This window comes from Carassius carassius, chromosome 12, assembly GCF_963082965.1.
Source record: "Carassius carassius chromosome 12, fCarCar2.1, whole genome shotgun sequence".
NCBI classification, from domain to species: Eukaryota; Metazoa; Chordata; class Actinopteri; order Cypriniformes; family Cyprinidae; genus Carassius; species Carassius carassius.
The window spans coordinates 25,457,939-25,746,296 of record NC_081766.1 but is presented as its reverse complement, the minus strand read 5'-3'; the positions used below and the strand labels follow the sequence as shown (position 1 = coordinate 25,746,296).

The following is a 288,358-nucleotide window of genomic DNA, read 5'->3' as shown; positions in this document are numbered from 1 at the left end:
AGTCCCAAGCAAGATAACCAGCCAACCAATGCTTTCACAGAACAGCTTTCAACATTAACATCACTAGAACAATTATTGACCATTTCAATTCGGAGAAGAGATTGTCAAATTTGGGGCAAGTGAGATGCAACGTCGGACATCACATGTAAACCCATGAGAGTTATACACAATATCCTTAAACACTTCCCCCACCTAGCAGAACCAGTCTGAAATTCATAAGGGGGGCCTTTCAACCTCTGGTCTCCACAGAAATCTTTGTCAAGAGAATGACAAAGAAACTGTCTTCTGTACATATATATGGACCAAGATGAACTCAATAAGACTTGTAAATGAATATCAGTCCATCGCTTCACTCCATATTCATTTATGTGTAACCCACACATTTGACTATCATGTTTATAATCCCTTATTGTGTATGTCTTTTAATAACTATTGGATAGCTTAAGGATACATATTCATGTTTCATATGTATGTGCTTGAATCTGCTTGCTTGAAACAGTCATGACCACCAGTTATTTGTCAAATGTATCATATTCTTGTTATAGGAATCATGTCCAAAATTAGACCCTGCAAGAGTGGGAAAATTCGGACCATGTGCTTGATAAGATAACATGATTTATGATACCCCAGAGCCTAGACAATATCTGATTGGTCAAGACAACATTTGAGGTGTGGCCAACAGGCCAGTTTAAATACTCAGGACACCATCAAATTTTGCTTTTAGCTTCTAGCTTTGCTCTGCTATTAGTCATGTATGCTTTTAGTTTTAGCTTTGCTTTTGCTATCAGTCATGTCAGCTTTTAGCTTTGCTTCTTATCTTTAGCTTTTCGCCATGCTGTTAGTCATCACTGTTCTTTGAGCGCGGTTCCAGCGTGTTTCGGCCTGCACGCCTGCTGCTACTTAGCCACAATGAGAAGAAACACCACCTAGTCTCGTCAAACTTTACTTCTTTTCTTTTCCGTTTGAGAGTTTCGTGTTCTGAGTTAAGATTTGTAACGCCATGTTGGACCTCGACTGCCCGTTCAACTTCAACCAGCCCACACAACTCTGCGTCTTCAGCCAATGCCCAACCACGGGCTTCCCAAGATGTCACTTCAGCGACTACTGAACTTCCAGCCAATCAGCGACATCGGGAAAAACCCCTTTCAATGACAACAACTGGAACACAGGCAATGTACCTTCAGACATTTGTACTGGTGAATCTAATATAATTTTAACCTCATTGAGGAACTCAATGCGAGGGTTAATTAAGTGATTGATGGCTGTTCATGTCTATGCAATTTCACGTATTGCTGTAAACTTGGGATTCCACATTTCCATTCTCTTAAACTCATCTTTCCCTAACGTTCGATCTTCCTGCAACTTGTGTGAGTGCGTGCGTTTGTGTGTTAGATTATTTTATATGTCTTAGATTTACCTAATAAAACCTAATTTATATTGAAAAGAGAAGTATCTTGTGTTTTGTGCTTACAAGTTAATGTCTTAAACTGCCGATCTTGTTACTGTGCTAATTGATAGTGTTTTCACTATACTTGGGATATTAATATCCAGCGCAGATTTGATGTTAAACGGCTCATTCAGTGAATCGCAGGGCGTCTCAGTGATCAGCCGTGAAACAGTGATTCTGTTCAAATTCCCTTTAAAATCTTAAATGATTCCCTTTGAGCTAAATTGACCTGGTTCCCTTACAATTCCATGGCAAATAAGCACTGGGACACTACAAATTTGGGCAGGCGGAAATTGTATACAAAAAGGGTATTATTCCTTCCTTCAGTTGGAATAGAATAACTTTTGCATAGATTAAGATAGAAAGAAATGTCCTTTTTCCTATTTTAGTTTACATCTGCTGGAAACACATAAAATAGGTCCCATGAGGCAGTCATACCCAGGCCCTGAGCTATACAATTTCAAACTTCAGTTTATAAAAAATAAAATAAAAAAACGCCTTATTTTTTCACTATTTATTATAACACAGACAACATATAAAATAATTTTTTGTAAAATGTAATTTCAAAGGGTTTCCTGTAAAATGATACCAAACGTTTGTATTTAAACCATTGTATGTGTGTATTGGAAGCTTTTGAATCATATATATATATATATATATATATATATATATATATATATATATATATATATATATCTGATAACTATATTGTAATCATATATAATATTATAAGGTCATGTATGCGCTGATAGCGCTAAAGTAATCCTTATTAGATCATTTAGATCCAGGCATTTCCAGTTTAATTTCCTTTGATTCCAGGTATTTTGACATCCCATTATCCTGTTCTGTGTATTAAAAGTGTTCCCTGTTCTCTGTTGGCTATTAAATGTATTTTGTGTTCCTGAGTTTTCCCCTTACGAATTAAAGTCCATTTTTGAAGGAATCTCCAGCATCTCTTGCATCTCCTTGGTCTTCGTTCCTTACTTGCCCCCAAGGGAAACATGACAGAACAGCCAACCTAAACAAAGTAAAGCAGTGCCATTTCTTTCAACAATTATTTTCAGTTTTTTGAAAAGTGTTTTGTTTGTTTTTCCTGCTCGATCCACTGTGCCATAATGGAAGAACAAACACTGTTCATCACAATGGCTCAGTGAGCCCAGACCCTATCGTCTTTGTGAGGGCGTTTGTGCTGCTTACCCTCGCCAGCTCCCTCAAGGGGAATACCCTTGCAATGTTGTTCCAGGTCGGGATCAGTGTTGGGAGTAACGGCGTTTAAGTATAACGGCGTTACTAACGGAGTTTAATTTTCAGTAACGGAGTAATCTAATTAATTACTTTTCCCATCGTTGCAATGCCGTTATCTTTACTGAGAATGTAAAGTGTCGCGTTACTATAATTTGGTTGAATAAAGCGCGAGGTGTCATGCTTTGGCTAGTGGCTACACATCAGCTGCCTGACACACCGTTGCAAATCTGATGATGATTGGCTGGGTGGGTGGTGCCCTGCTCATGCTGTCTCACTGCACGCTCTGACAATCACTTAACAAAAGACGGCGTCAGCGATTATGGCGTTCTCGAACTGGAAGTACCGGGAATTAAAGGCAAGAATGTTTCTGTAACATGCACGCTATGCCCAGGAAAAAAGACTTTATCCAAGTCTGCCTCAAGCAACTCAAATCTTATGAACCACCTCACATCAACACATGCTAACATGTTACTGTACTGAATATTCTATGCTGTGTTCACATCAGACACGACTTGCGCGAATAAATCGTGCTATTCGCATGTAGTTGGACACTTGAACATTTTGAGTTCATACGCTTCATTCGCGAGTGAAATTAACGTCACAACAGACGCGAATTCGCGTCATGGGGGGCTTCTGCCAGTTGAGATCACGCAGCATTTTCAACCACCATTTTTTATTCGGATATTTTTCTAAATATTACTGTTATCGTGTCATGAAATGTAGTTTTAAAAGTATTTCATGCAAGAATGTAGTTGTTTTAAACTCAAATATGCGGTTTATTTACAAATTTTTTTCGTGATTTTCGGAGGTTGTCTATTCGCGCCTTTGCATTGACTTAACATTGAAATCACTCGCGCCAGACGCTCTATTCGCATCTGGTGTGAACGCACCATAAGAGTTTGATAGTGTTCTGTTTATTGTGCTGTATATACAGTTAGAGATTTGCACTAATGGCCAGGTTTCCCTTTTTTAACCAAGTTTAAATTTGTTTGTCTTAATTTTGCACTTGAATTTTATTTTCAATATTTATTTTTTATGTGTTTTTATTTCTATGCATATCATATGGCAGGCTGCAATCTATTGAGTTCAAATTAATACAACATTTTCTAAAATACTTGTTTTTATTCTTCAATCAGTTAATATAAACATCTTATATATTAAAGATGTTTTAGGAAGTAATGGCATTATAGAACATAAAAAATAACATCCTGGTTACTTTGCTAAGTAACTAATTACTTTTACAATGTGATAACTGAGTTACTAACTCAATTACACTTTGGGAGAAGTAATTTGTAACTGTAACTAATTACTTTTTTAAAGTAAGATGACCAACACTGGTCGGGATGACGTTCCATCATCCAAAGGAGCTCCCACACACCACCGACCTCTACTGGAAGGAGACAGTCATCCGGTGTCTGGAGAGTCTCCAATATCAATCCAGAGTCCCTCCTTCGGCAGTTCCCAATTAATGGCAGCCTGCAGTTAGTCAAGTCAGCCAGCAACTAATATAGCAGCTTGAAAGATTCCATGTTTGAAAGAATCTCCATTGTCTCCTTCCTCCTCGTTCCTTCCTCACCCGAAGGGAAATGTGACAGAAACATTAACATAATACCATAACCAAAAAAAAAAAATTATATATTCCAAACAGCAGGTTTCATATCTGGGTATGTTTAAGGGTAAGTAAGCGGGAAAAACTCTGCATTCAGTTCCAAAAACGGAGGTAACTTTCAAGTTATGCAAGTAGCCATAGCAACTTCTTCTCTGAACATAACCTGCACCGGAGTAGGTTCTGTTTCAGGGTAAGTTTACTTCAGTGCTAACAGCACATGCGCTATTAATAAGACTCCAATGGGCGTGACAGATTCCGCACAATATTTTATAATATTAAAATACAGTTAATGTATGTCATGTTAATTATAAAGCACTAATTAAAGCAATATATAAGGTAATATTATATTATTCTAATATGTTTGTTATATTGGCGGCATATAATGTTTTATATATTTATATACTTATGTGCATAAATTATAAAACATAATGACATTATGACAAGGTAATGTTTCTTTTATTGTATAGATAGATAGATAGATAGATAGATAGATAGATAGATAGATAGATCATGTTCTACAATATGAAGGTCTACAATATGTTACAAATGTACAATAAATATACAAATAAGGCAGTATTATGCAAATAATTTACAGATTTTAAATACTATCAGCATGATATAGAGATAGGTACAAATAGGTGGAATCGTGGTGATAGAAGTGCTCTCTCTCTCACACGCTCCACTTCTTCAGTTCTCATATACAGCACACAGTCAGTTCTCAGTGCTCAAATACACACACAACAGTCCAAATAATGTCTTTCATGTAGAATATCTCACATAAATACAGTTATGGATTAAGTGAACATGAATTTTTGGGTGAAAACTGAATGTGTCAGTATTACATGCATGCCTTTCGTCTTAAAGGGACAACATTCCTAATTGAGTACCTGTCCATGTCATTATAATGTTAATGATATGTATAATTGTCTGTCAGAGAGATAGGAATAAAACCAAGTAAGGGCAGCACCAGAAAAACACAAATCTGAGAGACGAGAAATAAGTAATTCATGGGAGACTGTGTCAAAGGCGGAGCTGAGATCAAGTAACAGAAGTATAGACAAAAAACCAGTACTATGGAATTGGTGAAAACCAGATTGAAATGATTATTTTAGATTAGAAAATACTTAAGCTGAGAGGCAACAATTCAGCTCCTGTATGCAGTGTTCAGTGCACACAGAGCCCATACAGAGAGACGTGTCTCGATCTCATTAACATCAAATGTGCATCTTCTTGCTTTTGTACCGGCAAAAACATACAAAATTAAAGCTGCAAGCAGCAAAGAAAGGGCCCTCGCACCCGGGCTCACCCCCACTCAGTGGCCATAGGAGAACAGTTAGGGTTAGAGTTAGGGTAAGGATTAGAACGTCGGGCAATGTGCTTATAAACAAGTCAATATTGTGCAAAATTTCCTGTTGCCAACAGGTGGTGCTGTAAATATAATTGAATATGGGCCTTTAGATGTGTTCAGGCCTGGACTCTTATAAAACATGTAATGTTTGAAGCAGACTGGGCATTGAGCTTGAGTTACATGATAGTACTAATAACATGCTTTAGCACTTAGTAAGTGTTGCTACCTTGTTTGAGAATATTTCTAGCATGTTTAGCATACAACGGCATATTTTAGTGTGTTGTTAATAGTGCATAAACAGTGTAAAACATGTTATTTCCTGTTGTCAGTAGATTTTGCTATAACTATAACCACATATTGTCACATACGGGAACACAGGAGACGAGAGATCAAGTGCAGTGTGAGTTTTAATTGGGTAATCCAAAATCCGAGTTGAAACAAGCAGGGGTCATAACCAAAGATCAGTCCAAAACAAACAGGGAACAAGAAACTAGAACACAAGGAACATGCAGAAACTTGGTGATGGAAAGTAAGGACTCCATGAAACAAACAGAAACAGACCGGTCTAAATAGGCAGGGTAATGACTATGAAGTGAAGACACCTGAGTGCAATTAACAGGAGTGCAATTACTGTGATGAAGGGACAAGGCCTTGTGGGAATTGTAGTGCCTGAGGTGAGGTGCCTATGGGGAAGTGAGACCACTAGTGGACACCCAGGGCAACAGCGACCAGACACCGTGACATTACCCCCTCCTCGACGGAGCAGCTACCAGATGCTCCACCCGAACCCAAGAACAGACCAAGGAACACAGAGACCAGGAGGGAGGTGGACCGGCGGAGGACCAGGGGGAGGGACGGAGGGCCAGGTAATATAGGGAAACAGAGACAAGAAGTGCCAAAAAAAACAAAAAAACAAAACAACAACAAAACACTAGTCCATGAGAGGACAGAAAGTTCAGTGGCCCAGGGCCGAACCGACAGGGCAGGAATCCAGGGTAGAGCAAGGTGGAATTTGAGCCAAGCGGTTGAGTCAGAAACCCACCAGGGCGGTGCAGAAGACCACCACATCCGTGCGGACGAGACAGAAGCCCACCATGGCGGTGCAAAAACCACCACATCTGTGTGGTCGAGACAAAAGCCCACCAGGGCGGCGCAGAAGACCACCACAACCGTGCGGTCGAGACAGAAGCCCACCAGGGTAGTGCAGAAGACCACCACATCCGTGCGGTCGAGACAGAAGCCCACCAGGGTGGCGCAGAAGACCACCACAACCGTGCGGTCGAGACAGAAGCCAACCAGGGCGGCGCAGAAGAACACCACATCCGTGCGGTAGAGACAGAAGCCCACCAGGGCGGCGCCGAGGACCACCACAGTGGGATCGATGACACAGGAGAGCAAGTCTGGATAGGCCAGTCTGAAACAGAGAACATGAACAAGTTAAGGGTGGCCTCCGTGGCCACGATAGGATCAGTCGAGCGCTCAGAGAGTTTGGCTGAGATGTGACGAGGCTCTGGAAGTTCCGCAGGGACGAGGAGAGGCTCTGGTAGTTCAGCAGAGACGTGGAGAGGCTCTGGTAGTTCAGCAGAGACGTGGAGAGGCTTTGGTAGTTCAGCAGAGACGTGGAGAGACTATGGTAGTTCAGCAGAGACGTGGAGAGACTCCGGTAGTTCCGCAGAGACGTGTCGAGGCTCTGGTAGATCAGCAGAGATGTGGAGAGACTCTGGTAGTTCAGCAGAGACATGGGGAGACTCTGGTAGTTCAGCAGAGACGTGGACAGACTCTGGTAGTTCAGCAGAGACGTGGTAGTTCCGCAGAGTTTAGACTGGATTCAGGAAGATCAATGGTGACTTGACTCTGCTCATGAAGATCATTGGTGACTTGACTCTGCTCATGAAGATCATTGGTGACTTGACTCTGCTCGTGAAGATCAATAGTGACTTGCATTTGCTCATGAAGATCAATGGTGACTTGCCTTTGCCCATGAAGATAGTCGGTGACTTGACCTTGCCCATGAAGAACACTGGTGACTTGACTTTGCCCATGAAGATCTTTGGTGACGTGACTTTGCCCATGAAGGTCATTGGTGACTTGCCTTTGCACATGAAGATCAATGGTGACTTGACTTTGCCCATGAAGATCATTGGTGACTTGCCTTTGCACATGAAGACCAATGGTGACTTGACTTTGCCCATGAAGAACACCGGTGACTTGACTTTGTCCTTGAAGATCACCGGTGACTTGCCTTGACTACTGAGGTCTAACTGTGGTATTGCTTAACTCATGAATGTCAACGGTGACTTGACCTGACTCTGGAGTTTCAACGGTGACTTGACCTGACTCTGGAGGGTCAACGGTGACCTGACTCGACTCTGGAGGGTCAACGGGAACCTGACTCGACTCAGGAGGGTCAACGGGAACCTGACTCGACTCTGGAGGGTCAATGGGAACCTAACTCAACTCTGGAGGGTCAGCGGGAACCTGACTCGACTCTGGAAGGTCAATGGGAACCTGACTCGACTCTGGAGGGTCAACGGGAACCTGACTCGACTCTGGAGGGTCAACTGTGTCTGTCATCTTGTGCAGAGGCGCTGGACAGGCGGCCATCTTGTGCCATGGCTCTGGACCGGTGGCCATCTTGTGCAGTGGCGCTGGGCCAGCTGCCAACTTGTGCTGTGGCGCTGGGCCGGCGGCCACCTTGTGCTGTGGTGCTGGACTTTCGGCCACCTTGTGTGGCGGCGCTGGGCTGGCGGCCATCTTGCGCCGGGGCACTGGGCTGGCGGCCATATTGTGCAGTGGTGCTGGGCTGGCGGTCCTACTGTCTGTAGACCACGGTCTAGAGTCGGCAATCCCACCGGGAGAGACAGGTGTGGCTGAGGTATCCCACTGAGATCGATGTTGTAGGTAACTGGTGAACCCCCAAAAGTCCAGGATCTCCAGCCCCTTCATCTCCCACCCAGGCAAAGGGTCATCCAGGCAGCCGTTAAATAGGTCCTTCAGGGTCTCATCATTGTACCCCAATCCTACCGCCAACGTCCAGAACTCCAGTGCTACACCACCCACCTCATTCCCCCTTTGACGGAGGGTGGTTAATTTACCGAATCTTCTCCTCCACTCGTTCATGCTGGCTGGGGAATGAAGAAAAAAAATCCCACTGATCTGATCTGATGGAGTCCTTCTGTCACGTACGGGAACACAGGAGATGAGAGATCCAAGTGCAGTGTGAGTTTTAATTGGGTAATCCAAAATCAGAGTTGAAACAAGCAGAGGTCATAACCAAACATCAGTCCAAAACAAACAAACAGGGAACAAGAAACTAGAACACAAGGAACGCGAAGAAACTTGGTGACAGAAAGTAAGGACTAAATTTTAAATAGGCAGGGTAATGACTATGAAGTGAAGACACCTGAGTGCAATTAACAGGAGTGCAATTACTGTGATGAAGGGACAAGGCCTTGTGGGAATTGTAGTGCCTGAGGTGAGGTGCCTATGGGGAAGTGAGACCACTAGAGGACACCCAGGGAAACAGTGACCAGACACCGTGACACATATAAGAATGTAGATATCTTCAGGCAGGGACACTTGTGAAGTCTGAATCAGATTGAACATTGTATGCACGAGATACAGTAATGTTCTGTTTCACTGCATTAATGGCATGCTTTGACACTTAGCTAGTGTCGCTAGCAAGTTTTAGCATGCTTCTAGAATGTTGCCTGCCTATTTAACACTTGTTGATGCCTTTTATTATGTTGCAAGGAGTCCATAACAGTGTTAAACGTGCCACTTTTGGTTGCCAGCAGGTGGCGCTATGACTATAATCGAATACAGGCATGTAGGTGTATTCAGGACAGGACTCTTATCAAATGTGTGAAGTTTGGGGCAGATCGGACATTGCTTGCCTGAGTTACAACAACTTCCAATTTCACTGTATTATTAGCATGCTTTAGCACTTAGCTAAGTGTTGCTAACATGTTTTAGTATGTTTCTATCATGTTGGCAGCCTATTTAACACTTGTTGATACTTTTAAATATGTTCCTAGGAGTCCATAACAGTGTTAACCATGTCACTTCCTGTTACCAGCAGCTGGCGCTATGACTATATCTGAATTTGGGCATGGGTGTTTGTTCAGGACAGAACACCTATCACACATGTAAAGCTTGTGGCAACTTCCTGTTTTACGGCAAAACATCAAATTTTGTCAGGCCACCAGGACCATACCCCTTGGCAAAACTTAAGATCTTCGCAATGTAATGTCACAAAGGTTTTATGATGACCCTTACCAGATTTGAAGATGATCCGATTAAAACTGTAGGAGGAGTTCCTCAAAGTACAAGGCACGGAAAAGGCAAAAAATTCACAAAAATCGTACAGGAAATTCATAATAACATACTTCCTGTTGGGTTCTGGATTTTGTTCCAAGATACTTTTTGTAGGTAATGGAATGTCACACATGTGTACCGATTTTTGTGCATATATGTAAAACGTAGCTCGAGACACAGTCCGTTGAAATTTTACAGGCGAATATGTCTTAAATATGTCTAAGTCATTTATATGTGCCAATTTGACTGCTGCCAGCTGGTGGCGCTATGACTATAACTGGATTTTGGTATGTAGATTTCTTCAGTCCAGCACTTTTATCAAACATATTTAATTTAGTCTAGACTGAATATTGTATGTTTGAGTTAGTAGAAATCATGATGTGTCCTATTGCCAACAGGTGGCGCTATGATTATAACTGAATACTGATTCTTTCCAAATAGTCAAGTCAAGTCAAGTCACCTTTATTTATATAGCGCTTTAAACAAAAAACATTGCGTCAAAGCAACTGAACAACATTCATTAGGAAAACAGTGTGTCAATAATGCAAAATGATAGTTAAAGGCAGTTCATCATTGAATACAGTGATGTCATCTCTGTTCAGTTTAAATAGTGTCTGTGCATTTATTTGCAATCAAGTCAACGATATCGCTGTAGATGAAATATGCAATATTCGGTGCATATTGGACACTGCATGTTTAAGTTAGAGTAAAACAAGCTATTTCCTGTTGCCAGCAGGTGGCGCTATCATTATAATGGGATATTGGTCTTCAGATGTGTTCAGGTCAGGACTCTTATTGAACATGTGAAGTTTGGGGAATACTGAAAATGTTATGCCTGAGTTACAACAACTTCTCTTCCTATAGTGAGACGTCAAATTTAGTCACGGCACCATGGACACGCTCTTTAACGAAAACTCAAGATCATCACAATTTAACATCACACAGGCCTTTAGATTAGACTGACCAAAAAAAATGTTGATGTCTTTAAATTTCTAGGAGTAGTTTGTTGCAGCGTAAAACACTTCCTGTTGCCAATAGGTGGCACTAAAATTATAACCGAATATGGGCATGTTGATCTGTGTATGCTATGTAATAAACTATGTATACTATGTGTACGCCGGGTTAAAAAGATGGGTCTTTAATCTAGATTTAAACTGTAAGAGTGTGTCTGCCTCCCGAACAATGTTAGGTAGGTTATTCCAAAATTTAGGTGCCAAATAGCAAAAGGATCTGCCGCCTGCAGTTGATTTTGATATTCTAGGTATTATCAAATTGCCTGAGTTTTGAGAACGTAGCGGACGTAGAGGATTATAATGTAAAAGGAGCTCATTCAAATACTGAGGTGCTAAACCATTCAGGGCTTTATAAGTAATAACCAATATTTTAAAATCTATACGATGTTTGATAGGGAGCCAGTGCAGTGTTGACAGGAACTGGCTAATATGGTCATACTTCCTGGTTCTAGTAAGAACTCTTGCTGCTGCATTTTGGACTAGCTGTAGTTTGTTTACTAAGCGTGCAGAACAACCACCCAAAAAAGCATTACAATAATCTAACCTTGAGGTCAAAAATGCATGGATTAACATTTTTGCATTTGACATTGAGAGCATTGGCCGTAATTTAGATATATTTTTGAGATGGAAAAATGCAGTTTTACAAATGCTAGAAACATGGCTTTCTAAGGAAAGATTGTGATCAAATAGCACACTTAGGTTCCTAACTGATGACGATGATGAAGGCTGTTTCTTCAGAATTTACCAGTAAGAAATTACTCATCATCCAGTTTTTTATATCAACTATGCATTCCATTAGTTTTTCAAATTGGTGTGTTCCACCGGCCCACAAAGAAATATAGAGCTGAGTGTCATCAGCATAACAATTAAAGCTAACACCATGTTTCCTGATGATATCTCCCAAGGGTAACATCAGAGGTGGAAAGAGTACAAAAATATTCTACTCAAGTAAAAGTACCGTTACATTAATGAAATTTTACTTAAGTACAAGTAAAAGTACCAGTCTAAAAATCTACTCAAGTAAAAGTAAAAAGTAGCTCATTTAAAATTTACTCAGAGTAAAAATTACTTAGTTACTTTTTAACAGTGGGAGGGAGTCAAAATGGGACAGGCCAAGGGTGTCAAACTCAGTTCCTGGAGGGCCACAGTCCTGCACAGTTTAGATATAACCCTAATTAAACACACCTGATCCAGCTAATCTAATCATTTAGGTTTATTTGAAAACTACATGATATGTGTGCTGGAGCAGGGTTAGAACTAAACTCTGCAGGGCTACGGCCCTCCAGGAACTGAGTTTGACACCCCTGGGATAGGTCTATTAATCTCAAACTAGTTGTTTTTAATTAAAGGAATCAGTTATTTAGAATATTAAAACATTTGGGCTGTTACCAGGCAAATCAGTATCAACAAACTCATCTTTTAATGCAGAGGAAATGCAGAAGATTCATTGGAAGTGGCATTTAGATGTATTACACTGTTTAGTGCAGGACAAGAATGCATTTAACCTGCAGTTACAAATGCATGAATAATGTTTTGATATACAAGACATAAAATGTTGAATACTCATTTGAAATGATAAGAAATTAATTATTTAAAAAAATCAAAAGATACTTTAAATGTGAAATTAAAATGGCCAGTATGTGTCAGCAAGTCACTGTTAATAAGTGAGTCATTGCGATTGAACCGAATCATTTAAACGGTTGATTCATTCAGGAACGAAACACTGTCACGTTGCTCAGAGACGCAAAACTGTGCTTTGGTGGCTGTGTTTGGAATTATTTTCTGTTGTAAAAAATAGAGCTAAAAAAGGCAATATGGTGTCTAAAATGCAAGTCTCTTAATTAACTTGTTTACTGAACTGTTATATATATGTATGTATATATTCATGATGATTTTTGGAGGAAAATATGCCATTCTTTGTGTGATTTTGATTTAATATATGAAATTATATAAATATGTCAATTTTCTGCCCCTATATCTTCAATTTTGTGATCATTCTAAATGGATTTTAGGAGACTGAATCACACAGTGAAAGAACGCACTATAAATGAGCGCGCACATCATTAAAACAAAAATAGCACACTCCTCACCACTGTCTTTTTGGCTAACTTGTGCAAAACCTCTTGCTAAAATGTCAAAGCTTCATTTTAACCACCAATGCAACGATGCAATTATTTAGCTTACCTCTACATTCTTGCGAAGGGTTGATGTCTTGTCGAGATTTTATAAGCTGCTAGTTTGGTCTTCCTAGGCAAGTACAGCTTACACTGCATAATAGAGCATACATATGGCCAGAGGTTCACTTCATTTCCTTCGAGTTCAACTTCAGAATATGACGGGGTTTCGTTTTCAGCGGTGTCTGCACCACTAACGCCTGTTTTGTCCGTCTGCATCTTTCTTGTGTTTTTGCGCCAGTTTGCCCTCCTGCCCATTATTTACTGCCGTAGTTTCCAGGGAGCGATTTTTTTTTTTTTTTACTAAGTAATTAATGTGTTTTAAAATGTAGCGAAGTACAATACTTCAAACAAAATATACTTAAGTAAAAGTAAAATTACAGATTAAAAAAATTACTTTAAAAAGTATTAGTACACAAAAAAGCTACTCAATTACAGTAACGCGAGTAAATGTAATTCGTTACTTTCCACCTCTGGGTAACATATAAGGCATGAAGAGTAGCGGCCCTAGTACTGAACCTTGAGGTACTCAATACTGCACTTGTGATCGATATGATATCTCTTCATTCACTGCTACGAACTGATGGCGGTCATATAAGTACGATTTAAACCAGTGGTTCTCAACCTTTTTTTCCAGCGGCCGCACTATGGTCCAGTGCAAGTCTCGCGGGCCGCACGCATATAATTTACATATTACGTCACCAATACAAACCAACCTAATTTATAATATTATAGCCTAAATATTATGATACCTAATCTATTACATTCATTGAAATAAATAAATAATTCTACTCCCCATACATAAAGCACCTGATGCTGTCGGGAGCTAACCAATTATGTGAGATTCAGCTCGAAAGGTGTAACAGCACAAAGAAGTTGCGATTGTAAAGCCTGTGTTATGCTTTCCGCATGAGCAATCCGGACGCTTACACGGCCAGCTACAGTATCGCATCAGACAGTGCACTATAGACCCCCTGAGGAACAGTTCCACTCATTCTCTACTATAGGAGAGTAAGAATTGTATAAACTTGTTAAATCATCTAAACCAACAACATGTATGTTAGACCCTTTACCATCTAAGCTCCTAAAAGAGGTGCTTCCAGAAGTCATAGATCCTCTTCTGACTATTATTAATTCCTCATTGTCATTAGGATATGTCCCCAAAACCTTCAAACTGGCTGTTATTAAGCCTCTCATCAAAAAACCACAACTTGACCCCAAAGAACTAGTTAATTATAGACCAATCTCGAATCTCCCTTTTCTGTCCAATATACTAGAAAAGGTGGTATCCTCACAATTATATTCCTTCTTAGAGAAAAATGGTATATGTGAGGATTTTCAGTCAGGATTTAGACCATATCATAGTACTGAGACTGCTCTCCTTAGAGTTACAAATGATCTGCTCTTATCATCTGATCTTGGGTGTATCTCTCTATTAGTTTTATTGGATCTTAGTGCTGCGTTTGACACAATTGACCACAACATTCTTTTGCATAGACTTGAACACTTTGTTGGCATCAATGGAAGTGCATTTGCATGGTTTAAATCGTACTTATATGACCGCCATCAGTTCGTAGCAGTGAATGAAGATGTATCATATCGATCACAAGTGCAGTATGGAGTACCTCAAGGCTCAGTACTAGGGCCGCTACTCTTCACGTTTTATATGTTACCCTTGGGAGATATCATCAGGAAACATGGTGTTAGCTTTCACTGTTATGCTGATGATACTCAGCTCTATATTTCTTCATGGCCCGGTGAAACACACCAATTTGAAAAACTAATGGAATGCATAGTCGATATAAAAAACTGGATGACGAGTTATTTCTTACTGCTAAATTCTGAAAAAACAGAGGTGTTAATTATAGGACCTAAAAACTCTGCTTGTAAAAACCTAGAACACTGTCTAAAACTTGATGGTTGCTCTGTCAATTCTTCGTCATCAGTTAGGAACCTAGGTATGCTATTTGATCGCAATCTTTCCTTAGAAAGCCATGTTTCTAGCATTTGTAAAACTGCATTTTTCCATCTCAAAAATATATCTAAATTACGGCCTATGCTCTCAATGTCAAATGCAGAATTGTTAATCCATGAAGGTTAGATTATTGTAATGCTTTATTGGGTGGTTGTTCTGCATGCTTAGTAAACAAACTACAGCTAGTCCAAAATGCAGCAGCAAGAGTTCTTACTAGAACCAGGAAGTATGACCATATTAGCCCGGTCCTGTCAACACTGCACTGGCTCCCTATCAAACATCGTATAGATTTTAAAATATTGCTTATTACTTATAAAGCCCTGAATGGTTTTGCTCCTCAGTATTTGAATGAGCTCCTTTTACATTATAATCCTCTACATCCGCTACGTTCTCAAAACTCAGGCAATTTGATAATACCTAGAATATCAAAATCAACTGCGGGCGGCAGATCCTTTTCCTATTTGGCGCATAAACTCTGGAATAACCTACCTAACATTGTTCGGGAGGCAGACACACTCTTGCAGTTTAAATCTAGATTAAAGACCCATCTCTTTAACCTGGCTTACACATAACATATATGCTTTTGATATCCAAATTCGTTAAAGGATTTTTAGGCTGCATTAATTAGCCAACCGGAACCGGAAACACTTCCCATAACACCCTATGTACTTGCTACATCATTAGAAGAATGGCATTTACGCTAATATTTGTCTGTTTCTCTCTTATTCCGAGGTCACCGTAGCCACCAGATCCAGTCTGTATCCAGATCAGAGGCTCACTGCAGTCACTCGGATCCAGTACGTATCCAGACCAGATGGTGGATCAGCACCTAGAAAGGACCTCTACTGCCCTGAAAGACAGCCGAGACCAGGACAACTAGAGCCCCAGATACAGATCCCCTGTAAAGTCCTTGTCTCAGAGGACCACCAGGACAAGACCAAAGGAAACAGATGATTCTTCTGCACAATCTGACTTTGCTGCAGCATGGAATTGAACTACTGGTTCTGTCTGGTCAGAGGAGAACTGGTCCCCCAACTGAGCCTGGTTTCTCCCAAGGTTTTTTTCTCCATTCTGTCACTGATGGAGTTTCGGTTCCTTGCCGCTGTCACCTCTGGCTTGCTTAGTTGGGGTCACTTCATCTACAGCGATATCGTTGACTTGATTGCAAATAAATGCACAGACACTATTTAACTGAACAGAGATGACATCACTGAATTCAATGATGAACTGCCTTTAACTATCATTTTGCATTATTGACACACTGTTTTCCTAATGAATGTTGTTCAGTTGCTTTGACGCAATGTATTTTGTTTAAAGTGCTATATAAATAAAGGTGACTTGACTTGACTTGTTACACCTGACACTTCCAGTTGCCAGTAGATGTAGTATAATGGAGTATCCAGTATGGCTAAAACGGAATAAGGGCATGTTGATGTGTAAAGGATAGGACTCTTGTCAAACGAGTGAAGTTTGGGGCAGATCGGACATTGCTTTCCTGAGTTACAGCAACTTCCTTTTTCACTGCATTAGTAGCATGCTTTAACACTTAGCTAAGTGTTGCTAGCATGTTTTAGTATGCTTCTAGAATGTTGCCAGCCTATTTAACACTTATTGATGCTTTTTATTATTTTGCTAGGAGTCCATAACAGTGTTAAACATGCCACTTCCTGTTGCCATTAGGTGGCGCTATGACTATAATCGAATACGGGCATGTTGATGTGTTCAGGACAGGACTCTTATCAAACTTGTTCAATTTGGGGCAGATTGGACACTGTATGCCTGAATTACAGTAACTTCCTAATTCGCTGCAGTAATATGATGCTTTAGCATTTAGCTAAGTGTTGCTAACATGTTTTAGTATGTTTCTAGCATGCTGCCAGTGTATTTATTACTTGCTGGCACTTTTTAATATGTTGCTAGGAGTCCATAAGAGTGTTACAAATGACACTTCCTGTTACCAACAGGTGGTGCTATGACTATAACCGAATACGGGCATGTTGATGTGTTCAGTACAGGACTCTTGTCAAATGTGTGAAGTTTGGGGCAGATGGGACGTTGCGAGCCTGAGTTACAGCAACTTCCTTTTTCAATGCAATAGTTGCATGCTTTAACACTTAGCTAATTGTTGCTAGCTTGTTTTATTATGCTTCTAGTATTTTGAAAGCCTATTTACCAATTGTTGATGCTTTTTATTATTTTGCAAGAGGTCCATAACAGTTTTAAACATGCCGATTCCTGTTGCCAGCAGGTGGCACCATCATCGAATATGGGCATGTTGATGTGTTCAGGAGAGGACACTTATTAATTTTTTTCAATTTGGGGCAGATTAGACACTGTATGCCTGAATTACAGTAACTTCCTGTTTCGCTGCATTAAATTGATGCTTTAGCATTTAGCTAGGTGCTACTAGCATGTTTTAGTATGTTTCTAGCATGTTGACAGTATATTTAGCACTTGCTGATGCTTTTTAATATGTTGCTAGGAGTCCATAACAATGTTTCACATGACACTTCCTGTTGCCAGTAGATGGCGCTATGGCTATAACCAAATACGGGCATGTTGATTTGTTCAGTACAGGACTCTTGTCAAACGTGTGAAGTTTGGGGCAGATCAGACGTTGCTAGTCTGAGTTACAGCAATTTTTGTATTCATGCTTTAACACTTAGCTAAATGTTGATAGCATGTTTTATTATGCTTCTAGAATTTTGCCAGCCTATTTAACACGTTTTGACACTTTTTAATTTGTCCTTAGAAGTCCATAACAGTGTTAACCTTTTCACTTCCTGTTACCAGCAGGTGGTGCTTTGACTATAACTGAATTTGGTCATGGGTGTTTGTTCGGAACAGAACACCTATCACACGTGAGAAGTTTCGGGAAGTTCGGACATTGCTTGCCTGAGTTACAGCAACTTCCTTTTTCACTACATTAGTAGCATGCTTTAGCACTTAGCCAAGTGTTGCTAGCATGTATTAGTATGTTTTTGCATGATGACAGCTTATTTAACACTTGTTTACACTTTTTAATATGTTCCTAGGAGTCCATAAGAGTGTTAACCATGTAACTTCCTGTTACCAGCAGGTGGCGCAATGACTATAACTGAATTTGGTCATGGGTATTTGTTCGGACCAAAACACCTATCACACGTGTGAAGTTTGGGGAAGATCGGACATTGCTTGCCTGAGTTACAGCAACTTACTTATTCAATGCAATAATTGCATGCTTTAGCACTTAGCTAAGCATTGCTAGCAAGTTTTATTATGTTTCTAGCATGTTGGCAGCCTATTTAACACATTTTGACACGTTTTAATTTGTTCCTAGGAGTCCATAAAAGTGTTAACCTTGTCACTTCCTGTTACCAGCAGGTGGTGCTATGACTATAACTGAATTTGGTCATGGGTATTTGTTCGGAACAAAACACCTATCACACGTGTGACGTTTGGGGAAGATTGGACATTGCTTGCCTGAGTTACAGCAACTTCCTGTTTCATGACGAAACATCAAACGTTGTCAGGCCGCCAGGGACACACTCCTTGACAAAAACTAAAAACCTTCGCAATTTAACATAACAAAGGTCTTATGATGACCTTCATGAAATTTGAAGACAATCCGATTAAAACTGTAGGAGGAGTTCGTCAAAGTACGAGGCATGGAAATGGCAAAAACTGCACAAAAATCGTACAGGAAATTCAAAATAACTTACTTCCTGTTGGGTTTTGGATTTTGTACCATGAGACATTTTTGTAGATAACGGTGTGCTACAAGTGTGTACCAATTTTCATGCATGTACGTGAAACGTAGCTCGAGGCGCACTCCGTTGAAATATAACAGGTGGCGCTATTGAGCCATTTTGCCACACCCACTTCTGAAACTTTTATCAGATGTAAATTTTTACCAGTCCTGATGCGTGTGCAAAGTTTTGTGAGTTTTGGAGCACGTTTAGGCCCTCAAAAATGCGATTCATTTCAGAGAAGAAGAATAAGAAGAAGAAGAAGAAGAAGAAGAAACAGAGCAATTCCAATAGGGTCCTCGCACTGCAGTGCTCGGGCCCTAATTAAAGCTGCAAGCAGCAATGAAAGGCCCCTCACGAGGAACAGTGAACGTTGGGCCATATGCTTATAAAATAGTAAATAGCCTGAGATACAGCATCTTCCTTATTCAATGCAATAGTTGCATGCTTTAGCACTTGGAAAAAACTGCACAAAAATCATACAGGAAATTCAAAATAACTTCCTGTTGGGTTTTGGATTTTGTACAACGAGACTTTTTTGTAGATAATGGTGTGCTACAAGTGTGTACCAATTTTCGTGCATGTACAAAAATACATTGCTTGCCTGAGTTACAGCAACTTCCTGTTTCATGGTGAAACCTCAAACTTTGTCAGGCCGCCAGGGACACACCCCTTGACGAAAACTCAAAACCGTAACAATTTAACATCACAAAGGTCTTATGATGACCCTCACTAAATTTGAAGACAATCCGATTAAAACTGTAGAAGGAGCTCATCAAAGTACGAGGCATGGAAATGTCAAAAACTGCACAAAAATCATACAGGAAATTCAAAATAACTAACTTCCTGTTGGGTTTTGGATTTTGTACCAAGATACTTTTTTTGTAGATAATGGTGTGCTACATGTGTGAACCGATTTTCATGCATGTACGTGAAACATGGCTCGAGGCGCACTCTGTTGAAATATAACAGGTGGCGCTATTGAGCCATTTTGCCACACCCACATCTGAAACCTATATCAGATGTACATTTTCGCCAGTCCTGATGCGTGTGCAAAGTTTTGTGAGTTTTGGAGCATGTTTAGGCCCTCAAAAATGCGATTCATTTCGGAGAAGAAGAAAAAGAATTGAAGCTGAATGGGCCCTCGCACCCGGGCTCACCCCCAGCAAAAAAATTGTAGCAGTAATGTCACTTCCTATTTCCAGCAGGTGGCGCTATGACTATAACTGAATATGGGCATGTAGATCTATTAAGGGCAGACGTCTTAACTAACATGTGAAGTTTGGGGCAGATTGGACATTGTATGTCTTAGTCACAGCAACTTCCTTTTTCATGGCGAAACATCGAAATTTGTCAGGCCGCCATGGACACGCCCTTTAACGAAACCTCAAGATCTTCGCAATTTAACATTCCAAAGGCCTTTAGATTACACTGACCAAGTTTGGGCATTGTTGATCTGAATAAATCTCTAGGAGGAGTTCGGTAAAAGGCAAAAACAACACCAATTTTGCAGAGAAGATTCTAAGTAACCGACTTCCTGTTGGGATTCGGATTTCGTACCAAAAGACTTTTTCATAGGTATTGGTGTGTTACATGTGTGTACCGATTTTTGTACATGTACGTGAAACATAGCTTGAGGCGCACTCCGTTGAAAGTGTATAGGTGGCGCTATCGAGCCATTTTGCCACACCCGATGGAATATTGGCCTTCAGATCTGTTCATGCCAGGACTCTTATCACACATGTTAAGTTTGGGGAAGATCGGACATTTTATGCCTGAGTTATAATATCTTTTATTCCCATGTCGAGACATCAAACTTTGTCACGGCGCCATGGACATGCCTTTTAACGCGTGTGCAAAGTTTCATGACTTTTTGAGCATGACTTTTTAAGCCCTCAAAAATGCAATTCATTCGGGAGAAGAAGAAGCGGATTAATAATAATAATAATTAAAGCTGCAAGCAGCGATGAACGGGCCCTCGCACCCGGTTCACTGCCAACGAGTGGCTTAAGTAAAAAAGTGAACGGCGAGAAATATGCATTTGATATTGTAAATATAAGTGGAATATGTCAAAGTCATTTATATCTGCCAATCTTCCTGCATGATGTTTCCGATTGCCAACAGGTGGCGCTATGATTATAACTGAATACTGGCCTTTAGATATCTTCAGGCTATGACTCTTTCCAAATATCTGAAGTTTGGAGAAGATTGGATATTTTATGCATAAGTTACAACAACCTCTATTCCCATGGCGAGACATCAAATTTTGTCACAGTGCCATGGACACCCCCTTTACCAAAAACTCAAGATCTCCACAATGTAACATTGCAAAGAACTTTAGATTAGGCTGACCAAAATAAAATGTTGGTATCATCAAATTTCTAGGAGTAGTTTTGTACAACGTAAAACATGTCACTTCATGTTGCCAGCAGGTGGCGCTATGGCTATAACTGAATTTGAGCATGTAGATCTGTTCAGGTCAGGAGTCTTATCAAACATGTGAAGTTTCGAATCATCGAAATTCGCCAGGCCGCCACGGACAGGCCCTTCGACGAAAACTCAAGATTTTCGCAATTTAACACCGCAAAGGCCTTTAGATTAGGCATATCAAATTTGGTGTTGATCTGAATAAATCTGTAGGAGGAGTTCGTTAAAATACAACGCATGGAAATGACAAAAATTACACAAAATTTGCTCATAATATTAAAAATAACCGACTTCCTGTTGGGTATAGAATTTTGCTCCAAGAGTCTTTTTGTAGGTATTGGTGTGTTACATGCGTGTGGCAATTTTTGTGCATGTACGTGAAACATAGCTGCAAGGCTGTTGATTTTCTTAGTATAGGTGGTGCTGTCGAGCCATTTCTCCACACCCTCTTCTGAATCCTATATTAGACGAAAATTTTCACAAGGTTTGACGCGTGTGCAAAGTTTCATGACATTTTGAGCATGTTTAAGCCCTCAAAAATGCGATTCATTTTGTAGAAGAAGAAGAACCGGAATAATAATAATAAACAGAGCAGATACAATAGGGTCCTCACACCATCGGTGCTCGGGCCCTAATAAACGGAGCAATTCCAATAGGGTCCTTGCACTGCTGTGCTCGGGCCCTAAATATAGCTGCAAGCAGCAATGGCGGGCTCAAGCCATCAGTGCAAACGCCACCCTGGTGGCATCGGGAAAACTGTGCCCAGTGGGCATAAGCATTTACAGTAACCCTCTGGCAATCAAGTTTTAAAGGGATACGGTAGTTAAAGGATTAATCCGACCCATCTATACTTTGAAATCACATACACAGAACAATATATATAACTTTAGTTACACTTTATTTTAATATATATAAAAAATGTATAAGGTGTGCATTGTAGCTGACACCTAAATGAACACATTACAACTGATTAATGACTGCAAGTCTTTCTCCTCAAATGCTATTGAGCTTCAAATTTGCGTTTGAGCCCATGTGAAAAAGTATCATACATTACATATGACTTTGTTCAGTTTGTTTTAATAAATATCAAATATTCAATTTAATTGTGCATTATAGCTGTCACCTAGATGAACAATTACAGTTGTTTTTATGACTGTAAGTCATTCTCTTCAAATGATACTGACGTTAGAAAAGTGTATAACAATATCAAATGTACGGTCCCAAAATTTGAGACTCTCTAATGTCCAATGTCAAGCCAACTTTATGCCTTTTTTTTTTTTTTTTAACTTTCTTTAGTTTTCTTTTCTCTGTGCCGGATTGCTGATGTCCTTTACCCGGGCATAGATGTCCATCCATCATTTACGAACATTCAGCCGTAAACATGAGGTGCGAGTGGTCGCGAGCGCAGATGGGAGAATGGCGCGTTTTTTTTTTTTTTTTTTTTTTTTTTTTGAGCAATTGGGATGGTGCCCCCTCTGGGAGTTGGTGCCCTACGAAGACTGCGTACTCTGCAAATAGAGAGCGGCGACACTATCTGGAAGATATATTCCTCAAACCGTTGTTCAAGAGTAGGTAATGCTAGTCCTTCAAGAATCACTCAAAATCCATCTGTTCATAAAGCCTATATATAAAGTCTTAATATATAGTATTCCAGAATACGTCGTGCTATTCTAATTAAGTCATTTGTTGGGATCTTTTACGTCTCTCAGAACCTGACACATTGTAATTCTGAGACTACAGGAAATTTGCAGTTCTGGAAAATGGTGGCACTGTAGACTAAATGCTCCCTGATAGTGTCACACCTAATTCCTCACTATAATTCTTAATTCTTTTGCAGTTTACGTGTTTCTGTTCTTCTCCAAATGTTTTTTATGTGACCCAGTAAGCATTTTGCTGTCCAGTGGTCATGTCTTTACTTTGCAATTAATGTAGTGATCTAATTTTGAATATTTCTCATGAGGATCTAATAATTTTTTTTTTTTTTTCAGTCTGAGTGAAATGTCTTTTTTTTGGCTCATTTTATCAGTAAAGGAAAAAGTTCCTAATAATTCTGCACACCTGAATATAAGGAGTTTTTTTTTTTCTTCCAGTCTTCATGGTCAACTACGTATATATCACACTCGTTGCCTTCTCTAGTGCAGCTCAACCAATTCACATCCCATTCGTCAATATTTGTGTTATCACAAATCCCGGGAAAAGGCTTGTTGTAGTCCAAACAATTTGTTCGTTGTAGTTTTTAAAAAGTGATTTCTTTAAATAAAATTTTATCCTTTTGAATTGGACTTTCAGCTTTGTAACTTTGCAGAATTTTTTTATGCTGAAACAGCAACATTACAGACTAACTAAAGTTGAAAAAGTGAAAAAGCCTAATAGCACTCCTTTAATAAGCATTATTAAGCAGTTCATAAATACAGCTATAAATATTTTGTTATAGAGCATATCTATAAAGTTCAATCATTGTATTTTCAAACTTTAAGGATCAATTTATCATTTATAAATTATTGCATTATTTACAAACCAGTTATTAAGGAGTTGTCAGTGGTTTATGAGATCATTAAGAAAGTGAAATTAAATGATAAAGGAACTATTTTAGTGTAAATATATTAATCTTATTATTTAGACACAGGATAATAGTTGGTCAGTTTGTTAATAACTGCTTTATTGACATATATTCCAGCTGTAATTCATGATAGTCAGGTTTTATAAAACATTTAGTAATTGCCAGCGATCTATTTTTGTGAGCTCATCTAAAGTGAGGACTATTTATACATTTATAGCATTCACAAAAGAGATTTAAAGAATCATTGATCTTCCAAACTGAAAAGTTAAACACAACACAGAGGGATAAAGAACACAGAAATATTTTTTCAAGATGCAAAAAATGAAACTGTACAGATGTACACTTGATAAAAAAAATTAAATATAAACTTAAATATATATATATAAATTAAAGTGTACAGTTTTCTTTTATTGCATCTTGAAATAAATATTTCTGAGTTCTGTGTTTGTTTATTTATTATTTATTTATTTATTTTTTGGAAGATTACAGCCTTTAATCGCCTCAAAATAAATGTGCATATAAACCATGAACAATTTAATTATAGCTGTATTTAAAAAAATGCTTACTAACGACTATTAATTTTGGGAGAAGGCTATATAAAGCATGAACTGACTATTTACTAATGCTTAGCTAATGAGTGCAGCTATTATGAAGTGTTACCAATGCATTTACTAATGTTAACAAATGAGACATTATTTTAAAGTGTTACCAAATCCTTAAATAATAAGTGTTTTGTTATGATTTTATTGACCTATAAGCATTTGTGAAATAGTTTTGCTTGCATTACAGCTTAGTCTTCATCTGTGAGCTGAACAGTTTTACTGTTACATCCATGAGATTATGTAAAATCAGATAAATGTCATCTCACAGGGTGTCAGAGGTCAGTATCAAATGAGTTTGAAATTATTATTTGCAGCACAAATAAGTATTTTTAGATTTTTTTTTTTAATTCCTGAAACTGTCAGAAAAGGATAAGGCCTAAGAGATTTCTTAAGCTGTAATGAAAACAGCACAATTAGCAACAACAACAAAAAAATAATTTAAAATACAGTTATTTTTTCTGGTGATTAAAGAGATGTTTAAGTCTCTCTCTCTCTCTTTCTCTCTCTCTGTCTGTCTGCCACTCAGCTCATGCCCATCCCCCACTCTCTCTCTCTCTCACACACACACACACACACACACACACACACACACACACTCAGTCAGCACACATACATTCCTCAAACAGAGGGACAGAGTGAGTTGAGATGTCTGACAGTTTTTTTAACTTTCTTTTAATCATACAGTGTTGTAAAGTCATGAAACTGTGCATATTTCCTCAGAATGATTTGATCTCTGTATGAAAAAATGCTTTTAAGCGTTTGGAAGCTGCAATTTAAAAATACAAGACAATTAATGATTCCCTTTTTACTGTCATTTCAAAAAATCACCACGACAAAACCGTTCAAGCTAACCAAAATCCGTTCGCAATTTCAGTTCCTCAATGTTTTTGCAACATGTAGACAAAGTTTGGTGAGTATAGTGAACTTTTCCTATGAGGAGTATGCATTAAATCACAGCTCAATTTTTTCAAAAATCCATATTCAAATCAAAATAGCCGACTTCCTGTTGGTCGTAGCTGATGACTGTGAATTAGAAAGTTGTCCGTCTTGAAAAGAACAATATACGTACCGAGTTTGGTGTCTGTAACTAAAACTAACCCCCCCACTTTTGACAAAAGGTGGCGCTATAGAGTGCCTCTTCCACGCCTTTTTAAAAGCTTTTTCCATTGTCTAGCTATCAATAATACTGATATGTGTTTTGAGTTTCATGTAAGTCTGAGCTTGTTATCTGCCTCAAAATCACCATAACAGAATATTCAAGTTTGACACGTTGCCATGGCAAAAATATATAAGATATCAATATCCCCACAACAGATTTACATCGGCCATGTTTTGTCATTATTTTGACGAAGGTTGAAGCAAATCGAGTAAAAATAAGATGCTGAATTCAAAGCATTTTGAAAATGACTCAATTCCTGCTGCCAGTTGGTGGCGCTATAACGTTGACTCTTAATAGTCACATATATACGATTGGTATCATACAACGAACAAACCGATGAAGTTTGATCAAACTCAGGCAATGTATGTGGATGTTATTAGGCATTTCCTGTTTCTAATTTTTTGCCCTAAATTCAACGCCACGCCACGGGCAAACCGTTCGAGATATCAAAAATCCCCTGGCAATTTTTCATCCCCAATGTCTTGAGATCATGTTGACCGAGTTTGGTGGCAATCAAGTAAAATACCTATGACAAGTATATCAAATTCCAGAGCATGCTTTTTTTAAACAGCCCTGAATAGCTGACTTCCTGTTGGGCGGAGCCTATGACATAGAGCATGAAAGATGTTCAGCTCAATGAGATCTATAAGTGTACTGAGTTTCATATAAATACATGCAAGTGTGTGTGAGCTATGGTTCAAGATTTCTGACTGTGTTCCAGGGGGCGCTGTAGAGCCCCTGTGCCACGCCCGGGTCCCAGTCTCTGTGGCGTCCTGATGGCTGCAGATTCCAATGTGTGTGCCAATTTTCAAGAGTTTTTGAGCATGTTAAGGCCCCCAAAAACCCCCGGAAGGTTTAAAAAAAAAAAATAAGAAGAAGAAGAATTAAAGCTGCAAGCAGCGATGAAAGGGCCCTCTCACTCGGGCTCAACACCACCCGGTGCCCATAGGAAGAGCAGTTAACGTTGGGCCATATGCATATAAAATAGTAAATATTTGTGCCACATTTCCTGCTACCAACAGGTGGCGCTATGATTATAACTGAATATCGACATGTAAATGTCTTCAGGCCAGGACTCTTACCAAACATGCAAAGTTTCTGGCAGATCAGACAAGTCATGTTTAAGTTAGTATAAAATAAGTAATTTCCTGTTGCCAGCAGGCGGCGCTATACTTATAATTGAATATTGGCCTTTAGTTGTATTCAGGCCAGTACTCTTATAAAACATGTGATATTTGGGTCAGATTGGGAATTGTATGCATGAGTTACAAACACTTCCTGTTTTATAGTATTATTAGCATCATTTTGCACATACTAAGTGTTTCTAGAATGTTTGAAAATATCTATAGCATGATTAGCACACAATGGCATATTTTACTGTGTTGCAAATAGTGCATAAAAGTGTTAAAACTGAAACTTCCTGTTGCCAGCAGGTGACGCTATGACTATAACTGAATATGGGCATGTTGATTTATTTAGGACAGGACCCTTGTCAAACGTGTGAAGTTTGGGGCAGATCGGACATTGCTTGCCTGAGTCACAGCATCTTCCTTTTTCACTGCATTAGTAGTTTGCTTTAGCACTTAGGTAAGTGTTGCTAGCATGATTTAGTATGCTTCTAGAAGGTTGCCAGCCTATTTAACAATTCTTGATGCTTTTTATTATTTTGCAAGGACTCCATAACAGTTTGAAAAATGCCACTTCCTGTTGCCAACAGGTGGCACTATCATCCAATATGGGCATGTTGATGTGTTCAGGACAGGACTCTTATCAAACTTGTTCAATTTGGGGCATACTGGACACTGTATGCCTGAATTACACTAACTTCCTAATTAACTGCAGTAATATGATGCTTTAGCATTTAGCTAAGTGTTGCTAACATGTTTTAGTATGTTTCTAGCATGCTGCCAGTGTATTTATCACATGCTGACACTTTTTAATATGTTGCTAGGACTCCATAACATTGTTACACATGCTAGGAGTCCATAGCAGTGTTACACATGACACTTCCTGTTGCCAGTAGATGGTGCTATGACTATAACGGAATACGGGCATGTTGATGTGTTCAGAACAGGACTCTTGTCAAATGTCCTGAGTTTGGGGCAGATCGTACATTGCTAGCCTGAGTTACAGCAACTTCCTTATTCAATGCATAAGTTGCATGCTTTGACACTTAGCTAAATGTTGATAGCATGTTTTATTATGTTTCTAGAATTTTGCCAGCCTATTTAACTCTTTTTGACACGTTTTAATTTGTCCTTAGGAGTCCATAAAAGTTTTAACATTGTCACTTCCTGTTACCAGCAGGTGGCGCTATGACTATAACTGAATTTGGTCATGGGTGTTTGTTCAGAACAGAACACCTATCACAAGTGTGGAGTTTGGGGTAGATCGGACATTGCTTGCCTTTTGTTACATCAACTTCCTTTTTCACTGCCTTGGTAGAATGCTTTAACACTTAGCTAAGTGTTGCTAGCATGTTTTATTATGTTTGTAGCATGTTGCCAGCCTATTTAACACTTTTTGACACGTTATAATTTGTCCCTAGGAGTCCATAACAGTGTTAACCTTGTCACTTCCTGTTACCAGCAGGTTGCGCTATGACTATAACTGAATTTGGTCATGGGTGTTTGTTCAGAACAAAAGACCTATCACACGTGTGAAGTTCGGGGAAGATCAGACATTGCTTGCCTGAGTTACAGCAACTTCCTTTTCACTACATTAGTAGCATGCTTTAGCCCTTAGCTAAGTGTTGCTATGATGTATTAGTATGTATCTAGCATGTTGCCAGCCTATTTAACACTTGTTGATGCTTTTTAATATGTTCCTAGGAGCCCATAACAGTGTTAACCTTGTCACTTCCTGTTACCAGCAGGTGGCGCTATGACTATAACTGAATTTGGCCATGGGTGTTTGTTCAGGACAGAACACCTATCACTCGTGTGAAGTTTGGGGAAGATCGTACATTGCTTGCCTTAGTTACAGCAACTTCCTTTTTCACTGCCTTAGTAGAATGCTTTAACACTTAGCTAAATGTTTGCTAGCATGTATTAGCATGCTTATAAAATTTTGCCAGCCTATTTAACCCTTGTTGATGCCTTTTATTATTTTGCAAGGAGTCCATAACAGTGTTAAACATGCCACTTCCTGTTGCCAGCAGGTGGCACTATGAATATAATCAAATATGGGCATGTTGATGTTTTCAGGACAGGACTCTTGTCAAACGTTTGAAGTTTGAGGCAGATCGGACATTGCTTGCATTAGTTACAGCAAATTCCTTTTTCACTGCATCACTAGCATTCTTTAGCATTTAGCTAAGTGTTGCTAGCATGTATTGGTATGTTTCTAGCATGTTGCCAGCCTTTTTAACACTTGTTGACACTTTTTAATATGTTCCTAAGAGTCCATAACATGTAACTTCCTGTTACCAGCAAGTGGCGCTATGACTATTACTGAATTTGGTCATGGGTGTTTGTTCAGGACAGAACACCCATCACACGTGTGAAGTTTGGGGACAGATTGGACATTGCTTGCCTGATTTACAGCAACTTCCTGTTTCACTGCAATAATATGATGCTTTAGCACTTAGCTAAGTGTTGCTAATATGTATTAGTAGATTACTAGCATGTTGCCAGCTTATTTAACACTTGTTGGCACTTTTTAATATGTTCCTAGGAGTCCATAACTGTGTTAACCATGTCACTTCCTGTTACCAGCAGGTGGCGCTTTGACTATAACTGCATTTGGTCATGGGTGTTTGTTCAGGACAGGACACCCATCACACGTGTGAAGTTTGGGGACAGATTGGACATTGCTTGCCTGATTTACAGCAACTTCCTGTTTCACTGCAATAATATGATGCTTTAGCACTTAGCTAATTGTTGCTAGCATGTATTAGTAGGTGTGTACCGATTTTCATGAATGTACGTGAAACACAGCTCGAGCCGCACTCCGTTGAAATTTAACAGGTGGCGCTATCGAGCCATTTTGCCACACCCACTTCTGAAACCTATATCAGATGTAAATTTACCTAAGAAAAAAATACCTAAGAAGAAGAAGAAGAAGAAAAAGAAGAAGAAGAAGAAGAAGAAGAAGAATCGGAGCAATTCCAATAGGGTCCTCGCACTGCAGCGCTCGGGCCCTAATAAACGGAGCAATTCCAATAGGGTCCTCGCACTGCAGTGCTCGGGCCATAATAATCCTTAGGGGAACAATAGGGCTCTTCGGCTTGACTTTTTGAGTATGTTTAGGCCTTCAAAAATGCGATTCATTGGGGAGCGGAATAATAATAATAATAATTAAAGCTGCAAGCAGCGATGAAAGGGCCCTCGCACTCGGGCTCAACACCACCCGGTGCCCATAGGAGGAGCAGTTAACGTTGGGCCATATGCATATAAAATAGTAAATATTTGTGCCACATTTCCTGCTGCCAACAGGTGGCGCTATGATTATAACTGAATATCGACATGTAAATGTATTCAGGCCAGGACTCTTACCAAACATGCAAAGTTTCTGGCAGATCAGACAAGTCATGTTTAAGTTAGTAGAAAATAAGTAATTTCCTGTTGTCAGCAGGTGGCGCTATACTTATAATCGAATATTGGCCTTTAGTTGTGGTCAGGCCAGTACTCTTATAAAACATGTGATGTTTGGGTCAGATTGGGAATTGTAAGCATGAGTTACAAACACTTCCTGTTTTATAGTATTATTAGCATCATTTTGCACATACTAAGTGTTGCTAGAATGTTTGAAAATATTTATAGCATGATTAGCACACAGTGGCATATTTTACTGTGTTGCAAATAGTGCAAAAAAGTGTTAAAACTGAAACTTCCTGTTGCCAGCAGGTGGCGCTATGACTATAACCGAAAATGGGCATGTTGATTTATTTAGGACAGGACCCTTGTCAAACGTGTGAAGTTTGGGTCAGATCGGACATTGCTTGCCTGAGTCACAGCATCTTCCTTTTTCACTGCATTAGTAGCTTGCTTTAGCACTTAGGTAAGTGTTGCTAGCATGTTTTAGTATGCTTCTAGAAGGTTGCCAGCATATTTAACACTTCTTGATGCTTTTTATTATTTTGCAAGGAGTCCATAACAGTTTGAAAAATGCCACTTCCTGTTGCCAACAGGTGGCACTATCATCGAATACGGGCATGTTGATGTGTTCAGGACAGGACTCTTATTAAACTTGTTCAATTTGGGGCATATTGGATACTGTATGCCTGAATTACACTAACTTCCTAATTAACTCCAGTAATATGATGCTTTAGCATTTAGCTAAGTGTTGATAACATGTTTTAGTATGTTTATAGCATGCTGCCAGTGTATTTATCACATGCTGACACTTTTTAATATGTTGCTAGGACTCCATAACATTGTTACACATGCTAGGAGTCCATAACAGTGTTACACATGACACTTCCTGTTGCCAGTAGATGGTGCTATGACTATAATGGAATACGGGCATGTTGATGTGTTCAGTACAGGACTCTTGTCAAATGTCCTGAGTTATAATAATAATAATAATAAGTTTTATTTATATAGCGCCTTTCCAGAGCTCAAGGACACTTTACAATAAACAAACAACAATAAAGGCAGTTGACAAAGAGAGCAGACAGAACAACAGTAGGCAATTGAGAGTGCAAGTACAGTAGTGAGAATTGGGTAGATGGGGCAGCAACCAGCAGGAAAAAAAACTAAGAACTATAACATTCAGAAAATAGGTGTGTTTTGAGCATGGATTTGAATTCAGAGATAGTGTTAACAGAACGGAGTGATCGGGGTAGTGAGTTCCACATTTTTGGCGCAACAACACTGAATGATCTGCCCCCCATTGAAGCAAGGCGATGCCGAGGGGCAACGAGAAGGCTGGAATCAGCGGATCGTAAAGAGCGAGTAGGGGTGTAGGGGAGAAGCAGGTTACAGAGGTAGGGGTAGCAAGGCCGTGCAGAGACTTAAAAGTGAGAAGGAGAATTTTGAATTTAATACGGTAAGCCACAGGAAGCCAGTGAAGATCATGCAGAATTGGGGAAATATGTGCAGAACGCTTGGTGTGGGTGAGTAGTCTGGCAGCAGTGTTTTAAATGTATTGTAATTTGGAAATGGAGCTAGCTGATAGGCCAATGAAAAGTGCATTGCAGTAATCAAGACATGAGGTGAAAAATGCATGGATGACAGTTTCAGCATCTGAGATACTGATAAAGGGACGGAGCTGAGCGATACGACGTAGATGAAAGAATGCCAATTTAGTGATGGAATTAATGTGAGAGTGGAAGGATAGAGAGGAATCAAAAATTACACCAAGATTTTTAACAGTACTAGATGGTTTGATAAGAGAGCCAGCGATCTCACAGGTGAAGTTGGTAGGAATTTTATTAGTGAGTGATGAAGGTCCAGTGAAAATAATCTCAGTTTTGTCCATGTTAAGTTTTAGAAAATTTGAATGAAGCCAATCTTTTATTTCATGTACACAAGCAGAAATTTTGTCAGTTGTGAGAGATAAAGTTGATGTACAGGTAGTATATAATTGAATGTCGTCAGCATAAAAATAATAATTAAAACCATGACGGCGGAGGATCTGACCAAGAGGTATTATATAGATTATAAATAATAATGGCCCAAGAACGGATCCCTGAGGGACACCTTGCTTCAGGGGGACAGTGGGTGAGCGAAAATTCTGAAGTGAAATGTAGAACTGTCTGTCAGAGAGATAGGAGGAGAACCAGGAAAGAGCAGCACCAGAAATACCCACATCCGAAAGGCGCAAAATGAGTAGTTGATGGGAGACGGTATCGAAGGCAGAGCTGAGGTCAAGCAGCAGGAGCATAGACAGAGAACCAGAATCACCAGAGAGAAGCAGATCATTCAGTACCTTAACTAGTGCAGTTTCAGTACTATGCAAAGGACGAAAACCAGATTGAAAAGGATCAAAAAGATTATTTTCAACTAGAAAAGACTGAAGCTGGGAGGCAACAGTACTTTCCAGTAATTTAGCTATGAAGGGGATATTTGAAATGGGACGATAATTAGATAAAACTGAGGGATCAAGGTTGGGTTTCTTGAGAACAGGGGTAACAGCTGCAGTTTTAAGTGACAGAGTAAATGAAGCAGAGGTAAGAGATGCGTTAATGAAGTGAGAGATAGGTGCAGAAATAACTGAATGGCAAAGTTTCAGTAGAGTAGTAGGAGCAGGGTCAAGATGACAAGATGAAGGGTTGGATTTCAAGATTAACTCAGAGACAGAAGAAGGAGTAGACAGAGAAAAAAGAGGCAGGGATTGACCAGGTTGATTCGGCAGATGACTAATGTTAGTGGCATCATTAAAGAGGCACTGGTTTATGGCACCTGTCTTTTCTAACATGTGAGCCAAGAATGAAGTGCAAAGTTCATCAGAAGCTAGAGCAACATGAGATGGAGGTTTGGTAAGTTTATTTATTGTGTTGAATAATGCTTTTGGCCTGTTGCTTGATTTTTTAATTGTAGCAGATACAAAACTGGAATGAGTTTGGGGCAGATCGTACATTGCTAGACTGAGTTACAGCAACTTCCTTATTCAATGCATTAGTTGCATGCTTTGACACTTAGCTAAATGTTGATAGCATGTTTTATTATGTTTCTAGAATTTTGCCAGCCTATTGAACTCTTTTTGACATGTTTTAATTTGTCCCTAGGAGTCCATAAAAGTGTTAACATTGTCACTTCCTGTTACCAGCAGGTGGCGCTATGACTATAATTGAATTTGGTCATGGGTGTTTGTTCAGAACAGAACACCTATCACACGTGTGGAGTTTGGGGTAGATCGGACATTGCATGCCTTAGTTACAGCAACTTCCTTTTTCACTGCCTTGGTAGAATGCTTTAACACTTAGCTAAGTGTTGCTAGCATGTTTTATTATGTTTGTAGCATGTTGCCAGCCTATTTAACACTTTTCGACACTTTTTAATTTGTTCCTAAGAGTCCATAACAGTGTTAACGTTGTCACTTCCTGTTACTAGTAGGTGGCGCTATGACTATAACTGAATTTGGTCATGGGTGTTTGTTCAGAACAGAACACCTATCACACGTGTGAAGATTGGGGAAGATCGGACATTGCTTGCCTGAGTTACAGCAACTTCCTTTTTCAATACATTAGTAGCATGCTTTAACACTTAGCTAAGTGTTGCTAGCATGTATTAGTATGTATCTAGTATGTTGCCAGCCTATTTAACACTTGTTGATGATTATTAATTTGTTCCTAGGAGTCCATAACAGTGTTAACCTTGTCACTTCCTGTTACCAGCAGGTGGCACTATGACTATAACTGAATTTGGTCATGGGTGTTTGTTCAGAACAGAACACATATCACACGTGTGAAGTTTGGGGAAGATTGGACATTGCATGACTGAGTTACAGCAACTTCCTGTTTCACAGCGAAACATCAAATTTTGTCAGGCCGTCAGGGACACACCCCTTGACGAAAACTCAAAACCTTCGCAATTTAACATCACAAAAGTCTTATGATGACCCTCACCAAATTTTAAGATAATCCGATTAAAACTGTAGGAGGAGTTCGTCAAAGTACGATGCATGGAAATGAAAAAAAAAACAGCACAAAAATCATACAGGAAATTCAAAATAACTTACTTCCTGTTGGGTTTTGGATTTTGTACCAAGAGACATTTTTGTAGGTTATGGTGTGTTACATGTGTGTACCGATTTTCATGAATGTACGTGAAACACAGCTCGAGGCGCACTCCGTTGAAATTTAACAGGTGGCGCTATAGAGCCATTTTGCCACACCCACTTCTGAAACCTATATCAGATGTAAATTTTCGCCAGTCATGATGCGTTGTTACGGATCACTCGGAAACAGAGGAGTAACAGATGAAAGATGGTATGAGCACTTCTCTGCCTTTAGGTAGAGCTGGAAGTCCCTCAGGCGTTGCAAGACCTCCGCAACGTGGCGTCGATGTTCGGCCTGGCTCCGGGAGTATATCAGGATGTCATCGATGTAAACTAGGACGAATTGATGGAGGAAATCCCGGAGTGCCTAGATTGGGAGCCTGAGTTGACGGCAGAGGGCGCCGGAGATGAAGTTGCCGGCTGACCCAGAATCAAGGAGGGCGGAAACTGGAAGAGACACATCAGCCGCAGTAAGTGTCACAACAGTGGTGAGTGGTTTCATTTGATATCGTGAAGGAAGGATGGCACTCACCATGGGACGAGGAGGACGAATGGGGCACCCAGCTATGGAATGCCCCGAGGCTGCACAGTACAGACAGAAATTCTGTGCCAGCCGTCTTTGACGCTCCGCCATAGTGAGGCGGTAGGAGTCCACGAGCATGGGCTCGCTGGCTGGTTCTGGGGAGCTGACGTTCTCTGGTCGGAAGAGCGGAGAGGAGGAATGCGCCTGGCCCTGGTGCTCTTCTAAGCACGACTGCATACGAGTGGCGAAGCGGATGGACAGCTGGATGAATCACTCAAGGCCGATGGTATCCTCGTATGCAGCGAGATGCAACCGCACTCTGGGATCCAATCCTTGGCGATAGGTAGTGAGAAGGGCCTGTTCGTTCCACCCACTAGAGGCCGCCAGAGTTCTGAACTGCAAGGCATAATCATTGACAGACATATTCCCTTGTTTCAAATTGTATAGTCTCTGACCTATTGAGGAGTCACAGGAGGGTTTGCCGAAAACTTCTCGGAAATGTTCGATGAAGCTAGAATATGACTGGGTTACAGGGTTATTCTGGGTCCAGAGAGAATCTGCCCACTGTAATGCCTTGCCTTGCAACTGGGAGATAATGAAAGCTACCTTAGCTCGATCCGTTGGGTATGAGAGCGGTTGCATCTCCAGGACCAGTGAACACTGAAGTAAGAATCCGCTGCATTCCTCCGCCGAACCAGAGTAGGGCGCTGGCCGTGCCATGGGACTGGCGTGCACGGCAGGTGAAGTAGGGATGATGGGATCCGCGGAAGTGCTCGCTGGTGGTGGTGATGCAGGTGCTGTCATGAGTGTCCGACGGAGTGCATCAACTAAATCTTGGAAGGGATCCGTGAGGCTCATGCTTGTGTCTCTCGGTGTAGGTCCGGTCATCTGTTACGGATCACTCGGAGACAGAGGAGTAACAAATGAAAGATGGTATTTATTGAATTGACACAAGCAGAGGAGCGGGAAGTGAGGAGTGGATGGGTGTTGGGATCCGTGCCGGGAAGGAAGGGGCCACACACACACACCATGGGGTTTTGGAGGATCTTGGAGGCAATCCTTGGAGAGAAGATGGAAGAAGGGTCTTCGGAGGTTATCCTTGGAGAGAAGGAAAAGAGGAGTTAGTCCTAATAGTTAGCGCAGGAATGATCTTGTCGCGAACGTGACCAGACAATGACTGGGTGCGTGTGTGTGGCTTTTATAGTGCTGTGGTGAATGACAGGTGATGAGGATCAGGTGGTGATGTTTAGAATTCAGGTGAGGGTGTGCACCGTGATTGTGTGGAGGTGGAACCTGGCGTGTTTGTGACATGCGTGTGCAAAGTTTCGTGAGTTTTGGAGCATGTTTAGGCCCTCAAAAATGCGCTTCATTACGGAGAAGAAGAAGAAGAAGAAGAAGAATTAAAGCTGCAAGCAGCGATGAACGGGCCCTGGCACCCGGGCTCACCGGCAGCGAGTGGCTTTAGTAAATAGGTGAACGGTGAGAAATATGCATTTAAACTCATAAATATAAGTAGAATATATCAATGTTTATTCCATATATGTGCCAATCTTCCTGTTGCCAGCAGGTGGTGCTATCATTATAATGGAATATTGGCCTTCAGATGTGTTCAGGGCTGCACTCTTATCGAACATGTGAAGTTTGGGGAAGATGAAACATTTTATGCCTGAGTTACAACAACTTCTCTTGCTGTGGCGAGACATCAAATTTTGTCATTTTTGCCATGGACACGCTCTTTAACAAAAACTCAAGATTGCCACAATTTAACGTTACACAGGCCTTTAGATTAGACTGACCACAAAAATACATTAATGTCAAAAAATCTCTAGGAGTAGTTTATCTCAGCGTAAAATATGTCACTTCCTGTTGCCAGCAGGTGGCGCTATGACTATAATTGAATATGGGCATGTAGATCTGTTAAGGGCAGAAGTCTTATCTAACATGCAAAGTTTGGGGCAGATTGGACATTGTATGTCTGAGTTACAGCAACTTCCTCTTTCATGGCGAAACATCGAAATTTGTCAGGCCGCCATGGACACTCCCTTTAACGAAATCTCAAGATCTTCCCAATTTAACATCGCAAAGGCCTTTAGATTTAACTGACCAAGTTTGATGCTGATCTGAATAAATCTCTAGGAGGAGTTCGTTAAAGTACAACCCCTGAAAATGCCCAAAACAACAAAAATTTTGCAGAGAACATTCTAAATAACTGACTTCCTGTTTGGATTCGGATTTCGTACCAGGAGACTTTTTTGTAGATATTGGTGTGTTACATGTGTGTACCGATTTTTGTACATGTACGTGAAACCTAGCTTGAGGCGCACTCCATTGAAAGTGTATATGCACTCAGTTGAAAGTGTATATGTGGCGCTATTGAGCCATTTTGCCACACCCAATGGAATATTGGCCTTCAGATCTGTTCAGGCCAGGACCCTTATCACACATGTGAAGTTTGGGCAAGATCGGACATTTTATGCCTGAGTTATAACATCTTTTATTCCCATGGCGACACATCAAATTTCGTCACGGCGCCATGGACACGCCTTTTAACGAAAACTCAAGATCTTCACAACTAAACATCACACAGGTCTTTAGATTAGACTGACCACAAAAATAACATTGATGTCATAAAATTTCTAGGAGTAGTTTGTCGCAGTGTAAAATATTTCACTTCCTGTTGCCAATAGGTGGCGCTATGACTATAACTGAATATTGGCATGTAGATCTGTTCAGGTCAAGAGTCTTATCCAACATGTGAAGTTTGGGGCAGATTGGACATTGTATGTCTGAGTTACAGCAACTTCCTTTTTCATGGCGAAACATCGAAATTTGTCAGGCCACCATGGACACGCCCTTTAACGAAACCTCAAGTCCTTCGCAATTTAACATCGCAAATGGCTTTAGATTACACTGACCAACTTTGGTGTTCATCTGAATAAATCTCTAGGAGGAGTTCGTTAAAGTACAACCCCTGAAAATGGCAAAAACAACACCAATGTTGCAGGGAAAATTCAAAATAAAAGACTTACTGTTGGGATTAGGATTTCGTACCAAGAGACTTTTTTGTAGGTATTGGTGTGTTACATGTGTGTACCAATTTTTGTACATGTGCGTGAAACATAGCTCGAGGTGCACTCCGTTGAAAGTGTATAGGTGGCGCTATCGAGCCATTTTGCCACATCCGATGGAATATTGGCCTTCAGATCTGTTCAGGCCAGGACTTTTATCACACATGTGAAGTTTTTGGAAGATCGGACATTTTATGCCTGAGTTATAACATCTTTTATTCCCATGGCAAGACTTTGAATTTTGGGCATAACTGAATATGGGCATGTAAATATGTTCAGGTCAGGAGTCTGATTAAACATGTGAAGTTTTGGGCACATTGGACATTGTATGTCTGAGTTATAGCAACTTTCGTTTTTCATGGCGAATTTCGAAATTCGACATCGAAATTCGCCAGGCCGCCACGGACACGCCCTTTAACGAAAACTCAAAATCTTCGCAATTTAACATCGCAAAGGCCTTTAGATTAGGCATACCAAATTTGGTGTTGATCTGAATAAGTTTCTAGGAGGAGTTCGTTAAATGCAACTCATGGAAATGGCAAAAATGACACAAAATTTTCTCATAATATTAAAAATAACCGACTTCCTGTTGGGTTTAGAATTTTGCTCTAAGAGACTTTTTTGTAGGTATTGGAGAGTTACATGTGTGTACCGATTTTCATACATGTACGTGAAACATAGCTCGAGGCGCACACCGTTGAACATGTATAGGTGGCGCTGTCGAACCATTTTGCCACACCCACTTCTGAAACCCATATCAGATGTACATTTTCGCCGGTTCTGAGGTGTGTGCAAAGTTTCATGACTTTTTGAGTATGTTTAGGCCCTCAAAAATGCGATTCATTCTGGAGAAGAAGAATAATAATAATAATTAAAGCTGCAAGCAGCGATGAACGGGCCCTCGCACCCGGGCTCACCGGCAGCGAGTGGCTTTAGTAAATAGGTGAACGGTGAGAAATATGCATTTAAACTCATAAATATAAGTGGAATATATCAAAGTTTATTCCATATATGTGCCAATCTTTCTGTTGCCAGCTGGTGGCGCTATCATTATAATGGAATATTGGCCTTCAGATGTGTTCAGGGCTGCACTCTTATCGAACATGTGAAGTTTGGGGAAGATCAAACATTTTATGCCTGAGTTACAACAACTTCTCTTGCTGTGGCGAGACATCAAATTTTGTCATTTTTGCCATGGACACGCTCTTTAACAAAAACTCAAGATTGCCACAATTTAACATTACACAGGCCTTTAGATTAGACTGACCACAAAAATACATTAATGTCAAAATATCTCTAGGAGTAGTTTGTCTCAGCGTAAAATATGTCACTTCCTGTTGCCAGCAGGTGGCACTATGACTATAATTGAATATGGGCATGTAGATCTTTTAAGGGCAGAAGTCTTATCTAACATGCGAAGTTTGGGGCAGATTGGACATTGTATGTCTGAGTTACAGCAACTTCCTTTTTCATGGCGAAACATCAAAATTTGTCAGGCCGCCATGGACCCTCCCTTTAACGAAACCTCAAGTCCTTCGCAATTTAACATCACAAACGGCTTTAGATTAGACTGACCAAGTTTGGTGTTCATCTGAATAAATCTCTAGGAGGAGTTCGTTAAAGTACAACCCCTGAAAATGGCAAAAACAACACCAATTTTGCAGGGAAAATTCAAAATAACCGACTTCCTGTTGGGATTAGGATTTCGTACCAAGAGACTTTTTTGTAGGTATTGGTGTGTTACATGTGTGTACCAATTCTTGTACATGTACATGAAACATAGCTCGAGGCGCACTCCGTTGAAAGTGTATAGGTGGCGCTATCGAGCCATTTTGCCACACCCGATGGAATATTGGCCTTCAGATCTGTTCAGGCCAGGACTTTTATCAAACATGTGAAGTTTGGGGAAAGATCGGACATTTTATGCCCTGAGTTATAACATCTTTTATTCCCATAGCGGGACTTTGAATTTTGTCACGGCGCCATGGACACGCCCCTTAACGAAAACTCAAGATCTTCACAACTTAACATCGCACAGGCCTTTAGATTAGACTGACCACAAAAAAGACATTGATGTCATAAAATTTCTAGGAGTAGTTAGTCTCAGTGTAAAATATGTCACTTCCTGATGCCAATAGGTGGCGCTATGACTATAACTGAATATGGGCATGTCAATCTGTTCAGGTTCGGAGTCTCATCAAACATGTGAAGTTTGGGGCAGATTGGACATTGTATGTCTGAGTTATAGCAACTTCATTTTTCATGGCGAATCATCGAAATTCGCCAGGCCGCCACGGACACGCCCTTTAACGAAAACTCAAAATCTTCGCAATTTAACATCGCAAAGGCCTTTAGATTAGGCATACCAACTTTGGTGTTGATCTGAATTAATCTCTAGGAGGAGTTCGTTAAAATACAACGCATGGAAATGACAAAAATGACACAAAATTTGCTCATAAAATTAAAAATAACCGACTTCCTGTTGGGTTTCGGATTTTGCTCCAAGAGACTTTTTTGTAGGTATTGGAGAGATACATGTGTATACCAATTTTCATACATGTACGTGAAACGTAGCTCGAGGCGCACACCGTTGAACGTGTATAGGTGGCGCTGTCGAGCCATTTTGCCACACCCACTTCTGAAACCCATATCAGACGTAAATTTTCGCCAGTTCTGAGGTGTGTGCAAAGTTTCATGACTTTTCGAGCATGTTTAGGCTCTCAAAAATGCGATTCATCTTAGAGAATAATAATAATAATAATAATAATAATAATAATAATAAACGGAGCAATTCCAAGAGGGTCCTCACACCATCGGTGCTCGGGCCCTAATAATAAACGGAGCAATTCCAAGAGGGTCCTCGCACCATCGGTGCTCGGGCCCTAATTAAAGCTGCAAGCAGCAATGAAAGGGCCCTCGCACTCGGGCTCACCACCACCCGGTGCCCATAGGAGGAACAGTGAACGTTGGGCCATATGCTTATAAAATAGTAAATATTTGTGCCACATTTCCTGCTGCCAACAAGTGGCGCTATGATTATAACAGAATATTGACAAGTAAATTTCTTCAGGCCAGGACTCTTACCAAACATGCAAAGTTTCGGGCAGATCAGACAAGTCATGTTTAAGTTAGTATAAAATAATTTGTTTACTGTTGCCAGCAGGCGGCACTATACTTAGAATTGAATATTGGCCTTTAGTTGTGTTCAGGCCAGTACTCTTATAAAACATGTGATGTTTGGGTAAGATGGGGAATTGTACGCATGAGTTACAACAACTTCCTGTTTTATAGTATTAATAGCATCGTTTTGCACATACTAAGTGTTGCTAGAATGTTTGAAAATATTTCTAGCATGATTAGCACACAATGGCATATTTTACTGTGTTGCAAATAGTGCATAAAAGTGTTAAAAATGACACTTCCTGTTAACAGCAGGTGGCGCTATGACTATAACCGAATATGGGCATGTTGAATTATTTATGACAGGAACCTTGTCAAACGTGTGAAGTTTGGGGCAGATCGGACATTGCTTGCCTGAGTTACAGCAACTTCCTGTTTCACTGCATTAGTAGCATGCTTTAGCACTTAGCTAAATGTTGTTAGCATGTATTAGCATGCTTATAAAATTTTGCCAGCCTATTTAACCCTTGTTGATGCCTTTTATTATTTTGCAAGGAGTCCATAACTGTGTTAACCATGTCACTTCCTGTTACCAGCAGGTGGCGCTATGACTATAACTGAATTTGGTCATGGGTGTTTGTTCAGGACAGAACACCCATCACACGTGTGAAGTTTGGGGGCAGGTCGGACATTGCTTGCCTGAGTTACAGCAACTTCCTGTTTCAATGCATTAGTAGCATGCTTTAGCACATAGCTAAATGTTGCTAGCATGTATTAGCATGCTTATAAAATTTTGCCAGCCTATTTAACCCTTGTTGATGACTTTTATTATTTTGCAAGGAGTCCATAACAGTGTTAAACATGGCACTTCCTGTTGCCAGCAGGTGGCACTAGGAATATAATCAAATATGGGCATGTTGATGTGTTCAGGACAGGACTCTTGTCAAACGTTTGAAGTTTGAGGCAGATCGGACATTGCTTGCATTAGTTACAGCAAATTCCTTTTTCACTGCATCACTAGCATGCTTAAGTATTTAGCTAAGTGTTGCTAGCAAGTATTGGTATGTTTCTAGCATGTTGCCAGCCTTTTTAACACTTGTTGACACTTTTTAATATGTTCCTAGGAGTCCATAACAATGTTAACCATGTAACTTCCTGTTACCAGCAGGTGGCGCTATGACTATTACTGAACTTGGTCATGGGTGTTTGTTCAGGACAGAACACCCATCACACGTGTGAAGTTTGGGGACAGATTGGACATTGCTTGCCTGATTTACAGCAACTTCCTGTTTCACTGCAATAATATGATGATTTAGCACTTAGCTAATTGTTGCTAGCATGTATAAGTAGGTTAATAGCATGTTGCCAGCTTATTTAACACTTGTTTGCACTTTTTAATATGTTCCTAGGAGTCCATAACTGTGTTAACCATGTCACTTCCTCTTACCAGCAGGTGGCGCTATGACTATAACTGCATTTGGTCATGGGTGTTTGTTCAGAACAAAACTCCTATCACACGTGTGAAGTTTGGGGAAGATCGGACATTGCTTGCCTGAGTTACAGCAACTTCCTTTTCACTACATTAGTAGCATGCTTTAGCCCTTAGCTAAGTGTTGCTAGGATGTATTAGTATGTATCTAGCATGTTGCCAGCCTATTTAACACTTGTTGATGCTTTTTAATGTTCCTAGGAGTCCATAACAGTGTTAATCTTGTCACTTCCTGTTACCAGCAGGTGGCGCTATGAATATAATCAAATATGGGCATGTTGATGTGTTCAGGACAGGACTCTTGTCAAACGTTTGAAGTTTGAGGCAGATCGGACATTGCTTGTATTAGTTACAGCAAATTCCTTTTTCACTGCATCACTAGCATGCTTTAGCATTTAGCTAAGTGTTGCTAGCATGTATTGGTATGTTTCTAGCATGTTTCCAGCCTTTTTAACACTTGTTGACACTTTTTAATATGTTCCTAGGAGTCCGTAACATGTAACTTCCTGTAATCAGCAGGTGGCGCTATGACTACTACTGAATTTGGTCACAGGTGTTTGTCCAGGACAGAACACCCATCACACGTGTGAAGTTTGGGGACAGATTGGACATTGCTTACCTGATTTACAGCAACTTCCTGTTTCACTGCAATAATATGATGCTTTAGCACTTAGCTAATTGTTGCTAGCATGTATTAGTAGGTTACTAGCATGTTGCCAGCTTATTTAACACTTGTTGGCACTTTTTAATATGTTCCTAGGAGTCCATAACTGTGTTAACTATGTCACTTCCTGTTACCAGCAGGTGGCGCTATGACTATAACTGCATGTGGTCATGGGTGTTTGTTCAGGACAGAACACCCATAACACATGTGAAGTTTGGGATAGATCGGACATTGCTTGCCTGAGTTACAGCAACTTCCTGTTTCACTGCATTAGTAGCATGCTTTAGCACTTAGCTAAATGTTGCTAGCATGTATTAGCATGCTTATAAAATTTTGCCAGCCTATTTAACCCTTGTTGATTCCTTTTATTATTTTGCAAGGAGTCTATAACAGTGTTAAACATGCAACTTCCTGTTGCCAGCAGGTGGCACTATGAATATAATTAAATATGGGCATGTTGATGTGTTCAGGACAGGGCTCTTGTCAAACGTTTGAAGTTTGAGGCAGATCGGACATTGCTTGCATTAGTTACAGCAAATTCCTTTTTCACTGCATCACTAGCATGCTTTAGCATTTAGTTAAGTGTTGCTAGCATGTATTGGTATGTTTCTAGCATGTTGCCAGCCTTTTTTAACACTTGTTGACACTTTTTAATATGTTCCTAGGAGTCCATAACAATGTTAACCATGTAACTTCCTGTTACCAGCAGGTGGCGCTATGACTATTACTGAATTTGGTCATGGGTGTTTGTTCAGGACAGAACACCCATCACATGTGTGAAGTTTGGGGACAGATTGGACATTGCTTGCCTGATTTACAGCAACTTCCTGTTTCACTGCAATAATATGATGCTTTAGCACTTAGCTAATTGTTGCTAGCATGTATTAGTAGGTTACTAGCATGTTGCCAGCTTATTTAACACTTGTTGGCACTTTTTAATATGTTCCTAAGAGTCCATAACTGTGTTAACCATGTCACTTCCTGTTACCAGCAGGTGGCGCTATGACTATAACTGAATTTGGCCATGGGTGTTTGTTCAGGACAGAACACCTATCACTCGTGTGAAGTTTGGGGAAGATCGGACATTGCTTGCCTTAGTTACAGCAACTTCCTGTTTCACAGCATTAGTAGCATGCTTTAACACTCAGCTAAATGTTGCTAGCATGTATTAGCATGCTTATAAAATTTTGCCAGCCTATTTAACCCTTGGTGATGCCTTTTATTATTTTGCAAGGAGTCCATAACAGTGTTAAACATGCCACTTCCTGTTGCCAGCAGGTGGCACTATGAATATAATTAAATATGGGCATGTTGATGTGTTCAGGACAGGACTCTTGTCAAACATTTGAAGTTTGAGGCAGATCGGACATTGCTTGCATTAGTTACAGCAAATTCCTTTTTCACTGCATCACTAGCATGCTTTAACATTTAGCTAAGTGTTGCTAGCAAGCGTTCCGCACAAGCCCTGAAAAGTGAAGCCAAAACGTCTCGATCGCCCCCTGGTGAGTGGTCCTAGTATAGGTCATAAACCCCGCCTCCCCATGTTATTCAATGGGACGCGAGACCAACTAAACAATTAAATTACCCTTCAAATATCTTTTTTTTCGAAGCTGTTTTTTGTCATTTACTGTAGTTTGTATCACGCTAATGTAAATTCAAGTGTTCGTTTTTAAAAAAAGTTGTTTTTTAGAAAGTTATTTAATGCTCTAAAAACGGTGGTGTGACGTCGTGATTGACAGCTGTGATTGACAGCTCTCTGGAGGAGGCACTGAAGCGTCAACAGGCTTTTTTCATGATCTTTGGAGGACTGAGGAGATTGTATTTACCTTATTTTAATGAGATTGGAGTGGAACGGAGCAGACAGAGTTCACAGGAGCAGGACTCCACTTCCAAAACAGTGCAGATTACGGTATGTGCATTCTGCGAGGGAGAGTGAGGGCGGGGCACAGGGGCGGGGCCGTTGATTTCGCGGCTTTAAGGCTTTACTTCCTGCTTGCTACTGCGCATAGCTACTGCGCAGAACTGGTCCCTAGATCGCTATCTGCGCAGGCGCAAGTCCAAGATGTCAGCGCCATATCGGGACACTGGCGGCTTCAGTTTGTCCAATGGAAGAGAGCAAAGGCGAGTCGTCCATCTTTTTTTACAGTCTATGGTTGCTAGCATGTATTGGTATGTTTCTAGCATGTTGCCAGCCTTTTTTAACACTTGTTGACACTTTTTAATATGTTCCTAGGAGTCCATAATTGTGTTAACCATGTCGCTTCCTGTTACCAGCAGGTGGCGCTATGACTATAACTGAATTTGGTCATGGGTGTTTGTTCAGGACAGAACACCCATCACACGTGTGAAGTTTGGGGCAGATCGGACATTGCTTGCCTGAGTTACAGCAACTTCCTGTTTCATTGCATTAGTAGCATGCTTTAGCACATAGCTAAATGTTGCTAGCATGTATTAGCATGCTTATAAAAGTTTGCCAGCCTATTTAACCCTTGTTGATGCCTTTTATTATTTTGCAAGGGGTCCATAACAGCGTTAACCTTGTAACTTCCTGTTACCAACAGGTGGCTCTAAGACTATAACTGCATTTGGTCATGGGTGTTTGTTCAGGACAGAACACCCATCACACGTGTGAAGTTTGGGGCAGATCGGACATTGCTTGCCTGAGTTACAGCAACTTCCTGTTTCATTGCATTAGTAGCATGCTTTAGCACTTAGCTAAATGTTGCTAGCATGTATTAGTATGCTTATAAAATTTTGCCAGCCTATTTAACCCTTTTTGATGCCTTTTATTATTTTGCAAGGAGTCCATAACAGTGTTAAACATGCCACTTCCTGTTGCCAGCAGGTGGCGCTATGACTATTACTGAATTTGGTCATGGGTGTTTGTTCAGGACAGAACAACCATCACACGTGTGAAGTTTGGGGCAGATTGGACATTGCTTGCCTGAGTTACAGCAACTTCCTGTTTCACGGCAAAACATCAAATTTTGTCAGGCCGCCAGGGACACACCCCTTGACGAAAACTCAAAAGCTTCGCAATTTAACGTCACAAAGGTCTTATGATGACCCTCACCAAATTTGAAGATAATCCGATTAAAACTGTAGGAGGAGTTCGTCAAAGTACGAGGCATGGAAACGGCAAAAACTGCACAAAAATCGTACAGGAAATTCAAAATAACTTACGTCCTACCGATTTTCATGCATGTACGTGAAACGTAGCTCGAGGGACACTCCGTTGAAATTTACCAGGTGGCGCTATCGAGCCATTTTGCCACACCCACTTCTGAAACCTATATCAGATGTAAATTTTCGCTGGTCCTGATGCGTGTGCAAAGTTTCGTGAGTTTTGGAGCATATTTAGGCCCTCAAAAATGTGCTTCATTACGGAGAAGAAGAAGAAGAAGAATTAAAGCTGCAAGCAGCGATGAAAGGGCCCTCGCACTCGGGCTCACCACAACCCGGTGCCCATAGGAGGAACAGTGAACGTTGGGCCATATGTTTATAAAATAGTAAATATTTGTGCCACATTTCCTGCTGCCAACAGGTGGCGCTATGATTATAACAGAATATTGACATGTAAATTTCTTCAGGCCAGGACTCTTACCAAACATGCAAAGTTTCGGGCAGATCAGACAAGTCATGTTTAAGTTAGTATAAAAAAATTCATTTCCTGTTGCCAGCAGGCGGAGCTATACTTAGAATTGAATATTGGCCAGGCCAGTACTCTTATAAAACATGTGATGTTTGGGTAAGATGGGGAATTGTATGCATGAGTTACAACAACTTCCTGTTTTATAGTATTAATAGCATCGTTTTGCACATACTAAGTGTTGCTAGAATGTTTGAAAATATTTCTAGCATGATTAGCACACAATGGCATATTTTACTGTGTTGCAAATAGTGCATAAAAGTGTTAAAAATGACACTTCCTTTTGCCAGCAGGTGGCGCTATGACTATAACCGAATATGGGCATGTTGATTTATTTATGACAGGACCCTTGTCAAACGTGTGAAGTTTGGGGCAGATCGGACATTGCTTGCCTGAGTTACAGCATCTTCCTTTTTCACTGCATTAGTAGCATGCTTTAGCACTTAGCTAAGTGTTGCTAGCATGTTTTAGTATGCTTCTAGAAGGTTGCCAGCATATTTAACCCTTTTTGACACATTTTAACTTGTTCCTAGGAGTCCATAACAGCGTTAACCTTGTCACTTCCTGTTACCAGCAGGTGGCGCTATGACTATAACTGAATTTGGTCAAGGGAGTTTGTTCAGAACAAAACACCTATCACACGTGTGAAGTTTGGGGAAGATCGGACATTGCTTGCCTGAGTTACAGCAACTTCCTTTTCACTACATTAGTAGCATGATTTAGCCCTTAGCTAAGTGTTGCTAGGATGTATTAGTATGTATCTAGTATGTTGCCAGCCTATTTAATACTTGTTGATGCTTTTTAATATGTTCCTAGGAGTCCATAACAGTGTTAACCTTGTCACTTCCTGTTACCAGCAGGTGGCGCTATGACTATAACTGAATTTGGCCATGGGTGTTTGTTCAGGACAGAACACCTATCACTCGTGTGAAGTTTGGGGAAGATCGGACATTGCTTGCCTTAGTTACAGCAACTTCCTGTTTCACTGCATTAGTAGCATGCTTTAACACTCAGCTAAATGTTGCTAGCATGTATTAGCATGCTTATAAAATTTTGCCAGCCTATTTAACCCTAGGTGATGCCTTTTATTATTTTGCAAGGAGTCCATAACAGTGTTAAACATGCCACTTCCTGTTGCCAGCAGGTGGCACTATGAATATAATTAAATATGGGCATGTTGATGTGTTCAGGACAGGACTCTTGTCAAACATTTGAAGTTTGAGGCAGATCGGACATTGCTTGCATTAGTTACAGCAAATTCCTTTTTCACTGCATCAAAGGCATGCTTTAGCATTTAGCTAAGTGTTGCTAGCATGTATTGGTATGTTTCTAGCATGTTGCCAGCCTTTTTTAACACTTGTTGACACTTTTTAATATGTTCCTAGGAGTCCATAACAATGTTAACCATGTAACTTCCTGTTACCAGCAAGTGGCGCTATGACTATTACTGAATTTGGTCATGGGTGTTTGTTCAGGACAGAACACCCATCACACGTGTGAAGTTTGGGGACAGATTGGACATTGCTTGCCTGATTTACAGCAACTTCCTGTTTCACTGAAATAATATGATGCTTTAGCACTTAGCTAATTGTTGCTAGCATGTATTAGTAGGTTACTAGTATGTTGCCAGCTTATTTAACACTTGTTGGCACTTTTTAATATGTTCCTAGGAGTCCATAACTGTGTTAACCTTGTCACTTCCTGTTACCAGCAGGTGGCGCTAAGACTATAACTGCATTTGGTCATGGGTGTTTGTTCAGGACAGAACACCCATAACACGTGTGAAGTTTGGGGCAGATCGGACATTGCTTGCCTGAGTTACAGGAACTTCCTGTTTCACTGCATTAGTAGCATGCTTTAGCAATTAGCTAAATGTTGTTAGCATGTATTAGCATGCTTATAAAATTTTGCCAGCCTATTTAACCCTTGTTGATGCCTTTTATTATTTTGCAAGGAGTCCATAACTGTGTTAACCATGTCACTTCCTGTTACCAGCAGGTGGCGCTATGACTATAACTGAATTTGGTCATGGGTGTTTGTTCAGGACAGAACACCCATCACACGTGTGAAGTTTGGGGCAGGTCGGACATTGCTTGCCTGAGTTACAGCAACTTCCTGTTTCAATGCATCAGTAGCATGCTTTAGCACATAGCTAAATGTTGCTAGCATGTATTAGCATGCTTATAAAATTTTGCCAGCCTATTTAACCCTTGTTGATGACTTTTATTATTTTGCAAGGAGTCCATAACAGTGTTAAACATGCCACTTCCTGTTGCCAGCAGGTGGCACTATGAATATAATCAAATATAGGCATGTTGATGTGTTCAGGACAGGACTCTTGTCAAACGTTTGAAGTTTGAGGCAGATCGGACATTGCTTGCATTAGTTACAGCAAATTCGTTTTTCACTGCATCACTAGCATGCTTTAGTATTTAGCTAAGTCTTGCTAGCATGTATTGGTATGTTTCTAGCATGTTGCCAGCCTTTTTAATACTTGTTGACACTTTTTAATATGTTCCTAGGAGTCCATAACAATGTTAACCATGTAACTTCCTGTTACCAGCAGGTGGCGCTATGACTATTACTGAATTTGGTCATGGGTGTTTGTTCAGGACAGAACACCCATCACACGTGTGAAGTTTGGGGACAGATTGGACATTGCTTGCCTGATTTACAGCAACTTCCTGTTTCACTGCAATAATATGATGCTTTAGCACTTAGCTAATTGTTGCTAGCATGTATAAGTAGGTTACTAGCATGTTGCCAGCTTATTTAACACTTGTTGGCACTTTTTAATATGTTCCTAGGAGTCCATAACTTTGTTAACCATGTCACTTCCTCTTACCAGCAGGTGGCGCTATGACTATAACTGCATTTGGTCATGGGTGTTTGTTCAGGACAGAACACCCATAACACGTGTGAAGTTTAGGGAAGATCGGACATTGCTTGCCTGAGTTACAGCAACTTCCTTTTTCAATGCATTAGTAGCATGCTTTAGCCCTTAGCTAAGTGTTGCTAGGATGTATTAGTATGTATCTAGTATGTTGCCAGCCTATTTAATACTTGTTGATGCTTTTTAATATGTTCCTAGGAGTCCATAACAGTGTTAACCTTGTCACTTCCTGTTACCAGCAGGTGGCGCTATGACTATAACTGAATTTGGCCATGGGTGTTTGTTCAGGACAGAACACCTATCACTCGTGTGAAGTTTGGGGAAGATCGGACATTGCTTGCCTTAGTTACAGCAACTTCCTGTTTCACAGCATTAGTAGCATGCTTTAACACTCAGCTAAATGTTGCTAGCATGTATTAGCATGCTTATAAAATTTTGCCAGCCTATTTAACCCTTGGTGATGCCTTTTATTATTTTGCAAGGAGTCCATAACAGTGTTAAACATGCCACTTCCTGTTGCCAGCAGGTGGCACTATGAATATAATTAAATATGGGCATGTTGATGTGTTCAGGACAGGACTCTTGTCAAACATTTGAAGTTTGAGGCAGATCGGACATTGCTTGCATTAGTTACAGCAAATTCCTTTTTCACTGCATCACTAGCATGCTTTAACATTTAGCTAAGTGTTGCTAGCAAGCGTTCCGCACAAGCCCTGAAAAGTGAAGCCAAAACGTCTCGATCGCCCCCTGGTGAGTGGTCCTAGTATAGGTCATAAACCCCGCCTCCCCATGTTATTCAATGGGACGCGAGACCAACTAAACAATTAAATTACCCTTCAAATATCTTTTTTTTCGAAGCTGTTTTTTGTCATTTACTGTAGTTTGTATCACGCTAATGTAAATTCAAGTGTTCGTTTTTAAAAAAAGTTGTTTTTTAGAAAGTTATTTAATGCTCTAAAAACGGTGGTGTGACGTCGTGATTGACAGCTGTGATTGACAGCTCTCTGGAGGAGGCACTGAAGCGTCAACAGGCTTTTTTCATGATCTTTGGAGGACTGAGGAGATTGTATTTACCTTATTTTAATGAGATTGGAGTGGAACGGAGCAGACAGAGTTCACAGGAGCAGGACTCCACTTCCAAAACAGTGCAGATTACGGTATGTGCATTCTGCGATGGAGAGTGAGGGCGGGGCACAGGGGCGGGGCCGTTGATTTCGCGGCTTTAAGGCTTTACTTCCTGCTTGCTACTGCGCATAGCTACTGCGCAGAACTGGTCCCTAGATCGCTATCTGCGCAGGCGCAAGTCCAAGATGTCAGCGCCATATCGGGACACTGGCGGCTTCAGTTTGTCCAATGGAAGAGAGCAAAGGCGAGTCGTCCATCTTTTTTTACAGTCTATGGTTGCTAGCATGTATTGGTATGTTTCTAGCATGTTGCCAGCCTTTTTTAACACTTGTTGACACTTTTTAATATGTTCCTAGGAGTCCATAATTGTGTTAACCATGTCGCTTCCTGTTACCAGCAGGTGGCGCTATGACTATAACTGAATTTGGTCATGGGTGTTTGTTCAGGACAGAACACCCATCACACGTGTGAAGTTTGGGGCAGATCGGACATTGCTTGCCTGAGTTACAGCAACTTCCTGTTTCATTGCATTAGTAGCATGCTTTAGCACATAGCTAAATGTTGCTAGCATGTATTAGCATGCTTATAAAAGTTTGCCAGCCTATTTAACCCTTGTTGATGCCTTTTATTATTTTGCAAGGGGTCCATAACAGCGTTAACCTTGTAACTTCCTGTTACCAACAGGTGGCTCTAAGACTATAACTGCATTTGGTCATGGGTGTTTGTTCAGGACAGAACACCCATCACACGTGTGAAGTTTGGGGCAGATCGGACATTGCTTGCCTGAGTTACAGCAACTTCCTGTTTCATTGCATTAGTAGCATGCTTTAGCACTTAGCTAAATGTTGCTAGCATGTATTAGTATGCTTATAAAATTTTGCCAGCCTATTTAACCCTTTTTGATGCCTTTTATTATTTTGCAAGGAGTCCATAACAGTGTTAAACATGCCACTTCCTGTTGCCAGCAGGTGGCGCTATGACTATTACTGAATTTGGTCATGGGTGTTTGTTCAGGACAGAACAACCATCACACGTGTGAAGTTTGGGGCAGATTGGACATTGCTTGCCTGAGTTACAGCAACTTCCTGTTTCACGGCAAAACATCAAATTTTGTCAGGCCGCCAGGGACACACCCCTTGACGAAAACTCAAAAGCTTCGCAATTTAACGTCACAAAGGTCTTATGATGACCCTCACCAAATTTGAAGATAATCCGATTAAAACTGTAGGAGGAGTTCGTCAAAGTACGAGGCATGGAAACGGCAAAAACTGCACAAAAATCGTACAGGAAATTCAAAATAACTTACGTCCTACCGATTTTCATGCATGTACGTGAAACGTAGCTCGAGGGACACTCCGTTGAAATTTACCAGGTGGCGCTATCGAGCCATTTTGCCACACCCACTTCTGAAACCTATATCAGATGTAAATTTTCGCTGGTCCTGATGCGTGTGCAAAGTTTCGTGAGTTTTGGAGCATATTTAGGCCCTCAAAAATGTGCTTCATTACGGAGAAGAAGAAGAAGAAGAAGAAGAAGAATTAAAGCTGCAAGCAGCGATGAAAGGGCCCTCGCACTCGGGCTCACCACCACCCGGTGCCCATAGGAGGAACAGTGAACGTTGGGCCATATGTTTATAAAATAGTAAATATTTGTGCCACATTTCCTGCTGCCAACAGGTGGCGCTATGATTATAACAGAATATTGACATGTAAATTTCTTCAGGCCAGGACTCTTACCAAACATGCAAAGTTTCGGGCAGATCAGACAAGTCATGTTTAAGTTAGTATAAAAAAATTCATTTCCTGTTGCCAGCAGGCGGAGCTATACTTAGAATTGAATATTGGCCAGGCCAGTACTCTTATAAAACATGTGATGTTTGGGTAAGATGGGGAATTGTATGCATGAGTTACAACAACTTCCTGTTTTATAGTATTAATAGCATCGTTTTGCACATACTAAGTGTTGCTAGAATGTTTGAAAATATTTCTAGCATGATTAGCACACAATGGCATATTTTACTGTGTTGCAAATAGTGCATAAAAGTGTTAAAAATGACACTTCCTGTTGCCAGCAGGTGGCGCTATGACTATAACCGAATATGGGCATGTTGATTTATTTATGACAGGACCCTTGTCAAACGTGTGAAGTTTGGGGCAGATCGGACATTGCTTGCCTGAGTTACAGCATCTTCCTTTTTCACTGCATTAGTAGCATGCTTTAGCACTTAGCTAAGTGTTGCTAGCATGTTTTAGTATGCTTCTAGAAGGTTGCCAGCATATTTAACCCTTTTTGACACATTTTAACTTGTTCCTAGGAGTCCATAACAGCGTTAACCTTGTCACTTCCTGTTACCAGCAGGTGGCGCTATGACTATAACTGAATTTGGTCAAGGGTGTTTGTTCAGAACAAAACACCTATCACACGTGTGAAGTTTGGGGAAGATCGGACATTGCTTGCCTGAGTTACAGCAACTTCCTTTTCACTACATTAGTAGCATGATTTAGCCCTTAGCTAAGTGTTGCTAGGATGTATTAGTATGTATCTAGTATGTTGCCAGCCTATTTAATACTTGTTGATGCTTTTTAATATGTTCCTAGGAGTCCATAACAGTGTTAACCTTGTCACTTCCTGTTACCAGCAGGTGGCGCTATGACTATAACTGAATTTGGCCATGGGTGTTTGTTCAGGACAGAACACCTATCACTCGTGTGAAGTTTGGGGAAGATCGGACATTGCTTGCCTTAGTTACAGCAACTTCCTGTTTCACTGCATTAGTAGCATGCTTTAACACTCAGCTAAATGTTGCTAGCATGTATTAGCATGCTTATAAAATTTTGCCAGCCTATTTAACCCTTGGTGATGCCTTTTATTATTTTGCAAGGAGTCCATAACAGTGTTAAACATGCCACTTCCTGTTGCCAGCAGGTGGCACTATGAATATAATTAAATATGGGCATGTTGATGTGTTCAGGACAGGACTCTTGTCAAACATTTGAAGTTTGAGGCAGATCGGACATTGCTTGCATTAGTTACAGCAAATTCCTTTTTCACTGCATCAAAGGCATGCTTTAGCATTTAGCTAAGTGTTGCTAGCATGTATTGGTATGTTTCTAGCATGTTGCCAGCCTTTTTTAACACTTGTTGACACTTTTTAATATGTTCCTAGGAGTCCATAACAATGTTAACCATGTAACTTCCTGTTACCAGCAAGTGGCGCTATGACTATTACTGAATTTGGTCATGGGTGTTTGTTCAGGACAGAACACCCATCACACGTGTGAAGTTTGGGGACAGATTGGACATTGCTTGCCTGATTTACAGCAACTTCCTGTTTCACTGCAATAATATGATGCTTTAGCACTTAGCTAATTGTTGCTAGCATGTGTTAGTAGGTTACTAGTATGTTGCCAGCTTATTTAACACTTGTTGGCACTTTTTAATATGTTCCTAGGAGTCCATAACTGTGTTAACCTTGTCACTTCCTGTTACCAGCAGGTGGCGCTAAGACTATAACTGCATTTGGTCATGGGTGTTTGTTCAGGACAGAACACCCATAACACGTGTGAAGTTTGGGGCAGATCGGACATTGCTTGCCTGAGTTACAGGAACTTCCTGTTTCACTGCATTAGTAGCATGCTTTAGCAATTAGCTAAATGTTGTTAGCATGTATTAGCATGCTTATAAAATTTTGTCAGCCTATTTAACCCTTGTTGATGCCTTTTATTATTTTGCAAGGAGTCCATAACTGTGTTAACCATGTCACTTCCTGTTACCAGCAGGTGGCGCTATGACTATAACTGAATTTGGTCATGGGTGTTTGTTCAGGACAGAACACCCATCACACGTGTGAAGTTTGGGGCAGGTCGGACATTGCTTGCCTGAGTTACAGCAACTTCCTGTTTCAATGCATCAGTAGCATGCTTTAGCACATAGCTAAATGTTGCTAGCATGTATTAGCATGCTTATAAAATTTTGCCAGCCTATTTAACCCTTGTTGATGACTTTTATTATTTTGCAAGGAGTCCATAACAGTGTTAAACATGCCACTTCCTGTTGCCAGCAAGTGGCACTATGAATATAATCAAATATAGGCATGTTGATGTGTTCAGGACAGGACTCTTGTCAAACGTTTGAAGTTTGAGGCAGATCGGACATTGCTTGCATTAGTTACAGCAAATTCGTTTTTCACTGCATCACTAGCATGCTTTAGTATTTAGCTAAGTCTTGCTAGCATGTATTGGTATGTTTCTAGCATGTTGCCAGCCTTTTTAACACTTGTTGACACTTTTTAATATGTTCCTAGGAGTCCATAACAATGTTAACCATGTAACTTCCTGTTACCAGCAGGTGGCGCTATGACTATTACTGAATTTGGTCATGGGTGTTTGTTCAGGACAGAACACCCATCACACGTGTGAAGTTTGGGGACAGATTGGACATTGCTTGCCTGATTTACAGCAACTTCCTGTTTCACTGCAATAATATGATGCTTTAGCACTTAGCTAATTGTTGCTAGCATGTATAAGTAGGTTACTAGCATGTTGCCAGCTTATTTAACACTTGTTGGCACTTTTTAATATGTTCCTAGGAGTCCATAACTTTGTTAACCATGTCACTTCCTCTTACCAGCAGGTGGCGCTATGACTATAACTGCATTTGGTCATGGGTGTTTGTTCAGGACAGAACACCCATAACACGTGTGAAGTTTAGGGAAGATCGGACATTGCTTGCCTGAGTTACAGCAACTTCCTGTTTCAATGCATTAGTAGCATGCTTTAGCCCTTAGCTAAGTGTTGCTAGGATGTATTAGTATGTATCTAGTATGTTGCCAGCCTATTTAATACTTATTGATGCTTTTTAATATGTTCCTAGGAGTCCATAACAGTGTTAACCTTGTCACTTCCTGTTACCAGCAGGTGGCGCTATGACTATAACTGAATTTGGCCATGGGTGTTTGTTCAGGACAGAACACCTATCACTCGTGTGAAGTTTGGGGAAGATCGGACATTGCTTGCCTTAGTTACAGCAACTTCCTGTTTCACTGCATTAGTAGCATGCTTTAACACTCAGCTAAATGTTGCTAGCATGTATTAGCATGCTTATAAAATTTTGCCAGCCTATTTAACCCTTGGTGATGCCTTTTATTATTTTGCAAGGAGTCCATAACAGTGTTAAACATGCCACTTCCTGTTGCCAGCAGGTGGCACTATGAATATAATTAAATATGGGCATGTTGATGTGTTCAGGACAGGACTCTTGTCAAACATTTGAAGTTTGAGGCAGATCGGACATTGCTTGCATTAGTTACAGCAAATTCCTTTTTCACTGCATCACTAGCATGCTTTAACATTTAGCTAAGTGTTGCTAGCAAGCGTTCCGCACAAGCCCTGAAAAGTGAAGCCAAAACGTCTCGATCGCCCCCTGGTGAGTGGTCCTAGTATAGGTCATAAACCCCGCCTCCCCATGTTATTCAATGGGACGCGAGACCAACTAAACAATTAAATTACCCTTCAAATATCTTTTTTTCGAAGCTGTTTTTTGTCATTTACTGTAGTTTGTATCACGCTAATGTAAATTCAAGTGTTCGTTTTTTAAAAAAGTTGTTTTTTAGAAAGTTATTTAATGCTCTAAAAACGGTGGTGTGACGTCGTGATTGACAGCTGTGATTGACAGCTCTCTGGAGGAGGCACTGAAGCGTCAACAGGCTTTTTTCATGATCTTTGGAGGACTGAGGAGATTGTATTTACCTTATTTTAATGAGATTGGAGTGGAACGGAGCAGACAGAGTTCACAGGAGCAGGACTCCACTTCCAAAACAGTGCAGATTACGGTATGTGCATTCTGCGAGGGAGAGTGAGGGCGGGGCACAGGGGCGGGGCCGTTGATTTCGCGGCTTTAAGGCTTTACTTCCTGCTTGCTACTGCGCATAGCTACTGCGCAGAACTGGTCCCTAGATCGCTATCTGCGCAGGCGCAAGTCCAAGATGTCAGCGCCATATCGGGACACTGGCGGCTTCAGTTTGTCCAATGGAAGAGAGCAAAGGCGAGTCGTCCATCTTTTTTTACAGTCTATGGTTGCTAGCATGTATTGGTATGTTTCTAGCATGTTGCCAGCCTTTTTTAACACTTGTTGACACTTTTTAATATGTTCCTAGGAGTCCATAATTGTGTTAACCATGTCGCTTCCTGTTACCAGCAGGTGGCGCTATGACTATAACTGAATTTGGTCATGGGTGTTTGTTCAGGACAGAACACCCATCACACGTGTGAAGTTTGGGGCAGATCGGACATTGCTTGCCTGAGTTACAGCAACTTCCTGTTTCATTGCATTAGTAGCATGCTTTAGCACATAGCTAAATGTTGCTAGCATGTATTAGCATGCTTATAAAAGTTTGCCAGCCTATTTAACCCTTGTTGATGCCTTTTATTATTTTGCAAGGGGTCCATAACAGCGTTAACCTTGTAACTTCCTGTTACCAACAGGTGGCTCTAAGACTATAACTGCATTTGGTCATGGGTGTTTGTTCAGGACAGAACACCCATCACACGTGTGAAGTTTGGGGCAGATCGGACATTGCTTGCCTGAGTTACAGCAACTTCCTGTTTCATTGCATTAGTAGCATGCTTTAGCACTTAGCTAAATGTTGCTAGCATGTATTAGTATGCTTATAAAATTTTGCCAGCCTATTTAATCCTTTTTGATGCCTTTTATTATTTTGCAAGGAGTCCATAACAGTGTTAAACATGCCACTTCCTGTTGCCAGCAGGTGGCGCTATGACTATTACTGAATTTGGTCATGGGTGTTTGTTCAGGACAGAACAACCATCACACGTGTGAAGTTTGGGGCAGATTGGACATTGCTTGCCTGAGTTACAGCAACTTCCTTTTTCACGGCAAAACATCAAATTTTGTCAGGCTGCCAGGGACACACCCCTTGACGAAAACTCAAAAGCTTCGCAATTTAACGTCACAAAGGTCTTATGATGACCCTCACCAAATTTGAAGATAATCCGATTAAAACTGTAGGAGGAGTTCGTCAAAGTACGAGGCATGGAAACGGCAAAAACTGCACAAAAATCGTACAGGAAATTCAAAATAACTTACGTCCTACCGATTTTCATGCATGTACGTGAAACGTAGCTCGAGGGACACTCCGTTGAAATTTACCAGGTGGCGCTATCGAGCCATTTTGCCACACCCACTTCTGAAACCTATATCAGATGTAAATTTTCGCTGGTCCTGATGCGTGTGCAAAGTTTCGTGAGTTTTGGAGCATATTTAGGCCCTCAAAAATGTGCTTCATTACGGAGAAGAAGAAGAAGAAGAAGAAGAAGAATTAAAGCTGCAAGCAGCGATGAAAGGGCCCTCGCACTCGGGCTCACCACCACCCGGTGCCCATAGGAGGAACAGTGAACGTTGGGCCATATGTTTATAAAATAGTAAATATTTGTGCCACATTTCCTGCTGCCAACAGGTGGCGCTATGATTATAACAGAATATTGACATGTAAATTTCTTCAGGCCAGGACTCTTACCAAACATGCAAAGTTTCGGGCAGATCAGACAAGTCATGTTTAAGTTAGTATAAAAAAATTCATTTCCTGTTGCCAGCAGGCGGAGCTATACTTAGAATTGAATATTGGCCAGGCCAGTACTCTTATAAAACATGTGATGTTTGGGTAAGATGGGGAATTGTATGCATGAGTTACAACAACTTCCTGTTTTATAGTATTAATAGCATCGTTTTGCACATACTAAGTGTTGCTAGAATGTTTGAAAATATTTCTAGCATGATTAGCACACAATGGCATATTTTACTGTGTTGCAAATAGTGCATAAAAGTGTTAAAAATGACACTTCCTGTTGCCAGCAGGTGGCGCTATGACTATAACCGAATATGGGCATGTTGATTTATTTATGACAGGACCCTTGTCAAACGTGTGAAGTTTGGGGCAGATCGGACATTGCTTGCCTGAGTTACAGCATCTTCCTTTTTCACTGCATTAGTAGCATGCTTTAGCACTTAGCTAAGTGTTGCTAGCATGTTTTAGTATGCTTCTAGAAGGTTGCCAGCATATTTAACCCTTTTTGACACATTTTAACTTGTTCCTAGGAGTCCATAACAGCGTTAACCTTGTCACTTCCTGTTACCAGCAGGTGGCGCTATGACTATAACTGAATTTGGTCAAGGGTGTTTGTTCAGAACAAAACACCTATCACACGTGTGAAGTTTGGGGAAGATCGGACATTGCTTGCCTGAGTTACAGCAACTTCCTTTTCACTACATTAGTAGCATGATTTAGCCCTTAGCTAAGTGTTGCTAGGATGTATTAGTATGTATCTAGTATGTTGCCAGCCTATTTAATACTTGTTGATGCTTTTTAATATGTTCCTAGGAGTCCATAACAGTGTTAACCTTGTCACTTCCTGTTACCAGCAGGTGGCGCTATGACTATAACTGAATTTGGCCATGGGTGTTTGTTCAGGACAGAACACCTATCACTCGTGTGAAGTTTGGGGAAGATCGGACATTGCTTGCCTTAGTTACAGCAACTTCCTGTTTCACTGCATTAGTAGCATGCTTTAACACTCAGCTAAATGTTGCTAGCATGTATTAGCATGCTTATAAAATTTTGCCAGCCTATTTAACCCTTGGTGATGCCTTTTATTATTTTGCAAGGAGTCCATAACAGTGTTAAACATGCCACTTCCTGTTGCCAGCAGGTGGCACTATGAATATAATTAAATATGGGCATGTTGATGTGTTCAGGACAGGACTCTTGTCAAACATTTGAAGTTTGAGGCAGATCGGACATTGCTTGCATTAGTTACAGCAAATTCCTTTTTCACTGCATCAAAGGCATGCTTTAGCATTTAGCTAAGTGTTGCTAGCATGTATTGGTATGTTTCTAGCATGTTGCCAGCCTTTTTTAACACTTGTTGACACTTTTTAATATGTTCCTAGGAGTCCATAACAATGTTAACCATGTAACTTCCTGTTACCAGCAAGTGGCGCTATGACTATTACTGAATTTGGTCATGGGTGTTTGTTCAGGACAGAACACCCATCACACGTGTGAAGTTTGGGGACAGATTGGACATTGCTTGCCTGATTTACAGCAACTTCCTGTTTCACTGAAATAATATGATGCTTTAGCACTTAGCTAATTGTTGCTAGCATGTGTTAGTAGGTTACTAGCATGTTGCCAGCTTATTTAACACTTGTTGGCACTTTTTAATATGTTCCTAGGAGTCCATAACTGTGTTAACCTTGCCACTTCCTGTTACCAGCAGGTGGCGCTAAGACTATAACTGCATTTGGTCATGGGTGTTTGTTCAGGACAGAACACCCATAACACGTGTGAAGTTTGGGGCAGATCGGACATTGCTTGCCTGAGTTACAGGAACTTCCTGTTTCACTGCATTAGTAGCATGCTTTAGCAATTAGCTAAATGTTGTTAGCATGTATTAGCATGCTTATAAAATTTTGCCAGCCTATTTAACCCTTGTTGATGCCTTTTATTATTTTGCAAGGAGTCCATAACTGTGTTTACCATGTCACTTCCTGTTACCAGCAGGTGGCGCTATGACTATAACTGAATTTGGTCATGGGTGTTTGTTCAGGACAGAACACCCATCACACGTGTGAAGTTTGGGGCAGGTCGGACATTGCTTGCCTGAGTTACAGCAACTTCCTGTTTCAATGCATCAGTAGCATGCTTTAGCACATAGCTAAATGTTGCTAGCATGTATTAGCATGCTTATAAAATTTTGCCAGCCTATTTAACCCTTGTTGATGACTTTTATTATTTTGCAAGGAGTCCATAACAGTGTTAAACATGCCACTTCCTGTTGCCAGCAGGTGGCACTATGAATATAATCAAATATAGGCATGTTGATGTGTTCAGGACAGGACTCTTGTCAAACGTTTGAAGTTTGAGGCAGATCGGACATTGCTTGCATTAGTTACAACAAATTCGTTTTTCACTGCATCACTAGCATGCTTTAGTATTTAGCTAAGTCTTGCTAGCATGTATTGGTATGTTTCTAGCATGTTGCCAGCCTTTTTAACACTTGTTGACACTTTTTAATATGTTCCTAGGAGTCCATAACTTTGTTAACCATGTCACTTCCTCTTACCAGCAGGTGGCGCTATGACTATAACTGCATTTGGTCATGGGTGTTTGTTCAGGACAGAACACCCATAACACGTGTGAAGTTTAGGGAAGATCGGACATTGCTTGCCTGAGTTACAGCAACTTCCTGTTTCAATGCATTAGTAGCATGCTTTAGCCCTTAGCTAAGTGTTGCTAGGATGTATTAGTATGTATCTAGTATGTTGCCAGCCTATTTAATACTTGTTGATGCTTTTTAATATGTTCCTAGGAGTCCATAACAGTGTTAACCTTGTCACTTCCTGTTACCAGCAGGTGGCGCTATGACTATAACTGAATTTGGCCATGGGTGTTTGTTCAGGACAGAACACCTATCACTCGTGTGAAGTTTGGGGAAGATCGGACATTGCTTGCCTTAGTTACAGCAACTTCCTGTTTCACTGCATTAGTAGCATGCTTTAACACTCAGCTAAATGTTGCTAGCATGTATTAGCATGCTTATAAAATTTTGCCAGCCTATTTAACCCTTGGTGATGCCTTTTATTATTTTGCAAGGAGTCCATAACAGTGTTAAACATGCCACTTCCTGTTGCCAGCAGGTGGCACTATGAATATAATTAAATATGGGCATGTTGATGTGTTCAGGACAGGACTCTTGTCAAACATTTGAAGTTTGAGGCAGATCGGACATTGCTTGCATTAGTTACAGCAAATTCCTTTTTCACTGCATCAAAAGCATGCTTTAGCATTTAGCTAAGTGTTGCTAGCATGTATTGGTATGTTTCTAGCATGTTGCCAGCCTTTTTTAACACTTGTTTACACTTTTTAATATGTTCCTAGGAGTCCATAACAATGCTAACCATGTAACTTCCTGTTACCAGCAAGTGGCGCTATGACTATTACTGAATTTGGTCATGGGTGTTTGTTCAGGACAGAACACCCATCACACGTGTGAAGTTTGGGGACAGATTGGACATTGCTTGCCTGATTTACAGCAACTTCCTGTTTCACTGAAATAATATGATGCTTTAGCACTTAGCTAATTGTTGCTAGCATGTATTAGTAGGTTACTAGTATGTTGCCAGCTTATTTAACACTTGTTGGCACTTTTTAATATGTTCCTAGGAGCCCATAACTGTGTTAACCATGTCACTTCCTGTTACCAGCAGGTGGTGCTATGACTATAACTGCATTTGGTCATGGGTGTTTGTTCAGGACAGAACACCCATAACACGTGTGATGTTTGGGGCAGATCGGACATTGCTTGCCTGAGTTACAGGAACTTCCTGTTTCACTGCATTAGTAGCATGCTTTAGCACTTAGCTAAATGTTGTTAGCATGTATTAGCATGCTTATAAAATTTTGCCAGCCTATTTAACCCTTGTTGATGCCTTTTATTATTTTGCAAGGAGTCCATAACTGTGTTAACCATGTCACTTCCTGTTACCAGCAGGTGGCGCTATGACTATAACTGAATTTGGTCATGGGTGTTTGTTCAGGACAGAACACCCATCACACGTGTGAAGTTTAGGGAAGATCGGACATTGCTTGCCTGAGTTACAGCAACTTCCTGTTTCACAGCGAAACATCAAACTTTGTCAGGCCGCCAGGGACACACCCCTTGACGAAAACTCAAAAGCTTCGCAATTTAACGTCACAAAGGTCTTATGATGACCCTCACCAAATTTGAAGATAATCCGATTAAAACTGTAGGAGGAGTTTGTCAAAGTACGAGGTATGGGAACGGCAAAAACTGCACAAAAATCGTACAGGAAATTCAAAATAACTTACTTTCTTGTTGGGTTTTGGATTTTGTACCAAGAGACTTTTTTGTAGGTATTGGTGTGTTACACATGCATACCGATTTTCATGCATGTACGTGAAACGTAGCTCGAGGGATACTCCGTTGAAATTTACCAGGTGGCGCTATCGAGCCATTTTGCCACACCCACTTCTGAAACCTATATCAGATGTAAATTTTTGCCGGTCCTGATGCGTGTGCAAAGTTTCGTGAGTTTTGGAGCATGTTTAGGCCCTCAAAAATGCGCTTCATGACGGAGAAGAATAATAATAATAATAATAATAATAATAAACGGAGCAATTCCAATAGGGTCCTCGCACTGCAGTGTTCGGGCCCTAATTAAAGCTGCAAGCAGCGATGAAAGGGCCCTCGCACTCGGGCTCACCACCACCCGGTGCCCATAGGAGGAACAGTGAATGTTGGGCCATATGCTTATAAAATAGTAAATATTTGTGCCACATTTCCTGCTGCCAACAGGTGGCGCTATGATTATAACAGAATATTGACATGTAAATTTCTTCAGGCCAGGACTCTTACCAAACATGCAAAGGTTCGGGCAGATCAGACAAGTCATGTTTAAGTTAGTATAAAATAATTCATTTCCTGTTGCCAACAGGCGGCGCTATACTTAGAATTGAATATTGGCCTTTAGTTGTGTTCAGGCCAGTACTCTTATAAAACATGTGATGTTTGGGTAAGATGGGGAATTGTATGCATGAGTTACAACAACTTCCTGTTTTATAATATTAATAGCATTGTTTTGCACATACTAAGTGTTGCTAGAATGTTTGAAAATATTTCAAGCATGATTAGCACACAATGGCATATTTTACTGTGTTGCAAATAGTGCATAAAAGTGTAAAAAATGACACTTCTTGTTGCCAGTAGGTAGTGCTATGATTATAACCGAATATGTGCATGTTGATTTATTTATGACAGGACCCTTGTCAAACGTGTGAAGTTTGGGGCAGATGGGACATTGCTTGCCTGATTTACAGCATCTTCCTTTTTCACTGCAGTAGTAGCATGCTTTAGCACTTTGCTAAGTGTTGCTAGCATGTTTTAGTATGCTTGAGGGTTGCCAGCATATTTAACCCTTTTTGACACATTTTAATTTGTTCCTAGGAGTCCATAACAGCGTTAACCTTGTCACTTCCTGTTACCAGCAGGTGGCGCTATGACTATAACTGAATTTGGTCACGGGAGTTTGTTCAGAACAAAACACCAATCACACGTGTGAAGTTTGGGGAAGATGGGACATTGCTTGCCTGAGTTACAGCAACTTCCTTTTCACTACATTAGTAGCATGCTTTAGCCCTTAGCTAAGCGTTGCTAGGATGTATTAGTATGTATCTAGCATGTTGCCAGCCTATTTAACACTTGTTGATGCTTTTTAATATGTTCCTAGGAGTCCATAACAGTGTTAACCTTGTCACTTCCTGTTACCAGCAGGTGGCGCTATGACTATAACTGAATTTGGCCATGGGTGTTTGTTCAGGACAGAACACCTATCACTCGTGTGAAGTTTGGGGAAGATCGGACATTGCTTGCCTTAGTTACAGCAACTTCCTTTTTCACTGCCTTAGTAGAATGCTTTAACACTTAGCTAAATGTTGCTAGCATGTATTCGCATGCTTATAAAATTTTGCCAGCCTATTTAACCCTTGTTGATGCCTTTTATTATTTTGCAAGGAGTCCATAACAATGTTAAACATGCCACTTCCTGTTGCCAGCAGGTGGCACTATGAATATAATCAAATATAGGCATGTTGATGTTTTCAGGACGGGACTCTTGTCAAACGTTTGAAGTTTGAGGCAGATCGGACATTGCTTGCATTTGTTACAGCAAATTCCTTTTTCACTGCATCACTAGCATGCTTTAGCATTTAGCTAAGTGTTTTGCTAGCATGTATTGTTATTTTTCTAGCAGCTTCCCAGCCTTTTTAACACTTGTTGACACTTTTTAATATGTTCCTAGGAGTCCATAACATGTAACATGGGTGTTTGTTCAGGACAGAACACCCATCACATGTGTGAAGTTTGGGGCAGGTCGGACATTGCTTGCCTGAGTTACAGCAACTTCCTGTTTCAATGCATCAGTAGCATGCTTTAGCACATAGCTAAATGTTGCTAGCATGTATTAGCATGCTTATAAAATTTTGCCAGCCTATTTAACCCTTGTTGATGACTTTTATTATTTTGCAAGGAGTCCATAACAGTGTTAAACATGCCACTTCCTGTTGCCAGCAGGTGGCACTATGAATATAATCAAATATGGGCATGTTGATGTGTTCAGGACAGGACTCTTGTAAAACATTTGAAGTTTGAGGCAGATCGGACATTGCTTGCATTAGTTACAGCAAATTCCTTTTTCACTGCATCACTAGCGTGCTTTAGTATTTAGCTAAGTCTTGCTAGCATGTATTGGTATGTTTCTAGCATGTTGCCAGCCTTTTTAACACTTGTTGACACTTTTTAATATGTTCCTAGGAGTCCATAACAATGTTAACCATGTAACTTCCTGTTACCAGCAGGTGGCGCTATGAATATTACTGAATTTGGTCATGGGTGTTTGTTCAGGACAGAACACCCATCACACGTGTGAAGTTTGGGGACAGATTGGACATTGCTTGCCTGATTTACAGCAACTTCCTGTTTCACTGCAATAATATGATGCTTTAGCACTTCGCTAATTGTTGCTAGCATGTATAAGTAGGTTACTAGCATGTTGCCAGCTTATTTAACACTTGTTGGCACTTTTTAATATGTTCCTAGGAGTCCATAACTGTATTAACCATGTCACTTCCTGTTACCAGCAGGTGGCGCTATGACTATAACAGCATTTGGTCCTGGGTGTTTGTTCAGGACAGAACACCCATAACACGTGTGAAGTTTGGGATAGATCGGACATTGCTTGCCTTAGTTACAGCAACTTCCTGTTTCACTGCATTAGTAGCATGCTTTAGCACTTAGCTAAATGTTGCTAGCATGTATTAGCATGCTTATAAAATTTTGCCAGCCTATTTAACCCTTGTTGATGCCTTTTATTATTTTGCAAGGAGTCCATAACGGTGTTAAACATGCCACTTCCTGTTGCCAGCAGGTGGCACTATGAATATAATAAAATATGGGCATGTTGATGTGTTCAGGACAGAACACCCATCACACGTGTGAAGTTTGGGTACAGATTGGACATTACTTGCCTGGTAACAGGAAGTTACATGTTATGGACTCCTAGGAACATATTAAAAAGTGTCAACAACTGTTAAAAAGGCTGGCAACATGCTAGAAACATACCAATACATGCTAGCAACACTTAGCTAAATGCTAAAGCATGCTAGTGATGCAGATCGGACATGGCTTGCCTTAGTTACAGCAACTTCCTTTTTCACTGCCTTAGTAGAATGCTTTAACACTTAGCTAAATGTTGCTAGCATGTATTAGCATGCTTATAAAATTTTGCCAGCCTATTTAACCCTTGTTGATGCCTTTTATTATTTTGCAAGGAGTCCATAACAGTGTTAAACATGCCCCTTCCTGTTGCCAGCAGGTGGCACTATGAATATAATCAAATATGGGCATGTTGATGTGTTCAAGACAGGACTCTTGTCAAACGTTTGAAGTTTGAGGCAGATTGGGCATTGCTTGCATTAGTTACAGCAAATTCCTTTTTCACTGCATCACTAGCATGCTTTAGCATTTAGCTAACTGTTGCTAGCATGTATTGATATGTTTCTAGCATATTGCCAGCCTTTTTTAACACTTGTTGATACTTTTTAATATGTTCCTAGGAGTCCATAACAATGTTAACCATGTAACTTCCTGTTACCAGCAGGTGGCGCTATGACTATAACTGAATTTGGTCATGGGTGTTTGTTCAGGACAGAACACCCATCACACGTGTGAAGTTTGGGGCAGATCGGACATTGCTTGCCTGAGTTACAGCAACTTCCTGTTTAACGGCGAAACATCAAACTTTGTCAGGCCGCCAGGGACACACCCCTTGACGAAAACTCAAAAGCTTCGCAATTTAACGTCACAAAGGTCTTATGATGACCCTCACCAAATTTGAAGATAATCCGATTAAAACTGTAGGAGGAATTCATCAAAGTACGAGGCATGGAAACGGCAAAAACTGCACAAAAATCGTACAGGAAATTCTAAATAACTTACTTCCTGTTGGGTTTTGGATTTTGTACCAAGAGACTTTTTTGTAGGTATTGGTGTGTTACACGTGCGTACCGATTTTCATGCATATACGTGAAACGTAGCTCGAGGGACACTCCGTTGAAATTTACCAGGTGGCGCTATCGAGCCATTTTGCCACACCCACTTCTGAAACCTATATCAGATGTAAATTTTCGCCGGTCCTGATGCGTGTGCAAAGTTTCGTGAGTTTTGGAGCATGTTTAGGCCCTCAAAAATGCGCTTCATTACAGAGAAGAAGAAGAAGAAGAAGAATAAACGGAGCAATTCCAATAGGGTCCTCACACTGCAGTGCTCGGGCCCTAATAATCCTTAGGGAAACAATAGGGCTCTTCGCCCCTTCGGGCTTGAGCCTTAAATATAGCTGCAAGAAGTGATGGCGGGCTCAAGCTATCAGTGCGAACGCCACCCCGGTGGCATTAGGTGAACTGTGCCCAGCGGGCACATGCATTAACAATATCCCTCTGGCAGTGAGGTTTTAAAGGATACGGCAGTTAAAAGGTTAATCCGAATCATCTAGACTTTAAAATCACATTCACAGAACAATATATATACAACCCGAATTCCAGAAAAATTGGGACATTTTTAAATTTTAATAAAATAAAAACTAAAGGAATTTCAAATCACATGAGCCAATATTTTATTCACAATAGAACATAGATAACGTAGCAGATGTTTAAACTGAGAAATTTTACACTTTTATCCACTTAATTAGCTCATTTAAAATTTAATGCCTGCTACAGGTCTCAAAAAAGTTGGCACGGGGGTAACAAATGGCTAAAAAAGCAAGCAGTTTTGAAAAGATTCAGCTGGGAGAACATCTAGTGATTAATTAAGTTAATTGAAATCAGGTCTGTAACATGATTAGCTATAAAAGCTTTGTCTTAGAGAAGCAGAGTCTCTCAGAAGTAAAGATGGGCAGAGGCTCTCCAATCTGTGAAAGACTGCGTAAAAAAATTGTGGAAAACTTTAAAAACAATGTTCCTCAACGTCAAATTGCAAAGGCTTTGCAAATCTCATCATCTACAGTGCATAACATCATCAAAAGATTCAGAGAAACTGGAGAAATCTCTGTGCGTAAGGGACAAGGCCGGAGACCTTTATTGGATGCCCGTGGTCTTCGGGCTCTCAGATGACACTGCATCACTCATCGGCATGATTGTGTCAATGACATTACTAAATGGGCCCAGGAATACTTTCAGAAACCACTGTCGGTAAACACAATCCGCCGTGCCATCAGCAGATGCCAACTAAAGCTCTATCATGCAAAAAGGAAGCCATATGTGAACATGGTCCAGAAGCGCCGTCGTGTCCTGTGGGCCAAGGCTCATTTAAAATGGACTATTTCAAAGTGGAATAGTGTTTTATGGTCAGACGAGTCCAAATTTGACATTCTTGTAGGAAATCACGGACGCCGTGTCCTCCGGGCTAAAGAGGAGGGAGACCTTCCAGCATGTAATCAGCGTTCAGTTCAAAAGCCAGCATCTCTGATGGTATGGGGGTGCCTAAGTGCATACGGTATGGGCAGCTTGCATGTTTTGGAAGGCTCTGTGAATGCTGAAAGGTATATAAAGGTTTTAGAGCAACATATGCTTCCCTCCAAACAACGTCTATTTCAGGGAAGGCCTTGTTTATTTCAGCAGGACATTGCAAAACCACATACTGCAGCTATAACAACAGCATGGCTTCGTCGTAGAAGAGTCCGGGTGCTAACCTGGCCTGCCTGCAGTCCAGATCTTTCACCTATAGAGAACATTTGGCGCATCATTAAACGAAAAATGTCAAAGATGACCACGAACTCTTCAGCAGCTGGAAATCTATATAAGGCAAGAATGGGACCAAATTCCAACAGCAAAACTCCAGCAACTCATAGCCTCAATGCCCAGACGTCTTCAAACTGTTTTGAAAAGAAAAGAAGATGCTACACCATGGTAAACATGCCCCAACTATTTTGAGACCTGTAGCAGAAATCAAAATTGAAATGAGCTCATTTTGTGCATAAAATTGTAAACTTTCTCAGTTTAAACATTTGCTATGTTATCTATGTTCTATTGTGAATAAAATATTGGCTCATGTGATTTGAAAGTCTTTTAGTTTTCATTTTATTAAAATTTAAAAAACGTCCCAACTTTTCCGGAATTCGGGTTGTAACTTTAGTAACACTTTACAATAGGATTTCATTTATAAACATTAACTATGTTAACATGAACAATATTTACATAGCATTCATTCATGTCAGTTAATATTCCAAACTTAAACATTAAAACATTGTTTTATTATGATTTTTTTTCCAAGCACATTTTACCAATTCCAAACCATATCAATCTTAATAACTACCATTATTTTTTATTTAATCATTTATGAGTGATATACAATAGTCCAGGAGAGCTGGAAGAGAAAAACTCCTTATATTCATGTGTGCAGAACAATTAGCAGTGTTGGGAAGGTTACTTTGGAAATGTAATAGGTTACAGATTACAAGTTACCCTGTTTAAAATGTAATAGTAGTGTAACTTTTTCAATTACTTTATTAAAGTAATGTAACTAATTACTTTTGAGTACTTTTTGATTACTTTTCTAAATTTGTGAAAATTAAAGAATAATAAATAAAAGCATATACATCAACTTAAATACAGTTTTCTAATAAGCATGTGACGTATTCTGTGTAATAAACTCCTGAAACATTGGTGTTTTTTTGAAACTCTTTATATGATGATAGTTTTCTTAAAATAAGTAAAATGCACATGAAGTGACACAGAGCAGTTCTAGAAATGATGTTTATGTGCTCGTGTACTCATATATTGAGGCAGCAGAGGTTGAAAACACTGCAAGCTTCAGTAGGCCTATGTGTAGTAAATGAAACCATGTCTTTGCCATTAATTTACAGGAGGGGCGGACTGGGAAAAAAATTCAGACTGGAAAATTCAAACTCATACAAACAAATTCATGGACAAAACTATTTTTTGTATAGACCTGACATAAAAAAGGTTTAAATCTTTAATTTGGGGACATGAAAAATAATTAAAAGTTCTCTCCTGAACTGCACCTTCACTTCCATTTTTCTCTTCAGTCTCTTTATTTTGCCCTGTTATCCATCTCTCTCATGACTTTAATACTCAAGATTGAACAAAACTATACTTTACAATACAATACTCTACAATACTACAATATCTTTATAGAAAAATCCTAATACTGTACACGAGTCATGTTTTTCCCTTACAAAAATTGACCATGCTTTTATTAGCCTATATAAAAGTAAAATAACCTTGTTTTTTGTTTAGTTTTTTGCAAATGGATTTGTATTTATTTTTAAATAAATACATTTGTAAAATAATTTTACATTTTTGGTTATCACAGTTAAACAATAGTAACCATTTTCTCTGGATTTATAGTTAAATATTAAAATGTTAATTTTCGTAAGGGTTGTGTTGTTGTCTGTCGTAGCTCCCCCTAAACCTACAAAAAAAATCTGATTTTTTTTTCAGCTAAATTACTACTGTAACATTACAACAGATAATAATGATGTCTTTTATATAGTATTTTGAGTGATGACTGATGAGTGCTGCTGCTTGATTAAATAAATAAAAAAAACAAAGACAAAAAAGCATCTTTACAGATGAAACTGACCTGAAACCCTGAACAGGAGTTCTGCTTCTCTGCTCCAGCTGTGCGCTTCCATAGTCTCTCTCTCTCTCTCTCTCTCTCTCTCTCTCTCTCTCTCTATCTCTCGCATTGATTACTCTGAGTGAGTCTGATCCAAACCGTTTGGCGGAGGCGCGGAGAGCGCGCGAGTCACAACTAACACTTCATGACTTGTTAGATCATGAATGCCATTAGATATGCCATTTTCAGGGGTTGTACTTTAACGAACTCCTCCTAGAGATTTATTCAGATGAACACCAAACTTGGTCAGTGTAATCTAAAGCCATTTGCGATGTTAAATTGCGAAGGACTTGAGGTTTCGTTAAAGGGCGTGTCCATGGTGGCCTGACAAATTTCGATGTTTCGCCATGAAAAGGGAAGTTGCTGTAACTCAGACATACAATGTCCAATCTGCCCCAAACTTCACATGTTGGATAAGACTCTTGACCTGAACAGATCTACATGCCAATATTCAGTTATAGTCATAGCGCCACCTATTGGCAACAGGAAGTGAAATATTTTACACTGCGACAAACTACTCCTAGAAATTTTATGACATCAATGTTATTTTTGTGGTCAGTCTAATCTAAAGACCTGTGTGATGTTTAGTTGTGAAGATCTTGAGTGTTCGTTAAAAGGCTTGTCCATGGCGCCGTGACGAAGTTTGATGTGTCGCCATGGGAATAAAAGATGTTATAACTCAGGCATAAAATGTCCGATCTTGCCGAAACTTCATATGTGTGATAAGGGTCCTGGCCTGAACAGATCTGAAGGCCAATATTCCATTGGGTGTGGCAAAATGTCTCGATAGCGCCACCTATACACTTTCAATGGAGTGCGCCTCAAGCTATGTTTCACGTACATGTACAAAAATCGGTACACACATGTAACACACCAATATCTACGAAAAAGTCTCTTGGTACGAAATCCGAATCCAAACAGGAAGTCAGTTATTTAGAATGTTCTCTGCAAAATTGGTGTTGTTTTTGGCATTTTCAGGGGTTGTACTTTAACGAACTCCTCCTAGAGATTTATTCAGATCAGCATCAAACTTGGTCAGTTAAATCTAAAGGCCTTTGCGATGTTAAATTGGGAAGATCTTGAGATTTCGTTAAAGGGAGTGTCCATGGCGGCCTGACAAATTTCGATGTTTCGCCATGAAAAAGGAAGTTGCTGTAACTCAGACATACAATGTCCATTCTGCCCCAAACTTTGCATGTTAGATAAGACTTCTGCCCTTAACAGATCTACATGCCCATATTCAATTATAGTCATAGCGCCACCTGCTGGCAACAGGAAGTGACATATTTTACGCTGAAACAAACTACTCCTAGAAATTTTTTGACATTAATGTATTTTTGTGGTCAGTCTAATCTAAAGGCCTGTGTAATGTTAAATTGTGGCAATCTTGAGTTTTTGTTAAAGAGCGTGTCCATGGCAAAAATGACCAAATTTGATGTCTTGCCACAGCAAGAGAAGTTGTTGTAACTCAGGCATAAAATGTTTGATCTTCCCCAAACTTTACATGTTTGATAAGAGTGCAGCCCTGACCACATCTGAAGTCCAATATTCCATTATAATGATAGCGCCACCTGCTGGCAACAGGAAGATTGGAACATATATGGAATAAACATTGATATATTCTACTTATATTTATGAGTTTAAATGCATATTTCTCACCGTTCACCTATTTACTAAAGCCACTCGCTGCCTTGTTAGATATCATGTTTTGATTCAAGTGTACTGACCTACTTTTGATTTAGTCATCCAAAATGTGGCATATTCCGTCCGCGTTAGGCATTTCGTTTTTATGACTGGATTCTACGAACCAGACTGTATTTCCGCATCCCGGAAATTATTAGGGCGGTATGTCTCAGAATAGTCAGTGCAGTTTGGGAAAGAAATTAGTTAAATCTGTATGTGGATGTGGGTAAATATTCAAATGTAATCCCCTTTGTAATCGTAAACAATTTCATAAGTAACTGTAATTTAATTACTCATTTTTTCTTAGTAACTGTAACTAATTACAGTTACAATAATTTTGTAATTAAATTACGTAACGCCGTTACATTTAACTAGTTACTCCCCAACACTGACAATTAGGCATATTTTCTTTTACAGATGAAATAAGCTAAAAAAGAGTTTTAACTCAAACTGTAAAGTCGAAAATTATGAAATCCCCATGAGAAATATCAAACACAAATGCAATACAGAAATGGATAAGTTAAGACTTGACCATTGTACAAAAAATGCTGACTGGGTCATGAGGTCAGAAAAAAGAAAAGAAAAGAAAAAAACAGGTCGAGAAGAACTGACAAAAATAATTGCAAAAGAATTAGGAATTAATGTGAAGATTAATTTTTAGTCAATTCTGCAAGACAAACTTTTCAGGAAAGGGGATGGAATAAAAATGAGCTCCTAATTCTTGATCCCAGATTCTGGAAGATATATTCCTCAAACCATCGGACAAGAGGAGGTGGTGCTGGTCCTTCACGAGTCACTCTAATCTGTTCATAAAGCCTATGTATAAAGTCTTAATATATAGTATTTCACAATACTTAATGGTATTCTAATTAAATAATTTTTTGGAATCTTAAGTTTCTCAGAACCTGACACCGAGTAATTCTGGAGACTCCAGGAAAGTGGCAGTTCTGTAAAATGTTGGCGCGGGAGACTAAATGCTCCCTGATAGTTTCACACCTAATTCTTCACTTTAATTCTTAATTCTTTTCCAGTTAATGTGTTATGTAAATTAATTAAATTAACTGGTTTAGGATTACAAATTAACATTACTAGTTTTTTTTTTGTCCCTAAAACTGACAGAAAATGATGAGGCCTAAGATATTTCTTAAGCTGTAATGATGAAAAAAACAACAACAACAACACAAAATTACAGATTTTTTTTCTGCTGGTGATTAAAGGTCCCATGACATGGATTATTTCCTTTTCTTTAAATGCTTTTTAATGTTTCCTTAGGTGTACTTATATTGTTAGTATGATTTTTACATTTAAAATTTAGAAATAAAAAGCATTTTTATATCCTGATATTAGCCCTCTGGCTTGAATGCTCTGTTTGAAGGGGCGTGTCTGCTGTGAGACTCAGAGTAAACGACAACTGTTGTGATTGGCTGACATCTTTGCATTTGAAATGCGTATTACATGTGGAACCCCTCTCAAATATATCTATATATACTATTACAGCTGTCGAGAGAAGCTGTTTAGAAGCTGCACTTTAAAAAAAATTAAAGACATTTACTGGTTCCTTTTTTACTGTTATTTCAATAAATCAACACGACAAAACCATTCAAGCTATCCAAAATTCATTCGTACCTGTTCTGTAAGATAAATTCTTTAAACAGTGGTAAAAGAGGATGTGGTGCTGATCCTTCAAGAGTCACTCAAAACTTATCTGTCTAGATCTATCTATACTTATCTATAAAGAACAATTCTTAATATAAAGTATTTCACAATACTTCAGCATGTTATTCTAATTAAGTGAGGGTCATTTCATCAGTAAAATACATAAAATACATATTATTTTTCTTTGAAAGATTTCTATAAATGATTTAAATCATACTCGTTTCTACAATAATTATTTAAAAGTAATCCTATAGCTCCATCTGGAGGCCATTATTGGGACTAAGAATTGCAAGCTTGATTTATAAGTTATGATAGTTTTAATTTTATGATGGCTCCTGAACATGATAAAGCTATGAAACTTACTGTGCTTCCTTCAAATGATGACTTCTACGTATATAAAAAATTATGAAGAGTTAGAATGAAAAAATTTAAAGATATAGTAAAATAACTATTGTATTGTTTTATGTTATTTTAATAAATCGCTATGGCCACACCATTTAAGGTATCCTAAACCCATTTGCAATTTAACATCTTCAGTATATTAGCATCATGTTGAAAAAGTTTGGTGTGAACTACTTGTGTCTTCTTGGAGGGGTATGAATTCATTTACAGGCTGATTTTATCATAAATCCACAATAAAATTTCTGAGTTCTGTATCAATCTGTGTTGTTGTTTGTTTATTTTTATTTTTTTATTTTTCATAGGAAGATAACGGACCCTTTACTCTCCTTTTTAATAAATGTGCTTATAAACCAAGAACAAGCTATTTATAGCTGTATTTATAAACTGCTTACTACTGACTATTAATATTGGGACAAGGCTTTATAAAGCATGAACTGATTATTTACTAATGAGTGCAGTTATTATGAAGTGTTATCAATGCATTTGCTAATGTTAACAAATTAGACATTATTTTACAGTGTTATAAAATCCTTTAATGACTTATAAGCATTTGTGAAAGTTCTGCTTGCATTACAGCTTAGTCTTAATCTGTGAGCTGAACAGATTTACTGTTACATCCATGAGATTATAAAAATTCAGATACATGTCATGTCACAGGGTGTCAGAGGTCAGTATCAAATGAGTTTGAAATTATTATTTGCAGCACAAATAAGGTTTTTTAGGATTTTTAAAAATCCCTAAAACTGTCAAAAAGGATAAGGCCTAAGATATTTCTATGTGAGTGGCTAAATTTGTTTTTGTTTTTATAATTGTAATGCATAAACTATGAAATTATACAAAATGTATAAAAAAGTACAACAGTTATTGTTTTCCAATATTTTTTATTTATTTATTTAATTTATTTTTTTGGATTTAGATTTCAAAAAATTAGCCTACTTCATTCTAAACCGCTTGAATAAAACCTGTTAATATTTATTATAGACCACTGTAACTGTCTATAATCTAACAAACAAGTTTATTATGAAAATAAAAGTGTGTACACCAGATAAATTGGACGATAAAGAAATTGCTAACAATAGTATAATAGAGCATGTTTTAGGTTTTTAGGCGTTTAGATGCAGAAATGGACAAATCAAATGTAAAATAAAATGTACTTGATTTAATTAAATATAGATTAATTCTTGTTAGAGCAAAATAAATAAATAAATACGTACACACATTCAAAAAAGCAGCCAAGACGAATGAGTTTCCCATTTTTTATATATAGATTAAAATTGAAGACAGAAGCAGCTGGTAAATGCGGTCACTTTAATATTCAAATCCAGTAGATCCACTTCAGATTTATTTCTCAACGGTTCATGTTCACGTGGCTGTTTTCTTTTATTTTCGCTAAGCTATTATGTATTTTGAAATAATCTTGTCCGTGATGTGTTCGATCGTACGACGAAAGGCAGAATCCTGCAGCTCGAGAGATGTATGTTATTCTGCCAGTCGCGCTTTCAAATAGTCTTTCACACTTAAACGGGTCACAAACACCTGCATTTAGCTCTTGTTGTGTTATAATGGGTGTATTGTGTGCATTTGTGGTAATATTTTATTTTAAAAAGCTCTTAAACAAGAATAAATTTGTTTGTTTTGACATCGTGACACTGTACTCGCTGATCGGAGGCGTGATTTCAGATAGGCAGCCGCAAATATTTCATTTTCACACAAACAGTTCAAAAACATCTGAATTTAGCTCTTGGTGTGTTCTAATTGGTGAATTGTGTGATATTGCTGTAATATTTTATTTTTAATAGCTATAAAACAAGAATAAACTTGTTTTTTCTGAGCTCGTCATTCCACATGCTCTTGCTCGGAGCGGTGATTCATCTCTCGTATTTCTCAAGTATCACTGACCACACATCAATTATTAATGAGCCCTGACCCAGTAATAATCAGATATGTTGCTTTAGCGTGTCAGTTTGAATTAAATCTAAGTATTTATTTGTATTTTAACCGATTTAAAAGTGAAACCAGAAGAGAGTCTCCTCCCTTTTTTAGTCCGGGAATTGCACCTGTAGGGGCGCTATTTCTCTCAGACAATGGAAGTCTAAGCACACATATTCAAACAGAGGGACCAGAGTGAGATGAGATGTCTGACAGTTTTTATAATTTTCTGTTATCCATACAGTGTTGTAAAGTCATGAAACTATGCATATTTCCTCAGAATGACTTTTTCATCTGTATGAAAAAATTCTTTGACGTGTTTAGAAGCTGCAATTTAAAAATACAATACAATTAATGATTCCTTTTTACGGTCATTTCAAAAAATCACCACGGCAAAACCATTCAAGCTATCTAAAACCCATTCACAATTTAAGTTCCTCAATGTTTTTTCAACATGTAGACAAAGTTTGGTGTGTCAAGTGTACTTCTCCTCTGAGCACTATGCATTAATTCACAGCAGAATTTTCCCAAAATCCATATTCAAGTCAAAATAGCCAACTTCCTGTTGGTCGTAGCTGATGACTGTAAATTAGAAAGTTGTCCGTCTTGATAAGACCAATATATGTACTGAGTTTGGTGTCTGTAGCAAAAACTACCCCCCCCCCACACTTTTGACAAAAGGTGGCGCTATAGAGTGCCTCCTTCATGCCATTTTAAAAGCTTTTGCCATTGTCTAGCTGTCACTAATACTGATATGTGTTCTGAATTTCGTGAAATTCTAAGTATGTTATATGCCTCAAAATCACCTTAAAACCCTTCCAGTTTGACATGTTGCCACAGCAACAATATTTTTAGATATCGATATCCGCCCAGCAGATTTATATAGGCTTTGTTTTAACATTATTCTGATGAAGTTTGAAGCAAATTGAGTAAAAATAAGATGCTGAATTGAAAGCATTTTGAAAATGCGATCGACATCATACAACGAATAATCTGATGAAGTTTGATTAAAATCAGGTAGTGTATGTGGATGCTATTAGACATCCTGTTTCTCATTTCTCGCCATAATTTCAACACCTCGCCACGAGCAAACCGTTCGAGATATCAAAAATCCCCTGGCAGTTTTTCATCCCCAATGTCTTGAGATCATGTTGACCGAGTTTGGTGGCAATCGGCAAAAAAACCTATGACAAGTATTTCAAATTCCAGAGCATGCGCTTTTTACATAACTCTAAATAGCTGACTTCCTGTTGGGCAGAGCCTATGACATGCAATACGAAAGTTGTTCGGCACAATGAGATCTATATGTGTACTGAGTTTCATATGAATATGTGCAAGTATGTGTGAGCTATACATCAACATTTCCGACTGAGATCCAGGGGGCGCCATAGAGCCCCTGTGCCACGCCCGGGTCCCAGCCTCTGCCCAGTCCTAATGGCCGCCAATTCCAAGGTGTGTGCCAATTCTCAAGAGTTTTCGAGCATGTTAAGGGCCCCAAAAGCCCCCGAAACCTTGAAGAAAAATGATAATAAATAATAATAATAATAATAATAATAATAATAACAATTAATCCTAAGGAAAACAATAGGGCTCTCGCCCTCCAGGCTTGAGCCCTAATAAATAACAAGAATAATCCTTAGGGAAACAATAGGGCTCTTCGCCCCTTCGGGCTTGAGCCCTAAATATAGCTGCAAGCAGCGATGGCTCAAGTCATCAGTGCAAACGCCAGCCCGGTGGCATCGGGAAAACTGTGCCCAGTGGGCATAAGCATTTACAGTAACCCTCTGGCAATCAAGTTTTAAGGGATACGGCAGTTAAAAGGTTAATCCGACCCATCTAGACTTTGAAATCACATACACAGAACAATATATATAACTTTAGTAACACTTTATTTTAATATATATATAAAAAAATGTACAAGGTGTGCATCGTAGCTGACACCTAAATGAACACATTACAATTGTTTTATGACTGCAAGTCTTTCTCCTCAAATGCTATTGAGCTTCAAATTTGTGAAAAAGTAGCATAATTTACATATGACTTACAGTTTGTTTTAATAAATATCAAAATTCAATTTAATTGTGCATTATAGCTGTCACCTAGATGAACAATTACAGTTGTTTTTATGACTGTAAGTCATTCTCTTCAAATGATACTGACGTTAGAAAAGTGTATAACAATATCACATGTAACTTTATAGACGGTCCCTAAATTTGAGACTCTCGAATGTCCAATGTCAAGCCAACTTTATGCTTGTTTTTGTTTTGTTTTTTACTTTCTTTATTTTTCTTGTCTCTGTGCCGGATTGCTAATTTCCTTTACCCGGGCATAGATGTCCATCCATCAATTACGAACATTCATCCGCAAACATGAGGTGCGAGCGGTCGCGAGCGCGGATGGGAGAATGGAGCATGTTTTTTAATAAAAAATAATAATAATAATAACAAGAATAATCCTTAGGGGAACAATAGGGCTCTTCGCCCCATCGGGCTTGAGCCCTAATAATAATAATAAGAAGAAGAATAATCCTTAGGGGTACAATAGGGCTCTTCGCCCCTTCGGGCTTGAGCCCTAATAAACGGAGCAGATACAATAGGGTCCTCACACCTTCGGTGCTCGGGCCCTAATAATAAAAAATAATCCTAAAGAAAACAATAGGCCTCTCGCCCTTTGGGCTTGAGCCCTAATAAGAACAATCCTTAGGGGAACAAGAGGGCCCTGCGCCCATTGGCTCGGGCCCTAATAAGAATAATCCTTAGGGGAACAATAGGGCTCTATGCCCCTTCGAGCTTGAGCCCTAATAATCCTTAGGGGAACAATAGGGCTCTTCGCCCCTTCGGGCTTGAGCCCTAATAATCCTTAGGGGAACAATAGGGCTCTTCGCCCCTTCGGGCTTGAGCCCTAATAATAAGAATAATCCTTAGGGGAACAATAGGGCTCTTCGCCCCTTCGGGCTTGAGCCCTAATAATCCTTAGGGGAACAATAGGGCTCTTCGCCCCTTCGGGCTTGAGCCCTAATAATAATAGGAATAATCCTTAGGGGAACAATAGGGCTCTTTGCCCCTTCGGGCTTGAGCCCTAATAAGAATAATCCTTAGGGGAACAATAGGGCTCTTTGCCCTTTCGGGCTTGAGCCCTAATAATAATAAAAAATAATCCAAAGGAAAACAATAGGGTTCTCGCCCTCCAGGCTTGAGCCCTAATAATAAACAAAGCAGATACAAGAGGGTCCTCGCACCTCGGTGCTCGGGCCCTAATAAACAGAGCAGATACAATTGGGTCATCACACCATCAGTGCTCGGGCCCTAATTATCCTTAGAGGAACAAGAGGGCCCTTCGCCCATTGGCTCGGGCCCTAATAAACGCAGCAGATACAATAGGGTCCTCACACCATCGGTGCTCGGGCCCTAATAATTAAAGCTGCAAGCAGCGATGAACGGGCCCTCGCACTCGGGCTCACCTGCAGCGAGTGGCTTTAGTAAAAAGGTGAACAGTGAGAAATATGCATTTAAACTCATAAATATAAGTGGAATATATCAAAGTATATTCCATATATGTGCCAATCTTCCTGTTGCCAGCAGGTGGCGCAATCATTATAATGGAATATTGGCCTTCAGATGTGTTCAGGCCAGGACTCTTATCGAACATGTGAAGTTTGGGGAAGATCGAACATTTTATGTCTGAGTTACAACTAGGGCTGCACAATGTGTCGTTTAAGCATCGATATCGCGATGTACGAATCCAGGATAGTCACATCGCAGGATGTGCGATGTAGTCTGTCATAGTTGATCCGTTATTCATTAACTGTACAGGCCAGGTGCTCCCTGGCCCTTGACGAATGTGATTCGCGGATTAATTGCACAGCTTAACCTTAACAGGACTGAAAAACACATGCAAGTTTAACAGGGCAGAGAGAGAGAGAGAGAGACCGCGAGAGAGAGAGAGAGAGAGCGCGAGAGAGAGAGAGAGGGAGAGCGCGAGAGAGAAAGAGCGTGCGCGCGCGAGAGAGAGAGAGCCCTAATAATAATAAACAAAACAGATACAAGAGGGTCCTCGCACCATCGGTGCTCGGGCCCTAATTATTGTAACACTTTTCAATAAGGGTTTAGTTTTTCATTTCATTTTTTTTTTTCATTTCATTTCATTTATTTATTCTCTTTTCATGGTAATGCAACACAAAATGCCACAACAACAATCCACACAAACACAACAAAAATACATTCCATGACAAGAAGAACAGGAGTAGGATGAAGAAAAAAGAATCTTATAAACTCCTACCCCATTCTTATAATAAGAAAGTTACAAATTAGATGGCCTAACCGACATGAAGAAAAATAAAAAATAAATAACAACGAGAAAAAAAAAAAAAAAAAAAAAAAAAAAAATGAAAAATAACGCAGACCAGATGTAATCTACTTTCATTTTTAACAATTTTCCTTAATTTTTTGTGTTTGTTTTACTATTAATTCTGCTTACACAACACTAAACGAACACAAACAACATTAATGCAATAATGACAACTCTGGCATCAAAGACAATGACGAGACCATAATCATTCATATTATAGTTTTAAGAATTTTCACCATCATCTTTATACAAGTTCAGTATCTTCTCTTTATACTTATATTTAAATCGAACTATATTTGAACAACATTTTAAATCATTCTCTAAACAATTCCATCTTTTCACACCAGAAATTGAAACACACATTTGTTTGAGGGTATTTCCAGCAAAAGGTTGTTTAAAATCATTATTTCTTCTACTTGTCTCACTATTTATAGTAAAAAGGGTTTGCAGTCCATGTGGTAACAAGCAATGTTTTGCTTTATGAACAACTAATAAAGTTTGTAAAGAAACCAAGTCCTTCAATTTAAGTAGTCCTGACCTCAGAAACAGTCCTGTAGTATGTTCTCTTGGAGCAACTCCATTAATTATCCTTATTGCCCTTTTTTGCAAAATAAATAAGGGCATTAAATTAGTAAAATATGAATTACCCCATACCTCCAAACAATACATCAAATAGGGCAAAATAAAGGAACAATAAAGGATTCTCATTGCTTTATAATTTAACATAAACTTTACTTTACTCAAAACAGCAATATTTTTACACATTTTATTTCTTACATAGGCTATATGTGATTTCCATTTAAATTTTTCATCAATGAGTACTCCTAAAAACCTAAATTCTGACACTCTCTCAATAGTTATTCCATTTAGATTCAAACAAACATTATCAGAACATTTTTGATTCGTAAACAACATAAATTTAGTTTTACTTAAATTTAACGACAGTTTATTTTTGTTAAACCATTTCTGAAGTAGGACCAATTCTTGTTCAATAGTTTTGATTAAGATTTTTAAGTTCTTCCCCGATACAAAAAAATTTGTATCGTCCGCAAAAAGAACAAAACATAAAATCTTTGATTCATCACAGAGATCATTAATGTATAAAATAAATAATTTAGGCCCCAACACAGAGCCTTGAGGGACTCCACACTGTATTGTTTCCAACTTAGATTCATGGCCTAAATACTCTACATATTGTTGTCTTTTTTCTAAATAACTAATAATCCAATTTAATACTACACCTCTAATTCCATATGTCTGTAATTTAGATATCAATATTCCATGATCGAGAGTGTCAAAGGCCTTTTTAAGGTCAATAAAAACTCCAACTGTGTGATTTTTATTCTCCAATTCTGTAGTAATATCCTCTGTGATTTTCATCAAAGCCATAGCTGTTGAGCGGGTGCTACGAAACCCAAACTGATTATCGTTTATCAAAGAATGTTTTTCAAGAAAATAATCCAATTTTTTAACAAAAAGCTTCTCCAGAATTTTTGAAAATTGGGAAAGCAAAGATATAGGCCTATAATTTGTAAGACTATGCCTATCACCAGTTTTAAAACAAGGAATAATTTTAGCCACCTTCATTTTATCTGGAAAAAAACCTGTATTAAAAGACAAATTAATTATATATTTTAATGGTCTAATAATGCAACGTAGAGTTTCTTTGACAATATACATATCTAAGCCATCACTATCACACGAATTTTTACTTTTTAATTTAGAGACAGTGGAAATAATTTCACTCTCACTAACTTCGTCAAGAAAAATGGATTGCATGACTCTGCTTTCACCTATCCAGCTTTTATTATGTAATGGTATAGTTTTGGCAAGATTTGGACCAACATTAACAAAAAATGAATTAAATTCATCAGCCATTTTTTCACCACATATCTCGACATTCTGTTCATTCATTAAATATAATGGCTGACTATAATTCATTTTACTGCCTATAACCTCCCTTAAAACTTTCCACATATTTTTGATATTATTTTTATTTTCCATCAACAAGTTTATATAATAATCTTTCTTTGCACGTCTCATTATAGTAGTCAACTTATTTTTGTAAGCTTTATATTTATTTTCTACATTTACCGTCCGATATTTTACAAAATCCCGATAAAGCTTATTCTTCTTTTTACACGATTTCAATATACCTTTCGTTAACCAAGGTTTATTATTATTTCTTGCTTTATCATTCAATATTTTTATTGGGCAATTATTATTATATAACCATAAATACTTTTTCAAAAATAATTCATATGCCTTATTTACATTATTTGTACTATAAACATTGTCCCAATGTTCTTTCATTAGATCATCCCTAAATCTATTTAATCTTTCCTCAGTTCTTAACCTAATAACTTTACTATACTTTTCTTTATTTGTTTTTACTTCACAGAAGTGAGTTACAAATATCGGTAAATGATCCGTTGTATCATTTATCAAAAGACCACTTTTGACCGTTTTTTCAAATATATTTACAAAAATATTATCAATTAACGTGGCACAACTGGAAGTTATTCGGCTAGGCTTAGTAATAGTAGGATAAAGGCCTCTACTGTACATTAAATCTAGAAAATCTAAACCACTAGTATGATTTGACACATTCAAAAGATTTATATTAAAATCCCCACAAATTATAGACACTTTATTTTCATTCAACCCAAATAATAATTGCTCCAGCTTGTTATTAAATGCTGTAATACTAGATCCTGGAGTTCTATATATACATGTGACAACAATATTCCTCTGTTTCTTCATTTCGATCTCAACAGTTAAACATTCCATTAAATCTTCTGTTGCAGTAGTCATACACTCAATTGTTTTGCATTTCAGATCACTACTAACATATAGAGCAACCCCCCCTCCTCTCTTATTAATCCGATTAACATAAAATAATTCATAACCCTCAAAATGAAATTCCACACCTTTCTCATCCGTTAACCAAGTCTCAGACAAAGCTATAACAGTAAATTTATTTTGTAATGTGTTCAAATAATCATGTATTTTACCAAAATTTGAATACAGGCTTCTACAATTCAAATGAATAAGAGAAAATGAACCAGCCGTTTCTATATTACTAATAAATTCTGCGTCTGTGTAATATTTACATGTATCATTTATATTTGGAAATAAATTAGACTCCGAGTCCAGTTCATCATAGTCATAGACACATCCTTCTGAATTTTCAGCTTGTGTAGGGATATGTTCACACACTGCGGACATTGCACTCATTTATACAAATTAGCGCTTGCCACAATGTAATCTCCACATACCTTATTCAGTATTTGTCTTTTCGTTTTCATAACTGACCAATGAAAGTCGAAGTGATTCAACGCTGGTTGTTATTTCCCCAGCAGGAGCATGTTTGCTCCTACTGTGGGGGGACTGCCATCCTACAGCCCGCAGCGCTGAGTCCCAATCCGGCTCTTTTCTTGGAACTTCCATCGTTACGCCAAAATCCTTTAATCCCTCAGCTGCTTTTCGAGGGTTTTCAAAAATTTTAGTCTTTCCATCCTGCAGAAACAGCATGAGTTTTGCGGGGTAGAGAATGCGAGACTTGATTTTCCTCTCCTGGAGTTGTTTCCTTGCACTCCTGTACTTTGCACGCTCCTTAAAAACATCGGTGGTGTAATCCTCATCAAAATATATCCGTTGATCCTTGATCCGAATGTCCTTTAGAGACCATGCAGCATATAGCACTCGTTGTTTCTCCTTAAAACTACGGAAACATACGATGATTGATCTGGTGAAGTCCGCGGCACGTCCCGTGGAGACACCTGTTGCTGCGGCGCGATGCGCCCTTTCAATGTAAATCTCTTCCCGGATATTAAGCTGCTCACGAATAAGCTTTTCTATAAACTCAATCATATTACTTCCTTCTGTTTTCTCCGGTACAGAGTAAATTTTTAATTATTTCTCCGTGAACGGCCTTCCAGGCCCTCACACTTCTCCTCAAGGTACTTTTGTTTACACATCAAATGAAACAGCACCTTAGTCAGATCCATGTTACGATCCTCATTGTCCGCAATCCTCTGTTCGGCGTCATTCACCCTTGTTTTCAATTCTTCAAAGTTCAGTTTAATTTCGCTCACCTCCTTCCTCAGCACACCAAAATTTTCAGCCGTTTCAGTTCGAAATAATTTGAGTTCCTTCAGTATTTCTGAAGTATTATCGGCGTTACCATCGCCCGTTCCCTCCCGGCAGGTTTGGTTTCCTGGCACAATATCCAACAACTCGCCTCGTCTTTGATTTGGTCTTGGCATATTTAGGCACTCTTTTTTTTTTTTTTTTTTTTTTTAAATGATAACTTGAAAGTTCAGAACTTAATACACTTTATCTGAATCCACAAGCAGTAGTCAGTCTTCAAGTTTAAGCTTTTGTTTGTCAAGCGTTACACCCTGGCACCGGCAGTTCGGCCATCTTTGATCTTCATGAATAGAATTAATGCATTTCACTGTACAGGCCATGTGAAGTTTGGGGAAGATCGAACATTTTATGTCTGAGTTACAACTAGGGCTGCACAATGTGTCGTTTAAGCATCGATATCGCGATGTACGAATCCAGGATAGTCACATCGCAGGATGTGCGATGTAGTCTGTCATAGTTGATCCGTTATTCATTAACTGTACAGGCCAGGTGCTCCCTGGCCCTTGACGAATGTGACTCGCGGATTAATTGCACAGCTTAACCTTAACAGGACTGAAAAACACATGCAAGTTTAACAGGGCAGAGAGAGAGAGAGAGAGACCGCGAGAGAGAGAGAGAGAGAGCGCGAGAGAGAGAGAGAGGGAGAGCGCGAGAGAGAAAGAGCGTGCGCGCGCGAGAGAGAGAGAGCCCTAATAATAATAAACAAAACAGATACAAGAGGGTCCTCGCACCATCGGTGCTCGGGCCCTAATTATTGTAACACTTTTCAATAAGGGTTTAGTTTTTCATTTCATTTTTTTTTTTCATTTCATTTCATTTATTTATTCTCTTTTCATGGTAATGCAACACAAAATGCCACAACAACAATCCACACAAACACAACAAAAATACATTCCATGACAAGAAGAACAGGAGTAGGATGAAGAAAAAAGAATCTTATAAACTCCTAGAGCCCCATAGAGCCCCTGTGCCACGCCCGGGTCCCAGCCTCTGCCCAGTCCTAATGGCCGCCAATTCCAAGGTGTGTGCCAATTCTCAAGAGTTTTCGAGCATGTTAAGGGCCCCAAAAGCCCCCGAAACCTTGAAGAAAAATGATAATAAATAATAATAATAATAATAATAATAATAATAATAATAACAATTAATCCTAAGGAAAACAATAGGGCTCTCGCCCTCCAGGCTTGAGCCCTAATAAATAACAAGAATAATCCTTAGGGGAACAATAGGGCTCTTCGCCCCTTCGGGCTTGAGCCCTAAATATAGCTGCAAGCAGCGATGGCTCAAGTCATCAGTGCAAACGCCAGCCCGGTGGCATCGGGAAAACTGTGCCCAGTGGGCATAAGCATTTACAGTAACCCTCTGGCAATCAAGTTTTAAGGGATACGGCAGTTAAAAGGTTAATCCGACCCATCTAGACTTTGAAATCACATACACAGAACAATATATATAACTTTAGTAACACTTTATTTTAATATATATAAAAAAATGTACAAGGTGTGCATCGTAGCTGACACCTAAATGAACACATTACAATTGTTTTATGACTGCAAGTCTTTCTCCTCAAATGCTATTGAGCTTCAAATTTGTGAAAAAGTAGCATAATTTACATATGACTTACAGTTTGTTTTAATAAATATCAAAATTCAATTTAATTGTGCATTATAGCTGTCACCTAGATGAACAATTACAGTTGTTTTTATGACTGTAAGTCATTCTCTTCAAATGATACTGACGTTAGAAAAGTGTATAACAATATCACATGTAACTTTATAGACGGTCCCTAAATTTGAGACTCTCGAATGTCCAATGTCAAGCCAACTTTATGCTTGTTTTTGTTTTGTTTTTTACTTTCTTTATTTTTCTTGTCTCTGTGCCGGATTGCTAATTTCCTTTACCCGGGCATAGATGTCCATCCATCAATTACGAACATTCATCCGCAAACATGAGGTGCGAGCGGTCGCGAGCGCGGATGGGAGAATGGAGCATGTTTTTTAATAAAAAATAATAATAATAATAACAAGAATAATCCTTAGGGGAACAATAGGGCTCTTCGCCCCATCGGGCTTGAGCCCTAATAATAATAATAAGAAGAAGAATAATCCTTAGGGGTACAATAGGGCTCTTCGCCCCTTCGGGCTTGAGCCCTAATAAACGGAGCAGATACAATAGGGTCCTCACACCTTCGGTGCTCGGGCCCTAATAATAAAAAATAATCCTAAAGAAAACAATAGGCCTCTCGCCCTTTGGGCTTGAGCCCTAATAAGAACAATCCTTAGGGGAACAAGAGGGCCCTGCGCCCATTGGCTCGGGCCCTAATAAGAATAATCCTTAGGGGAACAATAGGGCTCTATGCCCCTTCGAGCTTGAGCCCTAATAATCCTTAGGGGAACAATAGGGCTCTTCGCCCCTTCGGGCTTGAGCCCTAATAATCCTTAGGGGAACAATAGGGCTCTTCGCCCCTTCGGGCTTGAGCCCTAATAATAAGAATAATCCTTAGGGGAACAATAGGGCTCTTCGCCCCTTCGGGCTTGAGCCCTAATAATCCTTAGGGGAACAATAGGGCTCTTCGCCCCTTCGGGCTTGAGCCCTAATAATAATAGGAATAATCCTTAGGGGAACAATAGGGCTCTTTGCCCCTTCGGGCTTGAGCCCTAATAAGAATAATCCTTAGGGGAACAATAGGGCTCTTTGCCCTTTCGGGCTTGAGCCCTAATAATAATAAAAAATAATCCAAAGGAAAACAATAGGGTTCTCGCCCTCCAGGCTTGAGCCCTAATAATAAACAAAGCAGATACAAGAGGGTCCTCGCACCTCGGTGCTCGGGCCCTAATAAACAGAGCAGATACAATTGGGTCATCACACCATCAGTGCTCGGGCCCTAATTATCCTTAGAGGAACAAGAGGGCCCTTCGCCCATTGGCTCGGGCCCTAATAAACGCAGCAGATACAATAGGGTCCTCACACCATCGGTGCTCGGGCCCTAATAATTAAAGCTGCAAGCAGCGATGAACGGGCCCTCGCACTCGGGCTCACCTGCAGCGAGTGGCTTTAGTAAAAAGGTGAACAGTGAGAAATATGCATTTAAACTCATAAATATAAGTGGAATATATCAAAGTATATTCCATATATGTGCCAATCTTCCTGTTGCCAGCAGGTGGCGCAATCATTATAATGGAATATTGGCCTTCAGATGTGTTCAGGCCAGGACTCTTATCGAACATGTGAAGTTTGGGGAAGATCGAACATTTTATGTCTGAGTTACAACTAGGGCTGCACAATGTGTCGTTTAAGCATCGATATCGCGATGTACGAATCCAGGATAGTCACATCGCAGGATGTGCGATGTAGTCTGTCATAGTTGATCCGTTATTCATTAACTGTACAGGCCAGGTGCTCCCTGGCCCTTGACGAATGTGATTCGCGGATTAATTGCACAGCTTAACCTTAACAGGACTGAAAAACACATGCAAGTTTAACAGGGCAGAGAGAGAGAGAGAGAGACCGCGAGAGAGAGAGAGAGAGAGCGCGAGAGAGAGAGAGAGGGAGAGCGCGAGAGAGAAAGAGCGTGCGCGCGCGAGAGAGAGAGAGCCCTAATAATAATAAACAAAACAGATACAAGAGGGTCCTCGCACCATCGGTGCTCGGGCCCTAATTATTGTAACACTTTTCAATAAGGGTTTAGTTTTTAACATCATATTAAATAACATGAACATTTATATAGGATTTATGAAACTTTGTTAATATTATGTTGAAAATGGATTACTACATTAATCAAAAATTATTTAATTTAAAAGTTAATGTACATCAGTCACTATACTATTAATTTTTTTTTACTAACACAAATACAGTAAAAATACGTTGTTCATACTTAGCTTGTACTAATGTTAAAGACTATATTATTTAACTATATTAGTTAATATGATCAAAAATTATATATATATATGTTAAAGCTTAGTTAAAATATTTTAATACATTATTATTATTATTATTTAATTTAAAGTTTTATTTTAAGATTAGTTTATGTACTGTAAAATAACATGAACATTTTTTAATGATAGGATTAACTAACATTAAAAAAGATGAATAAATTTTGTTTGGACTACATCCCTCTACATCCTGCAGTAATGACAGTAATGCAGTAATGACCATTTTTTGACTAACCTCCGCCCACAGGAATCCACAAAAGGAGGAGGAGGAAGAGTTGCGTTTGTAGAGTGCTTTTGTCGACATGTCGTAGAAACGCTGTTATTTTCATCTCGGAGTACAATCATCTTTCTTTGGGCTTCCCAGGGATGCTGTACTTAGAGATCAATGGTTACAATTTATGTTTAACTCAGTTTTACATGTGGATTAGAATTTTCGGGAACAATGTGCAGCACATTTTGCTGAGGACAGCTTCCTCAATCTCAATCAGTTTAATGCCAGATTCGCACAAATATTATTCTTGAAAGATGGAGCAGTTCCCTCTTTGTCTGGAGAAGGCGTTGTTTATGGACCACAACCGGTAAGTGTATTTTATTATTTAAGTTGGTTCGTTAAACAGTTTCTGTAACTTATTCCACAAAGGGCAACGCTGTTTAGCTTTGTTAACTAGATGGTAGGGCTGTGCAAAAAATCAAATTTGATTTCCATGCGCATCTTGTCAGTAAAGGCTTCTGTAATTAGAAGTACATCTCCAGCACATGCGTTCAGATCAGAATTGCCAGGTTTTCAAAACAAATCCTCCCCACTTGCTTCTCAAAACTACTCCAAAACTAGCCCAATCGCGTTTCCAGCAGGGCAGCACGTGCTAAGCTGCTGTCAAATCACAACACAGGAACGGCTGGCACAATCATAACTTGTTACGTATTTCTGAAGGAGGGACTTCATAGAACAAGGAAGTCATCAGCCCGTTTTTATGACAGTGAAAACAGCTGTATACAGATAAGTTAATTGTGTGAAAAATACTGTGTTTTTTTTACATGCGAAACATGAACACGTTATATTGCACACTGTAAACACAAAGCTTTAAAAAAAAAACACGAAAAACGTGACCTTTAATGCATTAACTAATGTAAACCAAAGAGAGTTTATTATATATTGCCAACATTTTTCATGATCTTAAACCATTTTTAAAAATCATTTTAATGATCTATAAACATTTGTGAAAAAATTATATGAAACTATTTTACCAGTAAAATTCTTATTAACTTACATGATCACTGATCATAATCTAGATGTGCTCTTTTTAACAGAAACCTGGCTGAAACCTGATGATTACATTATTTTAAATGAGTCTACCCCCCAAGATTACGGTTATAATCATGAGCCATGTCCAAAATGGCGCTGTTATCAAGCCATTTTGGCGAGTTCTGTGAGAGATGACAATGACACACACAAAGTTTGGTGTCAATATGCCAAAGCATAGCAGAGACACAGGCTAAAGTGTCATTTTGGCATGATGCCTCAAATTCGTTGCGGTGGTATGCGAAAACAGTTTTGTCTATCGACAAGAAATCCATAACTCTTTGTCAGCACAGTCTGAAGATAATCTGATCAGAGTTTGGTGAAAATTGGACAAACGGTTGATGAGGAGTTCGAAAAAGTACGATTTCAACAAACCAAAATGGCCGACCGTGAGTTCTCGGCATAAACCAGGGAATATTTTGAGACCAGTTTCATTGCAATAGGCTAAAGCAATAAAAAGTTATTAGCATTTTAATAAATGTAATTATTAAAGGTTAATGAATGGTTTATTACTCTTGAACAATAGGTGGAGCTGTTACCAAATTTATGTAGCATGGTCAGTGTGAGGTGACGATGACACATACAACGTTTGGTGCAAATATGTCAAAGCTTTGCAGAGATACAGCCGCAAATGCATTTTGGCACCCTTCCAGCAAATTCGTTGATGCGCTAAATGAGAACCGTTTCATATATCGACACGAATTCCATAACTTTTTCAGCATGGTCTGAAGATGGTCTACATCAATTTTGGTGGAAATCGGACTAACCGTCTAGGAGGAGTTTGAAAAAGTATGTTTTCAACATTAATCAAAATGGCGGGCAGGAAATATGGCCAATTTTGGCATAATAGATATCAATGTTCTCGACAAGAACCAAAGAATATAGGGAGACTATTTTTTTTTCAATAGTCTAATTTATTAAAAAGTTATTAGCATTTTTTTGATATTTCATGATAACTTTTGACCACAAGGTGGCGCTGCCACCAAACTTTCTGAGTACCTTCAGGGCATGGGGCCGAATATTTTTGTAATTATTTTCATAACGATACGATAATGCACTCAAAAAATGCAGCATTTTAAATCATAATTCAAAATGGCCGAACCATTCAGAAGTTATAAGCAAAATTATGCATTTTTCAGATCTCCTGACCAATAGGTGGTGTTGCATGGAAACACTGCAGGTAGTCTCAAGTCATGCTTATTATAACATACCAAGTTTGGTCTAAATACGCCAAAACGTTGCTGAGATATAGCCTCACTTGCACTTTTGCATGCTTTTCGTCAAATTTGTTCACGTGTCATTCGAGAACGGTTGAACGAATCAACTTGAATTCCATAACTTTTTGCCAGCATGGTAAGAAGATGATCTGACTCAATTTTAGTGAGAATCAGACAAACGGTCTAGGACAAGTAGGTTTAACAAACAATAAAATATAGCAAAAAAACACAACCTTGCAATTTTTTAATTTTGGTCTTCATTCAACTTGGCATTTGTCAAGCATTCAGAAGAAAAAGAATTTTACTTTTCTGGCTTACGGTTCAAAAGTTATTAGCAAAAAACATGTAATATTTGGACAAGTGGTGGCGCTAGAGAGTTGGAGTCAGAGTCTCTAAACGTGCTGTGGTTAATGTTGATATTGTCCTCTATCAGTGTGCCAAATTGAACAACTTTCCCGCAAGCGGTTCTATGGGCTGCCATAGACTTGCGTCGGAAGAAGCAGAATAATAAATATAGCTGCAAGCAGCAATTACGGGGCCAGGCACTCCAATGGCAAATGTAGGAGCTAAGCATTGCATGGAGCATTACACCAAATTCATTAATGAGCGATAACAGCAATTTTAGGATTATTGTAATTGAAATGGCTGAAAAATCATAAATACAACCAATAGTAATGAGATTAAAAGGCCTATCACTTTTGACCAACAGGTGGTGCTGTAATCAAATCATTTTGGTGTGTTCTGTGTGAGATGACAATAACACACAAAACGTTTAGTGTCTATATGCTAAAGCATTGCAGAGATACAGCCTGAAGTGTCATTTTGGCATTATGCCTCAATTTCGTTGCGATGGTATGCGAAAACAGTTTTGTGTTTCGATACAAAATCCATAACATTTTGTCAGCACAGTCTAAAGATCCTCTGATTCAAATTTGGTGAAAATCAATTGATGAGGAGTTCGAAAAAGTAGGTTTTCAACATAAATCAAAATGGCGGACAGGAAGTTCGGCTTACTTTGGCATATTTGGTATCTATGTTGTCGGCATAAGCCAGGGAATATTTTGAGACCAGTTTCATTGCAATATGCTAATACATTAAAAAGTTATTTGCATTTTTATAAGTGTAATTATTCATGGTTAATGAATGTTTTATTACTCTTGACCAATAGATGGCGCTGCTACCAAATTTATGTGGCATGATACGTGTGAGGTGACAATGACACATACAAAGTTTGGTGCAAATATGTCAAAGCGTTGCAGAGATACAGCCTCAAATGCATTTTGGCACCCTTCAGCAAATTCGTTGATGCGCTAAATGAGAACCGTTTCATATATCAACACGAAATCCATAACTTTTTGCCAGCATGGTCTGAAGATGATCCATGTAAAATTTGGTGAAAATCGGACTAACGGTCTAGGAGGAGTTCGAAAAAGTAGGGTTTAAACATAAATCAAAATGGCGGACAGGAAGTATGGCCAATTTTTGCATAATTGGAATCGATTCTCTCGGCATGACCCAAAGAATTTAGCGAGACCATTTTAATTTCAATAGTCTAATTTATTTAAATGTTATTAGCATTTTTGTGATATTTCATTATAACTCTTGACCACAAGGTGGCGCTGCCACCAAACCTTTTGAGTACCTTCAGGGCATGGAGCCAGAGATTTTTTAAAGTATTTTCATAATGATATAATGCTGCATTCAAAAAATACAGCATTTTAAAATATAATTCAAAATGGCCGACGCCTAAAATGGCTGACATGGGAAAATTGTATATCATTCGACTCGACATGACTCACTGAATCTAAAGAGACCAGTTGTGTGATTTTTGGCCAAACCATTCAGAAGTTATAAGCCAAAATATGCATTTTTCATATCTCCTGACCACTAGGTGGCACTGCGTCGAAACGCTGCATGTAGTCTCAAATCATGGTTATTATAACACACACCAAGTTTGGTCTCAATATGCCTCACCGTTGCCGAGATATAGCCTCACACACATTATTGCGTGCTTTTCGTCAAATTTGTAAACGTGTCTTTTGAGAATGGTTGGACGAATCAACTTGAATTCCATAACTTTTTGCCAGTATGGTCGAAGATGATCTGAGCCAATTTTCGTGAAAATCGGACTAACCGTCTAGGACGAAAAATTGAAAATAGCGGAAAAACTACACATTGCGATTTTTGAGGTTCATTCGACTTGGCATGAGCCAAGGATTCAGAGGAAAAAAGAAATCTAATTTTCTGGCTTACGGTTCAAAAGTTATTAGCATAAAAAGTGGTGGCGCTAGAGAGTTGGAGTTAGAGACTTCAAATTTGTTATAGTTAATGTTGGGACTGTCCTCTATAAGTGTGCCAAATTATACAACTTTCCCGCAATCGGTTCTATGGGCTGCAATAGACTTGCGGCGGAAGAAGAAGAAGAAGAAGAAGCAGAATAATAATAACGCCAACGATTACAATAGGTGCCTATGCACCTTCGGTGCTTGGCCCCTAATAAGAATCCTAACGGATACAATAGGTGCCCACGCACCTTCGGTGCTTGGCCCCTAATGATAAATCTCCTGTGATTTTTGTACTGGCTACTGTATACAGGCCATCAGGGCACCATACAGAATTAATTAAAGAGTTTGCTGATTTTACATCCAAGTTAGTGCTGACTGCAGATAAAGTTTTAATAGTTGGTGATTTTAATATTCATGTTAATAAGGAAAAAGATGCATTGGGATCAGCATTTATAGACATTCTGAACTCTATTGGGGTTAGACAACATGTCTCAGGACCTACTCATTATCGAAATCATACTCTAGATTTAATACTGTCACATGGAATTGATGTTGATGGTGTTGAAATTATGCAGCCAAGTGATGATATCTCAGATCATTATTTAGTTTTGTGCAAACTTCATATAGCCAAAACTGTAAATTCTACTTCTTGTTACAAGTATGGTAGAACCATCACTTCTATGACAAAAGACTGCTTTGTAAGTAATCTTCCTGATGTATCCGAATTCCTTAGCATATCCAAAACCTCAGAACAACTTAATGATGTAACAAAAACTATGGACTCTCTATTTTCTAGCATTTTTAGTACAGTTACTCCTTTACGCTTAAGGAAGGTTAAGGAAAACAGTCTGACACCATGGTATTATGAGCACACTCGCACCCTAAAGAGAGCAGCCCGGAAAATGAAGCGCAGCTGGAGGAAAACAAAACTAGAGGTATTTCGTATTGCTTGACAGGAAAGCAACCTATCCTACATAAAAGCATTAAAAACTGCTAGATCTGATTACTTTTCGTCTCTTTTAGAAGAAAACAAACATAACCCCTGGTATTTATTCAATACAGTGGCTAAATTAACGAAAAATAAAGAATCAACAAGTGTTAACATTTCCCAACATCACAGCAGTTATGACTTTATGAACTACTTTACTTCTAAAATCAATACTATTAGGGATAAAATTGTAACCATTCAGCCATCAGCTACAGTATCGCATCAGACAGTGCACTATAGATTCCCTGAGGAACAGTTCCACTCATTATCTACTATAGGAGAGGAAGAATTGTATTAACTTGTTAAATCATCTAAACCAACAACATGTATGTTAGACCCTATACCATCTAAGCTCCTTAAAGAGGTGCTTCCAGAAGTCATAGATGCTCTTCTGACTATTATTAATTCCTCATTGTTATTAGGATATGTCCCCAAAACCATCAAACTGGCTGTTATTAAGCCTCTCGTAAAAAAAAAACACAACATGACCCAAAAGAACTAGTTAATTATAGACCAATCTCGAATCTCCCTTTTCTGTCCCAGATACTGGAAAAGGTAGTATCCTCACAATTATATTCCTTCTTAGAGAAAAATGGTATCTCTGAGGATTTCCAGTCAGGATTTAGACCGTATCAGAGTACGGAAACTGCTGTTCTTAGAGTTACAAATTACCTGCTCTATATATCTCTCTATTAGTGCTATCGGATCTCAGTGCTGTGTTCGACACTATTGACCACAACATTGTTTTGAATAGACTCGAACTCTTTGTTGGCATTAATGGAAGTGCATTAGCATGGTTTAAATCGTACTTATATGACCGCCATCATTTCATAGCAGTGAATGAAGAGGTCTCATATCGATCACAAGTGCAGTATGGAGTACCTCAAGGCTCAGTACTGGCGCCGTTACTCTTCACGCTTTACATGTTACCCTTGGGATATATCATCAGGAAACATGGTGTTAGCTTTCACTGTTATGCTGATGATACTCAGCTCCATATTTCTTCACGGCCCGGTGAAACACACCAATTTGAAAAAACTAATGGAATGCATAGTCGATTTTTAAAACTGGATGACGAGTATTTTCTTACTGCTAAATTCAGAAAAAAAGAGGTGTTAAATATAGTACCTAAAACTCTGCTTATAATAACCTAGAACACTGTCTATAGATGTATAGATTTTAAAATATTGCTTATTACTTATAAAGACCTGGTTTAGCACCTCAGTATTTGAATGAGCTCTTGTTACATTATAATCCTCCACATCCACTGCATTCTCAAAACTCAGGCAATTAAATAATCCCTAGAATATCAAAATCAACTGCGGGCGGCAGATCCTTTTCCTATTTGGCGCCTAAACTCTGGAATAACCTACCTAACATTGTTCAGGAGGCAGACACACTCTTGCAGTTTAAATCTAGATTAAAGACCCATCACTTTAACCTGGCTTACACATATAACAGACTAATATGCTTCTAATATCCAAATCCATTAAAGGATTTTTAGGCTGCATTAATTAGGTAAACCAGAACCGGGAACACTTCCCATAACACCTGATGTACTTGCTACATCATTAGAAGAATGGCATCTACGCTAATATTAGTCTGTTTCCCTCTTATTCCCGAGGTCACCGTAGCCACCAGATCCAGTCTGTATCCAGATCAGAGGGTCACTGCAGTTACCCAGATCCAGTACGTATCTAGACCAGATGGTGGATCGGCACCTAGAAAGGACCTCTACAGCCCTGAAAGACAGCAGAGACCAGGACAACTAGAGCCCCATATACAGATCCCCTGTAAAGACCTGGTCTCAGACGACCACCAGGAAAAGACCACAGGAAACAGATGATTCTTCTGCACAATCTGACTTTGCTGCAGCCTGGAATTGAACTGCTGGTTTCGTCTGGTCAGAGGAGAACTGGCCCCCCAACTGAGCCTGGTTTCGCCCAAGGTTTTTTTCTCCATTCTGTCACCGATGGAGTTTTGGTTCCTTGCCGCGGTCACATCTAGCTTGCTTAGTTGGGGTCACTTCAATTACAGCGATATCGTTGACTTGATTGCAAATGATTGCACAGACACTATTTAAACTAAACAGAGATGACATCACTGAATTCAATGATGAACTGCCTTTAACTGTTAACATTTTGCATTATTGACACACTGTTTTTTTCTAATGAATGTTGTTCAGACACCACCTCCACCAAGCTTTATAGATGAGGTTATATGCTTAGGATCATTTGCAGTTACCTTTTTTCTCCACACTTTTGCTTTCCAATCACTTAGACAAAAGTTAATCTTTGTCTCATCGGTCCATCAACTCAGTTCCAAAACTCTACTATCTCACATTTGGGAAGAATCTTGTCTTTCTATTTTTGGTGCTGATCAGAGGTTTGCATCTTGCTGTGTAGTTTCTGTAATTCTGTGTCAAATTCCCCTGCGGACTGTATATTGACAGAGCATCACCCCAGCTTTCTGGAGGTTGTTGGTGATTTTACAGACATGTATTTTAGGGTTCATTTTCATAGCTTTTATGATTTGTGTGTCATCAACATCTGTTTTTTTTTGTTAGCCGATCAGGTTGGCGTTGGTTGCTGATGTCGCTGGTAGTTTCCAAACTCTGGATTTCTCCATGCCCTGTTTTTTCTATAGTTCTAATTGACTTCCTCTTTTCTTTTGGCATCCAAATTGCTTGCTTTTCTTTCAGAGTTGGCTTCCTCGCCTTCATCCTGGTTCGTTTGTGTCATCATTGAATGCAAGACTTAGAATGCAGAAGGAATGGATATAACTGATAAGACACATTCCCTGCTTTTAATATCTGAAGAATTAATGCAACAGGACACAGCTGAACATTTAGAAAGACCTGTGAGGCAACTGTTCCAAAACCTAAGCTCACATCAGATAGAAAGATGAAACTCTAAAAGAAACCTCTTCAGCTGGTAAAACATCTGTGTTGAATCACTCAATAATAAAATGTGGCATTGTTTAGTCTCATAATCATCTTTTAATCATATTTACAGATTTCTTGACTCCACAGCAAACAGAACAATTGTCTTTTTTTTTATAATATAGCATAATTCGATATTTATAAGTAATTTTTTGGATGCCGGTCATTTTTGACCAGGAACACCACAAGTGTAAGAAGGTGAAATAAAACCCACAAATAATTACGCAAATTCCTCCCCAAATTTCTGAGAAATACTTATACCCTGTGCAAACAAAGTCAGTAAGTTTGAATCCAATGGAATAACATTAACTAGTATTTGCGAAAGATAAAATCTTCTCCGGGTTAAATTGACCCAAACACAACCAGAGAGTTAAAAAACAAAAAAAACAAACAAACATTATATATTCCTATATAATGTTTAAACAAACTTCTTTCTAAAATAAATAAAGTATCTGATAATTGTTTCAGTGAAAGACATTCAATAAAATCCTCTGTCTGGACTATTATATAGATGAAAACTGGCTCTGGATATATATATATATATATATATATATATATATATATATATATATATATATATATATATATATATATATATATATATATATATATTTGTATTATTTGTATTATTTAAAATCCCATGCTACGTGTACTGTGTTAACCTAACTGAGACTTGTTATAGCACTTATATATCATTGCTCTTTTTGTTGTTTTTGATTGCTTCCACTGTCCTCATCTGTAAGTCGCTTTGGATAAAAGCGTCTGCTAAATGAATAAATGCAATATATATATATATTTATATATATATATATATTAATATATATATATATATATATATATATATATATATATATATATATATATATATATATATATATATATATATATATATATATATATATATATATATAAATAACTTTATATATATATACGTTTTCTTTACTTAGAGATATTTTTGCAATGTGAATTAGAGGTCGACCGATATTGGATTTTGCCAATACTGATAGCTAGGTTGGACCACACTGGCCGATACTGATTAATTAACCGATAGTTTTTAAAATGGATACTGAACAAGAACTAAAATAGTGCTTTATTTACACAAAAAATAAATAAATAATAAAAAAACGGTACTGTACCATACTAATAGATGTAGTATTAGTAATAATAAAAGTAATAATAATAATAATAATAGTAAATGTTGAAATTACCAAACTCTATGAAATCAGTTACATTTTTTCCTCAATTCCATTTTATTTATTTCCAAGTTCCATTATTTTTTTCTGGATTTTTTTTTTCCATTTATATGTTTCACCACTCCTTTTTAATAGTTAAATTAAAGTTTATTAATCATAAAGCAAGTCTAATTTATTTAAATCATGAAACTTATACATTTTCAAATCAATTTAATAAAAGTTTAACAAAAATTACATGATTAGGGACCTATGAAATGTTTAATTTTTTCTCACCATATTTATTTAGTTACCAAATTCTGTTTTAGCATGTCTAATTATTAGAATGCATAAAACAACTTAATTTATTTTATTTTTTCTTAAAGAAGCTTAATGATTTTTCCCCTCAAAAATTCTTTGTGTATTTACATTTTTGTAGTTATCAAATCAAGGCATGAAACATTAATTTTATTTGTATTTTAATCCTTAAAAAAATAATACTTGTTTCATTTTAGTAGTAGTAGCAGGCTATACACATTCTACTGAAAAATAGACTTCAAAACCGGACTTTTATTTTGAAGAGTTGTCATAAATACCTTTACAGTTCTGTGCATGTGATATGATGCTTTAGCTCAAATCAAACGGTCAAATGCTCATGACGTGACTCTCAGTGCAGAGCTGGAGATGTTCTTCATGTGTTTTCATCCTCATTTAGTGAGATGGCAGACGTTGAAGTCACCTCAAGCGCCACACGCTCTTAACTGTGAATTCCGTTTTTATGAATTGATTCCACGGTTCCGTCCGCATTTTCTGCATCACGGAAAACATAGGGCCCTACAACAGGGCTGGAATGGGACAAAAAAAGGGCCCTGGCATTTTTGCTCAGACCAGCCCACCACAATCGGTCGAACATAACCAACCAGTACACCATCCTTGCGGTCCCTGTAGATATGCATATATACCGTTCCATTCCCAAAAACCCCTACAAAGCTGAGAACTAAGTGCCATGGACCAGTGTACTCACTCTCTCTTGACTGACTCCGTGGTGATCAAAGGTCCTCTCCTCCACTGCTAACTGAACCTGGCTTGACTATACATAAGGACAGGGAGAGAGATGATTACAATTATTTGGAAGAGTTATTAAAAGTACACTTAGTAAGGATCCATTTTGGTTATATAGTCCTGTATTCTTGAAGAGCAGGATTCCTAGATGGAAAATGTGCTCCACGTTATAAAAGCTAGTTAATCCTTTAGAACCCAATAGAATGTGGATGTAGAATACTGCTAATTCTAAAAAGAAATTTTTTTAGTTTTTTTTTTTTCAATGAACCAGACAGCAGAAAAACTAGTTTACGATTGCAAGTATAGGCTACTATGTTTTAAAGAGCACAAACACCTCTTTAATATGACCCCAAACAACATTTATCTCTCATTGTTGAGATACGTCCCATAAAAAAAGAAAAACAAACTATACTACCAAATTACTCACACAAAACGTTCTAATAATACATATGACATTCATATTATTCACTCACCATTAATATTGCATATTAATGATATTGGAAATTTATTAGAAACATGAGAAAATATCTATGTCATTGAATATACAGCTGAACAAAAATATACAGCTTTCAAAATGCAAGGCGGGTTTTAATCCCCAAATATCATGCGTTAGATACCTCTCTTCCAACGTGTAACTCATTGTGGGCGCTTCGACCCAGGCATTTTGAGTAATAATTAAAATAATCACATGGCATCATTTTAAATTTTTCTAGAGAAGGGTCGTATGGCCATTATGGGTTTTAAAGGGTTAACATTAGAATAGTCAGCCGAAGTTGCAATTGAATAAATTAACTCTGCTAACCTAGCTACAAAAACATTGCAAAAAGCTTATGCGGTGTTATTTGACTTTAGCTGACTGAGTAGCTAGTGCAGTAGGTGACAATCTGACAGACTTTATAATAGCGACAACGATTATGTTGTCTTATTCATTAATTTAGGTAACGTTTAATCATCACACTATCCTCCTGCATCCGCCAACACTCCCTCCCTGTTAATCATGTAAGCAGGGGCGGCATCAGGGGTGGGCTAAGGGGGCTGGAGCCCCGAATGTTTTCAGTAAAGCCCCAAATGTTTTTATTACCACCATACCATCAATGAGTTTTCATGCCCAATAAAGTAATTTATATTAGAATAAATAAATAAATAAATATCTCTCGACTCTCACGTCTACAGTGTCTGTCAATTTACGCGTTGTCATTCACACCTGACAAAAACCGCCCACTGAGTCTAGAGCTTCTGACTGACATGTAAACTGGCCAACCATCGATGAGCGTCTGTACGATCCAGCCAATGAAATTAGATCTTTTGGAGGCAGGCGGTTTGTTGGCGTATAGTATTTTACTAGATCAATTTATTTGAAAATTAAAATGGATATTTCAAAATTCTTCAAATAAATAAATAAATAAATAAATCAAGTAAGTAAAACACCCCCAGCCAACACTTGAACGCCAAGATACAACAGCTTCAGGTATCTGTAACTTTTAATCATGGTATTATATTTCTTTTTCGGTTTTAAATTGTGTCTGATTTAACGTTAACAGTTAACGGTTGCACAGCACAGTCTTTAGGACACACACACACACACACACACACACACACACACACACACACAGAGCGGTTATAATGTTTGGTTAGCGCGGTCTGTGGCTGACTTTTCTGTCAGGACAATTCAATAAACAAGATAATAAAAAAAGACATATTTGCAAAGGAAATGGTTCCAAACAAAGCATGTTGTTGTGCTCTGCAGCAACACACAGCGGTGTTTACTGAATACATTTGCTTGAGTAACTTTTAGCTTACTTTTTTTCTGAATGAATCATCCGTTTCAAACGAATCCATTGATTAAATGACTGACCAGTGTTGCCAGATTGGAAATGTCCAAGTATCGTACCAGAAGTTCAAAATTATCGTATTTGGAAGAAAATTATCGTACACGAGTCAAAAGAGTTATTTATCTATTCTAAACCAACAACATTTTGACACGACCTGCAAATTCCCACAATAGATAACAAGGCATATTGTTGTATGGAAGCAGTGAGACAAAATACTATCCCATTATTTTCAGTGACTGTCTGCGTCGCGGCGCATATTAGGGTGAATGACAAATAAGATTTTCAAGAAGAAAAAATATTTATTTTAAGCAAAATAGTTTTAAAATGCATTTTTATGTCCCAAAAAATGTATTGTGTTGTTTTATATAGGTTTTACAGCATTTTAGGCAGCATTAATTCATTATTAAACAAGATTTCTGATTTTACCACCCAGCAAATATCAGGTGGGGCGACCATATATTAATTAAAATTAATATACATTTAATGTACTTAGCACTACTGAGACTTGTAAATATGAATCATTGTAGTGTCTAAAATGCATATCACATGGTAATTTCCCTTTCTATTTCTTTATTTAGTGCCCTTTTATTCCAAATCATATAAACGGCTGCTTTTCTGTGTATTCAATCACCCATTTTTCCATAAGGACTTTTTATGTTTTGTTTTTAACTGTAAAAATGATTTGTATACATTATATAAACGTTTACATTTATATTTTTTACTTCATTTTGCAACTGCAGTAAAAATTGATACATTTAAATGTGAATTTGCTGGTTGCACCACCTGACCATGACCGGTCGCACCACCTGATGTTGTGATCAATAATGATTGATATTCACAAAATAAAAAGATAGATATGTTATTGAATTTTATTCAGGTTTCAATTGGCTTTTTTATTTTAATCCCCTGACCAATTTATACTCTATCTCAATCATATAATTAAATTTCATTAACAAGAAAGTGCAAAACAAAACTGCATGTTATGATAACATTTGATCATCGCTTCTTTAAAAATATAACTTTGAAACCTCAAGGAACACATTTAATAAATGAGAACATCTTTTATATGAAACAGTGAATTAGTGCAAATATTGGGCCAAGAAATATTAAGGGAAGAATTCAATCTGCTGTTCAATAGATTCAGTAGTAACAGTAAGTCAAGAAAGGGTTAGGTACTCTGCCTTTGCAACTGGATCACTTTTTTAACAAGCTCTATGCCATGCTGTTTTCTCTTTTCTTGATTATGGTATCTACAATTTTTTTTAAATAGATTAATTTAAAGTTGCAATTGTTTTAGTATCAATGATGATTATACAGTCCTATATTCTTGAAGAATAGGTCTCATACCATAATAAAAAAACAAATATATATATATATATATATATATATACACACACTGTAAAAAAAAAAAACTGTTATTTTACGGAATTTTACTGTTTTATTTTACAGTTTATCCACGTAATTTTGAAATACAGTTTAAAATTGTAAAATTACAGAAATAGACTGTAAATTTACATATCCTATGTAAAATCACATGAAAAACATGTCAATGTGCATAACGCCACAAAAATATTTTTGAAGATTTATTTCACATAACACACCAAAAACAGTGCGCTATATGTATGTTTATGTGCAGTATGTGTGTGTGTGTGTGTATATATGTATGTATGTATGTGTGTGTGTGTGGCATTAATAATATAATGCCATATTTTTTAACAGATTAAAAATATAAATAACAACTGTACAAAAGTTCACGTTCATTATTATTTTTTTTATATTATTATTATTATTATTATTATTGATATAATATGTATATGTTGCCTACATTGCGTGTTTGCATAAAAGAGCAGGTGAATCAGTTTTTGAACCGGTTTGTTGAAACATCCTTCCCGAAAGAATCAATTCGAGCAAAAGAATCATATTTCCATAGTACTGTCAACTGATATCTTCATCTTCTTCCGCTTGTCAAAATAGTTCTGCTCAGTTTGGTGTTTTATTACGCATTTATTCTCATAGTACCGTTTCATAATGGATTGATGGATTAAGGATACATTCTCCTCCAAGCACGCAGTGGGGCTGCAGCACGCGCAGAACGAATCACTCGACCTTCAGTTTCACGGTCAATCTTCGATTTGAGGTGAAAATAAGCAGGTAAAGTTCATGTTTTCTAATTCTGGTCATTACTATATGTTATTTCTACTATATTTGAGTTCCAGCATTTAGAATGTTTATCTTTTTGAATCGTTAAACCAGTGTTTCAAACTTCGGCGCTGACCCAGTGCCGTTAGTCGTTAAGTGTGGCTAACTTCTAACGTTATTTTGTCCCTGAGGGAAAAACAGGCTGACTTTAACCCTTGTGCGTTGTTGGGGACGTTTTCGTCCACTAGGGGGTAAAGTTGAGTCTTATTTTGGCCACAACTTTCTCTGTGTTTGAGCTAATGGAATGATTTTTGGTGACAAATCTTATTTTGAGCCATATTTTGGGAAAATGCTTTGAAATTTTTACTCAACGGTACACTGTGGGCAAATTCACTACCCTTTCGGGATGTTCGTGGATGAAAACATCCACTAAATTAAACTGCTGTAAAAATGTATCAGATAAATATTTTTTTCAATTCTTTTTGCATAAATCTATTAATCAACCTCATTCCTGATCAAAACTACCAATTTTTTTTTTTTTTTAATTCCAAGATTTTAACTTTTTAATTACCAAGTTCATAAATGATGTCACTGATTTGGGAAAAAAAAAACACAAAATTACATATTTTCAATATAAAAAGTGATTGTGGACTGGATTTTTTTTTTTAGCTTTTATCACAGTCTTGGGCATGTCAAAGATTAGTAACAAGATTGGCTTTGATGCATTGTTAGTTTTTGTGCAGCATTAGATTTAAAGTTTTTCTCCCTAATTTGTTGTTGGTGGCTGTTTTTGCCCCATTGACTTCCATTATAACGACATTTTTTGATTGCAAAGCCATGACACCATCTAATCATGCATTCCTGATTGTTTGTGGTTTTCACTTTTGGGAAGAGGTAAAAAAAAATATTTTTACAGTTGATCACTAGGTGGGACCATTAACCCTTTAAATAAGCTGTGCAAAAAAAGGCTTGGTTTCTGGCTTGTATATGGAGTTATATGGAGTATAACAGCAAATTATAGTGTTTGTGTGTGTGAGATTCTTGATTGTTGGTGGTTTTCCCTGTTGGGAAGAGGTAACATTTGTTATTTTTTACAGTTTATTTATTTTCAGTTTATTTAACAGGGACAATGCAGTATAACATTGCTACAATTTCATGCAGCCGATGCTCTACATATAGGCTTCTAGCCAAAGGCTAATTTGCAGCCCCAGTCCCTGGTTAGGCTAAAAAAAAAAAAAAAAACGAAATAAAATAAAATAAACAACTAAGACTATGTACAACCATCAATGTTTACATATCTGCTTTCGTTTGAACCACTTTTTCAGTTTTCAGTTGATCACTAGGTGGGACCATTAACCCTTTAGATAGGCCTGTGCAAAAAAAGGCTTAGTTTCTGGCTTGTATGGAGTTATATGGAGTATAATAGCAAATTATAGTGTGTGTGTGTGTGTGTGTGTGTGTGTGTGTTGGGATATGTGGTTTACACGGACAACACGCCGGACATTTCACCTGGGCTCCAGGGACCTAAGGGTAATACGGGGACTATGCCAAGGTCCTCGTAAATCAAAGAGTGTAACTGCATTTGTTAGTGTCTGAACAACATAAATTCTCTTTTTCTTTGAAAGTCCTCATTTACCACTTGACCTGATTTTGAGTGTATCCCAGTGTATAGAACAGCGACCCCACAGCTGGGTTATATATTGCAGTTTCATACACATTTCTGATACACACGGGGCATTTTGGCGGGCCGTCTTGTGATTGGCTGGTTTGCGCACGTGGGCGGTAACAAACGGAAGTCGACGGGAAGCTCCGCCCACAGCACATGGCCCAGCTGTCGCTAATTAAATGCCTAATGGACCACACCTCAGAAGTGTCAGCTCGACGTCGTTGGATTTACTGGATTAAATACATACAGGTAATAATTATATTTATAAATATAGTTGCATTTTTGCATGAAGTGTTTCTTATTTGCAAGAAATTGTAACTTGTGACTTAAAATTACTGTAAAATGCTATATATTTACCACAATGTTAGCTGAGCTAGCTTGAGTGGCTATCAACATGTCCTGCTCATTAAGCCTCAGGCTAAAGAGATGAGGATAGAAGTAACATTGCCAGCAGGTCAAATGTGTTAGTTTTGTTTTTAAAATGAAAGCTAGCTAGGTTAAGTTGAGCTGTGGCTTCCGCATGGCTTAATGAGCAGGGCGAAGCTACGTGGCCTGCTCGTTAAGCCTCGTTTAGCACGTGAAGTGGATGCCTGCAGAGAGGAGAGGAGAGGAGGACTAGAAAGCAGCTAGTTGACAACTCTGTTTTTTTTTTTTTGAATTGGAACAATAAAAGACCTAAGAGGATGTATTGATATCATCTTTGGTTTTCCTGGTCTGTAAGTAACTCAATAAGTTGATTAACAAGCTGTAACTGCCTCTCTGTATCCACTTGTAGCTTTTGTAATGGCTAGAGTCTGGACCTTTACTACAGACATTGTGTTTGTTTTATATAATTAAATATTTTCTTAGTAGCCCAACATTATTGTATTTTTATGAAGTTGAAGTGACACAGGAAGGCTGTGATATCATTAATATGAGTACTTTCAGGCCATTAAATAAATGTAATGTGTTTATGATGTTCTGTTAGTGTACTAAACCTGTAAGATAAATGAATTGGTACCATAGTAACCAACCACAATGATCAATATACAAAACATGAGGGGCAACAGACCTGACAGGTATCTTGTGCAGTGTGTAGAGTGTTATTTAAAAAAAAAAAAAAAAGTTTAAAACAGTGTTTACTGTTAATATAGACCTTTACCCTGTTCATTTAGTTAGTTGAGGAGTACAGAGGCAGTAGTATAAGCACCATAGCAACCAGCACATGCTTACTGAGCCTCCTGCAATGTCTGGGTTTAGACTACTTTCCAAAGATATGACTATGTTGAATCTAGTAAACTTGTAGAGGGGATGGGACTGCCTTTTCTCTTGTAGTTTTACTTACTTTTGACCAGTCAGTTGCATGTTAATTATTTGAATAATTCTAAAACAGATCTAATGCCAAAAGCATCACAGTGATAACATTTCATGTCCTGGTTCTTTTTAATGTCATAATAATCTGTAATTCATATTGACCAAAGAAACCAAATTTAAAAGGACTTTGAACCCAAAAACACACTGTGAGTCCCATTACTGTCACATGAAGAAAGAGGAAAAGTAGAGAGTATGATATAAAGAGAAGAGAATCTGACAGAATATGTAGGCTATCAATTTAAGATTTTATCCTGGAAAACTATACACAGCTGCTCTTAGTTAAAACTTTTTTTCTTGCTACCTGTCTGTTATTTTTGGATGATAACACTGAGCAATATGGTCTATTAAGCCTACTAGAGATTCACTCGATTTGGTTTTTGATTAGATAAATTATCTTATGTGGTCAGTGACTTTATACAATCAGAAAACAAAATCAGTTGGAGGAAGGATGAAGTTTAGTCTGAATGTGGTCCAGCACAGCTGGAGATTAAAGCTGTCATCCTCCTGTTATGTAGTACAGACTCCCACCAGCCTGTTACTTTGTGCAAAATATGCTGTTACACTTTTCAATGTATGCTTAAAAGAATCAATAAAATATGCATGGTCCAGTTATGAGCACATAATTTGGCTTCTGGCCAGATACATAACTATGTACATTACTAATTTACCCAGACTTTTGTTTTCTGATCATGCTTGTCCCAGTGAACATTGTAATCCTGACAATAACTTTTTGTAATTTAGGCTGTGGCACCTGTAAAGAGTAAACATGAAGCGGCGTAGACGCATTAATCCAAAGGATGATGCAAGATTTTATATTACTGCTGAAAGTGACAAAGTGGGACTTGACATCAAGTACATCAATGCTGAAAAGGGTAAGTTGAATCTTCTGATTGTTTAATCATGATTCGACTTTAATACATATTATTTTTGCCACTTATTGTTGTTTTGTCTTTGATGAATTAGGTCGCGGCATCTTCGCCTCTGTTCCATTTGAAAAAGGAGACTTTCTGTTGGAATACAGAGGTGATCTAATAAGCAAGCAAGAATGTGAGAGGAGACAGAGAATTTACCATGACCTCCTTAAAGTGTTTATGTTCGAGTTCCATTTTAATGGAAAACTGTGGTGGTACGTATGTCACTGGTTAATCTAATCAGAATTATGACTCTTTTTCTCTTTTCTCACATCAGGTTAATTTACATTGCATTAGTATAAAAACTGATTGTTTTGAAAATGTTACTTGTGTTTTTGTAGTGTTGATGCAGCAACAGAAAATTCGTCACTAGGCAGACTTGTGAATGATGACCATATTAATCCCAATGCCAAGATAAGGTACCTCACTGTGCAAGGGAAGCCCCATCTCTGTTTGTTTGCAGTTCGAGACATAAGTCCAGGAGAGGAGATCACCTATAATTATGGTGACTCAGACTGGCCATGGAGATGCAAGGTGGGCAAAATTTGACTTTGTGAAATTGATAGTTCTCATATAAGAAATACTTTAACCATAGAACATTTCACATACCAAAATACTGTACATTTTCCATCTAGCTTCAAGTGGAACATGATTTTTATAGCTTTTGTTAGCAGTTTGTTAGCACCACCTAACCAGCACACCATAGATGATACTGACCATTACAGACTGGTAGAACAAAAACAATGAAGTCATCAAATGCTGTGTTCATCAGAGTGTAGTTTTCATAGTCCACGGTCTACAATATATATATTTATTTTCCTTTTTACAGGGCCTTGATGATGAAATGGCTCCAAAGATGTGTGGTACCACAAATCCCCCATCCACAACTGATGACACTGAAGAGGTATATCTTCACAAAAGATAGATTTTTATTAATATCTTGCTCTGATTGTTAATATCAAAGAAATGTTCAGTGAGTTTTAAAGCAAGGTTTTCCTCTGTCTTTGTCAACAGTAGAATGGTTTCTTTTTTTACTCAGATGTCAAATGTCCTCTCTAGTGTCACGCTCCCTGGACTTTCTCTTTATTGTCCTTTGTCTCTGTTTCATCTTCTACAGCTGACCACTGAGAGCAAGTGCACCCATACAGCCGTCAGCCACCCGAATCAGACTAGTCCAGAGCTCAGCCCATGCACCAAGGTTGGAGAGGTAAATTAAATCTCATGTACAACTTATTTGTGGCAAAATGTTAAATCTACCAACCTATTTCAATATGTGTGTGTGTGTGTGTGTGTGTGTGTAGTCGCCTGAGTAGAACATGCTTTATGTGGACAGGCGCCTGAGTAGAACGTGCTTTATGTGGACAATGGAATGGAAGGACATTTGTCTAAACGTGCCTTTTCAAGCTTCAGTCAGTATAATATCTGAGTGTATGTGTATCAAACCCTGAACCCCACCCAAACATGACTTGGGAGGTCCATACAGTTTAGAGGGTCCCGTCCCCAGAGGCATCACTTTGGTTTTTAAGACTGCCTGCATTGGATCTTTATGTTGGTTTAATGTGAATGCTAAGTTGTTTGGTTACATGTAATGGAAAGGCACCCTATTAGTTATACTGGGCTCCAATAAGTCAGCTTCTGGCACTGAGGCTAACCACAAATTCTCCATCTACAATTTAAAAATATGAAGAAGGTATATCTTCATATAGGATATGCAAAAACTCAGATAACATCTACAAGGGCTAAGTAATTTCTGCACAAACCTTCAATTTCAATCTCATCCAGTGACTTCCCCTGCATGCTGGAAAGGTTTCCTTTCTCCATTGACAAAAGGAGTTTGGAAATCTTAGCCAGTTGTGTTGTGGGAACTGGTAATCTGTAGAAGTCGCGGTGAACACGAATGTGTTCATCAGAGTGTAGTTTTCATAGTCCACCACGGTCTACAATATATATATATTTTTTTTCCTTTTTACAGGGCCTTGATGATGAAATGGCTCCAAAGATGTAGGGCTGTACTGCCCTAGTCGATTAGTCGATTAGTTGGTCGATACGTTCTGGTTCGACCAAAATTCTGATTGGTCGATTTTCTGCCGCGTTTATTTCATCAGTTTTGCCGCGCTGAGGCGCGCTCATTTCATCAGGTGGAAAGCACTAACTGCTAATGGGGGTGTTTTCAGAGTACCCTTGTTTCACTGTAACAGTCTGTCTTCAAAACACCCCCCTTGTTTTCACCTTTTTTGGATTAGTCCAACCCAAGAGAGAGCGTCGAGCATAGAAGGTTTGATGCTGAATATTATTTATTTAATTGTGAGAGCGTTTAATAGTCAGTCCTCTTCTAACATGTCAACAACAAAGAAATCGACAGTGTGGCAGCATTTTGTTAAAATTGATAACATGAAAAAGGTCGAATGCAAAGTTTGCAAGCAACAGTTTTCCACAGCTTGACGACAAACATGACATATCATCTAAAAGTGGTAACGTTAAGCTCACTTGTCTGCGTTAGCTTGCCCTGTCTGTTTTGAGTAGGCTATATGAACATATTAGAATTTGCATATTTCAATGTTTTAGTGTGATAACCTAACTTTTTTATTTTTTATTTGGAGCCTAATGCGCAATTGCGCTGTGCTGTTGGTTGTGTTAGTTTTGAGCCTAGGATGCTTTATTTTTCAGTTATGCACTTTATTTCGTTTCTGCTCTTGATCTGGTTTGTTTAATAAATATTATTTTTTTATTAAAGTGGACGTGCCTTTTGTGTTTATTAAGAGTAAAAGCTTTAATTTAATATTAATAGTCTATTCGTGTCTCAGCTGCGACGCTGAGCTCATGTTCAGCCTCGCTCGGTGCGAGGACATGCACGGTGAAATGATAGCGTCTGACAGTTATAACTTATTATAACATATGACAAAAATAATTGTCTAAATTATGTTGCATATTCCTCAACAGTTCTTGTGATGATATCACTAGTTGACAACATAGTACTATTTTCGGAAATCATAAGCTATGATATTGCGCAGGTGCACGTGATGCAGCGCCGTCAGAGCTGACAAACTCGAGTGTCAGACTCATTTCAGTGCAAAATAATTAGGTCAAAAACGATTTAATATACTGCAAATAGCCTACTAGTTGTTTATGTTTATTTATAATTCATTTAGGCGGACAACAAGGCTACCAAGTCCTGCGCACAGTGCGCATCTAATTAATTTAACGGGTTTTTTTTCTAACGTAATTTTTAGTCGATTTTAGTCGATTTCTAGTCGAAAATTTCAGGACTTCGGTCGACCAAGATTTTCTTTGGTTGAGTACAGCCCTACAAAGATGTGTGGTACCACAAATCCCCCATCCACAACTGATGATACTGAAGAGGTATATCTTCACAAAAGATAGATTTTTATTAATATCTTGCTCTGATTATTAATATCGAAGAAGTTGTCAGTGAGTTTTAAAGCAAGGTTTTCCTCTGTCTTTGTCAACAGTAGAATGGTTTATTTTTTTACTCAGATGTCAAATGTCCTCTCTAGTGTCACGCTCCCTGGACTTTCTCTTTATTGTCCTTTGTCTCTGTTTCATCTTCTACAGCTGACCACTGAGAGCAAGTGCACCCATACAGCCGTCAGCCACCCGAATCAGACTAGTCCAGAGCTCAGCCCATGCACCAAGGTTGGAGAGGTAAATTAAATCTCATGTACAACTTATTTGTGGCAAAATGTTAAATCTGCCAACCTATTTCAATATTTGTGTGTGTGTGTAGTCGCCTGAGTAGAACATGCTTTATGTGGACAATGGAATGGAAGGACATTTGTCTAAACGTGCCTTTCCAAGCTTCAGTCAGTATAATATCTGAGTGTATGTGTATCAAACACTGAACCCCACCCAAACATGACTTGGGAGGTCCATACAGTTTAGAGGGTCCCGTCCGCAGAGGCATCACTTTGGTTTTTAAGACTGCCTGCATTGGATCTGTATGTTGGTTTAATGTGAATGCTAAGTTGTTTGGTTACATGTAATGGATAGGCACCCTATTAGTTATACTGGGCTCCAATAAGTCAGCTTCTGGCACTGAGGCTAACCACAAATTCTCCATCTACAATTTAAAAATATGAAGAAGGTATATCTTCATATAGGATATGCAAAAACTCAGATAACATCTACAAGGGCTAAGTCATTTCTGCACAAACCTTCAATTTCAATCTCATCCAGTGACTTCCCCTGCATGCTGGAAAGGTTTCCTTTCTCCATTGACAAAAGGAATTTGGAAATCTTAGCCAGTTGTGTTGTGGGAACTGGTAATCTGTAGAAGTCGTGGTGAACACGAATGTGTTCATCAGAGTGTAGTTTTCATAGTCCACGGTCTACAATATATTTTTTTTTCCTTTTTACAGGGCCTTGATGATGAAATGGCCCCAAAGATGTGTGGTACCACAAATCCCCCATCCACAACTGATGATACTGAAGAGGTATATCTTCACAAAAGATAGATTTTTATTAATATCTTGCTCTGATTGTTAATATCGAAGAAGTTGTCAGTGAGTTTTAAAGCAAGGTTTTCCTCTGTCTTTGTCAACAGTAGAATGGTTTATTTTTTTACTCAGATGTCAAATGTCCTCTCTAGTGTCACGCTCCCTGGACTTTCTCTTTATTGTCCTTTGTCTCTGTTTCATCTTCTACAGCTGACCACTGAGAGCAAGTGCACCCATACAGCCGTCAGCCACCCGAATCAGACTAGTCCAGAGCTCAGCCCATGCACCAAGGTTGGAGAGGTAAATTAAATCTCATGTACAACTTATTTGTGGCAAAATGTTAAATCTGCCAACCTATTCAGGGCTCCAGACTGCGACCAAATGGTCGCATTTTGCGACCAAAATTTAAGAGTGTGCGACTGAATTTTACATCCAGTCGCACATGTGCGACCAGTCTTTTTTTTTTTTTCACGTTAAACGTGGAAGCGGCGCGTCAATGAATCCGGAATGTGTGGTAGGCCAATGAGTGTGAGAAGAATAGGGAATGGCCACTGTAACTGGCTAATGTGTGGAGGGGGAGGGTCCTAGAGATAATCGAGCGCGCGCGTAAACGTCCGTGGGAAGGAGACGGAGACAAATATCAATATCACAGACAGACACAGTCGGATGATGATTCAGAGTCAGAGGTTTTATTAGGTGATAAAGACCCGAACCCACCATTTTCGGGAAGACTGGCTAAGAGAATTCAGCTGGTTGAGGTACTGTAAGGAGATGAACTCCATGAGTTGCGAATGTTGCAGTCGCTACCCCAGAACTGCGGGGAAAACTAAGTTTGCAGACAGTGCAGGCACTTCGCAGTTTAAACACAATACGCTAGTTAGACACAATCTCAGCCTCAAGCATAGAGTATGCCGTGACATGTTAATAAATCAAAACAAAATGAAAGTGGAAAAAAACTGCGCGACTCATTCTGCTTCACTGCCGTTTAATAGTTCGAACCAATAATAGACCGTGCAGAGCTTCTCTCGCCAGTCACGGGCCGATCTCGATCACGTGACACCGTTACATCGTGGAGATCCAGTGAAGAAATCCATTGAGTTCGCGACTGAATTAATAACATTGCTGCGAGATCCAGTCAGAAACATTCAGATTTTACGCAGAATTCTCTGTTATAAACCATATTAGATCAAACAGCGCTGACATGGAAACCAGGAGAAACATGTGCCATGAACGAACAAGTAATAGAAGGCTTTAGGTCCACAAATCAGCAACATTCATCACTTTGAATTTAATGTAGTAATACTAACTGTAACTATGGTATATTGTGGTTATAACATAGCCTACACATCTTTTTCCAGCACTTTAAAGCTATAATATCATATTTAAATGTTATTTTTAATGTGTTGACCAAAACATTTTTGTTCATCCTTTAAAGATTGTCCATATTTATAAAACTAAAAGTTTCAAGAAGTAGGAAAACTCACACTTATTTAAAAAAAAACAAGAAAAAACACCCAAGATTAAATTACCATTGTAAACATAGCTGCAGAGGTCGCTTATTGGCTATTTTCACTCCCTAATATCTATTTTGTCACTCATTTTGCTTTTGAATTAATATTAAGACATTATGAATGATAATAAGTAAAGTTAACTTGATCTATACACCTCAAATTTAGCTCAGTGCTTTGTCATCCCACACTGCTACCAAATACTTTCAGTAATACAGTTATTTTGGGGGAAACTGTGAATAATTGCATTGTAAGGCAATATAAGGTGTGCTCCTAAATTTTCTGCTTGCGCTCCTAAAATTTTAAGTCAGGGGCTACAGCGCTCCTAATAAAAAAAGTTAGTCTGGAGCCCTGCTATTTCAATATCTGTGTGTGTGTGTGTGTGTAGTCGCCTGAGTAGAACATGCTTTATGTGGACAGGCGCCTGAGTAGAACGTGCTTTATGTGGACAATGGAATGGAAGGACATTTGTCTAAACGTGCCTTTTCAAGCTTCAGTCAGTATAATATCTGAGTGTATGTGTATCAAACACTGAACCCCACCCAAACATGACTTGGGAGGTCCATACAGTTTAGAGGGTCCCGTCCCCAGAGGCATCACTTTGGTTTTTAAGACTGCCTGCATTGGATCTTTATGTTGGTTTACTGTGAATGCTAAGTTGTTTGGTTACATGTAATGGAAAGGCACCCTATTAGTTATACGGGCTACAAGAAGTCAGCTCCTGGCACTGAGGCTAACCGCAAATTCTCCATCTACAATTTGTATATCTTCATATAGGATATGCTTTAAATAAGCTGCATATAAATAAGATACACTATAAATAACAAAATACAATGCAATAAAAGGGTAATCATATGTATGAGGTAAATTAAATGTCACATTGGTATTGGATTTAAAATGATTGGATATCAACATGTAAATATGAAATCTTTCTGTCCAAACTATGTGACATAAATAAATACTACAATAAAAATTTTTGCCAACAGTGTCAAAAACACCGCCTTGTGTGCGCAACAGTATCCTCCTTGGACAAGTGTGTTCGTTGTGTGGGACCCGTATCTTCCTTCAAGTGGCTTGGCTATCAATGCACAGGTTAGATATTTAGTGAATTAGTATAGAATGTAATGTGTTGTGCTCTAACCACTTAAATAGACCTGTAGTGTTAACATTATTTTAATCTAATGTGTTCCAGTTTGTTCAGGGGTCTGGCATAAATCCTGCCTCAAGCTAATTAAAAGAGATGACTTTAACAGCACAGCACAGGTGAGTATCTACTAAGTGAGAGTTGAACTTGAACTGTCTATAAGATTCAATCAACATGTAAAATAATTTGCTTTCTCACCAATTCAGGCGCAGCAGTCTCCTAAGGCTTCTGAGGATGAACTGCTGTCAGATCAGGACAAAATTCCACATCCAGAATTGGACCAAATATCATCTGATGATGCTGAGGACATGTCTGACAAGGAATACATACCTGATTCGGAGTCAGAATATGAAGATAAATATGATTCCGATGCCAGCATACCCTTAATGACAAGTCAGGCAAGAGCTGCACATATTCAAGTAAAACCAGTAGTACCTGATGTTGGAACATCTTTTGGGTCAGACACAGGCACCCCAGTTGTGCCCAGTATATCAAAATGTTGGCCACCCCTTAAAAATAAGATGATTCCAAATGCTGATGACAAATCTAATTCAGCAAATTCTGTCAAAGACTCATCAAAGGAAAAGTTAGGGGATGAAGCTGTGACTCATGAACAAGAATTACCACATCTGATTATGAGTAAAAAAAATTACTGTTATGTTTGTGGTAAGCCACAAAGCAAAATTTCCCGCCACTTGAAAACACACAAGACGCATACTGAAATTGTCCAAGCATTTTCCCTTCCTGAGGACTCAAAAGAGCGCAAGATATTATTAGAAAAAATGAGGAATAAGGGAAATTTTAAACATAACATTGCAGTTTTGCAAGATGGAACAGGATCACTGAAAGTGAAGAGAAAGCCAAAAGCTAAAGCACTGGCAGGAAAGTTCATCCACTGCATGTATTGTCAAGGGATGTACATACGCAAGGAGCTTTGGAGACATGTCCGCAGATGCCCCTTTAAGCCAGAAAACGAAGATTTGGGTGAGACACCTGGGAGAACCAAAGTACTGGGCTTGGCTGCAACTCTGGAGTCTACATTCTGTCAGCAGATCTCAAGTGGAGTGTGGAAGCTCATTAGTGTCATGAAACAAGATGAGGTGGCCTCAGTTGTGCGAAATGACTTCTCTATCATTCAGTTTGCCCAGTCACTCTACAACAAACATGGACAAGACCCTACAAAATATGAATACATTCGACAAAAGCTCCGTGAAGTGGGGCGTTTGTTGTTATGCCTGCGTACAGAATTCTCAGTACATAACCTAGAGGACACTGTTAAACCTGCTAACTTCCAGAGAGTTGTGCAAGCCGTAAAGAAAGTTTCAGGTTTTGATGAACAAAAACACTCGTACCAGAAACCAAGCCTTGCGCTGAAACTGGGGCATACACTGAAGAAAATCGCGGACATTATTCATTGTAGGGCACTCATGGCAGAAGATGAAGAACTGATCAGGCACACTGACATATTCAAGAAGTTGTACACCTCCAGGTGGTCTGAGTTGGTGTCTCACAGTGCCCTGAACACACTGAGTGATGCCAAATACAATAAACCATCAACATTGCCCTTCACTGAAGATGTTCAGATCCTTCATCAGTACCTAGAGAAATCTGCAGAAAGTGCCTTCTGCAGCTTGAAGGAAGAGGCCACCACTCAGAACTATGCTCAACTTGCAAAACTCATACTTGCACAAATCATTGTCTTCAATCGAAGACGTGCTGGGGAAGTTTCGAAAATGCGTCTCAAAAGTTTTCATGAAAGGGACAACACAAAGCTCCATGAAGATGTTGCACTGGGGTTGTCGAAGACTGAACAGAAGCTTTGTAACTATTTCAGCCGAATTGAAATCATGGGGAAAAGGGGCAGAAAGGTTGCCGTTCTGCTCACACCAAGTGTGGTGGATGCTTTGTCACTACTTGCCAGTAGAAGAACTGAATGTGGCGTTTGTGCCACAAATGTCTTCCTGTTTGCAAGACCAACGTCAATGAGCCACTACAGAGGCCAGGACTGTTTGCGTGTTCATGCAAGCCAGTGTGGAGCAAAGCACCCTGAGTACCTTAGGTCAACGCAACTCAGGAAACATGTTGCCACACTCTCACAAGTCCTTAATTTAAAACACAATGAACTTGATCAGGTTGCAGATTTCCTGGGTCACGACATTCGTGTTCACCGCGACTTCTACAGATTACCAGTTCCCACAACACAACTGGCTAAGATTTCCAAACTCCTTTTGTCAATGGAGAAAGGAAACCTTTCGAGCATGCAGGGGAAGTCACTGGATGAGATTGAAATTGAAGGTTTGTACAGACATTAGCCCTTGTAGATATTATCTGAGTTTTTGTTTTTTCCATTGAATGTTAATTTATAAACGTCTAGACTTGGCGTCATCAGCATCCCTTTCCAAGAAAAAAAATCACCTTTCATGTCCAAATATGAGTCGAGGACTACTATTCAGAAATATAAACTTAAGTCTACAGTATGGCTGGACAGTAATTCAAAATTGCTTGTGTAGGTGCAGTCGATTTGTTAAATATTAACCTAAAATCATATTGTGTAATAATTTATCTTATGTGCTCATGGACCACATTAAACATAAACGCAGGTATAATAGCTCAAAACTACTCAAGTAAAAATAGTTACTTTGCAAAAAGTGGCAAATACAAAACCAAGTACTATCTTTTCCCTTGGTCTTTTTATTTGATGTGGCTATTTCAACCACAGATTTTTATGTCCAGCTATTTATGAGAGTTTTACCAGAGCTGTAAACTATTTGAGTAAATGTAATTAGTAACTGTACTTGAGTATATTTTTGGCTACTTTGTAGTTGTATTGAGTATCAAAGATATTAGCTACTTTTACTCTACTTGACTACATTTTTGAAGAAGTAAATGTACTTTTTACTCCAATACATTTGTGATGAGTAATGCAATTACAAATTACATTTTGCATGGCACCTAACTTGCAGCAGTTTGTTTCTGCTATAAAGAAGTGATATTTCCATCTAAGTGGCATTGACTGAACTATATCTTGTGCATTTTGCCCTTACTCACCCAAACCTTTCAACAAGTCTACTTTGTGTGAATGCGAGGGCATTAGTAGGTGCTAAATCGCAGACGTTTAATTTAGGAGATGAGGTCATGACTGCAGCCAGTGATGAGTCCAAAACCAGCACATCCAGTGCAAGTAGACTTTGACTATTTAATTTTACTTAACATTATTTTATTTATCCACTATATTGACAAGGCCTTTTTGAAGGATATTGGTTTATGTGTGGCCTTTTTGTGCACTTGAGCTTAGCTGAGACTTGAGAGTTTGTAGACACTTAAATAGATGGTTCACCCAAAAATGACATTTCTGTCATCATTTACTCACCCTCAAGTTGTTCCAAACTTGTCTTTGTTCTGCTGTACTAGTCAATGGCTGGCAAGATCTGCTTGGTTACAAAAATATATAAAATGTCTATCTTTGTACACGTACAGCAGAACAAAGAAATGTATACAGGTTTGGAACAACTTGAGGTTGACTACATGAAGACAGAATTTTCATTTTTGGGTGAACAATCCCTTTAAGAGGCTGTTGTGTCGACCCTGATTTATTAGACTATTGAGGTGTTCAGATTTATTTAGATTTTAGAAAATAAACATGACTTCTCATTTTACAAATCAACTGTTTCTTATTTTCACCTGCATGTCTCAGGTGTCAAGGACTAGTGCATCTTAGAGCCTAAATTTAGTATAAGTAAAATGCTAAAGTACTGTTAAAATCACTTTTACTCGTATTGGTGACTTGTAACTTGTAATAGAGTAATTTATGCTGCAAGGTATCTGTCTTTTTACTCAAGTATGGTTTTCAGGTACTCTTTCCACCTCTGAGTTTTACTAATGCCATTTTCCAGATGAGATTGCGTTAAGTGATGCTGAAGACAGTGGGAGCGAATCTGATAACAGCAACACAGATCTCACCGCATCAGAGCTTGGAACTGTGGAGCCTATGGATATTGACTCTACAACCACAGAGCAAGACCATGACATGGGAGACTTTGGTATGTTAACTCAATTCATATTCACTGCTGATAAAATTTATTTTTTTCCTGTGACAAAAGTAACTTGTTAAATTGTTTTCAACAGGATCAGTTTCATTTGTGTCGTCCACAGTAAGTGAGAGTGTACCTCCCTCTGAAGGTAAGATTCAGATTCAAGAGGTTTATTGTCTATGCACAGAAGAAACACAGCGGTTTATACCCTACAATGAAATTCTTACTTTGCCCAACTCCCTTAAAGGGATACTTCACCATTTTTTTTCAGTTTTTTTACTTCAACTGTTATTCCCTTAACTAAGACGAGTTGATGCAAACCTCTCTCATCTCAGTGCGTGCACTCAATCGCTCTGGTGCGTGGCAACACTTTGAAAGCGCTTAGCCCAGTTCATTCATTAGGGACCAAACAGAGATGAAGCTAGCAGCGACCAAACACCTCCACGGTTTCCCTATTTAAATAGAGTTACACGAGTAGTTACACGACCAAGTATGGTGACACACTGTCACTGTCCTATAATGTATGGTGGAATAGCACTGGAAGCACTTCGACTGGGCGCAGTAAAAAGTCACGTTGGTTCTAATGACAGAAGTGAGAGGGAGGGGGGAGAGGATTTTTCAAGTGTGACTTTTACTGCGCCCAGTCGAAGTGCTTCCAGTGCAATTGCGCCATACATTATAGGACAGTGACAGTGTGTCAGCATACTTGGTCGTGTAACTGTATTTAAATAGGGACAACTTGGAGGTGTTTGGTTGCTTCTAGCTTCATTTCTGTTTGGATCCTACTGAATGAACTGGGCTAAGCTAAGTGCTATCAAACTGTCGCCGCGCGCCAGAGCGATTGAGTGCACGCACTGAGACGAGAGAGGTATGCATCAACTCGTCTTAGTTAAGGGAATAACATAGTTTAATATGAAAAAAAGGTGAAGTATCCCTTTAACAGAAGGATTATTATGCACGTCTTTGTGATGTATTCAACTATCAAAATGCAAGAGTAATCTTAAAGAAAGAGATATAAATGAATAGCCCTAAATTTAACTGTACTGCATTTGTACAAAACATCTTGTCTGCAAGGGAGCATATACACTTACTTTATTATCAGGAAATGTATATTGAATTTGAGATAAAAGTAAAGTAACCTCCTTCTCTTCACATGTTCTCTTGATTGCCCATGAGTACGTTCTATTAATTCTCTTTTTAGCAAGTTGGTTAAAAGACTAAAAATGAATTGGTCTGAATGACTGAGTCACAACATGCCACAAAATCTGGAAGATTAAGAGGTTAAAAGTAGTATTAAGTTGATTGTTACATACGGTTTCAATATCAAGACTAAACTTTCAGACCAAGTTCCAACACTATTTAGCTAACCTTATGAAATCAGATTTAAACTGAGAATCAGACCTTAAACCCCATAGTCTTGGTTTCATTTAAAATACGGTGTGTTGAAGTACAATGCCAAAATTACTTTATTTAACATGACATGTTACTAATTGTAGTATTACTTACTGCAATAAATTCAAATAGCAAAAGGTTTGGCCACATAAATAGATGAACAGCAAAGACATACTAATATTACACTCCATATTGTCCACACTCTAGTGGGTTAATAAAGTTGGTGAAATCACATCGAGTGAGCAACCAACTGATACCCAGAGTGAATTAAGAAAAGTAAACTGCAATTTCTTGTCAACTGTGGCATTAACTGAACTCATGTTTTGATGGCTTCAACTGGACAACACATTTTGTTTGTGATATATTCTTTTTTTGTTTGCCTATTTTCCAGGGAACTATGCTGATGAGGAACATGGATCCAGAAGAGTGGCGAAGAAAGTGTGGTCTAAGGCTGAGGTCGCCGCAGTAATGCGACACTTCAAAGGTCATGTAAGCAGGGGGAAACTGGCCACCAAAACTGAATGCAGTCACTGCAAACTGGTGGAAGACCCTGTGTTGGCACAAAGAACAGTGCAAAATATAAGGGACTTTGTTCGAAATAGAGGAATAGCTGCAAAGAGGCAGTCAGAAAAAGAAAAGATTTAAATACACTGACAATTGTGGTGGTGTTTCTATGTTTGTGTTAAAGGAACACGCCAACTTTTTGGGACATTAGCTTATTCACCGTATCCCCCAGAGTTAGATAAGTCCACACACCCTTCGCATCTCCGTGCGTGCTGTAACTCTGTCTGACGCACACACCACTAGCCTAGCTTAGCACAAAGACTGGAGGTAAACGGCTCCAGCTAGCACATTGCTCCCAATAAGTGACAAAATAACACCAATATTTTCCTATTTACATGTTGTGATTTGTATAGTCACAGCGTGTACGAATAACAAGGTCACATGATACATGGCCATCTTCTAACCGTATACATACTATATTCTCAGAGTTCGCTCAGAGGGTTGCGCTAATCACTCCAGCCAGCAGTGCTTCGCCTTCTATATAGTAAATTCTATGAGAATATAGTTCCCAGTATGTAAACTGTTAGAAGATGGCTGTGTCTCATGTGACCTTATTATTTGTACGTGCTGTGACTACAAATCACAACATGTAAATAGGAAAATGTTGGCGTTATTCTGTCACTTATTGGGAGCAGTATGCTAGCTGGAGCCATTTACCTCAGTCTTTGTGCTAAGCTAGGCTAGCGGTGGGTGCGTCAGACAGAGTTACGGCACGCACGGAGATGAGAAGGGTGTGTGTGGACTTATCTAACTCTGGGGGATACGGCGAATAAGTAAAAGTCCAAAGTTCCTTTAATGTTTTAAAAAGTGTGGCTCTTGTGTTTTAAGTTGTTGTCTGCCTGTTATAGTTTGTATTGATGTTCAGTACAAAAACAGAAGTTCGAATGACAGAGGCCATCACAAAAGCACACTGTAAAACAGCTTTTATTTTTTTTACATTTTATTTATTTTTGTTATGAGCAACCATGGGTCTTTTGAAGTTGGGTAAGAATAACTTATTTGACCTTTTTTGCTCAATTCTCATTGTCATGGCACTTATGTTTTGTGACAATCTATTGTTTAGCTCTTACAGGCTGTTATCTGGCTGTTAGACCGTGTCACCAACTAACACTGGTGATGTTAGAGTTGTGCAATAAAATAATAATTCAAGTCCCAGTAATGCTTGGTGGTGTCAGGTTAATGTGTATTTGTGTTAGTGTATTTATGTTAATGAGCAAGTGACGTCATTGTCCCTTTAAAGTCCCATTAATGCTTGGTGGTGTCAGGTTAATGTGTATGTGTATTTATGTTAATGAGGAAGTGACGTCATTGTCCCTTTAAAGTCCCAATAATGTTTGTTTTGGTCCTTATAAGTCACATATTTTTCAAAATGAGAACTGTCTCTATAAACCACAATAGTTTTAGGGTGGTGTGTATCACGCTCTGAAGGGTGTATCTGAAGTCTAAAGTGTCCTGAATTTTTTTCAAATTTTTTTGAGTGTTTTAATCGAACTCTCATAGCTCTAGGACCTCAGGAAAGGGTAGTCCATCTAAACCACCACCGGGCCTGTTTGGAGAAAAAGTCTGGCTAATCCACATAAACCAGTATGTGTGTGTGTGTGTGTGTGTGTGTGTGATAGAGAGAGAGAGAGAAAGAGAGGGTGTGAGAGAGACCTTTGTGCACTTACCTTGATGTACAGTATCTGAAAAAATCCAAATATGCACCTCATGCTCTCAGAACTACATGGAGTAAACAATAAAAAAAGAAGTGTGTTTATGCACCTGCTTCCTTTTGATGGTGAAAAGTACAGATGGCCTATATGTGAAATGCTCCCTCCTTTTTTCTTGATGGTAAAACCAGTTTAAAACCTTAAAATCCTGTAAAAAAAATCTACTTCGCATCAAATTTATGAACATAATGTATTATGAACCAAAATGCAATACCAACTTCAAATAAGCTGCAGCTCTCTGGAGGGGTCACGCTACATAATCATTTCTAAAACTATGGTACAAGTCAAGCCCTTTCTCGTGTTGTTTGCTGCTCTTCTCACCATTAAATATCCAGCACGATGGCATGCAAGTGTTTAAATCCACGTACTTTGCTTTTGTTTAGTCTATTCGCTTGTTAAGTCTGACATCATGTAGCAGCGCTTCCGTGTCCAAACGCTCTATCAGTTACCACGAGAAAACAACAAAAGGTGCTAATATAAACTCACAATGTGATAGAATACTAGCGAAAAAGTTATAATATTAACCTTTAACTCCATACCGAAGTACCAGATAGCCAGACAATGAAAATATCAATATAAAAAAAATATATAAAAATTATTTGTGTTTGGGACGATGTGAGCACGGAGACTGTAGTGTATATCGTAAGTTTGAAAGCGTTCAACTTAAATTATCAATATGAATAAACAGTGCTCATAAACGGCTGCTGAGGTCATGTTCATGTTCTCAAGTGAAGCGAGTTGAGGCCTGGACCCGGAAACAGCGCTTCTTACGTCATCACTTAACAACCGAATACTTTCACCTCCATTAAAAGGCAGCAGGTGCATAAATACACTTTTGTTTACTCCATGTAGTTCTAAAAGCTGAGGTGTACATTATGATTTTCTGAAATACATTAAGGTAAGTGCGCAAAGGTCTCTCTCACACACACTCTCTCTCTCTTTCTCACACACACACACACACACACACACACATACACACTCAATATAATATGCTCTTATAGTCCATATAGCTTCATATACAAGTCAGAAACTAAGATTTTTTGCATAGGCCTATCTAAATGGTTAATGGTCCCACCTAGTGATCAACTGTAAAAATAACAAATGTTACCTCTTCCCAACAGGGAAAACCACCAACAATCAAGAATCTCACACACACACAAACACTATAATTTGCTGTTATACTCCATATAACTCCATATACAAGTCAGAAACTAAGCCTTTTTTTGCACAGGCCTATCTAAAGGGTTAATGGTCCCACTTAGTGATCAACTGTAAAATTAACACATTTTACCTCTTCCCAAAAGGGAAAACCACAAACAATCAAGAATGCATGATTACATGGTGTCATGGCTTTGCAATCAAAAAATTTCGTTATAATGGAAGTCAATGGTGCAAAAACAGCCACCAACAACAAATTAGGGAAAAAAAATTAAATCTGATGTTGCACAAAAACTAAAAATGCATCAAAGCCAATGTTGCTACTAATCTTTGACATGCCCAAGACTGTTATAAAAAGTTTTTAAAAAATCCAGCCACAATTACTTTTATATTGAAAATAAGTCATTTTGTGTGTTTTTTTCCCCCCAAATCAGTGACATCATTTATGAACTTGGCAATTAAAGAGTTAAAATCTTGGATTTTTTTTTAAAACATTTGGTAGTTTTGATCAGGACTGAGGTTGATTAACAGATTTATGCAAAAAAAATAAAAAATATGAATCCGATACATTTTTACAGCAGTTTAATTGAGGGGATGTTTTCATCCCGAACAACTCGAAAGGGTATTGAATTTGAACAATCCACAAGGGTTAAGGAAAGTCGTTAGCTGGTTGTCTACGATACTGTTATTAAATATTATTATCATTTGTGGTTTAAGAACTCATGAATTTAACAGTTAGCACAGGTAAGTTAACGTTAAGTTCGAATATGTACTGTAGATATGTTGCCAACTTTACCGAACTTCGACGCATAATGCAGTGTTTTTAATCGGTTTTGATATACATAATCGTAGGCGTCGTCTAAAAGCTAAAAAAATCATATTTTTCGAGGCGACATTGGATGAAAATTCTGAATTTAGAAAAAGATTCATTAGGACCAGTAATTAAAGTGACGCGCGATTTGAAACGTTATGTTCGTCGGGCACATATCCCTCTTCAAGCACTGGTTATTACGCTTGTATAATGAAATTCACTTAACTACTTTATTTTGTCTGCATGTTTTACTCTTTTAATTCCAGATATAGTCTCACTGATGATCTGAAATATCGTTACAGTCAGTATTTAATCACTTTTTAATAAATTATTTATGTTGGTTACCCTTTATATCTGTCTATTGGTTAAGCAAATATTCAAAATATTAAAAGTATTTAAAAAAGCTGGTGACTAAAACCATTGACCAGTTAAAATTGTGAATGAAAAAACAATGTCTGCAGTGTGTCATCTGAGAATTCATATAACCTTGTAAACTTGTAATCTACGCCTAGGGAAAAAAGTTTCACAACTTCTGTTTCATGACAGTTTTAATCACCCTTCTGTAATTGAAGACTGTTATTGAAGCTTATATGGATTATTGATACTCACTGATGGGGTGAAAAGGTGACACAGATAAGGTTCAGAACTATAGATATAATACATTTATCAATATATTTCTTTGTATTTTTGTAGATTTCCTAAAATTTCACATTTACATGCTTTTTTTTCCTCCTTACAGATAAGTTCTGTGAGCGGCTAAAACCAAGGTCAACATGAAAGGGTGAGTTGCACAATGCAAAGATGTTCACAGATTACACTTGTAATAGTTATGGTGTTTCTTTGAAAACTCACAATTCACAACATCAAGGGCTACACAGAAATGAGGCACACTACCTATTAGCTTGTTGCTAGCAGCTTGCACTTACGGTTCAGAAATTACGATGCATTTAAAAGTCATGTTTACCGTAATCATCAGCAGTTATCTTCTGTGTCACAGGCAGGGACCTTTTCATGTCAATTTACTAGCTGTCAGAAAAATAATTGTGTGTGGTATGTTTGAATATATTTAAAGAAAAACAATTTAATATTTGCAGTAAGTTTATCACAGTGTAACTGATCTCTTCTTTTTCTTATGCATGACAACAGGAAGTTCCCCCTTTGACTGCAGAGAACTTTATGTTTTCTGTTGACCAAGTCATAGTTAACGGCCACATCACCATCTTCTACGATGCTCTGAAGCTGATGTTTGCTTCATACTACTGCTTGAACATTTCATACCCAGGAAACCAAGGAGAAACGCAAGAGATTGTGCAAAGGTAAAAACACACACTCATAAACTCACTCTCACACGTATCACACTCACACGCGTGTCCTCACACACAGTCACTCACTTTTTCAACACACACTGACTTACGCATCCTTACATACACTCACTCTAACACACACTCTCACACAGTCACACACGCACCCACACACTCACACACAGTCACACATGCATACTCACACACTCTCACACACACAGACACTCGCATACATGCAGTCACACACACATCCTCACACTCACATAGACAGACTCACAAAAGCATCCTCAAACTCACACACTATCACATACACATTCTCTCACATGCATTCTCACACACACACTCACAGTCACACATGCATCCTCACACTCTCACATATACACACTGTCACACACACATCCTCAAACTCAAACTCACACACTCACATACACATACTCAGAAATGCATCCTCACACACACACACACACACACACACCTTCACACACACAGTTACACACTTTCACATACTCTTACAAATGCATCCTTACACTCACACACTCTCACATACACATTCTCACACACGCATTCTCACACACGCATTCTCACACACACAAACACACACACACACACACACACACACACACACACACAAACACACACACACACACACACACACACACACACATTCTGATACAAACATCCACATACTCTAACATAGACAGTTACACATGCATCCACACACACACACTCTCACACGCATCTTCACACACACAGTTACACACTTTCACATACTCTTACAAATGCATCCTTACACTCACACACTCTCACATACACATTCTCTCTCACACACACACACTCTCACATAGACAGTCACACATGCATCCTCACACACACTAACACACTCTCACGCGCATCCTCACACACGCTTCTAAGGCTGCATGATTAATCACATGTGTTTTTCAGGCATGTCTCGTCAGTAAAGCCGGTCCTGTGATTAGTAGTAAATATCCATCACCTGTTTTCAAATCGAGCAACATTTAATACACAGAGCTGTAGTTCACTGACAAGCTACACAATATCCTGTTCATAATCGAATGCCATTCATCTGCAAACGCATCTGACAACCGCATGTGATTAATCGTGCAGCCCTACATGCATCTTCACACTCTCATCCTCACACAACACACTCTCTTACATTGTCACAACCTTCTCAGTCTGCCTCACAAACAACAACCTCTCACATACTTCTTTATAGCAAACATCCACCACAAGCATGCCCTTTACAAGTTCTTATTGTTCTGCTTTTATTTTAAATATATTCACAGCATATGTTACAGTCCATGTTTTATTACTAAGGATTTTTTTTTCATTCAACAGATGCCTTTTTAAGATGAACCCCGAGAAGGGACCGGAAGTGGATAAGACTACATCGAGAAAGAAATCGTCAGTTAGTCCAAAGGTTCTTTCACTGATTAACAAGATTGCGGACTATGAAAGGATGGAGTAAAACTTTGAGTGTCAGATCTTCCTACATTGCCTAGCAGAAATTCTTGACAGTGTCACAGACTTAAAATACTTGCTGATTATTTGCTTTCATGGTTGAATTATTTTTTTTTCATGCATCATCTGTTGTCAAGATAAATTAATCTGTTCACAGGTGGTTCAGTTTTAAGGACAATTTAATTATTATTTTTTATTTGTTTACCAAACTGCTATATTGTTGCAGTTTTGAACAATTCTTTTATTGTGTGTTGTTGCAGTTATGATATTTATATATTGTAATGGTTTAAACCTTCCTAATCATCGGGAAGAAGGAGGCGGGAACTGGCGGATAATCAAACAAAGACTTTAATTACAAAATAAACACAAAACAGCGCACCAGCCCCTCACGGACGACTGGTGAGCTCAAATAAAAACCAAAACACAACTAAAATCCCAGGCCTGGTCCTCTCTCGTCCTTCACTGTCGTCGCTCCAGTTTTATATCCTTCCATCTCCTACGTGGGACTCGAGACCGGCAGTGGGTCGCAGGTGCCACTGATTTCCCAATCATTGCCGGCCTCCATCCTTGTTCCCTCGTCCCTCGTCCCCGCCCCACTCACCACATACCCCCATCGCCCCTCGCAGGCCGGGGGGTACCCTCGAGACTGCGCTCTACCCCCCCCCCCCCCCCCCGCTCACGGGGACCTGCGGGAACCTGGGGGTAGGACAGACGAGGCGAGAGAAAAGGAGATGGAAGGAGGAGCGACAGAGACGAGAGAGGGAGAGAAAAAAAAAAAAAATTCCGGTTCCCAGACGCACTGCTGCTCGGCCCTCCTCCGGCTAGGCGATCTCCTCCGTGGTGCCTGGCGGTGGCACTGGACGGTCCTCGGCGGACGGCACGACACCCCTCCACCGCCCGGTGGACGGCGACGGCTCCTCCGGTTTTGGGCAGCCGGCAGGAGTCCCCCGTTCCCTGCTCCTCCCCGTTCAGGCGGACGGCAGCAGGCTCCGGCTCTCTGGCGAACGGCGCCGACTCCTCCGCTCCCTCACGGGCGGCAGCCGCCCCTCCAGATAGCGGGCGGTCGGCAGCGAGCTCGCCCGCCCCCGGCAACTTGCTCCAGTCCACCGCCTCGAGCGTCCATGGCGGCATCCTCCTCGCCTGCTCGATGGCACCGCGGATTCCCCACAGCGGCGAGGGATCTTCAGCAGCGCGTCCCTCCTTCTCCCGGGCTTCGGCACCACTGTAATGGTTTAAACCTTCCTTATCATCGGGAAGAAGGAGGCGGGAACCGGCGGATAATCAAACAAAGACTTTAATTACAAAATAAACACAAAACAGCGCACCAGCCCCTCACGGACGACTGGTGCGCTCAAATAAAAACCTTCACTGTCGTCGTTCCAGTTTTATATCCTTCCATCTCCTACGTGGGACTCGAGACCGGCAGTGGGTCGCAGGTGCCACTGATTTCCCAATCATTGCCGGCCTTGTTCCTTGTTCCCACGTCCCTCGGCCCCGCCCCACTCGCAACATATATATATATATATATATATATTTTTTTTTTTTTTTTTTTTAATATACTGTTGCAGTTATGAACAAACTGAATTGGTATGTTGTTGCAGTTGTGATCTACAGTAATTTAAACCTTTGGGCTTATTTTTTTTACTGGAATATTGTTGCAGTTATGATCGTTTGTAATAATATTTTCTATACTATTGCAGTTATGGACAAATTATTGGAATATTGTTGCAGTTGTGCTATAATCTTTATACTGGTAACTATATTGTTGCAGTTTTGAACAAAGAATATTAATAAATTGCAGTCCTGAACAAACTATTGGTATATTCTTGCAGCTAGGTCAATAAATTATTAAAACACATTTTCGCACTCATGGCTGATTATTTGAAGTTAAAGTGTTCAAACTTTATGATAATTTAATGTTTTTTTTTTCTCAACTTTCCACAATATTTATGTAAAACATCTTATTAAACATTAAAAGCTGAAGAAAATACAGAAAATCGCATGTAAAATGACAGCAAAAAAAATTATTTTTGAATTACGGAAAAGTACCGTTACTTAATGTGCCCGTTATTTAACGGTATTTTTCCGGCACCCCAGCTGCCGGAATTTTACTGTTTTTTTACGGGATTTTTTTTACAGTGTATATACATATGTAGATTGCACCTTTAAACAACTTAAAAGCTTTATATATTTATTAAAATGTATTTAATATTTTCAAAAACATGAATTAACATGTCTTTTTTTAAGTTGGTTTAACTGTAACTCTGGTCGCGACACCTGACATATTGGTTGCACCACCTTTCAACCTCAATTCAAATCTAACAGCCATTAACTTGGACACCTATAGAAATGTTTGACCCTGTGCTCAAGGTTATAGATACATTTTTTAAATCAAATACACATTTTTATAATAACAACACATTTTCAAACTTTTCCAGGGGTCATACCACCTGACATGATAAGTTGAATCAACCTCATCATTACTCAAAAATGTCAAATTATCTAATATTTATGGGAGGGTTACTAACTTTGTTACTGCATTAAAGGGGTCCTCTGGAGTCTTCTGTGTGATGTCATATGCTGTCACATGGTTTTCTTAAAGGAACATTGCATAAAATTGCATTTTTATGTCGGTCGCTCTCCCTGACATTAATAGTAAATTTTCCGGACAAAAGTTTTTTTTTAGTAATAGAATAGTTTTGAAATAGCACCGATACACTATTTCCCCTCGTTTATAAGGAATTGAACATAAAATTGTCAAAATATTTTATTAAGAATTTAATTGAGAAAATTAACATTTATATCTCAGTTTTGTTCTCTGCTTGTATGTTCGGACGGTCGCACCACCTGACATTTTTGGTCTTTCAAACACCAAAACTCAAAAAATCTATTGAATTATTAATAAAATGAAAAGGGTTTCTTATAAAGGACATATTGTAGATCCATTTGATATATTACATGTATTTATTCAAATAATTTTTAGGAAAATAATGAATTCGGACACAAAAGATACACGTCATGTCATTGACCCATTAACACATATTATAATTTTTTTTAACACTTGCTTTGTCGCGTCCAGTGAAGAAGGAATTTAGCTGTTGCTGCGTGGTGCAGTTAACTCCACATCTGAGCCGCTGTCACTGGAAGTGGCAAAGTACCATTTTAATTTTTTTTATAATTTCATATTTCTGTATTCCAAATTTTATATTTGATACATTAGCCTCATAAGATTATTTATGCAATTTGTAAGTGCTGTGTAAGTGCTTCTTCAAAAATATAAGTGTATAGAGCCCTGCGTTTATAATTATACTTGGCTTTAAGTGTACATAAACACAGAGATAAAGTCCTTTGACCAGTATATCTTTGTAGAGTAAGAGTATGTCAGTGCACTGCTTAATGTTTGCTTCTTATCCCTGTTCTACCAGGACGAGTGTAGCCAGTCAGGCTTGATTGGAAAAAAAAAGAAAACAGAGACAAAAAAAAAATAAAAAAGTGAGATAGAGACACAACATCAGCATGTGTGTCAGGATACAAGGGATAAACTTTAAATAAAATGTTTTAAATTTGTTTTTATTGTTTTTGTATATTTTAAACAAGGTAAATCTTTCTGATTTATTAAAATACAAAATCACATACATGGATTTTTCTGGGCTAAGCCCCGGATCTCCACTCACCCTAGAACCACCCCTGCATGTAACTACCATGCTTACCGTTTCAATAACATTCTCCTGCTCACTCTGTCCCTTCTTGACTTCACTATCAGACACCTGCTCCTCTGCCTGGGTGCCACCAGCGCTGCCATGGCTAGTCACCTCCATGTGCTATGTTCCCGTTTTTGCCAAATGTCGTCAGGTACTGTAGGCTTGGAAACTGAAGCTACAGCACTAAACATGTCGGTTATTTTTGCACATATTGAGGCATCAACCTCCAGAATTATTTTTTTTGTTTTTTTTGGCCCGCAACTTCTCCGCAACCCCTTTGCGCTTTTGTTTCCATCCTAAATCCACAGATTTCTGTCTCTGAGCCACTGACTGCATCTGACACAAGAAACAGAGGAGGAGGGGTGAAGCCTGTTAAGAGATGATTGGGCCAGCCCAGTGTCAGTATGAAAAATGAACCTATGGGCTGCTGTCCCTGCTTTATGGGCCGGTCGTTGGCCAATTAAAAAAAAAAAATAATAAAAATTCATATTATATCGAACGGCCCCCAAGTGCGTCGGCCCACCGGGCATTTGCCCGATATGCCAGATTACCAGCCCATCCCTACAATTATACCAGTACAGTCTATATTATCACACTTTAACTGCTTCTATTCTTGAACACTCAAGTGATTATCTAATCAAAATAAAAGAGCAGCCGGGTCTAGGAGAACTCACTTGTATCACACACACCCCGGACGCATCCTGTTCAACTCAGACAGTGGTCTAAAACATTTTATTTATTCACCAAACAGACACAAGTTTACTTAAAGAATAAACAATAAGGCAAAGATAAGTTTGAAGTTTAGTGTTTAAAAAAATGGAGCAAAGGGAAAGAGCAATCTATATTATAGCTCTATAAATGAAGCATACAGACTTCATTAGAGCCACAGAAAGACAAACGTTTTGATGAAAATGCTCAATATACAATTCATTATGTACATTAACAATGATTCGGGGCGAATATAATGTAATTTAATGGAAAACTATGTGAATGGCACGGCAGGATTTTCTGTTTGAAGTTTCTCGCTCTGTTCAGCGTGCAGCGTCACGTGTCTAAACAAACAGCATGTGCTGTCAGTGATTTCATCCTCTAGAGGTCGCTCTCGCACTGTATAATGAAAACACAGCCTTCTCAGCCACTTCTCAACAACCCGGAAAACTATCAGCCGTCCAGCAAAGGACGAAACATAGAAAACTATCGACATGTAGTTTTGCAGATAACCGATTGTTCCAGCAATCAACTATCGGTGCCGATTAATCTGCAAAAACGATAATTCGGTCGACCTCTACTATGAATATTAAAATTAAAAAATGCAAGAAATTTATTCTTTTCACATCATAATCAATGAGAAAAGCTAATAAGAACTGTTAAGTACATTTCCTCAATAAATGTTATTTTCAAATGAAATAAATTATATTTTGCTTAAAGAAAATAAAGCCTGTCTTAGGACCATAATATATTTGTGGCACTAAGCATATTTTCCCTCCATAATCTTATTAGAGTAATATTAAAATATATACATATCAAAGTATTTCTACATAATTTTTTTTAGTCTGTGTTTTTGTATTGTATTGTAATGTATTACAGTAATCTATGAAAACTAAATGAGAATCATTTACTAAAACTAAAAAAACACCACAAATGTAAAAATATAAAATGCATTACAGTATAAAACTAAATAATGCTCCCAAGAATAGGCTTAATTTTCTTTACACCAAAATAAATAAATAAATAAATAAATAAAAAAGGTGCAATATGACCTGGACATTTCTGCTATGAGATTCAATCAGTTAAAAGAAACATACAGCTAGCAAACCAATTTTGTGGGCACTTTACAAAAACAGAACATTGGAGGGGTGATTCCATTGGATTATTTATTTTCACTACATCTGACGGGAGCTTGCAATATGTCTCAGACAACAAAAAAGCTGAGCACTGAACCATTAATATACAATATAAATCAAAACAACTTGATGTACCTGGAAACACACGCTCACCAACATTTATCCTCATCAATTATGTATAATGGCTTGAACAGCATTTTCACCATTTGCCAAAATGTCTCAAAAAATATAAATATCTTGTTGGTAAAAAAATAGCAGACAAATTCCAATTACATACAGAATATACATTTCTCTGTAAAATGGTTTTATGAAAAAGGCGCATTAATTAGCTGTAGTTAGGTTTAGAAGGTGGTATTTTTAGAGCAGCTTAGCTTTGGATTTAGGGTGGATGAGGTGAGAGGTGTCACAGCGCTGTCCCATCGCCCTGGTTTTTGATTTTGGACTGACTTTTGGACTGTCTTATTCAGTCTTCTTTTATCCTTGAAGGGTCTATTTCAACTTGGTCCAGTGATTCTGATTCTGTCCGGGACTTTTTTGTTGGCTTGTTGAGACCCTGGCAGTCCTGTTGGTGCTTCACCAAGCCGTTTCTGTCTGTGTTGTGGGTGTCTGTTAGTTTACAGCCGTTGGAGTCAAGATGATCTGTTAGTAGACTTTGTTTAGATGCTCCATTCACCGGGACAGATTCAATCTTCCCCTCGCTCACACTGCTCAAGATCTGTGTGGCATCTGCACTGGAGCTGTGACTGGTGAGTCCTAAATTGGGAACGGGAGAGATACACTATACTACATAGCTGTAACAAATGGTTCAAACACACAACATATAAAATTAATCCAACCTGATTTCCTAAAAGTATCCTGAAATATGCACCAAAGCATTTCAATCTAATTGTAAAACACACACACACACACACACACACACACACACACACACACACACACACACACACACACACACACACACACAGAAAACAACACGAGGTACTTTACCATTGTGACTGCTATTCTCTTCTCGCTCAGACTGGCTAGTGCTGCTGCTAGAGGTGGCAGGAAGTGGTGTGGTTGCTCGACTGGAAGCAGTGCTTTCCGTCTCATCTAAAAGTCTGTCCATGTAATCCCTACACAAGAAAAATCAATGAGCACACACCTTACACTGAGAAATGCAGGACCTCAGGAAACATTACGACCAATTTTTATAATATGTATCAAACTCTGCAGTGCTACAGCAGTACACTTGGACATCTTTTCTGCTGTAACAAATTATAACTCATTACCTCCTTCATACTTGCAATAATAAAACTGAAAGATATGGACAATAATACAGTGATGAGTTATACAAAACTGGGCCCCTTTACCCATGCCATAAACATGACTTCTATGCTTGTTTGTTAGCTGGACTGCATTTACATCTTCATTCCAGTGGCTCTCAAAATTAGTCAGATAGAGAAGGGGTTCCTTATCAGTCATTTATGACTAAATGTGACTTTAAATGTTATAAAAGTGATTTTATACTAATAAAAGCTAATAAACCTATGAACAGTATAATTTCAGTGAATTTAATAAGCTCATTATTGGTCTTCTGCTGCCATCTAGTGGTTATAATTGCAATTTTTCATATAACACTGTTTAGAATGAAAAGTATGCATCATTTTACACAGTTTTTGAGAAGTTGTGGGCTTTCTTTTAGGACTTACAGGTCTTTGGGTCCACAATGTAAAGAACATATTATAAAATTACTGGTTTTATAGTTGTCCAAATGCAAATGTTTTGAAAATTATTGACCTAGAGAATAATACTGCACTGATTTTATAGAGTTTGAGTTAACCCTCTGGAGTCTAAGGGTATTTTTGGGGCCTGGAGAAGTTTTGTCACGCCCTGACATTTGTGCTTTTTTCAGTTTCTTATACACATCTAAATGGCTAAAGTCTAGTCTCAATGTAATCAGCACAAACAAACAGCTATAACAATATGTGAGCAGCATGTATGTACATTATTGTGTTTTTGAGAGAAAAAAAATGTATGCGTGGTTAGTGAAAAACTAAAAATGTTAAATCACTTGAATAAGGCAAAAAAAACACATACAGAACAATGGTTCCCGGGACTTTTGAGAACTGGAGCTTGTAGTCTGGAATTTTTCTTTCTAAATTATGTGAAAATCATCCTGTTTACTCACTCACAGAAAAAATATATGTTTTGAGGACAAAATAAATCTATATAATTTTATACTTGTAGTTTATTTAGAATATATTTAATTATTCCACAACATAATTTAATATCCACTTGCGAGTGCAGTTAAACAGTTTATTAGGAACAATCAAAGCTGACTTTCAAACTGAATTTTTTGCATCATTACTCCAGTCACACAATCCTTCAGAAATCCTTTTAACAATCTTATTTTCTACAAAAAAAAAACAACAACATTTATTGTTATTATTATCATTATTAACGTTGAAAAGAGCTGAGAATATTTTTTTTAGGTTTTTTAGGGGGGATAAATTGAAAGAACAGCATTGTGTTACATTTGTTACAGTTACATTTATTCGTTATATTTATATTATTTACATCAAGCTTTTGAATGGTATAGTATTGTATATTGTTATTGAAACTTCATAATGCTTCACTTGATTATACATTTAGTCAAGAATTATAGTTTGGAAAAAATCTTTGGAAAAAGTCTAACTAGTAAAATGTTTACATGTTATGTGATAACTAGTAAAGGAATATAGATAAATAAAAAAAGACTTACTCATGTTTATGATCTCTGAATAAAGTGCTTGATTCTTTTTTTCTGAGGAAATCCAAATCTCAAATCCTCAACCACATCACATCTTTTTGGGGTGAATTATTTCTTATTCCTCTCATCGCTAAGCAAACAGTAAAATAAAAAAAACTTGAAGAACAGTCGGGCTGCGTTGTCTTCTGTCATGTGGGCGTACTCAAGCCACACGCTTCAGTGAAACATTAGAATCTGAATAGGGCATTCAGCGCGGGGACGTGGTCACATTAGAAGATAATGAAGGGAGATGTGAAAAATGGACATCGCGTTGTTTTCATATGGATTACTTTATCACAGAATATTTGTTTTCGCCAGCACTTATTTAGTTTAAAAGTAGACATATCAGGCTTTCTATAGATATCTCTCTCAAGTCTCTTCGTTGAGTGTTCACGGAGTTACAGTTCAGTTTAATGACGCATGTCTAAATGAAGATCAGCGCAGACAAAGGCTGCAGACAGCACACCTTGTATGTTATCTTTATTTTATAAGTGCACAAAGTTTTGTTGTTATTGTGTCTGTATGCAGAAAAAAGTAGACCCTTTACAGATTCGATTGATGTATTGCTCTTATCTGTACGATCAAAACTGGAAGTGTAATTTAAGCTCTTTTCGGGGTTATCAGGAGAAAATGCCTCACTTCAGAGGGTTAAAAACGAGGACTAGTTCACCAAAGTCTTTTTTTTATATAATGTAGATCTAATGTTTGTGTGAATATACAGTAGGGCTGTGCAAAAAAATCGAATGCTATTTTCATGCGCATCTCATCAGTAAAGACGCTCCTGTGATTAGAAGTATATCTCCAGCACGTGCGTTCTAGCCCAACTAGCCCAATCGCGTTTCCAGGAGGTTCCCTGATAAAAATTGCTTTCTCTCTTTCAAAATGGCCAAATTTGAGAAAAAAAAATAGAGTAGTTTGCATCACTGGGTATAGCTGTCGGTCATTTGAAATTTCTATTGTAAAAAGTATCATTAAAAGTTTACTATATTAAATGATTTGCAGCTTCATCTTACCTTGCTCTCTTTAATGTTACACTGACACCTCGCACTCTGCCTCTGTGAACAGTAATCCCCACCTAAATTGATTTGATTGTCCATCTCTGTCATTTTTTTGACATTGACGAGTGCTGTTAGACCGCTGATGCTTTGATCTGAATTGTCTAATTGCATTCGTAGACTAATGCAAATTAATTCTCACACTTTAATAGTATTTATAGCTCCTAACAGGCTGTGTGACTATCAGAAGTTATTACCTCAAAATTAACGTCAGTATGCAGTTTACCCTATTGCTCGCGTGTAAGCAATATATCCTTCTGTATGCCACTGTTGGCACACAGCATTGGTAGGTTGCCAACCCATGGTATACAATAAAGATTAATCCTTATTAAAGTTACAAAAGCTATTCAGTCAAGAACAGTGAGTGATTTGCTTGTCTTTTGCTGTTTGAGTAACATTAAAAACACAGACAGCAGGTTAATTAAAAAATAAATAAATAAAAAATAAAAAACGAGGACCCTCTTGTATCTGCTTTGTTTATTAGGGCCCGAGCACCGAGGTGCGAGGACCCTCTTGTATCTGCTTTGTTTATTATTATTATTTATTATTAGGGCCCGAGCACCGATGGTGTAAGGACCCTCTTTGAATTGCTCCGTTTATTATTATTATTATTAGGGCTCGAGCACCGAGGTGCGAGGACCCTCTTGTATCTGCTTTGTTTATTATTATTATTATTATTATTAGGGCCCGAGCACCGAGGTGCGAGGACCCTCTTGTATATGCTTTGTTTATTCTTCTTCTTCTTCTTCTTCTTCTTCTTCTTCTTCTTCTTCTTCTCCCGAATGAATCGCATTTTTGAGGGCTTAAACATGCTCAAAAAGTCATGAAACTTTGCACACGCTTCAAACCTGGTGAAAATTTTCGTCTGATATAGGATTCAGAAGAGGGTGTGGCAAAATGGCTCGACAGCGCCACCTATACTAAGAAAATCAACAGCCTTCCAGCTATGTTTCACGTACATGCACGAAAATTGGCACACATATGTAACACACCAATACCTACAAAAAAGACTCTTGGAGCAAAATTCTAAACCCAACAGGAAGTCGGTTATTTTTAATATTATGAGCAAATTTTGTGTAATTTTGGTCATTTCCATGTGTTGTATTTTAATGAACTCCTCCTAGAGATTTCTTCAAATCAACACCAAATTTGGTATGCCTAATCTAAAGGCCTTTGCGATGTTACATTGCGAAGATCTTGAGTTTTCGTTGAAGGGCGTGTCCGTGGCGGCCTGGCGAATTTCGATGATTCGCCATGAAAAATAAAGTTGCTATAACTCATACATACAATGTCCAATCTGCCCCAAACTTCACATGTTTGATGAGACTCCGAACTTGAACAGATTGACATGCCCATATTCAGTTATAGTCATAGAGCCACCTATAGGCAACAGGAAGTGACATATTTTACACTGCGACTAACTACTCCTAGAAATTTTATGACATCAATGTCTTTTTTGTGGTCAGTCTAATCTAAAGGCCTGTGCGATGTTAAGTTGTGAAGTTCTTGAGTTTTCGTTAAAAGGCGTGTCCATGGCGCCGTGACGAAGTTCGATGTCTCGCCATGGGAATAAAAGATGTTATAACTCAGGCATAAAATGTCCGATCTTCCCCAAACTTCACATGTGTGATAAGAGTCCTGGCCTGAATACATCTGTAGGCCAATATTCCATCGGGTGTGTCAAAATGGCTCGATAGCGCCACCTATACACTTTCAACATAGCGCGCCTCGAGCTCCGTTTCACGTACATGTACAAAAATCGGTACACACATGTAACACACCAATACCTACAAAAAAGTCTCTTGGTACGAAATCCGAATCCCAACAGGAAGTCGGTTATTTAGAATTTTCTCTGCAAAATTGGCGTTGTTTTTGCCATTTTCAGGGGTTGTACTTTAACGAACTCCTCCTAGAGATTTATTCAGATCAACACCAAACTTGGTCAGTTAAATCTAAAGGCCTTTGCGATGTTAAATTGCGAAGATCTTGAGGTTTCGTTTAAGGGCGTGTCCATGGCGGCCTGACAAATTTCGATGTTTCGCCATGAAAAAGGAAGTTGCTGTAACTCAGACATACAATGTCCAATCTGCCCCAAACTTCACATGTTAGATAAGAATTCTGCCCTTAACAGATCTACATGCCCATATTCAGTCATAGTCACTCCAAGAAATTTTATTACATCAACATTTTTTTTTGGTCAGTCTAATCTAAAGGTCTTTGCAATGTTAAATTGTGGAGATCTTTAGATTTTGTTAAAGGGCGTGACCATGGCGCTGTGACAAAATTTGATGTCTCGCCATAGGAAGAGAAGTTGTTGTAACTCAGGCATAAAATGTTTAATATTTCCCAAACTTCACATGTTCGAAAAGACTCCTGGCCTGAACACATCTGAAGGCCAATATGCCATTATAATGATAGCGCCACCTATTGGCAACAGCAAAATTGGTACATATAAATGACTTTGACATATTTCACTTTTTATTTACGATTTGAAATGCATATTTCTCACCGTTCACCTTTTTACTAAAGCCACACGATGGCGGTGAGCCCGGGTGCGAGGGCCCATTCATCGCTGCTTGCAGCTTTAATTAGGGCCCGAGCACCGAGGTGCAAGGACCCTCTTGTATCTGCTTTGTTTATTATTATTATTATCATTATTAGGGCCCGAGCACCGATGGTGTGAGGACCCTCTTGGAATTGCTCCGTTTATTATTATTAGGGCCCGAGCACCGATGGTGTGAGGACCCTCTTGGAATTGCTCCGTTTATTATTATTATTATTATTATTATTATTATTATTAGGGCCCGAGCACCGATGGTGTGTGGACCCTCTTGGAATTGCTCCGTTTATTATTATTATTATTATTATTATTATTAGGGCCCGAGCACCGATGGTGTGAGGACCCTCTTGGAATTGCTCCGTTTATTATTATTATTATTATTATTATTATTATTATTATTATTATTATTATTATTATTATTATTATTATTATTATTATTATTCTCTAAGATGAATCGCATTTTTGAGAGCCTAAACATGCTCGAAAAGTCATGAAACTTTGCACACACCTCAGAACTGGCGAAAATTTACGTCTGATATGGGTTTCAGAAGTGGGTGTGGCAAAATGGCTCGACAGCGCCACCTATGCACGTTCAACGGTGTGCGCCTCGAGCTACGTTTCACGTACATTTATGAAAATTGGTATACACATGTATCTCTCCAATACCTACAAAAAAGTCTCTTGGACCAAAATCCGAAACCCAACAGGAAGTCGGTTATTTTTAATTTTATGAGCAAATTTTGTGTCATTTTTGTCATTTCCATGCGTTGTATTTTAACGAACTCCTCCTAGAGATTAATTCAGATCAACACCAAAGTTGGTATGCCTAATCTAAAGCCCTTTGCGATGTTAAATTGCGAAGGACTTGAGGTTTCGTTAAAGGGCGTGTCCATGGCGGCCTGACAAATCTCAATGTTTCGCCATGAAAAAGGAAGTTGCTGTAACTCAGACATACAATGACCAATCTGCCCCAAACTTCACATGTTGGATAAGACTCTTGACCTGAACAGATCTGCATGCCAATATTCAGTTATAGTCATAGCGCCACCTATTGGCAACAGGAAGGGAAATATTTTACACTGCGATAAACTACTCCTAGAAATTTTATGTCATCAGTGTTATTTTTGTGGTCAGTCTAATCTAAAGACCTGTGTGATGTTTAGTTGAGAAGATCTTGAGTTTTCGTTAAAAGGCGTGTCCATGGTGCCGTGACGAAGTTCGATGTGTCGCCATGGGAATAAAAGATGTTATAACTCAGGCATAAAATGTCCGATCTTGCCCAAACTTCACATGTGTGATAAGGGTCCTGGCCTGAACAGATCTGAAGGCCAATATTCCATTGGGTGTGGCAAAATGGCTCGATAGTGCCACCTATACACTTTCAACTGAGTGCATATACACTTTCAACGGAGTGCACCTCGAGCTATGTTTCACGTACATGTACAAAAATCGGTACACACATGTACCACACCAATATCTACAAAAAAGTCTCTTGGTACGAAATCCGAATCCCAACAGGAAGTCGGTTATTTAGAATTTTCTCTGCAAAATTGGCGTTGTTTTTGCCATTTTCAGGGGTTGTACTTTCACAAACTCCTCCTAGAGATTTATTCAGATCAACATCAATCTTGGCCAGTTAAATCTAAAGGCCTTTGCGATGTTAAATTGGGAAGATCTTGAGATTTCGTTAAAGGGAGTGTCCATGGCGGCCTGACAAATTTCGATGTTTCGCCATGAAAAAGGAAGTTGCTGTAACTCAGACATACAATGTCCAATCTGCCCCAAACTTCACATGTTAGATAAGACTTCTGCCCTTAACAGATCTACATGCCCATATTCAGTTATAGTCATAGTGCCACCTGCTGGCAACAGGAAGTGACATGTTTTACGCTGCTACAAACTACTCCTAGAGATTTTTTGACATTAATGTATTTTTGTGGTCAGTCTAATCTAAAGGCCTGTGTAATGTTAAATTGTGGCAATCTTGAGTTTTTGTTAAAGAGCGTGTCCATGGCAAAAATGACAAAATTTGATGTCTCGCCACAGCAAGAGAAGTTGTTGTAACTCAGGCATGAAATGTTTGATCTTCCCCAAACTTCACATGTTCGATAAGAGTGCAGCCCTGAACACATCTGAAGGCCAATATTCCATTATAATGATAGCGCCACCTGCTGGCAACAGGAAGATTGGAACATATATGGAATAAACATTGATATATTCTACTTATATTTATGAGTTTAAATGCATATTTCTCACCGTTCACCTATTTACTAAAGCCACTCGCTGCCGGTGAGCCCGGGTGCGAGGGCCCGTTCATCGCTGCTTGCAGCTTTAATTATTATTATTATTCTTCTTCTCTAAGATGAATCGCATTTTTGAGAGCCTAAACATGCTCGAAAAGTCATGAAACTTTGCACACACCTCAGAACTGGCGAAAATTTACGTCTGATATGGGTTTCAGAAGTGGGTGTGGCAAAATGGCTCGACAGCGCCACCTATACACGTTCAACGGTGTGCGCCTCGAGCTACGTTTCACGTACATGTATGAAAATTGGTATACACATGTATCTCTCCAATACCTACAAAAAAGTCTCTTGGAGTAAAATCCGAAACCCAACAGGAAGTCGGTTATTTTTAATTTTATGAGCAAATTTTGTGTCATTTTTGTCATTTCCATGCGTTGTATTTTAACAAACTCCTCCTAGAGATTAATTCAGATCAACACCAAAGTTGGTATGCCTAATCTAAAGGCCTTTGCGATGTTAAATTGCGAAGATTTTGAGTTTTCGTTAAAGGGCATGTCCGTGGCGGCCTGGCGAATTTCGATGATTCGCCATGAAAAATGAAGTTGCTATAACTCAGACATACAATGTCCAATGTGTCCAAAACTTCACATGTTTAATAAGACTCCTGACCTGAACAGATTGACATGCCCATATTCAGTTATAGTCATAGCGCCACCTATAGGCAACAGGAAGTGACATATTTTACACTTCGATAGACTACTCCTAGAAATTTTATGACATCAATGTCTTTTTTGTGGTCAGTCTAATCTAAAGGCCTGTGCGATGTTAAATTGTGAAGATCTTGAGTTTTCGTTAAGGGGCGTGTCCATGGCGCCATGACAAAATTCAAAGTCTCGCCATGGGAATAAAAGATGTTATAACTCAGGCATAAAATGTCCGATCTTCCCCAAACTTCACATGTGTGATAGAAGTCCTGGCCTGAACAGATCTGTAGGCCAATATTCCATCGGGTGTGGCAAAATGGCTCGATAGCGCCACCTATACACTTTCAACTTAGCGCGCCTCGAGCTCCGTTTCAAGTACATGTACAAAAATCGGTACACACATGTAACACACCAGTACCTACAAAAAAGTCTCTTTGTACGAAATCCTAAGCTCAACAGGAAGTCGGTTATTTTGAAATTTCCCTGCAAAATTGGCGTTGTTTTTGCCATTTTCAGGGGTTGTACTTTAACGAACTCCTCCTAGAGATTTATTCAGATGAACACCAAACTTGGTCAGTGTAATCTAAAGCCATTTGCGATGTTAAATTGCGAAGGACTTGAGGTTTCGTTAAAGGGCGTGTCCATGGCGGCCTGACAAATTTCGATGTTTCGCCATGAAAAAGGAAGTTGCTGTAACTCAGACATACAATGTCCAATCTGCCCCAAACTTCACATGTTGGATAAGACTCTTGACCTGAACAGATCTACATGCCAATATTCAGTTATAGTCATAGCGCCACCTATTGGCAACAGGAAGTGAAATATTTTACACTGCAACAAACTACTCCTAGAAATTTTATGACATCAATGTTATTTTTGTGGTCAGTCTAATCTAAAGACCTGTGTGATGTTTAGTTGTGAAGATCTTGAGTTTTCGTTAAAAGGCGTGTCCATGGCGCCGTGACGAAGTTTGATGTGTCGTCATGGGAATAAAAGATGTTATAACTCAGGCATAAAATGTCCGATCTTGCCCAAACTTCACATGTGTGATAAGGGTCCTGGCCTGAACAGATCTGAAGGCCAATATTCCATTGGGTGTGGCAAAATGGCTCGATAGCGCCACCTATACATTTTCAACAGAGTGCATATACACTTTTAACGGAGTGCGCCTCAAGCTATGTTTCACGTACATGTACAAAAATCGGTACACACATGTAACACACCAATATCTACGAAAAAGTCTCTTGGTACAAAATCCGAATCCAAACAGGAAGTCAGTTATTTAGAATTTTCTCTGCAAAATTGGTGTTGTTTTTGGCATTTTCAGGGGTTGTACTTTAACGAACTCCTCCTAGAGATTTTTTCAGATCAACATCAAACTTGGTCAGTTAAATCTAAAGGCCTTTGCGAAGTTAAATTGGGAATATCTTGAGGTTTCGTTAAAGGGAGTGTCCATGGCACCATGACAAAATTTGATGTCTCGCCACAGGAAGAGAAGTTGCTGTAACTCAGACATACAATGTCCAATCTGCCCCAAACTTCACATGTTAGATAAGACTTCTGCCCTTAACAGATATACATGCCCATATTCAGTTATAGTCATAGCGCCACCTGCTGGCAACAGGACGTGACATGTTTTACGCTGCGACAAACTACTCCTAGTAATATTTTGACATTAATGTAATTTTTTGTGGTCAGTCTAATCCAAAGGCCTGTGCAATGTTAAATTGTGGAGATCTTCAATTTTTGTTAAAGGGCGTGTCCATGGCGCCGTGACGAAATTCGATGTGTCGCCATGGGAATAAAAGATGTAATAACTCAGGCATAAAATGTCCGATCTTGCCCAAACTTCACATGTGTGATAAGGGTCCTGGCCTGAACAGATCTGAAGGCCAAAATTCCATTGGGTGTGGCAAAATGGCTCGATAGCGCCACCTATACACTTTCAACTGAGTGCATATACACTTTCAACGGAGTGCGCCTCAAGCTACGTGTCACGTACATGTACGAAAATCGGTACACATATGTAAGACACCAATAGCTACAAAAAAGTCTTCTGGTGCGAAATCCGAATCCCAACAGGAAGTCGGTTATTTTGAATTTTCCCTGCAAAATTGGTGTTGTTTTTGGCATTTTCAGGGGTTGTACTTTAACGAACTCCTCCTACAGATTTATTCAGATAAACACCAAACCTGGTCAGTGTAATCTTAAGCCCTTTGCAATGTTAAATTGCGAAGATCTTGAGGTTTCGTTAAAGGGCGTGTCCATGGCGGCCTGACAAATTTCGATGTTTCGCCATTAAAAAGGAAGTTGCTGTAACTCAGACATACAATGTCCAATCTGCCCCAAACTTCACATGTTAGATAAGAATTCTGCCCTTAACAGATCTACATGCCCATATTCAGTCATAGTCACTCCAAGAAATTTTATTACATCAACATTTTTTTTTGGTCAGTCTAATCTAAAGGTCTTTGCAATGTTAAATTGTGGAGATCTTTAGATTTTGTTAAAGGGCGTGACCATGGCGCTGTGACAAAATTTGATGTCTCGCCATAGGAAGAGAAGTTGTTGTAACTCAGGCATAAAATGTTTAATATTTCCCAAACTTCACATGTTCGAAAAGACTCCTGGCCTGAACACATCTGGAGGCCAATATGCCATTATAATGATAGCGCCACCTATTGGCAACAGCAAAATTGGTACATATAAATGACTTTGCCATATTTCACTTTTTATTTACGATTTGAAATGCATATTTCTCACCGTTCACCTTTTTACTAAAGCCACACGATGGCGGTGAGCCCGGGTGCGAGGGCCCATTCATCGCTGCTTGCAGCTTTAATTAGGGCCCGAGCACCGAGGTGCAAGGACCCTCTTGTATCTGCTTTGTTTATTATTATTATTATCATTATTAGGGCCCGAGCACCGATGGTGTGAGGACCCTCTTGGAATTGCTCCGTTTATTATTATTAGGGCCCGAGCACCGATGGTGTGAGGACCCTCTTGGAATTGCTCCGTTTATTATTATTATTATTATTATTATTATTATTATTATTAGGGCCCGAGCACCGATGGTGTGTGGACCCTCTTGGAATTGCTCCGTTTATTATTATTATTATTATTATTATTATTAGGGCCCGAGCACCGATGGTGTGAGGACCCTCTTGGAATTGCTCCGTTTATTATTATTATTATTATTATTATTATTATTATTATTATTATTATTCTCTAAGATGAATCGCATTTTTGAGAGCCTAAACATGCTCGAAAAGTCATGAAACTTTGCACACACCTCAGAACTGGCAAAAATTTACGTCTGATATGGGTTTCAGAAGTGGGTGTGGCAAAATGGCTCGACAGCGCCACCTATGCACGTTCAACGGTGTGCGCCTCGAGCTACGTTTCACGTACATTTATGAAAATTGGTATACACATGTATCTCTCCAATACCTACAAAAAAGTCTCTTGGACCAAAATCCGAAACCCAACAGGAAGTCGGTTATTTTTAATTTTATTAGCAAATTTTGTGTCATTTTTGTCATTTCCATGCGTTGTATTTTAACGAACTCCTCCTAGAGATTAATTCAGATCAACACCAAAGTTGGTATGCCTAATCTAAAGCCCTTTGCGATGTTAAATTGCGAAGGACTTGAGGTTTCGTTAAAGGGCGTGTCCATGGCGGCCTGACAAATCTCAATGTTTCGCCATGAAAAAGGAAGTTGCTGTAACTCAGACATACAATGACCAATCCGCCCCAAACTTCACATGTTGGATAAGACTCTTGACCTGAACAGATCTGCATGCCAATATTCAGTTATAGTCATAGCGCCACCTATTGGCAACAGGAAGGGAAATATTTTACACTGCGATAAACTACTCCTAGAAATTTTATGTCATCAGTGTTATTTTTGTGGTCAGTCTAATCTTTCTAACACTTTCAACTGAGTGCATATACACTTTCAACGGAGTGCACCTCGAGCTATGTTTCACGTACATGTACAAAAATCGGTACACACATGTACCACACCAATATCTACAAAAAAGTCTCTTGGTACGAAATCCGAATCCCAACAGGAAGTCGGTTATTTAGAATTTTCTCTGCAAAATTGGCGTTGTTTTTGCCATTTTCAGGGGTTGTACTTTAACAAACTCCTCCTAGAGATTTATTCAGATCAACATCAATCTTGGCCAGTTAAATCTAAAGGCCTTTGCGATGTTAAATTGCGAAGATCTTGAGGTTTCGTTAAAGTGCGTGTCCATGGCGGCCTGACAAATTTCGATGTTTCGCCATGAAAAAGGAAGTTGTTGTAACTTAGACATACAATGTCCAATCTGCCCCAAACTTCACATGTTGGATAAGACTCTTGACTTGAACAGATCTAAATGCCAATATTCAGTTATAGCCATAGCGCCACCTGCTGGCAACAGGAAGTGACATGTTTTACGTTGTAACAAACTACTCCTAGAAATTGAATGATATCAACATTTTATTTTGGTCAGTCTAATCTAAAGGTCTTTGCAATGTTAAATTGTGGAGATCTTGAATTTTTGTTTAAGGGCGTGTCCATGGCGCTGTGACAAAATTTGATGTCTCGCCACAGCAAGAGAAGTTGTTGTAACTCAGGCATAAAATGTTAAATCTTCCCCAAACTTCACATGATTGATAAGACTCCTGGCCTGAACACATCTGAAGGCCAATATTCCATTATAATGAGAGCGCCACCTGCTGGCAACATGAAGATTGGCACATATTAATGACTTTGACATATTGCAATAATGTTTATGACATGAAATGCATATTTCTCAGCGTTCATCTTTTTACTAAATCAACTCGCTGGCGGTGAGCCCGGGTGCGAGGGCCCGTTCATCGCTGCTTGCAGCTTTAATTATTATTATTATTAGGGCCCGAGCACCGATGGTGTGAGGACCCTCTTGGAATTGCTCCGTTTATTATTATTATTATTATTATTATTATTATTATTATTAGGGCCCGAGCACCGATGGTGTGTGGACCCTCTTGGAATTGCTCCGTTTATTATTATTATTATTATTATTATTATTAGGGCCCGAGCACCGATGGTGTGAGGACCCTCTTGGAATTGCTCCGTTTATTATTATTATTATTATTATTATTATTATTATTATTATTCTCTAAGATGAATCGCATTTTTGAGAGCCTAAACATGCTCGAAAAGTCATGAAACTTTGCACACACCTCAGAACTGGCAAAAATTTACGTCTGATATGGGTTTCAGAAGTGGGTGTGGCAAAATGGCTCGACAGCGCCACCTATGCACGTTCAACGGTGTGCGCCTCGAGCTACGTTTCACGTACATTTATGAAAATTGGTATACACATGTATCTCTCCAATACCTACAAAAAAGTCTCTTGGACCAAAATCCGAAACCCAACAGGAAGTCGGTTATTTTTAATTTTATTAGCAAATTTTGTGTCATTTTTGTCATTTCCATGCGTTGTATTTTAACGAACTCCTCCTAGAGATTAATTCAGATCAACACCAAAGTTGGTATGCCTAATCTAAAGCCCTTTGCGATGTTAAATTGCGAAGGACTTGAGGTTTCGTTAAAGGGCGTGTCCATGGCGGCCTGACAAATCTCAATGTTTCGCCATGAAAAAGGAAGTTGCTGTAACTCAGACATACAATGACCAATCCGCCCCAAACTTCACATGTTGGATAAGACTCTTGACCTGAACAGATCTGCATGCCAATATTCAGTTATAGTCATAGCGCCACCTATTGGCAACAGGAAGGGAAATATTTTACACTGCGATAAACTACTCCTAGAAATTTTATGTCATCAGTGTTATTTTTGTGGTCAGTCTAATCTTTCTAACACTTTCAACTGAGTGCATATACACTTTCAACGGAGTGCACCTCGAGCTATGTTTCACGTACATGTACAAAAATCGGTACACACATGTACCACACCAATATCTACAAAAAAGTCTCTTGGTACGAAATCCGAATCCCAACAGGAAGTCGGTTATTTAGAATTTTCTCTGCAAAATTGGCGTTGTTTTTGCCATTTTCAGGGGTTGTACTTTAACAAACTCCTCCTAGAGATTTATTCAGATCAACATCAATCTTGGCCAGTTAAATCTAAAGGCCTTTGCGATGTTAAATTGCGAAGATCTTGAGGTTTCGTTAAAGTGCGTGTCCATGGCGGCCTGACAAATTTCGATGTTTCGCCATGAAAAAGGAAGTTGTTGTAACTTAGACATACAATGTCCAATCTGCCCCAAACTTCACATGTTGGATAAGACTCTTGACTTGAACAGATCTAAATGCCAATATTCAGTTATAGCCATAGCGCCACCTGCTGGCAACAGGAAGTGACATGTTTTACGTTGTAACAAACTACTCCTAGAAATTTAATGATATCAACATTTTATTTTGGTCAGTCTAATCTAAAGGTCTTTGCAATGTTAAATTGTGGAGATCTTGAATTTTTGTTTAAGGGCGTGTCCATGGCGCTGTGACAAAATTTGATGTCTCGCCACAGCAAGAGAAGTTGTTGTAACTCAGGCATAAAATGTTAAATCTTCCCCAAACTTCACATGATTGATAAGACTCCTGGCCTGAACACATCTGAAGGCCAATATTCCATTATAATGAGAGCGCCACCTGCTGGCAACATGAAGATTGGCACATATTAATGACTTTGACATATTGCAATAATGTTTATGACATGAAATGCATATTTCTCAGCGTTCATCTTTTTACTAAATCAACTCGCTGGCGGTGAGCCCGGGTGCGAGGGCCCGTTCATCGCTGCTTGCAGCTTTAATTATTATTATTATTAGGGCCCGAGCACCGATGGTGTGAGGACCCTCTTGGAATTGCTCCGTTTATTATTAGGGCCCGAGCACCGATGGTGTGAGGACCCTCTTGGAATTGCTCCGTTTATTATTATTATTATTATTATTATTATTATTATTCTCTAAGATGAATCGCATTTTTGAGAGCCTAAACATGCTCGAAAAGTCATGAAACTTTGCACACACCTCAGAACTGGCGAAAATTTACGTCTGATATGGGTTTCAGAAGTGGGTGTGGCAAAATGGCTCGACAGCGCCACCTATACACGTTCAACGGTGTGCGCCTCGAGCTACGTTTCACGTACATGTATGAAAATTGGTATACACATGTATCTCTCCAATACCTACAAAAAAGTCTCTTGAAGCAAAATCCGAAACCCAACAGGAAGTCAGTTATTTTTAATTTTATGAGCAAATTTTGTGTCATTTTTGTCATTTCCATGCGTTGTATTTTAACGAACTGCTCCTAGAGATTAATTCAGATCAACACCAAAGTTGGTATGCCTAATCTAAAGGCCTTTGCGATGTTAAATTGCGAAGATTTTGAGTTTTCGTTAAAGGGCGTGTCCGTGGCGGCCTGGCGAATTTCGATGATTCGCCATGAAAAATGAAGTTGCTATAACTCAGACATACAATGTCCAATCTGCCCCAAACTTCACATGTTTGATGAGACTCCGAACCTGAACAGATTGAGATGCCCATATTCAGTTATAGTCATAGCGCCACCTATTGGCAACAGGAAGTGACATGTTTTACACTGCGACTAACTACTCCTAGAAATTTTATGACATCAATGACTTTTTTGTGGTCAGTCTAATCTAAAGGCCTGTGCGATGTTAAGTTGTGAATATCTTGAGTTTTCGTTAAGGGGCGTGTCCATGGCGCCGTGACAAAATTCAAAGTCTCGTCATGGGAATAAAAGATGTTATAACTCAGGCATAAAATGTCCGATCTTCCCCAAACTTCACATGTGTGATAATAGTCCTGGCCTGAACACATTTGTAGGCCAATATTCCATCGGGTGTGGCAAAATGGCTCGATAGCGCCACCTATACACTTTCAACATAGCGCGCCTCGAGCTCCGTTTAAAGTACATGTACAAAAATCGGTACACACATGTAACACACCAGTACCTACAAAAAAGTCTCTTGGGACGAAATCCTAATCACAACAGGAAGTCGGTTATTTTGAAATTTCCCTGCAAAATTGGCGTTGTTTTTGCCATTTTCAGGGGTTGTACTTTAACGAACTCCTCCTAGAGATTTATTCGGATGAACACCAAACTTGGTCAGTGTAATCTAAAGCCATTTGCGATTTTAAAGTGCGAAGGACTTGAGGTTTCGTTAAAGGGCGTGTCCATGGCGGCCTGACAAATTTCGATGTTTCGCCATGAAAAAGAAAATTGCTGTAACTCTGACATACAATGTCCAATCTGCCCCAAACTTCACATGTTGGATAAGACTCTTGACCTGAACAGATCTACATGCCAATATTCAGTTATAGTCATAGCGCCACCTATTGGCAACAGGAAGTGAAATATTTTACACTGCGACAAACTACTCCTAGAAATTTTATGACATCAATGTTATTTTTGTGGTCAGTCTAATCTAAAGACCTGTGTGATGTTTAGTTGTGAAGATCTTGAGTTTTCGTTAAAAGGCGTGTCCATGGCGCCGTGACGAAGTTTGATGTGTCGCCATGGGAATAAAAGATGTTATAACTCAGGCATAAAATGTCCGATCTTGCCCAAACTTCACATGTGTGATAAGGGTCCTGGCCTGAACAGATCTGAAGGCCAATATTCCATTGGGTGTGGCAAAATGGCTCGATAGCGCCACCTATACATTTTCAACAGAGTGCATATACACTTTTAACAGAGTGCGCCTCAAGTTATGTTTCACGTACATGTACAAAAATCGGTACACACATGTAACACACCAATATCTACGAAAAAGTCTCTTGGTACAAAATCTGAATCCAAACAGGAAGTCAGTTATTTAGAATTTTCTCTGCAAAATTGGTGTTTTTTTTGGCATTTTCAGGGGTTGTACTTTAACGAACTCCTCCTAGAGATTTATTCAGATCAACATCAAACTTGGTCAGTTAAATCTAAAGGCCTTTGCGATGTTAAATTGGGAAGATCTTGAGATTTCGTTAAAGGGAGTGTCCATGGCTGCCTGACAAATTTCGATGTTTCGCCATGAAAAAGGAAGTTGCTGTAACTCAGACATAAAATGTCCAATCTGCCCCAAACTTTGCATGTTAGATAAGACTTCTGCCCTTAACTACTCCTAGAGATTTCTTGACATTAATGTATTTTTGTGGTCAGTCTAATCTAAAGGCCTGTGTAATGTTAAATTGTGGCAATCTTGAGTTTTTGTTAAAGAGCGTGTCCATGGCAAAAATGACAAAATTTGATGTCTCGCCACAGCAAGAGAAGTTGTTGTAACTCAGGCATAAAATGTTTGATCTTCCCCAAACTTCACATGTTCGATAAGAGTGCAGCCCTGAACACATCTGAAGGCCAATATTCCATTATAATGATAGCGCCACCTGCTGGCAACAGGAAGATTGGAACATATATGGAATAAACATTGATATTTTCTACTTATATTTATGAGTTTAAATGCATATTTCTCACCGTTCACCTATTTACTAAAGCCACTCGCTGCCGGTGAGCCCGGGTGCGAGGGCCCGTTCATCGCTGCTTGCAGCTTTAATTATTATTATTGTTCTTTGTCTATTAAATTGTCTATTTATCTATTGTTGCTATAACTCAGACATACAATGTCCAATGTGCCCAAAACTTCACATGTTTAATAAGACTCCTGACCTGAACATATTTACATGCCCATATTCAGTTATAGTCATAGCGCCACCTATAGGCAACAGGAAGTGACATATTTTACACTTCGACAGATTACTCCTAGAACTTTTTTGACATCAATGTCTTTTTTATGGTCAGTATAATCTAAAGGCCTGTGCAATGTTAAATTATGAAGATCTTGAGTTTTCGTTAAGGGGCATGTCCATGGCGCCGTGACAAAATTCAAAGTCTCGCCATGGGAATAAAAGATGTTATAACTCAGGCATAAAATGTCCGATCTTCCCCAAACTTCACATGTGTGATAAAAGTCCTGGCCTGAACAGATCTGAAGGCCAATATTCCATCGGGTGTGGCAAAATGGCTCGATAGCGCCACCTATACACTTTCAACGGAGTGCACCTCGAGCTATGTTTCACGTATATGTACAAAAATTGGTACACACATGTAACACACCAATACCTACAAAAAAGTCTCTTGGTATGAAATCCTAATCCCAACAGGAAGTCGGTTATTTTGAATTTTCCCTGCAAAATTGGTGTTGTTCTTGCCATTTTCAGGGGTTGTACTTTAACAAACTCCTCCTAGAGATTTATTCAGATGAACACCAAACTTGGTCAGTGTAATCTAAAGCCATTTGCGATGTTAAATTGCGAAGGACTTGAGGTTTCGTTAATGGGCGTGTCCATGGCGGCCTGACAAACTTCGATGTTTCGCCATGAAAAAGGAAGTTGCTGTAACTCAGACATACAATGTCCAATCTGCCCCAAACTTCACATGTTGGATAAGACTCTTGACCTGAACAGATCTACATGCCAATATTCAGTTATAGTCATAGCGCCACCTATTGGCAACAGGAAGTGAAATATTTTACACTGCGACAAACTACTCCTAGAAATGTTATGACATCAATGTTATTTTTGTGGTCAGTCTAATCTAAAGACCTGTGTGATGTTTAGTTGTGAAGATCTTGAGTTTTCGTTAAAAGGCGTGTCCATGGCGCCGTGACGAAGTTCGATGTGTCGCCATGGGAATAAAAGATGTTATAACTCAGGCATAAAATGTCCGATCTTGCCCAAACTTCACATGTGTGATAAGGGTCCTGGCCTGAACAGATCTGAAGGCCAATATTCCATTGGGTGTGGCAAAATGGCTCGATAGCGCCACCTATACACTTTCAACTGAGTGCATATACCCTTTCAATGGAGTGCGCCTCAAGCTATGTTTCACGTACATGTACAAAAATCGGTACACACATGTAACACACCAATATCTACGAAAAAGATTCTTGGTACGAAATCTGAATCCAAACAGGAAGTCAGTTATTTAGAATGTTCTCTGCAAAATTGGTGTTGTTTTTGGCATTTTCAGGGGTTGTACTTTAACGAACTCCTCCTAGAGATTTATTCAGATCAGCATCAAACTTGGTCAGTTAAATCTAAAGGCCTTTGCGATGTTAAATTGCGAAGATCTTGAGATTTCGTTAAAGGGAGTGTCCATGGCGGCCTCACAAATTTCGATGTTTCGCCATGAAAAAGGAAGTTGCTGTAACTCAGACATACAATGTCCAATCTGCCCCAAGCTTTGCATGTTAGGTAAGACTTCTGCCCTTAACAGATCTACATGCCCATATTCAATTATAGTCATAGCTCCACCTGCTGGCAACAGGAAGTGACATATTTTACGCTGAGACAAACTACTCCTAGAGATTTTTTGACATTAATGTATTTTTGTGGTCAGTCTAATCTAAAGGCCTGTGTAATTTTAAATTGTGGCAATCTTGAGTTTTTGTTAAAGAGCGTGTCCATGGCAAAAATGACAAAATTCAAAGTCTCGCCATGGGAATAAAAGATGTTATAACTCAGGCATAAAATGTCCGATCTTCCCCAAACTTCACAAGTGTGATAGAAGTCCTGGCCTGAACAGATCTGTAGGCCAATAATCCATCGGGTGTGACAAAATGGCGCGATAGCGCCACCTATACACTTTCAACTTAGCGCGCCTCAAGCTCCGTTTCAAGTACATGTACAAAAATCGGTACACACATGTAACACACCAGTACCTACAAAAAAGTATCTTTGTACGAAATCCTAAGCCCAACAGGAAGTCGGTTATTTTGAAATTTCCCTGCAAAATTGGCGTTGTTTTTGCCATTTTCAGGGGTTGTACTTTAACGAACTCCTCCTAGAGATTTATTCGGATGAACACCAAACTTGGTCAGTGTAATTTAAAGCCATTTGCGATGTTAAATTGCGAAGGACTTGAGGTTTCGTTAAAGGGTGTGTCCATGGCGGCCTGACAAATTTCGATGTTTCGCCATGAAAAAGGAAGTTGCTGTAACTCAGACATACAATGTCCAATCTGCCCCAAACTTCACATGTTGGATAAGACTCTTGACCTGAACAGATCTACATGCCAATATTCAGTTATAGTCATAGCGCCACCTATTGGCAACAGGAAGTGAAATATTTTACACTGCAACAAACTACTCCTAGAAATTTTATGACATCAATGTTATTTTTGTGGTCAGTCTAATCTAAAGACCTGTGTGATGTTTAGTTGTGAAGATCTTGAGTTTTCGTTAAAAGGCGTGTCCATGGCGCCGTGACGAAGTTTGATGTGTCGTCATGGGAATAAAAGATGTTATAACTCAGGCATAAAATGTCCGATCTTGCCCAAACTTCACATGTGTGATAAGGGTCCTGGCCTGAACAGATCTGAAGGCCAATATTCCATTGGGTGTGGCAAAATGGCTCGATAGCGCCACCTATACATTTTCAACAGAGTGCATATACACTTTTAACGGAGTGCGCCTCAAGCTATGTTTCACGTACATGTACAAAAATCGGTACACACATGTAACACACCAATATCTATGAAAAAGTCTCTTGGTACAAAATCCGAATCCAAACAGGAAGTCAGTTATTTAGAATTTTCTCTGCAAAATTGGTGTTGTTTTTGGCATTTTCAGGGGTTGTACTTTAACGAACTCCTCCTAGAGATTTTTTCAGATCAACATCAAACTTGGTCAGTTAAATCTAAAGGCCTTTGCGAAGTTAAATTGGGAAGATCTTGAGGTTTCGTTAAAGGGGGTGTCCATGGCACCATGACAAAATTTGATGTCTCGCCACAGGAAGAGAAGTTGTTGTAACTCAGGCATAAAATATCCAATCTTCCCAAACTTCACATTTGTGATAAGAGTCCTGGCCTGAACACACCTGAAGGCCAATATTCCATTATAATGATAGCGCCACCTGCTGGCAACAGGAAGACTGGCACATATAAATGATTTTTACATATTCCACTTATATTTACGACCTTAAATACATATATTTCGCCGTTCGACAATTTACTAAAGCCTCTCGCTGGCGGTGAGCCCGGGTGCGAGGGCCCGTTCATCGCTGCTTGCAGCTTTAATTATTATTATTATTATTATTATTCTTCTCCAGGATGAATCGCATTTTTGAGGGCCTAAACATACTCAAAAAGTCATGAAACTTTGCACACACCTCAGAACCGGCGAAAATGTACATCTGATATGGGTTTCAGAAGTGGGTGTGGCAAAATGGCTCGACAGCGCCACCTATACATGTTCAACGGTGTGCGCCTCGAGCTATGTTTCACGTACATGTATGAAAATCAGTACACACATGTAACTCTCCAATACCTACAAAAAAGTCTCTTAGAGCAAAATTCTAAACCCAACAGGAAGTCAGTTATTTTTAATATTATGAGCAAATTTTGTGTCATTTTTGCCATTTCCATGAGTTGTATTTTAACGAACTCCTCCTAGAAACTTATTCAGATCAACACCAACCTTGGTATGCCTAATCTAAAGGCCTTTGCGATGTTAAATTGCGAAGATTTTGAGTTTTCGTTAAAGGGCGTGTCCGTTGCGGCCTGGTGAATTTCGATGATTCGCTATGAAAAATGAAGTTGCTATAACTCAGACATACAATGTCCAATGTGCCCAAAACTTCACATGTTTAATAAGACTCCTGACCTGAACATATTTACATGCCCATATTCAGTTATAGTCATAGCGCCACCTATAGGCAACAGAAAGTGACATATTTTACACTTCGACAGACTACTCCTAGAACTTTTTTGACATCAATGTCTTTTTTATGGTCAGTATAATCTAAAGGCCTGTGCAATGTTAAATTATGAAGATCTTGAGTTTTCGTTAAGGGGCGTGTCCATGGCGCAGTGACAAAATTCAAAGTCTCGCCATGGGAATAAAAGATGTTATAACTCAGGCATAAAATGTCCGATCTTTCCCAAACTTCACATATGTGATAAAAGTCCTGGCCTGAACAGATCTGAAGGCCAATATTCCATCGGGTGTGGCAAAATGGCTCGATAGCGCCACCTATACACTTTCAACGAAGTGCACCTCGAGCTATGTTTCACGTACATGTACAAAAATTGGTACACACATGTATCACACCAATACCTACAAAAAAGTCTCTTGGTACGAAATCCTAATCCCAACAGGAAGTCGGTTATTTTGAATTTTCCCTGCAAAATTGGTGTTGTTCTTGCCATTTCCAGGGGTTTTACTTTAACGAACTCCTCCTAGAGATTTATTCAGATGAACACCAAACTTGGTCAGTGTAATCTAAAGCCATTTGCGATGTTAAATTGCGAAGGACTTGAGGTTTCGTTAATGGGAGTGTCCATGGCGGCCTGACAAACTTTGATGTTTCGCCATGAAAAAGGAAGTTGCTGTAACTCAGACATACAATGTCCAATCTGCCCCAAACTTCACATGTTGGATAAGACTCTTGACCTGAACAGATCTACATGCCAATATTCAGTTATAGTCATAGCGCCACCTATTGGCAACAGGAAGTGAAATATTTTACACTGCGATAAACTACTCCTAGAAATTTTATGACATCAATGTTATTTTTGTGGTCAGTCTAATCTAAAGACCTGTGTGATGTTTAGTTGTGAAGATCTTGAGTTTTCGTTAAAAGGCGTGTCCATGGCACCGTGACGAAATTTGATGTGTCGCCATGGGAATAAAAGATGTTATAAGTCAGGCATAAAATGTCCGATCTTGCCCAAACTTCACATGTGTGATAAGGGTCCTGGCCTGAACAGATCTGAAGGCCAATATTCCATTGGGTGTGGCAAAATGGCTCGATAGCGCCACCTATACACTTTCAACTGAGTGCATATACACTTTCAATTGAGTGCGCCTCAAGCTATGTTTCACGTACATGTACAAAAATCGGTACACACATGTAACACACCAATATCTACGAAAAAGTCTCTTGGTACGAAATCCGAGTCCAAACAGGAAGTCAGTTATTTAGAATGTTCTCTGCAAAATTGGTGTTGTTTTTGGCATTTTCAGGGGTTGTACTTTAACGAACTCCTCCTAGAGATTTATTCAGATCAGCATCAAACTTGGTCAGTTAAATCTAAAGGCCTTTGCGATGTTAAATTGCGAAGATCTTGAGATTTCGTTAAAGGGAGTGTCCATGGCGGCCTGACAAATTTCGATGTTTCGCCATGAAAAAGGAAGTTGCTGTAACTCAGACATACAATGTCCAATCTGCCCCAAACTTTGCATGTTAGATAAGACTTCTGCCCTTAACAGATCTACATGCCCATATTCAACTATAGTCATAGCGCCACCTGCTGGCAACAGGAAGTGACATATTTTACGCTGAAATAAACTACTCCTAGAGTTTTTTTGACATTAATGTATTTTTGTGGTCAGTCTAATCTAAAGGCCTGTGTAATTTTAAATTGTGGCAATCTTGAGTTTTTGTTAAAGAGCGTGTCCATGGCAAAAATGACAAAATTTGATGTCTCGCCACAGCAAGAGAAGTTGTTGTAACTCAGGCATAAAATGTTTGATCTTCCCCAAACTTCACATGTTCGATAAGAGTGCAGCCCTGAACACATCTTAAGGCCAATATTCCATTATAATGATAGCGCCACCTGCTGGCAACAGGAAGATTGGAACATATATGGAATAAACATTGATATATTCTACTTATATTTATGAGTTTAAATACATATTTCTCACTGTTCACCTATTTACTAAAGCCACTCGCTGCCGGTGAGCCCGGGTGCGAGGGCCCGTTCATCGCTGCTTGCAGCTTTAATTATTATTATTATTATTATTATTCTCCAGAATGAATCGCATTTTTGAGGGCCTAAACATACTCAAAAAGTCATGAAACTTTGCACACACCTCAGAACCGGCGAAAATTTACATCTGATATGGGTTTCAGAAGTGGGTGTGGCAAAATGGCTCGACAGCGCCACCTATACATGTTCAACGGTGTGCGCCTCGAGCTATGTTTCAAGTACATGTATGAAAATCGGTACACACATGTAACTCTCCAATACCTACAAAAAAGTCTCTTAGAGCAAAATTCTAAACCCAACAGGAAGCCGGTTATTTTTAATATTATGAGCAAATTTTGTGTCATTTTTGCCATTTCCATGAGTTGTATTTTAACGAACTCCTCCTAGAGACTTATTCAGATCAACACCAAATTTGGTATGCCTAATCTAAAGGCCTTTGCGATGTTAAATTGCGAAGATTTTGAGTTTTCGTTAAAGGGCGTGTCCGTGGCGGCCTGGCGAATTTCGATGATTCGCCATGAAAACTGAAGTGGCTATAACTCAGACATACAATGTCCAATGTGCCCAAAACTTCACATGTTTAATAAGACTCCTGACCTGAACATATTTACATGCCCATATTCAGTTATAGTCAAAGCGCCACCTATAGGCAACAGGAAGTGACATATTTTACACTTCGACAGACTACTCCTAGAAATTTTTTGACATCAATGTATTTTTTATGGTCAGTCTAATCTAAAACCTGTGCAATGTTAAATTGTGAAGATCTTGAGTTTTCGTTAAGGGGCGTGTCCATGGCGCCGTGACAAAATTCAAAGTCTCGCCATGGGAATAAAAGATGTTATAACTCAGGCATAAAATGTCCGATCTTCCCCAAACTTCACATGTGTGATAAAAGTCCTGGCCTGAACAGATCTGAAGGCCAATATTCCATCGGGTGTGGCAAAATTGCTCGATAGCGCCACCTATACACTTTTAACGGAGTGCACCTCGAGCTATGTTTCACGTACATGTACAAAAATGTGTACACACATGTAACACACCAATACCTACAAAAAAGTCTCTTGGTACGAAATCCTAATCCCAACAGGAAGTCGGTTATTTTGAATTTTCCCTGCAAAATTGGTGTTGTTTTTGCCATTTTCAGGGGTTGTACTTTAACAAACTCCTCCTAGAGATTTATTCAGATGAACACCAAACTTGGTCAGTGTAATCTAAAGCCATTTGCGATGTTAAATTGCGAAGGACTTGAGGTTTCGTTAAAGGGCGTGTCCATGGTGGCCTGACAAATTTCGATGTTTCGCCATGAAAAAGGAAGTTGCTGTAACTCAGACATACAATGTCCAATCTGCCCCAAACTTCACATGTTGGATAAGACTCTTGACCTGAACAGATCTACATGCCAATATTCAGTTATAGTCATAGCGCCACCTATTGGCAACAGGAAGTGAAATATTTAACACTGCGACAAACTACTCCTAGAAATTTTATAACATCAATGTTATTTTTGTGGTCAGTCTAATCTAAAGACCTGTGTGATGTTTAGTTGTGAAGATCTTGAGTTTTCGTTAAAAGGCATGTCCATGGCGCCGTGACGAAGTTTGATGTGTCGCCATGGGAATAAAAGATGTTATAACTCAGGCATAAAATGTCCGATCTTGCCCAAACTTCACATGTGTGATAAGGGTCCTGGCCTGAACAGATCTGAAGGCCAATGTTCCATTGGGTGTGGCAAAATGGCTCGATAGCGCCACCTATACACTTTCAACTGAGTGCATATACACTTTCAACGGAGTGCGCCTCAAGCTATGTATCACGTACATGTACAAAAATCGGTACACACATGTAACACACCAATACCTACAAAAAAGTCTCTTGGTATGAAATCCGAATCCCAACAGGAAGTCGGTTATTTAGAATTTTCTCTGCAAAATTAGCGTTGTTTTTGCCATTTTCAGGGGTTGTACTTTAACAAACTCCTCCTAGAGATTTATTCAGATCAACACCAAACTTGGTCAGTTAAATCTAAAGGCCTTTGTGATGTTAAATTGCGAAGATCTTGAGGTTTCGTTAAAGGGCGTGTCCATGGCGGCCTGGCAAATTTTGATGTTTCGCCATGAGAAAGGAAGTTGCTGTAACTCAGACATACAATGTCCAATCTGCCCCAAACTCCACATGTTAGATAAGACTTCTGCCCTTAACAGATCTACATGCCCATATTCAGTTATAGTCATAGTGCCACCTGCTGGCAACAGGGAGTGACATGTTTTACGCTGCGACAAACTACTCCTAGAAATCTTTTGACATTAATGTATTTTTTTGTGGTCAGTCTAATCTAAAGGCCTGTGCAATGTTAAATTGCAGAGATCTTCAGTTTTTGTTAAAGGGCGTGTCCATGGCGCCATGACAAAATTTGATGTCTCGCCACAGCAAGAGAAGTTGTTGTAACTCAGGCATAAAATGTTCGATCTTCCCCAGACTCAGCATGTTCGATAAGAGTCCTGGCCTGAACACATCTGAAGACCAATTTTCCACTATAATGATAGCGCCACCTGCTGGCAACAGAAAGATTGGCACATATATGGAATAAACATTGATATATTCCACTTATATTTATGAGTTTAAATGCATATTTCTCACCGTTCACCTATTTACTAAAGCCACTCGCTGCCGGTGAGCCCGGGTGCGAGGGCCCGTTCATCGCTGCTTGCAGCTTTAATTCTTCTTCTTCTTCTTCTTCTCCCGAATGAATCGCATTTTTGAGGGCTTAAACATGCTCAAAAAGTCATGAAACTTTGCACACGCGTCAAACCTGGTGAAAATTTTCGTCTGATATAGGATTCAGAAGAGGGTGTGGCAAAATGGCTCGACAGCGCCACCTATACTACGAAAATCAACAGCCTTCCAGCTATGTTTCACGTACATGCACGAAAATTGGCAGACATATGTAACACACCAATACCTACAAAAAAGACTCTTGGAGCAAAATTCTAAACCCAACAGGAAGTCGGTTATTTTTAATATTATGAGCAAATTTTGTGTAATTTTGGTCATTTCCATGTGTTGTATTTTAACGAACTCCTCCTAGAGATTTGGTATGCCTAATCTAAAGGCCTTTGCGATGTTAAATTGCGAAGATCTTGAGTTTTCGTTGATGGGCGTGTCCGTGGCGGCCTGGCGAATTTCGATGATTCGCCATGAAAAATGAAGTTGCTATAACTCAGACATACAATGTCCAATCTGCCCCAAACTTCACATGTTTGATGAGACTACTAACCTGAACAGATTGACATGCCCATATTCAGTTATAGTCATAGCGCCACCTATTGGCAACAGGAAGTGGCATATTTTACACTGCGACTAACTACTCCTAGAAATTTTATGACATCAATGTTATTTTTGTGGTCAGTCTAATCTAAAGACCTGTGTGATGTTTAGTTGTGAAGATCTTGAGTTTTTCGTTAAAGGGCGTGTCCATGGCGCCGTGACGAAGTTCGATGTGTCGCCATGGGAATAAATGATGTTATAACTCAGGCATAAAATGTCCGATCTTGCCCAAACTTCACATGTGTGATAAGGGTCCTGGCCTGAACAGATCTGAAGGCCAATATTCCATTGGGTGTGGCAAAATGGCTCGATAGCGCCACCTATACACTTTCAACTGAGTGCATATACACTTTCAACGGAGTGCGCCTCAAGCTACGTGTCACGTACATGTACGAAAATCGGTACACATATGAAAGACACCAATAGCTACGAAAAAGTCTCTTGGTACGAAATCCGAATCCCAACAGGATGTCGGTTATTTTGAATTTTCCCTGCAAAATTGGTGTTGTTTTTGCCATTTTCAGGGGTTGTACTTTAACGAACTCCTCCTACAGATTTATTCAGATCAACACCAAACTTGGTCAGTGTAATCTTAAGCCCTTTGCAATGTTAAATTGCGAAGATCTTGAGGTTTCGTTAAAGGGCGTGTCCATGGCGGCCTGACAAATTTCGATGTTTCGCCATTAAAAAGGAAGTTGCTGTAACTCAGACATACAATGTCCAATATGCCCCAAACTTCACATGTTAGATAAGACTTCTGCCCTTAACAGATCTACATGCCCATATTCAGTCATAGTCATAGCGCCACCGGCTGGCAACAGGAAGTGTCATGTTTTACACTGCAAAGAACTACTCCAAGAAATTTTATTACATCAACATTTTATTTTGGTCAGTCTAATCTAAAGGTCTTTACAATTTTAAATTGTGGAGATCTTTAGATTTTGTTAAAGGGCGTGTCCATGGCGCTGTGACAAAATTTGATGTCTCGCCATATGAAGAGAAGTTGTTGTAACTCAGGCATAAAATGTTCGATATTCCCCAAACTTCACATGTTCGATAAGACTCCTGGCCTGAACACATCTGAAGGCCAATATTCCATTATAATGATAGCGCCACCTATTGGCAACAGCAAAATTGGTACATATAAATGACTTGGACATATTTCACTTTTTATTTACGATTTGAAATGCATATTTCTCACCGTTCACCTTTTTACTAAAGCCACACGATGGCGTTGAGCCCGGGTGCGAGGGCCCGTTCATTGCTGCTTGCTGCTTTAATTTTTATTGAATTTGACCTTTCAAGCATGAATTGAAAACTAATTCAACGTTTCTGTACATTCTGAGATGTGGGTTTGAGCACTTCGGATCTTCTCACTAGTGGTGCAACAGATCACAAAACTCACAGTTCGGATCACATTACGGATTTTGAGTCACGGATCAGATCGTTTTTCAGATCAGCAAAAAAATGTATCAAATTTACTGAAAGATTACTTTAAGTACTTCTATACCAAAGCAAAAACAACTATCTTAACTAATAAAGTTAGTAATAAAACAAGAACAATTACACAAATTACAAGCTCTGATGAATACAACAAAGTTACAAATAAAGTTGTGTTATTTGATTAGCAGACAGAAGCAGGTATTTATTGGCTGCTGTCTCTTTAAGACCAAATGCACGGACCTAATACTGACCAGAGTATGTGAGCAGAGCAGAGTGGAGTGTAGGGGTGTGATTTTTTGACTGGAGCGAGGAGCTTATTTTTTAAAAGACAGAGCATTGTGGTTTTTACTCACTCCAAGAGCACTCCACCACCGCTCCATCATGAGTGCAGTTCATCCCAACAACCTGTAATTTAACTGCATATTTAGCAAGAATTTCACATGTTAAACATATTTAGCTAGCTTGATACAGATGGATCACTCAAATCAGAAAGTATGTGAAGCTATGATGACGGCAATGGACATATATATATAGTTCTCAAGGAATTTGTTCCTTCTAGATATAGCTATATACAGTATAGCTGAAAGCTTGATTTAAATAAGTACAAGACTTATTCTCACGCAATCACTCTCACAATAATGCAATCATACAAATTTAGCCTAATACAGTGCTAATTCATCTGTATCCGATTTTGAATGAGCAGAAATCTGTAAGAAAAGCATCTGTCCGTAGGTAAAATAACTGACGAAAAAGTAGTCTAGGCCTTCTGTTATTTTCATCTCAAACATTTGCACCGTAAAAAGCAGCAATTATAGCGTACCTTTTAAGGATGACAACCATGTCATGAGGTAGGAAAAAACACTATTGTTCCAAAAGGTCACTTTAAAACCCTCCTGTTATTTTATTTATATGAACATATGAACAGAACTGTGCTATTTTAAACATACTGAAATACTTTAGACACGGACCGAAGCGGAGCAGTGTTTCTGATCAGTGGAGCAAGGAGTGAAGCAAGAGCGGGAAATGGTAAACCTGGAGCCGAGTAATTATTAAATGCTCAGACCGAGGAGAAATTGTTGACGCTCTACTACGCTCACATAATCTGATACTGACACACATTTCTTTCTCAGCTGTTTACGTTCACTGAAGACATTACCGGCTATATATAATATACTTCCGGCGTGCCGCTACAATGGCGTCGTGATGAGCGCTCTGCAAACTTAGCTGTTTTTCGTGTTATTTTGTGATATTCATGTTACTTCTTATACATATTTTTGCTCAGACAGTACAGAGTCTCATTCAGTATGATCAACAAACACTACTGGATATCCGATCTAATTTAAATTTAGGTTCAGAAACAACTCCGCCTTGGAACTCCAGCTTCAGCGTCTATGCACTCCCACTGTTGCCGGCCTGCATCCTAAGACACTGTCGGAAAAGGAGGAAAGGCAAACGTGCTGGAATTCTATGCAGATCACGGAAAAATGTTTTAATCCTCCTCTCTACTATATTGTTAGCCAACATACAGTCTCTGGATAACAAACTTGACGAACTTAATGTGAGAATCACAAACCAGTGGGACATTCGTAACTGCTGCGTTCTGGCTTTCTGTGAGACGTGGTTACACTCAGAAGTACCAGATACAGCCATTACACCGCCAGGATTCTCCGTTTTTCGCCATGACAGATCGCTAAACTCTGGTAAGAACATAGGTGGAGGCATGTGCTTTATGATTAACACTCGCTGGGGCACTGATGTTACAGTTTTATCCATACACTGCTCCCCTGAGATCGAACTGCTCTCCATTAAAGTGCGTCCCTTCTAACTCCTGCGGGAGTTTAATTCAATCATTCTCACAGTTGTTTACATCCCACCTCACATGGACAAAACTAAAGCATTGGACGAACTGTAAAGCACCATAAATGGATTAGAAATTGTTCATCCTTAAACTGCTTTCATCGTTGTTGGGGATTTTAACTGGGTGAATATGAGGAAAGTTCTTCCCAAATTCTACCAGCACATAAATTTCCCCACACGAGGTGACCAGACATTAGATCACTGCTATTCAACACTAAAGGACAGTTACAAACCCCTCCCCCGACCAGGATTTGGCAAAGGTGATGACATTATCATACTGCTGTTACCAGCTTATAGACAATGCCTCAAACAGGAAAAATCGGTTTCTAAAACGGTTCACAAATGGAGTGAAGATGCCATCTCCACACTGCAGGGCTACTTTGAATCCACAAACTGGCAGATGTTTCCAGATGAAGCAGGAGACAACATACAGGAATACACAGGTTCTGTGATATGTTACATTAACAAATGCACAGAGGATACTGTCCCATCCATTAATGTTAAATCATTTCCAAACCAGAAACCATGGGTCAACGGTGAGGTACGTGCCAAATTAAGAGCACATACTGCTGCCTTCAACTATGGGGATCTAATTGCTTAAAAGAAGTCCAGGTATGACCTTCAAAGAACCATCAAATCAGCCAAAAGAAACTTTAGGGACAGAGTGGAGTCAGAATATCATGGCTCTGACCCCCAAAGCATGTGGAGCAGTTTGCGCTATATCACTGACTCCAAAGGAAGGAAAAGCAGTGCTGGGTCTTTGTCTGCCTCCTTACCAGATGAGCTCAATACATTCTATGCTCGCTTTGAGACAGGCAACACATTCCCTGCTGTGAAAATACCTGCTGACCTTGACACCTGCCCTTTGGATCTAACTACACGCGAAGTAAGTAAGGCCTTAAAGAGAGTAAATGGCCGGAAAGCTCCAGGTCCAGATGGCATACACCAGGGATAGGCAACTCCGGTCCTGGAGGGCCACTGCCCTGCAGAGTTTAGCTCCAACCCCAATTAAACACACCTGAACAAGGCAATCAGTGTTTTCCGGATTACTTGATAGATACAGGCAGGTGAGTTTTTATGAGGGCTGGAGCTAAACTCTGCAGGATAGTGGCCCTCCAGGACCGGAGTTGCCTATCCCTGGCATACACGGACGTGTCGTGAGGGCCTGCGCTGTCCAGTTAGCAGATATCTTCACCAACATCTTCAACCTCTTCTTGAGACTAACCGTGATCCCCACATGCTTCAAGCAAACCACCATCATCCCTGTTGCCAAAAAAAAAAAAACAGTTTCCTGCATAAATGACTACCGCGCTGTAGCACTGACATCAGTCAAAGTGTTTTGTACGTCTAGTCAAATGCCACATCTGTTCCCCTCTGCCTGACACCTTGGACCCATTACAATTTGATTACTGCTCAAATAGATCCACTGATGTCGCCATTGCAATGGCCATACACTCTGCCCTGGAATACTTGGCAGGAAGAGACACCTATGTGCGGATGCTGTTCGTTGATTACAGCTTTGCATTTAACACCATTATCCCTACCAAACTTATAGCCAAACTGAAAGATTTGGGTCTTAACAGTCACTTATGTAACTGGGTCCTGGACATCCTGAGCGGCAGACCACAGGTGGTTAGAATTGGTAATCACACATCCTCCTCACTTACACTCAGCTCTGGTACCCCACAGGGATGTGTACTCAGTCCTCTCTTGTACTCCCTGTTCATTTAGGACTGCTCTGCTAATAGACTGCATAGCTCCAACATCATCCTCAAATTTGCTGACAATACTACTATCCTAGGACTCATCACTAATGGAGATGAGACATCCTACAGAGATGAGGTTAATGCACTCACAGCATGGTGTGCTGATAACAATCTCTCTCTAAACATCACCAAGACCAAGGAGATGATTGTGGCCTACAGGAAGTCACAGAGAGAGGGTCATGTTCCCATTCACATCAATGGAGAGATACAGTAGTAGAAACAGTTAAGAGTTACAAGTTCCTTGGCATTCACATCTCTGAGGATATTTCCTGGAGCCTACACTCAGAGACCATAGTGAGAACAGCCCGTCAGCGTCTCTACTTCCTGTGGAGACTGAAGAGGTTTGGTATCTCTTCTAACATCATGTCAAACTTCTACCTCTGCACTATAGAGAGCATTCTGACCGGCCGAATCACTGTATGGTACGGAAACTGCTCTTCTTTCAACCGCAAAGTTCTTCAGCGAGTGATGAGAATAGCAGAGCTCATCATTGGACATAAACTCCCAGCCTTACAGGACCGCACTCACCCTGCTCATCACCTGTTTGCCACACTGCCATCTGGCAGACGCTTACGATGCATCCTATCACGGACAACCAGACTGAAGAACAGCTTCTATCTTCAAGCCATCAGACTGCTTAACAACCAGCTATCCTTCATCTAAAACCGGAATACATGCTGCTCTTATGTTTACTTTTATTGTACTTGCACTGCCACTTTTTAATATTTCTTCATGTAGCTCTGTGACACACTACAATGACATTTTGGACATTGCTCTACTCAGGAATACAAAATCGGAATGTGTGCTGCTCTTAAGTTTAGACACCGCTCTACCCCAATAATCATATTAGTACCTCAGGACTGTTTATGAATACTTATAACTCTTAACACTGTCTACCTTTATTGTATCTGTTACTGCCACTTATTTGTATATAATGCTCTGTCCGTGTCTTTTCTGCTAATGGGCACTGAAGTCACTCAAACATTTCAGTGCTCACCACGTACGTCTATGTCTTTTATGTCCTGTTATTGTCACTGTGTGTCTGAGCTAGAGTCCTGCAATGGGTCGGGTGCATAAAAGTGTCTGAAACGGGTGGATTTTGACATTCCTTAAATTTACGGGCATGGATGCGGGCGGATAATTAACTCCTTGCGGGCGGGTAATAGTGCGGATGAAAAATGTGCAATATTTGTATGTCTAAATTACCATTACACATACGCAACAATGATATGACATTTGACCCATCATGTCACCACCACAGCGACAGTGCATCAGCGCAGCGAGAGAGACTTTTCCACAGCTGGATTTGTAATTCAAGAACGGAGAACGCAACTTAAACCTGGGACTGTGGACGATATCCTTTTCCTGCACAGTAACCTTAAGGGAAAGTAAATGCATAGTTTGTGAGCATTTTTTCTTTTTCATTAATAGGTCTATTTGCCTATAGTTATCAGGTTCCATAGCCTATTTAGGTGCCAATGGTAGGCTACTTGAATGGCACAAAACAAAGCGCACTTTTGTTTCATTAGCACATTAATGAAACTGTTGTGATGTTGAGAGAGGTGCGAGATAAAAAAATAAAGCACTTTAACTAGAATGATTTTAGCGTGTGTGATTTATCAATATTTATGCAAATGACAAATAAATGCCTCTTGACACTTGAAACTCTTGACTCTTGGCCGTGTTTACTAGAATACTTGCCAAAACTGAAAGAAGAATCAATTCGGTGTTCACGCGGTGTCACTCGCTCTGTGTGTGCGGATGGATTAATGCACAGAAAACTGTATGCGAGTTGAAATTGCTTGAAAGTTTAAATAAGCAAGAGAACACATGCAAATGAAAAACTTTCACTCTATGCTGGTTAAATTTAACAGCTAATCTGTGAATCACATGCGTGTCGAACTGTGGGGCCTGGTCCGTACGGATAATGGATAAACTATGATCCATTGCACCCCTAATTCACATGGCACACACAAATTCTCATTTGTGTCTTCGGAATCTCTTGAATGTTTAAATGGGCACAGCTTAAATGCGTATAGTTAGCAACATGTGCTCTTCAGATCTCACCTCCGCATGTGTGCTATCAACACCCGGGTGATGTAATAAATGACTGGTCATATTCAAGCTTACAGTACTCTCACTGAAGAAAGAGTGACAAGTTTGTACAAGGTTTTTTTTTTTTTTTACCCTCTGGGGTCAACAAATGTGGATACGCGTTTTGTGGCATCTTCTCCTGATAACACAGAAAATAACTCAAATTACACTTTCAGTTTTGATCGTACAGATAAGAACAATACATCAATCGGATCTGTAAAGGATATACTTTTACTTGTGTACACACATAATAACAACAAAACTTTCTCTTATAAAGAAAACAACCAGGGTGTGCTGTTTGCCACCTTGGTATGCGTGATATTCATTTAAAAATGCATCATTAAAATCGTGGTTATTTGTAATGAACTGGGGACCGTTACAGCCCTACTATAAACCACTCCACACATATTTTGTTGCTTTTTCTCCCCTCTCACCATGCAGAAGCCGCCACCAAGGGCCCTAACTGCAGTAGAGAGAGTCCAAATTCTCATGATTTGTTTAGCCTTTCGCGCAGCCATCCCTCTTATCTGCTCTCTTAAAGGTCCCATGTCATGAAAATTTCACTTTAAGAGGTTTTTTAACATTAATATGAGTTCCCCTAGCCTGTCTATGGTCCCCCAGTGGCTGAAAATTTTGATAGGTGTAAACCAAGCTCTGGGTGTCCTGCTCTGCCTTTGAGAAAATGAGAGATCAGATGGGCCGATCTAGAATCTTCCCCGTATGTCATGATACGGGGAAAGGTTACCTCCCCTTTCTCTGCTTTGCCCGCCCAGAGAATTTGGAGAAATATTTTTTTACATATAATTCAGTCACAATTCCAAGCACAGGCTTTACAAACAGAATTTTACAATATGGATTCGACAGCACCACCACAAACAGTGAGTAACAGTATTCATTAATGCCTGATCTGTGATCAGTGATTTCTAATGTGTAGCTAATTATTCAAGTTCACACAGACTTTCTTTCTAAATCGTTTAATATTGTTTATGCATCAGTGAATCAAGCCAGTGAATAAACAATCAACTTCACATTGTTTCTCTTCATAGCATAGCATTAAACAAATCTGTTATTTAAATTGTTAGGAGCTGTCAATCACAAATTGCGAGAATATCTGCACACTTGCCCAAACTGCCGATATAATGAATGACGCTGTTATGCTGCACAACAAAGCTTTTACTGTATTGATGTCGATATTGTGTTTACTGATAGTTGTGGTGAAAGCATTTTGTGAGAGAAAACGCGTTGCAATGACAAGATCACTGCATTCACGCGATAAACAGACTCTGTCTACTCAATGCTCATCACTGCAGCCTTTCATGTGATGGGAAAAGATCTAAAAAATAATGCTATAATCAACACTACCATGATTCGTTAATCTTGACAGCTGTAATAGTGAAAAATAAAAATAAAAACCTAGTAAAAGTATTTGAGAGGGACTCCACATGTAATATGCATTTCGAATGCAAAGATGTCAGCCAAACACAACAGTTGGCTTTTACTCTGAGTCTCACAGCAGACAAGCCCCTTCAAACAGAGCATTCAAGCCAGAGGACTAAAATCAGGAAATAAAAATGTCTTTAATTTCTACATTTTAAGATTAATCCACATCATGGGACCTTTAAAGCAGCTTCTCTGCCTCAGCATGGCATTTTTTGCCTGCTAGATCACAGATAACTCCAGGCGCTTGCTTAATCATATAAACAGCTCCCCCGACCTAGTGGTGAACTTTTGTGTACATATCATCCTATAAACAACAACTAGGTGGTTGTTTTCAGTAGCAGAGTATAAACCTCCGTAAACTCCACCGCTCTCACTGACTTTCTATGATATGCACCAGTGCTGTGCCACTGTATTCATTAGGTCGTGTAGTGCCATGCCAGTGCTACCTCAGGTTGCCTTCAACACTGAAAAAAACGATTCGTTGTCTGAACAACCATTACTTATAAAAGTAAATATATTAAACACAAAAAACGAAGTATTTATAACTTTTCAATGTCTTCTTAACATATATAGTTCATGTAACACAAAAATATAAGTTACAAAGTGAACTTAAGTGTATGCATAAATACAACGAAAGAAAATAAGTCATGACAACTACTAGTACAATTATGTTAAAATTAAGTAAATATAGCATAAAATTTGAAGTATTTGACTGTGAGCCATGTGATATGCTGTTTCCTGCCAAGGAGCCATTTTGTAAAGCACATGTGAAGACTGTGAGAAGAGGTAGGCTAACTTTTTTTGAAAACTAAGTATGATATTAGATTTATCTCGTTTATTGCATTTGTGATCTAAAAAGGAACTGTTAAACTGAATTTCTGAATCGCTTAGAATAATGCTTCTGAAATTAGAAACGTGTTATGAATACTTATGAAAACAGAGTCTGTTCGTGTTAACCCATTCCAGAATAATAATAATACTAATTGTTCTCATGCTCTCTATAAGTGGCAGTCCGGGCCTGGGCACAGGTTAATTTCGAGGTTTGGTTTATATTACATTGTAAAATATATGCTACATGTCAAGATGCATGATAATTAAATAATGGTGATCTCGATTCAGACACATGCAAACTTATTTCTAAATAACAACGATTCCTCTGTCTAGTAAACCTTCTAAATTATGATCATAACTGTAAATTTAAAACTGTGTTTCCTCTGCCGCTGATCCGAAGAGAGTGCGATTAATGGATAAGGTAGATACAAAATGTGCAGAGTGGTGGCTCTTCAGGATCAGGATTGAAAATCTATTTCTGTTTATCTGTTTATCTAAAGCAAGTCATTAATCAGGAACAGTGTGAGGATGAGTAAATAATGAAAACATTTTGTGTGAATCAACTGACTGACTTGGCCATTCTCCAATTAGCTTTAAAAAAATCTTCACTGTAGAAATTTCAGATCATTGTTGTGGTGAATAGATTTTTATTTTCTCTTTGAAAATTCATTTTCCTTTCAACTTCATTTCCATCAGCAGTTTCACCATCATTAGACAGTCCCTCCAGAAACTCGCGATGTTGCGATCGCGCCAATTCACGCAAATTCAGCCAATCCACGCGATTTATTTGCGGCCTTGCAATTTCATCCAATCACCGCGACTTTACCGCAAATTCAACCAATCAGTTTGGTCCGTCACTGCACGCGGCATTATTTTCACACAGAAGGACTTCCTTATCAGAGAAAGCAGGCATGAGCGCGAATACATCACACTTACCTACAAATATCACTGCGAAAGACCGTGCAAAGCAATTCCCTAATGTTCTCCATGAAAGTGGAGGGAAACTATTTTGCACTGTGTGCAACATTGTCGTGGAACACAAAAGAAAATCCTCGCTTGACCGACACTTCTCTACAGCAAAACATGCCAGAAGGATGTCCGTGCAAGAGCTTACACGGCAAGTGACTATCACCGAAGCTGTTGCTCGCAAATCCATCGCAAGCAGCGAAAGGAACAAGGTAAACAACAAAACTTCATAACGTTTGTAAAACTAGGTCTGTGCTGGTTTGCTTTTGTCAGTTGTCAGGCAGGCCTTGCGTGGGCACAGGTGATACTGCTAGCGAGTTTGAGAGGGGCAGTTAAAACTATTTTTCATGCTTTCACATGGTAGTTTCATCAATCATTTATCCAGTGTTTCCCCTACATAGACTTTGCTGCGGCAACAAAATGCTAAAAGTCTAAATATTTTACGGGGACAACATGATTTTTTTCTTAATTCACCCTTTGCAGGGAGCTTGATTGACAGGCGATCTAACCAATCATAAACCGCCATCCGCCATTTTGTCCGACAAAGCAGTCAGGAGATATAGCAGATTACATTGGAGGATTTGAACTTGAAAAACGGAATGTACTGATGCCTTTCCACGGTTTAAAACAACATTCCTTATGTTCATTCATGTTTATTTGATGCTATAATAATAAATGAACTAGAAGGAAGAGATGATCGGTTCACGAGCAGCTTTAACTGATGCTCTACAGTGATCTGTCAGACACATTTAAGAGCCACAAAATGGTATTTATATGTTTATAAATATGAATGAATGAATTATAATTGGTATTTGGTGTTTAAATTTCTTTTAAAAAATAACCAAATTTGAAAGGTGAGACTTTAATATGTTTAATATTAAAAGTAACCGAAAAGTAACCTGCTCTGTCCTGTTCGTCAGTGTGTTGTCAGTCTTTTCTCTGCTCCGCAATGTATTTTTCACTGCGTGAGAACATGGTGTGGCATGAGAGCAGCGTAGCTTGTCGGACATAGCAACAATAACTAAGGGGGGCAGGTCTTTGCGAAGGAAAATTGACAAACTGATATCAGTATTCCTGCTGCTGCTCCTGAATAAAGAATAAAACATGACAGTAAAAGCAAAATTAGTTACATAACATAAATATAAGAGTTGTACGGGTGAAGCATGAACTAATATTAATGTTACCAAGCAAGTGACCATGTGTGGACAAGTAATGCAAGAATAAAGGAGGAGATAATAGTGATAGTGAGTGAAGACACTATCATTAATTTTGTTTTTGTTTTTTTTTACACATCTCACTGTTGAGTTGTGCTATTTTTACAATTGGCCTGTTGGCAACCTCATTCAGTCCTTTGAGCTTACCTGGTGTTCTAAGCAGGGTCATTTTTAAAGTTTTGTACTGGTCAGTCTTTTAGAAAAAAAATGGTTTACATTGTGCATTGGGCTGTACTGGAGACAATTGTTTAATGTCATTAACAAATATGCATGTTCTGTTTACTCTTTGTCTCCTAAGATATGTGAAGACTGGGTTGCCACATGCACTGCCTTGAATATCCCACTCTCCAAAAGTGACCACCCAGCAATGAGGAAGTTTCAATTGAAAAGAAATGGACTTATATTTTTTGCCCATGAATTGTCAAGGTTGAAAAAAAGCCTTTGCACTTTATTCTGATGAGCAAATAAAACATATTTTCCCAGAATTTTTGAATTCCTGTGCTTTGGGGGAGTAAGCTTGCAAAGAACACTTAAAAAATCATAACATGTTTGTGTAATCACAAGGTAATGCAATGCTGTTGAGAAAAATCTGTCTAAAAAAATCGCAACTTTTCCCGCAACTTTTTGAAAAAGCTGCCGCAAAATCTGGCATTTTAGGCCGCAACAATCACAAAAAAATCCCGCGAAATCCTGGAGGGACTGATTAGAGATGAGTTGGTCAAATAATGCCTTGATTCACAAACTCTATGGAGTCACTGTATAGTTGTGATTTTGTGTGTATGCAGAATAACAAGCCACATTTTGTTTTACTTTTTAGACCAGCCCTGTGGAACAACGTAAAGAAGTTGTAATTCTATGCTTAACTATCTGCCTCTCTGAGAATCTCATCGAGCACCATCAGGTGAGCATCTGAAATCGATCAAAAACCAAGTTACTCTCCAAAACTAAATAAACAGCTTATATAAAGGCAGTTAATTAAATTCAACCAACATAGATAGAAATAAAATTAATGGCTGTAAGTCACTTATTTAATTTTAAAATATAAATGTCTATTTCAAAATCTTATTTTTTTGTGTTATTTCATTGCAATGTATTTTTTTGCACTGAGAAACAATCAGAAAAAAATATTAAGTGGGATTGTAAGTAAATACACATTTGCTTTGCTTTGTTTTTTAAAGATACTCATGGGAATAAGGAGAAACTGGAACTGCTCACACTTAAAATCATCATGAAAGGTGGCTCAACAGATGATCCATTACAGACTGGGATAGTGCTGGAAGGCATAGAGGTGATGATGGGATTGGCAGGTGTTGCAAAGGCTTGTGTTTTTCTGCTTGGCCTAATTTATGCAATTAATCTGAGTTACCCCAAAGAGCTCAATGTGCAATGTTTGTCTGCAACTGTTCGATTAAATTCTTGATTTTTCTTAGGATGTTTGTCGCGTGTTCCAAAAGTAAATGTTAGAAAAATTGTTGCAAAGGGAGAAAATAAGTGATCTATTATGAAGTTTGCAATCTCTGTGTTACAAACAAAACATAAAAGAAAGAAAGAAAATGCTTTTTTTCTAGTTTTATTAGGAATTCTGTACAAAAGTAAATGTTTGAAAAATGTAAACCCTTTAAGAAGTGTTGCAAAGGGTGAGAAATCAAGAAAATAACATGTTGGAAATGAAGCTCCATTTGTATATTTGTCACATTTTGTTGTACATTCATGATGTGTGGTTTTAGGCTTCACCTTCACCGCAGCCTGTCAAAAAAATAAACTGAAATGCTTTATTTTGTGTAATTTGCTTGTTTAATTTATTTAAGATGCGATGACTAAACAGACCAATAGCTGAAGATCTAAAATCAGTTTAAATGTTAAGTTGGTTCAACTAAATTTTTTAAATATAAATGAGTTTAAATGTTAAGTTAACACAACTTGAAATTACTTGTAGATTATATAATGTTGAATATTTTAAGTAAAGAACATTGAGTCAACTCAAATATTTAAGTTCATTTAACAAAGATTATCTTGTTTATTTTAAGTAAAATTGTTCCAAGTTAGGTTTACTTAAAAAGTGTGTTGCAAAAATGGAGCATATATATTTTAAGTACATCCAACACATCATTTTTACCAGTGAATGATGTCTTTCAAACAGATGTTTAATTGTTGTTTACACTGACAGCTATTTACACCGTGCACTGCCCTTCTTTGATAAGCACTGACTGTGCCATTGTCTTTCATACTTTCATGATTTTTACAGGCTGTGCTGCTGTCTTTCATTCTGGAAGTAGTGTTCCTTACACTACCCGCTATGTATATGCCGTTGTTGCCGCCATGTGTTGCCTTTTATGATATTCACCAACTGTGCTACTGACTTTCATACGGGTATGTAGTGTGGCTTGCACTGGCCACTATATATGCCGGCGATGATGCAGTGCTATGCTTTTTATGATGAGCACCAGCTGAGCTGTTGTCTTTCATGCAGATTACTAGTGTTGCTTACACAGTCTGTAAAACTCTTGCATAGATCCTGAGCCAGCTGTGAAACCAGCGAACTTGTGGCCTGAAATGCCATTCGCTCCCAGAATAAGAAACAGGGCATTATAGTCGGATCAACAATAATGTTTACCCACTATTTTACTCTTCTCTCTATTTTACTGCATATTGCATGCACTATCACTGATTGTCTTTGTAGTTTTTCCTATGGTTGTTCAACTGTGCAGTGCGACAAGCTGGAAGACAGAATACAGATACAAGCCTATCTGTATCTTATCAAAAAAAAAATTCTCGTCTTGGTCTAAAGGGGATATTTTTCCCATCTTGGTATATTGAGGATATGTGTTCAGTGGCTGGATGTGCTTGGCAGAATAAAATTGCAACGTTTATGGCTTCCAGGTTCCTTTGGTTCACTACTGTTGGCTGTGTTTCAATTCTAGTACCCCACTGTCCTATTTTAAATAGCGACGCATTCGTTGCTTGTTGATGCAGCTGTTAAGCGGTCTAGCACGGCTAGCTTCCAATAGTAATGAGTGCTGAGTCACCGTATTTATCTTAAGTGCAGAGTTAACCAGAGATTTCTATGGGTTTCAACAGCCGCTAGCCCCTGAACACTGCAATCTTACTAGACTTACCCCATTCTACTCGCTGAAGTGTTACAAGGTGTCTTTGGAAAGTGTACATCAAGCACCAGGTTTTTCATATTGTCTATGACAGAACTGTTTTCTGATATTTTTTTAAAATGCTGCATTTCACCACTTATTGCTTTATTAGACAAACTTAGCCTATAATTATAGCATTATTAAACTAAAGTAAAACATGAGCCAAGTGTTGGGCTACATTTGACAGTTATAGATATGTCAGGACTGTTTTGTCAAAGTTAGATCATTGGTTCTCCAGCTCTTACTCAATATTGGTGGTGTCGTATTTCTTAGTTTTATTGCATGAGTACCAACAGCCACACACATCCGTAAACTCTTCTAAGTCTCGCATTTATTCAACCAACCCACAGTGCCCCCTTCTGGACAGGAACAGTACTCAGAATCTAAACCATGTAACATTGTTATGTGGTACACATTAGTTTCACTACATAGATTATCCCACATCTCCCCTTTTAACAGAAACAATAATAAAAACACAATGATATATTTTCCTTAGTAGACATCGCTTAGAGAACAACTCAACAATGAGCAATAAACAATATATTTTGTAAAGATGAACATTACCTGAAAAACTGTTCATTCCAGTTCATTCATTTTTTAAACATGCATCAGCAACATTTCTCCTTCCCCCCTTTTTTTTTGGGGGGGGGGTGGTAAACTGCTTGACTACTGTAAGAACAGTCCCCTAAGGCTACAATTGAGTGACTATAAATCCAGTCTTTTAGGTTTTATGACTGGTCTCCCAGATCTGGTTCTGGTTACTACTCCTGTTGGACTGACAGAAAATGTTTGGGGTGTGTCATTTTGTGTCTCTGTACTGTTCTCGGACAACTGGGAACCAGCATGGGTGTCACACCCAACCTCCTTTACATACATAGGAAAGAGGAAATGTCGGTTCCTACAAACAGTTCCATGAGGCACCTCAACCTGGTAAGAATGGGGTGTTGGATGTTCCCCCACCACAGTTCCAGTTACCTTTTGATCTGTGACCCACACCTTATCGCCAGGTGAGAGTTTATTCAGGTCATGCACTCTATGCCGTTTGTTGAAATATCTCATATCTGCACTTCTTTTATCTCTCTCTAGAACACTTATGGCGGTGCCATCAGGTAACAAAGGGTCCAGCAGTCTTGGGAGGGTTGGTACCGTAGTACGAAGACGGCGTCCAATGAGCAACTGGGCTGGGCTGTACCCATTGTGAAGTGGAGTTGACCTATATGACAGTAAAGCAAGGTAGGGGTCATGCTCTTTTTTAAGGAGGTTTTTTACGGTCTGTACAGGCCGCTCAGCTTCTCCGTTGCTGCGTGGATGCTTTGGGCTACTGGTGACATGTCTGAATCCATAAGCACCTGCGAACTCTGAGAAAGTGCTGGATGAGAACTGTGGCCCATTATTACTCACTAATGTCTCCGGGATGCCGTGGCGTGCAAAGATAGATTTTAGGAAAGATTTGCCACCTCAACATAACGTGAATAGTAATCCACAACTAAAAGAGAAGTTTTCCCATTCAGGACAAACAGATCTGTCCCTAACTTTTGCCAGGGCCTCTCAGGGAGATCCGATGGGATCAATGGTTCAGTGTGATTAGTGCACTCTTTAATGCAAGCATGACATTTCAGAAGCAGCTCGTTCAACTGTTGGCTAAGTCCCGGCCACCACACACTTTGCCGTGCACGTGCTCTGCACTTAACTACACCTTGATGCCCTTCGTGGAGTCTGTCGAGGACATCATTTCGCAATGCAGAGGGAATGACGAGTCTTGTACCTTTCAGAAGAAGGCCGTCATGAACAGATAGGTAAGCTCGCTCGGACCAGTAAAGCCTCTCAGTCCCCGTACAACAACCTGACTCAGGCCATCCATCCTGACACATTTTCATGACATTTGAGCAAACACTGTCTGATTTGAGGTGTTCTCTCAGGTTGTCCAGGAAAGATTGACTTGCTAGGAGATGCTCCACAATGCTGTCCACATAAATGTTAGTGCTCTCCATAAACTCGTCGTCCATGATTTCTTTATGAGCAGGTAGCGGAGCATGTGACAGAGTGTCGGCAGTCCATAAGCTCTTTCCAGGAACATGAGAAATCTTGTATGAATAGCGCATCAGTCTCATACGGAAACGCTGGATGCGGGGAGGTAGGGCATCCAAGTCCTGGCCACCAAGGAGATTCAACAGTGGTTTGTGATCGGTTTCCATATCAAAATGTTGACCAATCAAAAAGTCACGAAATCTCTCACATGCCCAGGTCAGCCCAAGGGCCTCCTTTTCCACTTGCGCGTATCTTTGCTCAATAGTAGTAAGAGACCGTGACGCGTAGGCAACAGGTCTCCAATCGACACCGGTTTCTTGCAGCAGGACTGCTCCCAGTCCGTACGAGGATGCGTCTGCAGATACTTTGAGTTGCTTGTTTGCATCTTACAAGGCCAGCACTGGAGCAGATGACAAGTCTTCTTTCAAGTTTTTAAAAGCTTTAACTTGTTCTTCCCCCCAGAACCAACAATTTTTTGGTGGTTTATCTTTTTCCGCCAGATGGGGAATGAATTTTCCCAGCTGGTTGACCATACCAAGAAAACTCCTTAGCTCACTGACGTTTGTTGGCTTTGGCATCTCCTGGACCGCTGCGGTCTTGGCTGGGTCTGGTTGCACTCCTCTGCCTGAGATAATGTGGCCAAGAAACTTGACTACGCTCTGTGACAAAGCACATTTGTCTAAGTTAAGGGTGACGCCAGCATTTTCCATCCTTTGGAGCACTGCGTGAAGGCGCACATCATGCTCCTCTTGAGAACGTCCCCACACCAGCACATCGTCCATGTGGCAGACCACACCATCCAGGCCCTCAGTGACTTCAGTTACCATACGATTTTGGAAGTGCTCAGGTGCCGATGCGATACCGAAGGGCAAACGATTGAAGAAATAAAGCCCAAACGGTGTGATAAAAGTCGTCAACTTGGCAGACTGTTTTGCTAGAGGTATTTGCCAAAATCCCATGCTTGCATCTAACTTTCTAAAAACACAGGCTCCCGCTAGCAATCCAAGAGTCTGTTCAACTGAAGGAAGTATGAATTTCTCCCTTCGCACTGATTTGTTGAGCTTTGTTAAGTCAACACAAATGCGTGGATCCCCTGACTTTTTAGGCACCACGACAATGCCTGCACACCACTCTGTGGGTTCTTCCACCCTGCTTATGACTCCGATTCGCTCCATGCGTTGTAGTTCATCTTTTACTTTCGGCATGAGTGGAAGAGGGATGCGCGTGGAGTTTTGAGGGAAAATGGAACTGCTCCTGGGCTCAGTTCAATGGTGTAAGGCCTCTGTAACAGTCCTGGCCCACTGCACAGCTTTGGATAGCGTTCCTGTAATGTGTGAATGCTTACATCATCAACACGTGTGACAAGACCCAGTTTGGTGATGGCGGGTCTACCTAGTAGTGGTGATGAAGACCCTTAACAACATACACGTCCTCCAATATGTGCTTGTCTCCTTTCAGAAGCAGCATGTTTGATACTCCAATCACGCTAAGTGATGAACATCCATCTCAAAGTAAAGGCTTGGCCACACTCTGGAGTGCTGGTTTGTTGCCTTCTTTAAATATCTTATGGAACACATGGTCTGGCATAACAGTGACGTCAGTGCCTGTGTCGATTCTGAACTGTACTTCACAGTCTTTTATTTTAATTATCCAGGGGTCACCTTCGGCAACCACCGTGCCTAAAAATATGCCAGTGTCTTGTTCTTGAATCTCATTCACCTTTCTGGATGAAGCAAACGCTTTTTGATAATGTCCCCTCTTCCCGCAGGCATGACAGAGTACAGTATTTGCAGGGCAGTGCGCTTTCGGATGAAATGGGCTTTTTCCACACTTGTGACATCTTGACTGTGACTGTTTAAATTTGTCATTTTTGACTCTGCCTGCTTTGAAATGACTTGCTTTTACTTATGACTCTATCAACAGAATCAGACGTTTTGGCATTAAAGCATTCACCACGCAAGTTATTCTGCGTCTGCTTCACTGCCTCAGTCTGTCTCACCATATCAATGGCCTTTTCCAGCGTTAGATCTTTATCTAACTCCATTCGCTCTGACAGATGTATATCATTTAAACCAACGACTAACCTGTCTCTGATTAATTCGTCGTAAAATGTCCCATATTTGCAGTGATCAGCCAATGAATACAGTGCAGTCACGAAGACTGGTTCATTTTCTCCTTGTTTTCTCATGTTGAAACGTGCTCTTTCATAAATGATGTTTTTCTTCACAACAAAGAACGCGTGAAAACCCTCTTACACTGCGTCGTAACGCTCACTGTTTTTTCGTCAAATTTAGCCCCTTCAAAATGTCGTCCGCTTCATCACCCATACAGTACATGAGTGTATTTTTTTGATTGGCTTGCGTGGAAGTATGGAGATTACTGGCCTGACGGAAACGTTCGAACCGTCGGATCCATTTTTCCCATTCGGTAGGTTTTGGAGAAGTTAAATGGCTCAGGGGGCTGGATGCTGAACGTAGCACACGGGCTCGGCGCGGGTGGCTCTCTCCCCCCGGCAGCTCCATCACCACGAGCGGGTTGTCCTCCTGCCGCTTGTTTAATGACTTTGAGACTTTCTCTTTATAAAAACTTCACTCTCCCCCGAAACAAAACTTCTTCCGCAAGCTTATTTGAGTATTCTACTCTGACACCATGTCGTATTTCTTAGTTTTATTGCGTGAGTACCAACAGCCGCACACATCCGTAAACTCTTCTAAGTCTAGCATTTATTCAACCAACCCACAGTGCCCCCTTCTGGACAGGAACAGTACTCAGAATCTAAACCATGTAACATTGTTATGTAGTACACATTAGTTTTAGGGCTGTAGCTATCTAATATTTTAGTAATCGAGTATTCTACCAAAAAATTCCATTGATTAATCGAGTAATCGGATAAAATGTTTTTGTTTTGTTTTTGCTTAATTAAAGTGCAATATTAATTATGCAAGAGAAAATAAGACTCCTGGATCTCTTAAAATGAACAACTAAGTTTCCTTTTTTAGAAAAAAAAATATTTTTATTTTTTAAATGCATAGAATGCAATGCATACATCAAAAATAAACATTTAATTATTACCCATTGTTTCTCTGTCTGTACTTGTACTGTGAACAATGACAATAAAGTTGACAGATGAATTAAGTGCATTTAAGTGCCATTCAGTTGGGGTTTAAAATAAAGCATTTTCTGAGATGCACATTAAACATTAAACACATAAAACATTAATTTATCTTTTAATTATTGAAAATTAACTTAACTTTTTGGTAAACAAAGGGGATTTACTATAAAAAATAAAACATGGAAGAAATGTGTTATTAAAATAAATTAAATTTTAATTTTTAGTAGTATGTACATTCTGCTGAACAATAGTCTTTAACCGGACTTTTATTTTGACGGGTTGACGTACCTTTACAGTTCTGTGTATGTGATGTGACGCTAGTTTTACTCGAATCAAACGGTCAGAGCAGTTATGGAGATGTTGTTCATGCGTTCACGTCCTTATTTAGTGAGACAGCAGATGCTGAAATTACCGCGAGCGTCACGCGCGCTTCAGAGTGTGTTAATAAAGGAAGATGCGCTTCTGCTCCATTCATTAACAGAGACACGCAGGACATGCGGGATTCATATTTAAACAGATTGTTCCGGCTTAATATTTACAGATATTAGTCCATATCGTGATTTGATGTAAGTGCAATGACCTATTTATGATTCTTTCAAAATTAGGCAAATTCCGTGCCATTCCGCGTTAAACTGTAAATTCCGTTTTTATGACTGGATTCCGCGATTCCCTCCGTGTTTTCTGCAACGCGGAAATCATAGGGCCCTAGTTGTGGTGTGCCAGCTCTATTTTGCAATGGACACACGCCACGACGTTCTCTTTACGTTTGCCCGCGCCCTCAAATCAAAACACTGCTGACTCCTTGCAATATGCGATTTCGGATGCAGCGCTTATGTTTCCTTCCACTTTGTGGGTGACGTAAACGCGTTGTGTCACATTAAAAAAATAATTGCGAAATAACCTGACGTGATCATTTTTTGTAATTGAGTTACTCGAGGAATCGTTTCAGCCCTAATTAGTTTCACTACATAGATTATCCCACAGGTGGTACTCAGGATACGATTAAGCATACAATAAAATCATTTAAACAAAATATAATTTATATTTGGCTCTTTATCAGAGCCATGCTAAACTTTCAGATTAAGACGAGACACTGCAGGTGAATAGGGTAAAAAAAATAACTAATAGTCATCACCTTACTTACTATGTTGATTGATAATTGAAAACATTTTTTTGTATTACAAGTTTTCTAAAATCTTGTTTAAATATGCAAATGAGGCATTATTTCATGAAATATGCACTAATTTGCATAAATATCTTACATCATACAAATATCTGAACACTGGATGAAGTCAATTTCAAAAAATTTTTGACATATTAGAGTCGAATGTTTTTACAGAGGGAATTCTGTGTATCTCTTTTTGTCACTCCATAACAGCCAGAAAACAATATATTTTCACAATTTGGGGTGGAATAAAATTATGTATTTAATCAAGAAAATTATATATGAACACATCCCTCTGTAAAAACCTTCAGAATATAGACAGGAATAAGTATGTAAACTTTTGTGTGTGTACGAGTTACTGAAGTGGAGATTTATGGCTCTGTGTTGGAGTTGGAAAAAAAATACAATTTGAGAAAACTGCCTTTACAAATATGTATTGTAATTGAAATCTATTGACACAAATAGATAAAGTGCTATAATATAAATACTTAAAAGTGTCTTTTGGATGTTTTCTTTCTATTAGTCTGAAAAAACACTTTATGAAAAGCCAAAAATCTGAAAATGTACAGGTCCATGAAAAAACTGTGTTTTTGCCTGCAGTGTCCCCCCTTAAACATTACAGTATGTCTATAGTACTATGCCCATCACAAGCCATGTCAATGTTAGTCACAATGATGGTACTTAGAAAGCCTAATATTTTCTGAGGGGGTACTCTGTGAAAAGTTTATGAACCACTAACCTAGATATTTGGTCAATTTGAGTGGTGGAGCAGGACCCCATGGCCTGCCTGCTTGTGGCCTAGACTGGAGCTATTAATCCTGAATTTGCATATTTAACAGGTAAGTTAGTTTACTCCAACCTCCATTTAATTAAATCAATTTTCCAATATTATAGCTACTATTACCGAAAAGCAACAGTAGGCTTAATAATAAAATGATCACAAATTTGTGAAAATGTTCAAATACAAACAACTATGTAAGCATATAAAATTTGCAGTGAAAATATACCACAGAGAACATTCTTCTAACACTGTTATGACTTTTCTGTCTTCGAGAACCACTGTAGGTCTCCAGACTACACTAGTGCCATACAGAAGGTGGCTCCAGCACCTGACAGTAAAGCACCTTAATCGCACATGTACATCTCGGAGATGTACATTTAATGTCTGTATATACATATGCAAGAAGTATTTTTAAGAGTGCTTGTTCATCTGCAGTACGTCTCTAAGATGTTTCCTGTAAGATGTCAAATAGACATTTATTAGAATGTATGTAAAACTGCTTCTGAGACCTTTATTACACATCAGATGATTCCCAGATATTTAGCAGACATCTTACAGAGGTAATAAATATATTACATCTGATAAAATGTACTTTTATTACTGTCATTCATAATGTCTAAATATTATTTAATGAATTAATATATAGGCTATATTAGGGAGTGGAAATGACCTATAAATACTTCTGTAGCCGCACTGGGTTGTACATTATAATTAACTCAAATGATATATATAGGGAATTTTAATAATTAATCAGTAATATGATTAATATATATATATATATCTCATATGACAGTTACATTAAAATTATTGAAGATGAAAAATAGGTCAATTGTATACATCAATAACTCATTAAAAGGTACTGTAATTTACTCATTAATATGTCAATATTCCATTCTTCATATCAATTATACCTTATTATAATTCAAGGAAAAATATTCTCTGGCCATGAAAACATTATCCTATCACTATGAAATTTCGGTTACTAAAAAGTAAAGAGCTTGTAGCTAAAGATCAGACATTTCATTGACTCGTGATGTAAGCGACAGAGGCAATCATGAATATATATTGGTTTTTAATAATTGAACTAATAATACATCAAACTACAAATCACACGGAGTAAATACACGTACGACAATACAGACAGTGAACTTTGTGCAAGACATAACGGAATCCAAATGAGGGAGAGAGAGAGAGAGAATGAGTGAGAGAGGATGAGAGAGAGAGGTGAGAGAATTAGGCGTGATCACAGAATCACGCGCTCAGTTATGCAAACTCACAGACAGTAACCCTTGAAAGACAACAATGAATCAAATCACCTTGAAAAGGTAATAGACAAACTTTAAGCAGCATTTAAATCTCCATAGAGAATGATACTTGCATGTGGTCACTTTGTGACTCGCCAGACCAGCGTGCTTGTGAGCGTGGTCCTTTGTAGCTAGGCGTGTTCTTTCATGTCTTCCGGGGCTGCTGCGGAATCGCGCGATATTTGAAAGGTCCAACAAACATTATGATTCGTCTTCCTCTTGAAGAGAGGAACTTAGTAAGTAAAAGAAATGAAAACAACGGAGATGAAAGCTACGGAGGTGAAAGCTCCCGAAGGAGCCATGAGAACGGCTGTTGATCGTGCTGAGATCAACGGCGATAGAAGAGCGGACCAAGAGCGCGAAGAAGAGCAAGAACAACAAGCAGAAGATAGGGAGGAACTTCCTGGGTCAGTTCTTATGGCTTGCCTGGTTCACGCCCCTGTTTGCGTGAACAACCAATGAACCTCCACGATCTGAAGTGGGAAAAATGTTCCTTTGTCTCTGGGGAACCACCCACTCTAATAAGTTATGGCTTATCAGATTTCAGCAGTGATATTCTAGCAAGTTCGTAATTCCAGATTAATAAATTTTTCATTAATTTCCTTTATATAAAGTCCGTCAAAGCATGACAATTAAATAGACACCAAAAATAACATATATAACTGATAGAAACACGACGTTATATTCATATGCAGAATTACACACATTTAAAGTTTGATTAACACATGATAAAACTGTAGATACTCCAATTTATATGGGGAAACATCTACTGCACAAAAAGGCAATACTCAATACATTTAGAATACATTGAGAAAATAAAAGGGTACTATTCTCTTTTCTAAGAGTTAGCTTTCCTGTCCTGTTTGTTAGGTCATAAAGTTTTACGACCTGGTCAGGGGGTAGGGTTACAACTCATGATTCTATTTGAGAACATTAAAATTAGGAGAAACATTTCCAATTTACAAGTCAGCAATTTATAATCCTCGCATAACAGGATTAACCATTCTATGCAACGCACAAACCTATTCAAAATACATATTATTAAGGACTTACATAAAAAGCGTAAAGAAAAGTTTGTGTGTGTGTTTAGGAATGTGGGTGTTTTGTTTCTTTTTTGAGGCTCGCGCGGGTATCCCTGGACAGTCTCAATAGGTGTAATAACTGTCACCCACGCCAGGATGTTGCCGACATTGCGGCGCCCCAAATGGTGAATTATGTTGGAAGATGTTGTAAAAACGAAGGTCCTTGTTTACTCACGTTCTGGTCTTTGAGTGCAGAATGTGTTAGAGAGTCAGGATTCATTAATATGGAACAGATGGCTGAAATACCATCAGCTCATTAGTGTTACACTTCTCTGCAGCCATTTACTAGTGGTCATTTAATATCTTTTTTTTTTTTTTTTTTAAGTGTTTGCTTTCCTACATTATGAAACTTTTAGTTTTATACATGGGGAAAACCTATTAAGGATGAACAAATATCATCACATTAAAAATAACTTTCAAATTTGGTAATACTTAAAGCATTGCTGGGAAAAGTTGTGTGAAGCATTTAAAATCACTCGAAAACATTAGACCATTTCTGCCACAAGTTGTCCCTGTAGTTCACTGTTAAACCCATGGTGAATGGTGGATATTTTTTGTTTAACCATGTTTTTCCTGGTTTCCACATCAGTGGCGTTTGTTCTGATATCAGCTTTAACAGAATTCTTAGCTGAATTTGAATGCTTCCCACAAGATTTCACAGAGATGTTATTGATTCTGTGGTGAATTCGACTGCTTTCTTCACTTTATCTCCCAGCACTGTTAAACAGCACATAAACGGTCTACGCAGCCCGAACTACTAGCGCGGATTCGTTCTGCTTTCAGTTTGTTTATCCAATGTAGCTTTCTTTGAATGAATGCGCGTTATGATGACGTCACGCTTCTATGCTTCTAAGCCCAGATTCTGCAGAAATTGTGTGGCAATTATGAAAATTTGCAGTCTATTGGGAAAATTAGACCGAAAACTTGCAATTCCCCATGTTTTAATTACTGAATGGAAGCGAGCTTGCGTACATGTTTGGCAGCAAGCCAGCCAGGTACCCAGTTTGTTTCAGCGCACGGGCAAACGAACACCTCACATGCTATCGCTCAGGTCCTACTCTGAACATATAAATAAATCCACGCAAATTTTAGAAGAAAGGCCTGCACAAATTGAAAATCTATCTAAAAAAACTGGGCTCGAAATTTTAATACCTCGCCAGATGACGTTTATCACTTTTTAATACTTTTTAATGGCCTTAATTTTGGCTTATTTCATTTACTACCTTTTACAACGCCACGGACACCCTGTTAATCTTAGGTATTCCAATATTTAATAACACTTTGTTAAAATCTAAAGTTGCAACTGTATTATTTAATAAGCTAACAAGAACTAAGACTTGTATTTTTTTTTAACAAAGATGAATAACTTCTGCAGCAAATGTAGCTATTGCTCATTGTGAAAGTTAATGGTTAACTAATGAGGTCTTATTGTAAAGTGACACCTATGGGTCTTTATAGTTCTTTTGCACTTTAATCTGTGTAAAACTTTTAACTTTATATATATATTTTCTGTATTGCTTTATTGTATTTAAATGTTCATTTATTTTTGTTATTAGAAAAAAGTTATATAACCTGTTATACCGTATTATGACCACTTTTTTTAAACTAAATTTCAATACCGTGTTAATACCATATACCGTGATAAAAGCATGAGCAATTAACCCTCTGAAGTTGATTAAGTTATGAGGCATTTTCTCCTGTTAACCCCAAAAAAAACTTACCCTTAAAATTAAAAATTACCCTTTCAGTTTTGATCGTACAGATAAGAGCAATACATCAAATGATTCTGTAAAGGGTCTACTTTTTTTGTATACAGACATAAGAAAACTTTGTGCACTTATAAAATAAATATAACAAACAAGGTGTGCTGTCTGCACGCCCCCGCGCTGAACACTCTATTCAGATTCTAATGTTTCACTGAAGCGTGTGGCTTGAATACACCCACACAACACAAGACAACGCAGCAAGACTGTTCTTCATGTTTATTTGTATTTTACTGTTTGCTTCGCGATGAGAGGAAGAAGACATAATTCACCCCAAAAAGATGTGATGTGGTTGAGGATTTGAGATTTGGATTTTATCATAAAAAAGAATGAAGCGCTTTATTCAGCAGAGATCATAAACATGAGTTAGTCTCTTTTTATTCATTTATATACTTTTACTAGTTTTCACATAATGTGTAAACATTTTACTAGTTAGACTTTTTCCAAAGACTTTTCCAAACTATAATTCCTGATTAAATGTATAATCATGTGAAATATAATGAAGTTTCAATAACAATATACAATACTATACCATTCAAAAGCTTGATGTAAATAATATAATATAACGAATAAATGTAAAAGTAACAAATGTAACAAACAAAGCTGTTCTTTCAATTTATCCCCCCTAAAAAACCTGAAAAAATATTCTCAGCTCTTTTCAACAACAACAACAACAACAATAATAATAATAATAATACTTTTTTTGTAGAAAATAAGATTGTTAAAAGGATTTCTGAAGGATTGTGTGACTGGAGTAATGAAGCAAGAAATTCAGTTTGAAAGTCAGCTTTGATTGTTCCTAATAAACTGTTTAACTGCACTCCCTAGTGGATATTAAATTATGTTGTGGGATAATTAAATATATTCTAAATAAACTACTAACATAAAATTATATACATTTATTTTGTCCTCACATTCTTTCTTGTAACTCCTCCCTCTCAGTGACAAACCTGACTGAAAGGTCTTATTATGCAGCTCATTATGCAGGCCTTTGTCTTCTCAGGTGTAAATCACAATGATATTCATGACAGTTGACGCCTACTCGCATATGACTTTTACCAACAAAAAGTGTCTTAGAAAATGTAAATCAATATATTGTTTTCTGTAAGTGAGTAAACAAGATGATTTTCACATAATTTAGAAAGTAAAAATCTAGGCTACAAGTTCCAGTTCTCAGAAGTCCCGGGAACCAATGTTCTCTATGTGTTTTATAGCCTTATTCAAGGGATTTTATATTTTTAGTTTTTCACTAACCAACGCATAACATTTTTTTTCTCAAAAACACAAATCATGTACATACATGCTGCTCACATATTATTATAACCCAGTATGTGCTGATTACAGTGAGATTAGACATTAGCTATTTAGATAGTTACAAGAAACTGAAAAAAGCACAAATGTCAGGGCATGACAAAACTTCTCCAGGCCCCAAAAATACCCTTATACTCCAGAGGGTTAATCGCAACAGGAAAATTTGATACCGGCATATCCCTACTTGCAAATGAATGTCCCTTTACAATTTAGATTTTGCTACATGATCTAATGCATTAATAATGTATGAAAGTGTTTTCTGTGGCCATGAAAATATGCTTTCCTAGAGTTGACATGAATGTACACAATGTTCGCTGGATGAACAGATTAGTTGAGGGCAATTTAATTATGCAGCAGTTACTACTGGCATCTCATATAAATAATAATAATTAATCATAATTTAATTCCCTTTTGAGCTAATTTACTAAACTTCACTTGTTTGCAAGCTTCACACACTCGCTAAGCCTCTCTCTCTCTCTCTCTCTCTCTCTCTCCTTAATTTATTCAAATTTATTACAATAAATAACACATTGGCCCTACTTATTTCACTGAAGAATTCTACCTCTAAAGAGCTGTAGATAAAATAGCCTAACAAATGAAAATTACTATTATTTATCAGTTTATTTTGCGCTGCAAAACATCCATGACAGCCATTGTCTATGCTGGCAAATAATGGCCACTTGATGTGAATTATATAAATTTGAATAGCACAGCCATTCAAAACCTTAAGGTCTATCATGTACATTGCAAAGCAATAACTGCAGACAGTTCTTTTAGGCAGGATTTAATTTAAACAAAGCCAAGTAACAAAAGTGTGATCACTGTTTATAAAACATTTTTGTAGGCTAGATATATAAATCACAAAAGTGGATGACCAAAATGCTATGTAGTAATAATTTTAGAAATTCAAAACACAATAACGTCTCCAGTTACTGACATAACCTTGGGTACCTAAGAGGTGTCTAGCCTACTAAAATGTTCATAAAACAATAATCACGCTTCTTTAGTTACTTTAACCCAAGCAAAATGTGTTAGCACAGATACTTACGTTACTCCTGGGTGAAGGTTGTATTTCCTTTTTCCAAGCCTAGTTTGTTGCGCAAAGAAATCATACCGCTCTGACTTTTTCCACATGTAATAAAAAGCCACACAATCTCCGACAGACCTTGTTCTGACCTGAAATTGATTAAGGAAATGACAATAATAGAAAAAAAAACAAAAAAAAAACACATTAATTAGGTTTGAAATGCCACATCAAGTAGTCCATATACTTATCTAACAGAGAAAACTGCTTGGCACATTATTGAACCCCACAGCTTATTAAATTTTTTTAGTTATTACATCTGTAAATTTTAAAATGTCAATACAAGAAAGGGCAGATATGGATTGACATTCATTTCAAGACTTTCTGCAAATTTAGTGATCTACCTACTGCATTAAACCTATTGTTCCAACCAGATTAAAAATATCCAACCAGATTCTACCCATTCGATGACATCCTTATCTTCATGTGCCAGTGAGTTAAAGGATGGGCTCCATTCTAATTTTCTTAGTCTGAACTTGATTAAAACAGAAATATTAATAATTGGTCGAACGATGCATCTCTAATAAAAATAAAATTGATGTTTCTAATTGATATTGAAATTGTTTCTTTGTAATCAATATTTGTTGCTTTGGTATACCTTTTACAACATCCTTAAGATTAGTAAAGGTGCAATATAAATTAAACATTACAATATTATTATTATTATTGTGATGAATGCCATAAAATGAGCACTACCTTGCTGGCCTGGATAAAATGGAAGTCTTTTCCGTAAGCCTTTAAACCTTGTTCAAAATTTCTACATTCTTCCTCAGTCCAGACAGATAGTTCCTCTGTATAAAAAAAAAAAAAAAAAGAAAAAAAAAATTGGGACTTCAGTCAATGGATAAATCCATTTAATTGCAGGTTTTTTTTAGGACCACATACATACATACATACATACATACATACATATGTACATACATACATATATATATATATATATATATATATATATATATATATATATTAGGGATGCATGATAAAAATTGCCCGATAATTAATGCGCATCTTGTTAGCAATGCCAGTTCAGTAATCAGCTGTAAATCTTTACTCGTGCATGATTTCATGTGGAGCAGCATTTACACAAAGCCATTATTCACTGACAAGCTGTGCCAAACCATGGTCATATTTTGCATATGTTTTGCTTAAAAGTGCCATGCGCAAATTAGCGGCAATTGCTTGAATGCTACAACTAAATATAAAACAAAATTGTATTAACAAAACAAATAAAAATTTGCCATGCTATCGGGCAGGCTATGCCTAATATAAAATAACAAATAACTTACATAAAAGTTTAAATAAGTAAACATGTATAATATATAACCAAATAAGTAAGAAATGTTGAACGTTTATTAGCAAAATGAATAATAAAGCTTGGAGGAACAGAATACACCTTGTTTTTTTAAAAAAAATAAATACATTTAAATTAAGTAAAAATCAGCAAACGCTGTGGAACCCATTGAACGCTGAATGTTCCGCTGCATTGAGCAACCGCGTTCAGTTTTTAATTGTAGTCTCTGTTATTTTAATGAACTAAATGATTTGTATTACTATAAAAAATCTAAACAATAGTGGGGGTCTATGGGCAAGTGACGTAACCAGTATTGCGGCTTAACAAAGGTATCATTGTCAACACCATCTATTGTGACAAGCCTAGTCGAGAACCGTTTATCCAATCGACTTCACATGTGGCGGATGTGTTGCTACGAACCCACGTTTGGTGCTTTCTGGTGCAATATGTACACGAAACACGTTCAGAATTAATAAACTTTTAATAAACTACAGAACAGAGCCGGCAGGGCTTATATAGCCTATGCTCCGAGAACGGACACTGCACTAGTGATACTAAAGACACAGGTCTGTTAAGAGCAATACTTTTAATATAGACAAGTTATTATTAGGCTAATGTACATTTTACAGCAAAAAAAAAAAAAAAATTATCATGTGTAAAAATAATGATTAACATGGCAGATAAAAGCAGCCGCTTTTTTCTTTTTTTTTACACCAACAATATACTATAGGCGTACTAACAGAACTCAAGCTATTTTTCAAACTGGATAAAAGAGCAATTTGTGTGTGTATTTCAATATTATTTCTAAAGGTTAATTTTTCTCAAACAAACACTGTTTGTGGTGTATGAATAAATAACATTTATAACATGAATCATATTTCATGAATGCATATGTCATAAATTTATAAATTATAATTGTGATTACCGATCATGACTGTTGTCATTTGAGAAATTTCAGAATTATTGCACTTTCGCCTATAAGCACACAGAATGTCAACTCATACTGTCAACTTAATGAAAAGTGGTAAAACTTAAATACTTTTCTTGAAAACTAAAACAGTGAAATTCCTTATATTAATTCCAAATTATACTCATGTGTTGCTTTTAAAACAACAAAAAAGACTTTGACGAACAGAGGTTGTGTAGGTGCACTTATTCAGCAAACACATCCATGCTTCAATTTATTAAAGTTGGCCACTGAGAATGACTGATGGCATAAGTGACAACAAAACCAGTCTTAAGTGTAAAATTTTCAAAATTGAGATTTATACATCCTCTGAAAGCTGAATGAATAAGCCCTCCATTGATGTATGGATTTGTTAAGATAGGACAATATTTTGCCTAGATACAACCATTTGAAAATCAGGAATCTGAGGGTGCAAAAAAAATTGTGTATTTATATATATGATATTGAGAAAAGTGGGGGGGAGGGTGCTTGTCTGAAATCATTGGTTACCCGTAAGTCAATCACATAACGTTTGGTCATGACGTGTGTCATGCGCCGTCTCAGCCGCCTCTATTATGCCGCATTCCAGGCAACCCGTAACCCGTGTTTTTCCAACCTTCTATCCGTGAAAGTGCACTGGAACAGCAGTCAAACCCATGACTTCCCACCCATAAACTCGTACTAGATCAATGTACTCCCAGTTCCGAGCTCTGACGTCACATAGCCCGCGAAACAACAATGGATAATATTGTCTACGGATGCAGTGTTCATGCAAGTGGTACACTTTGAAAAAACTATTTTAGGACAATATAACTTAAAAATAAAAATAAAATTAATAATCTAGCTACAATTCCTTGCGCTCAGAAAGTTTGGTGTGACTTGCCTGGAACGCTACAAAATCTTGAGTCGTGATTTGAAGTCATGACTTACGGGCTCAAAAACCTGCCTGGAACACAGCATAACTTCCACTGTAAACACAGGAATGCTGCAAAAAAATAAAAAAATAAAAATAAAAACATTGAGTGAGTTCACTGCCTGTTTAACCTGCATGAGAGCAACCAAGGGGGGCACAATCACAATTATCACCCTGCCGAACTTTGGCCTCCCCAGTTTTTCACTGACGATTGGTAACAGTTGATAAATTAAACTTTTCCCAAAACCTGTTGTGATTAGGGCCACAACATCACCTCCATTCAAAATGTAAAACAAACACTCTGCGAATAGCATCCCGTGTCTCCATGTCCGCTGTCGTCCTAAACTACAATCTTACATTCGGCGCTTAGCGTTTACGTCACGGCTCTCAGCTCGCCCTCTATTACTTGATTGGCCAGCTGTTTTGAGACCGGAGGATAACTTGGAGATAGTTGCTATCTCAGACTGAGAACAAAAGCTAAATGAAATTGAGCGGAAATACAAAGTCTGACGTAGTCAGGCTAAAAAATATACACCAGCGACTAAAAAATGGTTTTGTGGTTCAGGGTCATATATTTAAAGAGAAAACAGTGCAAACAATGTGAAGGAACACTGACTAGTGTATCACTAAACTCCAACTTATTGTTGGAGTTATTGCTTGCTTTATTCAAACTGATTTTCTTTTCATGAAGTTTTGACCTAAAGAATGAAATCTATATCATACACTCCTATGGGGCACTCAAGGCCCATAGAGGAGTAACACAGAGCGATAGTGTCGACTATCCAATGCGAGATGTGCTGCTTTGAGACCGAAGACCCCTTGGTGTGGCCACCAAAGCAGACAAAAAGCTGGTCAGATTGCCGGAAAGACTGTGACCGCTCAATGTAGATCCTCAAAGCCCTCACTGGGCAGAGTGAATGCAGCTCTTGCTCGCCTGACAAAGGAGGCAGAGCTGAGAGAGAAATTACCTGTGCTGGGGTCGAGAGCACTTTAGGGACGTAGCCATGCCTGGGTTTTAAAATTACCTTCAAGTCATCAGGCCCAAACTCAAGGGATGCAGGGCTCACCAAGAGGGCCTGCAGATCGCCAACACACTTGACCAATGTTAGTGCAAGTAGTAGAGCGGTTTTGAGCATTAGGGCCCGAAGGTCAGCTGACAGTGACACAGGACGTCACACACACACAGGACGTCACTTCCTGTTTGTTGTTGGCGGCTGTACTGCGTTTGAGCTCCGTCACTATATTCTTTTCATTGACTATTTTTAACTCAAAAAACAATTGTATACATCATCGTTTCCGTTTATATAACGTGTGAATATATCCTCTATTGTATTCTACAACAAAAACAATCAGAGCGCCTCGCTATCACTAGTTTTATTTTGATCTCCCAGGTCCGCTATTAGCTTTTAGCCTGTTAGCATCAGCGGTGCGGTTGCAGCTAACTGCGCTAACATTGCTAATACTCTATTCACACACATTACCACTGCTGTACTCACTGTTACTTGCTTTAATGGCGGATGAATGTCTCCACTCTGTGCAGCTCGAGCTCGAGGCCGTGGGAAAGCAGATTCGCGACCTGGAGGTGAGGCAGGCCCAGCTGAGAGAGCGGAGAACCGCGCTGGAATCATCCCGGGCTGACGCTCACAAGTCCGGGGTAAGTATACAGCGATCTGTTAACAGTCCCACCACGTCTACTCCGTGTGTTTCTCTGCACAGGCCCGGTGCACCCAGGACGCGATCTTCCCAGATGTCCTTCACTGCGACGCCGGGACACCACGGACCCTGGGTGCATCCACAGCGGAGGACGCGAGCCGGGTCCCGGGCGACGACTTCTCCCCCTCCTGCCTTCGACATCTCCATCCGGAACCGCTTCGCTCCCCTCCGCGAGACAGGACGCGACGCTGTGATCATCGGAGACTCCATCGTCCGACACGTAAGTGCTACGTTAGCCGAAGGTAAAGTGCACACTCATTGTTTGCCTGGTGCTCGTGTTCTCGATGTTTCTGCGCAGATACCCGCGATCCTGAAGGTCGACGAGAGCCCCAGAGCGGTCGTGCTTCACGCCGGGGTTAACGACACCACGCTGCGGCAGACGGAGACGCTGAAGAGGGACTTCAGCAGCCTGATCGAGACGGTTCGCAGCACGACGCCCGCGGCGACGATCGTCGTGTCAGGACCACTGCCCACGTATCGACGAGGACACGAAAGGTTCAGTAGACTTTTTGCTTTAAATGAATGGTTGTTGTCATGGTGTAAAGAACAGAAACTGCTATTTGTTAATAACTGGAATCTTTTCTGGGAGCGTCCTAGGCTGTTTCGCGCTGATGGATTACACCCCAGCAGAATCGGAGCGGAGCTGCTCTCTGACAACATCTCCAGGACACTTCGCTCCATGTGACTAGTAAGACAATTCTCTAATAACTATTATGATGAGTTTTGTTCCACCCGCTTAAATGATAAAAGTACTTGTGCTGTAAAAACTATTAAGACTGTGTCTGTTCCCCGAATAGTGAGGTCAAAATATAATGTAGGATCTAGAAAAAAAATCTTATCGTAATTAAACCAGAAAAATGTAAAGTAAATGAACAAAAACAATTTTTAAAGTTTGGGTTCATAAATATTAGATCACTCACACCCAAAGCAGTTATTGTAAATGAAATGATCACAGAAAATAGTTTTGATGTACTCTGCTTGACTGAAACCTGGCTAAAACCAAATGATTATTTTGGTCTAAATGAGTCTACTCCACCAAACTACTGTTATAAGCATGAGCCCCGTCAGACTGGTCGTGGAGGAGGTGTTGCAACAATATATAGTGATATTCTCAATGTTACCCAGAAAACAGGATACAGGTTTAACTCTTTTGAAATACTTCTGCTAAATGTTACACTGTCAGACATGCAAAAGAAATCTAATGTATCTCTTGCTCTGGCTACTGTGTATAGACCACCAGGGCCGTATACAGAATTCCTAAAAGAATTTGCAGATTTCCTCTCAGACCTTCTAGTTACAGTTGATAAGGCGCTAATCATGGGAGATTTTAATATTCACGTTGATAATGCAAATGATACATTAGGACTTGCGTTTACTGACCTAATAAACTCCTTTGGAGTCAAGCAAAATGTCACCGGGCCCACTCATCGTTTTAATCATACACTAGATCTAATTATATCGCATGGAATCGATCTTACTGCTATAGATATTGTACCCCAATGTGATGATATTACAGACCATTTCCTTGTATCGTGCATGCTGCGTATAACTGATATTAACTATATGTCTCAGCGTTACCGTCTGGGCAGAACTATTGTTCCAGCCACCAAAGACAGATTCGCAAATAACCTGCCTGATCTATCTCAACTGCTATTTGTACCCAAAAATACACATGAATTAGACGAAATTACTGACAACATGGGCACTATTTTCTCTAATACATTAGAAGCTGTTGCCCCCATCAAATTGAAAAAGGTTAGAAAAAAACGTACTGTGCCATGGTATAACAGTAATACTCACTCTCTCAAGAAAGTAACTCGTAGTCTTGAACGCAAATGGAGAAAAACTAACTTGGAAGTTTTTAAAATTGCATGGAAAAACAGTATGTCCAGCTATAGACAGGCTCTAAAAACTGCTAGGGCAGAGCATATCCACAAACTCATTGAAAATAACCAAAACAATCCAAGGTTTTTATTTAGCACAGTGGCTAAATTAACAAATTACCAGACGCCACCTGATTCAAATATTCCACCAACGTTAAATAGTAATGACTTTATGAATTTCTTCACTGATAAAATAGATAACATTAGAAGTACAATAGCGAATGTAGATTCTACAGCGTCTAACACTTCAGTTTCATCCATCGCACCCAAAGATAAACTGCAGTGCTTTACAAATATAGGACAGGAAGAGCTAAATAAACTTATCACTGTATCTAAACCAACAACATGTTTATTAGATCCTGTACCCACTAAATTACTAAAAGAGCTGTTACCTGTAGCCGAAGAACCGCTTCTCAATATCATTAACTCGTCGTTATCTTTAGGTCACGTCCCAAAACCATTCAAGCTGGCGGTTATCAAGCCTCTTATTAAGAAACCAAAACTAGATCCTAGTGTACTGGCAAATTATAGGCCTATTTCAAATCTTCCATTTATGTCTAAAATTTTAGAAAAAGTTGTGTCTGCTCAATTGAGCACCTTCCTGCATAAAAATGATCTGTATGAAGAATTTCAGTCAGGTTTTAGGCCCCACCATAGCACAGAAACTGCACTTGTTAAAATTACAAATGACCTGCTTCTTGCGTCAGATCAAGGCTGCATCTCATTTCTAGTCTTACTTGATCTTAGTGCTGCGTTCGACACCATAGATCATGACATACTCATAGATCGATTACAAAACTATACAGGTATTCAAGGGCAGGCTCTAAGATGGTTTAGATCCTACCTGTCTGATCGCTACCATTTTGTTTACTTAAATGGGGTGTCATCTCATTTATCATCAGTAAAATATGGAGTGCCACAAGGATCCGTCCTAGGTCCCCTTCTATTTTCAATATACATGTTGCCCCTTGGTAATATTATTAGAAAATACGGAATAAGCTTCCACTGTTATGCTGATGATACTCAGCTATATATTTCAACGAGACCAGATGAAACTTCCCAATTATCTAAGCTAACAGAGTGTGTTAAAAATGTAAAAGATTGGATGACAAATAATTTTCTCCAATTAAATTTGGATAAGACAGAGATATTAATTATTGGACCAAAAAACACCACACAGAATCTTGTAGATTACAATCTGCAACTAGACGGATGTACTGTTACTTCCTCTACAGTCAGAAATCTGGGTGTTATATTAGACAGCAATTTGTCTTTTGAAAATCATATTTCCAATGTTACAAAAACTGCATTCTTCCATCTTAGAAACATTGCCAAGCTACGAAACATGTTATCTGTTTCTGATGCAGAAAAGCTAGTTCATGCTTTCATGACCTCTAGACTGGACTATTGTAATGGACTTCTAGGTGGTTGTCCTGCTTCGTCAATAAACAAGCTACAGGTAGTCCAAAATGCAGCAGCTAGAGTCCTTACCAGGTCAAGAAAATATGATCATATTACCCCAATTTTACAGTCTCTGCACTGGCTACCTATTAAGTTCCGTATCTGTTACAAATTATCATTACTTACCTATAAGGCCCTAAATGGTTTAGCTCCTGCGTACCTAACTAGCCTTCTACCACGCTACAACACATCACGCACCCTAAGGTCACAAAACGCTGGACTTTTGGTAGTTCCTAGGATAGCAAAGTCCACTAAAGGAGGTAGAGCTTTTTCACATTTGGCTCCAAAACTCTGGAATAGCCTTCCTGATAATGTTCGGGGTTCAGACACACTCTCTCTGTTTAAATCTAGATTAAAAACGCATCTCTTTCGCCAAGCATTCGAATAATGTATCTCTTAAATTGTGAGTGTAGTTGCATCTGCATTTTTATTCTTTAGCTTGGGTTAAACTAATTTTACTTTGTTGGATCAGCAGCTATGCTAATGATGTCTCTATCTTGTTTCTATGTTTTGCCACGGGATTTACATCCCGTGGTAACTAGGATTTACACAAGCTCCAGTCTGGATCCAGAACACCTGAGAAGAGATGATGCTGACCCTCAGAGGACCCCAGATGATCCTAACCTTGAATCAACAAACAGAACTAACAATTATTGCTACATGTGTGACTGCATCATATAATTACTATTAATTAATAATATTGATAGTTCATCATCTAGCTGACTACGTCTTGTATTATTATTATTATTTTTATTTTTCTAAAATCCTGTCAAACGTGCACAAACTACTAGCTACTACTAAATATTGTAGAAACATAATTTTCTGTAAAGTTGCTTTGTAACGATTTGTATTGTAAAAAGCGCTATACAAATAAACTTGAATTGAATTGAATTGAATTGAATTGAACAGTGCTTCGAGGACTGTGGAAAAGTCCCAAGTGGGAACAGAGAGAGGACATGGGGGGTTCAACCACCTATAACCTCCCAGGAAACACACAATGAGCCTGTTTCGACCCACTGATTGGCCAGCGATAGGAGCATGGAATGCTGGGATGGCTGCTATGTACACCTTGAGCGTGGAAGGGTGAGACCCTTGTCCAGACGCTCTTGGAGAAATGACAGTATCGGAGATACTTCACACTCAAAAGGGGCTTCGTTTCGTGCTGACCACCAGTCAACGAAGACCGACCACTTCTGGGCGTAGAGGCGTCTTGTAGACTGGGCTTTCATCTGAGCAATGGTGTGTAGTACGTCCCCAGGGAGCCTTAAAGGTTCCCATCGAGGGACCAAAGGTGCAGAGCCCAGAGTTCTGGCTGTGGATGCCAGACTGTCCTGTTAACCTGAAAAGAGGAGTTCCCGCCTCAGGGGGATCGGCCATGAGCCTGAATAATTCTGAGGACCAAACTTGGCTCCTCCAGAGTGGGAGCACCAGGAGGACTCTGTGCTTGTCTTCCTTGACTCGTCTGATGACCTGAGGGATCAGAGCGATCGGAGGAAAAGCGTAAAGAAGGAGGCTGGGCCAGTTGTGGGCCAGCGCATCTGTGTCCTTTGAAAAATAGGTTGGGCAATGAGAGTTGCTTTCTGAGACGAAGAGGCCGACCTCTGCCTTCCTGAAGATCTCCCAGATTTTGAGAACCATCTGGGGATGGAGCATCCACTCTTCCGAGGGGACATTGCTCCAAGATAGCATGTCTGCTCCCAGATTTGTCTTGCAAGGTATATGCGTCGCCTTGAGCTATCGCAGCCTGGGTAATGCCCATTCCAAGAGGTACTTTGCCAGTACACAGATGTGGCTAGACGAAAGGATGTAGGACACCACTGTCATGCTGTTTCGAATGGACTAGGACATGGCGCCCCTTCAGAATCACCAGAAAGAATTGAAGGGCTCATTCCACTGCCAGCATCTCGAGGCAGTTGATATGGAGATGGCTCTCCTCGTGTGACCACGAGCCGAAGGCTGGTCTGCCCTCGCACAAAGCGCCCCAACCCAGGTTGGCCGCATCTGTCAAGAGCACCGTCCTTCTGGAAGGCACCTGCAGGGGTACTCTACGACTGAACCAAACAGGGTTCATCCAAGGTTTCAGGGCTGCAAGGTCTGGCCTGGTTGACCCTGATGCGAAAGCAGCCGTGCCGCCAAATGTGAGGTGGGACCTGGAGTTTCAGCCAGTATTTCATGGGCCACATCCGTAGGAGGCCAAGCTGTAAAACTGGGGAGGCGGAAGCCATCAGCCATAGCATCCTCTGAAAGAACTTCAAAGGGAAACAGGCTTTGTTCCTGGTGAAAGCCGTGAGCTGCTGAATTACCAGAGCGCGCTCCGAGGGGAAAGCACCTCCTTAATGCACTTCGTGAAAGTGTGAGGAGCTAGAGACAGCCCAAAGGGAAGGACTGTAAATTGGTAAGCCACGCCCTCGAATGCGAATCTCAACAATCGTCTGTGATGGGGGGCTATCTGAAATGTGAAAGTAAGCATCTTTCAAGTCCAGCGAGAAAAAAAAAAGAAGTCCTCGGGGCAAATCTGCGTGAGGATCTGTTTCAATGTCAACATCATGAACTTCCATTTCATGAGGGAGAGGTTCAGGAGCCTGAGGTCTAAGATGGGTCTGAGACCAACATCTTTCTTGGGGACAAGGAAATAACGGCTGTAGAGGGCCTGCCAGGCCTCGGCCCGCGTGACAAGAGAGGCCACTGATCAGGAGCCTGAACACTGAATAGTGTTGAAGAGGAAAATTTTTTGAAAATGTTAAATATTTATTGTGTTCGCCATAACAATGGCGCTCTGCGTGGATTTAACAACAGTGTGCCCGGGTCGCAGAGCAGGCAGGCGAGAGATCTTTTTGGGTGGTCCGGTCGCGGTGGGACTTTGCCCCTTCATCTTTCTTCCCCATCGATCAGGACGATTTTTAGGGTGTCTGGTCCAACACCTTGGCTGGGGGCGCCACCTGGGAGGTAGAAGGAGCAGGCTTGCTCTGATGCTGAGTCGGCGCACTCCTGGGGTGACTCGAGGCAGAGGCAGAGCAGAAGCATTTGGGCAGGAAGTGTCGCATGGCCTATGATGATTTCTGTGCTGCAGTGAGACACTTGGTGAATCCCTCTGCAGCTGCCCGAAGGGGGGGGGGGGGGGGGGGGGGCGTCAGAGGCGAGCAGCCACGGCCTTGTCTTGGGTCGGCATTTGCTCATAGCCCTTCTCCTGAAAGCCATCCACTGAAGTGAGAGCTGCAGAGGAGGTACTGAAGAACGGGGCAGAGCGCTGGCGGGGGGCCTGGCGGCATCCTGGCAGCTACCACTCATCCAGTCTTCTGCGCATTGGCTCTTCATGGGGAGCCCACTCTAAATCGAGTTCCTCGACAGCTTTGGAGAAGATGCGGAAAAGCTCGGTGTCCATCCCAGCTCTGGCGTCGATGGGTTCAAGTGACGGCATGTGGGCGGGGTCAGAATCATCGGTCCAAACCTCCGTTCCAGAAGCCGCGAGTGACATGGAGTCATCAAGCAGCTCGTCCTCTGATACGCCAATAGAGACGAGGTCGCTCGCTTCAGCCAAGGGATGCTGCTCTGGGCATGAGAAAAGGACAGGGGACGGCTCTCTTCATAGGAGAGGGTGAGGCACGCGGGTGCTGGGCTGGCGTGAGCTCACCCAAATCCTGGCGCTGAGCCCCTCTAACCTGCTGTCTTTTCCTGGCCGGCGTGTGGGAGGAAGAAGATAGGGGGGGTGCGAGGGGCAGGACTGCTTTCATTGAAGAAATCGATCCACAAGCGCAGAGAGGCAAGATTCATGGTTTCGCGATCTGAGCTGGTCCACTGCGGTGCCTCTTAGATGGCGAGAGCTTGTTCCAGAGTTCAACAGTAAAAAGTTTAACAGATTAAACCAACAGCAGTGCAGTTCCACTACGCTACTGAAAAAAGGCTTCAGCATCGAGGAAAAAAGGAGCTTTTCCCCCATATGCAGTATGAGTGAAGTATAGAAAGGGAAACATCTTCATCTGAATCTTTATCTTACTATCACTCTCTGTTGTTTAAAGTGATAAAATATAACTTAATTCACACCATATTTCTGATATTGTCAATCAATTTTATCAGATTAATTTTGATCATTTGAACTTTTATTTATATTCGTGAGTGCAGTGCACCTGCATTGCATTAGCACTCGTTAGCTTGTCATTAGCGTTTTCATTTGAACCTATCGCTGTTTTCTTTTCTCCTCTCCTCTCTCTCTCTCCAGTTTTTCACAAGTTCATCAAACAACTGTGGTAAGAATATTTCATCAAGCACGGTGAGTAATGGCTTCTCCTGCTATTGGGATTATTGGGCTATTGGCTCCTGCGAGCTTTTGGGGCAGACCTGACCTGCTGAAAAGAAATGGCCTATATCCCTCCTGGGGTGGGGCTGCTCTTCTCTCTAGACATATAGCAAATAGTCTTAGAGTTTATACTTGACTAACTGGGGCCCAGGTCAGGAAGCAGACAAACTGGCTAAACCAACCGTCTGCTAGCTGCCTCACGTCACAGAGGTCAGTTAATTCTCAGCACATACTGTAGAGACTCTTTCACCTAGATATCACACTATAGAGACTGTGTCTGTTCCCCGAACTAGAAAATACAAAAAACGTCCAAACCAAGTTAAGAGTAACAATTTAATTGAGGTTCAACAAACAAAAAACAGATGCAATACAGATAAACAAATGATAAAGCTTGGCTTATTGAATATCAGATCCCTTTCTACGAAAACCCTTTTTGTAAATAATATGATCACTGATCATAATCTAGATGTGCTCTGTTTGACAGAAACCTGGCTGAAAACCTGATGATTACATTATTTTAGATGAGTCCACCCCCCAAGATGACTGTTATAAACGCGTCTAAAAGGCAAAGGAGGAGGTGTTGCTTCAATTTATAACAACATTTTCAGGATTTCTCAGAGGGCAGGCTTCAAGTATAACTCGTTTGAAGTAATGGTGCTTCATATAACATTATCCAGGGAAACAAATGTTAATGATAAATCCCATGTGATGTTTGTACTGGCTACTGTATACAGGCCCCCAGGGCACCATACAGACTTTATTAAATAGTTTGGTGATTTTACATCCGAGTTAGTTCTGGCTGCAGATAAAGTTTTAATAGTTGGTGATTTTAATATCCATGTTGATAATGAAAAAGATGCACTGGGATCAGCATTTATAGACATTCTGAACTCTATTGGGGTTAGACAACACATTTCAGGACCTACTCGTTGCCGAAATCATACTCTAGATTTAATACTGTCACATGGAATTGATGTTGATAGTGTTGAAAATATGCAGCCAAGTGATGATATCTCCGATCATTATTTAGTTTTGTGCAAACTCCATATAGCCAAAATTGTAAATTCTACTTCTTGTTACAAGTATGGTAGAACCATCACTTCTACCACTAAAGACTGCTTTTTAAGTTATCCTCCTGATGTATCCGAATTCCTTAGCATATTCAAAACCTCAGAACTTGATGATGTAACAGAAACTATAGTCTCTCTCTTTTCTAGCATTTTAAATACAGTTGCTCCTTTACACTTAAGGAAGGTTAAGGAAACCAGTCTGACACCATGGTATAATGAGCATACTCGCACCCTTAAGAGAGCAGCCCGAAAAATGGAGTGCAGCTGGAGGAAAACAAAACTAGAGGTATTTCTTATTGTTTGGCGGAAAGTAACCTACTGTATCCTACAGAAAAGCATTAAAAACTGCTAAATCCGATTACTTTTCTTCTCTTTTAGAAGAAAACAAACATAACCCAGGTGGCTAAATTAACGAAAAATAAAGCCTCAACAAGTGTTGACATTTCCCAATATAGACCCCCTGAGGAACAGTTCCACTCATTCTCCACTATAGGAGAGGAAGAATTGTACAAACTTGTTAAGTCATGTAAACCAACAACATGTATGTTAGACCCTATACCATTTAAGCTCCTAAAAGAGGTGCTTCCAGAAGTCATAGATCCTCTTCTGACCATTATTAATTCCTCATTAGGATATGTCCCCAAAACCTTCATATTGGCTGTTATTAAGCCTCTCATCAAAAAAACACAAACTGACCCCAAAAAACTAGTTAATTATAGACCGATCTCAAATCTCCCTTTTCTGTCCAAGATACTAGAAAAGGTAGTATCCTCACAATCATATTCCTTCTTAGAGAAAAATGGTATCTGTGAGGATTTCCAGTAAGGATTTAGACCATATCATAGTACTGAGACTGCCCTCCTTAGAGTTACAAATGACCTGCTCTTATCATCTGATCGTGGTTGTATGTCTCTATTAGTTCTATTGGATCGTAGTGCTGCGTTTGACAAAAAATGACAACAACATTCTTTTGCATAGACTTGAAAAATTTGTTGGCATTAATGGAACTGCATTAGCATGGTTTAAATCATATTTATATGACCGCCATCAGTTCGTAGCAGTGAATGAAGAGGTATCATATCGATCACAAGTGCAGTATGGAGTACCTCAAGGTTCAGTACTAGGGCCCTTACTCTTCACGATTTATATACACTAAGTAGACATTGAAAACGCCTCTTTTACCGGCGGTATAAAGTGCATTTGCAGCCTTTGACCGCTGAGTGGTGCTTTAACCACAAGTTATCAAACAAGCGCATCAAAGCACATTTTCGCAAATAGACGTCAGTTTTGCCTCGCTGATATGTTACATTTGACTGCTTCAGTCACGGAAAATGAAAGAAAAACACTATAGTTTAAATATTTAATATAGTTAATATTTAATATTCACAGATGAAAGTTTGGTATTTATGAAGTTATGTGCATTTCTTAGAACGAATTCAAGCAGGATATGTCAAGCCTGTGCCTGAGTCTGTGCTTATATTTTCTAAGCTACATGGTATTAAACCATATTTTACATTGGACACATTTAAAAGGTGTGCAGTATTATTTATATTATATTAATTATGCGTTATATTATTCAAAAGAAATTGTGGTTTACTTTGCATCCGAGCATTAAAAGTGGTAGCCTATTTTAGGGGGGTAGGCTACATGGATTAATATGTAAAATGTCAATATTTTAATTTATTTTATTTTATTTTAATTTATATTTTAAATATAAATATTTTTTTTCCTTTAATAAAACAACATGCATTTGTGTTATTCGTTACCTGTCCTTTATTTTGATATAACTTATTGGGAAAAAGACATTTGTCTGTAAACTGATTAAGAAAGTGTTGCATGTTTAAATGTGAAGCACTGTATAATTTCGTTCCCATTATTTAGGCCTAATTTGCCTAAAACAAGAAACGAATAAAATTAAACCGGCACGATTAAATCTTTGAAACTCTAAAGAATTAATAAAACGTCCTCACGATTAAACTCAAGTTCTCTCATTATAATCAACAACATTCACACTATGTAAAAAAAAAGCTTTAGTAATTGACAACTAAAGTAATTTTAAAGGGAACCTTCTTTACTAGTTTTTAAAGTAGGGTAATATCATATGGCCTAAAAAAAATCCCTGTTTTTTTTATTTTAGAAAAAAAATCTGATTTATGATTCAAACCGATTTTTAAATCAATATTCAAATGACGAAGAAATTTTACAAAACAAGTTTTAATATAGTTCTTTATCATTCATTTAGCAGTCAAATTTATAACTGCAACAAGATGATAAAAAAAACAGTACTGTTATTACCTTAATGCTGGAAAGATGCTATTTTTTTTTTAATACTAGCCCATCATCATTATTTACTGCCATGCGACCTACAAAAGTAAAGCTTGGCGAGTCGATGAACGAGCATTGCTGCAGGTTGATTTTTGGTGGATGTGCTGTGCTTGTGCAGCCGCGGTCGTCTTCATTTCGTCGGGTGAAACATCTCTCTCACTCACAGCAGAGTCTGTGAGAAGCAACAACTTCCCCTCCACGCGCTCTGATACCAGAAACATAACATAGCATATAAAATAATAATAATAATAAAAAATAACAGGAGAGTTTCAAAGTGGCTTAAGCTATTTTGTGTAAATTTTTTTCCCTATAGCCTATCACATGCCAAACTAATAACATTGTAAGCATTACATCTTTAATTGCTGCTTTCTGCTGTGAAAATTTTGTTTGTGATTAAAATAACAGTATATTTTTGTCAGTTATTTTATCTAAACAGAACGATTAACTTCAAGATTTCAAAATCAGATAGCATGCTGATAATGTAGTACTGTAAGATTACATTTGTTTGAACCAATTATTGCAAAAGCGATTGAGTGTGAATCTGTGTAAATCATGCTTTAACCCGAAAATAATCAGTAAAAGAAACAGACAAACTCTTAACATCCCGCTCGACTCTTGCAGTCAACCTTCTGATCAAGCTAAATATGTTGGCTGTTGGCATGAATTTTACTCGTGATAAGAAGCTCATATTCAAGTGTTTGTGCAAAAATTATTAATGTGCATTAATGACAGGGAGGCGCCGTCTCATCACTTTCATTTTTCATGATAATGAATGTATAATTTTTTAATTAACATAATATCGTGGTGTCTCACATAGGTACATTAAAAATATATCTACAGAAAGCTTGAAATGTTTTTAGACGAAAAGGAATAGTGTAATGTGTGAATGTTGCATTTCTCTCGTCGGAGAGAGCCAGCACTGTGAATATAACCAAAACAACAGTCCTATATAAACCGGTTCAGCAAGTGAAAGCCTCACAAGACACTGTCCATATGAAAGAGCAATTCACACCTTTATCTCGACCCCCACAATCCATGAATAACTATCCAAAACCCAACCCCCTCCAGCTGAACAGAATTCGGTCTGTGTTTTGGCTCTGAGGAACGGTGTGTTACTGGGCTGAAACATGCTTGCACTCAGCAGCACTACTCTTTGTATTCATAATTTTCTCGCAGCCCATATTATTATTTTCAAAAGACCATAATGATAATAACAAATCATCAATTAATAATTAATCATTTTTTTTACGAAAATCATTGTTATTTGTGATCGTGGATGTTTGCGGGAGGCTTTAAGACCAAGCGGAATCCTCTGTTCCCGCCTCACAGCGAGTCCCGCACGCTCAGTGATGCAAGCTTCACTGCCTGCGGTTTGACTTTACTGAATCAGATTGAGGCCAATACAACTTATTGATCATGAGCCCAGGGCCAGCGCAAGCTCAAATGCCGCTCTCGAGTTTAACTTGTACTTCGGAGATCATTTTTATCAGTTTAAGCTTTGAGAAACTGCGTTCTCCATAGCTCACAGTGACAGGGAGAGTGAGAAGCACTCTCAATGCTACAAAAACATTTGGAAAATTGTTTTCCATCCCTTTTTCACAGATGAATTCAAGCGCATCCAGTGGTTTAGATCCAGCAACCAGGCGTCTGCCCAAAGCAGTCAGCTCTTCAAACAATTCATGCCCATCAACATCCCACGAGTCTCCATGAGTCAGGGCCTTTTCCAGTCCTAAGCAATCCTGAAGAACTAGGCTATTCTATTCTCCTTTTCTTTGAGAGATGCAATGTCATATAAAAATCCAAATACGCGCCCATGGTCTCTAAGCAGCGAAAAGCGCTCTTCCACGGAGGCGATTACTCATGACCAGATAAATTTATTCGTTTTGACATTTTTGAATATACATTAAAGTATTTTGCATGCATATAGACCTACTAATAGGGTGCTGCCGTGCGGGAATTTTTATTCGAAATGTAAAGTTTTTTCATTTATATATAGCTTTTATTTTATTTATACCTAATGTGAAACAAACAAATAAATTAATAATTCTCTCTCTCTCTCTCGCCTTCTCTCTCTCTTGCCTTCTCTCTTGCCGACCTGGCTGAGCTGCCGCCCTAGGCGGCTGCCTAGTTCACCTATAGGCACGTGCCGGCCCTGCATGAGACCAACATTTAGCAAGGCAGGAAAATTCTAACGGAAGGAAGACGTATATCATTGAGCTAATGCTGTTAAATAGAGACAGAGAGAGAGAAACTAGTCTAGGGCTATTCTTAAACTTGGAGCTCATTATATTGAAGTACAAATCCAAACACCAGAAACGTTATGCATTTTATGAATAATGAAATGTTATGAAAATTATGCATTTTATTTATTCACACTGTATGGTTGAAATAATATTTTAGTTCACAACTTTAAGTTCCGTTGATTAAAAAAATGCTTTATTGGCTAATGTTTCATAAACCTTCAGTTGTTATGCTCTAAAATCCATGCCATTATTAATTTCACAGTATTTTTACCACCTAAATGACTAATCTTTAAAGTCACAATTCTATAATGGTCATAATTACTCAGGCCAATGGTATTTTTTAATGACATTATTTTATTATTATTATTATTAATATTCGGATTGTCCCTTATTTTTTCCCTTGTTTTCCTAAAGAATAAACACGTATTTTTTACAAGAATAAACATGATAACATATTATTAATTAATAAAAATAATTTAAGCAATTAAAACCTTTTTTTTTTAACTTGAATTTAAATACTATTAAACTAAATTTAAATTCTCAAGGAGTTTATAAGTAAAAAAAAGTTCTAAATGAACTTGTGTTAACAATATAATTAGAACTAACAATATAATTTGATTTTTTTAAATGAACAATTCCTGTATGAAATGGGACAGCAACCTTTATATCAGTGGTTCTCAACCTTTTTTTCCAGCGGGCCGCACTATGATCTAAGTGCAAGTCTACGCATATAATTTACATATTACGTCAGCAATACAAACCAACCTGATTTATAATATTATAGCCTAACTATTATGATATGTAATCTATCACATTCATTGAAATAAACAATTCTACTCCCCATAAATAAAACACCTGATGCTATCGGGAGCTGACCAATTTTGTGATATTCAGCTTGAAAGGAGTAACACAAAGAAGTTGCGATTGTAACGCCTGTGTTATACTTTCCGCATGAGCAATCCGGACGCGTACACGGTCAGCGCGGACGCAGACTTCTTCAATTTATACTTCTGAATGCGCAGGCTGATGGTCCGCTCTGCAATTGCCCAGAATTATTGCACATCTGTCTTTATACTCTTTTACTGACGGATTGCACAGGTTCGAGTAGCAATGAGCTTCTTCACTCTGCCTGCACATGTGCAATTTTGCTTTTGAAGCTTACTGACCACGCGCACCTGTCCGCGCGGTCGTCTGCTCAGAGCCTCGACACACACTCTCCAATGACGATAAGAATTGTTACATAGTGTATGGTGTTTCCATTTATCTGAATTTCTTCAAGTGAGTTGCGGGGCAAAAAAAAAACAAACGAAAATCCAGCACTTCTCCTTCAATACTGATACTGCGACTATTCACAGTTTGTACATGTTCATTCGCTGGCATTTTTTGAATTTCTTTTTTTTCTCCCTTAAAAAACAAATGTGTCCATTCTGATGCGCAATTTTACCTTAAAGGCAATTTACCTAATGGCTGTTGATGACTATTTGAATTGAATTCTGCCAAAGTGCGCGCTTGTATGTGGTCGTTAAATGCTTATGCTTCAGCATGTGGTGCGGGCCGCATTTGAATTCGTGACGGGCTGCGGGTTGAGAACCACTGCTTTATTTCAAACATTTTTAAATCGTCCACAGCTCATTTCAAGTCATTTTCAGATGCATTGAAAAAAAAAAAAAACATGGATAACCTAGATTAGTCCCAGGCTCTGTTCTGAAGTAAAATAATTATAATAACTGTTAACCAATAGTAGGCTAACACATTTTTAACACATTTTAACGGATTAATCGCCTATTTTCATTTGCTGAATGTTTTCTTTATTTTTTATTTTTTAAACACGCTAAAAAATAAATAAAGTTTGTCAGAGGAAAAAAATATATGAGTCTTGTATAGGTTTAATTTTAACGGATCAATCACCTATTTTCGTTTGCTCCATGTTTTTTTTTAAACACGCTAAAATATAAATCAGAGTTTGTGAGAGGAAAAAAAATAGGCTATAAGAAAATATTTTACAACAAATCCTTTAAATTTAACAAATTTATCGGAAACAAAACAATAATTAAAAATATATAATTCTAATGGATAAATTAGAAACTGCGTTCTCCATAGCTCACAGTGACAGGGAGAGTGAGAAGCACTCTCAATGCTACAAAAACATTTGGAAAATTGTTTTCCATCCCTTTTTCACAGATGAATTCAAGCGCATCCAGTGGTTTAGATCCAGCAACCAGGCGTCTGCCCAAAGCAGTCAGCTCTTCAAACAATTCATGCCCATCAACATCCCACGAGTCTCCATGAGTCAGGGCCTTTTCCAGTCCTAAGCAATCCTGAAGAACTAGGCTATTCTATTCTCCTTTTCTTTGAGAGATGCGATGTCATATAAAAATCCAAATACGCGCCCATGGTCTCTAAGCAGCGAAAAGCGCTCTTCCACGGAGGCGATTACTCATGACCAGATAAATTTATTCGTTTTGACATTTTTGAATATACATTAAAGTATTTTGCATGCATATAGACCTACTAATAGGGCGCTGCCGTGCGGGAATTTTTATTCGAAATGTAAAGTTTTTTCATTTATATATAGCTTTTATTTTATTTATACCTAATGTGAAACAAACAAATAAATTAATAATTCTCTCTCTCTCTCTCTCTCTCTCTCGCCTTCTCTCTCTCTTGCCTTCTCTCTTGCCGACCTGGCTGAGCTGCCGCCCTAGGCGGCTGCCTAGTTCGCCTATAGGCACGTGCCGGCCCTGCATGAGACCAACATTTAGCAAGGCAGGAAAATTCTAACGGAAGGAAGACGTATATCATTGAGCTAATGCTGTTAAATAGAGACAGAGAGAGAGAAACTAGTCTAGGGCTATTCTTAAACTTGGAGCTCATTATATTGAAGTACAAATCCAAACACCAGAAACGTTATGCATTTTATGAATAATGAAATGTTATGAAAATTATGCATTTTATTTATTCACACTGTATGGTTGAAATAATATTTTAGTTCACAACTTTAAGTTCCGTTGATTAAAAAAATGCTTTATTGGCTAATGTTTCATAAACCTTCAGTTGTTATGCTCTAAAATCCATGCCATTATTAATTTCACAGTATTTTTACCACCTAAATGACTAATCTTTAAAGTCACAATTCTATAATGGTCATAATTACTCAGGCCAATGGTATTTTTTAATGACATTATTTTATTATTATTATTATTAATATTCGGATTGTCCCTTATTTTTTCCCTTGTTTTCCTAAAGAATAAACACGTATTTTTTACAAGAATAAACATGATAACATATTATTAATTAATAAAAATAATTTAAGCAATTAAAACCTTTTTTTTTTTACTTGAATTTAAATACTATTAAACTAAATTTAAATTCTCAAGGAGTTTATAAGTAAAAAAAAGTTCTAAATGAACTTGTGTTAACAATATAATTAGAACTAACAATATAATTCGATTTTTTAAAATGAACAATTCCTGTATGAAATGGGACAGCAACCTTTATATCAGTGGTTCTCAACCTTTTTTTCCAGCGGGCCGCACTATGATCTAAGTGCAAGTCTACGCATATAATTTACATATTACGTCAGCAATACAAACCAACCTGATTTATAATATTATAGCCTAACTATTATGATATGTAATCTATCACATTCATTGAAATAAACAATTCTACTCCCCATAAATAAAACACCTGATGCTATCGGGAGCTGACCAATTTTGTGATATTCAGCTTGAAAGGAGTAACACAAAGAAGTTGCGATTGTAACGCCTGTGTTATACTTTCCGCATGAGCAATCCGGACGCGTACACGGTCAGCGCGGACGCAGACTTCTTCAATTTATACTTCTGAATGCGCAGGCTGATGGTCCGCTCTGCAATTGCCCAGAATTATTGCACATCTGTCTTTATACTCTTTTACTGACGGATTGCACAGGTTCGAGTAGCAATGAGCTTCTTCACTCTGCCTGCACATGTGCAATTTTGCTTTTGAAGCCTACTGACCACGCGCACCTGTCCGCGCGGTCGTCTGCTCAGAGCCTCGACACACACTCTCCAATGACGATAAGAATTGTTACATAGTGTATGGTGTTTCCATTTATCTGAATTTCTTCAAGTGAGTTGCGGGGCAAAAAAAAAAAAAACGAAAATCCAGCACTTCTCCTTCAATACTGATACTGCGACTATTCACAGTTTGTACATGTTCATTCGCTGGCATTTTTTGAATTTCTTTTTTTTCTCCCTTAAAAAACAAATGTGTCCATTCTGATGCGCAATTTTACCTTAAAGGCAATTTACCTAATGGCTGTTGATGACTATTTGAATTTAATTCTGCCAAAGTGCGCGCTTGTATGTGGTCGTTAAATGCTTATGCTTCAGCATGTGGTGCGGGCCGCATTTGAATTCGTGACGGGCTGCGGGTTGAGAACCACTGCTTTATTTCAAACATTTTTAAATCGTCCACAGCTCATTTCAAGTCATTTTCAGATGCATTGAAAAAAAAAAAAAACATGGATAACCTAGATTAGTCCCAGGCTCTGTTCTGAAGTAAAATAATTATAATAACTGTTAACCAATAGTAGGCTAACACATTTTTAACACATTTTAACGGATTAATCGCCTATTTTCATTTGCTGAATGTTTTCTTTATTTTTTAAACACGCTAAAAAATAAATAAAGTTTGTCAGAGGAAAAAAATATATGAGTCTTGTATAGGTTTAATTTTAACGGATCAATCACCTATTTTCGTTTGCTCCATGTTTTTTTTTAAACACGCTAAAATATAAATCAGAGTTTGTGAGAGGAAAAAAAATAGGCTAAAAGAAAATATTTTACAACAAATCCTTTAAATTTAACAAATTTATCGGAAACAAAACAATAATTAAAAATATATAATTCTAATGGATAAATATAATTGCAGTATATAATAATATAGGCTTAGTAATAAAACAAAAACAAAAAATAATAATAATTTAAAGCTAAGCATAAGGTAAGGTTTGGCTTTCTCAATCGGGAGAAATCAAACGTTTCCATATTTGTGATGTTGCCCATTTGAAGCTTAACTATTATTCATGAGGTAAATAGACTGTGTGCGTTTCAGTATCGATGAAAAAAAAAATCATAATTAACAATATGTCAAAGCAGGGCCGGATTAACCATACGGGCAACTGGGCAATTGCCCAGGGGCCCAAGACCTCTAAAGGGCCCAGGGCAGCAAGGGCACGAGAATACTGTATCTGGTAATCTCCCACTTTACATTAAACAAACTTTCAACACGGGCTTTTGCGCTGCACAGAGAGACGCTGCGCTGTGCCTAAGACTTTGAACGTGAGTTGAGAGCGGTTGAGAGTCAGTCTCATGCGGACTGACCAATGAAGAGAGGGCCTCAAGTTAAGACCCTCTTCTCATTGGTCAGTCCGCATGAGGTGGGTCAAATGTTACGCCGAGCGGGTTACGTCAGGCGTTGCTACAACAGAAGAAAAACTGACATGGAGAAGCTAAGTGGGAGCGTGAAGCGGAAATTAAAAAAGGAAAAGGACATCAGAAACGCAGAACATTTAAAGTATATACCTAAAATAGGTAATTTCTTCACTCCTGTTAATGTTGCCGACAGTTGTAGTATTTATTTTTATCTTGTCTTCTAGAGAGAAATTTTGTCACAGACACGGCTCTGCACTTTCTATTTTAGCTATTGGACATGAACTTGTTATTGGCCTTGATTTTGAAGATGTTATACTGTGCTCCAGTTTGCACAGTCAAAGTCCAGAAAAAAGCCATTGTAAGATGTGTTTGCCAAATGAAGGCATTTCAAATTCAAACATGCACTTCCTCATTATTTAGGACTAAAATTGTGTGTTTTGCCAGATTATGTAGCATTTATTTCTGTCTTGTCTTCTTCAGAGAAATTGACAGATTTCTAAATGTTTATGTAGGACTACAATGTTTAACTGGTTAATTGTGCTGTGATATGTTGTTGTTCTATTTTAAAACAAGTTACAATGAGCTTAGGATAAAAATGTTTATGAGCAGATAACAGTGATACTGCATTTTATTTATTTATTTTTTCCTTGAGGTGCCAGCTTTATTAAAATGCTGTATATTGTTGTGGAGGGATAACAGGCAGATTTGTTTGTGTTGGACTAATAACTTGATTGCCTTGTTGAATTCTGAGGAAACAGGGTCACCCTGTCAGGGTGATTTCTGCTTAAAATGAGCTGAGGACCAAAATGTTTCTTGATGTGTTGTCTGTGGTCTTCTGTTATAGCTATATCAATTCAATACATTTCTATTGGGAATAAATGTTGTTAAATAAACAATGGTTTGAAAGTGGTTGCTTATTTATTCATTTTTGTGAAAATGGAGGATATTTCCCTCCCTCTCAATGTAGTGGGTCAATTTTACCAGATTATACAGATGCTGATGTGTTTTGTTTTCATAGCATCATATGTGAGTGAATGTCTTTGATAGAGGACATAGTAGTGCATTTGTAGTTATATGAGCATTTAAATATTTGTAAATCAAAATACACCTGATGACACTTAGAATTTGAAGTATTGAGTATATTTACTGTATATTACAGTAATATATTCTGTATATGACCATATTATGGTGATCCTGGGGTCGTGATGATGGGGCCCTTGAATATTGTTGCCCAGGGTACAACAAAGTGTTAATCTGGCCCTGTGTCAAAGTGCTCACGCCGAATGTCTGGTGAACGACTGCTGTTTCCAGTGAATATGTGCGCGAGGCACCAGCACGATCAAACCGCTGAAACAAATAATACTTAATTTTTGGTCACACATAAGGCATAATTCAAAAATGCTGGTAGTTTGAAAAATCAAGAATAATAACAGAGTTAATACTAATTATTGCTAAATGCTGGACCGTTCCCATTTCGCTCTGCATATGGAACCTGAAGATTTTTTTAAACCAAGAATGAACCGAAATGAAAATGAAATTAAAACATTTAGCTTATATATATATATATATATATATATATATATATATATATATATATATATATATATATATATATATATATAGGCCTTATATTTATTTACTGTTTAATAAAAATAGCATGATCCTTTGTGTTAAGGTCTTCTTTTAATTTTTGTTTAGTAGACTGTAGCCTAAGACTATCCTACATTTTAAAAATTAACAAATTGTAAAAAAAAAATGTTTTTTTTTTTATGTTACAATGTTATATCATAATGTTATTGTTGTGTTACTTCCTTCTTTTATCTCATTTTACAATTACATTCATTTCGCAATCCGTCCCTTTGCGCCACCTGGCGGTAGTTTCGCGAATGATTTTAACCCTCTCAGGCTCAAATTAAGTTTTAGTAAGTTTAGTAAAGTTTTTAGTACTCCAGATACATAAAATATGTATCTGGAGTAATAAGGCTTTTAGTTTTTAACTGTTGCAAATCAGCTACGCCTGCCTTGAGAGGGTTAACACGCGACTGAAGGTGCCGAGGTGGTACGCGCGGTAAGCCCCAGATAGGCTGGCCCCCTACTGTATTACCCTTGGGAGATATCATCAGGAAACATGGTGTTAGATTTCACTGTTATGGTGATGATACTCAGCTCTATATTTCTTTGCGGCCCGGTGAAACACACCAATTTGAAAAACGAATGCAATGCATAGTCGATATAAAAAACTGGATGATGAGTAATTTCTTACTGCTAAATGCAAAGAGGTGTTAATTATAGGACCTAAAAACTCTGCATGTAATAACCTAGAACACTGTCTAAGACTTGATGGCTGCTCTGTCAATTCTTTGTCTTCAGTTAGGAACCTAGGTGTGCTATTTGATAGCAATCTTTCCTTAGAAAGCCACGTTTCTAGCATTTGTAAAACTGGATTTTTCCATCTCAAAAATATATCTAAATTACGGCCTATGCTCTCAATGTCAAATGCAGAAATGTTAATCCATGCATTTATGACCTCAAGGTTAGATTATTGTAATGCTTTATTGGGTGGTTGTTACTAACGCTTAGTAAACAAACTACAGCTAGTCCAAAATGCAGCAGCAAGAGTTCTTACTAGAACCAGGAAGTATGACCATATTAGCCAGTCCTGTCAACACTGCACTGGCTCCTTATCGAACATCGTATAGATTTTAAAATATTGCATATTACTTATAAAGCCCTGAATGGTTTAGCACCTCCGTATTTGAAAGATCTCCTGTTACATTATAATCCTCCATGTCCGATACATTCTCAAAACTCAGGCAATTTGATAATACCTAGAATATCAAAATCAACTGTGGGCTGCAGATCCTTATCCTATTTGGCACCTAAACTCTGGAATAACCTACCTTACATTGTTCGGAAGGCAGACACACTCTTGCAGTTTAAATCTAGATTAAAGACCCATCTCTTTAACCTGGCTTACACATAACATACTAATATGCTTTTAATATCCAAATCCGTTAAAGGATTTTTTGGCTGCATTTATTAGGTAAACCGGAACCGGGAACACTTCCCATAACACCCGATGTACTTGCTACATCATTAAATTTATCACTGGAACAGAATATTGTTCCTAAAGACTGGAAATCTGCCCTGGTTCTACCAATGCTGAAAGGTGGTGACCCATCTAATTTGGACAATTATCGTCCAATCTCTAAATTATCAGTGATAGCAAAGATTTTGGAATCTATCATCAGTGAACAATTAAAACAATTTCTGGTTAGTAATAGTATTCTATCTGTTTTTCAGTCTGGCTTTCGAAAAAATCATAGTACTACCACTGCTACTATGAAAGTACTTAATGACATAATCAGTGCTTTAGATGATCATAAATCATGTGCTGCATTGTTTATTGATTCAACAAAAGCCTGATACAGTCAATCATGCTATCTTATTATCACATCAGCATCTGATGCTGCTATTGGTTGGGTCAGTAGCTATTTAAATAGCCGATGTCAACGTGTACATTTAAATGACTGTATGTCTGAGAAACGTACCGTTAACTCTGGAATAACACAGGGCTCTATTTTGGGGCCTTTACTGTTTACAGTATATATTAATAACCTTAGTGAAAATGTGATTAATGCAAAAATGCATTTGTACGCTGATGATACCATTATTTATTGTTCTGAAAAATCACCTGCTGAGACAATTTTAAGGCTGAAAATATCCAGCTCAATCTACAGGCATTAAATTTAGTTTTAAATGATAAGAAAACTAAATACATGCTTTTTTTAATAGAACCTGTAAGCCTGGACCTTCCTTGCCTCAACTCCACACATTACAGAGAAGGCTAATAGAATTAGTTTGCTCATATAAATATCTGGGTTTTATATTAGAGGAAATCGTGTTTTAATTAGCATATTAAACAGTTACTCACTAAATTGAAATTAAAGCTGGGTTTTTATTTCAGAAACCGTTCCTGCTTTACACAGAAAGGTAGGAAAAAGCTGGTTGAAGCTACGTTTTTGCCGGTTTTAGACTATGGAGATGTGTTTTACAGACACTCCACAAAGACCTTGTTGAAATCATTGGATTCTGTGTATCATTTAGCATTGAGATTTATAAAGCATGCAAAGTACTCTGTTCATCACTGTGTTGTGTACTATATGAAATGGTCGGTTGGTCCTCACTTAACACAAGAAGGTTCAAACATTGGTTGATCTTTGTGTATAAATCAATAACTGGACATACTCCTTCATATTTAACTACACTCTTAACACCTAGTAGATCTGAATACAAGCTAAGATCAAGTAGATACATACTTTATGATATTCCACAAATGAAAACAGATTTTGGTAAAACTGCTTTTAGTTATAGTGCTCCAACTTCTAGGAATGAGTTGCAAAACCAGCTAAAACTGGAGGTTTTTATTTCACATATTGAATTCAAGTCTTATCTAAATCAAATTTATCATCATGTTTGTGATTGTTTTAAATAGTGATTTTATTATTGTATATTTTATTATTTTTTGTGCATCCCTGTCTTTTTTTGCTTGTTGTCTGTTAAAGTGTATCTTCTATGTGCTGCCTTCTTGGCCAGGGCTCACTTGTAAAAGAGATTGTAATCTCAATGTGATTTTCTTCCCTGGTAAAATAAAGGTAAAAAATTAAAAAATAATAATAAAAAACATTAGAAGAATGGCATCTACGCTAATATTAGTCTGTTTCTCTCTTATTCCGAGGTAACCATAGCCACCAGATCCAGTCTGTATCCAGATCAGAGGGTCACTGCAATCACCTGGATTCAGTACGTATCCAGACCAGATGGTGGATCGGCACCTAGAAAGGACCTTTAGATCCCTGAAAGACAGCAGAGACCAGGACAACTAGAGCCCCAGATACAGATCCCCTGTAAAGACCTTGTCTCAGATGACCACCAGGACAAGACCACAGGAAACAGATGATTCTTCTGCACATTCTGACTTTGCTGAAGCCTGGAATTAAACTGTCAGAGGAGAACTGGCCCCCCAACTGAGCCTGGTTTCTCCCAAGGTTTTTTTCTCCATTCTGTCAACGATGGAGTTTCGGTTCCTTGCCGCTGTCGCCTCTGGCTTGCTTAGTTGGGGTCACTTCATCTACAGCGATATCGTTGACTTGATTGCAAATAAATGCACAGACACTATTTAAACTGAACAGAGATGACATCACTGAATTCAATGATGAACTGCCTTTAACTGTCATTTTGCATTATTGACACAATCTTTTCCTAATGAATGTTGTTCACTTGCTTTGACACAATCTATTTTGTTTAAAGCACTATATAAATAAAGGTGACTTGACTTGACCAATTTAAGTACATTATGTATTATTCAAATACCTGCAGGGGGCACCTGGTGACATTTAACTTTACAGCGTGATTAAACGATGTTTAAATTCATTACATTTTTATATTTGACCACAGGCAGAAAGTTTTTGAAATCGTGATACATGGCATATTTAGACATAGGTTGATGTATTCTCCCATGTTGGCTAAGGTTTATAATTTATTTCCGTTTCAAATCTAGTGAGATAAAGCACACTGTTTTTCCAGATGAATGTTAATTCACATTCACAGCACAGAAGAAGAGTTTAGCCCCTTTCACACATACAGACTTCACTGGTAAATTACCGTTAAGTTACCATTAATCGATCATATGTGAACAGAACCTTTTTAAAAATCCCGTTAAATTTGTTCCAACAATCATATGGTTCTTATGGAGATGACATGAATACACTGAGCTGTTTACAAAGCTCTGCTGCGTTATAATTCACTTTTCTATGTTAATATGCGCTAGATGGATATATTTGATCATTACGCCTCAGCTTTTTGTAGCGCTTCTCCATTCATTAGGCCTGCGACTCTGCTATTTTTTTTTTTTTAATGTAGGATAATTTTTTTCCACAGCCAAATGCTGCACGGCAGAAATCCGGTGCTGGAAAACTTTAAGCCCTGTGGAGTATTTATTGTTATGATGCGTATTCACTGGAGCAGAGCAGAGCGAGCGCTATTAATTCACTTATATCGAAGTTGAGCTTCACACTCTGAAGCTTAACTTCCATAGGAGTTAACTGAAAATGCTCGCTCTGCTCCATGTGGCCACACACCATTTAGCCACCATTTAATTCCTGTGTGTGCGGGTCCATTTTTAATGTGTCTTGACTGTTGTACAGTCTAACATTAATGATAGCTGAGATCCTACAGTGTGACATGAAGATCATGTTTAGTGGTCGATCAATATTATTTTTTTTAACAGGCCACGGCGATATCTTGGAAAGCAGGGGGCTAGCCAATTGTGACGAGTGGGGCGGGGCCGAGGGACATGGGAGCAAGGCCGGTGGAGTGATTGGAGATGAACTACACCTGTTCGACCCGCCGGTCTCGAGGCCCACGGAGGAGATGGAAGGATATAAAACTGGAGCGACGACAGTGAAGGATGAGAGAGGACCAGGCCTGGGCTTTTAGTTGTGTTTTGGTTTTATTTTGTGCGCACCAGTCGTCTGTGAGGGGCTGGTGCGCTGTTTTGTGTTTATTTTGAATAATTAAATGTTATTTGATTGTCCGCCGGTTCCCGCCTCCTTCTTCCGGATGAATATGAAAGGTTTTATCGTTACAGTGGTGCCGAAGCCCGGGACAAGGAGGGACGCGCTGCTGAAGATCCCTCGCCGCTGTGGTGAATCCGCGGTGCCAACGAGCCGGCGAGGAGTGTGCCGCCATGGACGCTCGAGCCGGTGGACTGGAGCGAGTTGCCGGGGACGGGCGAGCTCGCTGCCGACCGCCCGCTATCTGGAGGGGCGGCTGCCGTCCGTGAGGGAGCGGAGGAGTCGGCGCCGTTCGCCAGGTGGCCGGAGCCTGCTGCCATCCGCCGGAACGGGGAGGAGCAGGGAACGGGGGACTCCTGCCGGCTGCCCAAAACCGGAGGAGCCGTCGCCGTCCACCGGGCGGCGGAGGAGTGTCGTGCCGTCCGCCGAGGGCCATCCAGTGCCACCGCCAGGCACCGCGGAGGAGATCACCCAGCTGGTAGAGGGCCGAGCAGCGGTGCGTCTGGGAACCGGATTTTTTTTTCTCCTCTCTCCCCTCTCTCGTCTCTGTCGCTCCTCCTTCCATCTCCTTTTCTCGGTCCCCCCCGGAGGGAGGGGGGGGGGGAGTAGAGCGCAGTCTCGGGAGTACCCCCCGGCCTGCGAGGGGCGATGGGGGTATGTGACGAGTGGGGCGGGGCCGAGGGACATGGGAGCGAGGCCGGTGGAGTGATTGGAGATGAACTACACCTGTTCGACCCGCCGGTCTCGAGGCCCACGGAGGAGATGGAAGGATATAAAACTGGAGCGACGACAGTGAAGGATGAGAGAGGACCAGGCCTGGGCTTTTAGTTGTGTTTTGGTTTTTATTTGCGCGCACCAGTCGTCCGTGAGGGGCTGGTGCGCTGTTTTGTGTTTATTTTGCTTTATTAAAATGTTGTTTGATTGTCCGCCGGTTCCCGCCTCCTTCTTCCCGATGATTAGCAAGGTTTTATCATTACACCAATATAAAGACGATAAAAAAAAAGTAAAAAAAAAAAATATATATTATATATATATATATATATATATATATATATATATATATATATATATATATATATATATATATAGTACAGACCAAAAGTTTGGACACACCTTCTCATTCAAAGAGTTTTCTTTATTTTCATGACTATGAAAATTGTAGATTCACACTGAAGGCATCAAAACTATGAATTAACACATGTGGAATTACAGATGGAATAATATACATAACAAAAAAGTGTGAAACAACTGAAAATATGTCATATTCTAGATTCTTCAAAGTAGCCACCTTTTGCTTTGATTACTGCTTTGCACACTCTTGGCATTCTCTTGATGAGCTTCAAGAGGTAGTCACCTGAAATGGTCTTCCAACAGTCTTGAAGGAGTTCCTCGAGAGATGCTTAGCACTTGTTGGCCCTTTTGCCTTCTGTCTGCGGTCCAGCTCACCCCTAAACCATCTCGATTGGGTTCAGGTCCGGTGACTGTGGAGGCCAGGTCATCTGGCGCAGCACCCCATCACTTTCCTTCTTGGTCAAATAGCCCTTGATGCCTTCAGTGTGACTCCACAATTTTCATAGTCATGAAGATAAAGAAAACTCTTTGAATGAGAAGGTGTGTCCAAACTTTTGGTCTGTACTGTATATATATATATATATATATATATATATATATATATATATATATATATATATATATATATATATATATATATATATATAAATATCTAAGGAATTTGAAATAATTTGACAATGGATAAATGAAAAAAAAACATACTTATATTTTAGATGACAAATTGCGGTGTGTAAAACCTGTCACGCTGAAATAAAAAATGTTGTGAATACGACTAACTTCATGTTCAAATCATGTTAGACGTTTTCACCCTAAGATGCTGACGGCTGCTGGTCCCAAGGCCGACCCAGCTCAGCCAACAATTGTTCAAACAATATCAACTCTGCCGCAAAACTTGGAGAAAGGAAAGAAAATAACCAGATCTGTGGCAGCTTTCATAGCGAAGGATCTATGGCCTTATTCCGTCGTGGAAAACCCCGGGTTTCATCACAAGTTAAAGATGCTAGTGCCATGATATAAGCTCCCAGCACGCAGCCACTTTGCGGAAAAGGTAATACCTGAACTCTACCATGAAACCAAAACTCAGGTAATGAGGTCAATGACTCAAGCTAATCGAGTAGCAATAACGTGTGGTTCTTGGACTTCGGTGAGCACAGAATCTTATGTAACAATAACGGCACATTATGTTAGCGAGGACTGGCAGATTTTGTCATGTGCTGCAAACGAGAGCCGTTTATGAGTCTCACACAGGTGCTCATCTGGCATTTTGGGTTATAAATTAACTTAATTTTTATACATTTGTTAACATTTAAATACTTTTTGAAGTAGTATACAGCACTTTAAATGCATTCAGTACTTGACAGTTTCATGTGCCTTTAGTATTTATTTACTAGTGTTCACTTACTACTAGTGTCCATTTACTAGGGTATTTACTCTGTTCAGACTTAAGTTTTATTTTAAGCAGATAAAATAAAAAGGGAGTTCATATATCTGACTGCTTGTAGACTATTTACTGATGAAAACGTAGCCATTTGCAGGATTATTGAAAACCGAGTTTGCAAAGAATGCATCGTGATACATCGTGAAATCGAATTGAATCGAATCATTGACATAATAATCGTAATCGAATTGAATCGTGAAACCAGTGCCAATTCACACCCCTACTGGGAAGTTTGTGTGCATTGGGAATCATATTTGTCAAATAAAGCCAGGGTAAGACTAATTTTAAATACAGCACACAGAGAAAATGACATGAATATGACAGTGGGCAAATGCATAAAACACAGCTTAATTTTAAATCATGAGTTTACACGAACCAACCATCACAGAGCTGAGTGATCATGCTAGATAAAAATGCACACTTCACAATATCTCACAGCTGGATTTGACTAAGTTTGCAAGTTTTATAAACTTAAATGTTCAGTGGTCGCTTCATAACCCGCGGACTGGAAAAAAAACCTGACCCGCACATCACTATTTTATGTGGAGCTAATGTTAATTAATTGATGTGAGCTTAATACCCCAACTGAAAAAAATGCAATGCTTTATATGGTTACATTTTATTTTGATGGTCCCCTTAATCAATCGACTATAAGCAACTTTGCAAATATATGTCAACTAACTCTCAGTATTAGTTATTAGTATGCTCAAGAATGGTCGAATCTAGTATGGTAGAATAAGATGACGTACTTGCAAAGACACTTATAGTCCGTTTATCTGTTGGTTGACAAATTAAAATAAAATGTTTTGTATATTTATATATTTACAGTAGCAGATATACTAATACTCTAATGACCGCTAGATGATATTAGGGATATGCAGGTATCAAATTTTCCTGTTGCGATTAATTGCTCATGCTTTTATCACGGTATACAGTATTATCATGATATTGAAAATTAACTGGTCATAATACAGTATAACAGGTTAAATAACTTTTTTCTTATAACAAAAATAATTTAACATTTAAATACAATAAAGCAATACAGAAAAAATATAGTTAAAAGTTTTACACCAATTAAAGTGCAAAAGAACTATAAAGACCCATATCAATTCAAGTCTTAGTTCATGTTAGCTCAGTTGCAACTTTAGATTACTGGAATACTGGAATACCTAAGATTAAGGAATGTCAGAATAATTTTTCATTGGAAGTTTATGTTAAAGGGGGGCTACAATGGTGTTTCATGTATTCAGAGTTGTTCACAGGCCCGGTTCTACGGGGGTGCGTGAGGGTGCTAAGCACCCTCAAATAAAAGTGAAAGCACCCTCAGATAAAAAATTATTAATAGCACACATAAACGAGAAAACGACAAGACGCGCTGTGTTCTGTGACCTTTTTTTCCACTGCCCAGGGACAAGCATGTGAAGAGTCAGTGGCTACAGTTCATATTTACTAACACAGAAGTTTAGGCCGAACCTTGCGTCATTTTAATGACGTTTCTCCAACATAATGTTCTCCAACATAAATGCTTTCAAGTCTGGATTCGCAAGCCGTTTGAAGGAAGGTTACAGTACTGAATATATTTGGATTAGCTTCTTCCTCCTCCTCCGAATCACAACCTGTAAGTATTATTATTAATAATTGTAGCATGCTCAATAAGTATTTTGTGTAACGTTATGTGTGTTGTGTAACGTTAAGCTAGCGCAGCTTCTTGGTCTTTTGCTGTCAATTGTTTTGAACTGCTTGTCGTTGTTATTGGAGTTGTCATAAAGAATATAGCAGCAATACCTTGGTGTAATAACGTTACTGCAGCAGTGCTTTATCAATATGTTTATGCATAACGCTAACAATGAATGACTGATTGGGTGTTGATGTGTTGTCATGGTTGTCATATTGTACAGACCCGGCAGTCAGCGCTAGTGCATTATGGGTAATTGTTTGTTGGGAGATGATTTATGCGTTATTACAGCAATATGGTTGGGGTTTGTGTTAGTAAAGTTACGTGTCTTTATGTTCAAGTTAGGTTGGATGTTCTTGGTACATTTTCTGCCTTGTTATGTAAAAATGTGTCTCTCACCGTCATGGAGAGAGACGTGTGTAAGGCAGTGACTTTTGGCCATTCTAGGAGTGTTCAATTGAAGTTGAAGCCGGTTACAACAATGGTATCACCACAGTGTAGGTAGACTATGTGTGGCATGTTTTAATGTTTTGCAAAGTGAAGAGTGCTGCTTGTTTATATGCTATTCTATAATTTACTGCCAGATCGTATATTGTTTAACATAACAGCAATTACAGTAGTATTGTTGTATACAACATCCCCAAATTTGAGATACTATGTTTCAAGACTGATGACTGAGCTATTTCCTACGATTATGTAAGCAGCACCCTCACTATATTCAGAGTCACCCTCAGTGATTTGGTTCTAGAACCGGGCCTGGTTGTTCACAGTGTTAAAGAGATGGATTCTCATATTAAACATGGCCAAATTTTGAAAAAAAAAATAATTTAGAAGAATGAAAGATAATTTCTGTGCTGAAAAATCTTACTATGGTACAAGTTTCGGCTGTTTTGTTTTGTTTTTTTTGATCGTGGATCTAATTACGTAGACGAGAGCGGAACTCCTTATATGAGCATTTCTCCCGGAAAAGCGCACCCGCGCACATGTTCACCAGAGGAGAGCGAGACAGTGCACATCAACGCGCTTCCTCGGGAGATCGTCGGCAGCGCTGCATAGGATTTGTTCGAGAATGTCTCCAAATAACTGCGTTTTTGGATGTGAGGGAAAGTTTTCCGTGTTCAGCTTCCCAAAGAACCCAGCGTTACATGAACAGTGGATGCAGATTGATTTTCCGGGGCAGCGACGGAGTGTAGTGCCTTTGTGTGTTCTGGTCATTTGAGTGACGAATGTTTTAGAAACAAGGCACAAGTCAAGGCTGGATTTGCACATTGTTTGCTATTAAAACATGGAACGATTCCAGTGATAAAAGACCCCATTCATGTAAGTACAACTGCATCAGATTTCTGTATTTTGTTGGAAATCAGCACATAAGTGAATATATGTTAATGGTAACCACACGTATAATAGCTCCGCCCACCGCATGCCTCCAGGAGCTCGACTTTTTCCAGAGAGAATTAGAAAGCTGTATTTTTCTTTTATAAATATGATAAAACTAAAGACTTTTTGGATATATGAAGGATGCAGTACTACTGTATAGGCACTCGAGACATGAGATTAGGTGAAACTGTGTATGTAATGTACCCTTTAACTAATGAATTAACTAATGTTAACTAATGAAGCTATAATGTAAAGTGTGAATTAACCCTCTGGAGTCTAAGGGTATTTTTGGGGCCTGGAGATGTTTTGTCATGCCCTGATAATTGTGCTTTTTTCAGTTTCTTATAAACATCTAAATGTCTAAAGTCTAATCTCACTGTAAACAGCCCAAACTGGGCTATAATATGTGAGCAGCATGTATGTACATGATTGTGTTTTTGAGAAAAAAAATAAATAAATTATGCGTGGTTAGTGAAAAACTAAAAATGTTAAATCATTTGAATAAGGCCATAAAACACATACAGAACATTGGTTCCCAGGACTTTTGAGAACTGGAGCTTGTAGCCTAGAATTTATCTTTCTAAATTATGTGAAAATCATGTTGTTTACTCACTTACAGAAAACAATATATTGATTTAAATTTTCTAAGACACTTTTTGTTGGTAAAAGTCATATGTGAGTAGGCGTCAACTATCATGAATATCATTGTGATTTACACCTGAGAAGACAAAGTCCTGCATAATGAGCTGCATATTGAGCTGTTCTGTCAGGTGTATGGCTGAGAGGGAAGAGTTACAAGAAAGAAACATTTATTGTTATTATTATTATTATTAATGTTGAAAAGAGCTGAAATTTTTTTTTAAGTTTTTTTTGGGGGGGGGGGTGGTAAATTGAAAGAACAGCATTGTTTGTTACATTTGTTACAGTTACATTTATTTGTTATATTTATATTATTTACATCAAGCTTTTGAATGGTATAGTAGTGTATATTGTTATTGAAACATCATAATGTTTCACTTAATTATACATTTAGTCAGGAATTATAGTTTGGAAAAAGTCTAACTAGTAAAAAGTTTACACGTTACGTGAAAACTAGTACACGTATATAAATAAATAAAAAGAGACTTACTCATGTTTATGATCTCTGCTGAATAAAGTGCTTCATTCTTTTTTTCTGAGGAAATCCAAATCTCAAATCCTCAACCACATCACATCTTTTTGGGGTGAATTATGTCTTATTCCTCTCATCGCGAAGCAAACAGTAAAATTAAAAAAACTTGAAGAACAGTCTGGCTGCGTTGTCTTGTGTTGTATGGGCGTATTCAAGCCACGTGTTTCAGTAAATCATTAGAATCTGAATAGAGCGTTCAGTGCGGGGCGTGGTCGCATTAGAAGATAATGAAGGGAGACGTGAAAAACGGACATCACGTTGTTTTCATATAGATTACTTGATGACAGAATATTTGTTTTCGGCAGCATTCTTGTTTAGTTTAAAAGTAAACATGTTAAGCTTTCTATTAGTGGTGTAACGGTACGTGTATTCGTACCGGACCATTTCGGTACAGGGCTTTCGGTACATTGCACGTGTGTACCGAATGACCGAATGCAATATTTTGTTTGAGGAACATATACATTTTCGTGTTTCCAAACGAACATATTAAGTGGCGCAAGTCTTCGCGTTCAGCGCAAATCCCACCCTGCAGCTGATTCTAAGGCCGTTGACACACTGGCTGCGTGGCGTGAGCATGGCGTTTCTGCTGTTTGTCAGTTGCGTGACACCTGCTTTGCGTTTTCTGTGTCTTTAAACACCAGAATGGTGCCTGACGCGGCGCTGACGCGCTGCTGCTACTGTAATATGACATAGAGCGACAGACCAGGCTCTTGTCTTCACTACAACAATATCTATACTTCATGTTGAGCATAAATATAAAGCCTACTGATAAAGGACACCGTCAACAGTATTGACGGTGTTTGACAGGTGCAATATGCCAGTGTGTCACCGGCCTAAAGTTTTCTAAAGGCATCACGCGAGTGTGACCATCACTACAACTAGGAAAAAAACTATTGTAATTCAAATGCAGCTCCCGTCTGCATTTAAACAGACCTTTGCTCTTAATTCCGATCGGTCCAACGCTATAACGAAATCTGAGCAGGTCTCAAAACTGAAACGGTTCATGCTGCACTTTACACTTTGGAAAAGTTATATATATATTTTTAAATATGAGCAGGCCTACAAGCCGGAATTGGTAATGCTGCACTGTAATCGTAGTTATTTATTTATATTTTATTATATGATATTGGTTTGAGACAGAGTATTTTATTTAGTGGAGAACTTTGCAGCAGTATTTTATTTCTTATTCTTTTTTTATTTTATATATTTTATTAAAAAGTATTTAAAAAAAGTGTAAACAAATTGTTAAAAAAAAGTTTATAGTAATAAACAACCTGCAGTTTAATGTTTGCATTTCTTTCCCTTACTGTACCGAAAATGAACCGAACCGTGACTCCGAACCGTGACTTTAAAACCGAGGTACGTACCGAACCGTGATTTTTGCGTACCGTTACACCCCTACTTTCTATAGATATCTCTCTCATGTCTCTTCGTTGAGTATTCACTGAGTTACAGTTCATTTTAATGACGCGTGTCTAAATGAAGAACAGCGCAGACAAAGACTGCCGACAGCACACCTTGTTTGTTATCTTTATTGTATAAATGCACAAAGTTTTGTCATTATTATGTCTGTATGCAAAAAAGAAGTAGACCCTTTACAGATTCAATTGATGTATTGCTCTTATCTGTATGATCAAAACTGAAAGGGTAATTTAAGTTATTTTCGGGGTAATCAGGAGAAAATGACTCATAACGCCTATACGCATTAATCGACTCCGGAGGGTTAACAAAGGATCACACTTTAAAACAATACCTTGGGCATGTTGTAGTCCAAAAAAAAAAGTTAAGTATTTAAGTACTTAAGTATTTGGCATTGTGATAATCATCATAGTGAATACACAAATCTGAATGGCTATTTAAAATTATTTAAATATATTTTAGAAAGTAATGCAGCTGCTTTATTTATGGGGGTTCCAGGGTAAGGGCTGCATTTTGTGCAGTCTAGCGACATCTGCTGTCAGAGAGTGAATGTGCTTTCATTCAGCACATCTCTCACGTGTTCCCCTATGTGCTTCTCATGCGTGCTCAGGGCTGGACTGGTAATCTGGCTTACCGGTGGGCCGACCCACTTGGGGACGGTCGATATAATATGATTATTTTTATTTATTTATTTATTTTCAATTGGCCAATGACCGGCCCATAAAGCAGGGACGGCGGCCCATCGGTTCATTTTTCATACTGACACTGGGCTGACCCAATCATCTCTTAACAGGCTCCACCCCTCCCCCTCTGTTTCTTGTGTCAGATGCAGTCAGTGGCTCAGAGACAGAAATCTGTGGATTTAGGATGGAAACAAAAGCGCAAAGGGGTTGCGGAGAAGTTGCGGGCCAAAAGCAAAAACAAATTCTAGTGGTTGATGCCTCAACATGTGCAAAAAAAACCAACATGTTTAGTGCTGTAGCTTCAGTTTCCAAGCCTACAGTACCTGACGACATTTTGCAAAAACAGGTGAACATAGCACATGGAGGTGACTAGCCATGGCAGCGCCGGCGGCACCCAGGCAGAGGAGCAGGTGTCTGATAGTGAAGTCAAGAATGGACAGAGTGTGCAGGAGAGTGTTATTGAAACGGTAAGCATGGTAGCTACATGATTAACAGGGAGGGAGTGTTGGCGGGTGCAGGAGGATAGTGTGATGATTAAATTTTACCTAAATTAATGAATATTATAATAAGACAACATAATCGTTGTCGCTATTATAAAGTCTGTCAGATTGTGACCTACTGCACTAGCTTCTCAGTCAGCTAAAGTCAAATAACACAGCATAAGCTTTTTGCATTGTTTTTGTAGCTAGGTTAGCAGAGTTAACTTATTCAATTGCAACTTCAGCTGACTATTCTAATGTTAACCCTTTAAACCCCATAATGGCCATACGGCCCTTCTCTAGAAAAATTTAAAATGATGCCATTTGATTATTTTAATTATTACTCAAAATGCCTGGGTCAAAGCGCCCACAACGAGTTACACGTTGGAAGAGAGGTATCTAATGCATGATATTTGGGGATTAAAACCCGCCTTGCATTTTGAAAGCTGTATATTTTTGTTTAGCTATATATTCAATGAAGTATATATTTTCTCATGTTTCTAATAAATAGAATATGCAATATTAATGGTGAGCAGAGGTGGGTAGTAACGAGTTACATTTACTTCGTTACATTTACTTGAGTAATTTTTGGGGGTAACTAATACTTTTCAGAGTATATTTAAAGATGGGTACTTTATACTCTTACTTGAGTAAATTTTTGGGGAAAATACTGTACTTTTACTTCGTTGCTGTGGGCGACGCTCCTCTCGTTACTTTATCTTAATGCAATAAATGTTATAAATGCTTCAGTTTATTCCAAACGCGCCGTCTACTTTTCTCTGGGCAATGAGCGATGCCCATTCGCGAATGATTCATTATTTTGAGTCAATTCTGTTCAAAGGCTTGATCAAACCAATTGGCAAACGAGTGAATTGGTTCATGAATCAGTTTGAATGATTCGTTCAGTTCCCTGCCGCACGCGCTGAGCGTCTGAAGTGGTTCACTCGGAGTTGTAACATTTAACATCAGCAGCGTTGAAAACGTGGCTGGAACTGCACTGAATTGAAAGCAAATCTGCAAAGGCTATTATTTGCTTGCGATGGAGATCCTTATTATATGAACACCGCGTGTGCTGTCTACTGTTCAACAGGTAATAACTTGGGCTACATTCGATTACAGTACACGATAGCACTGTGACATTAGTTTGTTGTACGTGTGTGGCTTATAACAGAGGGGAGTCAAGTTGAATGCAGCTTCCAAAAGACAAAAAATAGCCGATTAAGATTTTATTAATTAATACAATCACACCGGTGCCAGTACGTTCAGCAAGTCATGTCATTAGCTGCTAAATTCAGATCTGTGATTGCCTTCTGGCGCTGAGCCAGAGATAGATGCGTTTTTACAGCACTGCGCATTATAACCAATCACACATGATTCCTTTGAGCTTATTAAAGCATTGGCCAATCAGAGGTGTTCCAATGAGTCATCGCTGAAATGCCGGTGCTTCCTTCACTCGCTCACTGACTGAATACCTCTTTCTGGCGAATTCTCTCGTCAGAAACAACAAAGTGCAGATGTGTTAAGATATTGATTTCACAATGTTAACAGTTTCAGTGATTTTAATGGGAGTTTCTGAGAGTGATTGAAATCTAGACTGTCAGTGAAAATGATCTTTAATAATGTAAATATTATTTGCTCTCTTTCTGAACAATGAAAGATTAGCAATATTTATATCACATTAACTTTCAATGTTAAATTCACATTTAATATAAAGTTAGTTGTATTAAAAAATATGTTATAGCATGACACCTATATCTGTTACTTAAGTAAACAGACAGGGTTTTATAATAAATTACATAAGTTGGAGTAAAGACTGATGAAATATATACATTTATACACACACACATGCATTACATACATTTTATCTATATATCTAAATAAAAATAGGCTCAGTATATATGACCCAAAGTAACTAACTACTTGAGTAGATTTTTTATCCGATACTCTTTTACTCTTACTCAAGTAACTATTCAAGACTAGTACTTTTACTTTTACTTGAGTAAATATTTCTAGAAGTACTTTTACCTTTACTTGAGTATAGTTTTTGGGTACTCTACCCACCTCTGATGGTGAGTGAATAATATGAATGTCAAATATATTATCAGGACATTTTGTGTGAGTAATTTGGTAGTATAGTTTGTTTTTCTTTTTTTATGGGAAGTATCTCGACAATGAGAGATAAATGTTGTTTGGTGTCATATTAAAGAGGGGTTTGTGCTCTTTAAAACAAAGTAGCCCATACTTGCAATTGTAAACTAGTTTTTCTGCTGTCTGGTTCATTGAAAAAACATTTCTTTTTAGAATTAGCTGTATTCTACATCCACATTCTATTGGGTTCTAAAGGATAAACTGGCTTTTATAACGTGGAGCACATTGTCCATCTAGGAATCCTGCTCTTCAAGAATACAGGACTATATAACCAAAATGGATCCTTACTAAGTGTACTTTTAATAACTCTTCCAAATAATTGTAATCTCCTTATCTATAGTCAAGCCAGGTTGAGTTAGCAGTGGAGGAGAGCACCTTTGATCACCAGGGAGTCAGTCAAGAGAGAGTGAGTACACTGGTCCATGGCACTTAGTTCTCAGCTTTGTAGGGGTTTTTTGGAATGGAATGGTAGATATGCATATCTACAGGGACCGCAAGGACGGTGTACTGGTTGGTTATGTCCGACCGATTGTGGTGGGCCGGTCTGAGCAAAAATGCCAGGGCCCTTTTTTTTGTCCCAGTCCAGCCCTGTGCATGCTTGTTTATATCAGAGCGCACACGCGTCTTTCAAGCAGCATACAGCGGTGTTGTGCATTTTGACGAGTTGATGGGTATAGTATTCTTAATGCATTCAAAATTCTTAATAATTTGTAATATATAATTATTTACGGTATTTAGAAGTGGCCACGATAACAATATTGTGCATATTCATTACCGTGATATATCGCATTACTGAAAACCGGCACATGTCTAGTTGATATGTAGTTGCAGAGTTACTTAACAACTGTCTAAAGCAGTGGTCTCAAACTCAATTCCTGGAGGGCAACAGCTCTGCAGAGTTTATCTCCAACATGCTCCAACTCACACCTGCTTGGAAGTTTCTAGTAATCCTGAAGAGTTCGATTACCTGGATCAAGTGTGTTTGATTAGGGTTGGAGCTAAACTGTGCAGACCTGTGGCCCTCCAGGAATTGAGTTTGAGACCAGTGGTCTAAAGGGTACCATCAAAATAATCAAACTGATATTACAACAACAAATAGTTCAAAGCAAATGTGTCATATTACACATTCCTCTGATCTGATCTATGATCTTATGGCTGTTTGAGAGTATTTATTATTATTATTATTACTACTACTTATAAGTGGTTTTTGACTGCTTTAATTAAAGTAGCATAAGAAATATGGAAAGATATGAGACTTATAATATATTATAACTATGAGAAATATAATCCATTGTAAAAGTGGATGCAATGTGTTCATTGTGTTATAAATCGTCATACTCTTAAAAGATATAATCACAAATAAGTCAATATTATAATATATTAAAATTGTTCTTATGAATATTCATGAGATGATACAACATATTATAAGGTTTTTATAATGCATTATGCATTATAATTATATATGCCTTAAGAATATCCTTACAATGTATATACAGGCTTCATAGAAAGTGTTACCAACACTTCTATACGTTTTAGACGGAACTGTTTACAATGATAGTAAACAAGGAGAATGTGAGCATTGTGTGCTCAGGCACTGCTGCTCTCAGCACGTCAAAATAAAAGTCAGTTTCGGCATTCAAATAAAAGTCAAACGATATTTGAAAATGCCACTAATCATGTTCATACAGTTTGACAAGCAACAATCGTAAAGGAATATGCCTGGATTTATGAGGTTCCATTAGTGTAAAAAATAAGTTGACTGCTTTGTACTATAAAATTGTCTTTGTCTATAGTCATTGCCTACTTGTTTAGGTAAATCAGTATATGTTGACGTGTATGTTGTATGTTGACATTGTCTGTCGTCCTCCTTTTTTTTTCTGTTTTGCTGTTGTGCTTATTGTCGTTTGGTTCTGTCACCGTATTATGTTTTCCCGTCATCTGAACTGTCATCTTGTGCTGTCGTCCTTACTGTCATCTTATTCTGTCGTCCGAACTGTCGTCTTATTCTGTCGTCCTTACTTACTGTCGTCTTTTCATCTTGTTCTGTCATCTTAACTGTCACCTGAACTGTCGTCTTATTCTGTCATCCTGTCATCTTGTTCTGTCATCTTAACTGTCGTATTGTTCTGTCGTCCTTACTGTCATCTTATTCTGTCATTCTAACTGCTGTCTTCTTCTGTCGTCCTAACTGTCGTCTTATTCTGTCGTCCTTATTTACTGTCGTCTTGTCATCTTGTTCTGTCATCTTAACTGTCGTATTATTCTGTCATTCTGTCATCTTGTTCTGTCATCCTAACTGTCGTATTATTCTGTCATCCTGTCATCTTGTTCTGTTGCCTGAACTGTCTTGTTCTGTTGTCCGTCCTTACTGTCGTCTTGTCGTCATATTCTGTTGTCCTGTCGTCTGAACTATCATCTTATTCTGTTGTCCTTACTGTTACAGTATCTTGTTCTTTTGTCCTCCCTGTCATCATAACCTTAATCAGTGCAGTAAAGTTAGTTTCACATATCATATTTGACTATGCTTTAAGGACCATCTGCAAATCTACCTCACAGTACAAAAAGTACACCCAGATAGCAAAATGCACGCGGGTCTGTTCCGGTTAGATAAAAAAATAAAATAAAAAAAAACCTCACTTGATCAAGCTGGCATGAAGAAAATTTATTTACAAAACTATACAATTGCAGCGCAAATTTAAAAAAAAAAAAATAGAAAATAGCTATTAAAAAGATATTATAATAATAATAAAAAAAATAATTAAAAAAAAACACTTTTTGCAAAACTACCCTTGCATTAACTTGTACTTGGATTATAAAATTTTGTAAGTATAAACATTCAACACTCAGGTGACATAGTTACCTACGTAACATGAACTAACGATAGCAAATACTTCTAAAGCATATTAACATTCATTGATGTACATTAAAACATTTATTAATACATTATTAAAAACAAAAGCTGTATCAGTTAACATTTTTTTTAATGGATATGAGCTAACATAAACTAACAAATAATATTTTTATTATTAACAAACAGTAACAAAGATTAAAACTGTAACAAATGTATGGCTCATTTTAGTTAATTTCAGCATTTACTAATGTTAACTAATGATGCGTTATTGTAAGGGTTTTGAACAACACATTGATAAATGGCAAAGTTTGGAAATTAAACACATTTTGTACTTGCATCTATTTATCTAATCATTTACAACTATTAACTTGGATAATTTTTGAGTGAAAAAAAGATTACTGTTCCTTGGTTGTTGCTCATTTTCAAAACGCTCAGGATTTATGGTTGTGGTGGTGTAACTGTGCCTTTCCACATCTCAATATGTATATATATATATATATGTGTGTATTGTGACGGGAGGAGCACAAGACAGACACAGTGGGTGTGGCGTCAGGCCTCGGAGAGGCTTTTATTAACAGAAAATCAAATAAAACAGGGGATAAAGGTGGCCAAAGGGGAAGAGTGTCCAAAATAAACAGGGAATATGGTGTCCTCGTCGTGCTGCGGGGTTCGTGTGGGTCGGGCAGTGTTCATGGAGGAAGGGTCCAGGTAAGGGGCGGAGTCCGGCGGCCGCACGCTCTCCCCTCTTCGGTCCGGGGCGTGAGGGGCGGCGGCTTCCTCTAGCGGCCGCATCTCTCTCGTTGGCCACTGCGCTGGCAGGGGATGGACGGCCCGGCAGCCTGGCCCGACGGCCGTGTAAACGGGTGCGGTTCCCATCCGGATCACAGGTCCGGCAGCTCACGTCTCTGGTGGCGCGGGAGTCCCTCAACGCACCCTTCCTGGACCCACGAGGACACCAGTGTGCATGCACGGGGAAGAGACCGGTCTCCCGAGGAGAGGCGCGTTGGGCTTTTAAACAGCGGCGGTCATGAGGCTCCATTTCCTTCAGGTGTGCCCCATCACACGCCGCCAGCCCTGACTCGTCCAGCGACCCTCCTCTCACACACCCACTCCAGTCGGGAGCCTGGTGAAGGGCGGCGATGTAGGACGGGGTGCCGGTGACAATCAGGGAGGAGGCAGCTGACTCGTCACAGTATATATATATATATATATATATATATATATATATTGTGACGAGCGTCCTCGGAGGAATCATCGTCGCCCTGGCAATCAACATAGAACACCTGCACGTCCTCACTGCCGGCTGATCGGTCACAGCTGCTCCCCATCAGCCTGCGTACTTTTAAGCAGCACACGCTGCATTCAGCAGACGGTCTCGAGCCGAATGCAACGCTGGTCTTATCGTTCTTTCGTTTCTCCGCAGAAAGCAGCGAGTGACCAACAGCCCACTCACTTTGGAGCACGTCAGGACACCCACTTTCACTTTGGATTTGCACCGAAGAGCACGGAAACGCACGGGAAGCACAAGTTCACCGCCCCAACTCCAAATTTTTTTTCCCTTCTTACCTTGTTTGTGTCACCAGCACCACGGAATGCGGCGCGCGCGTCCCCGCGATGGAAGACGTCTTGCAACACCTCGCTGAAGTGAGCATCCGCCAGCAGCAAATAGTGGAACACCTCGCCACTCGCCTGGGCAGGACGGAGGATGAACTCACCGCCGTCCGGGCCACCGTAGCCCAGCACGTTCCGCTACCTGAACCTCGGGCACAAGCCACCCATCTGTTACCAAAAATGACAGCCAATGACGATGTGGAGGCCTTCCTACAGGTCTTCGAGAACACCGCCCACCGCGAGGAATGGGCCGAGGAGGAATGGGCAAGTGCGCTGGCACCCCTCCTCACCGGTGAAGCACAGAGGGCTTACTTCTCGCTCCCCTTGACGATCGCCAACAACTATGTCGAAGAGATCCTGGCAAGGCTCGGCCTCTCCCGTCTGCGCCGCCCAGCAGTTTCACGAATGGGAATACAAGCCCCGGGTGCCAGCCCATGCCCAGACAGCCGAACTCTGGATTGTCTCCGGAGGGTGCTCTCGGAGCTCCGGCCGGCTGGACCCACTGCCAACCCCTGAAAATGTCACCTAGCCCTCTCTGAGGCCAAGTACATGGGCTTCCAAGTCGACCGAGGTCTCATCCGGCCACAAGACAAAAAGGTTGAGGCCATCCACGCCGCCCCAAGGCCCCGGACAAAGACCCAGGTACGAGCCTTCTTGGGGTTGGCGGGTTATTACCGATGTTTTATCCCCAACTTCTCCTCTTTAGCCGCCCCCTGACAGACCTGACCAGGAAGGGGCAGCCGGAGAGAGTATGCTGGACTCCGTCGGTGGAAGAGGCCTTCGCCCAGGTCAAAGCGGCACTCACGTCCTCGCCTGTGCTCCGCGCCCCGGACTTTAGCTGCCCCTTCCTGCTGCAGACGGATGCCTCCGACACGGGACTGGGAGCGGTCCTCTCCCAAATTCAGGAAGGTGAAGAGCATCCGATCATCTACATCAGCAGGAAGCTGTCCCCAGCCGAGAGGAAGTACGCCGCTGTGGAGAGGGAAGAGAGTTAAACTCCTCTGTATTGTTTGTCAGATGTTACTTATCTTCCTCTTCACAATACCCAATAGATTCTCTGTGAGGTTCAGGTCAGGTGAGCTGGCTGGTCAATCAGGCACAGTAATATAATGGTCAGCCCTTACGAAAAATAACCATGGTTTTATTATAGTAAAACTGTAGTAACCCATGGTTTTTTGGCGTGTTGACTACCATTTGTATAACCACAGATTTACTACAAATACCATGGTTAATATAGCAAAACCATGGTTAATTTGTGGTTACCATGGTTTAACTATAGTAACCATGGTTTTTTGGTTTTATTTGTAGTAAAACCATGGTTAATTTTCGTAAGGGAGCAAACCACTTGGAAATGGTTTTGGCACTGTTGGTAGGTGCTAAAGTCCTGCTGCAAAATGAAATCAGCATCTTCATAAAGCTTGTCAGCAGATGGTAGCATAAAGTGCTCCAAAATCTCCTGGTAGACGGCTGCATTGACTCTGGAGTCCAGTTCTTTTTCTACTTGAGATGCTTTGTAGTATGTTGTTGTTTTTTTTATTTTATTTTTTTCCTTTCTGGTTCAGGATTGGCTTGGTTCTAGGAATGTGACAGCTGTAGCCCATTTCCTGAAGACATCTGAGCATGGTGAATCTTGATGCGCTGACTCTGACTTCAGTCCACTCCTTGTGAAGCTCTTCCAAGTGTTCGAATCTGCTTTTCCTGACAATTTTCCCAAGGCTGGTCATCCCTGTTGCTTGTGCACCTTTTATTACCACACTTTTTCCTTCCAGTCAAATTTCTATGAATATATTTCGATACAGCATTTTGTAAACAGCCAGCCCTTTCAGCAATGACCTTCTATGGCTTACCCTCCTTGTGGAGGTTGTTGATGATTGTCTTCTGGATAACTGTCAAGTCAGTAGTCTTTCCCATAACTATGGTTGCATGTTCTAAACTAGCTCAGGTGGTACCCAGTATTTATACTCAAAATTAATCAAACTAATCAAGCTCAAAATGGAATATTTTGAGATACTGAATTTTTTTTTCCCTAAGCTGTAAGTTGTAATCATCAGAATTAAAACAAAAAAGTCTTGAGATATTTCAGTTTGTGTGAAATGAATCTAGAATATAAGAAAGTTGGCTTTTTTTTAAATAATAAAATAAATAAATAAAGAGGCTAACTTTAAAAAAACGTAAATAATGAAACAATATTAAATGTACTTTATAGGACAGAACATTCTCTAATACTCAGTTAATAGTAAATCTATATTTATGTAAGGTGGCAGGCCATTCTTTTATGCGCTTGCTTGTGCTCTCATTCACCTTTGACTCACGCAGACTTTTGTATTTGAGGTCATGAGTGCTGTCTGCCATGTTTGTGCGGTTTGGATGGAAACAAAACAACGGATTATCATTATTTACCAAGAAATGTGGATGTGGTCATTTCGATAAAGCAATACTGGTAAACATTGTTGAGCATTTACATTTTTATTATTTTACTAGCGCAGACCCAGACGCTCATAAGCTCATAAACGAACGTGCAAAAAAGTTAACCTCATGTGTGAGACTGCAGCGAATGCTGCCGTTTTACCCCGAAAACGCAAGTTAATAAATAAACACAATCTTTTTAATCTTTTATCTAATTATTATGTAGGTCTAGAATGTTTACGCTGCAGAAAACTTTGATGAGCAACACTACGATCTGCAAACAATCAGATGGAAAGAAGAGAGGATGACGGTCCAGCGTATACAATGAGAAAGGTTTGTTTCAATTTTTAGTTTCCACTTTCTAATTTGTATGCAATAAACATATGTTTTGTTCCATATTACTTAAATGACGCGAGAGAAGATGATTTGTATGTATAAGATAAATCGTTATTTTCAACTAAATATACATACGCTAATAATAAGCTAGTTTCAGTGATTTTAAGATGAGAGATGTACTGCAATCATATTAATTAAATTAAAAATAAATTAAATTTATCCATTTAGCAGACACTTTTATCCAAAGCGACTTACAGTGTATTCAGGCTATCAATTTTTACCTATCATGTGTTCCCGGGGAATCGAACCCCCAACCTTGCGCTTGATAGCGCAGTGCTCTACCAATTGAGCTACAGGATCACTAATAAGCCTCAGTATGCCTGAGATAATCTGCAATAGCTTTTACAGCTGCTAAATGTGACCCTGGACCACAAAACCAGTCATAAGGGTTAATTTTCTGATGATTTTTGGCATAAAAGAAAAATCTATAATTTTGACCCATATAATGTATTTTTGGCTATTGCTACAAATATACCCATGCTACTGGTTTTGTGCCCCAATGTAAGCGGACTGTACATGTACAGATGCTCACCTCTGCCAAAACACATGTAACTAACTACAACACAAACACAGCATCACAGTTTATCACTTTAGGTGCTTCTTCACTGAGCATGTAGATATGCACAGGAATAACTGATTATTTATCTTAATGTGCCACAAACTTTTTTTATATTTCTGTTGTGTAGCAATCAAGAGAAGTGTCATTGCTGAAGAAATGGCAGATGTCCTCAGACACCCGTGAACACTGAGCAGTGCCCAAGACAGTGGATATCATCTTTGTTATACCGGTACTTCTCTGACTGAACTAGCAAGGAGCATTAGAGCCAATGAGAAAGTTGGTAAGTTCAAGTAAATGTCAGCATAACCATTTCACCATGATATTTTCTGTAGCAACTGGGGAAAATCTTAACTGAAGGGACCTACTGTTCAACAGCAAGCTTTGGATCTGCTGAATCTGTATGTATCAAGCATTTTATTGCAGTGTTCACTGTTATTTTTCTGCACAGTGATGACTAGTGAGATGTTTCTATTAATTTACTTAAAAGTATAGTTAACCCAAAATTCTGTCATCATTTATTGTACATACATTTTTCTAAACCTCTGACATTTGTTTTTTTTGCAGAATTCAAATGAAGATACTTTGAAGAATGGTGGGAATCAAAAACAACACATTTGTCAGTCTTGGGCATCATGAGGGGAAGTAAATTATTGTAATTTTTGGATGAGTTTTCCCTTTAATTTGCATGCTACACACTAAATATTATTATTGCTGGGCACAGCCATTTATTGTGCTGTCACTGCAGTTGGTGCTGCTGTAAATAGTCTGCATAACAACAAGTAGAACACATATATTTAATTTTATTCAGTTTGGCGCATTACGTTAGACCTAATAGATGTTTGTACATTTTTTTGCCATTTACAGGTGCAGAAATGAAAGCTCACAAAAAACAATAATATCACCGGATTAAGACGCAGAAAGACAGTTACATCACCACAACCATAAATCCTGAGCCATTTGAAAATGAGCAACAACCAATGAACAATAATCATTGTTTCACTCAAAAATTATCCACGGTAATAGTTGTAAATGATTAGATAAATAGATAAAAGTACAACACGTGTTTATTTTCCAAACTTTGCCATTTACCAATGTGTTGTTCAAAACACTTACAATAAGGTATCATTAGTTAACATTAGTAAATGTTGAAATTAACTAAAATGAGCCATACATTTGTTAGAGTTTCAATTTGTCACTGTTTGTTAATAATAAACTAAATCTGCTCTGTGTTAGTTCATGTTAGCTCATATCCATTAAATAATGTTAACTGATACAGCTTTTGTTTTTAATAATGTATTAATAAATGTTGAAATTTATATAAATTAATGTTAATATATGCTTTAGAAGTATTTGCCATTGTTAGTTAATGCTTATACTTATACAATTTTATAATCCAAGTATAAGTAAATGCAAGGGTAATTTTGCAAAATGTGATGTTTTATAGCTATTTCTTCGCTAGTGGGGTGAAAGGTGGTGACGATTATAGGGGCCCACAGCTGAGGGGGGGCCCTCGGTACAGTTAACGGGTTGTGTAGCATCACAAAATCTTATCATTGACATGTGTTTTTAAGCCTTGCCCATTTAAACATTTAAAAGAGTTTAAAGCATACAAACACAAGACATGGAAAAATTGTACTCGCACACCGTGTTCAGTTCTCACAGACAGCAACACCGAACTGAGTTCTCCTTCACCTGAACGAATGAATACATTTAAACAAGCAAACAGAAAAAGAGTGAAAGAGCCCACTTCAGCTCCCGTGCACGCTGTTCGGTGTGCACAGGACGCATGCAGAGAGACATGTCTCAAAGTGCTTGAACACCGAAATTTGTCTCTTCTTGCTCTTGTAATGACAAATACATACAAAATTATGTCAAAATACTCATCTTGGAGAGTATCCTCAAAAAAAAACTGTTGGTTATGTCTGAAGTGAAAGTAAACAGTGGAGAAAGAAATCAGATGTGTATCATTATAATGATGCATTATCTCTTAAAGTGATCACGCTTAATTTACTATATGCTGCCGGTATCCTTAATGTTAATGCAAATGAAAGAACGAAAACCACTCACTGCTCTTGTAGTTTTAACAAGAATAAAACCACAGTCAAATTAAAAATTATTCAGGCACCAGATATAATTTTTTTATATTTTGTTTTACCAGTGGGTGCAGGGCACTATAGTTCACTTATGTAAGTAAGTACAGCAAAATAAAATAAACTGACATATTATACCCAAAAATTATTTATATAGTGGACAAAAAAAATATATATATAATAAAAAACTAATTTGGGACCAAAATATCTATCAAGATTTAACTCTCTCACAAGACACAGTTTAACTCTCAGTTCTTGTCATATGTTATTACCATTTTCTAAACTATAGCATATAAACTGTGATAATGTGAGAAATGTTGAAGCTGTCTATGGAGGACTAAACCTGCAGAAATTAAAAATAAATAAATTAATATATAGATAAATAAATACATGTAATATAAGAAAAATAAATGAAAAAAAAATAGTTCATTTGTAATCAAATTTAATCCTGAATTTATATGTTAAATTACTTTTTTCCAATGTATTTTACATTTATTTGTATTCTTTTTTAATTTTATTTACTTATTCATTTATATATTAAATTTATTTTTAAATGTATTTTTTCATGCATTTATTTATTATATGTATTTATTTATTTCCAGATTTATTTATTTTTTACTTTTCCGTGTACAACATGGAAATGAGGGAGGCATTTTGTGGATCGCCGGTGAATCACTGGTTGTGCCGATAGACGATAGTATCGTGTATCGACGATCGTCAGAGATATCGACATAAGCAGAATTCTCTGTCGATAATCAAGACGATATTAGGCTCATTTTCCTATTAATGTATTAGATTATAATAATAATAACTATTATTTTTATTAGGCTGCTTATTTTAATTCGGCTTTTAAACTGCCCAGCTATTTCACTTAATTTCACTGCCCGCATTTCACACACACACACCTCGCACGCGCAGGAGGATAAGAGCATATAGTCGAAGTTGTAACGCTTTGACTCTGATAACTCGTTAAATCCATGAAATGAAAGAGATGGAAAACGTTGAGTTGGTGTCCCACACATTTAATGGCTGGTATACGGCAACACGCTCTTCTCATACATGACAGATTAACTCTTTCTTGGTGTCACAAATAAAGTAAAGACAAAATAATTAACAAGGCGGCAGAGCGAATTTATCATCCATAGTGCATGGTTCTCACGTAGTCCTTCTACGTCATCACCAGATAGTGTGTTTTATAAGTTAAGTGATCAGTCTTTAAGAAAAGGACTACGTGAGAACCATGCACTAGTATTAAATATAAATACATTTGTTTTATAGTAAACTTAAAAATACTAAAAATGCTAATATTTACTACTACTTTCTTTGTTTGCCTCTTTAAGAAGAATCGCTTTATGTATTCCTCAATTTTAAGTTGCTTTGGATAAAAACATCTAAAAATACATAAATAAAAGCATTTTTATCATATTCAAACTTAAAATCAGCAGGCTTTTATTTTGGCAGGTTGCCGACAAGTAAGTATACGCTCTTCCGGATTCAGCACTGCTGCTGATTAAAGAGCATCAGTGGATGAATGTCACAGTTTTGCATTGTGCTTTGAAAAAGGCATGGCATAGCATAGATTTATGCTTTCAGGTTGAAAATAAAACTGTAAAACTAGTACAGTTTGTGATCTAAAATGGTAATTGTGTATTAACAGCTGTCAACCATGTCGGTACGCAAATGTGCTGTCAGAACATATTTCTATAACGCATTTTTTACTTTGATCGCGCATGCGGACCTGCCGATCACTTATGTTTTCCCCCCCGTTTATACGACTTGCCTTCATTTTGTAATCACAGAGAAAATACTCCCAAAAACATTGTGAGCATAAGTTTATCATAAAACTAGTTGCACTTAATGTCTCTACAGTCTACTCAGGTTAACAATGCTTTTTGGAAACGTGACCCACTGGCATAAAGTTCGTTTTGTGATAGGTGCTTGATATTCGCAAGTTTAGAGACCATCTCTAAGGTTACATACAACATTGGTATATGCGTCTAACATCCAAATTTATGCCAGTGGGTTGCGTTTCCAAAAAGCATTGTGAGCATGAGTAGACCATAGAGACCAGGTATAACTGGTTTACATAAAATTATGCTCACAATTTTTTGGAAGTGAAGATTTTCTATGGAGGTAAATCAATAGCTAAACTCGAGAGGTTGAAAATCTGAATGTGAGAACTTGTCATATTAACATTCGTATTTGTAATTTGAAATTTACACTCACAGCTCTGATGTGAAAAGCTGAATCTTTCAATTTGCACACACAATGATCAAAACACCCGTGTTTTGAATTGGAAGTTGTAGATTACTAGTCACAAATGTGTAAAATGACATCCACACAAAGAAAATGACATACACAAATGTTTACGACATATTTACTTTTGCACTTTACTTCAGTTTCACTGCACAACGTCAAGTCGACACTTACAACCTCTCAGATCTGGCAGTACAAGTTCAAATCCTAGCGCTCTGACTTTTGCAACTACTTTTGCGGCATTCCTGTAGCAAAACTCACTTGTGCACTTGTATATGCAGATGTGAGAGAGTAGAGCCAGGGGTGGGGACATTTTACTGGTCGATGCCTGACCAATGAACAACGGCAGCCAAGAAAGAAATTTGTTTTATGCATACGTGTCAGTTATTTGTAAAACACTGAAAACTATTTTCAGTGAATATCCTTAGCTTTTATAGGATTTTAAGACACTGCATTAATTTTGTCATGCGGTAACGTGGTTCATGGAGCTATCAATAGTACTAAACAAATTGTGCTGTCAATATGTTTGAATGGGATTTGTATATAAAAATAAAAGAGAGCCTCATAGCATAAAGTGAGATAAACAGCAAAGATAAGCTTTTCAAAATAAAAACAAAACAAAAAGAAAAGTTTATATTTTTAGAAGTTATATACTTTTAAAGTTTATACCCCTTCCAGGCTCTACACTCAAAGCCGCTGCACAGATCAAATGAGTTGTGTCTGACGTTTCTCATATGCAACAGGAATTACAGCTTTTATGCGTTGAACAAGCTCATAAAATGTAGTCAGTTGCAGTCTGGAGACCTGCAATTAACAGTAAAGGTTATTATTAATTTTTATATGAATAATAAAATAAATATAAGGAAACCTCGCCCACTCGATTTTGTAATATGCTTATATAATATGTGTACATGAGGAGATGGTGAGTCAGTGTCGGCAAACTCATCTTTGCACCCGACACTGACACAGAAAGCACTAGTTTATTAATAAATAATTAAAATCTCTTATTTCCCCCCAACACGTTCATAACCACTTACTTTGCTGGTGCTTTGAGGCAATTGCTTTATGCTAAAGCTTGAGAGCTGAATAGGCTCTAGCCTAATACACCTGCCTATATATTATCCAAAACTATAGTTAATATATTATTATATTACTCAATTTAATATAATTTGCGACTAGTTGACTAGAACAATATTTAGTAGAGGGCAAGCCTACTTAGCACAAGGAAGTGCTTCATTTTATTTTATTTTTTATTAAATGCCATAATGACATTACAAAAAGTAAGACAGCTGCAAATCACGTCGTTATTGCACTGCACGAGTTATGCATGAGTAAGGAGTCAAATTTTTTTTGTTCTATCACCCTAATTAGATTATGTAGGATGATTTGGTGGTCTTGTTTTCCTTTTAATACCTTCCGCAATATATTCTTAAATTACTTTAAAAAAAAAAGTGTTAGGGACATGTCCCATACGTCCCACCACTGCAAATTACACCTGTGCGTAAAGTAGATATTAAAAATGAATCTGGGCCACATCCACGCACTGTGCACTTTAGGGTCGGGCAGTGAGTACACAGGCATCCGGCCTCAGTGGTAAGTCTCAGGCAGGTGAGAATCTTACCGGAACTGGCCCAAGTGCATTTTGCTATCTGGGTGTACTTCGTTTTATACTGTAATGTAAATTTACAGATGGTCCCTAAAGCAGTCTAGTCGAATAGGAAATGTGAAACTACTTTACTGTGCTGATGAAGGTTATGATGACAAAACAAGATGACAGTAAAGACGGCAGAATAAAATGACAGTAAGAACAATAGAACAGAACGACAGTTAGGACAACAGAATGAGAAGACGGTTCAGATGACAGAACAAGACGACAGGAAAACAGTTAAAATGAAAGAACAAAATGACAGTAAGGATGACAGAACAAGATGACAGTTCAGTTGTTATGAAATAAACACTACTTATAAAATGACAGAAACAATGTCAGCCTGTTGTTTGCATTATGTGAATGTTTTCTATTACCTTAAACTTTATGATGAAAGACAAAGAAAAAAGCCATTTAACCAACTTTGTAAGGCTCACCTCGGGCTGCTTTAACGTTAAATCTTAATCTTCGCAAAGCTTCAGCAGTATCGAAATTACATTTCACCAACTCATATAATGCCTGAGGGGAGTAAACAATTTGTATTGGGTATTAAGTCACAGTTCAGCATTTGATTACAAATAAAATGATTAAACTTATTTTTATTATTATAAAATCTTAGAGGCAGTTGTTTAATACTGTACCTGCTCATTGTCTTTGATGTGGGATCCTTCTGGAATAGCGTCTACTCCAGTCTCCTCTCCCGTCCGTTGACATGCTTCTGTCAGATACTCAACCACAGTGTTTTCAGTAAGAATTTCAGGATTCCACAGCAGCTGGTCATCGTTTTCATAGACTGTGAATGACGGAGTCACGGATTTAAAACATATCACAAGAGTATAATGTATTGATGCCTCCAAAAATGTAAACCATTTCCATATGTGGAATCAAAAACATTTAATGATTAGAATTAGTCATGTAATTTAAACAACATATAATAATTGAAGAGTTTTAAAAATTACATCATATTAAGACTGATGAAGTTCCCATTTCATTAGTGCCAGCAAAAACTTTTCGGTTAAAATATTTAAAGTCAGTGTTTCCTTTAATAATAATTATTGGTCCTAACTGTTTTTGAAACCCAATGTAATACTACTGCTACTACTACAAAAAAGCTTAATCTACATGTTTGAAAAGATGCAACTGCACATTTATTTTCCCTTGGTGCAGTATAATTCTACCAAACTGATATTTTAATTGATCAATATAAGTCAAATCTACCTTTCTCTTTGTCTTTGTATTTACACAGTCCAGATGGTGTTTCAGCTTGATACATGGAGCCAACCATTATTTCCTGTTAAGAACATACCCGCGTCAAACATTTCATGGGAAATTACACACAAAAAGCATAGAGAAAACTATGAAGATAAAAGTATTTACTTTTTTCCAGTCTTCAGAGGGAATATAGTCATCATCCTCCTCTGACTCTTCATCTACTTTATTATCTAAAAATTAAAAGTCAAGACTGTGCTTAAGCAAACTTATATGAGGGTGTGAAACACTAAATAAAATGCAGTGAGCAGTACCAAGTGGAGCTTGTCTGTCTCTTACTCTGAAAGTAGCCAAGGTTCTGTGAACGTATGAGTTCAGCTGTTTTACAGGATGTCACTGCACTAATTCGACTTTCAGTGGAGTAGCTCTCATTTACCATTCCTGTGGATACCTTTGCTTCATCGTCCTGAAAAAAAAAAAAAAAAAAAAAAAAAAAACACCTTTAAACACAGTTTTAAAAAACATTTGCCAATATCTTGTATAAATAAATAAACTGTTACTCTGACTGAAACGAAACCACCGTAGGAAATTGCCATTGACTACAATAGAGTATTATGATATAAAATGCTATATTTTACATATGCATTAGTGTAACATTTCGAAACCTTGCCATAGTCAGCCAAACTTGCTATCCGCCATTTTGATTTTCTTTAAAAACTCCTAGTCCGTTTCTGATTTTCAACAAAATTGAATAATAACATCTTTAGGCCATGCTGACAAAAATTTATGGATTTTATGTTGATAGACAAAACAGTTTTTGCATACCACAGCAACGAATTTGAAGACTGATGCCAAAATGACACTTGAGGCTGTATCTCTGCAATGCTAAACTAAACTTTGTGTGTGCAATTGTCAACTCATACAAAACACACCACATCGATTTGATAATAGCACCTATTGATCAAACGTGAAATAAATCATATTACTAGAGGTTGTACTTATGATTTTTCATTGACTAAAATCATCCTAAAATGGTTTCAATTACTAATTTCTGCAGTTGGTCTAATGCTTGCTTCTGTAGTATTTGGCCCTGTAATTGCTACTTGCACTATATTCTATTATTGTTCCTAAATAATTTGTATCAAAAAAACATTGGTGAAAAATCCATTTAGGAGTCTTAGACTGTTCCAACGATATATATCTAGTTTTTTATGGTTATATTAAAATATTTTAATGTAATAAAGTAAAGTATACTTAGGCGTCCAGCAGTGACAGTTCAGGGGTTAGGCGCTAAAATGCAGTGTTGCATAAACCATAGGCCACAACATGGCATGTTTGGTATCGCTGGACTTGGCAAGGATTCAGGAGTATAAAAAGTTGACTCGTGTGAAAATAAGTTAAACACACCCAAAGTTATAAGCATGTGAATATTTGATTTTACCACTAGGTGGTGCTGGCTCAAAACTTTTCAGGCTCTTTCAGGGCACAATGCTGATGCCCCTTGCCAAATTTCATAACGATATGTCAATGCGTTCGTAAAATGCAGCATTTTACAACAAAATCCAAAATGGCTGAAATAGGAAAATTGGGTATCATTCGACTCGAAGCATGATGCACCTAATCCAAAGAGACCAGATTTGAAAAAACTAACGGAATGCATAGTCGATATAAAAAAGCTGGATGAGGAAGTCATTTCTTGCTGCTACATTTTGATAAAACAGATGTGTTGATTATCTGACCTAAAACCAGTGCATGTAATAACCAAGAACACTAAGACTTGATTGCTGCGCTGTCAATTCTGCATCATCAGTTAGGAACCTAGGTGTGGTATTTGATAGTAATCTTTCTTTTGAAAGCCACGTTTCTTCGCGTGTTAAAATCATTCGCGAAACTACCGCCAGGTGTAGCAAAGGGATGGATTGAATGTAATTGTAAAATGAGATAAAAGGAGGAAGTAGAACAACATTATGATATAACATTGTAACATTTAAAAAAAACATAAAAAAATTTACAATGAGTTAATTTCACAATGTAGGATAGTATTAGGCTACTCATCAAAAATTAAAAGAAGACCTTTACACAAAGGATCATATGCATGCTATTGTTATTAAACAGTAAATAAATATAACATTTAGCTTTATATATATATATATATATATATATATATATATATATATATATATATATATATATATAAAGCTAAATGTTTTCATTTCATTTTCATTTCGGTTCATTCTTGGTTTAAAAAAAAAATCTTCAGGTTTCATATGCAGAGCGAAATGAGAACGGTCCAGCATTTATCAATAATTAGTATTAACTCTGTTATTATTCTTGATTTTTCAAACTACCAACACTTAGCATTTTTGAATTATGCCTTATGTGTGACCAAAAATTAAGTATTATTTGTTTCAGCTGTTTGATCCCGCTGGTGCCTCGTGCACATATTCACTGGAAACAGCAGTCATTCACCAGCCATTTGGCGTGAGCACTTTGACATTGTTAATTATGATTTTTTTTCAATCAATACTGAAACACACGTGAACTACAAAGCCTATTTTACCTCATGAATAATAGTTACGCTTCAAATGGGCAACATCACGAATATGGAAACGTTTGGATTTCTCCCGAATGAGAAAGCCCACCTTAGCTTTAAATTATTATTTTTTGTTTTTGCTAAGCCTATATTATTATATACTGCAATTATATTTATTATATTTATAATCCATTAGAATTATATATTTTTAATTCTTGTTTTGTTCTAATACATTTGTTAAATTTTAAAGGATTTGTTGTAAAGTGAAGGGAACTAAAAATATCCTGTTGGTACATTATAACATTATTAGGCCAGCCGTTATTATTTCTAAATGTAATATAATGCAACTTATACATGACTATTTTTTTCCTCTCCCTGATTTATTTTTTAGCATTTAAAAAACAAAACATGCAGCAAACAGAAAATAGGTGACGAATCCGTTAAAATGCAACCTATACACGACCTATATTTTTTTTCCTCTGACAAACTTAATTTATTTGTTAACAAAAATAAAGAAAACATGCAGCAAATGAAAATAGGCAATTAATCCGTTAAAATGTATTACTCTGGGTTAACAGTATTTATAATTATTTTATATTTCAGAACAAAGCCTAGGCTATCCAGGTTTTTTTTATTTTTAATTTTTTTTTCATTGCATTCACTTCACGCGCTCTGGCACAGATCAGCCTCCCGCGATGCTCAGCTGTGGACATTTTAAAAATGTTTGATATAAAGGTTGCTGTCCCATTTTATACAGGAATTGTTCATTTAAAAAAATAAAATTACACTAAGTAGACATCGAAAACGCCTCTTTTACCGCCGCGGGTACCGCCGCCGCGCCGTCTATAAAGTGCATTTGTAACTTTTGACCGCTGAGTGGCGCTTTAACCACAAGTTATCAAACAAGCGCATCAAAGCACATTTTCACAAATAAACGTCAGTTTTGCCTTGCTGTTGTGTTACATTTGACTGCTTTAGTCACGGAAAATGAAAGATAAACACTATAGTTTAAATATTTAATATATTTAATATTCACAGATGAAAGTTTGGTATTTATGAAGTTATGTGCATTTCTTAGAACGAATTCAAGCAGGATAAATGTCAAGCCTGTGCCTGAGTCTGTGCTTATATTTTCTAAGCTACATGGTATTAAACCATATTTTAGATTTGACACATTTAAAAGGTGTGCTGTATTATTTATATTATATTAATTATCCGTTATATTATTCAAAAGAAATTGTGGTTTACTTTGCATCGGAGCATTAAAAGTGGTAGCCTATTTTAGGGGGGTAGGCTACATGGATTAATATGCAAAATGTCAATATTTTAATATATTATGCCTATATTTTAATTTATATTTTAAATATAAATATATTTTTTTCCTTTAATAAAACAACATGCATTTTTGTTATTCGTTACCTGTCCTTTATTTTGACATAACTTATTGGGAAAAAGACATTTGTCTGTAAACTGATTAAGAAATTGTTGCATGTTTAAATGTGAAGCACTGTATAATTTCGTTCCCTTTAGGCCTAATTTGCCTAAAACAAGAAACGAATAAAATTAAACCGGCACGATTAAATCTTTGAAACTCTAAAGAATTAATAAAACGTCCTCACGATTAAACTCAAGTTCTCTCATTATAATCAACAACATTCATACGATGTAAAAAAAAAAGCTTTAGCCTAGTAATTGACAACTAAAGTGATTTTAAAGGGAACCTTCTTTACTTGCTTTTAAAGTAGGGTAACATCATATGGCCTAAAAAAAAATCCCAGTTTTGTTTTTTTTATTTTAGAAAAAAAAAATCTGATTTATGATTTAAACCGATTTTTAAATCAATATTCAAATGACGAAGAAATTTTACAAAACAAGTTTTAATAGAGTTTTTTAAAATTCATTTAGCAGTCAAATTTATAACTGCAACAAGATGATTAAAAAAAAACAGTACTGTTATACCTAAATGCTGGAAAGACCTTTATTTTTATTTTATTTTTTTAATACTAGCCCATCATGCATCTAACCATCCACTCAGCTTTAAGAGCTGTTCAGATTAAAACTGCCAGCTCCGCTGTGAGTCAGTGTCATGGATGGAGGACCTGTTAATATTTTTTCTAGTTTATATTTCCATCTCGTTATGCCGCTGGTTTAGTTTTTTTTTTTTTTTCTTATAGAACTTATTTGTAAATAGAGCAGTCACTGTCTGTGTCTACACCGGACGCGAGAGTTGTCATCTGTGCCCCACAGCGAAAAGTGTTTCTAAACTTGATGACATCACACTATAGTGTCAAATCATCTGAATGTAGTGTCAGAACATTTCATCATAAACAGAACGAGCATCAGTTCACTGATGGGGATCGAGTCCAGTGTATCCATCACTGGATTCTGTTGTCTTTTGTTGGATCGTTCCACTTGTGTCTGGTGTAGACCTGGCGTGCGTTTTTTATTGTTTTATTTTACAGCCCTACTTGTTTTAATGTTTTTATTAAATATCTGTATTGACTGCATGGTCATATTATCGAATTATTTACTGCCATGCGACCTACAAAAGTAAAGCTTCGCGAGTCGATGAACGAGCATTGCTGCAGGTTGATTTTTGGCGGATGTGCTGTGCTTGTGTTGCCGCGGTCGTCTTCATTTCGTCGGGTGAAACGTCTCTCTCACTCCCCAGCAGAGTCTGTGAGAAGCAACAACTTCCCCTCCGCGCGCACTGATACCAGAAAGACGCTCCGCCTTCACTCCGTGAATAAAGTATTTCAGTATGTTTGAAATGTTATGTTCATAACAAAGCATATAAAATAATAATAATAAAAAAAATAACAGGAGAGTTTCAAAGTGGCTTAAGCTATTTTGTGTAAACTTTTTTCCCTATATCACATGCCAAACTAATAACATTGTAAGCATTACATCTTTAATTGCTGCTTTCTGCTGTGAAAATTTTGTGATGAAAATAACAGTATATTTTTGTCAGTTATTTTATCTAAACAGATCGATTAACTTCTTCAAGATTTCAAAATCTTTTCAAAATCAGATAGCATGCTGATAATGTAGTAGCACTGTAAGATTACATTTGTTTGAACGCATTATTGCAAAAGCGATTGAGTGTGAATCTGTTTATATCATGCTTTAACCCGAAAATAATCAGTAAAAGAAACAGACAAACTCTTAACATCCCGCTGTACTCTTGCAGTCAACCTTCTGATCAAGCTAAATATGTTGGCTGTTGGCATGAATTTTACTTGTGATAAGAAGCTCATATTCAAGTGTTTGTGCAAAAATTATTAATGTGCATTAATGACAGGGAGGCGCCGTCTCATCACTTTAATTTTTTCATGATAATGAATGTATAATTTTTTAATTAACATAATATTGTGGTGTCTCACATAGGTACATTAAAAATATATCTACAGAAAGCTTGAAATGTTTTTTAAACGAAACAAATTGTGAAATCTGCGAAAGTTGCATTTCTCTCGTCGGAGAGAGCCAGCACTGTGAATATAACCAAAACAACAGTCCTATTTAAACCAGTTCAGCAAGTGAAAGCCTCATAAGACACTGTCCATATGAAAGAGCAATTCACACCTTTATCTCTACCCCCACAAGCCATGAATAACTAGCCAAAACCCAACCCCCTCCAGCTGAACAGAATTCGGTCTGTGTTTTGGCTCTGAGGAACGGTGTGTTACTGGGCTGAAACATGCCTGCACTTAGCAGCACTACTCTTTGTATTAATAATTTTATTATTTTCACAAGACCATAATGATAATAACAAATCATCAATTAATAATTAATCATTATTTTAAGAAAATCATTGTTATTTGTGATCGTGGATGTTTGCGGCAGGCTTTAAGACCAAGCGGAATCCTCTGTTCCCGCCTCACAGCGAGTCCCGCGCGCTCAGTGATGCAGCTTCACTGTCTGCGGTTTGACTTTACTGAATCAGATTGAGGCCAATAAAACTTATTGATCATGAGCCCAACATTTAGCAAGGCAGGAAAATTCTAACGGAAGGAAGACGTATATCATTGAGCTAATGCTGTTAAAGAGAGAGAGAGAGAGAGAGAGAGAGAAACTAGTCTAGGGCCATTCTTAAACTTGGAGCTCATTATATTGAAGTACAAATCCAAACACCAGAAACGTTATGCATTTTGTGAATAATGAAAAGTTATGAAAATTATGCATTTTATTTATTCACATGCTGTATGGTTGAAATAATATTTTAGTTCACAACTTTAAGTTCTGTTGTTTAAAAAAATGCTTTATTGGCTAATGTTTCATAAACCTTCAGTTGTTATGCTCTAAAATCCATGCCATTATTAATTTCACAGTATTTTTACCACCTAAATGACTAATCTTTAAAGTCACAATTATATAATGGTCAAAATTACTCAGGCCAATGGTATTTTTAATTGACATTATTTTATTATTATTTTTTTTTTTTTTGAATAATTGTAGCTTACATAAATAGGTAAAGCAAAACAAATATTCAGATTGTCCCTTATTTTTTCCCTTGTTTTCTTAAAGAATAAACACATATTTTTTTACAAGAATAAACATGATAACATATTATTAATTAATAAAAATAATTTAAGCAATTCAAACCTTTTTTTAAACTTGAATATAAATACTATTAAACTAACTTTAAATTCTTAAGGAGTTTATAAGTAAAGAAAAAAGTTCTAAATGAACTTGTGTTAACAATATAATTAGAACTAACAATATAATTAGATTTTTTTTAAATGAACAATTCCTGTATAAAATGGGACAGCAACCTTTATATCAGTGGTTCTCAACCTTTTTTTCCAGCAGGCCGCACTATGGTCTAAGTGCAAGTCTACGCATATAATTTACATATTACGTCAGCAATACAAACCAACCTGATTTATAATAGTATAGCCTAACTATTATGATATATAATCTATTACATTCATTGAAATAAACAATTCTACTCCCCATAAATAAAACACCTGATGCTGTCGGGAGCTGACCAATTTTGTGAGATTCAGCTTGAAAGGAGTAACACAAAGAAGTTGCGATTGTAACGCCTGTGTCATACTTTCCGCATGAGCAATCCGGACGCAGACACGGCCAGCGCGGACGCAGACTTCTTCAATTTATACTTCTGAATGCGCAGGCTGATGGTCCGCTCTGCAATTGCCCAGAATTATTGCACATCTGACTGTCTTTATATTCTTTTATTGACGGATTGCACAGGTTCGAGTAGCAATGAGCTTCTTCACTCTGCCTGCACATGTGCAATTTTGCTTTTGAAGCCTACTGACCACGCACACCTGTCCGCGCGGTCGTCTGCTCATGAGCCTCGGCTTACACTCTCCAATGACGATTTTTATGTCACGCCTACCTAACGGTCCATAGCGGACTCGCGGACGCAGAATGTTTGACAGAGGATTTAAAATGCAGGCTTGCATGACCTGACACGCAACATTTCAGAAAATGTGCATTCACAAATGTAGCCTATTTTGATCCAAATATGGAAAGCACTTTTGAATTTAATAATATGAGGTTCTCTCCAGAGATATTTTGACACATTTCTTCAATTAAGGATTGTTACATAGTGTATGGTGTTTCTATTTATCTGAACTTCTTCAAGTGAGTTGCGGGGCAAAAAAAAAAAGAAAATCCAGCACTTCTCCTTCAATACTGATACTGCGACTATTCACAGTTTGTACATGTTCATTCGCTGGCATTTTTTGAATTTCTTTTTTTTCTCCCTTCAAAAACAAATTTGTCCATTCTGATGCGCAATTTTACCTTAAAGGCAATTTACCTAATGGCTGTTGATGACTATTTGAATTGAATTCTGCAAAAGTGCGCGCTTGTATGTGTTCATTAAATGCTTATGCCAGTAGGTCTGCTCATGTCTGAAAATAATATATGAAGAAAAGAAAAAAACACATAAAAACATTAGGATATAGCTTATATTTCATTAGTAGCATTTTTTTTTAATTGATGTAAACAATAAAATTTTACAAACTGATAAAGTTTTTTTTTTTTTTTTTTAATTCAGCATGTGGTGCAGGACGCATTTGAATTCGTGACGGGCCGCGGCAGCGCTATGGTGGGGCATTCGAGGGCCGTGCTCGCCCTAGCGGTTATTGATGCCCCTCCTACAGGCCATGGCGTGGCCAAAAAAAAAAAAAAAACCTTTTAGTTATTATTTTAATATTAAATGTTCAAACTGTAACTTAAATTAAATAAAATAAAAAGAATGGGAAAATGAATTATTTTGATTGTTAATGGCACGTTACAGGCTTCTCATGGTGATTGCTTATTGGTCGCCATCTCGCCGAGTAAACTTGTTACATTTGATTTGCAGCGCGCGCGCAAAATCCATTTCAAGTTGAAGAACAGTTTGTCCGTCTATATTATAGACAGTTGTTAGCAGCTAATTAAAAAAAAATTCTAAAAAAAAGATATATACTTTTTAAATTTATTTATGGATTTACAAAAATGGATTAGACCTCCGCAGCCTCGTCAATCAGCAGACTTGGATACTCCGGCCACGGCCAGCAGTACCACGTCTGAGAGCTGAGCTGGCCCTTCTTCTGCGAATGCTAGCAAATGCACAAGCAAATGGAAGTACACAGTACTTAGACGGTTCAGAAGCAACACTCATCGCCTGCAACTCTTCTGGGGGTAACTCATTTGTTCAATTCACTTATTGAAGCCAGCCCTGGCTGTCATAAGGCGTACTAAGCAGGTGAATTGTTGATGAATGTTTGTGGGTTCTAACCAGGGCCGGCGCAAGCTCAAATGCCGCTCTAGGCAGAGCACGATCATGCCGCCCCCACCTCACATTCACAATTAGGGATCCTTAAGATGCATGTAAACAATGTTTTTTTAATCTATGAAATTACACTAAAATAAAAACGTGCAAGCATGTTTTCAAAGGGGTTTTATTTATTCTGCAAAAACGTGAAAAGGGTACACAATGCAACAGCTGCATATAATTTCTGTGTTATAAGCTAATAGATAGTGTACAGAATAAAACTAAACATGTGCACTCAACTTTTTAGCTCACAAAACTGGAGATTTTGATTTTTTCTTGACTGATACACACATTTATACACATTTCAGAAGCGTGCGCGTCGGGCTTTCGCAGCGGCAAACGCTTTGATTGCGTCCCCGAGTTTAACTTGTACTTCTGAGATAATATTTATCAGTTTAAGCTTTGAGAAACTGCGTTCTCCAGGGCTCACAGTGACGGGGAGAGTGAGAAGCACTCTCAATGCTACAAAAACATTTGGAAAAATTGATTCCATCCCTTTTTCACAGATGAATTTAAGCGCATCCAGTGGTTTAGATCCAGCAACCAGGCGTCTGCCCAAAGCAGTCAGCTCTTCAAACAATTCATGCCCATCAACATCCGGCGAGTCTCCATGAGTCAGGGCCTTTTCCAGTCCTAAGCAATCCTGAAGAACTATTGTATTCTCCTATTCTTTCAGAGATGCGATGTCATATAAAAATCCAAATACGCGCCCATTGTCTAAGCAGCGAAAAGCGCTCTTCCACGTAGGCGATTGTACTCATGACCAGATAATTTTATTCGTTTTGACATTTTTGAATATACATTAAAGTATTTTGCATGCATATAGACTTACTAATAGGGCGCTGCCGGGCGGGAATTTTTATTTGAAATGTAAAGTTTTTTTTATTTTATTTATAAAAAAAAAAACCTGTTGATATAAGTGCGATAATTGTAACCTAATGTGAAACAAACAAATTAATTAATATTTCTCTCTCTCTCTCTCTCTCTCTCTAAAAAATCAGTTCAAAAATGTTGTGACATCCTTATTCTCTGCAGGCGAATTTTAGTCTTCTGATTTAACTGGTCCATACGCAGACATTAGTGTGATGATGTCCAACTCGTTTTATGTAGAAAAAAGCCTTAAGTTTTCAGAAACATCTATACGAAAAAAAGTCTGATGGGGACATTTTTTTGACGTTTTTTCTAAGCTTCAAACTGATTCAGTGTTTTATTTTTGTCGTCGTAATTTGTTAATTATTTAAGTATAAAAAATATATAGCTATTTATATTAGGCCTATTTTATGTTTTTTCTTCTTATTTTTTTTATTTAGCCTATATTATATTTATATTATTATTTTCTGTCCTGTTCTGTTGTTTAGGCTATCTGTTCTGGTCCGGGTTTTCCGATAACGATGTAGCCTAGCCTATCTTAGCTCTTAAAAGCGCTCTCTACCTGCAAGGTTATGAACGTTAGCCGCAATTCCTCGCGTGTTTCCCAAAAAATTTTCACAATGTAGGGCACGCTACTGAACTCGTAGAACGCTACTACGTGCTACTTGAGTCACTGTCCATTCGCAAAGTGCTGAACTAGGCTATACTAACCTTATATGGAATCGTATTCTGAACGTTTAGCCTAACAATCGTCATCTGTTGTGTATTAGGAATCAAGACAGGTAAAAATAAAATAAAAATTATATAATGACATTCTATATAGATAGATCATTGGAGCTAACATTATATGGTAGAATGTCATTCTATATAGATCATTGGAGCTAACCGACTCTTGCCGTATCCGGTCGCCAAAACAGCAAATTTCAGCGCTGTCTTCTGTTCCTCTTTTAGATAAAAAACCCAAGTCCAAATCGTTCATTGTCATTCTAAATGATCTTTCAGATTTAGGTCTGGATTTCCATGTTACTATGATGTTGCCAATGCGTCCAAAAATAAAATATTTATCAAACGACCCCCAGTCGATGATCCAATGCCCCTCCAGTAGATATGCTCTGACGCCGACTCTGGGCCGCGGGTTGAGAACCACTGCTTTATATCAAACATTTTTAAATCGTCCACAGCTGAGCATCGCGGGAGGCTGATCTGCACCAGATCGCGTGAAGTGAATGTAATGAACAAAGTCATTTTCAGGTGCAATGAAAAAAAACAAAAAAAACAAGGATAACCTAGATTAGTCCCAGGCTCTGTTATGAAGTAAAATGATTATAATTACTGTTAACCAAGAGTAACACATTTTAACAAATTAATCGCCTATTTTCATTTGCTGAATGTTTTCTTTATTTTTTATTTTTTAAACATGCTAAAAAATAAAGTTTGTCAGAGGAAAAAAATATATGAGTCGTGTATAGGTTTCATTTTAACGGATCAATCACCTATTTTCGTTTGCTGCATGTTTTTTTTTTTAAACACGCTAAAAAATAAATCAGAGTTTGTGAGAGGACAAAAATAGGCCATAAGAAAATATTTTACAACAAATCCTTTAAATTTAACAAATTTATCAGAACAAAACAATAATTAAAATTATATAATTCTAATGGATAAATATAATTGCAGTATATAATAATATAGGCTTAGTAATAAAACAAAAAAAAACAAAAAATAATAATAATTTAAAGCTAAGCATAAGGTAAGGTTGGGCTTTCTCAATCGGGAGAAATCAAACGTTTCCATATTTGTGATGTTGCCCATTTGAAGCTTAACTATTATTCATGAGGTAAATAGGCTGTGTGCGTTTCAGTATCGAGAAAAAAAAAATCATAATTAACACTATGTCAAAGTGCTCACGCCGAATGTCTGGTGAACGACTGCTGTTTCCAGTGAATATGTGCGCGAGGCACCAGCACAATCAAACCGCTGAAACAAACAATACTTAATTTTTGGTCACACATAAGGCATAATTCAAAAATGCTGGTAGTTTGAAAAATCAAGAATAATAACAGAGTTAATATACTAATTATTGCTAAATGCTGGACCGTTCCCATTTCGCTCTGCATATGGAACCTGAAGATTTTTTAAACCAAGAATGAACCGAAATGAAAATGAAATTAAAACATTTAGCTTTATATATATATATATATATATATATATATATATATATATATATATATATATATATATATATATATATATATATATATATATATATATATATACTGTAGGCCTTATATTTATTTACTGTTTAATAAAAATAGCATGCATATGATCCTTTGTGTTACGGTCTTCTTTTAATTTTTGTTTAGTAGACTGTAGCCTAAGACTATCCTACATTTTAAAAATTAACAAATTGTAAAAAAAAATTGTTTTTTTTGTTTTTTTATGTTACAATGTTATATCATAATGTTATTGTTGTTTTACTTCCTTCTTTTATCTCATTTTACAATTACATTCATTTCGCAATCCGTCCCTTTGCGCCACCTGGCGGTAGTTTCGCGAATGATTTTAACACGCGATTGAATTACAGTTACCACCGCGGCACTGCCGTAGGCCCAGATAGGCTGGCCACCTACTGTATATTGTTAGTTCTAATTATATTGTTAACACAAGTTCATTTAGGCTATTTAACATGCACTGTGACATTTTACCATTTTTTACTTACTTGAGAATTTAAAGTTAGTTTAATAGTATTTAAATTCAAGTTAAAAAAAAAGGTTTTAATTGCTTAAATTATTTTTATTAATTAATAATATGTTATCATGCTAATTCTTGTAGAAAATATGTGTTTATTCTTTAAGAAAATAAGGGAAAAAATAATGGACGATCCGAATATTTGTTTTGCTTCACCTATTTATGTAGGTTACAATTATAAAAAAAAAAAAATAATAATAATAAAAAATAAATATAAATATATAAAATAATGTCATTAAAAAATACCATTGGCCTGAGTAATTTTGACCATTATAGAATTGTGACTTTAAAGGTTAGATTTGTACTTCAATATAATGAGCTCCAAGTTTAAGAATAGCCCTAGACTAGTTTCTCTCTCTCTAACAGCATTAGCTCAATGATATACGTCTTCCTTCAGTTAGAATGTTTTCCTGCCTTGCTAAATATTGGTGTCATGATCAATAAGTTGTATTCACCTCAATCTGATTCAGTAAAGTCAAACCGCAGACGGAGCACTGTGAGGCGGGAACAGAGGATTCCTCTTGGTCTTAAAGCCTTCCGCAAACGCTATGTTCACAAATAACAATGATTTTTGTAAAATAATGATTCATTATCAATTGATAATTTTTTTATCATCATTATGGTCTTGTGAAAATAAGGATATGGGCTGCGAGAAAATAATGAATACAAAGAGTAGTGCTGCTGAGTGCAGTCATGTTTCAGCCCAGTAACACACCTTTCCTCAGAGCCAAAAAACAGACCAAATTCAGTTCAGCTGGAGGGGGTTGAGTTTTTTGGGGGTAGTTATGTATGGCTTGTGGGGGTCGAGATAAAGGTGTGAATCTCTTGCTCTTTCATATGGATAGTGTCATATGAGGCTTTCACTTGCTGAACTGGTTTATATAGGACTGTTGTTTTGGTTATAGACTAAAAAATGGTTCGCCCCCACGTAAGATTTTTCTAGTTCTAGTCGTTCGTTTGTTATATTCAACTAATCAGAGGTTTATATTAAATTTACATAATCAAATCTTAATATATTCCGTGCTCAAGCACATGCAGAAGTAGCCTAATAATTGTGAAAAATGAGACATTTTAATTATTTATTAATAAACAAATGTTTTCTTGTCGGCTGCAAGATGAAATCTACAGTGCTGGATCTCTCCGACGAGAGAAATGCACAACATTCACAGATTACACAGTTCGTTTTCGTTTAAAAAACATTTCAAGCTTTCTGTAGATATATTTTTAATGTATGTGGGACACCACAATATTATGTTAATTAAAAAAATATAAATTCATTATCAGGAAAAAAATAAAGTGATGAGACGGTGCCTCCCTGTCATTAATGCACATTAATAATTTTTGCACAAACACTTGAATATGAACGTCGTGGTTTTCACTCGCTCCAAGAGCGCTCCATCATGAGTACAATTCATGCCAACAGCCCATAATATAACTTCATATTCAGCAAGAACTTATGTTAAACATATTTAGCAATAGCTTGATCAGACGGTTACAAAGACTGCAATAGTCGAGTGGGATGTTACAGGCTATAAGAGTTTGTCTGTTTCTTTTACTGATTATTTTTGGGTTAAAGCATGATTTAAACAGATACAGCACATCCACACGCAATCGCTTTCGCAATAACGCATTCAAACAAATGTAATCTTACAGTGCTGCTACATTATCAGTAGGCTATCTGATTTTGAAAGAAGTTAATCGATCTGTTTAGATAAAATAACTGACAAAAATGTACTGTTATTTTCATCACAAACAAAATTTTCACAGCAGAAAGCAGCAATTAAAGATGAAATGCTTACAATGTTATTAGTTTGGCATGTGATATAGGGAAAAAAGTTTACACACAATAGAGACAATAAAGACACTTTGAAACTCTCCTGTTATTTTTATTTTTTTATAGGCTGCGTTATGAACATAACATTTCAAACATACTGAAATACTTTATCCATGGAGTGAAGGCAGAGCGTGTTTCTGGTATCAGTGCGCACGGAGGGGAAGTTGTTGCTGCTCACAGACTCCGCTGCGAGTGAGAGAGATGTTTCACCCGACGAAATAAATATGACCGCGGCAGCACAAGCACAGCATATCCGCCAAAAATCAACCTGCAGCAATGCTCGTTGATCGACTTGCCAAGCTTTACTTTTGTAGGTCGCATGGCAGTAAATAATACGATAATATGACCACGCAGTCAATACAGATATTTAATAAAAACATTAAAACAAGCAGGGCTGTAACATAAAACAATAAAAAACGCACGCCAGGTTTACACCGGACACAAGTGGAGCGATCCAACAAAAGACAACAGACCCCAGTGATGGATACACTTGACACGATCCCCATCAGTGAACTGATGCTCGTTCTAATTATGACGAAATGTACTGACACTACATTCAGATGATTTGACACTATAGTGTGATGTCATCAAGTTTAGACACACTTTTAGCGCAGTGGGGCACGGATGGTAACTCTCACGTCTGGTGTAGACACAGACAGTGGTTGCTCTATTTACAAATAAGTTCTATAAGAAAAATAAATAAATAAATAAACCAGCGGCATAACGAGATGGAAATATAGACTAGAAAATATATTAACAGGTCTTCCGTCCATGACACTGACTCACTGCTGAGCTGCTAGTGTTAATCTTAACAGCTTTTAATGCTGAGTGGATGGTTAGATGCATGATGGGCTAGTATTAAATGAAAAAATAAATAAATAAATAAATAAAAATAAAGGTCTTTCCAGCATTAAGGTAATAACATTACTGTTTTTTTTATCATCTTGTTGCAGTTATAAATTTGACTGCTAAATGAATGATAAAGAACTATAGTCAAGTCAAGTCACCTTTATTTATATAGCGCTTTAAACAAAATACATTGCGTCAAAGCAACTGAACAACATTCATTAGGAAAACAGTGTGTCAATAATGCAAAATGACAGTCAAAGGCAGTTCATCATTGAATTCAGTGATGTCATCTCTGTTCAGTTAAATAGTGTCTGTGCATTTATTTGCAATCAAGTCAATGATATTGCTGTAGATGAAGTGACCCCAACTAAGCAAGCCAGAGGCGACAGCGGAAAGGAACCGAAACTCCATCGGTGACAGAATGGAGGAAAAAACCTTGGGAGAAACCAGGCTCAGTTGGGGGGCCAATTCTCCCCAGACCAGACGAAACCAGTAGTTCAATTCCAGGCTGCAGCAAAGTCAGATTGTGCAGAAGAATCATCTGTTTCCTGTGGTCTTGTCCTGGTGGTCCTCTGAGACAAGGTCTTTACAGGGGATCTGTATCTGGGGCTCTAGTTGTCCTGGTCTCTGCTGTCTTTCAGGGCAATAGAGGTCCTTTCTAGGTGCTGATCCACCATCTGGTCTGGATACGTACTGGATCCGGGTGACTGCAGTGACCCTCTGATCTGGATACAGACTGGATCTGGTGGCTACGGTGACCTCGGAATAAGAGAGAAACAGACAAATATTAGCGTAGATGCCATTCTTCTAATGATGTAGCAAGTACATAGGGTGTTATGGGAAGTGTTTCCGGTTCCGGTTTACCTAATTAATGCAGCCTAAAAATCCTTAAACGGATTTGGATATTAAAAGCATATTAGTATGTTATGTGTAAGCCAGGTTAAAGAGATGGGTCTTTAATCTAGATTTAAACTGCAAGAGTGTGTCTGCCTCCGAACAATGTTAGGTAGGTTATTCCAGAGTTTAAGCGCCAAATAGGAAAAGGATCTGCCGCCCGCAGTTGATTTTGATATTCTAGGTATTATCAAATTGAGATGGAAAAATGCAGTTTTACAAATGTTTTCTAAGGAAAGATTGCGATCAAATAGCACACCTAGGTTCCTTACTGATGACGAAGAATTGACAGAGCAACCATTAAGTCTTAGACAGTGTTCTAGGTTATTACAAGCGAAGTTTTTAGGTCCTATAATTAACACCTCTGTTTTTTCAGAATTTAGCAGTAAGAAATTACTCGTCATCCAGTTTTTTATATCGACAATGCATTCCATTAGTTTTTCAAATTGGTGTGTTTCACTGGGACGCGAAGAAATATAGAGCTGAGTATCATCAGCAGAACAGTGAAAGCTAACACCATGTTTCCTGATGATATCTCCCAAGGGTAACATATAAAGCGTGAAGAGTAGCGGCCCTAGTACTGAGCCTTGAGGTACTCCATACTGCACTTGTGATCGATATGATACATCTTCATTCACTGCTACGAACTGATGGCGGTCATATAAGTACGATTTAAACCATGCTAATGCACTTCCACTGATGCCAACAGAGTGTTCAAGTCTATGCAAAAGAATGTTGTGGTCAATTGTGTCAAACGCAGCACTAAGATCCAATAAAACTAATAGAGAGATACACCCACGATCAGATGATAAGAGCAGATCATTTGTAACTCTAAGGAGAGCAGTCTCAGTACTATGATACGGTCTAAATCCTGACTGGAAATCCTCACATATACCATTTTTCTCTAAGGAGGAATATAATTGTGAGGATACCACCTTTTCTAGTATCTTGGACAGAAAAGGGAGATTTGAGATTGGTCTATAATTAACTAGTTCTTTGGGGTCAAGTTCTGTTTTTTTTGATGAGAGGCTTAATAACAGCCAGTTTGAAGGTTTTGGGGACATATCCTAATGACAATGAGGAATTAATAATAGTCAGAAGAGGATCTATGACTTCTGGAAGCACCTCTTTTAGGAGCTTAGATGGTATAGGGTCTAACATACATGTTGTTGGTTTAGATGATTTAACAAGTTTATACAATTCTTCCTCTCCTATAGTAGAGAATGAGTGGAACTGTTCCTCAGGGGGTCTATAGTGCACTGTCTGATGCGATACTGTAGCTGACGGCTGAATGGTTGCAATTTTATCTCCAATAGCATCGATTTTAAAACTAAAGTAGTTCATAAAGTCATTACTGCTGTGGTGTTGGGAAATGTCAACACTTGTTGAGGCTTTATTTTTCGTTAATTTAGCCACTGTATTGAATAAATACCTGGGGTTATGTTTGTTTTCTTCTAAAAGAGAAGAAAAGTAATCGGATCTAGCAGTTTTTAATGCTTTTCTGTAGGATAGGTTACTTTCCCGCCAAGCAATACAAAATACCTCTAGTTTGGTTTTCCTCCAGCTGCGCTGCATTTTTTGGGCTGCTCTCTTTAGGGTGCGAGTATGCTCATTATACCATGGTGTCAAACTGTTTTCCTTAACCTTCCTTAAGTGTAAAGGAGCAACTTTATTTAAAGTGCTAAAAAAGAGAGAGTCCATAGTTTCTGTTACATCATCAAGTTGTTCTGAGGTTTTGGATATGCTAAGGAATTTGGATACATCAGGAAAATAACTTAAAAAGCAGTCTTTTGTGGTAGAAGTGATGGTTCTTCCATACTTGTAACAAGAAGTAGAATTTACAATTTTGGCTATATGAAGTTTGCACAGAACTAAATAATGATCTGAGATATCATCACTTGGCTGAATAATTTCAACACAATCAACATCAATTCCATGTGACAGTATTAAATCTAGAGTATGATTCCGACAATGATTAGGTCCTGAAACGTGTTGTCTAACACCAATAGAGTTCAGAATGTCTATAAATGCTGATCCCAATGCATCTTTTTCATTATCAACATGGATATTAAAATCACCAACTATTAAAACTTTATCTGCAGCCAGAACTAACTCGGATGTAAAATCACCAAACTCTTTAATAAAGTCTGTATGGTGCCCTGGTGGCCTGTATACAGTAGCCAGTACAAACATAACAGGGGATTTATCAGTAACATTTGTTTCTCTGGATAATGTTATATGAAGCACCATTACTTCAAACGAGTTATACTTGTAGCCTGCCCTCTGAGAAATCCTGAAAACGTTGTTATAAATTGCAGCAACACCTCCACCTTTGCCTTTAAGATGCGGCTCATGTTTATAACAGTAATCTTGGGGGGTGGACTCATTTAAAATAATGTAATCATCAGGTTTTAGCCAGGTTTCTGTCAAACAGAGAACATCTATATTATGATCAGTGATCATATTATTTACACAAAGTGTTTTCGTAGAAAGGGATCTGATATTCAATAAGCCAAGCTTTATCATTTGTTTATCCATATTGCTTCTGTTTTTTATTTGTTGAACCTCAATTAAATTGTTAATCTTAAATTGGTTTGGACGTTTTTTGTATTTTGTAGTTCGGGGAACAGACACAGTCTCTATAGTGTGATATCTAGATGAAAAAGTCTCTATGTGCTGAGAATTAACTGACCTCTGTGAGGGGAGGCAGCAAGCAGACGGTCGCTTTAGCCAGTCTGTCTGCTTCCTGACCTAGGCCCCAGTTAGTCAAGTATAAACACTAAGACTATTTGCCATATTTCTAGAGAGAAGAGTGGCGCCACCCCAGGAGGGATGAAGACCATCTCTTTTCAACAGGTCAGGTCTGCCCCAAAAGCTCGTCCAATTGTCTATGAAACCTATGTTATTCTGTGGGCACCACTTAGACATCCAGCCATTGAGTGATGACAATATGCTTTGCATCTCATCACCACGGTAAGCAGGGAGGGGACCAGAGCATATTACAGTGTCTGACATCGTGCTTGCTAGTTCACACACCTCTTTAATGTTATTTTTAGTGATCTCCGACTGGCGAAGTCGAACATCATTAGCGCAGGCATGAATAACAATCTTACTGTATTTACGTTTAGCATTAGCCAGCACTTTTAAATTTGCCAAGATGTCAGGCGCTCTGGCTCCCGGTAAACATTTGACTATGGTGGCTGGTGTCTTTATATTCACGTTCCGTACAATAGAATCACCAATAACTAGAGCATTTTCATCAGGTTTCTCAGTGGGTGCATCACTGAGTGGGGAGAACCTGTTTAATGTTTTGATCGGAACAGAAGAGCGGTGTTTTGACCCACGACTACGCTGCCTCACCATCACCCAGTTGCCCTGCTGCAGGGGCTCTGTTTCCGGAGCTGAACAATGTATAGGAATCCCTGAGCTAGACGCATCCAAAGCCGTATCTAGAGCCCTAACATTCATACTGTCCTCAATTCAAGTTTGGATGCGTGTCTCTAATTCTGAAATCTTCTCTGTCAGCCTAACTATTTCTCTGCATTTATCACATGTGAATCCCTCATCAGCGACAGAGATAGATAAACTGTACATGTGGCAAGAGGTGCAAATAACAATAGCAGGAGAAGCCATTACTCACCGTGCTTGATGAAATATTCTTTCTGCGGTTGTTTGATGAACTTGTGAAAAACTGGAGCGAGAGAGAGGAGAGGAGAAAAGAAAACAGCGATAGGTTCGAATGAAAACGCTAATGACAAGCTAACGTGTGCTAACGCTTTGCAGGTGTACTGCACTCATGGATATAAAATAAAAGTGAACGATCAAAGTTAATCTGATAAGACTGATCGATAATATCAGAAATATGGTGTGAATTAAGTTATTTTTTACCACTTTAAAAAACAGAGAGTGATAGTAAGATAGACATTCTAGAGAAAAAATAAAATAAAAACAGCTACACCGAGCTACGATTAGCTACAGAAGGCCAACAGGAAGTAGAGAAAACACTGTCCAACAGCGACACCCGCAGGCCTATATTAAAACTTGTTTTGTAAAATTTCTTCGTCATTTGAATATTGATTTAAAAATCAGTCTAAATCATGAATCAGATTTTTTTAGGCCATATGTTATTGCCCAACTTTAAAAGCAAGTAAATAAGGCTCCCTTTAAAATCACTTAAGCTCTTTTTACATCTTGTGTATTTTGTTGATTATAATGAGAGAACTTGAGTTTAATCGTGAGGACGTTTTATTAATCCGTCCATTCTTTAGAGTTTCAGAGATTTAATCATGAAGGTTTAATTTATTCGTTTCTTTTTTTTAGGCTAATTAGGCCTAAATAATGGGAACAAAATTATACAGTGCTTCCCGTTTAAACATGCAACAATTTCTTAATCAGTTTACAGACAAATGGCTTTTTCCCAATAAGTTATGTCAAAATAAAGGACAGGTAACGAATAACAAAAATGCATGTTGTTTTATTAAAGGAAAATATATATTTATATTTAAAATATAAATTAAAATATAGGCCTAATATATGAAAATATTGACATTTTGCATATAAATCCATGTAGCCTACCCCCCTAAAATAGGCTACCACTTTTAATGCTCCGATGCAAAGTAAACCACAATTTCTTTTGAACAATATAACACATAATTAATATAATATAAATAATACTGCACACCTTTTAAATGTGTCAAATCTAAAATATGGTTTAATACCATGTAGCTTAGAAAATATAAGCACAGGCTCAGGCACAGGCTTGACATTTATCCTGCTTGAATTTGTTCTAAGAAATGCACATAACTTCATAAATATCAAACTTTCATCTGTGAATATTAAATATATTCAATATTTAAACTATAGTGTTTTTCTTTCATTTTCCGTGACTGAAGCAGTCAAATGTAACACATCAGCGAGGCAAAACTGACGTCTATTTGCAAAAATGTGCTTTGATGTGCTTGTTTGATAACTTGTGGTTAAAGCGCCACTCAGCGGTCAAAAGCTGCAAATGCACTTTACACCGCCGCGGTAAAAAGGGCCTTTTGAATGTCTACCTACTAGGGCTGCACGATATTGGGAAAAAAATGACATTGCGATATTTCATTTTTCTGCGATACATATTGCGATATGAAATCTAATCAAATTTTTTGGAGCACACTTACATTCTCATTTTAAATGATTTAAACATCGACACCATCGTGTCAATTGATTAATATGCGCAAGGGAGAGAGAGCAAGACAGCGCTCATGTTTTTTGAAGACGGTGAGCGTGCGCTCCCTCTCTCTCGCGCGCGCTCTCTCTCTCTCTCTCTCGCGCTCTCCGCGAATCACATTCGTCAAGGGCCGGGGAGCAGCTGGCCCGTACAGTTAATGAATAGGATAACGGATCAACTACGACAGCCTACATTGCACATCCTGCGATGTGACTATCGTGGATTCGTACATCGCGATATCGTTGCTTAAATGACACATCGTGCAGCTTTTTTAGATCCTACCTGTCCGATCGCTACCATTTTGTTTATTTAAATGGGGAGTCATCTCATTTATCACCAGTAAAATATGGAGTGCCACAAGGATCCGTCCTAGGTCCCCTTCTATTTTCAATATACATGTTGCCCCTTGGTAATATTATTAGAAAATACGGGATTAGTTTCCACTGTTATGCTGATGATACTCAGCTATATATCTCAACGAGACCAGATGAAACTTCTAAATTATCTAAGCTAACAGAGTGTGTTAAAAATGTAACAGATTGGATGACCAATAATTTTCTCTTATGTAATTCGGATAAGACAGAGATATTAATTATTGGACCAAAAAACAGTACACAGAATATTGTAGATTACAATTTGCAACTAAACGGATGTACTGTTACTTCCTCTAAAGTAAAAGAATCTGGGTGTTATATTAGACAGCAACTTGTCTTTTGAAAATCATATTTCCCATGTTACAAAAACTGCATTCTTCCATCTTAGAAACATTGCCAAGCTACGAAACATGTTACCTGTTTCTGATGCAGAAAAGCTAGTTCATGCATTCATGACCTCTAGACTGGACTATTGTAATGCACTTTTTAGGTGGTTGTCCTGCATCTTCAATAAACAAGCTACAGGTAGTCCAAAATGCAGCAGCAAGAGTCCTTACCAGGTCAAGAAAATATGATCATATTACCCCAATTTTACAGTCTCTGCACTGGCTACCTATTAAGTTCCGTATCAGTTACAAATTATCATTACTTACCTATAAGGCCCTTAATAGTTTAGTTCCTGTGTACCTAACTAGCCTCATATCACGTTACAACGCTGGACCCTCATCCACCTGTTTTTAGCAGGCCTGGATGAGCCTATTAACTGGGTGGAACTGGGGGAGCTAGATACTTGGTCCTATTGGGAGATGGTCAACCACATCATCAATTTAAAGGAGGTGGAACTACTGGAGGGAGCCCCCCTCCCAGTATGGGCTGCTGTTCCAGGACCTCCTCAGGTCATACCAGCCACTTCCAGTTTCTTGGGGTCATTCTCTGGGAACCTCGGGCTTAGACGCAGCGTGCAGGATCGTACACTGATGTCGGTGAGGGAGGCAATGGCTGCTCACGATCCTCCCGAGGTGTTTGCGTCCGCTCACAAGGGGTCCGAGGGGGCGGCATCCCCTCACAGTTACCCGAAGGTGGCGGCGGCGTCCGCTCTCAGTTCCCCCGAGGCAACGGTGGCGCCCGCTCTGTGCCCCCGAGGTGGCGACGCCATCCGCTCTCAGTTCCCCCGAGGTGGCGGCAGCGTCCGCTGTCAGTTCCCCGAGGTGGTGGCAGCATCCGCTGTCATTTACCCAAGGTGGCGGCGGTGTCCGCTCTCAGTTCCCCCGAGGCAACTACGGCGTCCGCTCTCAGTGCCCCCAAGGTAGCGAAGGCGTCCGCTCTCAGTTCCCACGAGGTGGCGGCAGCGTCCGCTCTCAGTTCCCCTGAGGTGGCGGCAGCATCCGCTCACAGTTCCCCCGAGATGGCGGCGGCGTCCGCTCACAGTTCCCCCGAGGGGGGCAGCGTCTGCTCTCAGTTCCCCCGAGGTGACGGCAGCATCCGATCACAGTTCCCCCGAGATGGACGGCGGCGGCGGAGGGGTCCGCTCACAGTTCCCCAGAGGCGGCGGAGGGGTCCGCTACACAGTTCCCTCGAGACGGCGGAGGGGTCTGCTCTCAGCTCCCCCAAGGCGGCGGCGGTGTCCGCTCTCGGTTCCCCTGGGGCGAACCTTTCTAATGCTTTCTCCAGGCCCTCTTCCACTACACGGTCCGGGCCCTTCATCCCTCCCCCTGATCCACCTCCGTTCCGCCTCCCTCCGTGATTTCTAACTTTGGAGTGTCTGGAATCCACTCCTTAAGGGAGGGGTTCTGTCACAGTCTTCTGTCGTTCTGTCACTTTCTTCTGTGAGTGTTATGTTTGTTTGGTGCCATGTGCTCTCTCCTGTCTTTTTCTGACCCCGTCCACCTTGTTACCTCAATATTGTTTAGTTGCTCCACCTGTGTTTTTTTCACTTTCCTCTGGACTCCATTTCCCCTAAACTCTACTCACCTGTTCTCTCGTTACTTTATTCCTTGATTTAATTTGTCCAAGCTGTTTACCTGATTATCTTTCCTTTATAAGCTTCCTGTGTTTTCTGTTCTGGGCTTGTTTGTCTCACATATGTTCTGGTTCATGTCTTTGATGTCTGGCTTTCCTGTGTTCAGTCTAGTTGTCTATGTTCTAGTTGTAAGCATGAATGCTATTCTGTTTTTTCCCCTTAGGGGTGGTTTCAGTTGTGTTTTTGTTTATTTTGATAATTTATAAATAAAGAATCCTCATCTGCCTGCACTTGAGTCTTCGCCTCTTACGATTCCGTGACAAGAGCTTTTTCACATTTGGCTTCCAAACTCTGGAATAGCCTTCCTGATAATGTCCGGAGTTCAGACACACTCTCTCTGTTTAAATCTAGATTAAAAACACATCTCTTTCACCAAGCATTCAAATAATGTATCTCTTAAATTGTTACTGCAGTTGAATCTGATCAAATGCGCATTCTTATTCTTTAGCTTGGGTTAAACTAATTAATTTTACTTTGTTGGCACAGCAGCTATGCTAATGATGTCTCTATTTGTTTCTATGTTTTGCCACGGGTAACTAGGATTTACACAAGCTCCAGTCTGGATCCAGAACACCTGAGAAGAGATGATGCTGACCCCTCAGAGGACCCCAGAAGATGCTAACCCTGAATCAACAAACAGAACTAACAAACATTGCTACAAGTGTGACTGCATCATTTAATAACTGCTGTTAATAATGTTCATCATCTGGCTGACTGTGTCCTGTATTAATTTTTCTGAAAAATCCTGTCATATGCGCACCTCAGTAGCACCTCAGTATTTGAATGAGCTCTTATTGCATTATAATCCTGCACATATGGAGTTCTCAAAACTCTGGCAATTTGATATATAGAATTTCAAAATCAACTGCGGGAGGCAGATCTTTTTCCTTTTTAGCGCCAAAAACTCTCTAATAATCTACCTAACATTGTTCTGGAGGCAGACACACTCTGTCAGTTTAAATCTAGATTCAAGACACATCTCTTTAACCTGGCTTATACATATCTCCCTAACACATTTCTAATATTCAAATCCATTAAATAATTTTTATGCTGCACTAATTAGGACAACTGGAACTAGGAACACTTCCTATAACACACAGTGTACTTGCTACATCGTTAGAAGAATGGCAGCTATGCTAATATTAGTCTGTTTCTCTCTTATTCCGAGGTCACCGTAACCACCAGATACAGTCTGTATCCAGATCAGATGGTCACTGCGGTCACCCGGATCCAGTACGTATCCAGCCCAGATGGTGGACCAGCAGAGGTCTGAATGTCAGCAGAGACCAAAAAATAAGATGTGCCCCAGAGACAGATCCCCAATAAAGACCTTGTCTCCTAGTCGGCCACTGGGACAAGACCACAACCAGATGAGTCCTCTGCACAATATGACTTTGCTGCAGCCTGGAATTGAACTGCTGGTTTTGTCTGGCCAGAGGAGAACTGCCCCCACCCCCCGACTGAGCCTGATTTCTCCCAAGGCTTTTCTCCATTCTGTCAATAATGGAGTTTTGGTTCCTTGCCGGTGTTGCCTATCGCCTATAATATCCAGCAATATCGTTGACCTTCGGTGCTTGGCCCCTAATTAATTTGTGCACCTCAAAAAAAAATCTGCATCATAACAGGAGTTCTGACCTTTGTTACAAAAAGTTTTTTGTTGTTGTTACCTTTTTCCCTATCAAATATTTTAGTAATCATCATAAATTATAAATCATTTAAAAGCTTAAAACCTCAAAATCCTGTTGAAACCATTTTGAAATTGTTAACATTGAAATGATACTTAACAATTTTTTAGAGGTCTCCTCCACCTTAGGGTTGATGACATATTACAAATCTTTTTTATAATCTTATAATTGACACTTTTTAGAATCTTGACAAAATACACATTGTTGAAAAGGTCTGAAATTCAGAATTTCACATTTGTGGGTTAGTTTGTGACATAAGAGTAACATAGATCCTCTTCTGACTATTATTAATTCCTCATTGTCATTAGGATATGTCCCCAAAACCTTCAAACTGGCTGTTATTAAGCCTCTCATCAAAAAACCACAACTTGACGCCAAAAAGAACTAGTTAATTATAGACTGATCTCTAATCTCCCTTTTCTGTCCAAGATCCTAGAAAAGGTTGTATCCTCACAATTATATTCCTTCTTAGAGAAAAATGGTATCTCTGAGGATTTCGATTCAGACCGTATCATAGTACTGAGACTGCTCTCCTTAGAGTTACAAATGACCTGCTCTTATCATCTGATCGTGGTTGTATCTCTCTATTAGTGCTATTGGATCTTAGTGCCGCATTCGACACCATTGAACATTTTTTGCATAGACTACAACCCTTTGTTGGCATTAATGGAAGTGCATTAGCATGGTTTAAATCATACTTATATGACCGCCATCAATTCGTAACATTGAATGAAGAGGTATCATATCAATCACAAGTGCAGTTTGGAGTACCTCAAGGCTCAGTACTAGGGCCATTACTCTTCATGCTTTACATGTTACCCTTAGGAGATATCATCAGGAAACGTGGTGTTAGCTTTCACTGTAATGCTGATGATACTCAGCTCTATATTTCTTCGCGTCCCGGCGAAACAAACTAATTTGAAAAACTAATGGAATGCATAGTCGATATAAAAAACTGGATGACGAGTAATTTCTGACTGCTAAATTCTGAAAAAAAAACAGAGGTGTTAATTATAGGACCTAAAAACTCTGCATGTAATAACCTAGAACACTGTCTAAGACTTGATGGCTGCTCTGTCAATTCTTCGTCATCAGTTAGGAACCTAGATGTGCTATTTGATAGCAATCTTTCCTTAGAAAGCCACGTTGCTAGCATTTGTAAAACTGAATTTTTCCATCTCAAAAATATATCTAAATTATGGCCTATGCTCTCAATGTCAAATGCAGAAATGTTAATCCATGCATTTATGACCTCAAGTTTAGATTATTGTAATGATTTATTGGGTGGTTGTTCTGCACACTTCGTAAACAAACTACAGCTAGTCCAAAATGTATGATCATATTAGCCCGGTCCTGTCAACACTGCACTGGCTCCCTATCAAACATCGTATAGATTTAAAAATATTGCTTATTACTTATAAAGCACTGAATGGTTTAGCACCTCAGTATTTGAATGAGCTCTTGTTACATTATAATCATCCACGTCCACTGCGTTCTCAAATCTCAGGAAATTTGATAATACCTAGAATATCAGAATCAACTGCGGGCAGCAGATCCTTTTCCTATTTGGCGCCTAAACTCTGGAATAACCTACCTAAAATTGTTCGGGAGGCAGACACACTCTTGCAGATTAAAGACTAGATTAAAGACCAATCTCTTTAACCTGGCTTACACATAACACACTGTTGTGCTTCTAATATCCAAATCCGTTAAAGGATTTTTAGGCTGCATTAATTAGGTAAACTGGAACCCGGGAACAATTCAATTCAATTCACGCTAATATTAGTCTGTTTCTCAATTATTCCGAGGTCACCGTAACTACCAGATCCAGTCTGTATCCAAGTCAGAGGGTCACTGCAGTCACCCGGATCAAGTATGTATCCAGAGCAGATGGTGGATTAGCACCTAGAAAGGACCTCTACAGCCCTGAAAGACAGCGGAGACCAGGACAACTAGAGCCCCAGATACAGATCCCCTGTAAAGACCTTGTCTAAGACGACCACCAGGACAAGACCACAGGAAACAGATGATTCTTCTGCACAATCTGACTTTGCTGCAGACTGGAATTGGACTGCTGGTTTCGTCTAGTCAGAGGAGAACTGGCCCCACAATTGAGCCTGGTTTCTCCCAAGGTTTTTTCTCCATTCTGTCACCGATGGAGTTTTGGTTCCTTGCCGCTGTCGCTTCTGGCTTGTTTAGTTTGGGTCACTTCATTTACAGCGATATCGTTGACTTGATTGCAAATGATTGCACAGACACTATTTAAACTGAACTGAGATGATGACATCACTGAATTCAATGATGAACTGCCTTTAACTGTCATTTTGAATTATTGACACACTGTTTTCCTAATTAATGTTTTTCAGCTGCTTTGACGCAATGTATTTTGCTTAAAGCACTATATAAATAAAGGTGACTTGACATAAGTAATATTGAAAGAGATTAATACATTTGAAAAATTTAGACATATGGCTTTAATTTTATAGCAATTCTGGATTAAAAACTGTTACAGGGCTCGACATTAACCCTTGACCGTGACAAGTGGATTTTTTGAAGGGGGCAAGTGAAAGAGAATTTTACTTGCCAAACCGGACAAGTAACCTGATTAAAACATCAGAAACAAACAGTAACTAGGGCAGCGCTGAATTTTTGGGGAGAATGATTCTGATTGTATTACTTTTAGGGATGTGCAACAGTGATCGAGTACTCTAGTTTTTTTTTTTTTTTTTTTTTTTTGATTGGTTATGGCAGCACTTTGGGCGGCGCCCTGAGCTCTGATTGGTTAGGTTCCCACTTGATGCCTCAAAAGACGTAACAAGACAGATAATAATGGCCTCAAAGTCACGTAGTGATGGCTGGCTTCCCTTTGAGAAGAACGATGAAAATACAGTTCAGGGTAAGCTGTGCAGCGCCAAGCTGTCACACAAATCTACAACAAATACAATGCGCTATCATCTAAGATTTGTACATAAAATGTCTGGCGATAACAGAGCGGCAACTCAGACGAGCATTGAATCACTTGCCGTAAGACCTAAATGCAACGCAGGCAGAACCGAGAAGATGACAGCTATTCGCTGAAATGGTGGTGAAAGATTTGCTGCCCATTAGTTTCAGGGACAGAAAAGGTTTAAAGTTTTCCTTAACTGTGGTGGAAAGTAAATGAGAATCAGTTTACAAAGCTAAGCTTACTTGTCCAGTGGTACCTGGCTGTTCCTGTAACAGCTGTTCCAACGGAGCGAATTTATTCCACTAAATGTGAACAGGCTGCGCACTCAGCTCTCATCTGAGCACGTAGACCGACTCATCTTTTTGAATAGACATTTGAATGTTTGACCAGTCGTGGTAAATAAAATATCCATTTTTTAACAATAATATTATTATTTTAGTTTTGAATTTTAGCCACATTTAAAATCTCTAGGCTATTTTGGTCTCTGTTTTATACCTTATAATAGTTGTTTGGTTAAACTTTGGTGAACTTTTTTCTTTATCTTTTAAAAACTATGTTTCACCGCTGGATCAAAATATGCTGCTGAAGTTATACTAGAAGACAATGTTTTGTTAAAAAAAAAATGCAGTTGAATAAAGTAGCAAAAAAAGAAAAAGTATCTTTGTGTGTTAATTTTTAAATCACAGACAAATAATGAAATGGTCTTTATAAAATAATAATGCATTGGATATATTTGTAGCCTACTGTAAATACATTAAACATATTCGTAGAGATTACAAAAATCAACATTTTTGTTTGTCATAGTTTTCATCTTTTGTCATAGTTTCCATCTTTTCATCTTCATCAAATATATCTTTCATCAATATATTTGACATTTTATTCAATTATTTAGCAATAATCAGTGATTTCCATGCTGTTAAATAATATTTTGGTTGATCAGAAAGTGCAAATTGAATACAAAATATTAATTAAATATTAGAATACATAAAAAAATAATGATAGTGACACTAATGTGAATTTATTGTACTTTCGTGTTTGTAAAGCGCAATCCGAGTTACACTTTCGGGCAAGTTCACATCTGCATTGGCAAATTTTTTTCAGATAAAAGTTGCAATAGCAAGACTACATCTGATTAATTAACATGAACAATTATGCTGCAAGCGCTGCATATCAGCGATTCGCATATAAGCAATGCCCGATAATGATATTGCTCTTAAATATTTTATTTTTCTATTATTATTGTTATTATTTTATTACTAATGTGATAATAATGCAGCCGCGTTTTTTTTTTTTTTTCGTCATATTTGTGGGCATAATACAATTTATTTGGCTTCGAAAACGCGCAGGTGGTTAATGGAAAATAAAACTTAACTTCAAAATAAAACTTAATGACAATTATTACACATAATAACGTAGATGAAAATATAGCACAAATCTGCCATACATTTATAATGAGAACTTTATAGGAATCTATAGTAAAATTTATCCTTGCCCATCTTTCAGCGCGCTGTCATGAAAACGCATCAGCGGGAGCTCGCTCGCTCTCTCTCTCTCTGTCTAACGCATAATTTAGCATCCTATTGTGCTTATACAAGTTGTAATGTTACGTCTGATATGTATCTCAGTTATCTGATTTATCATAGGATGTGTCATAGAATTAGCTTCCGTTTATCGGTATACTCTTCACCTCAGGCAGATATTTCTTGCTCCTTTACATTGCTTCATCATAATCATAATCTAATCTGTCCTAATCATGTGTTCATGTTTTCATAGACAGATTTTCATTTTTTTATTTTTCATAATTCCATTTTTCATTATATACATTATGGCCATTTCTGTCAAATAAACTCAACTCATTAAGACACTGACTTGCCGCCACCTACTGGAAGTTTGGTTTCATATTTAAAAGTATCATTGCATTTTTCCAACATTTCAGATTTATGTCAAAAAATTAAGAACATTAATTTATGGAACCTCCTAATTTATGGAAAATAGTTTGCTGATACTGATTTAATTTGAAGAGGAACGATTTTAATTATTCTAACTGAATGTATTGATAAAATGTAAGAATTTGATGTCAATGATGACACCTACATTTAGTAAGGTTAGGAAAATATTGTCCTTCATAAAGTTAAAAAGTGTCTTAGAAATTAATTTAAGGCAAAATATCACAAATATTCTAAACAACAACAACAACAAAAGGCTTTTTTAGTAACTTGTAACTTAAATTCGAAGGACAAGCACATGTCAAGGATTAAATGTAGAGCCCTGTGTTTATACTTTATACTTTCATTTTTTTTTTTAATTAGTAGTAAACCATAAATAAACAATAATATGCATATTGTCTTCTTTAAAAAGAAACCAACCTTAGGTCTTTATTAAAAAGTGTCCATGAATTCGAACAATTTAAGTTTAGACAGTGCAATTTCAACTGTGTGTTCAAAAATGGGGATGACAGTTAAAAGGATAAATGCTTTAACAGAAATCTGTGTAATCTGTGTTAAACCATGTTTGGCCATTATTACATAACTTATGTAATATCTTGTCCAAAAACAACCCTCTACATTGTAAGTCACTTGCATATGCAACTAAATCTTCACTCTGGAAACTAAATGATTACTAATATTAGCAAATGGCTAATATATTCTCAGATTTTACTCGTGTTGGTGGCTAAGTATTAAATTTAGCACAAATATATTTTCACTTGCCAAACACACTGACTGAGCGCTTCAGAGTTTCTCTCTCTCCGTCAAGCGATCTGTGACATTTTTCAGTTTATCTGAATGGATGTGCAGCATACCAGTATTTGACTTACCGTAAACTCTAGTTCAAATGCTTTGTCTCACACACACGCAGAGAGAGAGAGAGAGAGAGAGAGAGAGAGAGAGAGAATTGATGTGCTACATGTAAATGACATTCTTTGTTGTATTCTTTTGTTGTGTTCCTTTGGAATTCTTTAGCTTTTAAGAACTGCCGGTTTCTCCGGTAGTGGGCGGAACTAATGTGCAAACGACAATCTTATTGGCTGGCGCTCACCTAATATTGTCCCTGATTTGAAATCAGTTTTAGCGAATGCACACAACCTGATTAATATTCATGAATCTAGCAGCTCATTAATCCTTAGTGAGTTTTAAATAAAAATTCTTATTAGTATAATTCGTATAATTATTATCTTTATATCTAAAGTATTTTTTGTTTGTTATTTCCCAATTATTTTTTACAGAAATGATAAAAGACCAAAAAGCACCACACCAGTCAGTTCAGTCAGTCTGGCGAGTAAACAAAAAAATTTACTAGACAATGGCGATTCAATTGCAAAGGTGTCCATAGATCAGTGGTTTTCAACCTGTGGGCCGCGGCCCCCTAGTAGGTCGCTATGGTATTGCAGGTGTGTTCACCAATTACTATTAAAATAAATAATAATATTGTTAATATATGTAAAATTGTCTAAGTCATAACATAATAACATCATTATTATCAAACATCAAACTGCCAATTTATCTTAGATATCTTTGCTGCATATGCAAATTCAAACATGCATAAATTGCTGTCAACATGTTCCCTCCTGTCTTCCCGCTGCCGAGCTCTGCCTGGATCTGGTTTTCCCGTTTTGCTAGGCAGTGCCAGCCTGAGTTATTTTCTGTCCATTGCCAGTTCATTCAATAAAGACAGTTAACAATCTAGCTTCTGAGTAGAGGACATTTTTATATCGGCATCGGCCGATATCTGTGTTTAGTAGCGCCGATTTAAAGTCAGGCACGTCGGCGGGCAGTCCCGTGTTATTGGTGCGGTGGAAAGTGCTGCCGATGCATGTGAAGGACCCCAAGCCAAAACTTTTGGAAGATTCAACAACAGTCCTGGGAGATAAAGGTAGTCAGAGATTGAACTACTGGTTTCGTCTGGTCAGAGGAGAACTGGCCCCCCAACTGAGCCTGGTTTCTCCCAAGGTTTTTTTCTCCATTCTGTCACCGATGGAGTTTCGGTTCCTTGCCGCTGTCGCCTCTGGCTTGCTTAGTTGGGGACACTTCATCTACAGCGATATCGTTGACTTGATTGCAAATAAATGCACAGACACTATTTAACTGAACAGAGATGACATAACTGAATCCAATGATGAACTGCCTTTAACTATCATTTTTGCATTATTGACACTGTTTTCCTAATGAATGTTGTTCAGTTGCTTTGACGCAATGTATTTTGTTTAAAGCGCTATATAAATAAAGGTGACTTTGACTTTGACTTTAGTCAGAGAATTTCACTCTGTAAATGGGGTGGAGAAGTTGGCAGCTCTTACAAACACTGCAGCGTGATTGAGGGCTCCATTACTCCGCCCCGCTCACTAGTGATGGGAAGTTCGATTCTTTTTCGCGAACCGGTTCTTTCGGACGGTTCGATTCAATAAACCGGTTGAAAAAAACGGTTCACCGGTTCTTTTACGCTCGACGTACTGACGTCATTGGCGATGACGTAATGGCGTCACGTCTATCAAACATTCAAATATATAAAGTCAGTAATCATAACTTTAGTCAGTTAAAAACCTCATAATCATGAAAAGTTTACAATTAAGTTTTGCAACAACGCACCCAAATACAGTAACAGCAATAATGTGCATATGAGGATTTAAGTCTTGAAGATATAAAGTAAATAAATTAGGTGTCATCAGCACAGAAACCACTATACATAAACCATTGCGATGTATTTGTTATTAAATGAACTTACGTTTCGCCAGATTGCCCCTTCATTCAAGCCCTCGGTTTACCCACGCTCATAACATTAGCACAGAATCAGTTCAGAATCAAATACCAAAAGAATCAGTTCGGTTCAGACACGCTGTGAGTCAGTCGCCTTCACGTTGAATTACGCATGCGCAGTATCATCAGCTCCTCTGTTCTCAAAACGGACTCATCCGAAAGAAACATGATCCGAAAACCGATGCAACCAATTCTTGACTCGAGAACGAGAATCACTCTAACCGGCACGTGCTGCAGTTCAGTATAATCAGCTGCTCTACTCGTGTTCATGTTCTGTTTACTACAAACTCAATTTGTGAATGTGTCATCATTAACTATAAATACAGTACACATATTTCATAAATCATCCCTTATTCCTATTAAACATAGAGTCTTTAGAGTTCTTAATTATTGTCCAACTTCCCTGAAACCCCCTCTGGCCTATACATAATCTACAATATACAGATTAGAAACATTCATCTAAAAAAAAAATATTAATAATAATAATAAAAATGTATATAGATCTTTTATCAAACTTTTAGGTGAAACGATTTGGTGAACTGGTTCAACCGGTTCACGAAGAAGAGCCGGTTAAATTGAACGATTCGTACACGAATCGGACATCACTACCGCTCACAGACAGCAGCGTGCTCGGAGAGACAGCTGTCCTGAAGCTGCCCAGAACCGTGAATCACATTTGTACGGAAGCATGGTTTGATGCAGACAATAACCAGTTTTCCATCCAACTCATTTTTTGTATTAAGGGATGTCAATATTCGATAATTTCCATGATCGAACGTCGTTTAAATTAACGATCAATTAATAACCTTAATGCTGCAAAATGGAGTAACCCCAGAGTGCAGTCTGAACGATGGGGCGGGGCGACACTTCGATTTGTTTCCCCGCCTTTGACATTTTGCTCCGAGCCAGCTGGGGCCAGTTTGCGTTGAAATAAACAGAACGATGGCAACTGCAGCAGCAGAGTAATAACGCTATTCCACGTTTATTGCATGAGGTGAGTAAAAGTGGTTGTGTAAATATCTTATAATATTAAATGCGATGTTCGATCATTTATTTATCCATGGTACGTTCAATTTGAATAATTATTGTTAATAATTGTTATAAATTGCTCATTTTATTGTTCTTTGTGGATTGTAACAGTACACTCTGTACATGGCTTTAGTTCTTAGGTTTGATTTTACAGAGGTATGCCATTACATTTGTCAAGTTATTTGAACAGACATGCATGATTATTGTGTGTATATTATTATTATTATTTTTCAGAATGACATGATCAGGTGGTGGTGTTGTTCTGTTCTCCTGGACAGCTTCACTCCGCAAATGTATGTAGCTGTTTGAATGTTGCTACATGAAACATTACTCTGTACTATATCTAGCAATATACCTACCTCTTGACATTTGTTCTTTTAGAGCTCAACCACTGAGGGGAGGAACTTCACCATTCAAAAGACAATGTCTTCAGGCAGAGTCCAGCAAAGCAGGTTATTTGTGCACATACATTCATTAAGAACTAATAATTACATGTGTGTACATGCAGAGGTATTTTAGTTATTACAGTTACATAGTTGTTGGTCAGCACCGTGGATTATTTCATATATAGCTATCAGTTAACATCAGCATCAAAGACATTTAAAAACATTTCATCTTAATTCATTTTCAGACAGCAGCGAGTGTTTTAAATAACTTCTGTTTGCGATCTAATGTGGATTTTGTTCACCATATAAGACAGAAATATTTATATTCAATGTAAAAGATCTTCATGTGGATCATGCATACAAATATATACAAATATCTCACTGGATTATTACAATTAATGGCAAAATGAATGTGTGGAAATGTAAACTAATATATCCTACTGACACACTACAGCAAAAGATATAAATAATTGGCTTAAAACTATTTTTTTGCCTAATACTTCTGCACAGTACTGTATATATTAACATTTTATTAGTGGTGTTATAAAAGAATGAGAATGCAGTTGTGACAACAATCTATAGTTTGTTTAAAGCAAGGTTGTCTGTAGTCAGTGTTTATATAATGTTTAATAACTTTTATATACATGTATAAATAAACCTATGTATGTTTTTGATTCAACAGCTTCCCCTGGAAATCCTCAGTGAAGTTATTTTGTCAGCGGGTGACTCTGCATATTTGACACTTTCTCTGGTTTGCAGATGGTTTAGGGATGTGGTCACTCAAGAAGTTTTCCGGAAAGCGGCACACTTTGCCTGGCTAGACAGTAAGATTTCCCCCTGTTTAATGCTCATTCTCCAGTTGATCTTTGTAGTATGAGGCTGTTAAACTTTTTTTATTATTATTATTAGCTTTCCTGTATTTTGTCTTTACACTATAAGTTGTGGCCAACTGGAAGAATTGTCCTCCTGTCTACCAGAACGAGTTCAGACGGATGTACAGCATCAGGGAATGCTTGCAGTGCAGAGCCCTTTTCAAGTTTAACCCACCAGGGTACAGGGAAGAGGCCGGCGTGGTGATCTTCTAGGCTTTTGTTTACACAGGATTTGGTTCCAAGGACTGTTTTTTTTTTTTTTTTTTTGCGGCATGAAACACATTTGTGTGTTCATTGAAGGGAAATAGAGAATGAACTGAGATCAACTGGTTTTGATGTATTAATTGATGTCATTTAAAGTTAAACTTTGCAGTGTATAATGTTTTAATAAAAAAGCTATGGCAAACACGTGCATGACAACAGGTTTCAGTCATTTACATCAGTCTATCATTCTTTAAGGTTGCTCGTATTTTATGGTAACATCATTTGCTATGCATTGCTCGTAATGAATTCTTTATTTAGTTGTGACAATTCGGTGTAATATTTCAATTACCAATGATTTTATAAAGTGTTTAAAGGGGTGATTAAATGTATTATGTTTTTATATAGAAGCGGGTAACTAAATAAATTCAGGATTAATGAGGTTTTCAGTAGTGTAGTTCAGAAAACATATATATATATATAATTTGAATATATAAATCAAGGTATGACTATCTACATAACCATACTTCGAATTATATTGCCGTGTCATTTTCAAAAACCAGCGAGTAATGCCGAGGTAGCGTCTACAGCCGTTGAGGGAGTAATTGTAAATTAGACCATTAATTTCTGTTCTGTTCGTCGTAATCCAAAACTCTTTGTATTTATACGGGATGTTGTGGAAATGCAACAATAAATGCAAAAACACAACATTTATATTCGCTTTTTAATTTATATTAAAAGTTTATTCATCTGAGTGTCTACTTCCGCATTCCAATCCTGCTCACAGCGTCATAATTCTCTATATACCAATAAGCTGTAAAATCGTCACTAATCTGTACACCAATAAGCTCATCTTAATCATAAACCAATAACCGCTGAGGTGGGCGGGGCGAAACGTGTCGCTCCACCCCAACGTGTCGCCCCGCCCCATCGTCCAGACTGCACTCTGGGCTACTACGCAAAATGCGTCTGCAGTGGTATTATTATTATGTGCAAAAGCCACTTGGAAAAAAAGCGTTCTCACCCGAATTAAAGGGGTTTTAGTCTGAATAAAATGCTAGTAGCAGGACTGTAAAATGAATAGATGTGATTATGATCATTTGATAAAATGAAGAGAGCGCGCCATACGTTGGAGATCATTTTACTTTGTTGACTGTTTCCTGTCAAGGAGACCGCTGAATGCGCCTCTTTAAATGGTTTCGTGGTGCTCGTTGTTGTATTTTAAAACGCAACTGCAATGTTTTCAAATGACACTATAGTAGTGGTGCAACGGATCATCATTTATCCGTGATCCGTTCGGATCAATATCTTCGGTTCGGCACACACGTGACCCGCGGATTGATTTATGAAAAAAAAAAAGTTGCGCATGTTCAGTCCACACTCAGTGGTCATGGCGAGCGGAGGAACGGAGGAGCTTGAACGCCCCGCGCATTTTGGCTTCCCTGTCAGATATAATGAAGAAGGAAAGAGGTTAGAGTGTAAAACCGTGACGGTGCATAGAGCCACGTTAAAACATGCCGTCGCCCACCCACTTCAGCGAAAAGATTGTGCCAGATCTTTATGAACAGGAGAAGAAAAAAGTTGTGGATGAACTATCCCGAGCATCCTCTGTTGCGCTCACGACAGAAGGGTGGACATCCAGGGGGACGGAGAGCTATGTGATAACTGCTCACCATCACAGCAGACTAGGAGATGGGAAGTCCAGCTATTATGTAAAAAAGAAGATATTATGCCATGTGCACTTTAAGTTGATTTCATATATTTTAATTTAATAATTAAATGTTAATAAAAAAAGACAAAACGTATGTTAATTTGTCTTGGGCTTTTTTTTTTTTTTTTGCTGATCTGAAAAATGATCCAAACCATACGAGGACGAGCGAGCGCGGGTTTGGCTAGATGTATTTGGAGGTTATTGCTCACGTCTCGTTCTGCACATATTCAAATGTTTCCATATTCGCAATTTATCTGAATGTTAAACTATAATATTTTTTATTTTTTTTTAATGTAAACTAGACGGAAAAGATCATCCTCTTCACATGAGCAAAAACGTGCATAACAGCAGAGTGGACCGGTATACTACGGCCTATTTAAACTGACCAGTGTAACCTTTTAAATGTTTTGGTTGACTTTATTTTAATAATGAACAGCATGCGATGTAAGTTTGAAATTAGAATGCACTTTAGATGTTCTGTGTCATTTATAACAAACACAAATGTTGCTGGTTGCTAGTGTGTTTGCAGCACTACTGTTATTTATTTTATTTATTTCAGTTTAATTGTTTTTCATTTCTAAAATTTTATTTATTTAAATGTATATTTAAGTTTACATTTATGTTCCAACAAACTTGAAAAATTCTACTTGATAAATGCTCTAAAACTTTTACGTAAATGATTGACTATATATATATATATATATATATATATATATATATATATATTACCTGTTTTATATATCAGTATATATATATGTCAGTTTATTGATTTGTTTGGTTAACTTTGGATACATTTTTTATTTTAATATCGTGCAGTGCACAACATTAAGATTCGAGAGATGGTTCAAGTCAGTGATCAATAAATTATGATAAGTTTAGAAATGTTGTGCGTCCACTTATTATTAGTGTGACATTTTAGCATGCAAATGAAGGGGAAAACTTCAAGATATCGGCCCTAAAAATCGGCAGCACATATCGGCCATCGGCTGACCCTGACCTCTAAACATCGGCATCGGCTATAGAAAAACCCATATCAGTCGATCTCTACTTCTGAGTACTAAGTTATTAACCCAACAATAGCGGGGTCATTTAGTTTTTTTGCAGTGGGCCGCGCAAACACATGTGTTTGGTTGTGTGGGCCGCCAGTTGAAAAGGTTTGGGAACCACTGCCATAGAGGGTTGAAAAACCAGCTTATTTCTGCTTTTTATTTCTGCTAAAATGTATTGATTGAAAAACTCACCTCAGAAAATTAATCTTAAGGTTTACGGTTTCCAAATGCTACATAGTTTATGAAAATGTATTTTTTATTATATATAAAACAAAGCGATTGCAAGCTGGTGGTACAGTGTGGGTTAAGGAGCTTATCAGCAAACCTAGTTCCAAGTATAGTTGAATACTGAAAGGACTACAAGACCTACAAGACCGTCTGTTGTCATTTACATATCTATGAAATAAGCTACACCTATAAGCACACATTAGCTCAAAAAAAGTGTGTGTGTGGGGGGGGGGGGTACAGTTCCCTAAATCTAGTGTTAAACATCCTTTTAAAATAGGGTTGGACAGAACCAATTTAAGTTCTCAACAGAACTGTATAAATTAATTTAAGAAAAATATACCTTGGTTGTATGAAATTACTAAACGTTATTAATATATTTGTCATAATTTATTCCAGTTTAACAGGTCTTTTATATATACAGGTTTTTGTGAAGGTCTTTGAGTTCTACTTTCCATTTCAGAGTGTATTTGATGGTAGTCTTTCTCAAATTAAATGTTGTAAAGCTGGGAAGTGACCCTCAGAGGAGCTCTGGAGAGTTCACAGGTAAAAAAACTGTCAGTTGGTCGCACAAGCACATGATTTATTCACAATCTTTTTTTATTAGGGCCCGAGCACCGAGGTGCGAGGACCCTCTTGTATCTGCTTTGTTTATTAGGGCCCGAGCACCGAGGTGCGAGGACCCTCTTGTATCTGCTTTGTTTATTATTATTATTATTAGGGCCCGAGCACCGAGGTGCGAGGACCCTCTTGTATCTGCTTTGTTTATTATTATTATTATTATTATTATTAGGGCCCGAGCACCGATGGTGCGAGGACCCTCTTGGAATTGCTCAGTTTATTATTATTATTATTATTATTATTATTATTATTATTCTCCAGAATGAATCGCATTTTTGAGGGCCTAAACATACTCAAAAAGTCATGAAACTTTGCACACACCTCAGAACCGGCAAAATGTACATCTGATATGGGTTTCAGAAGTGGGTGTGGCAAAATGGCTCGACAGCGCCACCTATACATGTTCAACGGTGTGCGCCTCGAGCTATGTTTCACGTACATGTATGAAAATCGGTACACACATGTAACTCTCCAATACCTACAAAAAAGTCTCTTAAAGCAAAATTCTAAACCCAACAGGAAGTCGGTTATTGTTAATATTATGAGCAAATTTTTTGTCATTTTTGCCATTTCCATGAGTTGTATTTTAACGAACTCCTCCTAGAAATTTATTCAGATCAACACCAAATTTGGTATGCCTAATCTAAAGGCCTTTGCGATGTTAAATTGCGAAGATTTAGAGTTTTCGTTAAAGGGCGTGTCCGTGGCGGCCTGGCGAATTTCGATGATTCGCCATGAAAAATGAAGTTGCTATAACTCAGACATACAATGTCCAATGTGCCCAAAACTTCACATGTTTAATAAGACTCCTGACCTGAACATATTTACATGCCCATATTCAGTAATAGTCATAGCGCCACCTATAGGCAACAGGAAGTGACATATATTACACTTCGACAGACTACTCCTAGAAATTTTTTGACATCAATGTCTTTTTTATGGTCAGTCTAATCTAAAGGCCTGTGCAATGTTAAATTGTGAAGATCTTGAGTTTTCGTTAAGGGGCGTGTCCATGGCGCCGTGACAAAATTCAAAGTCTCGCCATGGGAATAAAAGATGTTATAACTCAGGCATAAAATGTCCGATCTTCCCCAAACTTCACATGTTGTATAAGACTCTTGACCTGAACAGATCTACATGCCAATATTCAGTTATAGTCATAGCGCCACCTATTGGCAACAGGAAGTGAAATATTTTACACTGCAACAAACTACTCCTAGAAATTTTATGACATCAATGTTATTTTTGGTGTCAGTCTAATCTAAAGACCTGTGTGATGTTTAGTTGTGAAGATCTTGAGTTTTCGTTAAAAGGCGTGTCCATGGCGCCGTGACGAAGTTTGATGTGTCGCCATGGGAATAAAAATGTTATAACTCAGGCATAAAATGTCCGATCTTGCCCAAACTTCACATGTGTGATAAGGGTCCTGGCCTGAACAGATCTGAAGGCCAATATTCCATTGGGTGTGGCAAAATGGCTCGATAGCGCCACCTATACACTTTCAACTGAGTGCATATACACTTTCAATGGAGTGCGCCTCAAGCTATGTTTCACGTACATGTACAAAAATTGGTACACACATGTAACACACCAATATCTACGAAAAAGTCTCTTGGTACGAAATCCGAATCCAAACAGGAAGTAAGTTATTTAGAATGTTCTCTGCAAAATTGGTGTTGTTTTTGGCATTTTCAGGGGTTGTACTTTAACGAACTCCTCCTAGAGATTTATTCAGATCAGCATCAAACTTGGTCAGGTAAATCTAAAGGCCTTTGCGATGTTAAATTGGGAAGATCTTGAGATTTCGTTAAAGGGAGTGTCCATGGCACCATGACAAAATTTGATGTCTCGCCACAGGAAGAGAAGTTGTTGTAACTCAGGCATAAAATGTCCAATCTTCCCAAACTTCACATTTGTGATAAGAGTCCTGGCCTGAACACATCTGAAGGCCAATATTCCATTATAATGATAGCGCCACCTGCTGGCAACAGGAAGACTGGCACATATAAATGATTTTTACATATTCCACTTTTATTTACGACTTTAAATACATATATTTCGCCGTTCGCCAATTTACTAAAGCCTCTCGCTGGCGGTGAGCCCGGGTGCGAGGGCCCGTTCATCGCTGCTTGCAGCTTTAATTATTATTATTATTATTATTAGGGCCCGAGCACCGATGGTGTGAGGACCCTCTTGGAATTGCTCCGTTTATTATTATTATTATTATTATTATTATTCTCTAAGATGAATCGCATTTTTGAGAGCCTAAACATGCTCGAAAAGTCATGAAACTTTGCACACACCTCAGAACTGGCGAAAATTTACGTCTGATATGGGTTTCAGAAGTGGGTGTGGCAAAATGGCTCGACAGCGCCACCTATACACGTTCAACGGTGTGCGCCTCAAGCTACGTTTCACGTACATGTATGAAAATTGGTATACACATGTATCTCTCCAATACCTACAAAAAAGTCTCTTGGAGCAAAATCCAAAACCCAACAGGAAGTCGGTTATTTTTAATTTTATGAGCAAATTTTGTGTCATTTTTGTCATTTCCATGCGTTGTATTTTAACGAACTCCTCCTAGAGATTAATTCAGATCAACACCAAAGTTGGTATGCCTAATCTAAAGGCCTTTGCGATGTTAAATTGCGAAGATTTTGAGTTTCGTTAAAGGGCGTGTCCGTGGC

The 288,358-nt window shown here is 38.5% G+C and overlaps 2 protein-coding genes and 1 long non-coding RNA gene across 3 annotated transcripts; 2 read left to right on the top strand and 1 right to left on the bottom strand.

Moving 5' to 3' along the window:
• Positions 1–132,653: 132,653 nt before the first annotated feature.
• mier1b (mesoderm induction early response 1b, transcriptional regulator) lies at positions 132,654–246,557 on the bottom strand. The gene is made up of 9 exons (XM_059563942.1): positions 246,410–246,557; positions 246,239–246,303; positions 246,080–246,152; positions 245,503–245,654; positions 245,299–245,380; positions 190,155–190,249; positions 189,423–189,550; positions 133,625–133,752; positions 132,654–133,390 (listed from the first exon to the last, which is right to left on the bottom strand). Exons 1-9 carry the CDS (start codon positions 246,507–246,509, stop codon positions 133,101–133,103), a joined length of 1,113 nt encoding a protein of 370 aa, XP_059419925.1. The 5' UTR covers positions 246,510–246,557; the 3' UTR covers positions 132,654–133,100.
• Positions 246,558–268,922: 22,365 nt separating this feature from the next.
• LOC132154356 (uncharacterized) lies at positions 268,923–269,915 on the top strand. Its single transcript, XM_059562890.1, has 3 exons — positions 268,923–269,379; positions 269,412–269,543; positions 269,631–269,915. The coding sequence occupies exons 1-3, from the start codon at positions 268,978–268,980 to the stop codon at positions 269,913–269,915; spliced, it is 819 nt and encodes a 272-aa protein (XP_059418873.1). The 5' UTR covers positions 268,923–268,977.
• Positions 269,916–280,540: 10,625 nt separating this feature from the next.
• On the top strand, positions 280,541–282,281 carry LOC132155129 (uncharacterized). Its single transcript, XR_009437224.1, has 4 exons — positions 280,541–280,896; positions 280,985–281,055; positions 281,672–281,813; positions 281,929–282,281. It is a non-coding gene; the product is annotated as an uncharacterized LOC132155129 (long non-coding RNA).
• The last annotated feature ends 6,077 nt before the right edge of the window (positions 282,282–288,358 follow it).

Coding starts and splice junctions, on each gene's coding strand:
- mier1b (XM_059563942.1), bottom strand. CDS start 246,509: ATGGTAAATGAGAGCTACTCCACTGAAAGTCGAATTAGTGCAGTGACA. Junction 246,304..246,409: donor GAACCTTGGCTACTTTCAGA/GTAAGAGACAGA, acceptor TTTAATTTTTAG/ATAATAAAGTAGATGAAGAG. Junction 246,153..246,238: donor CCTCTGAAGACTGGAAAAAA/GTAAATACTTTT, acceptor TGTTCTTAACAG/GAAATAATGGTTGGCTCCAT.
- LOC132154356 (XM_059562890.1), top strand. CDS start 268,978: ATGGTCAACCACATCATCAATTTAAAGGAGGTGGAACTACTGGAGGGA. Junction 269,380..269,411: donor TCCGCTGTCAGTTCCCCGAG/GTGGTGGCAGCA, acceptor CATTTACCCAAG/GTGGCGGCGGTGTCCGCTCT. Junction 269,544..269,630: donor CCGCTCTCAGTTCCCCTGAG/GTGGCGGCAGCA, acceptor GTCTGCTCTCAG/TTCCCCCGAGGTGACGGCAG.